The 251,541-nt window shown below is 39.3% G+C and overlaps 9 protein-coding genes and 2 pseudogenes across 25 annotated transcripts; 4 read left to right on the top strand and 7 right to left on the bottom strand.

Moving 5' to 3' along the window:
- Positions 1–6,170: 6,170 nt before the first annotated feature.
- On the bottom strand, positions 6,171–8,428 carry LOC113597353 (40-kDa huntingtin-associated protein). Its single transcript, XM_027053175.2, has one exon. It carries the CDS (start codon positions 8,036–8,038, stop codon positions 6,914–6,916), a length of 1,125 nt encoding a protein of 374 aa, XP_026908976.2. The 5' UTR covers positions 8,039–8,428; the 3' UTR covers positions 6,171–6,913.
- Positions 8,429–8,612: 184 nt separating this feature from the next.
- Positions 8,613–9,126, bottom strand: LOC113597356 (histone H2A-Bbd type 2/3). The gene has a single exon (XM_027053189.2). It carries the CDS (start codon positions 9,067–9,069, stop codon positions 8,728–8,730), a length of 342 nt encoding a protein of 113 aa, XP_026908990.1. The 5' UTR covers positions 9,070–9,126; the 3' UTR covers positions 8,613–8,727.
- Positions 9,127–19,258: 10,132 nt separating this feature from the next.
- Positions 19,259–47,769, top strand: CLIC2 (chloride intracellular channel 2). 5 transcript variants are annotated; one of them, XM_053201911.1, is made up of 7 exons: positions 19,359–19,977; positions 31,847–31,956; positions 32,082–32,207; positions 45,491–45,597; positions 46,270–46,452; positions 46,598–46,664; positions 47,371–47,769. In XM_053201911.1, the coding sequence occupies exons 1-7, from the start codon at positions 19,945–19,947 to the stop codon at positions 47,750–47,752; spliced, it is 1,008 nt and encodes a 335-aa protein (XP_053057886.1). In that variant the 5' UTR covers positions 19,359–19,944; the 3' UTR covers positions 47,753–47,769. The 5 variants fall into 5 exon arrangements, 4 of the variants coding, with proteins under 4 accessions (XP_053057887.1, XP_014938113.1, XP_053057886.1 ...); XR_008289942.1 differs by having other exon boundaries at positions 19,380–19,977; positions 46,598–46,754; positions 47,371–47,499; XM_053201912.1 differs by lacking the exon at positions 32,082–32,207 and having other exon boundaries at positions 19,259–19,977.
- A 23,938-nt stretch (positions 47,770–71,707) lies between these two features.
- LOC106984435 (cytochrome c oxidase subunit 5B, mitochondrial-like) lies at positions 71,708–72,237 on the bottom strand (annotated as a pseudogene).
- Positions 72,238–75,568: 3,331 nt separating this feature from the next.
- RAB39B (RAB39B, member RAS oncogene family) lies at positions 75,569–81,511 on the top strand. Its single transcript, XM_015082625.3, has 2 exons — positions 75,569–76,022; positions 78,602–81,511. Exons 1-2 carry the CDS (start codon positions 75,808–75,810, stop codon positions 79,026–79,028), a joined length of 642 nt encoding a protein of 213 aa, XP_014938111.2. The 5' UTR covers positions 75,569–75,807; the 3' UTR covers positions 79,029–81,511.
- Positions 81,512–94,886: 13,375 nt separating this feature from the next.
- On the bottom strand, positions 94,887–115,797 carry VBP1 (VHL binding protein 1). Its single transcript, XM_027053192.2, has 6 exons — positions 115,641–115,797; positions 111,991–112,115; positions 102,569–102,635; positions 100,700–100,798; positions 98,039–98,177; positions 94,887–95,954 (listed from the first exon to the last, which is right to left on the bottom strand). The coding sequence occupies exons 1-6, from the start codon at positions 115,731–115,733 to the stop codon at positions 95,884–95,886; spliced, it is 594 nt and encodes a 197-aa protein (XP_026908993.1). The 5' UTR covers positions 115,734–115,797; the 3' UTR covers positions 94,887–95,883.
- Positions 115,798–118,848: 3,051 nt separating this feature from the next.
- Positions 118,849–168,082, bottom strand: LOC106984420 (phosphatidylinositol-binding clathrin assembly protein-like). Of its 6 annotated transcripts, XM_015082622.3 has the most exons (15): positions 166,737–166,958; positions 164,221–164,363; positions 162,416–162,491; positions 161,851–161,953; positions 161,597–161,690; positions 161,365–161,476; positions 160,398–160,504; positions 159,587–159,628; positions 148,334–148,413; positions 147,428–147,504; positions 142,968–143,051; positions 142,823–142,853; positions 138,320–138,434; positions 120,277–120,388; positions 118,849–119,401 (listed from the first exon to the last, which is right to left on the bottom strand). In XM_015082622.3, the coding sequence occupies exons 1-14, from the start codon at positions 166,813–166,815 to the stop codon at positions 120,305–120,307; spliced, it is 1,227 nt and encodes a 408-aa protein (XP_014938108.2). In that variant the 5' UTR covers positions 166,816–166,958; the 3' UTR covers positions 118,849–119,401; positions 120,277–120,304. The 6 variants fall into 6 exon arrangements, 4 of the variants coding, with proteins under 4 accessions (XP_014938108.2, XP_053057882.1, XP_053057883.1 ...); XM_053201907.1 differs by lacking the exon at positions 164,221–164,363 and having other exon boundaries at positions 166,737–168,082; XR_008289940.1 differs by lacking the exons at positions 118,849–119,401; positions 164,221–164,363 and adding an exon at positions 142,269–142,429 and having other exon boundaries at positions 120,339–120,388; positions 166,737–168,082.
- A 257-nt stretch (positions 168,083–168,339) lies between these two features.
- Positions 168,340–179,070, bottom strand: LOC128311495 (small nuclear ribonucleoprotein-associated protein B-like; annotated as a pseudogene).
- A 154-nt stretch (positions 179,071–179,224) lies between these two features.
- On the bottom strand, positions 179,225–241,252 carry BRCC3 (BRCA1/BRCA2-containing complex subunit 3). 4 transcript variants are annotated; one of them, XM_015082629.3, is made up of 12 exons: positions 241,050–241,247; positions 240,377–240,393; positions 239,536–239,590; positions 235,741–235,860; positions 231,657–231,744; positions 228,593–228,681; positions 227,027–227,082; positions 203,819–203,893; positions 185,335–185,466; positions 184,866–184,909; positions 182,162–182,330; positions 179,225–180,771 (listed from the first exon to the last, which is right to left on the bottom strand). In XM_015082629.3, the coding sequence occupies exons 1-11, from the start codon at positions 241,170–241,172 to the stop codon at positions 182,179–182,181; spliced, it is 951 nt and encodes a 316-aa protein (XP_014938115.1). In that variant the 5' UTR covers positions 241,173–241,247; the 3' UTR covers positions 179,225–180,771; positions 182,162–182,178. The 4 variants fall into 4 exon arrangements, with proteins under 4 accessions (XP_014938115.1, XP_053057881.1, XP_014938117.1 ...); XM_053201906.1 differs by lacking the exon at positions 239,536–239,590 and having other exon boundaries at positions 235,743–235,860; positions 241,050–241,252; XM_015082631.3 differs by lacking the exon at positions 203,819–203,893 and having other exon boundaries at positions 241,050–241,246.
- Positions 241,253–241,790: 538 nt separating this feature from the next.
- On the top strand, positions 241,791–247,199 carry MTCP1 (mature T cell proliferation 1). The gene is made up of 5 exons (XM_015082633.3): positions 241,791–241,929; positions 246,399–246,550; positions 246,670–246,840; positions 246,922–246,973; positions 247,059–247,199. The coding sequence occupies exons 2-4, from the start codon at positions 246,446–246,448 to the stop codon at positions 246,967–246,969; spliced, it is 324 nt and encodes a 107-aa protein (XP_014938119.2). The 5' UTR covers positions 241,791–241,929; positions 246,399–246,445; the 3' UTR covers positions 246,970–246,973; positions 247,059–247,199.
- CMC4 (C-X9-C motif containing 4) lies at positions 241,791–251,153 on the top strand. Of its 5 annotated transcripts, none has more exons than XM_027053190.2 (4): positions 241,793–241,929; positions 242,022–242,138; positions 248,407–248,474; positions 250,781–251,153. In XM_027053190.2, coding segments are annotated over exons 1-4 (336 nt in total). In that variant the 5' UTR covers positions 241,793–241,927; the 3' UTR covers positions 250,930–251,153. The 5 variants fall into 5 exon arrangements, with proteins under 5 accessions (XP_014938120.1, XP_026908991.1, XP_053057880.1 ...); XM_053201905.1 differs by having other exon boundaries at positions 241,804–241,929; positions 242,001–242,138; XM_015082634.3 differs by lacking the exon at positions 242,022–242,138 and having other exon boundaries at positions 241,791–241,929.
- The last annotated feature ends 388 nt before the right edge of the window (positions 251,154–251,541 follow it).

Raw genomic sequence — 251,541 nt, 5'->3', positions numbered from 1 at the left:
TTCCCCCAGAGCCGTTAATTTGCATAAGTATCTTGCACTAGACCATAGGGTCTCAAAGCCAGAATAATGGCTAAGTGTGAGTCCTACATTTTTTAGTGTTATTTCTTTATGCTTTATGTAGTTTGAATTTGATCAGTAAGACATTTTATGCCTACTGCTTTCCTGCTATGGTACTGGTGTTTCGCTGAAACTTAAATTTCTTCATTTTTATAATGAGAGCATACTTGCCCTCCATTTTAGAACAGTGATTAGAAGAGTTAAAGGAAATTAAATGTATAAAATTTTATATGCATACCTATGTATATATATAATAAAATTAAATGTGTAAAATTTTATATGCATATATATATAAAATTATGCTAAAGTAAGAATTTACTAAATCTTAGGGATGATACTGTATGCAATCCATGATGCTGTTATTTCTTTTCTGTTTTTTATTTTATGTTTTACATTATACAAAAAATCAACCTCTTTTGGAGCCCAGTTCTATGAATTCAACATTTGTATACATATGTGTATCCACCACCACAGTCAGGCTATGGAACAGCTTCATCAACACAGAATAGTTTCTGATTTGGTACTACTGTCCCTTTTAAGTTGTGATTTTTGTTAAATTAACACTTTTAAGAAGAGCCCCGGGGTGCCTGGGTGGCTCAGTTGGTTGAGCGTGGGAGTTTGATTTTGGCTAAGGTCATGATCTCACGGTACATGAGATCGAGCCCCACATGGGTCTCTGAGCTCCCAGTGCCAGTGTCTTTCTCTCTCCCTCTCTCCCCTTCTTTCTGCTCCTGCCCCGCCTTCTCCCCGCCCACCGTCAAAATAAATACACTTAAAAAATTTAAGGAGAACCCAGGGTAAGTGTGTGCGATGGTGAGCCAAGTTTCAACAGAGACTGAAAGGGAAAATGAAACGGAGAGGTGTATTACTCGTAGCTCCTGAAGAGGTACACAGCATGCCTGGCGGGCCACATGGGGAGGTCAAGGCAGGGCATAAGCAGAGAGGGGGCAACAGGTACTGGGCATATGCCTTTACTAAGGTTCATAGGTGAAATCTTTCTGGGTTTCCAGGCTCAGACTGGATTGACAAATTCAAAACAAACAAAAAAGAATGGTGTTTTGTTAAGCTCTGTGGAAGTCTTATCTAAGGGACCCACAAAGAGAGGACCTGGGAGGCAGGAGAGACTAGGGTGATTGGGGAAGTCTTGTCAGGTTCTTACACTTACTTGTGACTCAGCTGGTTGTCATCTAGGGCATGCACTTGAGGGTAGGCTCTTGTTTTCTCAAGACCCCTGCATGTCACTTATCCACATAAAATGAATGCTGAAGCAGTTGTATTTTGGAGGAGTTTAAACTCAACATTAGCGAAACCCTTTCCTCAGACCTAATCTTGAGAATAACCACTGCTCTGTTCTCCATCTCTGTAGAACTTCCTTTCCCAGAACATCTTGTAAATATATTCATACAGTATGTCACCTTTAAAACTGGCTGCTATCATTCAACATATTGCTTTCCATGTTTATCTAGATTGTTCAACTAGAATATATCAATAGTTATGTTTTATGTTCAAGTATTATTCCATTATATGGGTATATCACAGTTTGTTTAATCATTTGCTTATTATAGGACATTCTGGTTTCCAGGTTTGGGAAATTTTGAATAAACTGCTATAAACATTTATGGACATGTTTTTGTATAAATATAAATTTTCATTTCTCTAGGCTAAATACTAAAGAGTTGGACTGATAAATCACATGAAAAGTTTTCTTGGGCCCCTTCCCAATTAGTCTCATCCTCATTTCCTATAGGCAACCACTGATCTTATTTTTTCCTACCCCATATTAGTCTTGAAGTTCTAGAACTTCAGATAAATGGAGTCAAAAGTGTAACTAATTTCAGTGAAGCTTGAGATTCAACCATATTTTGCATGTATTAATGATCCATTCCTTTTCATCAGTGTTATTCAGCTGTATTAAACCACACTATATTTATACATTCAACTTTTTAAAAATTTTTTAATTGTTTATTCATATTTGACAGAGAGAGAGAGAGAGAGCAAGCAGCAGAGGGACAGAAAGAAGGGGAGACAGAAACTGAAGCAGGCTCCAGGCTCCAAGCTGCCAGCACAGAGCCCAACGCGGGGCTATAACCCACGAGCCGCAAGATCATGACCCGAGTGGAAGTCGGATGCCCAACCGACCGAGCAACCCAGGCGCCCCTATACATTCAACTTTTGATGGACATCTGGCCTGTTTTTAGTTTTTTATTATTACAAAAAGACCTACTATAAATATGTGTGTTAAAGTTTTTGTGTGCTAATATGCTTTCATTTCCCTTGGATAATTCCTAAAAGTGGAAGTGTTAGGTAATAGGTTAGGTGTATATCTAGCTTTATAAGAAACTGCTTAACTGTTTTCCAAAGAGTTTGTACCCTTTTATACTCCCACTATGTGTGAGGGTCCCAGTTGTTCCATATCCTTGCCAACATTTGATGTTGCCAGCTGGTTAGTTTTGGCCATTCTACATCAGGTAGATAAATAGTGATATCTCATCGTGGCTTTATTTTGCAATTAACTAATGATAAAAGATCATTGAGCACATTTCAATTTGCCACAAGAGTGATGCTAAAATCTCTAACATGATTGGAATTTTTCTAATATCTGAATAACCATTCTAGCTTTCTATGCCTTCTGTTTTTATAATATATATTTATATATTCTACTTTTTAAAATATTGTTCTACTTTTAATCTTTGTGTCTTTATATTTAAGAGTATCTCTTTATAAAATTTTATTCTATTTAGGATAGACCTAAAAGATCTACCCCCTTGATAAATTTCTTTAGTGGATAATACATTACTATGGATTATAGGTACAATGTTATATGGCAGATCTCTAGAACTTATTAATCTTGCTGATTTGAAGCTTTATGCCCATTGATTAGTAACTCTCCATTTCCCCCTCCCTTCAGGCCCTGGTAACTACCATTGATCAATTTGACTATTTTAGATTATTCATGTCAGTGTAATTGTGCATTATGAATACCAGCTATGATTATGTGATCAGTTACAGAAACAGGGATTGTAATTGACATGAATATTTTCCCTTCTTTTGTTATCAATGTTTGTAAGTTTGTATGCCTAAAATGTGCTTTCTTACCTCACTTATCCCCCTATAATATGGAGTGCATTGAATTTATATCATAGTATTTAAGTATTAACTTTACATCATAGTACTGAAGTTCCAGGATGTCAAGGAGAAGAGCAAATATTACTGAAGGACTGTGCATCCTCTACTGGGGAAAGGGGTATTGTAGTTTTGGTTGTACACAGGATCGTTGTACCACATTAGGTCTAAGTAGAATCTTGTTATTATCTTTATTAAGAGTTTAAGAATGTTTTAAGGAGATGGGTCTTGGTGCCAAGTTGATAAAGGGTGTACCTGTGATGGTTAATTTTATGTGTCAACTTGACTAGGCCACTGTACCCAGACATTTGGTCAAACACTACTTTTGATGTTTCTGTGAGGGTATTTTGTAGTTGACATTAACATTTAATAAGTGGGCCTTGGGGTGCCTGGGTGGCTCAGTCGGTTATGCACCCGACTTTGGCTCAGGTCATGATCTCATGGTCTGTGAGTTGGAGCCCCGCGTCAGGTTCTGTGCCGGCAGCTCAGAGCCTGGAGCCTGCTTTGGATTCTGTGTTTCCCTCTCTCTCTGCCCCTCCCCCACACACTCTCTCTCTCTCTCAAAAATAAGTAAACATTAAAAAAATTTTAAAAAAATAAGTGGACCTTGACTAAAGCAGATTACCCCCCCACATGTCAATGGGCCTCATCCAATCAATTAAAAGCCTTAACAGAGGGGCACCTGGGTAGCTCAGTTGTTGGGCATCCAACTTTGGCTCAGGTCATGATCCAGAGGTTCATGAGTTCAAGCCCCACATCAGGCTCTGTGCTGACAGAGCAGAGCCTGGGGTCTGCTTTTGATTCTGTGTCTACCTCTGTCTCCGCCCCTCCCCTGCTTGTGCTCTCTCTCTCTCTCTTAAATAAACATTTTTTTAAAAAAGCCTTAACAGAAAAAGACTGACTTCCTTGGAAGAGAGGAATTCAGCCATTAAGCCTGCCAACTGCCTTGGGACTCCAAATGCACCTCTTTTCTGGGTCTCCAGGCTACTGGCCTATCCTGAAGATTTGGGGCTTTTCAAGCCTCCACAGTCTTGTGAACCAATACCTTAAAATCAATCTTTCTGTTTGTACATACAAACATATATATATGTGTATATGTATGTGTATATAAACATATGTAAGTATCCACACACATATACATAGAGAGATTCTACTCATTTTATTTCTCTGGAGAACTCTAATGTTGTTCATACATCCAACACTAAGCTTTCTAGTAATCCTTCCCTGCCACTTCCTCAAGGTAAGGAGTTAGACCAGAGGCCTAAGGAGGCTTTTCCTGGAGCCCAAATCCAAACACTATCACCAGCCACATTCCATAACTCCTAAACATTTTTGTCATAAAACAGTAAGGCAGCCAGGCAGGCCCGTAGCACAGATGGAGAGGAATACACCAGGAAAAGCAAAAGCAGGAAAGAGCATGCAACCTAACAACTTTCTTTGTAAATTCCAGTTTAAGACTGGCTTATTTCACAGAGCATTATACCTTCTAGATGCATCCATGTTGTTGGAAATGGCAAGATTTCATTCTTTTTATGGCTAATATTCCAGTGTGTGTGTGTGTGTGTGTGTGTGTGTGTGTGCATATGTGTGCTTCTATACATAGATCTTTTTTTTCCATTCATCTATGGATGGACACTTGGATTGCTTCCATATTTTGACTATTATAACTAATGCCACAATAAACATAGGGGTGCATATATCTATTCGAATTAGTATTTTCATTTTCTTTGTGTAAATACCTACTAGCACAATTGCTGGGTTGAAGGGCAGCTCTATTTTTAACTTTTTGAGGAAACTCCACAGTTTTCCAGAGTGGCTGCACTAGTTTTTATTCCCACCAACAGTGCAAGAGGGTTCCCTTTTCTCTACATCCTCGCCAACATGTTGTTTCTTGTGCTCTTGATTTTAACCATTCTGACAGGTGTGAGGGGCTATCTCACTGTGGTTTTGACTTGCATTTCCCTGATGATGAGCGATGTTGAGCATCTTGCCATGTGTCTGATACCCTAGCCACTTTTGCAAAAAACTGGATGAGGTTTTTAGGGCTCCGAAAGACCCTTCCTGGCAGACAAGTGAGAGCACAGGAATGCTGGCTGAGTCTGTCTCAGATGGGCCTGTCCCATATTTCCTTACCTATTGCTCCCACATTGTTGAAACAGAAGTAGGAAAGAATACGCTAAAAGTCCCGCCCCTTTTGCGGCACTTAACTCATGGTGACAACCTGTACATATCCCCTGCAATGCACACAAAATAAGGCAAATCTACCGCCAAGCTGTGCCCTTAAATCTCACTCCAAAATATTAGTACCGTACACAACTTCAGCGTAAAGGATGCATTTTCCCAAACCTGAATGATTGAGAAGATTCTATTCTGAAGACTTCTCGTTATCACTCCCAACACCGTGAAGAAAATAAAATGGAATTGAAAAAGCCCCCAGACTGTAATGTCTGCATGTAACATTTGGACCAAAAAGCTTTGGAAATGTAGTATTTTGAAATGGGATACCACCCTGCTCTTGCGGAACAAAGACACTGTCTTTCACATACATGACCACACAATACCAAAGAACCGTGCTGGTTTTACACATTGGAGTTAAATAAGAGGTACAGAAAGGTCCCTACTACAAATACAGGATTGTCACATGGAGTAGGCATACCTCTCAGAATAGAACCTGGAACCAGAACTGTGAATTCCAATGCACACCGACACATTTGCTAAACACATTTGTTAGAACATTCCCGCCCCACCCCCAACCTTGCACCAGACACATTTGCATGGTAGCTCTCTTAAGTAAGGACCACTTAAGCACCACATCGCAAATGATCTCTGGAGATTCACTGCGGGGCACAGCCTGAATCCCAGGCACACTGTCCATTTCAAATGAATGAATGCATCATGGACCTGAAGGAGAACTGTTTTTCTACCTCCTGCTTCTGGATGGGCAGAGAAGCTATTCCCATGTTATAGATGAAGTAAAGCTACACCACAGGTTAGGGGCATCAGGATGGCTTTATTGTGGATTTAGGGCTGGAGCAACAACAACGTACTCATCAAATGATTCCCACAAATATGCATGGGGCAGATGAAACTACTTGGGTGATCCCACAGATAGACGTCAATATACGCTAAGAAATGAGATCACGATAAAAAAAAATCCTATAGCTTAAGTATTTAGGCAGAACTGTGAAACATGAAATCCTCTGCCACAAAGATGTAGGGGGAGTCGGGTGGAAGAAGTAAGGGATAAGCGGGGTTCTTTTTATTTCTATTGAGACAGAGAGCACGGGTGCAGCAGGGGAGGGGCAGAGAGGGAGACAGGGAATCCCAAGCAGGCTCCCAGCTGTCAGCGCAGGGCCCCAAGGTGGTGGGGGGAGGTCTGGGACTCACTAACAGCGAGATCATGACCTGAGCTGAAATCAGACTCCGGACTGAGCCACCCCAGGCGCCGCAAGAGGGTTCTCATTCTTATGTTGCAGCCTTGGGGAAGAGAGCCCTGTCTTCCACTCTGATTCTATCACGTTGTCCTGGTTGTTTGTCCCTCCCTCCGTTATGGAAGTCAGTCTTTGGGACACAGGTACCTCCCAGTGAACTATATTGCTACAGTGGCCAGAGGAGTACGAGAAACCAAGGTAGAACTTTGCCGGCATCCACGACTTGTATTTCCCCCCGAAACGCCAAGGGAGACGCACGACGTTTGGTAGCAAGCAACGAGTGCCTTCGTTCACGCGAGTCCTCAGATGCCCTGTCCCGAGGGGGAGACGGTTTCCTGCAGAACCAGGTGAAGGAGGTGGTTCTGCTCGGCACTCAACAGTGGCCACATCTCCACTTGCAGCGACTTGACGGCTTCCGTGTCCTTTTCGTGGGTGGCCATGACCAAGGACTGCAGCAGCAGGAACAGCTCGTCAGGAAGCTGGCCGCCGCTCTCCTGCCCGTGGCCGTCGAAAGCCTCCCAGGAGTACTTCTCCAGAGTGTGGGCGTGCTCCGGCAGGAGCTTGGCGGGCGGCGGTTGCAGCAGCAGCAGCAGCAGCACGCGGGACACCTCGCAGCGGACCAGCACGTCGGAGAAGGCGCCCAGCGTGGCGGGAGAGGGCGCGGGCGCAGGGCCGCCGTTCGCAGGGAGCAGCGCGGCGGGCAGGGCCGGGGCCGCGCCGGGCCCGACCTGTGGCCCCGGAGGCGGCGGGGGCGGCGGCGGCGGCGGCGGCGGCACCGGGTGGCTGCCGTGCTCCCGCGCCAGGCGCTGCATGCGCGTGAAGACCGCCAGGGCGCCGTTGTAGTCGCGCGCCAGCAGCTGGCAGGAGGCGGCGTCGCCCAGCGCCTGCAGCGCCGCCAGGGGCAGCTGCGGGAGCTGCAGGTGGGCGGCGCGCTGGAAGTGGCCGGCGGCGGCGGCCGGCTGGCCCAGGTCGCGCAGGGCGGCGGCCAGCTCCAGGCAGAGGGCGGCGGCGGCGGCCGGCTGGCCCAGCTCGAGGTGCAGGCGCACGGCGGCGCCCAGGGCGTTGGCGGCGGCCTGCAGCGGCTCCCCGTAGGCCGCCGGGCAGGCGAGTCGCTGGCGCGCGTCGCGCTCCTGCCGCAGGAAGAGGCGGGCGGCCTCGGTGAGCGCCAGCGCCTCCCCAGGCCCGTGGAAGAGCGCCTGCTGGCAGCGCGCCACCGCCAGCTGGCACCAGGCCGCGTAGGGCAGGCACTCCTGGGCGCGCAGCTCCCGGCCCAGCTGCCCGAACTGCTCGCCCGCCTCCGCCACGTTGGGCTTCCGCAGGAACCGCTTCTTCAGCTTGCTCGACACCTGGCGGTACCGCGCCAAGAAGTCCCCGGCCTCGGGGCCCGGGCCCGCAGCGCCGCCCAGGCCGGGCGCGGACGCCGCCATGTTCGCCGCCACACGCAGACGCGGACGCGGACGCGGACGGTCGGACGTGCGGGCGCCCGGCGGCGACGTGCCCTGCGTCCGCGCTCGGGCAGCCAGGCGTCCCGTTGCCCCGGTGATACGCAAGCGACGGGGCCCGCAGGAGAGGCCTCGCCCCGCGCGGGTCGTGTGTGCAAATCGTGGACCCTGGGGCGGGGCCTGGCCAGGTGCCCCCTGTGGCTGGGTGACGGCCTGTTTACCCGCGTGGCCGAAGGCGTCTCCCAGAATCTGTAACCGAACCGGCCCGAAACCCAGCTCGCCGTCCCGCGTGACCCCAATTCCAACCTGGCAGGGTTCTCGCTCGCCAGGTCCCCCCGCCCCGGTCACTCGTCACCCCTCCCGTCAAAGCCTCCACCCGAGCCAGCCTCTCCCGCCCAGGGCCACCGCCTGCATGATCCCCGAGACAAGCTGCTCTGCTGGGTCTTCCCCGACCACGACCCCCGCCCCACGCCCCCACCCCACCCCCCACCCCCCACCCCCGACGAGGGACGTCCCACGACCACGCCCCACACACCAGCGACAGAAGCACTCACACGGGTTTCTCCAAACACTTTATTGGCTTTCAGTGACTGCCTGAGGCACCAGGCCGGCCGGGGCCCACCCCGGCCACGAGTAGGCCTGGCGCCCGCCGGACCCCACGTCGCGTGGGACAGCTAGTTCCAGCCCGGGACCGCCTGGGAGATGATGGTGGACTGGAAGAAGGCGCTGAGCAGCGGGTGGTTGTGGACCACCATGTCCACGACACCCGGGGTGATGAGCCTCCTGCCGCTGTTCCGGGCCTCGATGCCGGCCAGCTCCAGGACCTTGGCCGTCAGGGACTGGATGACGGCCGCTAGGAAGATCGGGGCGGACGCGCCCAGGCGCTGCGAGTAGCGGCCCTCCCGCAGGAGGCGCTCCACGTGGCTCACGGAGAACGTCAACTCGGCTGGGGCAGTGTGGGAGCGGACCCGGCTCTGGCCACTGGACGACCCTCGACGGCTCCTCCTCACAGGCATGCTGGGCCTCGGCTGCGCTTTCTCGGACGGGCCTCGGTCTGGCGTGCGCTGCGGGAAGCGGTCGGGTGCGGCTGGATGCGGTCGGATAGGGCTGGATATGGTGCGATGTGGCGGGAAGCGGTGTAAAAAGCCAGTTGGCCCGAAGTTTCCGACCGGCAGCGTTCCAAAGCCGCTACTCTATATCCTAGAGGTCACAGACCGACCCCATCATTGGTCGGGTGCGCGTTTTGGGACACGTACATCCGGTGAAGTCACTGCTTTCCCATGGGCCCCCGCTGCAGAGAAACAGTGCTGGGCGGGAGCCTGCTCCCTGGAACCCCTGTTTGAAGGAACGCTGGCTTTTGGCTGGGCGGGCGCATTGTGCACACACAACACCCGTGTAGGAGCCAGCGGCCCCGAGTGTACACTAGAGGGGTCGGGCGACCACCACGACCGTCTAGTTCCAAACCGTGGCAGCACCCCTCAAAGAAACCCCTGTACGTGTCAGGCAGCCAGTCCTCACCGCACCCCTCTCCCCCCCACCCCCGTCCTCGGGAGCCCCCAGGCAACCGCTAGTCGGCTTGCTGCCCATAGGGGTTCGCCTGTCCCGGACACTTACTTCTTTCTGCACGCGGGATCGCTGGGCGAATAGGCGGCTTTCTGTGCCTGGTTGCTTTCCCGTAGCGCAGCGTTGTCACTAGGGTTCGTTCGTCCGTGTGGGAGCGTGAGTCAGCGCTTCAAGCCTTTTCACGGCTGAGTAATATTCCACCGCAGGGACACACCGTGTGTGGCGGCCTATCCCAGTTCATGGGTTGACAGGCAGCTCCGCCATTCCCACCTTGCGGCAGATGTGAACAGCGCTGCGCCGAACATTTCCTGCACAGGGTTCTGTTTGAGCACCTGTTTCTGATTCCCTAGGGTAGGAAATTGCACCGGGACTGCGATTGAGGGGTCGGGTGCTAATTCTGCCGGTAACTTACTGAGGAGCCGCCCAGCGGATTCCCACAGCAGCTTTGCATTCCCAGCAGCAGTGTGTGAGTCCCAGTCTTGCTCACCCTCGCCCGAACTCGTCTTTTTGCCTTTGTTTTGCTTTCTTGTGCCTAGAAGAGCCAGCCTACTGGCTGCGAAGTGGTGCCTCATGGCGGTTGCGATTTGCATCGCCCTGTTGGCGCATGATGTTGAGCGTCTTTTCGTGTGCCTCTTGGCCATTTGCACATCCACTTTGGAGGAACGTCTGTTCAAGTCCTTTCCCATTTTTTAACTGGGTTGTACGTTCGTGCTTTCATTGTTGACTTGTAGGTGTTCTTTATGCATTCTGGAGAATACACCCTTATCCCATGTGTGATTTGCAAATGCTTCTCCCATCCTGTGCGTTTTGTCCTTTCACCTTCTAGACAGAGTCCTTTCATGCACAAAAGTTTTTGGTTTGGATGGTGTACAACTTATCCTCTTTCCACCACGCCCCTTCTTTTGTGGCTGTGCTTTTGCTGCCCTATCTAAGGAACTCTGGTGGTTAACTTTATGTGTCAACTTGACTATCCCATGGTACCCAGTTATTTTATCAAACACTTTTCTACGTGTTAGGTACTTTTACGTGAGTTTAATGTGTATATTAATAGAATTGCAGTGAAACAGATTATTCCCCATAATGTGGGTGCTTCTCATCTAATCAGTTGAAGGAAAAAAAACTGGAAAAAAAACTGATGTCTGCCAAGCAAGAGAGAATTTTGTCAGTGGACTTTCTTGGGACTTGAACTGCAACATCAACTCTTCCTTAAGTCTCCAGCATTGTACCCCAGCCTGGAAATTTTGGTCTTGCCATCCTCCACAATACTGTGAACCAATCCTGAATTGTCTCTCTCCCTCTCTCTCTCTCTCTCTCTCCACACACACACACACACACACACACACACACCCTTGCTTCTGTTTCTTTGGTGAATTTTGACTAATGCAGATTTTGATAGTAAGAAAAGTCCTAAAGCAACAGAATCTTAAGAATGAATTTTCTAAATTTGGTTCTGGAGTTTCTGGAATTTGTTCTCTGGTCTCATTAGTTTTAAAGTTACTAATGAGTCTATTGCCAATGGTAAAGAAAACACTGATAGTCCATGACCTAATATGGTAATAGAGATACAGAAAATATCACCACTGTATATTACTAATCATACACTAATAAGAGGCAAGGTTCTTGGTGATCATATATATAAAACTTTAGAACATTTTTGTCAAACTCATAAACATAATGAGTTGGTTGTGAATGTCTCTGGACAAAGTGGGGAATTGTGGGGAATAAGCTTAGGAATTCACTGACCTTAAACCAATGGGTTAACAAGGTTTAGGATGAAAGCATCCAAGATTATGTAAACAGGGCAGAAGTGCCCCCAGTATAGAACAGAGGCATAGGAATAGGAAGCCACAGGATGAAAGCATCCAAGGTTAGGTAATCGGGGCAAAAGTGCCCCCAACATAGTACCAAAACAGAAAGCTGCTTGCACAGGAAAGAAGGAGGACAATAGGTAAACAGGTAAACAGGGCTATAGACCACAGCAGGATGAAGTTGCCAGGCGGAGCTAATTAGCAAAAGAATGGTGCTTTGTTGACACTGTGGTAGCATGCTCTGTCTCTCTTATCCCCTAGGCCCAGTGTCACGATTTTTGTTTTATATTTACCCAAACCCCTAACATTGCCTATCTTCGAAACCCCTTTCTCTCACACACGAGTTAATGTTCACTGTTTCATTGTCTCTTTGTGCACATCCATCACATTTGTAAGCCTTCTGATCCTAATAAAAACAGAGCAAGGACCCTTACTCGGGGTTCTTGTCTCCTCCTGGACATTAGCCTCTCTCGCATTTTAATTCTGTGGCCACCCTCTTGCTGGCCAAGAGAGAACTCCAGACCCAGAGTTTATGACAGGGAATAAATGAATGAGCGCTGGGAATGAAATTCTCAGCTCAAGTGTCACACAAATGACCTGAAAACTTCTCTATCTTCCCTGAAGCAGATATTTCCTGTAGCCACAGAGCTGAGTTTTCTGAAAACCAAACCCAGAAACTCATTCTGCGAGTGGCTGAATTGCAATGAAAATTGAATTCCCAGCCTTGCAGAATGTTCATTGTTAATGTGTGGGTGAAAATTGGAATGGAGGTAAATAGGAAAACTTTGATGAAGCTGGGGATTTTGAACCCCTAGATTCTGATAAGTCTTCTTTGCCAATAGAAATAACCTCTCTACCCCTGTCCAAGGAGATTAAACCTGCATGTCTCTGGGGAAACTGTAATAGCCTCCTATGAAGTATTTGTCTTACAAAACACTACCATTTCTCCTCAGGACCTCCACCACCCCTTTCTGTTTCTAGACATACAAAAAGAGTCAAGTCCTAGAAGGCCCCTACAGGTGAGACACAAAGTGATCCATGAGGAGGTATACTACACTCCAAAGAATCACTTGATTTTTCTAATTTATACAGAGAAATCCAGGGAATACATATGGGAATGGATATTAAGGGTGTGGGTGATGGTGGAACAACGCAAAGTTGAATCAAGCTGAATATATTGATATGGGCCCACAAAGCAGTAACTGTGTTTTTAATATTGCAGCTTGGGGAGCTAGAAAGGACTCTAGCCATGTGTTTGATTATTTGGCTGCAACATGAACCAAAAGGTGGCCCACAGTAAATTAACCTGACCTGTTCAACCTGCCTTGGTGTACTGTAGAGGGAGGGATTCAAAAGCTTAATGAGATTGAAATATGACAGTGGATTCGTCATTTAATATCTTTTCATCCACCCTGGGAAGGTTTAGAGGACACATCTTTCATCACAACTGTGGGAAATAAATTTGTGAGGAGACCCCCAGAGCCCCAGCTCTTTGAAGAGCTATCTGATGACTCTTGTCCTATCTGATGACTCTTGTCTGTAGCCAGAACTTAACAATGGAAATTGCTGCCACTGAATTGAGAAATCTAAATGCAGTAAGAGTGATTAGACCTTGGGGTGGCAGGGGCCAAGCGGCAGGCACTCAATAGCCCAAGGCAAGGCAGGTATGGTTACCATAATGGACAGCAGAGTCAGAGCAGCAATCACAATAGTGTGATTCATGGACACCTGTGATGTTGGCTAGTTGGTCACAATGTTCCTAGGAGTGAAGTAGATAGGAAGATGTAATATTTAGCTAGTATTACCATAATGAAATACCATGGACTGAAGGACTTAAACAACAATGTTTTTTTTTTTCTCACAATTCTGGAGCCTAGAAGGTCAGTATCAAGGTATCAGCAGAGTTGCTCTCTCCTTGGCTTGAAGATGGCTGCCATCTCACTGTGTTCACAGATGGACTTTTTTCTGTCTGTTCATCTTTAGTGTCTCTGGCTCTTTTTATAGGGTCACTGATAAAATTGGATTAGGGCTTCACCCTATGATTTCATTTGACCTTAATTACTTCACTAAAGGCCCTGTCTTGAAATATAGTCACTTTGGGGGTTAGGGCTTCAACACATGAATTTTGAGGAAACACACTTCAGTCCATAATAGCAGCCCACTAAATTCTTACTTCATCTGTATAAACAGAAGAGTTTTAGATGTAGTGAACAAAAATCTAACTTGAATCACAAAACCTGAAAGTCAATGACCCCAGCCAAATCCCAAATTTGAGCAAGTTTACAGACCCAGAAATCCTTGGATGGAGGGGAAGCAGCATTCCCTTGAGGAAGGACCTTGATACACTGCCCAAAATGTCTACTCTTAATCTTTCCCTAAACCTTCCCCAAAGGTACCTACAGATTTTTATTAGTATGATTTTGAACTGGAAAAAAGGAAATAATCAGACCTTTGGGGGGACTACTGGACCCTGGCTCTGAACTTATTAATTCCAAGATACCCAAATTATCATTATGGTCCACAAATCAGAGTAGGGGCTTTTGGAAGTCAGGTGATCAATGGCGTTTTAGCTCCAGCCCATCTCTCAGTGGGTCCACTGGGTCCCTGAACCCATTTTGTGGTTATCTCCCCACAGTTCTGGAAGACACAATTAGAATAAACATACTCAGCAACTGGCAGACCCCGCATTCATTCCCTGACCTGTGGACTATTCTGTTCAGGGCTATTTTGTCAGGCAAGGCCAAGTGGAAGCCACTTGAACTGCCTCTACCTAGAAAAATAGTAAACCAAAAGCAATACTACATGCCTGGCAGTATTTCAGAGAATAGTGGCACCATCAAGGACTAGAAAGATACAGAAGCGGTGATTCTCTCTATATCCCTATTGAATTTGCCTATCTGGCCTATGAAGAAGACAGATGAATCTTGGAGAATGACTGTGAATTAGCATAAGCTTAACCAGGTGGTGACTTCAATTGCAGCTGCTGTGCCAGATGTGGTCTCACTGCTTGAGCAAATTTACATCTCTACCACTACCTGGCTTACAGCTGCTGAAAGGCAAATGCCTTTTTCTCCACCCCCGTCCATAAGGCAGTTTGCTTTCAGCTGTCAAGAGCAACAACACACCTTCACCATCCTACTTCAGGGATATATCAACTCTCCACCACTGTGTCATCATTGAGCTTTCGGGGATCTTGATTATCTTTTCCTTCCATGAGATATCACACTACTCCATTATGTTAATGACATTATGCTGATTGGACCCAGTGAGCAAGAAGTAGCAACCACTCCACACTTATTGGTAAGACATCTATATGTCAGGGGGTGGGAAATGAGTCCAACTAAAATGCAGGGGCCTCCTTCCTTAGTGAAATTTTTAGGGGTCTAGTGGTGTGTGGCATGTCAGGATATCATTTCTAAGGTGAAAAATAAGTTATTGCATCTGGACCCTCCTATGCCCCCAAAAGAAGCCCAACACCTAGTGGGCCTCTTTGGATTTTGCATTTTGGAGGCAACATATTCCTCATTTAGGTGGTTATTATGGACCATTTCCAAGTGATCTGAAAAGGTGCGAATTTTGACTGGGGCCCAGAACAAGAGTAGATCTACAACAGGTTCAGACTCTTAGGCAAGCTTCTCTACCACTCAAGCCTTATGATCCACTAGATCCAATGGTGCTTGAAATATCAGTGGCAGATAGGGATGCTTGTTTGGAGCCTTTGATAGGCCCCTATAGATGAATCACAGCACAGGCTCTTAGGGCTTCAGACCAAAGCCCTGCCATCCTTTGCAGATGACTACTTTCCTTTTGAGAAATGATTTTTTGGTTTGTTACTGAGCCTTGGTAGAGACTGAATGCCTAACCGTGGGCCACCAAATTGCCATGTTATTTGAACTGCCCATCACGAACTGGGTGTTCTTTGACACACCAAGCTTTTCTTTTTAATAAAGTTGGGTGCACACAATGGCACTCCATCCTCAAATGGAAGTGATATGTATGAGATTGAGCCTAAGCTGGCTAAAGGCACAAATACATTATGTGAAGAAGTGGCTCAAACACCCATGGTCTCCACACCTGCTACATTGCTCCTCTCTCCCAGCCTGCACCTATGACCTCATGAGAAGCTCTCTATGATCAGTGAACAGAGGAAGAGAAGACTTGAGCCTGGTTTACAGATGGTACTTCATGACATGCAGGTGCCACCCACAGATGGGCAGGTGTGGCACAACAGCCCCTCTTTGGGACACCCCTGAAGTACAGTGGTGGAGGGAAATCCTCCCAGTGGGCATAACTTAAAGCAGTGCACCTGGTTGTTCACTTTCCTTGGAAAGAGAAATGGCCAGATATGTGTTTACATATTGACTCATGTGCAGTAGCCAATGAATGGTTTGGCTGGATGGTCAGAGAACCTCTAAGGGGAACAATTAGAAAGTTGGTAACAAGAAGCTCTGATTAATTGGTATATGGATAGACCTCTCTAAATGGAAAATAATGTGATGATATCTGTGTCCCATGTGAATGCTCACCAAAGGGTGACCACAGCAGAGAAGGATTTTCATACTCAAGTGGATAAGATGAACTGTTCTGTGAACACCAGCCTGCCTCTTTCCCCAGCCACACCCACCAGTGCGCCATGGGCTCATTAATAAAGTAGCCATTGTGGCGGGGATGGAGATCATGCATAGACTCAGCAACATGGACTTCCATTTATCCAGACCAGAGTGGTTACAGCCTAATCCGTCATCAGTAAAGACCGATCTTGTGTCTTTAAAAAAAACAATTGTATTTCTACATACTAGTATGACCATTGCAAAAGTGAAATTAAGAAAATATTTTTAGCAAAAATAAACTATTGGGACTTCATCAAAATAAGAAACTTCTGCACAGTGAAGGAAACAATCAACAAACCTAAAAGGCAACTGATGGAATGGGAGAAGGTATTCGCAAATGACATATCTGATAAAGGGTTAGTATCCAAAATATATTCAGAACTTATACAACTCAACACCCCAAAAATAAATATTCCAGTGAAGAAATAGGCAGAAGAGATAAACAGACACTTTTCCAAAGAAGACATCCAGATGGCCAACAGACACATGAAAAGATGCTCCACATCACTCATCATCAGGGAAATACAAATCAAAACCACACTGATATACCACCTCACACCTGTCATATGGCTAAAATTAACAACTCATAAAAAATGGATGTTGCTGACGATGTGGAGAAAGGGGAACCCTCTTACACTGTTGGTGGGAATGCAAACTGGTGCAGCCACTCTGGAAAACAGTGTGGAGTTTCCTCAAAAATTTAAATCAGAACTGCCCTACGACCCAGCAATTACACTACTAAGTATTTACCCAGAGGATACAAAACTACGAATTTGAAGGCATACACGCACCCCAGTGTTTATAACACTATTATCAACAGTAACCAAACTCTGGATACAGCCCAATTGTTCACTGACTAATGAATGGATAAAGATGTGGGATATATATATACAATGGAATATTACTCAGCTATAAAAAAGAACGAAATCTTGTCATTTGCAATGATATGGATGGAGCTAAAGAGTATTATACTAGGCGAAGTAATTCAGTGAGGGAAGGACAAATATCATATAATCTCATTCATATGTGGAATTTAAGTAACAAATGATCACAGGGTAAGGGAAGACAGAGGAAAACCAAGAAACAGACTCTTACCTATATAGAACAAACTGATGGTTGACAGAGGGAAAGTGGTCAGGGGGATGGGGTGGATGGGGGATGGGGGTCGAGTGCACTTGTTTTGATGAGCACTGGGTGTCATATGGAAGTGTTGAATCACTATATTGTATACCAGAATCTAGTGTTACACTGTATGTTATCTAACAGGAATTTAAATAAAAACTTTAAAAAACAGAGTCTCTTTTTGTGTTTGTTTTGTTTTGTCTTGAAGATTCCACATACAAGTGAAATTATATGGTCCTTGTTTTTCTCTATCTGGCTTATTTCACTTAACCCCGTACCCTTTAGATCCATCCATGTTGTGATAGTACAAAAAAATTTTTTTAACGTTTTATTTATTTTTGAGAGAGAGAGAGAGAATGCAAGTGGGGAAAGGGCAGAGAGAGAGAGGGGGACAGAGGATCTGAAGCAGACTCTGTACTGACAGCAGAGGTCCCAATGTGGGGCTGAAACTCACAAACCGTGAGATCTTCACCTGAGCTGAAGTCGGACACTCAACCGACTGAGCCACCCAGGAGCCCCAGGACAAAAAATTTTAAAGACACTCTGGGCAGCAGCAAAAAAAAAGAAAGTTCATCTTTTTCACAACTTATTAAGGATTGTACAGAGTTCATTGGACTGTCGTATGTTGTTGCTGTGGTGATGATAAGAGTGGTGGTTTTCCCATGAGGGCTGACGGTCAAGGAATGATTTGAATCTTTTAAGATAAAAAGTTTTAATTTTTTAATGTTTATTTATTTTTGAGAGAGAGATAGAGTGCAAGCAGGTTAGGGGCAGATACAGAGGGAGATAGAGAATCTGAAGCAGGCTCCAGGCTCTGAGCTGTCAGCACAGAAGCCCACCGTGGGGCTCAAACCCATGAACCGCAAGATCATGACCTGAGCCAAAGCTGGACGCTCAACTGACTGAGGCACCCAGGTGCCCCTAAAATAAAAAGTGTTTTAAATGGATAAATAAGTAAGTCACGGAGATGAAAAGCCCAGCATAGAGAATATAGCCAATAATAATACAATAACATTGTGTGTTGACAGATGGTGACTGCATTTATCTTGGTAAGTACCAAGTAATGTATAGGATTGCAGAATCAATATGTTGTACATTTGAAACTAACATAGCACTGTGTATCAATTCTATTTCAATGACAATAATTTTTTAATAAATGAATTTTAAAAACTATGTTGCTGGCTTGAAATTTGGAGTAGCAGTGGGGGCAAAGAGAAGTGGATAGGTTTAAAAATATTCAGGAAGCAGAAGTGAGAAGATTTTGTATTGATTCTATATTGGGAATCGGGAAGAGAGAGGATGCCTCCGACTTAGCATGCTTAAAGTGGAATTGCTGTTCGCCTCTGAACTTACTGTCTTCCTTCACTGCTAATCTCAGTGAGTGGATCAGCATGCTGGCACAGACTAAGCATTCATTGATTGTCTTTGGAGTGAAAGAATAAATGAATAGAGTAGAAATACGGCCAAACAAAGTTCATTCACCAGTGCCTGCCAAACAGCCAGTCCTAAACTCACCCTCAAGGTCGGCTCAGCAGAGGTCTATCACAGTTTCCCTCTCACTTTATCAACCGTTTGGAAAATCGCCATATCTCAGGTCCAGAAGAACACCCACCTTCACATCAGACACTCCTTGCCTAGAACCTGTAGGTGTGGCACAGACCGGGTTTTGCCAGGAGCCTCTTCTGTAATTTCTTTACATGAGGCCAATGGTACAGCGTACAACCCTTAGGAGCACAGGGGATGTTTGGTGTTGTAGAAACAGGGTCACAATGGCACCCAACTGGTGGATCTGTGTTCACCTTGGCTTGGATCAGAGACTCTTCCCACCAAACGGGTTTCTTAATCCAGCCTCTCCCCCCAACCCTCGGGCTGGCAGGCAAAAAATACAACTGCCAGAAACACCACAGACATCAAGTGATCAGCTTGGATATTTTATTGCTTCTCCCAGCCAGGGCTGACAAGCAGAGATACAGAACTGCTTGTGGTTCCTGGTACAGAGACCAAAACCAGGAAGTGATCTGTCCCAGTGCAGATTTCCCAGAAATAAGAATGAGATGGGGTATGTGGACGATGCGCCTCAGACTCAACCAACCCAGTGAATGTTCCCTAGTTACAGAAGAGAAGTGAAAGCGATAATCCAGAAGGGAAATCTGGCTGTGTGAGAAGAATTTGGGGTGGAGACATTTGATGAAGTACACTTTTTTTTTAACCCCTTTTTAGACGATATCATTAGATAAACATCCTTTTCAATGATACAACCCAAGCCATTTCTGGCCCTTTTCCTGGAAAAGCTTTTTGCTGCTGTCAGTTTACAGGAACAGCAATAAGAGTCCATTTTCTGGGCATGAAGCCCAGGACTCAAAGGGAGGCCCTAGAGAACATCTGGTCCATTTGATATATAGAAGCCAGCACTGCATGTGTGTATTTGTGTGTATGTGTTTTTCCTATGCTGACTCATGGCATTGAAGCCTTTCTGGAAACACCCCCACTTTTGTAGCCAGCCAGTTTATACACACCCCTTCAGCTCCTCCTTGTTTCAAATGTTAAGTCAAGAGGAAGAAGGAAAATAAATTCAAGAGCTGCTCTCAAGCATCTAGAATTCTCTGCACCCCACCTCTTCAGAAGAGAGACTGGCCCCAGCTCTGACTCAGTCTACTACAAACTGGACTCTCCTCTTAAAGCACCAACTTTATCTGAGCCTTTGGACAAAACTGGAAGAAAAGAGTCCACAAGTACTTTGGACTCTGCAGGAAGCAGGGGGCTGACAACTGGCAGTAAAAACAGAAAGATGGCAGACCCTGAAATTGAGCTTTTCGTGAAGGTAAGTTTTCTAGCTATAATAATGGCATATGGAATGTATTATTTCTTGACACTGGGCCTCACATTCTAAAAAGAGGTCAATATTTGGGCTAGACATAAATATTTTTTGAATTATATTCCTCCTCTGAGTCCTAGATGTATGCCTGGTTGCTCTTAGATGACAATAGGAAAATATGTTATCTGAAAAAGACAAGGAGACGTTGCGGAAAGAGCGCTAGACTAGTTGGTAGTCAGAACAACTAAATCATATTCTTGGTGGCATCCTACGTAACTTTGGACAAACCTCTCACTCCCTCTGGACCTTTATTTCTACATATGCACAATGAAGAAGCCTGACAAAGTGATCCTTAAGGGCTTTCTAGCTCTTGCAATCTGTGTTTTATGAGATAGGTCTTGGAACCTTGAATGGGGAAAGAGAGAACCAAGACTGGACTGAGAGCCCCAATCCCACACATAGCCCAGATACAGTTTTCTAAAACTCTCCCACAATAGATGAAGATCACAGTGGAGTCACATGGACGCAATGGGAGGAAACAGCCAGGAGTCTGTGTGCCTGTTACATGAGGAGAAGACATTTTAGAATGCTGTTTCCTCTTTATGGGGTGCTTTGGGTTTTTTTTTTAATGCTTCAACTTTTCAGAAAAGTACTTTGGAAAACCCCTAAGGCAGGAGAAGGGAACGTGTGTTTTGAAATTAACTAATCAAGAAAAAGAAATAATTTTGTATACGTTATTGTAGCAATTACAGTTTCCAAAAACTTTGCTTATATTAACTATTTTTTCTCTATATTTTCATTGACTTTTAGAAGTATCCAAGATGATAATAATAACAAACCCTCATATCATGCCTGGTCCTTTTCTAAGCACTTTACATATATTATACATATTTACATATATTTCCTCATTGAGTCCTAACAACTTACATTAGTAGTACTACTCGCAATAGTAGCATCAGTTGTCTTCATTTCTAGGTAAGCTAAGGCAATAAAGTTTTTAAAATTTTTTTGTTTTATGTTTTATATTTGAGAGAGAGACAGAGAGCAAGTAGGGGAGGGGCAGAGAGACAGAGACAGAATCCGAAGCAGGCTCCAGGCTGTGAGCTGTCCGCACAGAGCCCGACGCGGGGCTCGAACCCAGAGGCCTCGAGATCATGACCTGAGCCGAAGTCAGATGCTTCACTGACTGAGCCACCCAGGTGCCCCAGGCAATAAAGTTTAAGTAACTTGCCTCTAAAACCTTATCTCTACTGATGGCTTACAAAGACATAAAATAAAGTAAGTTTACCAAATGTTAGTTTAAACATCTGTTAGCCAAAGTAATACTTTAACAATTATTTAAAAAAATATTTATCTCGTCACATATATGCACAAAGGACATAATCAACCTGCTTTTTCAAAATTATAGGAGACCGACCCTTGAATTCCTGCATAGCAAAGTAATCCAAATAAGTGCTGTACTATGTAGCAAAGAGCTACTTCTCTTATCTCTGGATTTTAGCAAAACATGTGACTGCTCAGACATGATATAAATAAGCCTTAATTTCCTAACTGGCTTTTCACATCTACCAGTTTCAAACCAGAAGTAATATCTCTTCATAGGGTAACTAAAATGTTCCCTTAGTCTAAACTATTCATTCAATCCAATCGAACCCCTCTAACTAGTTGTTAGCATTGATGTGTTCATCTTCACAGACTTCCTCATATTTGGGTAGTAATCCGGACAGGAGAAGTTAGTGAATCACACATTGGATGAACAAAGGTTGAATTAAGTAATAACTTTCGAGTTAAAATAACTAATCATTTTTAAGTACTTACTATGTGGCAGGCACTGTGTTAAGTAGTTTATTATTAACCCTACCTTATGGGTAAAGAAAGTAAAGCAAAGAGTATCTAAGTGACTTTGTCCAAGGTCACATAGCTAGTGAATGGCAGGGTTAGGATTCTAATTATTTAAAATAGCTATGTGTAATCTTATTCAATTGTTTTCAATTCGGCAAACTTTTTAGTAAATTTTCCATAATTTCATCACATGGAATCCTTTAGATGTAAGCTTACGTAATTACATTGCTACAAATTATAGATTTTCTGAAAGAAACTTGAGTATCATCTGGTCCGGGTTTTTGTTTTGCTTTGCTGTAAGATGTGTTCCACAGATCTCTAGAAGTTTCATAAAAGATATGGAGATGGGGCATAATGATTTAGAGGCATGAAAAATATTAATAAGTTTAAAAACCACTCTTTATCAACAATATCTCATTTAGAGCTCATGTGGTTTCTTTCTAAAGATTAAAGGAATCTGTCATTTCCCCAGCTACCTCTGGCTGTGGCTTAAAAACCCTTAAAAACTCTCTGGAGAGGTCTCTGAGCAGCAGTATACCAGGCACATACCGCAACCCTACCCTAACCCTAGAAAGAGGACTCCAGAACACATGATAGGAAAAACCAAGAAGGAGCCTAGTTATCCTGGAGATGACTCCAAACAATTAAGAATTGGTAGTATTTCTGAAAATGGGTGGGAAGGTAGGATAAAAACAGAAAAATCAATTGAATATCTATTTAAAGAGTATTTGGAGTCTCAAATCCCTGCCTTGCCACAGCTCCATAGACGGTTGTCATGTTTAGTCTCTTACCAGCAGAAGTCTGTGGTTTTATTCTCAGGAGAGGACTCTGAACTGCAAAATAACATGCACATATTCTAAACCCTAAGCACTAAACCCTGACTTTAACCCTAACCCTAACACTAATGCTGACCCAACACTAACCCTAACCCTAACCCCTAACCACAAATCCTAACCCTCTGGAGAGGTCTGTGAACCGCAAAACACAAGGCACATACCCTAACCATAACACTAAACCTACCCCAAGAGAAGACTGGGGTTTGATTCTCTGGTGAGTTCTTGAACTGCAAAATTCCAGGCACAAACCCTGACCTTAACTCTAATCCTAACCCTTGATCTGAGAAAGCAGACTCCTGAACACACAATAAGAAAACTGAGAAACAGCAGAGTTATCCTGGAAATGACCCCCAAACATTTAAAAATTGGTAGTGTTTCTGAAAATGGGTGAGAAGGTAGAGATAAAAACAGAAAAATCTATTGAACATCTATTTAAAGAGTTTTTAGAGCCCCAAATCCCTTCCTTGCCTCAGCTCATAGATGGTTGTTGTCATGTTTATTCTCACCCCAGCAGAAGTCTGAGGTTTTATTCTCAGGAGAGGTCTCTGAACTGCAGGATGCCAGGTACATACCCTAACCCTAACAGGAAGAAAAAAAATGTTTTATCTATGTGAAAGCGATAAAAAAGACTATACTTTCTCTGAATTATCAAACCATTTTCAAACTCTTAGAACTATCATAAAGACTATCATAAAAACTGATTAATTTTTAAAATCCAACAAAACCATTAGATGGGAGAAAACAGTGTTTAAGAATTTGGGTTCTGGAGTAGACAGCCCTGGACTTGCTACATGAGAAGAGTATATACACATCAGCTCTTGTCTGGCTGAGTGTACTTGAGCAAATTAGCTTCTCTGAGCCTCAATTTACTCATCTGTAAAACAAGAGTAATAACAGAACCTATATCATGGGATCATCTTCGTGGTGAGTATTAAATAAAACAAATCTGTAAAAGACAGTAGTTGTTGACATAGTAAACATTCAACAAATGTCAGATATTGTAGCTATTATTATTTTTCATGTTTAGAAACTTAGATCATAAACACAAGAAGAAAAAGTTGTTTTTGTGGATGACCATATCCTGTCCTTGCCAGCTAAATATACTTAAGAGGTGGTAACTCATCAATCAGGCTAAGGAATTTACATCCTAAAATTTTCTGTGATGGTACTTTAAATCTGCATATTATAAACATGGGGAAAAAACTTCAGTTTTCCTGTAAAACTTGACTGCATTTCCCCCACATCTCAGTGTTTTGCCTTTCCTTTTGCCAAAGGTGATCCACCCTTCCTGCTGTATCTATTATCAGACTCCATTCTTCTTCCTGCCTCCCACCCATAATCATGCTTGTACTCACTAGTCCCAGTTCTGATTGGATCCTTAGTTTGACTTCCATTACAAAAGAAACACGGCTGCCAACATTGGTTGCCTCTTCCCATAGCCCATAGCTCTTCACTCCCTGACATCACAAAAGAATAACAATAAGTATCATTTCCTCTGTTGCACCCATTTCCCAGGAAAGGAAAATTTGCCAAAAAATTAGGATTATGCCCAGGGTTTCTGGGACCTTAATATTGTTAGAAATGACAGATCAGAGCAGCTGTAAAATGAGGGACCCTTTATTTTCTTCTACAGACTGAGGCAAAAGCGGATAGTAAGCATCAAATAAATATTGAATAAATGAATGATGTAATAGCCATGGCAAATGAAAGAACTAAACTTATTTGGAGATATTTATAGGTGAAACTAACAAGAATTGGTGTTGAATTCAACTTGGAAGTGAAGTAGAAGGATGATTTTCAATTTTCTAATTTGGGCAACTGAATAGATAATGTCTTATCTGCTATGGCTGCCATAATAAAATATCATACATTGGGTGGCTTAAACAACAGATGTTTACCTTCTCACAGTTATACAGGCTGGATACTCAAGATCAAGGTGCCAGCATGGTCATGTTCTGGTGAGAACTCTCCCTGGCTTATAGATGATTGCTTTCTCAGTGTCCTTGCATGGTGGGCAGAGAAAAATAGGAGGACAGGAGAGAGAGAAAGCTTTCTGGTCTCTTCTTATAAGGGCCTTAATCCCATGAGGACCCCATCCTCATGACCTCATATAATCCTAATTACCTCCCAAAAGCCTTTCTACCAAATACTAGGGTTAGAGTTTCAAAATATGATTCGGGAGTGGATACAATTCAGCCCATAGCAGATGGCAATGTCATTTACAGGATTGGGAGCCCAAAAGAAAGAGCAGGTCAGGGAGTGGAGTAAAGAAAAAGGGAGGAATTCAGGTTGGGACATGTTGAGATTGAGGTATCTAAAACCTGGATTTCCCATGATGACATTGCATCAGCTATAGCTCTCTCAAGAAGTGGCTAGTTTTTTTTTAATTTTTTTAAATGTTTCCTTATTTTTTTATTTTAATGTTTATTTATTTCTGAGAGAGAGACAGAGTGTGAGCGGGCAAGGGGCAGAGAGGGAGGGAGACACAGAATCCAAACCAGGCTCCAAGCTCTGAGCTGTCGGTACAGAGCCCAAGGTGGGGCTTGAACCAGTGAACCGCGAGATCATGACCTGAGCCGGAGTCAAACACCAAACCGACTGAGCCACCCAGGCACCCCAGAATGTTTCTTTATTTTTGAGACAGAAAGAGACAGAGTGTGAGCAGGGCGGGGAGCAGAGAGAGGGAGACACAGAATCCAAAGCAGGCTCCAGGCTCTGAGCTGCCAGCACAGAGCCCAATGTGGGGCTTGAACCCATGAGCCATGAGATCATGACCTGAGCCGAAGTCGTACGCTTAACCGACTGAGCCACCTAGGCGCCCCCAAAAGTGGCTACCTTTTCTTCCTCATTCGTCTTGCCACTGAGCCTGGAAATCAGGTAGGTATCTTTTAGGTATCATTGCTTCTCATTCCTGTTTCCAGACCATTCTGCGTCCCCCATCCAGAGAAATACCAGTCATAAAATCAGACTAAACCACCCCTTCTTGTGATAGTAGTCTTCCAAACACCAGGTCACTCTCCCTTATTTCTTGAGGATTTTTAGCTTCTGGACCACTGTCATTCTCTCCAACACTATTCCTATCATAATTCTTGGTGATTTGAATATCTATGCAGATGACCCTTCCAATACTCTGGCCTCTCTGATCCTTGACTTTTCCTCCAGCGATCTTGTTCTTCCCTTTCCATAGCCATATGCTAACTTTTGTCACTGCAACTTCTGCAATGACTGCATAATGTCATTTATTTGAGGGTATTTTTTCCTACTTTTTGAAATTTTCTATTTTAACACACTTTGAGTTATAATTTACATAAAATAAGATGCACCCACTTTAAGTACACAATCTAATGAGTTTTGACAAATGTATACACATATGCAACTACTACTCCAATCAAAATATAGAATATTTCTATCACTTCAGAAAATTCCTTTGTGTCTCATTTCAGTCAATCTTCCCCACTGTATCCCACTACCACACTGCCAAGAAATCACCAATCTGCCTTCCGCCTAGAAAGATTGGTTTGTATTTCCTAGGATTTTCTATAGATTGAATTGTACAGTATGTACTCTTTTATTGTCTGGCTTCTTTCACTCAGCATAATTGTTTTGGGATTTCCCCATATTGTCGTGTGCTTCAATATCTCATCCCTTTTTATTGCTGAACTATTCCATTGCATAGATGTAGCATATTTATCTGTCTACCTACTGAAAGATATTTGGGCTGTTTCCAGTTTTTTTAGCTGTGATTAATAAAGTTGCTATAAACATTCACGTACAAGTCTTTCTATGGACATATGCTTTCACTTCTTTTGTGTAAATACCTACGATTAGAATTAATGGATCATATGATAGGTACATTTTTAACTTTGACAAGCTCTTTATAAACCACTTGCACCATTTTACACTCCTAACAAGAGTGTATCCATACCAGTTCCACGTTCCTATGCCCTTCAAATTTCAGCTATTCCCGTGTGTGTGCAGTGGCATCTTGTTGTGGTTTTCATTTTCATTTCCCTGTTAACGAGTGATGTTGAGCATCTTTTCATGTCTTTATTTACCACATGTATCTCTTTCATAGAGTGTTTAAATCGCTTGCCCATTTTTAAGTTGGACAGTTTGTTATTGAGTTGTAAGAGTTTTTTATTCATATATTTTATTAACATTTTTCATTTTCTTAACGGTTCTTTTGAAAACCAGATTTTGTTTTGATGTAGCTCAATTTATTGAATTTGTCTTTCCTCTACCTCACTCTCTGAATCCCAGCTATATTGACCCTCTTTTGGTTCCTTATAATGCCATGCTCGAGCATATTGCAAGGCCTTTGGATATACTATTTGCTGTTTAGAATGGCTCCTTCATGCCTATTCTCGCACTTAACTCTTAATTATTCTTTGAACTCAGTTCAAATGCCAGTTCCTCAGAAAGACTTTCTCTGCCAGACCCCATATAGATTATTTCTCTGTTACACACGCTCATAACATGCACATCCTTCCTTCAAATAATTTATATCAGTTTAAAACTAAGAGTTAATTGGGGTACCTGGGTAGCTTAGTCAGTTAAGTGTGTGAATTCGGCTCAGGTCATAATCAAGGGTTTGTGAGTTTGGTTCCGACATCAGGCTCTGTGCTGACAGCTCAGAGCCTGGAACCTGCTTAGGATTCTGTGTCTCCCTGTCTCTCCCCCTCCAACGCTCACACTCTGTCTCTGTCTCTCAAAAACGAATAAACATAAAAAAAATTTAAAAAACTAAGAGTTAATTTGGGGGTTATTTTTATTATTTTTATTTTTTTACATTTATTTACTTCTGAGAGACAGAGCACAAGTGGGGGAGGGGCAGAGAGAGAAGGAGACACAGAATCCGAAGCAGGTTCCAGGCTCCTAGCTGTCAGGACAGAGCCCAACGCGGGGCTCAAACCCACAAACCGTGAGATCATGACCTGAGCTGAAGTCGGACGCTCAACCGACTGAGCCACCCAGGCACCCCAAGGCTATAGATATATAGATATATAAATATATAGATATATAGATATATAGATATGGACTGTTATATATATATATATATATATATATATATATATATATATGGACTATGTTAAATATTTACTGGGAGACTGAATGGATAAGTGAAGAATGGAGGGACCACAGATAAACTCAAGTTTACATAAAATTTCAAAGCAGAAAAATGTGTTGTTTTCAATGAACAAAAGATGGCTTTTCATTTTTTTCACCATTATTTTTCTTACTATTGAAGTATAGTTGACATAAAATGTTATATTAGTTTCAGGTAAATAACATGTTGATTTGACAATTCTACACATTACTCAGTGTTCATCGTGGTAGGTGTAGTCAACATCTGTCACCAAACAACATTATTACAATATGATTGACTATATTGCCTATGGTGGGCTTTACATCTCCATGGCTTATTTATTTTATAACTGGAAGTTTATACCTCTTAATTTCCTTTGTCTACTTTGCCCACTTCCACTCACCTCCCCTTTGGCAGTTTGTTCTTTATATCTAGAGATCGGGCTTGTTTGAGGGGGTTGTTTGTCTGCTTGCTTGCTTGTTTTGTGTTTTAGATTCTACATATAAGTGAAATCATATGGTTCTTGTCTTACTCTGCCTGACTTATTACACTTAGCATAATGCCCTCTGGGTCCATATATGTTATCACAAATGGCAAGATCTCATTCTTTTTTATGCCCAAGTAATAGTCCTTTCATCTATTACTAAACACTTGGGTTGCTTCCGTATTTTAGCTATTATAAATAGTGCTGCAATAAACACAGGGTGCATATATATTTTCAAATTAGTGTTTTCTTTTTCTTTAGGTAAGTACCCAATACTGGAATTACTGGATCATATGGTATTTCTATTTCTAATTTTTTGAGGAACCTCCATGCTGTTTTCCACAGTGCTTGGACCAATTTACATTCCCACCAAAAGTACACAAGTGTTCCCTTTTCTCCAACACTTGTTATTTCTTATCTTTTTGACACTAGCCATTCTGATTTCTATGAGGTGATATCTCATTGTGGGTTTGATTTACATTTCCCTAATGATTGGTGATATTGAGCATCTTTTCATTTCTCTGTTGGCTATCTGTATGTCTTCTTTGGAGAAATGTTTATTCAGGTCTTCATTTTTAATTAGATTTTTTTTTATTTTTTGGTGTATAAGTTCTTTTTTTTAGTGTTTATTTATTTTTGAGAGAGAGGGAGACAGAGTGCAAGTGGGGGAGGGACAGAGAGAGATGGAGGCAGAATCCAAAGTAAGCTCCAGGATCGGAGCTGTCAACACAGAGTCCAACGTGGGGACTCAAATTCATGAACCATGAGATCAAGACCTGAGCTGAAGTCAGATGCTTAACCGAAGGGGCCACCCAGGCGCCCCAGCAGTTCTTAACATATTTGGGATATTACCCCCCCAATCAGATGTATTATTTGAAAATATATTCTCTCATTCAGGAGGTTGCCTTTTTGTTTTGTTAAAAGTTTCTTTTGCCGTGCAAAAGCTTTTCATTTTGGTGTAGTCCCAATAGCTTATTTTTGCTTGTTTACCTTGCCTCAGGAGACATAGCCATAAATATGTTGCTAAAGCTGATGTCCAAGAGATTGCTGCCTATGTTTTCCTTTAGGAATTTTATGGTTTCAGATCCTATATTTGGGACTTTAATCCATTTTGAATTCATTTTTGTGTGTGGTGTAAAAAAAAAGCCAGTGGTCCAATTTCATTCTTATACATGTAGCTGTCGAGTTTTCCCAGTACCATTTATTGAAAAGACTGTCTTATCCCCATTGATTATTATTGCCTCCTTTGTCATAGGTTAATTAACCATATAATCATGGATTTATTTCTCGGCTATCTTGTTTCATTGATCTATGTGTCTATTCTTGTGCCAGTACCATACTGTTTTGATTATTATAGCTTTGTAGTATAGTTTGAAATCAGTGAGCATACCTGTGGCTTTGTTCTTTCTCAAGATTACCTTGGCTATTCAGGGTCTTTTGTGATTCTATACAAATTTTTACAACTATTCCAGTTCTGCAAAAAATGCCATCAGCATTTGATAGAGATTGCATTGAATCTCTAGATGGTTTTGTGTACTATGGACATTTTAACAAAATTTAACTATATTAATTCTACCAATCTATGAGCACAATATATCTTTCTATTTGTGTCATCTTTAATTTCTTTCATCAGTGTCTTATAGATTTCAGAGTATAGGTCATTCACCTCCTTGGTAAAATTTATTCCTAGGTATTTTATTCTTGTTAATGTAATTGTAAATGGGATTGTTTTCTTAATTTCTCTTTCTGCTACTACATTATTGGTGTTTAGAAATGCAACGGATTTCTGTATATTAATTTTGTATCCTGGGTCTTTACTGAATTCATTTATTAGTTCTAATAGTGTGTGTGTGTGTGTGTGTGTGTAGTCTTTAGGGTTTTCTACATAGAGTATTATGTCATCTGCAAATAGTGACATTTTTACTTCTTCTTTATCAATTTGGATGCCTTTTATTTCTTTTTGTTGTCTGATTACTGCAGCTAGGACTTCCAGTACTATGTTGAATAACAGTGGTGAGACTGGACATCGTTGTCTTATTCCTGATCTTAGAGGAAAAGCTTTCAATTTTTCACCAGTGAATATGATGTTAGCTGTGGAGCGTTCATATATTTCATTATTATGTTGAGATATATTCCCTCCAAATCAATTTTATTGAGAGTTTTTATCATGGATGGATGTTGTATTTTGTCAAATGGTTTTTCTGCATCTATTGAGATAGTCATATGGTTTTAATCCTTTTTTTTTTTTTTTTTTGGTTAATATCCTGTATCACATTGATTGATTTTTGAATTTTAAACCATCCTTGCACCTTTGGAATAAATTCCACCTGATCTTGGTGAAGTATAATTTTAATGTATTGTTAAATGCTATTTGCTAACATTTTGTTGAGGATTTTTGCATCTATGTTTATCGGGGATATTGACCTGTAGTTTTCTGTTTCTACAGTGTCTTTGTGTGGTTTTGGCATCAGGGTAATGCTGGGCAAAAGATGGATCTTTAAATAGATGGTGTTAAAACAACTATTAACTGGGGCGCCTGGGTGACTCAGTTGGTTAAGCGACCGTCTTTGGCTCAGGTCATGATCTCACAGTTTGTGAATTTGAGCCCCACGTCGGGCTCTGTGTTGACAGCTCGGAGCCTGGAGCCTGCTTCGGATTCTGTGTCTTCCCCTCTCTCTACCCCTCCCCTGCTCATGCTCTGTGTCTCTCAATAATAAATAAATGTTAAAAAAATTTTTTTAACTATTATCTATTTGTAAAAAAACAAGTTGAATACATAGGCTAAAGTCCCAATATAACTCTGCCAAAATAAATTCCAAATCGATGAAACAAATGCCAAAAATGAAACCATGAAGGTACTAAAAGAAAACATAAGAGAACATCTTTATAATAAAACAAAATAAGAAAGGTGGAATATTCTTTGTAATCTTTATGTATATAATAGTCATGTAAGCAGATCAGAAAAACTAGACTGCACAGAGGAAAAAAGTAATAGATTTTATGTAAAATCTAAATTTCACATAGGCCATGTTTTAAAATACATGTAATGTGTATCAAAAAGTGTTAATATCTTCAGTATGTAAATAAATTTTTCAAATCAATAAGGAAAATGTCCTCACTTTAATAGAAAAAAAATGTAAGATTGTCATGAACAAACACTTCACAAAATAAGGCAATCAAATGGGCAATAAACATATGGAAAATGTCTCTCAGGAAGGAAATTTGGCAGGCTCTATTAAAACGGAAAATGTCTTTTTTCAACATTCTCATTTTAAATATTAATTCTAAAGATATAATCTCAGCAGTGGAACAAATTATATGCCCCAAAATATTTGCTGCTGAAATATTTAGGATAGCAAAAATTTTGGAATATCTGAAATGCCCATCAACAGGAAATGGTTATATTATATATATTCTGGTAATATATAAAACAAACTATTATTATTATGTACTAATCAGACTTGTCATTTTAAATACAATAAACTTATTTGATTCATTATCTCCGTCTGCCCACAGATAATAGAATCCATGAGATTAAGGTTATCTCTAGCAACTGGTTCATTTCCCAGTAGGCACTCAATACATACTGAGCAAATGAATGAATGAGGCCTTCTTTTATCTTAACAGGCTGGAAGTGATGGGGAGAGTATTGGAAACTGTCCCTTTTGCCAACGCCTTTTTATGATCCTCTGGCTTAAAGGAGTTAAATTCAATGTAACTACTGTTGACATGACCAGGTAAGAGAAATCAGGACATGTTTCATTCTGGAGAGTGAAATTGGTAGACACCAATATAATGTTTGTGTTTGTATAATGTGTACTATATCTAAAGGCTTAACTCTACTTATTTTCAATAATTATAGAAAGCCTGAAGAGCTGAAAGACTTAGCCCCAGGCACCAATCCTCCCTTCCTGGTGTATAACAAGGAGTTGAAAACAGACTTCATTAAAATTGAGGAGTTTCTAGAGCAGACACTGGCTCCTCCAAGGTACAGCATTCTACAGGATATTATTGTTGTTGAGAAAATCTATTGTATTGCCCTATTTATTGCAGATTGAGAATTCTTCTAGACATCTTTTTTTCACTGTTGGCCTCTCTTTTGCTATTTTTCTAGCAAAGTTTTCAAAGATCCTCTTGATTACTCTATATATGACTACACACCTTTACTACAGAATTACTTATTTAATATATGTAAAGGTATTAAAACTTTCTGAGTTGTAAGCAGTCTATAAGGAAAGGGCAAAAGATAGATTTAGAAACCTTGGGAAGGCAGGGAATTTCAGCCATAATGAAGTTTGGGGGAATTGATACTGATAGAAATTCGACTTGTTTTATTGTAGAGCCCTCACAAGATCTTCAGTTTGGAAACAGCTTTTGATTCGGTCTGATCTCTAAGCTCTGCAGGTTGAGAAATATTATGTCTACTAAGCATAAACTTCCCCCCTTCAACTTTAAATACACAAAGATATTAGATTTAACATTTCAAAGTACTTTTGTATTCCTTATGCTATCTGTGCCTTTTATTCACATGACTTATTCATTCCATAACTGGAAGTCTATATCTTCCATTTCTCTTCACCCATTTTCACACATCCTCCACCCCTTTAACCTCTGGCAACCAGTGGTTTATGCTATGTATTTATGGGTCTGTTTCTGGAGGCATCACAATTACAGACTTCAAGTTATATTACAAAGCTGTAGTGATCAAGACAGTATGGTAGTGGCACAAAAATGGACACATAGATCAATAGAACAGAATAGAAAACCCAGAAATGAACACACAACCGTATGGTCAATTAATCTTTGACAAAGCAGAAAAGAATATCCAATGGGAAAAAGATAGTGTCTTCAACAAATGGTGTTAGGAAAACTGGACAGCAACAAGCAAAAGAATGAAATTGGACCCTTTTCTTACACAGTACACAAAAGTAAATTCAAAGTGGATTAAGGAAGGCACTTGTGATGAGCACTGGGTATTATAGGTAAGTGATGAACCACTAAATTTCTACACCTGAAATCAATTTTACCATATATGTTAACTAACTAGAATTGAAATAAAAACTTGAAAAAAAAATACAGTAGTGATGGTTGCACAACACAGTGAATGTAATTAATGTCACTGAATTGTAAACATAAAAAATGCTTAAAATGGCAGATTTTATATATTTTTTCCACAATAAAAAATTTTTTTAAAAAATGCGTTAAAGACCTAAATGTGACACAGGAAACTATCAAAATCCTAGAGGAGAACACAGGCAGCAACTTCTCTGATATTGGCCATAGCCACTTCTTAACTAGATATGTCTCCTGAGACAAGGAAAACAAAGCAAAAATAAGTTGTTGGGACTTAATCAAAATATAAAACTTCTGCACAGTGAAGGAAGCAATCAACAAAACTAAAAGGCAACCTGTGGGATGGGAGAAGATATTTGCAAATGACATATCTGATAAAGGATTAGTATCTTAAATATATAAAGAACTTATAAAACTGAACACCCAAAAACAAAATAATCCAGTTTAAAAAGGGCAGAAGAAGGGCACCTGGATGGCTCAGTCAGTTAGGCATCTCTTAGTTTTGCCTCAGGTCATGATCTTGGAGCTTCATGGGTTCAAGCCTCGCATTAGGCTCTGTACTGGCAGTGCAGAGCCTGTTTGGGATTCTCTCTCTTTCCCTCTTTCTCTGTCCTTCCCCCACTTGCACTGTCTCTGTCTCTCTCAAAATAAATAAACTTTTTTAATGGGCAGAATATGTGAATTAATATTTTTCCAAAGAAGACATCCACATGGCCAACAGACACATGAAAAGATGCTCAACATCACTCATCATCAGGGAAATGCAAATCAAGACTACAATGAGATATCACCTCACACCTGTCAGAGTGGCTAAAATCAACAACACAAGAAACAACAAGTGTTGTTGAGGATATGCAGAAAAAGGAACTCTCTTGTACTGTTCGTGGGAATGTAAACTAGTGCAGTTTGTGGAAAACAGTATGGAGGTTCCTCAAAAAACTAAAAATAGAACTACCCTATGACCCAGTAACTGTACTACTGGGTATTTATGCAAAGAATACAAAAATACTGGTGTGCCTGGGCAGCTCAGTCGGTTAAGCATTCAGCTCTTGATTTTGGCTCAGGTCATGATCTCACAGTTCATGAAATCGAGCCCCTAGTTGGGCTCTGTGCTGATGACACAGAGCCTGCTTGATATTCTCTCTCTCTCTCTCTCTCTCTCTCTCTCTGTCTCCCTCTGCCCCTCTCCCCTGCTCGCTCTCTCTCCCTCTCTCTCTAAAATAAAAAAGAAGATGTGGTATATATATGGTGTATGGAATATTACTCAGCCAAGAAAGAGGATTTAAGATGGCAGAGTAGTAAAGGGACCCTGGGCTTGTCTTGTCCCTTGAACACAGCTAGATCAACATCAAATCATTTTGCACACCTAAGAAATCAATCTGAGGATTAAGAGAACAATCTGCATAATTTGGGGGAGAGAACGTGGCAGGTTTCTTTTAACAAACAAATCAAAGCATACCTAGTTAAAGGTCCAAACACTCCCCATTTAAAGCAAGGAGGAACTCTGCAGAGGACTGACAGACAATTTACAGCAGCAGAGGCCACATAGCATATACCAGAAACACTTCCTGAAGTGCCAGGCCCTGGACATTGTATAAACCCTTCTTACTATAGCATTACTCTCAAAAACATGAAACATAACAAGCTTTCATACACACAAAAGACAGAAACCTAGATAAAATTACAAGATAGATTAATTCTCCCCCCCAAAAAAGATCAAGAAACAACCACAGTCAAGGATTTACTCAAAATAGATATAAATAATATATCTGAACAAGAATTTAGAAAAACAGTCATAAGAATAGTAGATGGGCTTGAAAAAAATCACAGAATATACCAGAGAAACCCTTGATGCAGAGAAAAAAAAAACCTAAAAATTAGGCCAAAATAAAAAAAAAAATGCTATGAGATGTAAAACTGAGCGGATGTAATCACAACAAGGACAGAAGAAGTAAATGAATGAATAGGTTATACAGAATATAAAATTATGGAAAATGATGAGGCTGAAAAGGAGGGAGAAAGAAAACTATTGGATCACAAATATAGACTTAGGGAACTCAGCGATTGTATACAGTGCAATACTATCCATATCATAGGAGTTCCAGAAGAAGAAGAAGGGGGAAAGGGGACACAAGGTTTTATATCTGAGAACCCCTAATCTGGGGGGAAGGGAAACAGGCATTCAAGTCCAAGAAGCACAGAGAACTCCCCTCAAAATCAACAAAAACAGGTCAACACCAAGACATATCATAGTGAAACCTTCAAAATACAAAAACAAAGAGATAATTCTGAAAGCAGCTAGAGACAAAATGTCGTTAACCTACAAAAGTAGACATATAAGGTTAGAAGCAGATGTGTCCACAGGCCTTCTGGCAGGCCAGAAGGGAGTGGCAAGATATATTCAATGTACTAAACAGAAAAATATGCAGGCAATAATACCTTATCCAGCAAGTCTGCCATTCAGAATAGAAGGAGAGGTACAGAGTTTCCAAGACAAGCAAAAACTAAAGGAGTTCATGAACACTAAACAAGCTCTGCAAGAATTATTAAAAGGAACACTTTGAGCAGGAAAGAGAGACCAAAAGCAACAAAGACTAGAAAAGAACAGAGACAATCTACATGAGTAGCGACTTTCAGGTAATACAATGACACTAAATTCATATCTATCAATAATTACTGTAAGTGTAAATGGACTAAGTGCTCTAATCAAAAGACATAGGGTCAGAATGGATTAAAAAAAAGACCCATTGATATGCTGCTTACAAGCGACTCATTTTAGCCCCAAACTCACTTCCAGATTGAAAAAACAATTGAAGATAAATTGAAGAATAACGTATCATATTAATGGACATCAAAAGAAAGCTGGAGTAGCCATACTTACATCAGACAAACTAGATTTAAACAAAACACTGTTATAAGAGATGAAGAAAGGCACTATATCATAATAAAGGGGTCTATACAACAAGATCTAACAACTGTAAATTTTATGCCTCCAACTTGGAACAGCCAAATATATAAATCAATTAATAACAAACCTAAAGAAACTCACTGATGATAATACAATAATACAGGACTTTAACACCCCACTTATATCAATGGACAGATCACCTAAGCAGAAGATCAACAAGGAAACAATGGCTTTGAATGATACACTGGATCAGATGGAATATTACTCAGCCATAAAAAAGAATGAAATCCTGCTATTTGCAACGATGTGTATGGAGCTAGAGAGTATTATGCTAAGCAAAATAAGTCAGTCATAGAAAGACAAACACCATATGATTTCACTCATAGGTGGAATTTAAGAAACAAAACAAATGAGCAGAGGAGAAAAAGAGAGAGAAAGACAGAGAGAGAGAGGGGGGCAAACCAAGAAACAAACTCTATCTAACTATAGAGAACAAGGTGATGGTTACCAAAAGGGAGGTGGATGGGGGATGGGTAAAAGAGGTGATGAAGATTTAGGTGTTATCACTCTTTAAATCTGTGCCAATGTGATGGGTATAGTGATATCACATTGATACTTTAAATTGCATTTCCCTGAATAATAGGTGAATTTGAGCATCTTTACATATGTTGATTGATCATTTGGTTTTGTTCTGTGAATCATCTTGTCAAATCCTTCTGATTTTCTGTTGGCTTATGTATCAGTTAGGGTTTGCATTCAATTCTGATAACTAGAGATGAAAAAAGTGGCTTAAATAAATACGGGTTTTATTTTTCCTCACATAATGAGCCAAGAATGAGTCATTGTAGGGATGGAATGATGGTTCCATGACTTCACTGGGGACCCAAGCTCTTTCTAATCTCTCTTCTGTGCTATCCTTCAGGTGAGGCTTCCAGTCTCAAAGTTAATTCGTGGTGACAATATGTCCGCTGGAATTCCAGGCAACAGATCTAATTCCCACACAAGAAGAAGGAAAAGGACAAAGAACAAAAGATGCAAGCTAGATTTTTTTAAATATTTATTTATTTTTGAGAGAGATAGACAGACAGAATGCAAGGAGGGGAGGGGCAGTGATAGAGGGAGACAGAGAATCCGAAGCAGGCTCCAGGCTCCAAGCTGTCAGCACAGAGACCGATGCAGGGCTCGAACTCACAACCATGAGATCATGACCTGAGCTGAAGTCGGACGCTTAACCAACTGAGCCACCCAGGCGCCCCAAAAGGTACAAGCTAGATTTAAGAAGTTTTTGCAGAAGCCACATCAACAATTTGCATTATTTACATTTCATCATCCAAAAATAATTCACATGGTCACATATAAATATAAAGGGGACCTAGGAAATGTAGTTTTTATCCAGGTATATCACCACCCCTAATAAAACAAAAACAAGTTTTAGTTAATGAAAGGAAGGAAAGAAGGAAGAGAAAGAAAGACAGAGAGATAGGTACAGAACTGTGTTATCAGCCATAGTCTGCTTCTTACATGCAACACACTTACTCCCAAGAGATACAGCTTCCAAGTTCCATATAGTTACTGCATCCTGCTCAAAGTTCAAGATCTTTGGGTGATGTGCAACATCTCCATTAGATACTAATTATAGGGCAATTAAATAAATTAAAAGACAAGTTTTCTCCACCAACTCCTTGATGCACTCGATATATCATGGTAGAGCAGGAACTGGATAGCTGGAATAAAAACTTCCATTTTTAAAAGGATAATGATAAAAAAGGATAGGATAACACACAGCAATCACCGGTTCATAACAGTTACCATTGTTAGAGAAACAGCTGAAAGACGTTCTAGGTATTGGCATTACAAACAATGCTAAAATGTACTTTCTTTTTACAAAGCCCTCCAGAGTGATTATTTTGCTAGATATGGAAGTCCTTCCATATAAACTCCATAAAAAATTTAAAACCTGTTAGATACCCACATCAATGAAAATGAGGGAGTATGGAACTCCAAAAATCTATCCCTCCATGAAAGCAATGAATAGCTTGGGAGGAAAAACCGTCAGAATCAGCTTTTCCAGAACTCTGGAATCTAACCAAAAATTTACAACACTGAAGGAAATATTAATAAAGAAAAAAAAAGCTGAATTTTAGTAAAAGAGCCTTGTGGCATTTTAGATTATCTTGTTACCATATTCCACTCCCCAGTCTTGAGCAGCCTTAAAGATAGTAGTCCACATTGTGGGTGCAGGATACTGGTATCAGAAGACATGATATGGGCTTTATTCTCAAAAATTGTGGTTATGTGGTTTGGCCTAGTGGCACCCTGAAGGATTGGCTTGAGGGTTCGTGTTTTTTCACCTACCCTGGAGCTTTCCCAGGGTTGAGGCAGGCTCTTTGGTGGCATTCATGGAAGGCATTTAAAGGCACATGTATTAGACATTGCCACATGGGGAAAGGAATAGCACTTGAGGAAAGCAATAGACAAACTGAAAAGCCTGGGAAGAAATAGGCTGGATGTTTGGAGGATACGTAGGGGAATATGGGCTTTAAAAAAGCTTTCATGTATTCTAAGGACTCTAGAAGCCCATGCACATGTCCAGGTTTAGGCCTATGCTCGGAAAAGACCTGAGAAGACCCTAAGCTCTTACTTCTGACTTCAGGCACCATGCAAGCAGAAATTGAAGGCTGGGGGCACCTGGGTGGCTCAGTCGGTTAAACATCCAACTTCGGCTCAGGTCATGATCTCGTGGTTTGTGACTTAAAGTCCCACATTGGGCTCTGTGCTGATAGCTCAGAGCCTGGAGCCTGCTTCCGATTCTGTGTCTCCCTCTCTCTGCCTCTCCCCTGCTTGTGCTCGCTCTTTCTCTCTCTGTCTCTCAAAAGTAAATACACATTGAAAAAAAAAAGAAATTGAAGGTTAAGCTGTAAAATGCATACATAAGCATTGAAGGAGAGCCTCAACTCAGTGAAAGACTGCAAACACTGGGATACGTTTTCTTTCTTGGTTTGTTTGCTTGGTTGGTTGGTTTGATTCCAGGAGAATAACAAAATATCCATTAAATCAATAACCAACTAAAGATAATGGGACAAATATTTCAGTAGCCCCAAACAACAAAGAACACAGAGTTTAAAAAATTACTTCAGAAAATTTACTAAACAAATAAACAATACTCATAATAAGCAGCAACACAAACCCCAAGGAATGGAAGGATCTGATTTTCAGAGTTTCTACCTTATAATACTTGAGCGTCCAGTTTTCAAGAAAAAAATATAATTCATGTCAAGAAACAAGAAAGTATGGCCCATTCACAGGATAAAAAAGAAATTAATAGAATCTGTTCCTGAGAAAATCCAGATATGTGATTCAATAGACAAAGACTTTACATCAACTGTCTTAAATATGTTTAGAATGCTAAAGAAAGCCATAAACAAAGAACTAAAGGAAACCACAGAGAGCATCCTCAGCATAGCGAGAACAGCAATAAAAAGAAACTGTAAAAAGGAACCAAATAGAAAATCTGGAGTTGAAAAGTACAATTACTAAAATGAACAATTCACTAGAGGGTTTCAACAGCAGATTTGAACATATAAAAGAGGTAATAAGCAAAAGTGAGCATAAATTGATTGAGATTATCCAGTCTGAGTAAAAGGAAGAAAATGAACAGAATCTAACAGACCAGTGGAATACCATCAAATGTACCAAGATACACATAATAGGAGTCCCAGAATGAGACAACAGAGATAAAGATGCAGAAGAATGAAGTAATAATGGCTGAAAGTTTCCCAAATTTAATTAAATACATTTATCTATACATCCAAGGAGGTCAATGAATTCCAAGTGGAATAGAGACAAAGATATCAACACCAGGATACATTATAATCAAATTATCTAAAGCCAAAGCCAAAGATAGAATCTTGAAAGCAGCAAGAGAAAAATGACTCATCATGTAGAAGAGATATTCAGTAAGATTAACAGATGATTCTCCATCAGAAACCATGGAGACCAGAAGGCAGAGAGATGACATATTAAGTGCTGAAAGAAAAAAAAATCAACCAAGAATTCCATATCTGGCAAAACTATCCTTCAAAAATGAAAGAGAAGTTAAGACATTCCACATGAACAAAAACTGAGGAATTTTGTTGCTAGTAGACCTATTCTACAAAAAAATGCTACAGGGAGTCCTTCAGGCATAAATGAGAGGCCACTAGACAGTAAATTAAGGTCATGTGAAGAATAAAGAGCACCAGTAAAAGAGGGAAGCCATACTCATCTCAATGCAAAAAAAAAAAAAATGGACAAAATCTGACACCATTTCATGATAATACTCAACAAACTAGGAACAGAAGGGAAGTTCCTCAACCTGACAAAAAGCATCTAATACCCACACATAACATCATACTTAATGGTAAGGGATTAAAAACTTTCCCCTTAGGATTAGGAACAACACAGGGGTACCATATCTGATACTTCTGTTTAACACTGCATTGGAAGTTTTAACCAGAGTGGTTATGAAAAAAAATAAATAAAAAGTATTCAAAATGGAAAGGAAGAAGTAAAACTATCTTTATTTGCAGATGGCATAATCTTTCACACAGAAAATCCTTTAAAATCCACTAAAAAAACTACTAGAACTCATACATGATTTAAGTACAATTGAAATATACAGATCAATATACAAAAATCAATTTTATTTATTTACACTACCATTGAATAATCCAAAAAGCAAATTTAAAAAACAATTCCATTTTCAACAGTATAAGAAATAACAAAATACTTCGGAATAAACTTAATAAAGATTTCTCTGCTGAAAATCACAAACCATTGCTGAAAGAAGACCTAAAAAATGGAAAGACATGTATATTAGTTTCTTAGGGCTGCCACAACTAAGTGCCATAAATTGAGTGGTTTAAAACAACAGAAATTTGTCTTATAGTTCTGAAGGCCAGAAGTATGAAGTCAAAGAATCAGCAGGGCCATGCTCCCTCTGAAACCTTTAGGAGAAAGATCCTTCCTTGCCTCTTCTTAGTTTCCAGTGGCTTTCCAGCAATCACTGGTGTTCTTTGACTTGTGGATCCATAATTCCAATCCTCCATCTTCACATGGCATTTTCCCCATTCCTCTGTCTTTTGAAAAGATATTCTTTTTAAGAACACTGGTAATTTGGATTAATGGGCCCACCTTACTCCAGTGTGGCCTTGTCTTAACTAATTACATATGTAACAATCATATTTCAAAATAAGGTTACATTAGTAAGTACTGGAGTTTAGGGCGCCTGGGTCGCTCAATTGGTTAAGCGTCCGACTTCAGCTAAGGTCATGATCTCGCGGTTCGTGAGTTTAAGCCCCATGTTGGGCTCTGTGCTGACAGCTTGGAGCCTGGAACCTGCTTCAAATTCAGATTCTGTGTCTCCCTCTCTGTCTGCCCCTCCTCTGCTTGCACTCTCTCTCTCTCTCAAAAATAAATAAACATAGAAATTAAAATTAAAAAAGAAAGTACTGGAGTTTATGACTCCAATATATCTTTTTGGGGGGACACAATTCAACCCATACAAACATCCAATGTTTGTGGACTAGAAGACTTAATTTTATTGATAGAAATATTCTCCAAAAAGATCTACTAATTCAATGCAACCACAATAAATACTCTAATGGTGTTTTTGCAGAAATAAAAAAAAAACCAATGCTCAAATTCATATGGAATTGCAAGAGACCACAAATAGCCAAAATAGTCTTGATAAAGACAAAGTTGGAGGACTCACACTTCCTGATTTCAAAACTTACTACAAACCTACCATAATCACAATGGTGCAATGCTTGCATAAGAATAGACTTATAAGTCAATAGTGGAGAAATGAGAGTCCAGAAATAAGCCCATACATCAAAGGTCAATTGATTTTCAAGAGTGCCAAAACCATTCAATGACGAAAGAATAGTCTCCCCCACAAATCATTCTGGGAAAACTAGATATTCACATGCAAGAGAAAAAAGTTAGACCCTTACCTCATACCATAAACAAAAATTAACTCAAAGCACATCAAAGACCTAGACATATGGGCTGAAACTATAAAACTCTTAGAAGAAAACATATGGGTAAATCTTCAGGACCTTGTATTTGGCAATAGAATCTTAGATATGACACCAAATGCACGGCAATGAAATAAAAAGTAGATAAATTAGAGTTCATCAAACTAAAACCATTTGTGCATCAAAGAACACTATCAAAAAAAAAAAGAAAAATTAATCCAAAAAAAATGGGAGACAGTGTTTCCAAATCATGTATCTGATAAAGGTCTAGCTTCCACAATATATAAAGAACTCTTACAATTCAACAACAGAAAAAGCAAACAACCTAATTTTAAAAGTGTCAAGAAAGTAGATATTTCTCAAGAGAATATATGCAAATGCCTAATGAGCACATGTAAAGATGCTTAACATCATTAGTTATTGGGGAAATGCAGATCAAAACCATAGTGAGATAACACTTAAAAGCCACTAAGATGGCTATCACGAAAAAGAAAAAAAAACAGGAAATAGCAAATGCTTACAAAAATGTGGAAAAATTGGAATTCTCATACGTTGCTGGTAGAAATGCTGCCATTGTGGAAAAAAATTTGTCAGTTACTCAAAAATTTCAACATAGAGTTACCACATAGCCCAGCAATTCTATTCCTAGATATATACTCAAAAGAACTGAAAACAGGTATTCAAACAAACACGTGTACACAATCATAGCAGCACTATTTACACTAGCCAAATGGTGAAAACAACATAAATATCCATCAAGTGATTACTGGATAAAGAAAATGTGGTCTATCCATACAATGAAATATTATTCAACCATAAAAAAGAATGAAGTACTGATACATACCAGGATATGAGCCTTGACCATCATACTAAGTGAAATAAGCCAAAAACAATAGGCCACATATTGTATGATTCCATTTATATGAAATGTCTAGAATAAGCAAGTCCATAGAGACAGCAAGATTAGTGGTTCCAGGGACTGAGAGGAGGTGTGAATGGGGAGTAACTGCTAATGGGAACTTTGAAGTTTATAATATAGTTTTGTTGACTATAATCACTATGCTGTGCTTATTTATCTACTAATTGCAAGCTTTTAACATTTAAACATCTCCCCAATCCCCCCACCAAGGTGCCTCCAGTAACTATAATTTTACTCTCTTTTTTATGATTTTTGCTTTTTAGATTCTACATATAAGTTAGATCATACAGTATTTGTCTTTGTCTGACTTATCTCACCTAGAATAATGTCCTCCAGGTCCATTCATGTTGTTAGAAATAGTAGGATTTCCTTCTTTTTTATGGTTGAATAATATTCCATTGTATATACACCACATGTCCTTTATCCATTCATCCACTGATTTACATTAGGTTATCAACCTAAGTGCCAGTCCTATGTTCTTTGATGAGGTTTTGTTTTGTTTTGTTTTGTTTTGTTTCATATTGGTTCTATACCTTTGTATTAAGTTATTTCTAAATATTTTATACTTTATCACAATTGTAAATGGAATATGCTACTAATATCTATTTCCATCTGGTTATTGGTAGCATAGAAAACTTATTTTTTTAATGTTTGACTTGTATTAGCCACCTTACCGAAATATCTCATTAATTCTGTCTTGTTCCTAAATTTAATGTAAATGGTTTTAAAGTTACCATTTAGAATGTTGTTTGTCTTATTTGTTAGTGCACTCAGCACAATGTTGAAGACAAGTAGTGATAATGATTATTCTCATCATTTACTCATTTTAAGGGAAACAGTTCTAACATTTCACCATGTTATATGGTGCTTGCTGAAAGTTTTTGATGGATATATTTTATCAAGTTAAGGAAATTAATGAATTAGTTTAATCATTCAATAAATATTTACTGAGTACTTACTATCAAACAATATTCTAGACACTTGAAACACATCAGTGATTAAACCAGGCAAAAACACTGTCTTAGTAGACCTTACATTCTAGTTGGGGAAGACAATAAATAGGCAAGATTAAAAAGCAAAATAGAAACTATTTTAGATGATATTAAATACTAAGAAAAAATAAAACTAGGGAGTAAAGTATGGGGTAAGGGCAGGGTAAGGTTGCAATGTTAAATAAAGTGGGCAGAGAAAGGTCTCAGAAATATAAAAACAAGATCCGAAAGAAGAGAGGGAGTAGGTCATGTGCATACATAAAGGAAATCACTCCATTTAAGGGAAGACTAAGTGAAAAAGCCTTGGGGCTGGAGCTTGTCAGGTCTATTTGAAGAACAGCAAAGAGGTAAGTTTCAAGTGTAGTGAGTGGAGAAAAGAGTAGGAGGAAATGAGAGCAGAGTGGTAAGATAGGGTCAGATCACATCAGTCCCTGTAGACTACTATGAGGACTTGGGGTCTGAGTCTGAATGAGATGGGGGCATTGCAAGGTAATAAGTAGGGGAGATACATGATACAATTTACCTTTTAACATGATTGCTCTGGCAGCAAGTGGAAAATAGTCTAAGAGTGTGGGGGACAAGCATGGGAGTGGGGAGAATAGTCAAAGAGCTATTGCAGTAGTATAAGACTTGGACAAGGCAGAGGGCAGTGGAGGTGGTGAGAAGTGGATAAGTTCTGGGTATATTTTGAAAGATAAACTGGATAGAATTGCTAATGGAGCAAATATGGGGAGGGAGAGAAAGAGAGGTATTAAGGAAGATGACTGTTTGACCTGATCATTTCTAGTTGCTAGTGGGGTTTTTTTATGACTAGGAATTGCTTTGCAATAATTTTTCTGCATCTACTCATGATAATATGGTATTATTTAATTTCTTAATGTGGTGGATTACATTATTACATTATTTAATTTTTATTATTCTAAGTGAACTTTGTATTACTAAGGAGAGGACATCTTGGCTACCTTTTTCCATGCTCTCTATCCTCTTTATTCCTTCATTTTTATGGAATTTACAATAATTTAAAGCCATATTTTTTCCTACTTAGCTTTAAAAATGTATTACCAACAACATATCTTCTGCCAAATAGGCTTTCAGGAACAAGTATGGGGGACTTAACTACCATTTAAAACATTGTTCCTACAGGTAAATGGCCTTTGAATTTTCCACAGCTTGTTTCCTAGTGAACTTTAGAAACTAAAGTATTCCGATATTGTGAAAAATATATATTTACAAATACAGATTCTCAGAACCCTCTGTTTCCAGCACAATTTTCTAAAACCTCCATTTTCAGTAGAGTACAAGCTAGGACACTTGGTCTCTGACTTATGTGTGAATAATCATGCAGTGATGTTTCTTTTTAAGGTATCCTCACCTGAGTCCCAAGAACAAGGAGTCCTTTGATGTGGGCTGTAACCTCTTTGCCAAGTTTTCTGCATACATAAAGAATACACAAAAAGAAGCAAATAAGAGTAAGATACCTTTATTTAAATTTCTATTTCTCTCACACATTTGCTGACTCCCACAGTCTCACTCAGCTAACATGGGATTTTCCTGAATACGTAATATATGTTGGGGAATGCACTCTTCCTCTGATTTTTTTCTTTTCTCCTTTGAAATTCCTTTCCATGAAATTTTATTAAATTTAGAGCCCAAGATTCAATATAGCAATTACTAACTTGGCTCAATTAGAGCATTGACATGCTAGGAGTTAACTAACTGCAGGACTGTATTTTTTAGCCCCCCCCCCCAACTTTTCCTGTGTGCCTTTAAGGTTTCTTAAACTATAGCATCTACTATCTCCCATGACCATTCTTGAATGGGTTTACTGTATTCTGAGTCATAAGAGCTATTAGTTTCTGATTCCACTTTCTGACTCTTCTGTGTTTAGTAATAACATATGTGACTTTTTCTTTCTTTGACTCTCCTTCCAATGCTCCTCAAGAAGAGTCAAAGAGCATTTGATTAAACACCTGATTCTGTCTTATCAGTGGGTAGTTGAGTTCTAGTTAACTATTTAGATTTTGAAGGGCCAGTGTAAGCAATGTGTATAGATAGAGATGTCTAAATGTGTGAAAAGCTTATGTAAAATGTAGTCATGAAGACAAAACGTTTATTAGTAACCTTCTGACTTCTTTGCTCAGATTTTGAAAAATCTCTGCTCAGAGAATTTAAACGTCTGGATGACTATTTAAACACCCCGCTTCTGGATGAAATTGATCCAGACAGTGCTGAGGAACTCACAGTTTCCAGAAGATTGTTCTTGGATGGGGACCAGCTGACACTGGCTGACTGCAGCTTGTTACCCAAACTGAACATTATTAAAGTAAGCCTTTGTAGGGCATACTGAATGGTTTGGGAGGGGGTTGGGAGTTGCCAGCATGAAACACAGTGACTATTTAGTGTGAGATTGTTATATGATGGCTTTGTCATCATTATACATGGTATATATCTCCTTTTTCTCCTTAGGAAAAAAAAAATCCACAGTGATCTCCTCTGGGAACCATAAAAATTTGTTTCTTTCTTCCCAAATCAGAAGGTGCTTTCCACTGGCTTATCTATAAAACAAGAGTAAGGAGTACCTGGGTGGCTCAGTCAGCTGAGCATCTAACTCTTGATTTTGGCTCAGGTCAAGATCTCATGGTTCCTGAGTTCAAGTCCCGCATGGGGCTCTGTGCTGACAGTGCAAAGCTTGCTTGGGATTCTCTCTCTTTCTCTCTCTCTCTCTCTCTCTCTGCCTCCCATGCTTGCATGCATGCTCTCTCAAAATAAATAAATAAACTTAAAAAAACCAAGGGTAATATTACCCATTTCATAGAATTGTTGATTAAATTAAAGCATGTAGAATGCTTAGAACAGTGTCATAACAAATGATATATAATGTGAGCTACTAGTAATATCATGATGACTTAATCATTGATTTAATAAATTCTTATTGAACAGAACTTATTCTGTCTCAGGTCCTATGCCAAACACGCAGAATACATAAAGAAATAAGACATAGTTGGGACCCTAAGCAAACTTAGTCTAGTGGAGAAATTCTTCTGATAATCACAGCATAAATTTAAATATGATTACACAAATATAGCTTTGTCTACATTTGTAAAAAAAACTTTAAAGTAGTAAGTGCAAGATTATTTTTGTGCAGATAACATGTCCTTAATGATCTTGACTCTTGAAATATGTTTCTCCACACTAAGAATGTCATTGATGCCTTTTATTACCGTTTTTTCCCAAAACCCTAGGTTGCTGCCAAGAAATACCGTGACTTTGACATTCCAGCAGAATTCTCAGGAGTCTGGCGCTATCTTCACAATGCCTATGCCCGTGAAGAATTTATCCACACATGTCCTGAAGACAAAGAAATTGAAAACACCTATGCAAGTGTGGCTAAACAGAAGAGTTAAGGCAACTCTTTCCGTAGAAAAAGCCCTCTTTTCACTTGTCATAAAGGTTTCCGGAAATAAGAATATGGAAAATACTGTTTATCCAACTCTCATGAAAAGAATGCTGTATTTTCTGTATCTGGCCAGTCCAAACTATCTTCCCACTATGTATTTTAAAGTTCTTTATATTTTCGCTTACTTTTCTTTATTTCTATGGCATAAGCACTGCAATATTAAATGACACGGAAAGCATCAAGATCTTTTGCTATTTAATTGAATTCCTAGAATGCATTATGTGTAAGCTCAACAGACGGCTGAACTTACAAATGACATAAGTAGAGCCACAATCTTAAACTCCTGAGTTTATTTCTGATATGAATAATAAAATCAGAGAGTGAGTATATCAGAAAGGCAAATCCTAAATGAATTCTTTTAAAAATCAGCTCTAAATACAGATCAAGACCAACTGGTATTAGAATGGCATTAAACATTTAGAAATATGACTGTGTCATAGTCAGAGATGGGAATATGACCTTTATGACCAGATTATATTGTTAAATGAGCAAGCATTCATTAGATACAACATAATAATAATTTTTAAAAGATTAACAACAAATATATGGTAAAGTTACAAAGTAAATCAGATCTTTTATTCAATAGAAATGAGAAAACTAGGAAATTTGACCAAAAGGTCTTGTTGCTGTCCATAAAAGGAGAAGGAAAGCTATGCTTAAAGGATAGTCACAAATATTTGTACAGAATTTAAAATGCTCTATTACTATATGTACTCAAATTTACACGTTAAAATAAAATCACTCAAACCTGAAAACAAAACCTGAACTTAACTCAGTCCTTCAAAGGAGAAACTAAGTACAGCCTCAAAAAAGGAAGACCATAGATCAACAGAACAGAAAATCCAGAAATAAACCTACAACTATATGGTCAATTAATCTTCAACAAAGCAGCAAAGAATATCCAATTGGAAAGAAGCAGTCTCTTTAACAAATGATGTTAGAAAAACTGCACAGAAACATGCAAAAATGGAAACTTGGCCACTTTCTTCACTATACAAAAAATAAATTCAAAATGGAATACATACCTAAATATGAAACCTGAAACCATAAACATCCTAAAGAGAAAACACAGGCCATAGCAACTCTTTTCTAGATATCTCTCCTGAGGCAAGGGAAACAAAAACAAAAAGTAAACTATTGGGACTTCATCAAAATAAGAAACTTCTGCACAGTGAAGGAAACAATCAACAAATCTAAAAGCCAACTGATGGATTGGGAGAAGATATTTGCAAATGACAGATCCAATAAAGGGTTAGTATCCAAAATACATAAAGAACTTACAAAACTGAACATCCAAAAAACAAATAATGCTGTTAATAAATGGGCAGGTGACATGACATTTTTCCAAAGAAGACATCCGGATGGCCAACAGGCACATAAAAAGAGGCTCAACATCACTCATCATCAGGGAACTACAAATCAAAACCAGAATGGGATACCACCTCACACCTGTCAGAATGGCTAAAATTAACAACTTAGGAAACAACAGATGTTGGCAAGGATGTGGAGAAAGGGGAACCCTCTTACACTGTTAGTGGGAATGCAAACTGGTGCAGCTGCTCTGTAAAACAGTATGGAGATTCCTCAAAAAAGTTAAAAAGAGAACTACCCTAGGATACAGCAATTACACTACTAGATGTTTTACCCAAAATACCTAATTCACAAAATACCTAATTTACAAAAATACTAATTCAAGGGGTTCGTGCACCCCTATGTTTATAGCAGCATTATCAGCAATAGCCAAAGTATGGAAAGAGCCCAAATGTCCATCAACTAATGAATGGATAAAGATGGTGTGTGTGTGTGTGTGTGTGTGTGTGTGTGTGTGTGTGTAATGGAATATTATCCATAAAAAAGAATGAAATCTTGCCAATTGCAACCACATGGGTGGAGCTAGAGTATTATGCTAAGTGAAATAAGTCAGAGAAAGACAAATACCATATGATTTCACTCACAATGTGGAATTTAAGAAACAAAATAAATGAGAAAAGGGGAAAAGAGAGAGAGAGAGAGAGAGAGAAACCAAGAAACACTCTTACTATATAGAACAAATTGATGGTTGCCAGAGGGTAGGTGGTTGGGGAGATGGGTGAAATAGGTGATGGGGATTAAAGAGTGCACTTGTTGTTATGAGCCCTAGGTGATGCATGGAAGTGTTGAATCACTATATTGGACACCTGAAACTCATATAACATTCCATGTTAACTAACCAGAATTAAAATTAAAATCTAAAAAACAATACTGCTATTTATGAGAAAGAAGGAGATAAATGTATTACCCAGTGTCTGGGGATAGGTTTTTTTAAATATATAAGTCACAACCTAAGACCACCTCCAAGATCTGCTTTGTGATCAGCAAGGGTGAGAGGGTCTTAAGCTATTCAGCTGAGGAAAATGATACCTTGACATCTCAGCAAAGTAGGTGATGATTGATTTGGTTTTCATAAATTAGAAAACTTTTTTAAAAGACTAATTAGACTTCCAGGTTGATGAAGACATCAGTGGCTGCCTTGGTTTGTGTCTCCCAATGTTTCCTCCAAAGTCAATACAGAATAACAAAAATAAATTTTAAATGGCACTAAAACCACATGGGAAGCATAACTTAAAGCAGAAAAATTTCCAAACCTCAATATAACTAAGTTTAAAAGAAGAAAAAAAATACCAAATCTCAAGAAGTACTCTCTCACATCCATGCTGCACCACAAACTCTTATAGTGAGCAAGGACAGGCTGATAAAAACTGTAGGAAATAAGGGAGTTTGTCATGGGCTTAGGATTAATCTGAAGTCACTGAAAGAAAGATTAAGTCTCCCTCAAGTATAAAAATATTTTTTTAATGTCCTAGTAGGCCAGAACAAGGAAGAAGCTTTCAAGTGTGCATAATTTTAGGTAGCAATCTTCAAAAGGCATGGCTTCTAAGAAAGAAATACAAGACATAAAAAGAAGTGAGCAGTAACTTTTTGTGAATCTATAGAGTTGTTATAAAAAAAATCAGAAAACAAGATTCAACACACAACTGATAAACATCTCATTACAGAAAACAACTATGAAGGAAAAAAAAAAACCCTGCAAGACAACATTCCAAACTGAATTAAATACATTTGGGGATATGAAAAAAAACCCATCTGGATTCAGACTTTCAAAAAATCAAGACAAAAAAATCAAAGAAAAAATTGATCAAACTAGAAAATAAATGGAAGAAAGACAAAATAATCTCAGATGTGAAGATAAATTTAAAGATTCCAAAGGAAAAACAGACTCAAGAAAATTTAATAAGGTGCATTGAAAAAGACAGAAAAATAACTGAGAGAATTAAAATAAAACAAAGAAGAAAGTAAAAAGGCTCAGAAAGAAATCAGTGAATTGAAGGAGAAGCAAAGAAGGAATAGCAATTGTGTCACTGGAATTACTGGGGAAGAAGAAACAATGGAACAATGGAACAAAGTTAATATTTAAAAGATTTAAACCTATAATCCAAGAAAAATTTCCAAAGTGAAAGACTTCAGTCTATACATTCAAAGTTCCCACTAGGTTCCTGGGAAAATATACCAAAATGATCAACTCTGAGACATATCCTAGTAAAATATTAGATATGGAAGATAAACTAAGTCATCAAAGCCTCTAGGCAAAAAGATGAAATAACTCATGAAGGCAAATTAATTAATCTGACATCAGGCTTTCCAAAAACAACATACAAGGCAAGGCAACAATGAGGCAGCATTTTCAAGAAATTCAATGGAAAAAAAAGTGTGAACCAAGGATTCCATATCCAGAGAAGCTAGTTCCAAAAATCACAGTTGTAGAAAAAGAAAAAACTTTAAACAAACAGAACTTGAAAGAGTCTATACCAGTGTGTCCACAAACAACTTTGAAAAGGTAGACATACAGTAGTTATGCAAACATTACTGTTGGGAGAAGCCAGGTTATGGGTAGAAGTATAATTATATAAAAATAGGAAGTTTCAAAAAAAGTAGAAGTACAGTTTCTGGTCTCAGAAGGTGACACAGGAATGCCCTGAATTCACACCAAATGACTCGTGTTTGTAGAGAAGCTCCTCCTGAAGAACTGAGAGCTAACTGAACAAAAGACACAGAGACCACACAGACAATGGCAAGAGAGATGGAGACGTGGCAGTGAAGGGAACCACCACCTCTGATGCTGTGAACTGCAGTGGGGAGGGATAGCACTGAGGGACCAGGAGCAGATATTTCTTCCCTGGGAAACAGAAAAAGAAAAGCCATGGTTTAAAAGGGCAACTAAAGGGGCGCCTGGGTGGTGCAGTCGGTTAAGCGTCCGACTTCAGCCAGGTCACGATCTCGCGGTCCGTGAGTTCGAGCCCCGCGTCGGGCTCTGGGCTGATAGCTCAGAGCCTGGAGCCTGTTTCCGATTCTGTGTCTCCCTCTCTCTCTGCCCCTCACCTGTTCATGCTCTGTCTCTGTCCCAAAAATAAATAAACGTTGAAAAAAATTTTTTTTTAATTAAAAAAAAATAAAAGGGCAACTAAAATATAAAGGAACCAGCCCTAGAACTCCACCAAATGGCAAGGGAGCTGGTGAAACTTTATCTTGGTTATAGGGGTAGGTGAGCTCCACAGTTTACATTCCCCCCCAACTTAAAAGCTCAGACCAGTGCACAGTCTGGACACCCTAACTTGCCTACTGCCTGAGTGAGTCCCTAGTCCCTAGTCCACACCAGCCCCAGCCATCCCACAAAGGCAATCCCTAGCATGGCACATACCAAAACACCCTGGGTCAGTACTCACTGAGCTCCAGCCATGTCACCAAGGCAACACAGGCACAAAGCACCCTGGAACACTCCAGGCCCACACCACTTTGGCTCCAGATGACTTGCTAAGGGCACTCCTGGTGCACAGCACTCTGGGACCTCCCAGCTCACTCCCACTTCTACTCTGAACACCCTCCTTGTACCCCAGGCACAGAACACCCAAGGAACACCCAATTCATGCCCACCAGGGTGCCCCCTGTGCTGAGCACACTGGTATACCCTAGCTTGTACACGCACTTCAACCCTGGCCACCCCACCGTGGCATCCCTAGTATCCCCATCCCATGCTAGCTACAGCTCCAATCAGCTATCCAAAGTCACCAGGCACACACAGTCTACACAGGAGATGATCATTCATAAGACCATTCCTTCAAATTTAGGAGATGTAGTTGTTCTGCCTAATTCATAAAGACAAACACAGAAATCAGGCAAAATGAGGAGGCAGAGGAATATGCTCCAAGTGAAAGATCAAGACAAAACCTCAGCAAAAGAACTAAATGAAATGGCAGTAATAAATCTACCTGATAAAGAGTTCAAAGTAATGGTCATAAAGATACTCACCAGACTGGATGACCTCAGTGAAGATATCAACAAAGAGCCAGAAAATATAAGAAAGAACCAATCATAGCTGAAGAATACTGTAACTGAAATGGAAAATACACTAGAAGTAATCAACAGTAGTTTACAAGATGCAGAAGAATAGTTCAGCAATCTGGAAGACAGGGTAATAGCACCCAAGCTGAACAGAAAAAGGAAAAAAGAATTGTTTTTAATAAGTTAAGGGTTTTCTTAGACAACATAAAGCGAACAAACATTCACATTATAGGTGTTTAATCCTAACTAGTCTAAGAATGAGAAACATATCAAACAAATCACAAATGTGTTCTCTTCTAGGAGTTTTATGGTTTCAGGTCGTACATTTAGATCTTTGATTCATTTTGAGTTTACTTTTGTGCATAGTGTAAGAAAATGGTTCATGTTCATTCTTTTGTATGTTGCTGTCTAGTTTCCACAGCACCACTTATTGAAGATACCACTGTGTTTCTCCCATTGTATATTCCTGTCTCCTTTGTTATAAATTAATTGACCATATTAGTGTGGATTTATTTCTGGACTCTTTATTCTGTTCTATTGATCTATGTATCTATATTTGTGCCAGTACCATACTATTTTGATTACTACAGCTTTGTAATATAACTTGAAATATGGGATTATAATACCTCCATATTTGTTCTTCTTTTTCAAGATTGCTTTGGCCATTCAGAGTCTTTTGTGGTTCTGTACAAATTTTAAGATTGTTTGTTCTACTTCTGTGAAAAATGCTGCTGGCATTTTGACAGGAAATGCATTAAATCTGTAGATTACTTTGGGTAGCAAGGAAATTTTAACAATATTGTTTCTTCCAATTTATGTGCACAGGATTTCTTTCCATTTGTTTATGTCATCTTACATTTCTTTCATTAATGTTTTATAGTTTTCAGAGTACAGATATCATTCACCTCCTTGGTTAAGTTTATTTCTAAGTATTTTATTATTTTGGTGCAATTGTAAATAGGATTGTTTTCTTAGTTTCTATTGTGGCTACTTCATTATTGGTGTATAGAAATGCAACTGATTTCTGTATATTGATATTTTATCCTGTGACTTTACAAAATTCATTTATAAGTTCTAGTAGTATTTTCGTGAAGTATTTAAGGTTTTCTACATATAGTGTCATGTCATCTGCAAATAGTGACAGTTTTACTTCTTCCTTACCAATTTGGATGGCTTTTCTTTTTTTTTTCTTGTTTGATTGCTGTGGCTAGGACTTCACTAATATAATCCAGTTAGTCACTAAAAAAAACCACAAAAACTAACAATAATGAACTCCAGGGTGGGGTGGAGGACAATACCCAGAGTCACAGCAATATATTCTCTAAAACATCTAGTTTCCAACAAACAATAAAGAAATACAAATTATTTTTTAAGGACCAAAGGGAAATTCTGGAGTTGAACTACAATAATTGAAATAAATAATTCATTACAGAGGCTCAACAGTGGAAGAAAGGATTCAACTGGCAGGAAAGAAAATAGAGAAAAGGGTAAAAAAATGTTCAAAGAAATAAGATAATGTCAGAAAAACAGAGACAAATAGAAAACTCTTAAATGAAACAAGAAAAAAAGGACTACTTTTACTTCTTTAACCATGATTTCTTTTAGTTCTGTGAACATATTTATAATGATTACTTTGAAGTCTTTTTCTGTTAAATTTGACATCTGCTTGTAGGCATTTTGTGTTGCCTGATATTTTTATTTGTGTGAATCATACATTTTTTGTTTCTTTGCATGTTTCATAATTGTTTTTAGTGACTAGCCAATTTATATTAATGAAGTCCTACCCTCCCCCTACCCCCCCCCCCCGCAGTGGTAAATGTGGACACACTGAAAGACTTCTGACTGGGAATTGAAGGGGGAGGGATATGCAGCAGTCTGGATTGGAGCCTCCACCTTACTGGTAGGAAAGGGAAAGGGAGGGAGTAGTCTTGGTTCAAATACTACAGACTCTTGCCTTTCTTATATTTTTGTAGATTTTATTGATAGGTGTTTCAGCCACTCTGGAAAACAGTATGGAAGTTCCCAAAAAAGTTAAAAATAGAACTATCCTATGATCCAGCAATTGCACTACTAGGTATTTAAATTTTTTTTTAATGTTTATTTTTGAGAGACAGAGAGACAGAGCACTAGCAAGGAAGGGGCAGAGAGAGGGGGAGGGAGACACAGAATCTGAAACAGGCTCCAGGCTCTGAGCTGTCAGCACAGAGCCCAATGTGGGCTCAAACTCATGAACCAAACCATGAGATCATGACCTGAGCTGAAGTTGGACACAACTGACTGAGCCACCCAGGCGCCCCAAGCACTACTAGGTATTTACCCAAAGAAAACAAAATACTAATTTGAAGGGATACATGCACACTGGTATTTATAGTAGCATTATCTACCCTAGCCAAACTATGAAAACAGCCCAAGTTCCCTCAACTGATGAATGGATAAAGAAGGTGTGGTATATATACCACACAAACCACACGATATATAATGGAATATTACTCAGCCATAAAAAAGAATGAAATCATGCCATTTGCAATGACATAAGTGGAGCTAGAGAGTATTATACGAAGTAAAATAAGTCAGTCAGAGAAACACTAATACCATATGATCTCACTCGTATGTAGAATTTAAGAAACAAAACAAATGAGCAAAGGGAAAAAAGAGAGAAAGGCAAACCAAAAAAAAGACTCTTAACTATAGAGACGAAACTGATGGTTACCAGAGAGGAGGTGAGAGGCAGGATGGGTTAAATAGGTGATGGGGAGAGAGGAGGGGACAAGATGGCAGAGTATCATGGAACTTTTTTTTTTGCCTCTCTTGTCCCTGAAATGCAACTAGATTAACACCAAACTATCTTGCACACCTAGAAAACTGACCTGAGGATTAACACAACAATCTGCACAACTTGAATCACAGAACTTGGCAGGTATGCAGCACAGAGAGGTGAACTGGGGGAGAGAGCAGTCGTGGAAGCTGTTTTTGCTTGTGGAGAGAGGACTGAGATGGGGGGAGAGTATGGGAAAAATACTCCTCCCCCCTGAAAGCAGCTGGAGAGAAAGAGAAAGAGTGCACTGAACAAAAAAAGGGAGAAAGGAGAAAAGAGAGGGTTTAAATTCCATTAAGATGCTATAAACAGGGGATCACACAGTCTGAAACTTGGAAGCTCGATACCTGTTGGTGCTCTGGTGGCAAGGGCAAATCCCTGGGAGCAGACAGCAGGGTCTGAGGGGTCCATGGACCATACGGGGAGAGGTGGTTCCCCTGCTGGGAGGACGTTTGATGGAGGCGGTGCAGCCACCCCACAGGCAAAGGTCCCAGCAGACCCCGGAGAACAGCCACATTCACTGGTGCTGGAACAAGGACGTTAAGGGTGAAGCCTGATGCCAGATGTGTGTTGTGATTTTCCATAATCCCTGAAACGTTGCTGCTACATGATCCCCCAAATTTTTCTGGGGCCGGCTGATGCCTGTCTGCAGTCTCTAGGCATTGGCAGCAGCATGGCCTTGAGAACATTCCTGGGAGCAATCTAGCACCCATCTGCAGTCTCTGGGCATTGGCAGCAGCATGGTATCAAGAATGTTCCTGGGGTCAGGTGGCACCAGGCCATTGCTTGATGAGACCCTCCTCCAGAGGGTCTGAGCGGATCAAAGCCATAGTCTCTCAGAATGAGGGGTAGGGAAGCAGAACCATCTGAGATAAAACTCAGGAGGGAGGTGCTGCCTGGCAGCCTGACAGCTTGGTCACGGACAGTGTAAACGCGGGGAGTGGCCGGAAGCTGGAGACAAAGGAGAACTGCATCATTGCCAGTCAGGGAGAGCACAGAGTTCTGATACCAGCCAGAGACTGGGTAGCTGGCTGATGCCATTTTCACCCCTCCCACACATGCGCATACACGGCTACATGAGCCACAATGATCCACCCCAGTAAGCTAAGCAGCACCACCTAGTGGAGAATGGAGCGGCTACACCAAGCCCCACCCAACTGGGCCACCAGGCTCTAGAGGAACACCACAAGTCTTTCCACCTGCTTAGTTTACAGACTATAAAGTGCTTCATAGTTTGACTTCTAGGGGAAAATGATGTAATTTCAATCATATTTCATTCTGTTCACTGGTGCATCTACTCAACTTTTTTTTCTTTTTCTTTTCTTATTCTTGAATACAGAAAGAGAAAAAATTTATTTTTTCTTTTCCCTATTTATAAAAAAAGATTTTTCTTTAATTTTTTTCTACTATATTTTTTTACTTTTGGTAAATTTTTTAAATTCTATTTTACTTTCACCATTTCATTTCATTCTACTTTATTGTATTGATCTTTGTAAATTTTCAAAAGTTTTCCTTTTCTTTTCCTTATTCTTTATTTTCTCTTCTTTCCCTTTTTTCTCTATCCTATCAAGCTTCTTTCAACAACCAAACCAAAACACATAGGAGCTAGCATCCTTTATTTGATTTTTTATATTGTTTTTAATTTTTAATTTTAATTTTTTTAATTTTTCATTTTATTAATTCTTTTTCTTCCTTCAAAATGATGAAATGAAAGAATTCACCCCAAAAGAAAGAGCAGGAAGAAATGACAGCCAGGGACTTAGTCAACACAGATACAAACAAGATGCCTGAACCAGAATTTAGAATCACATTAATAAAAATAACTAGCTGGGGAATCTCTTTCTGTGTAGATAAAAGAAGTAAAATCTAGTCAGGACGAAATTAAAAATGCTATAACTGAGCTGCAATCTCAAATGGATGTGACGGCAGCAAGGATGGATGAAGCAGAGCAGCAAACCAGCAATATAGAGGACAAACTTATGGAGAATAACAAAGCAGGAAAAAAGAGGGAAACAAAGGCAAAAGAGCATGACATAAGAATTACAGAACTCAGTGACTCATTAAAAAGGAATAACATCTGAATCATAGAGGTACCAGAAAATGAAGAGAGAGGAAAAGTGGTAGAAGGTTTATGTGAGCAAATCATAGTGGAAAACTTTCCTAACCTGGGGAAAGACATAGACATCAAAATCAAGGAAACACAGAGGATTCCCATTAGATTCAACAAAAACCAACCATCAACAAGGCATATCATAGTCAAATTCACAAAATACTGAGGCAAAGAGAGAATCATGAAAGCAGGAAGGGGAAAAAAAGTCCTTAACCTACAAGGGAAGACAGATCAGGTTTGCAGCAGACGTATCCACAGAAACTTGGCAGTCCAGAAGGGAGTGGCAGTATGTATTCAATGTGCTGAATCAGAAAAATTGCAGCCAAGAATTCTTTATCCAACAAGGCTGTCATTCAAAATAGAAGGAGAAATAAAAAGTTTCCCAGACAAATAAAAACTAAAGGAGTTTGTGACCACTAAACAAGCCCTGCAAAAAATTTTAAGGGAGACTCTATGAGGGGAGAAAAGACAAAAAGAAAAAAAAAAAACCAAAAGCAACAAAGACTAGAAAGGACCAGAGAACACCACCAGAAACTCCAACTCTACGGGCAACATAATGGCAATAAATTCCTACTTTTCAGTACTCACTATAAATGTCAATGTACTAAATGCTCCAATCAAAAGACATAGGGTAACAGAATGGATAATAAAACAAGATCCATCTATATGCTGTTTACAAGAGACCCATTTTAGACCTAAAAACACCTTCAGATTGAAAGTAAGGGGATGGAGGGGTTCCTGGATGGCTCAGTTGGTTAAGCATCCAACTTTGTCCCAGGTCATGATCTCACAGATTATGGGTTTGAGCCCCACATCCGGCCCTGTACTGATGGCTCAGAGCCTGGAGCCTGCTTTGGATTCTGGGTCTCCCTCTCTCTCTGCCCCTCCCCCGCTCACATTCTGTCTCTCCTTCAAAAATAAACTTTAAAAAAAAAAAGACAGTAAGGGGATGGATAACCATCTATCACGCTAATAGTCACCAAAAGAAAGCCAGAGTAGCCATACTTATATCAGACAATCTAGATTTTAAAATAAAGACTGTAACAGATGAAGAAGGGCATTATATCATAATTAAGGGGCCTATTCACCAAGAAGATCTAATAATTATAAACATTTATGCTCCAAACGTGGAAGAACCCAAACATATAAATCAATTAATCATAAACATACAGAAACTCATTGATGACAATACCATAATAGTAAAGGACTTCAACACCCCACTTACAACAATGAACAGATCATCTAAACAGAAAATCAACCAAGAAACAAAGGCTTTGAATGACACACTAGACCAGATGTACTTAACAGATATATTCATTTCATCCTAAAGCAGAATACACATCCTTCTCCAGTGCACATGGAACATTCTCCAGAATATATCACATACTGGGACACAAATCAGCCCTCAACAGGTACAAAAAGATTGAGATCATATCATGCATATTTTCAGACCACAATACTATGAAACTCGAAATCAAACAAAAGAAAAAATTTGGAAAGATAACAAATACTGGAGACTAAAGAACATCCTACTAAAGAATGAATGGGCTAACCAAGAAGTTAAAGAGGAAATTAAAAAGTACATGGAAGCCAATGAAAATGTTAACACCATAGCCCTAAAGCTCTGGGACACAGCAAAGGTGGTCATAAGAGGGAAGTATATAGCAATCCAGGCCTTCCTAATGAAGGAATAAAGGTTTCAGATACACAACCTAGCCTTACACATTAAAGAGCTGAGAAAGAGCAGCAAATAAAGTCAAAAGCCAGCAGAAGATGGGAAATAATAAAGATTAGAGCAGAAATCAATGCTATCGAAACAAAAAAAAAAACAAAAAAACAACCAGGAGAACAGATCAATGAAACCAGAAACTGGTTCTTTGAAATAATTAACAAAATTGATAAACCCCTAGCCAGTTTGATCAAAAAGAAAAAGGAAAGGACCCAAATAAATAAAATCAAGAATTACAGAGGAGAGATCACAAGCAATACAATACAAACAATAATAAGATAATACAAACAATAATACAAACAATACACAACCGATACAATACAAACAATAATAAGATAATATTATGAACAATTATATGCCCATAAAGTGGGCAATTGGGAAGAAATGGACAAATTCCTAGAAACATATAAACTACCAAAACTGAAACAAGAAGAAATAGAAAATTGTGAACAGACCCATAACCAGTAAAGGAATCGAATTAGTAATCAAAAATCTCCTAAAAAAACAAGTGTCCAGGGCCAGATGGCTTTCCAGGGGAATTCTACCAAACATTTAAAGAAGAGTTAATACCTATTATTTTGAAGCTGTTTCAAAAAATAGAAATGGAAGGAAAACTTGTAAACTCATTCTATGAAGCCAGCTTTACCTTGATTCCAAAACCAGACAAAAACCCCCACTAAAAACAAAACTGCAGACTAATTTCCCTAATGAACACGGATGCAAAACTTTTCAACAAGATACTAGCCAACCAGATCCAAAAATACATTAAAAGAATTATTCATCACAGCCAAGTGGGATTTATACATGGGATGCAGGGCTGGTTCGATATCTGCAAAACAATCAATGTGATACATCACATCAATAAAAGAAAGGACAAGAACCACATGATCCCCTTAATAGATGCAGAGAAAACATTTGACAAAATACAGAATCCTTTCTTGATAAAAACCCTCAAGAATGTAGGGATAGAAGTATCATACCTCAAGATCATAAAAGCCATATATGAAAGACCCACCGCTAATACCATCCTCAATGGGGAAAACTTGAGAGCTTTCCCCCTAAGGTCAGGAACACGACAGGGTTGTCCACTCTCACCACTGTTGTTCAACATAGTATTGGAAGCCCCAGCCTCAGCAATCAGACAACACAAAGGAATTAAAGGCATCCAAAGCAGCAAGGAGGTAATCAAACTTTCACTCTTCACAGATGACATGATACTTTATATGGAAAACCCAAAAGATTCTACCAAAAAACTGCTAGAACTGATCCATGAATTCAGCAAAGTCGCAGCATATAAAATCAATGTACATAAATCAGTTGCATTTCTATACACCAATAATGAAGCAACAAAAAGAGAAATCAAGGAATCGATCCCATTTACAATAGCAACAAAAACGATAAAATACGTAGGAATAAACCTAACCAAAGAGGTGAAAAATCTATACACTGAAAACTATAGAAAGATTATGAAAGAAATTGAAGAAGACACAAAAAAATGGGAAAATATTCCATGTTCATGGATTGGAGGAAGAAATATTGGTAAAATGTTGATACTACCCAAAGCAATCTACATATTCAATGCAATTCTTATCAAATAACATCAGCATTCTTCACAGAGCTAGAACAAACAATCCTAAAATTTGTATGGAACCAGAAAAGACCCTGAATAACCAAAGCAATCCAGAAAAAGAAAACCAAAGCTGGAGGCATCACAATCCCGGACTTCAAGATGTATTACAAAGCTGTAATCATCAAGACAGTGTGGTACTGGCACAAAAACAGACACTCAGATCAATGAACAGAATAGGGAACCCAGAAATAGACCCACAAACGTATGGCCAACTAATCTTTGACAAAGCAGGAAAGAATATCCGATGAAATAAAGACAGTCTCTTCAGCAAATGGTGCTGGGAAAACTGGACAGTCACATGCAGAAGAATGAACCTGGACCACTTTCTTACACCATACACAAAAATAAACTCAAAATGGATGAAAGACCTAAACATAAGACAGGAAGTCATCAAAATTCTCGAGGAAAAACCATGGCCACAGCAACTTCTTACTCAACATGTCTCCAGAGGCAAGGGAGTCAAAAGCAAAAATGACCTATTGGGACCTCAGCAAAATAAAAAGCTTCAGCACAGCGAAGGAAACAATCAGCAAAAAGCAACTGACGGGATGGGAGAAGATATTTGCAAATGACATACCAGATAAAGGGTTAGTATCCAAAATCTATAAGGAACTTATTGAACTCCACACCCAAAACAAACAAACAAACAAACAATCCAGTGAAGAAATGGGCAAAAGACATGAATAGACACTTCTCCAAAAAGACATTCAGATAGCTAACAGATACATGAAAAAATGGTCAATGTCACTCATCATCAGGGAAATACAAATTAAAACCATGATTAGATTACCACCTCACACCAGACAGAATGGCTAAAATTAACAACTCAGGCAAAAACAGATTTTGGCAAGGATGTGGAGAAAGAGGATCTCTTTTGCACTGCTGGTGGGAGTGAAAACTGGTGCAGCTACTCTGGAAAACAATATGGAGTTTCCTCAAAAAATTAAAAATAGGACTAACCTATGACCCAGCAATTGCACTACTAGGTATTTATCCAAGGGTGTTCTGTTTCAGAGGGCCATATGCATCCCAATATTTATAGCAGTGCTATCAACAATAGCCAAAGTATGGAAGAGCCCAAATGTCCATCGACAGATTATTGGATAAAGAAAATGTGGCATACAAACACACACACACACACACACACACACACACACACACACACACAATGGAGTATTACTTGGAAGTCAAAAAGAATGAAATCTTGCCATTTGCAACTACGTGGATGGAACTAGAGGGTTTTATGCTAAGTGAAATTAGCCAGTCAGAGAAAGACAAATATCACATGACTTCACTCATATGAGGAATTTAAGATACAAAACAGATGAACATAAGGGAATGGAAGCAAAAATAATATAATAACAAGCAGGGAGACAAAACAAAAGAAACTCTTAAATACAGAGAACAAACTGAAGGTTGCTGGAGGAGTTGTGGGTGGGTGGATGGGCTAAATGGGTAAGAGCATTAGGGAGGACACTTGTCAGGATGAGCACTGGGTATTATACATAGGGGATGAATCACTGGAATCTACTCCTGAAATTATTATTGCACTATATGCTAACTAACTTGGATGTAAATGTAAAAATAAATAAATAAATAGGTGATGGGGATTAAGGAGTGCACTTGTAATGAGCACCAGGTGTTGTAAGGAAGTGTTGAATCACTAAATTGTACACCTGAAACTAATATTACTCTGTATGTTAATTAACTGAAGTTTAAATAAAAACTTAAAAAAAGAATCAAATCTTGCCATTTGGAACAACACGGATAGAACTAGAGGGTACAATGCCAAGTACAGTAAGTCAGTCAGATGAAGACAAATACCATATGATTTCACTCATATGTGGAATTTAAGAAATAAAAGGGAGAAAGAAAGAAAAGAGAAACAAGAAAAAACCAGACTCTTTACTACAGAGAACAAACTGGTGGTTGCCAGAGGGGAAGTGGGTCAGGGGATGGGTGAAATAGGTGAAAGGGAATTAAAAATATGCTTATCTTGATGAGCACTGAGTAATGTATAGAATTGTTAAACCATTATATTGTACACCTGAAACTAATATAACACTGTGTGTTAATTATACTTCAATTTTTAATATTAATTTAAAGCAAAAAAGTAATAAATGAGGAATAGACGAATAAAAATCCATAAGATATATAGAAAAGAAAAAATAAAATGGCATGTGTAAATCCAAGTATATCAATGATTACAATAACAAAACCTAATAAAAAAGCAAAGATTGCGAGATTGGATTTTTAAAAGTGAAATAACTATATATATACAGTAGAAATGCTTGAGAGGGCACTTGCTGTGATGGCACTGGGTGTTGAATGTAAGCGATGAATCACTGAGTTCTACTCCTGAAACCAATACTGCACTGTTGTTAACTAACTAAAATTTAAATTTAAAAAATGATTAATAGTCCACAGTTACAAACTGATTGAAAGTATATATATATACATATATATATATATATGGCAAGTATATATACACATATATATATATATGGCAAGTATATATATACATATATATATATGGCAAAAGATATATCATGAAACATCAGCTACCAAAAAAGCTTAACTGTTTACACTAGTATCACACAAAAGAGACCTACAAACAAACAAACAAACAAAAAGTGTTACTGGAGGTAAACAGGAACATTTCATAATGATAAAAGGGTCAATCCATCATGAAGTTTAGCAATTACGAACATATAAGCATCCAACAACCGAGCTCCAAAATACATGGGGCAAAACTGATTTCTCAAAAGTGAGAAATATCTCTACAATAATAGTGAACACTTTACAACCCACTTCCAATAATGGATAGGACAACTGTACAGAAGATCAAGAAGAAAATAAAAGTCTTGGACAACACTAAAAACCAACTAGACCTAAGACGCATATATAGAACACTACACCCAGAAACAGGATATACAATTTTCTTAAGTGCACATGGAGCATTCTCCAGAATAAACTCATATGTTATGCCATAAAATGACCTCAAGAAATGTGAAAGGATACAAACAATACAAAGTATGTTCTATGACCACATGGAATACAATTAAAAATCATAGCAAGAAAAAATGTGGGAAACTCACAAATATATAGAAATTAAACAAAACACTCCTATGGGGTGCCTGGGTGGCTCAGTTGGTTAAGTGTCAGGCTCTTTTTTTAGTCTTTATTTTTGAGAGCGAGACAGAGTGTGAACAGGGGAGGAACAGAGAGAGAGGGAGACACAGAATCCAAAGCAGGCTTCAGGCCCTGAGCTGTCAGTGCAGAGCCTGACACGGGGCTCGAACTCACAAACCGTGAGATCATGACCTGAGCTGAAGTCGGACGCTCAACCAACTGAGCCACTCAGGCATCCCTAAGCATCAGACTCTTGATTTCAGCTCAGGTCATTATCATAGTTTGTGAGTTCAAGCCCCATGTTGGACTGTGGGTTTACAGTGTGGAGCCTGCTTGGGATTCTCTCTCTGTCTCTCTCTCTCTCAAAGTAAAAAAACTTAAAAAAAAATAGTTTTAAACAAAACACTCCTAAATAACAAAGGGCTCAAAAAAAAAAAGAAATCAAAATAGAAATCAGAATATATTTTTATTATGTTTCTTTTTTTTTTAATTCTTTTAATGTTTATTTTTGAGAGAGAAAGAGAACGAGCGGGGAAGGGGTAGAGAAAGGGAGACACAGAATCTGAAACAGGCTCCAGGCTCCGAGCTGTCAGCACAGAGCCCAACCCAGGGCTGGAACTCATGAACAGAACCATGAAATCATGACCTGAGCTGAAGTCAGACACTTAACCAACTGAGCCACCCAGGTGCCCCAATAAGAATATACTTTTAGATAAATGAGAACAAAGACACAGGATACCAAAATTTACGAGATGCAGATAAAGCAGTTCTCAGAAGGAAAGTTATAGCTGTAAATGCTTATGTTAAGAAAAAAGGAAAATCTCAAATCAATAACCTAACCGTATACCTTAAGAAACTGGAAAAAAGATAAGCAAACTACAAGTAAATCAAGGAGAATGAAGAAAATAATAAAGATTATAGCAGAGATAAATGAAGTGAAAAGTAAATTTACATTAAAAATAGATTTGACAAAAGGCAAAGTTGGTTCTTTGAAAAGATGAACAAAATTGACAAACCTTTAGCTAAATTGAGCAAGGAAAAAGGAGAGAGAGAAGACTCAAATTACTAGAATCAGAAATGAAACAGGGGACATTACTACTGACTTTACAAAATTTTAAAGGATTGTAAAGGAATACGATGAACAAACGTATGCCAACAAATTGAATAACTTAGATGAAATGGAAAAATCCTACCAAGATACAAACTAGTGAAGCTGACTCAAGAGGAAACAGTGGCTGGAGTGGAGAGCCACTGGGGATGAGGTACGCACAGGGGCTTCAGACTCCACCTCAGCCTTTTATTTTTTTATTTTTTTTTCAATATATGAAATTTATTGTCAAATTGGTTTCCATACAACACCCAGTGATCATCCCAAAAGGTGCCCTCCTCAATACCCATCACCCACCCTCCCCTCCCTCCCACCCCCCATCAACCCTCAGTTTGTTCTCAGTTTTTAACAGTCTCTTATGCTTTGGCTCTCTCCCACTCTAATCTCTTTTTTTTTTTCCTTCCCCTCCCCCATGGGTTTCTGTTAAGTTTCTCAGGATCCACATAAGAGTGAAAATATATGGTATCTGTCTTTCTCTGTATGGCTTATTTCACTTAGCATCACACTCTCCAGTTCCATCCACGTTGCTACAAAGGGCCATATTTCGTTCTTTCTCATTGCCATGTAGTACTCCATTGTGTCTATAAACCACAATTTCTTTATCCATTCATCAGTTGATGGACATTTAGGCTCTTTCCATAATTTGGCTATTGTTGAGAGTGCTGCTATAAACATTGGGGTACAAGTGCCCCTAGGCATCAGACTCCACACCCGAAAAACAAATAACCCAGTGAAGAAATGGGCAGAAAACATGAATAGACACTTCTCTAAAGAAGACATCCGGATGGCCAACAGGCACATGAAAAGATGCTCAACGTCGCTCCTTATCAGGGAAATACAAATCAAAACCACACTCAGATATCACCTCATGCCAGTCAGAGTGGCCAAAATGAACAAATCAGGAGACTATAGGTGCTGGAGAAGATGTGGAGAAACGGGAACCCTCTTGCACTGTTGGTGAGAATGCAAATTGGTGCAGCCACTCTGGAAAACAGTGTGGAGGTTCCTCAGAAAATTAAAAATAGAGCTACCCTATGACCCAGCAATAGCACGGCTAGGAATTTACCCAAGGGATACAGGAGTACTGCCTCAGCCTTTTAACACCAGTGGCGGGCTGGCAGACCAACGACCCCATGGTTCTGCAGGGATCCTCACTTCCTTTTAGAACTTGGGTAGGTAGGTGGGGAGAGTGTGAGCACCTGAGCCCACTGGGCAGGGCGGGTGTATCTGCGCCCCCCCCCCTTCCCTGCCAGTGGGCTCTGTGATGTAACCTGAGGGGGGTGGGGTGGGGCTTAGGGCACTAGCCAGCTGGTTTTGAAAAGGAGTTGTAGGGGGAGGATGCCATGTGCTGTAGGTGCAGAATACACACCAGAGTTCCAAGCCTTAGTACAAAAAATATATATAAAACATTTCATTCATAATTTTATATTGATTATAAATTGAGTAATTGATTATAAAATTGATTATAGATTTGGGTATATTTGGTCAAACAAAATGCATTTAAAATTTTAAAAAGAGGGAGAAATAGACCATCTGAGTAGACTTATAACAAGAGACTGAACTAGTAATCAACATACTACCCACAAAGGAAAGCACAGGCCCAGATGGCTTGAATTTAGCAAACGTTTCAAGAAGAATTAAAACCAATTCTTCACAAACTATTCCAAATGACAGAAGAGGAAGGAACACTTCCAAACTCATCTTAAGAGGCCAATATTGCCCTGATGCTAAAACCAGAGGAGGACATCACAATAAAAGAAAACTACAGACCAATAAATACTATGAACTTGGATGCAGAAATTCTCAACAAAATACTATCAAATCAAATCTAAAAACATATTTTAAAAAATTATACACCATGATCAAGTAGGATTTACACAAGGAATGCAAGTTTAACTCAACATCCAAAATTTTTTATAGTTAAAAAAATTTTTAACGTTTATATATATATACATATATGTGTATAAATATGTATATTATATTAAATATAATTTATTGTCAAATTGGTTTCCATACAACATCCAGTGCTCATCCCAACAGGTGCCCCCCTCAATGCCCATCACCCACTTTCCCCTCTCCCCCACCCCCCATCAACCCTCAGTTTCTTCTCAGTATTTAAGAGTTTCTTATGGTTTGCCTCCTTCCCTCTCTGTAACTTTTTTCCCCCTTCCCCTCCCCCATGGTCTTCTGTTAAGTTTCTCAGGATCCACATATGAGTGAAAACATATGGTATCTGTCTTTCTCTGCCTGACTTATTTCATGTAGCATAATATTCTCCAGTTCCATCCACGTTGCTACAAATGGCCAGATTTCATTCTTTCTCATTGCCAAGTAGTATTTCATTGTATAACCATATCTTCTTTGTCCATTCATCAGTTGATAGACATTTAGGCTATTTCCATAATTTGGCTATTGTTGAAAGTGCTGCCATAAACACTGGGGTACAGGTGCCCCTATGCATCAGCACTCCTGTATCCCTTGGGTAAATTCCTAGCAATGCTATTGCTGGGTCATAGGGTGGATATATTTTTAATTTTTTGAGGAACCTCCACACTGTCTTCCAGAGCGGCTGCACCAGTTTGCATTCCCACCAACAGTGCAACAGGGTTCCCGCTTCTCCCCATCCTCGCCAGCATCTATTGTCTCCTGATCATTTTAGCCACTCTGACCACCATGAGGTGGAATCTGAGTGTGGTTTTGATTTGTATTTCCCTGATGAGGAGTGACGTTGAGCATCTTTTCATGTGCCTGTTGGCCTTCTGGATGTCTTCTTTAGAAAAGTGTCCATTCATGTCTTCTGCCCATTTCTTCACTGGATTATTTGTTTTTCAGGTGTGGAGTTTGTGAGTTCTTTATAGATTTTGGATACTAGCCCTTTGTCTGATATGTCATTTGCAAATATCTTTTCCCATTCGTTCAGTTGCCTTTTAGTTTTGTTGGTTGTTTCCTTTGCAGTGCAGGAGCTTTTTATCTTCATGACGTCCCAATAGTTCATTTCTGCTTTTAATTCCCTTGCCTTTGAGGATGTGTCAAGTGAGAAATTGCTGTGGCTGAGGTCAGAGAGGTTTTTTTCCTGCTTTCTGCTCTAGGGTTTTGATGGTTTCCTGTCTCACATTCAGGTCCTTTATCCATTTTGAGTTTATTTTTGTGAATGGTGTAAGAAAGTGGTCTAGTTTCATTCTTCTGCATGTTGCTGTTCAATTCTCTCGCACCATTTGTTAAAGAGACTGTCTTTTCTCCACTGGATATTCTTTCCTGCTTTGTCAAAGATGAGTTGGCCATACTTTTGTGGGTCCAATTCTGGGGTCTCTATTCTATTCCATTAGTCTATGTGTCTGGTTTTGTGCCAATACCATGCTCTCTTGATGATTACAGCTTTGTAGTAGAGGCTAAAGTCTGGGATTGTGATGCCTCCCGCTTTGGTCTTCTTCTTCAAGATTACTTTGGCTATTTGGGGTCTTTTGTGGTTCCAGGCAAATTTTAGCATTGCTTCTTCTAGCTTCGAGAAGAATGCTGGTGCAATTTTTATTGGGATTGCATTGAATGTGTAGATAGCTTTGGGTAGTATTGACATTTTGACAATATTTATTCTTCCAATCCATGAGCACGGAATGTTTTTCCATTTCTTTGTATCTTCTTCAATTTCCTTCATCAGCTTTCTATAGTTTTCAGCATACAGATCTCTTACATCTCTGGTTAGGTTTATTCCTAGGTATTTTATGCTTCCTGGTGCAATTGTGAATGGGATCAGTTTCTTTATTTGTCTTTCTGTTGCTTCATTATTAGTGTATAAGAATGCAACTGATTTCTGTACATTAATTTTGTATCCTGCAACTTTGTTGAATTCATGTATCAGTTCTAGCAGACTTTTGGTGGAGTCTATCGGATTTTCCATGTATAATATCATGTCATCTGCAAAAATCAAAAGCTTGACTTCATCTTTGCCAATTTTGATGCCTTTGATTTCATTTTGTTGTTTGATTGCTGATGCTAGGACTTCCAACACTATGTTAAACAACAGCAGTGAGAGAGGACATCCCTGTCGTGTTCCTGATCTCAGGGGGAAAACTCTCAGTTTTTCCCCATTCAGGATGATATTGGCTGTGGGCTTTTCATAAATGGCTTTTATGATGTTCAATTATGTTCCTTCTATCCCAACTTTCTTGAAGGCTTTTATTAAGAAAGGATGCTATATTTTGTCAAACACTTTTTCTGCATCGATTGACAGGATCATATGGTTCTTTTCTTTTATTTTATTCATGTGATGTATCACATTGACTGATTTGCAAATATTGAACCAGCCCTGCATCCCAGGAATGAATCCCACTTGATCATGGTAAATAATTATTTTCATATGCTGTTGAATTCTATTTGCTAATATCTTGTTGAGAATGTTTGCATCCATATTCATTGGGGATATTGGCCTGTAGTTCTCTTTTTTTGCTGGGTCCCTGTCTTGTTTAGAAATAAAAGTAATGCTGGCTTCATAGAATGGGTTTGTAAGTTTTCCTCCCGTATCTATTTTCTGGAACAGCTTGAGAAAGATAGGTATTATCTCTGCTTTAAATGTCTGGTAGAACTCCCCAGGGAAGCCATCTGGTCCCGGACTCTTATTTGTTGGGAGATTTTTGATAACTGATTCAATTTCTTCACTGGTTATGGGTTTGTTCAAATTTTCTATTTCTTCCTGTTTGAGTTTTGGAAGTGTGTGGGTGTTTAAGAATTTGTCCATTTCTTTCAGGTTGTCCAGTTTGTTAGCATATAATTTTTCATAGTTTTCCCTGATAATTGCTTGTATTTCTAAGGGATTGATTGTAATAATTCCATCTTCATTCATGATTTTATCTATTTGGGTCCTCCCCCTTTTGTTTTTGAGAAGCCTGGCTAGAGGTTTATCAATTTTGTTTATTTTTTCAAAAAACCAACTCTTGGTTTCATTGATCTGCTCTACTGTTTTTTTTTAAATTCTATATTGCTTATTTCTGCTCTGATCTTTATTATTTCTCTTCTTCTGCCGGGTTTGGGGTGTCTTTGCTGTTCTGCTTCTATTTCCTTTAGGTGTGCTTTTCGATTTTCTATTTGGGATTTTTCATGTTTCTTGAGATAGGCCTGGACCACTACAAGCATGAAACCTACAGATAACATAATGAGTTTAAACCCATATCTTTCAATAATAACACTGGATTTAAATGGACTAAATGCTCCAACCAAAAGACATAGGGTATCAGAATGGATTAAAAAAAAAACAAGACCCATCTATTTGCTGTCTACAAGAGACTCATTTTAGACCTGAGGACACCTTCAGATTGTAAGTGAGGGTATGGAGAACTATCTATCATGCTACTGGAAGTCAAAAGAAAGCTGGAGTAGCCACACTTATATCAGACAAACTAGACTTTAAATTAAAGGCTGTAACAAGAGATGAAGAAGGGCATTATATAATAATCACAGGGTCTATCCATCAGGAAGAGCTAACAGTATAAATGTCCATGCACCAAATTTGAAGGCCCCAAATATATAAAACAATTACTCACAAACATAAGCAACCTTATTGATAAGATTGTGGTAATTGCAGGGGTTTTAATACTCCATTTACAACAATGGATAGATCATCTAGACAGAGAATCAATAAACAAACAAGAGCCCTGAATGATACATTGGATCAGATGGACTTGACAGATTATTTAGAACTCTGCATGCCAAAGCAATGGAATATACTTTCTTCTCAAGTGCACATGGAACATTCTCCAAGATAGATCACATACTGGATCACAAAACAGCCCTTCATAAGTATAAAAGAATTGAGATCATACCATGCACACTTTCAGATCACAATGCTATGAAGCTTGAAATCAACCACAGGAAAAAGTCTGGAAAACCTCCAAAAGCATGGAGGTTAAAAAGCATCTTACTAAAGAATAAATGGGTCAACCAGGCAATTAGAGAAGAAATTAAAAGATATATGGAAACAAATGAAAGTACAACAATCCAAATGCTTTGGGATGCAGCAAAGGCAGTCCTGAGAGGAAAATAACTTTTATATATTTTGGGGAGAAAGAGAGGGACAGCACACAAACAGAGGAGGGGCAGAGAGAGAGGGAGACACAGAATCTGAAGCAGGCTCCAGGCTCTGAGCTGTCAGCACAGAGCCCAATGCCAGGCTTGAACTCATGAACAGAACCGTGAGATCATGACCTGAGCTGAAGTCCAACGCTTAACCGACTGAGCCACCCAGGTGCCCCTAAAGCACATTTTGAGTAAGTTAGTGCAAAAGTTCAGTGGGCCAACTGGTGAGGCACCAGCTTGTGATGAGTTCCCCAACTAAGGCATCGCTGGGCTTCACCTCTGTGCAGCCAGAACCAGATGATGGCAATATTGTCCTCTTCACAGTTGCAGCACTATTCGCTTGTTGGTGATAGATGGGACAAAAGTAGGGTCTTCTTTGGTAACTGAAGCTGCCTGGGGGCTAGCATTTTGTATGGGTCTGGTCCCTTCTATGCAGCCATCATGACCTCCCTCTCCAGCCCTGTCACCTGCTCACCTCAGCAGGAACACTGCCTCCAGATGCTATGCAGCGCACCAGGGTGACTTGACTGGGACCGTGCAGCCAGTGTTCCAACTCCACGAAGTAATCTTGAGGTCATCACGCCCACTACAGACAACTTCTGTTGTATTTTTATACACTTGTAATGAAACAATCTGGAAATGAAATTAAGAGAACAGCTTCATTCACAGTAGCATCAAAAAGAATAAAATACTTAGGAATAACTTAACCAAAGAAGTGTTAAGACTCGTAAACTGAAAACTAAAAAAAACCCAAAAAACAAAAAAACTGTTAAAATAAATTTTCTTTTTTTAAAAAAAATGTTTATTCATTCTTGAGAGAGAGACAGAGACAGAGACAGGGGGAGAAGGGGAGGGTCACAGAGAGAGGGAGACACAGAATCCAAAGCAGGCTCCAGGCTCTGAACCGTCAGCACAGAGCCCGTCACAGGACTCGAACCCACAAACCAGGAGATCGTGATCTGAGTTGAAGTCGAACGCTTAACAGACTGAGCCACCTAGGCGCCCCTAAAATAAATTTTCAAAGACCTAAATATATGGAAAGATATTCTATGTTCAAGCATTAGAAGATTTAATTTAACTTAATTTTGTTAAGATGAATACACTGCTCAAATTGATCTATAAATTTAATAAAATCCCAATCAATATCCCAGCTGCCTTAGTTGCAGAAATTGACAAGCTGCTCTTAAAATTCATAAGGAATTGAAAGAGGCCCCAAATAACCCAAACAATCTTGGAAAAGAACACAGGAGGAGGACTCACATTTCCTGATTTCAAAACTTACTACAAAGCTACAACAATCAAGGTAATGTGTTACTGGCTTAAGACTAGATACATTATAAACCAGTGAAATAAAATTGAGAGTCCGGGAATAAACCATGGTCTATGGTCAATTGGTTTTCCACAAGGGTGCCAAAACCATTCAATGGGGAAAGAATAATCTCTCCCAACAAAAGGTGCTTGGTGAACTAGCTATTCAGATGCAAAAGAATGAAGCTGGACCCCTATGTCACAGCATATATAAAAAATCAAAATAGAGCATGCATCCAAATAAATGTACGCGTTAAAAATACAAAAATTTTAGAAGAAAGCAGAGGAGTGAATCTTCATAACCTTGGATTTGGCAAAGTAGTCTTAGACATGGCCCCAGAAGCATAAGCAACAAAAGAGGAAAAAATTTTTTCTATTTCATCAAAATTGAAAACTTTGTGCTTTAAAGGGACACCTTCAAGAAACTGCAAAGTGCAAAAAGTGTACACAGAATGGGAGAAATATTTACAAATCATATATCTGATAAAGGACATGTACGCTTGTACCTAGCATATATAAATAACTCTTAAAGCTCAATAATAAAAAGACAAATAACCCAGTTTAAAAACGGGAAAAGATGGGGCATCTGGGTGGCTCAGTCGGTTAAGCGTCCAACTCCAGATTTCGGCTCAGGTCATGATGTCACAGTTTGTGAGATTCAGCCCTGCGCTTGGGATTCTGTCTCTTCCCCTGTCTGTGCCCCTTCCCTGCTCTCTCTCTCTCTCTCTCTCTGTCTGTCTCTCAAAATAAATAAACTTTAAAAAATTTAAAAATTAAAATAAAAATGGGGAAAGGATTTGAGTATATATTTCTTCAAATGGCCAATAGGAATGCAAAAAATATGCACATTGTCATTAGTTCTAGAATCAAAGACTCCGAAAATAATGTGTTGGAAAGACAGGGAGAAATGAGAACACTCATGCATTGCGGCACTACGGAAAACAGTCTGGCATTACTTTAAAGCATTCAACATTCAGTCACCATTGAACTCAGGAATTTCACTCCTAGGTTTAAACCCAAAAGAGTTCAAAGCATGTGTTCAAACAAACATTTGTACAGAAATGTCCATAGCAGCATGATTTATAATAGCTAAAATGTGGAAACATCCCAAATGTTTATGTGGCATATCCACGTGGTGGAATATTAGTCATAAAAATGAACGTGGATAAACCTCTAAAACATGTTAAGTGAAAGAAGCCAGTTATAAAAGTCTACATATTCTGTAATTTCATTTATATGAAATGCCCAGAATAAGGAAATCTATTGAGTGAGAAAGTAGATTAGTGTTTGCCGAGTGCCGGGGGGGGGGGGGGGGAGGATGGTAGAGGGGTGATTTGTTTTTGAGGTGATGAAAATATTTTGTTTTATTAATGTTTACTTATTTATTTTGAGAGAGAGAGCACGCGCATGTGGGGGAGCGTCAGAGAGAGAGGGAGAGAGAAAGGATCTCAAGAAGCTTCCATGCAAAGCCGGATCCTGCCATCATGAGATCATGACCTCAGTTGAAATCAAGAGTAGGCCGCTTAACCAACTGAGCCACTCAGGTGCCCCAGGATGAAAATATTTTTTTATGTTTATTTATTTTTGACAGAGAGAGAGAGAACGAGCAAGGGAGGTGCAGAGAAAGAGACACAGAATCTGAACCAGGCTCCAGGCTCCAAGCTGTCAGCACACAGCCTGACGAGGGGCTTGAACCCACAAACCGTGAGATCATGACTTGAGCCAAAGTTGGATGCATAACTGACTGAGCCACCCAGATGGCCCTGAAAATATTTTCAAATTGACTGTGGTGATGGTTGCATAAGTTTGTGCCTAGGCTAAAAAGCATTGGACTGTGCACTTCAAATGAGCGAATTGTATGGTGTGTGAATTATATACCAATAAAGCTGTTTTTTAATTGAGTAAGGCAATGATAAGGGATTGCATTTAAAAAAAAAAAAAAAGAGCAAAAGATTTGAAGAGGCAATTCCCAGAAGAGGAAATGCAAATGGCCGATGCACATGAAATGGTATTGACCTCATTAGTACCAGGGAAATGTAAAATAAAACAAAGATCACCTTTTTATTTAACTACATCAGACTGGCAAGAATTTGGAAAGAATACAACATGATGCTTGAAAAAAGGCGAAGAAATGGTTTTTTCACACATTGCTAAGTAGAATTTAAATTAATAAACGTTTTTGCAAGGTATAATGTCCATATCCATTAGATTTAAAATACTCCTACTCTTTCACTTCGTGTTCCCTTTTGAAAGACTCTATGTCCTAGAAATAACGCATGTGACTATACTTAGAATCACTATTGCAGCATTGTCATGCAAAAAGCAAATGCCAGGGTAATGGCCCAGTTTGATCCAATTTTTGTAAAATCAAACAGAAAAAAAAAAAAAAATTATGTGCCTGTATATTTGCATGGAAGAATATATCCCAAGCTGTTAATATCTTGGGGCGGGGGGGGGGTGTCAGATAATGATGGACCTGCCTTTTGTGTACATCCTTGCATTGTTTTGTTAGTTTTAATGAAAAAGGCATTACTTTTGGGTTTTGACGATGAAGGAAAAAAATTAAGAAGAGGAGGTGGGTGGGTGGAGGAATTAGAAAAGAAAGGAAGGAGCTATTTTTGCGGCTGTTTCTGTGTGCGCTCCTTTTACAGATAGTGCGGCAGGCCCGGGCGTCGCGTCTACGCGCGGGATTACAGTAACTTGGTTGTCAGTGATGAGTCAGAGTGCGTGGTGCTGATGCTGCTGCCATTTCATCACCTCTGCGAGCGCAGCATCCATTCCTTCGCTCTCCTTGCGCCTGGGCCTACCTCGCCTCGGGCTCCCAGGCCAGCGATGTGCTCGTGGCCGGTCTAGATCCGGACCAAACCACGCTCTCCGAGGCCTCGGCTGGGCGCCCCTCTCGCCGCCCAAGGCCGGCCCGGGCCAAGGAGACCTGCTGATCCCCGGCTATGGAGGCCATCTGGCTATACCAGTTCCGGCTCATTGTCATCGGGGATTCCACGGTGGGCAAATCCTGTCTGATCCGCCGTTTCACCGAGGGCCGCTTTGCCCAGGTTTCGGACCCCACCGTGGGGGTGGATTTTTTCTCCCGTCTGGTGGAGATCGAGCCAGGAAAACGCATCAAGCTCCAGATCTGGGATACCGCGGGTCAAGAGAGGTTCAGGTGGGAGCGCAGCCGGGGCCGCGAGCAGTGGGAGGGTCTTCGGGGCTTGCACAACCCCTGGGAAAAGAGGACTTCCTGGTCCTGGTCGCGGCCCCTTAGGGACGATACCGAGCATCTGGGGATTTCTGCTCAAGCCCACCTTCAGCTACCTGGGAGTTCAGTGCGGGGAAAGAAGCGCCCTGGCCGGAAAGGCCGGGCAATTGATACGTATTGCTTCCACCACAATTCCACCGATGTGCCCCTTGCTGGCTAACAAACTAGCTGGAATTGATCACTGAAATTTATCAATCTCAGTCCTTATACTACATACTTTCAAACATGTTCCCAGGTCCACCTAACATAACTGACAGATATAGATAGGTGGTATATAGCGACAGCTACATATAGACCTAGACATAGATATAGATTTATAGAGAAACACACACATAATTACATGAAATAGATACTGATCATTGATTCCTGCTTGCCACCAGCACACATTCAGTGATTATCCACTGCATGCCAGGCGCTGGGCTTGTTTCTGGGGAAACAGCCCAAGGAAACACACAAGAGGATGCCTTGTAAACAAAACAGACACAGGCCCTTCCCTCTTAGAACTTCCGTGCTGGCATAGTGGGAGGAAACACATAATTAGCAATGATACAAGAGTGTCCTGTTCATATTTGTATGCTCACTGCCTACTATAATGCTTCACATATAATGAGTAATCAATGAACAGGTGTAATTTTCTGTCACAACCCTTTGTTTTCCCTTTGGAATATGTATCATGTGTAATTATATGTGTGAACACAGAGAAGGCTACCTGGAGAAGATGAGGCCGTGATGAGTAGGAGTAGCCCAGCAGAGACAGGAAAAGCCCGGGGGGGGGGGGGGGGAAACAGTGTACACAGAAAACTTGGAGAGAACAATTTGAGCTAAAGTCACATAAAGCAGCAGGAACTGGACCAACAAAGGACTAAATAGCGTTTATGCATTTTCAAATATGTTTATGATTATTTGTTTATTTATTGAACACTAATTCCACACAGAAAATACTGGTTAGGTAGTTGAAGAAGAGGAGATGCAAGAGTTCACTACAAACTTGAGTTGTCCCCACCCCCAACCCCGCAATTCCATAAACTATAAGTGAAGAAAGGTGTCTTTTATATATTTATTGCAATCTCTGTATGAACAGCCTTTTCATATCCACTGCCTATTATTTATTGGGTGATCTTGATTTGTAAGAGTCCTTTATAGATTATTAATCCTCCTCTGTCATGTACATTGTGAAATATCTTCCTAGTTTGTCATTTGTCTTTTAACTTTAAGAACATTTTTTGATGTATGGAAGGTTTTAATTTTTATGTAGCCTCATGTTGTGTTTGGAAAGGGCTTTGTTACAGCTTCCTCATTGATTTCCTGAACCAAGTTGTTCACAAATGAAAACCTTTGTTCATGTTGAATTTTCTGATTACACCTACCATTCTCCTTTAAACATAAGGGAATCAGAAATGCTTTCCATCTCCAAGGCTTATTTGCTTGGTTGAACTCATTCGTAGCATTTGTCCTTATCATCATCTAGCTTGGACTTTAATTCCCTGGATGATGTCTGTTCTCTTATCACTGGGCCATTTGTACTAAGCCTTAAGCTACTGAGTCACTCATTGTTTATCTTTTTTTTTTTTTTTTATCCAAGGAGACAGAAAACCTAAAACTAGACGTAAATCAAAAAGCACAGTACTTTCAAGCAAGCAACTGTAGAGACAAAAATAGTTTGACACCCTCTAATAAGCTCTAATATGCTCTAAGCAAAGTACCATAACGTATGCAAGTCAACAAGTTAAAATATAGGCAGCTTCTCCTGTTTAAGAAGCACAGCACATGTATAATAGGTTTTAGAGATATTCTAATTACATCGCTTTAAATAAATTGTCACTTTAAGGGGAAGTTTTGGCTCTTTAAGCAGTTTTTCACAGTGGTAGCTCCTGAGTCAGCCTCTCTGAAATGTGTCAGGACCTTTGCAGACCATTCTTCTTTTTCCCATTCCCACATAGCCTAAGAAATAAAAAACAAAATGCATTTCTCCTCAGAGATGCACATAGCAGTAAGAAGTGGGAAAAATGGGGCCTATTGTAATATACCTCTATATACTTATAAACATGTACTGTTGACTCTCATAAGTTCATGTTTAATCTTTTCAAATCCTGTTTCAACTACGACAGTTTGTAATGAGCTCTCCAGGTCAGAGAACACTTTAGCATTCGTTACTTCATTTTGCTACATAATAACCTGTGGCTTAGGTATCCCATTTTGCCACGGTGGGAGAGTGGGCTGTGGTTCTACCTGAACTGAGGGGAAATGCCTGTAAGGCCATGAGCATTCATTTCTAGAAGATGCCATCTCAAAGTTTTGGCCAATTGAAAATTCATGTAGTATTATTACACAATGACATCTGCATTCCATTGTTTAAGAAAAGAGAAAATCATTCATACTAAAGGACTGTGTCCGTAACGAGACACGCTAGAATACACCATCTGAGTTCATTGAAGGACAGGAGTTGGGGCGCGGCCTTTATTCTTTACTTCTTTCTTGTGTTCTAGATCCATCACTCGCGCCTACTACAGGAACTCAGTAGGTGGCCTTCTCTTATTTGACATTACCAACCGCAGGTCCTTCCAGAATGTCCATGAGTGGTTAGAAGAGACCAAAGTACATGTTCAGCCCTACCAAATTGTATTTGTTCTGGTGGGTCACAAGTGTGACCTGGATACACAGAGGCAAGTGACTCGCCACGAGGCAGAGAAACTGGCTGCTGCGTACGGCATGAAGTACATTGAAACGTCAGCCCGAGATGCCATTAACGTGGAGAAAGCCTTCACAGACCTGACAAGAGACATCTATGAGCTGGTTAAAAGGGGGGATATTACCATCCAGGAGGGGTGGGAAGGGGTGAAGAGTGGATTTGTACCAAATGTGGTTCACTCTTCAGAAGAGGTTGTCAAGTCAGAGAGGAGATGTTTGTGCTAGTCAGCCCTTTTATTTCCAAAACGGCTCTCCCACCTGAACTTAAAAGTGATGAAAATGAAGAGAATCCTTGCGTGACTGAAGAGAACTCAGCCTCCATTTTACATACAAGGGAGCCTCCTTCTCCAGGGGTCTTGGACAGGCCGTGGAGTAGATGTGGGAGCCTGGGTGCTGGGAGTGAGGGACTCATTTCGGCGACTGTTTGTGGCCCATTGTGAGTGGACCACATGTCAAGGGGCTGAGGTTTGGGGAGCTGGGCCCAGAAAAATACAACCACAGACAGGACAGCTATTTCTTGGTATTTCAGCTCATTCATAGGTCACAAACATAAATCTGTAAAGGGGAAAAAAGTATCACATTGGAAACAATAAGCCAAACTAAAAAAGACTACGAGATCAACTTAATCAGTGAGAATATCCTACACCAAGTGTGTGTGCTGGGTTGGGTGCAAGGGTACCAATTAGCTTCCAAACAGCTTGTCTGTAAAATGAGGGGCACGGACCAGCTATTTACTAAGACCGTTTCGAGGCCTGTTGTTCTAGTAGAAATGCCGTGTGTATGAAGAGGGAAGCCATTATATGTATTGCTTTTATCACATTCCAGAAAATGTACACCCTTATGATGGAATAACCAACTGTGTGAAAGAAATTGTGCCATGCAAATTACCATATAAGTAGAAGAAAGGAACCCTGTAACCCATGCCATGCCCTCTTCCCTCAGCCCCCCAGCCCAGATCATGCCCGGGGTTTCTCTGCAGGGGCAGCTGCTGCCTAAAAAGTGCACAACCTGCCTGTCCCTTCAGGTTCCTGGCGACAACAGTACAGGGACTGCCTCTGCAAAGAGCCCTGAGGCAGACATTTGCTCAGCAAGAGGCACCACCGGCACCCTCACAAACACTTCACCGTCACTTGAATTCACAGCAGGCCTCTGAGATTTTCTTCCCCATTTTACAAAAGAGTAAAACTAAGAAGCAGGAGCCTCTTTCTGCCAGGGTGAAGGTCTCCTGACTCCTAGTTCTTGTTCCTGCTGTCGGGTGAATGAACCGTTATTAATTTGTTTACTTTGGAAGAGCTATGACTGTAAATAAATGTTCTCGACATGTTAGGGTGTTTCCTTATTGCTTACGACTCAGCTGTCATCCTGAGGGAACCTGGGGATGAAACGAAGGTAAAGCCATTTCAGGTATTACTGACAAGTAGGCTTTAAATGAGTGAGTAATTGCACAACTAAAAACACATTAAAACTGTGTGCGCTACAAGCGTTCTTATCACTGAAACACAGTGGACATGTTAGCGAAAAGAACCAAATGCAGCAATGGGGAGTGGGATGGGGGGTAAACACTCAGCTCACAATGACCTTGGCTACCTGTTTGCCACATACTACACGGGGTTCTTGTCTACCCTAGAGAGTCAGCTCCTAATTCTCAGGTGAGCAGACGTCTAACTGCATCAGAAAACTGAAATGGTTGGCTTAAGGTTCCATTACCTTCTTGAAGAGAGGTCATGCTTTAAATTATTTTTCAGATTGTAGCCAGCTGAGCTAGGCAAAAGCCATACTTTTCACAGTAAGAAAACAATTCTGAGTAGTCAGGTTTCTCATATCCATTCTGACAGGAAAGCCTGACAATGGTAAATTGCTTTGAGATATAATACTGAACTTCGGTATGAATGTGACTGAATCTGAAAGTTCGGGAATTTGCTTCAGCCACAAAGAAGAAGCCAAATAACGAGAATTATGGAAACAAACCACCTTGGACCAACCTGCAGCATCGACTACAAGTGAAGCTCTCATCCTGTCTACATTCATTTCACATGACCTGGCCTGGGCGGAGTGATTAAGTGGCCAGCTTTGTGGTTTTAGAAGGCAAATAAAAGATGGTGAACAGGATTAACACAAAATTTCATCAACTACTATGTTTAATTGTATCAAGAAGATTCTGAAAGCAAGATTATCCAGTAGATAAATGAGTTTTTTCAGTGGCTTCTGTCCAAAAAAAAAGATAGAAACAAAACTTCTTTATGGTTTTCTTGTCTAAGACACTATATGTATACTTTTTCCATTCCTTGCATTTTTTAAAGGCAGGTTTAAAAATACTCAGCATAGGATCCAGCAAAGGTGGCTGAGCTTAATTGCTTAAACGAGTTCTAGAAACTTTAAAAATCATTTTAGTAGAATTCAGTGCTGTTGTCACTGCAATAAGTGGGTTTTAGAAACTGAGTGTGAAAAAATCAGGTGTTAATACAATACTAAGGATAAAGCTTTAGAAGCTATTTTACTACATAGGTAAAGAAAAGATCAACTAACTTGTAACAAAGACCACAACTGCATGTTGGATTGGATTGTCTCATATTCCAGAATAAAATGTACTGTATACTTTTCCTCACTTTGTTGTGCATTGTAATGAAATGTGGAAAAATGTTTTCTTTAGCTGTATGTGAATGAGAATTTGCTTGTATTTAGTAAAATGGTTGATTATGTGACTGTGAGATTCCAAGTGTGTGTTGTAGCTGTTTCCAGAGTCTGTCACCACAGTAGTAACCATTGTAGGTTATCCGTTATGTATGACATATACTATGCAAAAGAGTCTTCACTGGTATCTCAAAGCCAGAACAAGAATATGAGTTTTGAAAGTTATGTAATCATCATGTTGAAAGTCACAGAGACCTCACTACAGCCTGAGAATCCCATGACACCAGCTAGCTGTTTACAACTATTGTCATCCCTGGAAAGTCTTCTTTTCCACAGGCTAAATTGTCTCAGCTGTTTTGAGTCCTACTCTATGATATCCGTTTTGTGCCAGGATCACTTGGAGTGTGGGGCCCAGATTGGAACACAAAAGTTCAGAACACTGCCTGTGGTTGATAGTGCATATTTAGGGGAGGGGAAAAAAGGGAAAGATGTTTGATTCTGAGTCTGGGCATAGGAAGGCTGAATTATGCACAGCTTTATCATTTTTATAGTCATGAGTGAAGGAAGGAGGAGGGAAGGTAGAAAGGAAAAACCAACAATGCAACAGCATTTCATATAGTTAACATCCCATTCTCCTTAAAACACTCCTTATAATGCCAGGGTCTGATCATCTTTTCTTTGGTTAATTCCTTTGGTGACCTTATTCTGTCCCGTGTCTGTAAATACCACATTATAAGCCAATGAGTCCTGAATGTAGATCTCCAGCTTGTCTCCTTCCCATGGACTCCAGACCTTTATAAATAGCTGCCGACCCAGCATGTCCACTTGAATGTCTATCAGGCATCAGAAACGTAACATGTCCCAGACCAAGCTCCTAATCTTCCTCCCCAAATGTATTCTTCCCATAGCCTTTCCTTCCTCAGTAAATGGCAACTTTGTCTTTCTGTGTACTTTTGCCAAAAACCTTGGAGTCATCCTTGACTCCTCTCTTTCATAGTCCACATGGGATCTATCTGGCTAGGCTGGCTCTACCTTAAAAGTAACCAGAATCAGACTCAGGTGAAGATGTTGAAACGTTCTTCAAATGCACCAAGCACATTCACACCTCAGGGCCTTTGTACTTGCTCTTTACTGTATCTGGAATTCTCTTTCCTGAGATGACTGCCTGGATTTCTCCCTCACCCCCATCAAGTTCTGAAACCAACAGCCTCCAAAATCTGCAAGCAGCTTCCTGATTCTTGAGAAGATGTAGCTCCAGAAGTTGTCCCTGACAGCTCAACGTAGCATGTAACTCCTTAGTCTTCCCTGGAGAACAACAGAGTTTCGGTATACAATAAAGGGCAGAGAAACTTGGGAGGAGAGAATGGAAAACCTGGAGAGTGTAGCTTCACAGGAAGGAGTGGACAGTAGTATCACAATGCAGCAGTGGATTCAGAAAGCTAATGACTAAAATATGTCCGTAAGATTCAAGGGAGCCGGAAGTCACGAGCGACCTTTGTCAGCACAGCGTTGGTGGAATGATTTCTGCCTATACCATGGCCCTTAGGGCGTTGTTCTCAGTTCTGTTGGAAGTCCAACTCTTTCCTTTTCTTTTTTTTTTTTTTTTCCAGTTCTTTTCCTTGCTCTCCATGTTCTCCTCTCCCTAGACAATCTTACCTTTGCTCGTGACTTCAGTTATTGTTTTGGCATTGAGGACTCCCCGATGGAGGACCCCAGCCCATTCTTTTGAGCGTTATACCAATACGGCCAACTCGCCCACTGAACACATGCACAAATTCCTCATGCTCAACATATCCAGTATGAAACCAGCATCTATCAGAATGTGTTCCTTCCACCCCAGTCTTTCTCATCTCTATAAACGACACCACCATCCAACCCTTTGTTCAACACAGAAACCTAGCAGTTATCCTTAATCCCTCGCTTCTCCCCACCTCCTGTATCAAATCCATCTCCACTGCAGTGCCATTGCTATCACCTATGTCCGGGCTGCTGCCAACTCTTTCCTGAACTACTCTGTTATCTTCCTAAGTGGCCGCCTTACTTTCTGTTCCTATTCCCAAAATACATTCTCAACATAACAGCCAGAATGAATGGTCTTTTCAAAACAGAAAACAGATCAAGTCATTCTGCTTACTACCCACCAATGGTTTCTCATCACGTTTAGAACAAAATCCAAATAAACCTTACATTTCTTAACATGACAAGGCCTTGCAAGATCGGGCCTCTCTGCCTACTTCTCCAGTTGTAAGTTCCACAAATGTCAGAATCTTATTCGTCTTGTTCACCATTGTTTCTGCAACCTGTGACATACACCTATTTTTCAATAACCAATAAATATTTGAATGAATGGTTGTTTTATTCCCCTACTCTAATCCAATGACCTTCACTATTACTTCACTTCAGTAAAATACACACATGGCCCTATCCTAAAGTATGGCCAAATTTTTTCTTTTATTTTGAGAGACAAAAAGAGCACAAGAGCGAGCATGAGTGGGGGAGGGGCCGAGAGAGGGAGAGAGAGAATCCCAAGCAGGCTCCAGGCTGTCAGCACAGAGCAGGACACAGGGCTCGATCTCACGACTGAGATCATGACCTGAGCCGAAATCAAGAGTCAGACGTTTAACCGACTGAGCCACCCAAGCATCCTAGGATGAAATTTTATATAGCCTCTGAAACCTGATTACAGGTTCTGTTTGTCTACTCTATCCCATGAACCCTATTTTAAACTTCTCTAGGACCTTCAGGCAATCAACCACCATCCATTGCCAGTCTATCAATGCACCCTTTGACTTTGTTTCGCTCGCTCTTTCTCCTGGCTGTTGTGATGTCTGTCAGCTGGATTCAGGTCATCAGTTCCTAAAGAATATGATTGGTAACAGTTTGGTCTATTTCCTTCTAGACGATTTATTTCTTTATTAATTTTCAAAATGTTATTTACATAGTGGGTAAGAGTATGGATTTTGGAGTAAGACCATCATGGGTTCAAATTCTGAGTCTACCAGTTAATATATGTGTGATTGAATTTCTCAGACTCTCAGGGTACCACATACACTAAACTGGACAATGATAATATTTAATTCATAGAATTGTTGTGAGAATGAAATGACATAATCCATATAAAGTACCTAGCACTTGGTAAATGTCACATCATAAACATACTCAGAAAATGGGTGTTTTATGTTTGCACCTAAATTAATCTTTTTCATAAATTGTATTATGTAACACACTGTGCTATTACCTTTTGCATACATATATATATTTTGTATATATGTATACAAAATATACACATACAGTATATATTTTGTAAATATGTGAGAGTAGGAGTTGTCGGTTTTCTGCTTATTATTGTATCTCTATAGTCAATCAGTGCCTGATACATATTTGTTGAATGTGATCAGGAAAAAAAGGTAGCTGACATACTGAAGATGACAGACACAGAAGAAATCTGGGTTTTTGATGATGCCATTGAGCTACAGATTTGACTACCCTTGGAGCCACTCTATCTTAAGACTATTACATGAAATAATACATCCCTTTTTAGTTTATGCCATTTTTTTCAACTTGTAGCTGAAAGTTTCCTAACTGATACAATAGCATTATACAGGAAGTTATTTAATTCCCATTGCTGCTTTAAAGTAATTCTGCGATGTATACATACCTTTGAGTATTTCACCAATTATGTCAAGTCAAAATCATAAAAGTGGAATTTATGAATCAAAGAATATACACCTTTCAAATTTTGATACAATTACTCAGATTGCTTTCTAGAAAGCTTTTACTGAATACCCACGAACAGTGTGTGATAATGTCTATAATGAGTATTATTGTCAATCTTTTAACTCTTTGCAAAACTGAGAGGTGAATAATATATATTTTGTAATTTGCATATATTTGGTTAATTGGTTTTTTGTCACTTGCAACTGAAAACAGGACTAATAACAAGGTGCTGACTTTTTTCTTATTAATTAATAAATAAGATTTCCTTACATATGGAAATAAATTCTTTATCTAGCACATATGTTATTCTATATTTTTTCATGTTTTTTGGACTTTTAACTTTATTTATGGTCTTTGGTAATATAAAAAGAAGTCTTTAAGATTTCATAAATAATATCATTATTAAATAATTTAACAATAAATAATATTTTGTTTATTATTTAATCATAATTTCACACATTGTCTATGAGAATCTGGAAACAGTTGTCTCCAAGTTGGGGAACTGGGTGGCTGGCAGACAAGGTGCAAAGAAAACTTAATGTGTATCAGATAATATTTTATAACTTTTGATATTTATACCATGTACCTCATATATATATATATATATATATATATATATGGCCTGTTCTCTTGATGTTTTATGGCAATACTGTTAGTTTTAGATAAGCCTTCTCCACCCAAATACTAGAAAACTATGATTTCCTAAAATCCATTTAGGGTTCCTTCAGGAATTGACTTCTGTTTAATATGTGGAGGTAGGAATAAGAACTATTCTTCCCAAATGGCTACTTACCCTACACTATCCATAAAATACTTCATTCTTTCTTCAATGATCAGAAATTCTACTCTTTTCAAATATTGACATACATATGGGTTTTTGGACTCCCATTTTATAGTTCATTAATCTGTTTGTCTATTCCTGCCCTAATACTACATTGTATTTTTTATTACCTTTTTTCGCTTCAAAACTTTCTTTGATATTCTCATGCAGTACATTAAAACTTAAGAATAAATGTGTCAATTTCTTTATCCACTCATCTGTTAAAAAAGCCAGACACAGAAAGGAAACAACTGCATGATCTCATTTATATGTGGAATATAAAAAACTTAAATACATAGAAGCAGAGAATAGAATGGTAGTTACTAGGGGGTGGGGAAGGAGGGGAAATGGGGGAATGCTGGCCAAAGGTTACAAAGATGCAGTTATGCAGAATGAATAGGTTTTGGAGATCTACTGGGCAGCATGTAGACTATAGTTATCAATAGTGTATCGGATACTGGAAATTTGCTAAAAGACTAGATTTCAGGTACTCACCACACACACACAATGGTAACTATGGGAAGGGATGGATATGTTAGTGAGCTTGACTGTAGTAATCATTTAAGTATAGACAGATAGATATAGATATATCGCCATGTTGTACACCTTAAATGTATACAATTTTTGTTATAAACATAAAAAATAATAAATGTGTCACGTTTTCCCTCAGGCAGGGTTAGGATTTTGATTGCTTTAATTTACTGACACTGATAGAATGTCATTCCGTTAATTTAATCCTTGTTTATGCCCATCAGTTAATTCTTATAGTTCACTTATAGGATTTAGCTATTGTCTGTTAATTCCTAGATATTTTATAATATTTACATATCATAAATATTTGTATTTTATTTGAATGGGTTCTTTTTCTCATTACATGCTCTAATTGGTCATTGCTAGTGTGTAGGGAACTGTGGATACGTGTATGTTTACATCTTGTATTCAGACACTATACTAAATTCTCTTATTACTTCAGTTTTTCAATTGATCTCTTCTGTTTTCTAGGTGGACACTGTAATCCAGAAATAATAATTTTCTGGGGCACCTGGGTGGCTCAGTCGGTTAAGTGTCTGACTTTGGCTCACGTCATGATCTCATGGTCTGTGGGTTTGAGCCCCGCCTCAGGCTCTGTGCTGACAGCTCAGAGCCGGGAGCCTGCTTTGGATTCTGTGTCTCCCTCTCTCTCTGCCCCTCCCCTGCTCATGCTCTCTCAAAAATAAATAAACATTAAAAATATTTTTAAAAATTTTGTGTGTGTGTCTTTTATTTTGAGAGAGAAACAGAGTAAGAATGGGGGGAAGGACAGAGAGAGAGGGAGACACAGAATCCGAAGCAGTCTCTGAGCTGTTAGCACAGAGCCAGACGCAGGGCCGAACCCACAGACTGAAATCTTGACCCGAGCTGAAGTCGGACACCCAACTGACTGAGCCACCCAGGCGCCCTCATTAAAAATATTTTTAAAAAAGAAATAATTTTCTCTCTTCCTTTCTAATATTTATACTTCATTTCTTCTTTTCACACAGACTAGAACCTGGATTACAATGATGATTGGGGCACCTGGGTGGCTCAGTCGGTTGAGCGTCCGACTTCAGCTCAGGTCATAATCTTGCAGTTTGTGAGTTCGAGCCCCGCATCGGGCTCTGTGCTGACAGCTCGGAGCCTGGACTCTGCTTCGGATTCTGTGCCTCCCTCTGTCTCTGCCCCTCCCATGCTCATGCTCTATCTCTCTCTGTCAATAATAAATAATCATTAAGAAAAAAAATTTTTAAATAAAATGAATAACAACAGTGATGGTGGGCATCTCTGTCTTGTTCCTGCTTATATGCTTCTAGCATTTTAACTTTAAATTACTTTGATTACGTTCTAGAACTTTTCACTACATTACTATTTACTAAGAGCTTTTACAAAGAATGTATGCTGAGTTTTTCAAATGTCTTTCTTATACCTATTGAGATAATCAAATGTTTTTTTCCTTAACCTGTTAATGTAATAAACTGTACCTAGTAAATCTGTTTATGTTTAACCATGTTTCTTTACATTCTTCAAATAAACTGTACATGTTCATGGTATATTTTTAAAACAGTTTGATTTAATTTACTAATATTTTATTAGGATCTTTGCATCTATATTCATGTTTGAGATGGGTTCATAACAGTACTTCCAAAAATTCAGCAGAGATTAAGAGAAATAGGGGGGATCTACAGTCAAATAAACTTGGAAAATTGTGGATTTAACGAATCAAAACAATATCCTGTAGGAGTACGCTAGTATATATTGGGGCTTTCCAATGGGAGGCAATTTTATACAGCATGTCCTCAACTTATATGACAAAATAATTTGACTAAGAGTTCATTGTAAATGTTGTTCTTTTGTGTTTTCTTTCAGGTTGTGGCACTATGGTTATTCTGGCCTCGTGAAATCATAAAATGGTTGAAAATGTATGTCTTCTTTTTCTATATCCTAGAATACTTAAATAACAGAGTGGTCTGCTGCTGGAAACTCTGATAGAATTCACCCATAAAAGCTTTTGGGTCCAGCATTTATCTTTCTTTCTTCTTCCTTCCCTCCCCCGTTTTTTTTTCTTCTTCTTCATTCTTCTTGTGGGGTTTTTTGTTTGTGTTTTTGTTTTTGTTTTTGGAAGAAGAGGGTATAGATCTTTAGCAACCCTTTCATTTTATTTCAGAGTTATGGTTAGATTCAGCTTTAAACCATTAGATACACCATTTTGTTGTTCACATATACTCATTGTCCTTCTCTGGAATAGGATTATACTTCCCTCCTATGATGTGGGCTTGGCCATGTGACTGTCAGCGCCCTAGCTGGAGGCTTACCTATCCGACTGGATTCCAGAGCCACCGGGACCTGTGGCGGCCACGTGGCACAGGGATTGGGAGGGACTACCCTAGCAGCACGCAGCCTACATCCTGGTGAATGAATTTTGGTAATTGACATTTTCCTTGAAAGGTATCCATTCCATTTAGATTTTCAAATGCATTGGCATACAGTTGTCACACTTAGTATAGCTTTAAAATCTCTGGATTGGTGCATAGAAACCTCTCATTTGTAATGCTTTGTTTATGTTTTTGTCTTTATAATTCAGAGTTGTTAGAGGCTTATCTATTTTTATCAGTACTTCAAAGAACCAGTTCTTGGTTTTATCAATTTTGCTTATTCTGCATTCTAATTTATTAACTTTTCACGTTATCTACATAAACATACTTTGTCTTTTCTCATGTGAATACTTCTCTGATTCTTCATATGCCAAGTAATTTTTAATTGTACTCCAAACATTTTTTAATATTATGCAACTCTGGGTTTTGTTTAAATTCTATGGAGAATGTTGATATTTTTGTTTTAGCTGATGATTTCTCTGGAAAAGTTCAGGTCACACATTCCAACCTGTCCTCTGTGGGCTGTTGTTCCAATACTAGTTCAGTTTTCAAAGCTTTGGCTGAACCACTTGGATGGTTCCTGTGCTCATGCACAACACAGTAGCCAGTCCAGAAACTGGGCAGTTGTCTATCCTTTTGTTCAGCTCTTTGGTATGCTAATTAGAAACACATAAGAACCCAGGAGTTTGGTTGAGCTCACGGGGGTCACTTTCCCAAGTTCCTCCCTCTTTCCAGTTCCCAGGGGCTTCCCCTTTCCTGTGCTTCAGCTAGAAATCCCAACCAAGCTGGGACAGAATGGCTTGAGATTGAGATTAGGAAGGGGTGGCAGTGATTGGTAATGACAAGGTCTCAGGCGTGACTGTGGGAATAAGTGGCTAAGGAATGCTCTCGGAGACAGACAAGATCACTGGAGGGGAGATGAGGCAGGAGAGAAAGACTATTCCCCTAAGAGACAGATCATCCTTGACCTTTATTGATGGAGGCAGCAAAAATCAGTGGTTGGACATTCGGGTTTTTTTGAGTTTAGCATCAAGGGCTCATATTTTAATCTGAATTCCATTTTCAAGCCTACTAGTGTTCTCATTGCATTAAATCCTAAATAACCTGTAATTCTAGCTTTGATTTTTTTTTACCTCAACATTATTTCATAGTATTTAATTTTGAAATGTTTTGGATTTATTTTAAAGTATTATTAATTACTAATTTATATGAGTTATGATCACCAAATGTGACCCAGATGATTTGCCTGCAAGTGACTACTGGTGTGCTAAGACTCCCACTAATGTTTTGATCCATTTTTTTCTTGAATTCCTAACATTTCATATATTTTGACACAATGTTATTTACCAGATACATGTTCACAAAGGTTTCATCTTTATCATAAATGGTACCCTTTACCACTGCAACAGGATCCTGTTTTAAATATATGAAAGTAGAAAGAAAAATTAATTTAAGGAAACAGGAAGTTGAATTCCTACTACAAACCCCCTGGTGACCGGATTCTTTGGAACTGAAAACACAGAAACATCAAACACCAGAATGAAAAGACGTTAACAAGGCAGAGTTTTTACTCTAGTAGAAAGCCCAAAATTTGATTCCCTAAAACATCCCTTGACATGTCATTTAAAGTGTTCAAAAACATTTTTCTAAAAGTATGTTACTCTGAAATACTTTACTTATATTAATTACAACTTCATAGAAATATTTCCTGGGGTAGAAATAAGAGGGCAGAGTAATATGGATATGGTTAGTGACTACCATAACCAGTGTTCAGTATTTCAGTGTATTCCTCCACTTTTGAGTGCTTTAAATATTGGTATATTTATTTGCCATTATTCAGTAATCATCTTTATTTTGTACCATGGCATATGCAGTCACACATAAAAAATTGGAGCTGTATAAAGCCACTGACCTTTTAAAAACTCTTCCAAGCTGTATTTTCTTTAATGTTTATTTTTGAGAGTCTGTGAGCAGGGGGAGGGGCAGAGAGGGAGGGAGACGGAGGATCTAAAGTGGACTCTGTGCTGACAACAGCGAGCCCAGAGAGCCCAATGTGGGGCTCCAATTCAGTCATGAACTGTGAGATCATGACCTGAGCCGAAGTCAGACGCTCAACTGACTGAACCACCCAAGCGCCCCACAAGTTGTATTCTTATTATATACTTTTCAAATGCCTCTTTCCTCGGTTATTACTATGGTTGAGTGGTTTTCCCTACACTTACTATATCTGGATTTCTCCTAGAACCCAGTTTGGACCCCATCTACTTTCAGGAGTTCCTGGTACAGCCAACTTTTACCTATGGGATAAGTAGAGGGTAAAGAAGGGGAGTATGATACCCGCTCCCTAGCAGGTAAGAAAGCAAGGGGTTCCATGCTTAGTTTCCAGCTTGTCTGCCTCCACCTGTCACTGACAGGCCTCCGGCCTTTTGACTTCCAGGATCATTCTTATTGTCTTGGAACTTGACCACTCCCTCCCTATGATAAAATGTATTATCCCCCCTACATTCTTTCCCCATCATCAGTCCACTTTTTAAACAAACACTGATGCCAGTATTTCAGTGTGACACCAAATAGATACCGAAAAGCTATAATTGTTACTTTGCTCTGGTATTACAACCAATATCTATAGTGGAGTTGAAAATTAACGATCTAGGGTGAATTAAAACTTTAACTCTGGACTGAGAAGAAATTGTGGCCCAATCCGGTCCAGACATAGGCTGAAGTAGCCAATGGTGTAGTTGTTGTCACCTGGGGTGTACTGATGAAAAGAAGAGACTTACCTGCTAACCTTTTGCTTTTTAATTTTTGTATTTTTTACCTTCTAGAATCCACAGGTTTGATCTGGGGAACATAAGCCCATTCAGACTAAGATGGATTAACTGAAGCAGCTAAAAGATCTAGAAGAAATTTCCTGTTTGGTCATGGCCTACCTCCAAATAAAGTATCCCCGAAAGGCAAATAGCTGTCATACAATCAACTAAACATAAAATTATTTGAAAACCATGACCAAGATGTATGGTCCTTTATAAACAAATTGCTCAGATATACTGTGCACACCAGGTCCATCCTTTATGTTTAATCTGACTGTAACTAACTCTGATACCAGACAAGAGAGAAGGACCAGACAAAAGTAAATTCTTCAAATGAACTGAGGCACAACCCACACCTGTTTTCATGTGTACACAGAACCCTGGGCCACCTTCCACTAACTCAACAAGAACAGCAGCTCTGCGCACATTTACCAAGTTCAAACACTTCAAGTCTCAAACTTCTCTCTCACATTGGTCATGTAAGCAGTACTCTCCCTGAATACAGAACAGTATTAATCTATAGAAAACATGGTTAATTAGCAGGCACATCAAATCTATGATGCTGATTGTAGTTACAAAATTTCAAACTAAAAAGTGTAAAAATGAAAAATGTTATCGAGTAGTTTTGGCCACAAGCCTAAGAAGTTACTCTGTAAAGCCTTCCTCAATAGTTTTGCTAAATTTATGGCATCACTTGGTTTTGGGTTAAGGAGAAAAAAAACCTCTCCAATCCATCATATAATTGCAAAACTTTGGAGGCTACTTGAAGTCTTCCTTTCACCTAATGCAGACAGAGATGCTTCCATCTAGCCCTTTAAAGTATCCGAACCTTTACTACCTTTTTGGCAGAGGCGGTTATTAGCCAGGGGCCTTATAAAAGGAAGTAAACCACTATCAAAAACCGGGCCATAATTAGGCAAGATCCAATGGGCTGTGAGCAAGAGGTATTCAAACCCCCTTTCTCCTTCGAGGTAGGGAACTGACCCTGGATTAGCTTTCTAGCTCAGCTCCCCTGGAAAGCTGACAAAAGTGCACCAGCAGCTGTGTGACCAGGTGAGCCTGCTTCTGGTAAAATGCCCTGGCTGGCACCTTGTGTCCAGGCTGAGGGCTGTGAGTGAACGTGAGTGTCCGTGAGGAGTTACAGCTCGGGCTCCCTGAGTACAGTGTACCTCCTGTTACTGGGCCCTGCCCCTGGCCAGGACCTGCGGATGCTATGCACTGGGGACTGATCTAAGATGTAGTGGTCCCCTTGCGGCTTCTAAGCCACGGTGGCTCCTGCAACCTATGTATGTAGTCTGTGGGGGCTACTGCAAGAATTCCCACAGAACTGTGCCCAAACCCGCCCCCTGGCGTGGTGTCTTAATGTCCCATGTCCTTCAGACTACATTGGTGTGAGACATAGCCTATCCAGGGCTTTGGAGTTTAAATGTATATTTGAACCCAACACCAGCTATGACAGGTGTCACACATGCACTCAGCCAGTGTCTTCAGACACAACACAATCCCACATTAGCACTGAATAGGCACAGGCAAGGCTAGCAAAAGGGTACAGAATTAGAACCACCAAGACAAACCTTTAAGAAATGGTTCAAGACTTACAGGTATCACTGAGGTTTAGGGCAGAGAACAGCAAAGAAACGAAAGCATTACTCATGAAGGTATTGAATTTCAGTTAACATTTCTACCAAACTTAGCTACTAGTTATTGTGAAATAAAGGAATGAGGCATCATGGTACAGAGGGAAGGAAATTCACCTAGGAACTGGATCTGGGTCTCATTCTGGCTATGTGGCTCTGGATAAGGTCCATCAATATCTATATGGCAGAGAAGGGCAGGGGCATGGAGGCAGGTTCCATCATCCCCTGCTGTCTCTACTGACAAAACTACTCTCAGTTAACCCTGAAAATAAAAACACTAGAATCTTGCTCCTTCCGTTTTTGGCAAGTCTCGGGAAAAATCCTAAATACAAGAAAAAGCCTTATGTAAAAATGTTAACTACTGAATTATTTGTTACCCATAACGGAGAACGGAGAAATTTTAAAAACACCCAGATGTTGGGGCGCCTGGGTGGCGCAGTCGGTTAAGCGTTCGACTTCAGCCAGGTCACGATCTCGCGGTGAGTTCGAGCCCCGCGTCGGGCTCTGGGCTGATGGCTCAGAGCCTGGAGCCTGTTTCCGATTCTGTGTCTCCCTCTCTCTCTGCCCCTCCCCCATTCATGCTCTGTCTCTCTCTGTCCCCAAAATAAAAATAAACGTTGAAAAAAAAAATTAAAAAAAAAAAAAATCAAAACACCCAGATGTGTAAATGTGTACCACAGTTTACTAGAGTTCACCCATTAGTATACTACTGTGGAACTAGTAAAGTGATGTTAATATAACAGCACTACAAATAAGCAAATTACATGCTAAGCAAAAAAGGTAGAATAAAAATTATAAAGACAAAATTATTTAAGTTATATTTTAAAAAACTTATGCATAAAAAAGAAATGGAAGACACAGCATTGTTAAGGGGACTACAAATGGAATTTCTTTTTCCCATTTTCTAAATTTTCTCAAAAGAGCATGTGAATGGGAAGATTGTTCAATATGTTTCACTTCCAACACACTTATTATTCAGACCAAGTTTTGAAGGGACTCTTTTGCCCATATCCTCTCTGGGTATACTGTACTAATATTAAGCTTGAAAATATCATGTCAAATCAGGATGGTTATGTTATTCTGAAACTGTAAACCCATATAAGAGAAATGATCTGGCAGAGATGCGTATATATATTTGTTGAATTAAGCTTTATTTTAACTCATATCTCTAAAGAGCTGCATTTCTTCATATTCAGTTCAATTTTCATGGACTTCAACCGACCAAATCATTCCTGTCCTAATATTAACAAGGACATTTTGTGACATTATACTTACCATAACAAGGTTTGGGGAAAAGTAGCACTTAAAATATCTCAAGATGTTTACAAAGTTCAAAAATTAAATATGGAAATTTAAAATTATGAAAAAACTGACTTAAGGAACTTTGGTATCTTTCAGATTTAACTAGTCAATTGTTTGCTGATCTGTACTCCTTCCAAAGGGATTCTGTGTTATTTCTACAAACCTAAGTTCTTGGGACATGCTGGTTTTAAGGTGAAGTAAACGTGCTTTACAAATATGTGAAAAGATACATGTTAACTTTAGAAAGAATAATGTGAAAAAAAGGTGCCAGGCCACAGTTTTAACTTCAATGTTTTAATATCATGAAATACAACTACAAAACATTGTACGAGTATATTTTGTTCTCTACATGGAGATGGAATAATACATTTGTGTTTTTACCAGAATCTCTACATCCAGCGTTAGCCACTGTACCAACGGCTTTCCACAGGGATTTTCTAGTCTTCCCATGAGGTCTTATCATGAATAAAAAAAGCTCACAAATCTTTTCAACCACTGCAGATTTATATTTAGCTTAACATTTTTGTTCAGCTGCTTTGGAGAACTGTTAAGAAATACAAAATTGCCTTAGCCAAGAGTTTTGAGAGGCTAAAGAATTTTGTTGTTTCACGTTGGCCAAGATCTCCCTTATGTTGACATTGCAAAGACACTGTGTACTTCTATGGGGTAAGAAAAAGCGTCTCAATAGCCCTCTTACTACTTAGGAAGGCCAATTACCAGTTCCTTAAAAGTACAGAATATTATAATAGATAGCTATTGGCTAAGCAGCACTTCATGAAAATCCATTATATAAGACAAATAACAGCAACAGAGAGCCATAAAGCCCCACATGTACTAAAGAAAACAAGTTTGGAAATATTTAAACTAAGTGCTTTTCCTACCTCTAAACTGGTTTAACTACATCAAGTAAGAGTAATATCAGCCAATAAAGAAAAAGTAAACTGTGCTAGTGTCCAGAATTAGGTTCAAGAGTATACCTCACAGTTTTCAGCCATTCCAGCTAAGACTTTGTTTATGACCGACAACAACAAAAAAAAGATGAAAGTAGCATTTACTTTGTTGGAAATAAAAAAATTAAAATACTGCTAATTTCACAAAATATTTGAAACTAACTTTGTTTTTATAATAAAATGTTTATCTTGTTTTTTAAAGTTTTAACTACCGCTCTTACTGTTCAAAAAAATCAGTCAAAGTAATGTCAACCTTTAGGGATAAACTTTGGGGTACTTAAAATAACATGTTTTGAAAACTGAACCACATTTTTAATTGCTAGCATTATGCTTTGGTCTTGGTAGAATCATCTTTGTTTCTTCTTTTTACATCCCAATTATAAACCCTGGCCATATCTGCAAGAATTGTCAAAGAAAATGCAAATGCAATTCTAAAGATAACATACGCAATGACTAAGTAAGTATTCACTCACATGTTGAATCAGAAATCGTGCACACAAAATACCGGTAACAGCTAGGATTGTGAGCTATCTTGCTAGAATACCATTTGCTAAGAAAATACTGGAACTAAATTCCACCAATACAAAGTCAAGGCCTCAAGTCAACAACTGTTTAGCATATGTAGCCAACTGAAGCCTTATACTTGACAAAACATGTCCTTGACACTGTCAACAGTTTTAAAGATAGCTCCTCATCCATGAAATTTCAAAGACTGTTGACACCATATCCTTACAGGCAATATTTAAATTAGTACAATTCAATTATCAATAATTTCATCTCTTACCCCCCCTTTGGTTTGATAGGACATTCACTCAATTTATTTTCCTTTCCACAAGCACCACCCTGTGTAGGCCCTCGCATATCAGTGATTTCTTTCATGGACTATGCCTTTGGTGTTGTATCCTAAAGTCACCAGTGTAACTCAGGCCATCTAGATTTTCTCCAATGTTATCCTCTACGAGTTTGATAGCTATTTCCCTGGACTTGTGTGGATCAAATCTCCACATCACGAGTCCCATCCCAGCCCCTGCTCTAGGCCTCCACCAGGCCTGCCTTCCGTCACCCAAGTACCCAGCGGCCGCTGTGTGCCGCGTGCCACATGCCATGGAGAAAAGAACAGGTGCAGCTCCCACGCTTGCAGTGCTCCCGACCTGGCACAGAAAACCAAGTACTGAGTGCAAAGCGCTAAGTAAGCACAGAGAAAGAATAAAACACCCTGAGGATCTGAACAGGTATAGAAATGATCTGATACTTGAGCTGTACTAGGAAGGAAACGAAGGAGTAACCCACAGAAACATAAATAGGGGGAAATTGTTCCAGGTTGGAGGAACAAAGTGGAAATGTAAAGGGTGTGGCACACTGGCAGGGGGCAGTGAGGAGAACCGATTGGGGCTACTTGGAACCCAGGTGCACGGGGCGGGGTGGGGGAGGCTGGGGCAGGAAGAGGTCAGGGGCACAAGGTAAGACGGTATGGGACACTTCACTCAGGGCCTCTGTGCATACCTTTCCTGCAACAGGGAGCCACTGAAGTTCTCTATCGCAACCAGAGGAGCAAAAATAGGATGCGTGACTCAGTAAATTCACACTGGAGATAGTGTGAAGGAGAGATGGGAGAAAAAGAGACTATAAAACTACTTAGTCTAGGTTCTGGAAGGCCAAAAGGAGACAATGGACAGAGAGGTTTACAAGGGAAATTTGACAAGAATCTGGTGATTGGTTGGCTCTTGGTGATGAAAGAGGAGTGGAGAGCAACTCCCGAGTTTCTGTCCTGGGGAGTGTGTGGGACCAGTGTCCGCAACAGGAACCAGGAGAGAGAAGTCAGAAAGGAGAGGCACAGAGCTGGGTTTCAATACAGCTGCTCCCTCCCTAGGCAGAACACCTGCCTCCACCTCTCTTCTCTGCTCGTCTGAACCCTCTACTGCCTTTCAAAACAAACCAAGTTCTAACTTCCCCAAGTCTTCTTTGCACTAATTCCAGCTCATATCTCTTTCCCTAACTTTATATTGCCTTGGCGTGGCATACACGAAATGAACTTATATTTTGCTGTGAAATTATGATGTAGCTTTATACATGTTTAGTTCTAACACAGCAAGACTCTGCCGCTCTTTTTTTGCACTGATTCCCTCACCATCCTGTGCCCCATACAGCTTAGCACAGTTGCAGCAACATGGGAGACCCTTAATAAATGCTTGCGGATTAAACTATTCAACTGGCTACGAAGGCATCTTGAAAAAATATTTGAAAGAAAAACGCTTATGCATTTTGCAGTTTCCAAACCTTCACAACTCAGGTCAGATTAACCTATCTACAAACTTATTTCAGTATTAGTTCCAAATATGTTATTTATCACTCTCATAAAATCTGCAACTTCAAATTAGCCCAGGAATAAGGATATTCTTCTCATCAAAGTAATGCAAATAAGAGTGTTGAAAATCATCTTTCTCTTTTCCTCCCTTTGCTTTTAGTTAAAGAAAGGATACTGACTTCTGTGGTAGTAAATTGATCTCGAAGAAAGTCAAGGTCTTCCTCAAGGGAATCAAGATTCTTTGTAGCAGTCGATAAATTCTTTTCCAACAATGCCTGGGCTTCATCAATATCATATTCAAGCATCACATTAGCCTGGAGAGAGAAAGTCACAACAATTACTCAACATTCACACAGTGTCTCACAGGGTCGGCAGGGGTTAGGCCAAATCTAGCTGCCCTTTCTTAGAAGTTTTCTTGGACTCCAGATATTCTCCATTCACTTATGCGTTCACACCACAGTGGCAGAGCTGGGTACTCGTGACAGAGACCGTGTGGTCTGCAGAACCAAAATATTTACTCTCTGACCATGGGGCACCTGGGCGGCCCAGTCGGTTGGGCATCCAACTTTGGTTCAGGTCATGATCTCACAGTTTGTAAGTTCGAGCCCCACATCAGGCTCTGTACTGACAGCTTGGAACCTGGAGCCTGCTTCAGATTCTGTGTCTCCCTCTCTCCCTGCCCCTTCTCTGCTCACACTCTGTTTCTATTTCAAAAATAAATAAACGTTAAAAACATTTTTTTTTAATATTTACTCTCTGACCTTTTACACAAAGTTTATTGATCCCTGGATTAGAGAATATATTTACATACACTACATCATCTATTCCTCATAAACAACCCTGGTCAGTCAAGTTACCACCTTCTTTACAGCTAAGAAAATGTGGGCTCAAAGAGGTCAGGTTGCCTACACTAATATAGATAGTAAGTAAACAGGAGAATTAAGAGAAAAACCAATGATCAAACATCAAATTCCATCTTTCTACAACCTCCATGATGACAGTAAACTGTATTACATTTGAATCAATTTATTTTCTTACAGTTTATTTAGTTTGAGAGAGGGAGACAGAGGGAGAGAGGGGATTCCAAGCAGGCACCACACTCTCAGTGCAGAGCCTGACTCAGGGCTCCATCTCATAAACTGTGAGATTATGACCTGAGCTGAAACCAAGAGTTGGACACTTAACCGACTGAGCCACTCAGGTGCCCCACATTTGAATCAATGTAAATAGCTGTTTCTGGGGCGACTGAGTGGCTCAGTCAGTTAAGTGTCTGACTTTGGCCCAGGTCATGACCTCACATTTTGTGAGTTCGAACCCCGCGTGGGGTCTCTGATGACAGCTCAGAGCCTGGAATCTGTTTCAGATTCTGTGTCTCCCTCCCTCTCTCTGCCTCTCCCCTTCTTGTGCTCTCTCTCTCTAAAATAAATAAACGTTAAATTTTAATTTAACTTAAAAAAAGAAAGTTGTTTCTGAGCTTAAGCTTAAGTAATTTAAAAGTTTTCAAATACATATATATTATGTAATTTGATCCAGTAATGTAATGGCAAGCTTTTACTGTCCCCTTCCTTTTCTTCAAATATTTTTTAATGATTTTATTTATATTTGAGAGAGGGGCGGGCAGAGAGGAAGACACAGAATCCGAAGCAGGCTCCAGGTTCTAAGCTGTCAGCACAGAGCCTGATGTTGGGTTCGAACTCACGAACAGCAAGATCATGACCTGAGCTGAAGTCAGACGCTTAACCGACTGAACCACCCAGCAGCCCCTATTGTCCCCTTCCTACCTCCAACAGATGTTAGGAGCAAAGACAAAGTGACTGTGTTGAATTCTGAAGCTCTGGTGTTACTGCCTACACTTAGAGATGCGGGCATTCTGGAGGTGGGGAACCAAACCTCCTCCAGCACTGAACTCTTCCCATCACCTGACTTACACTGGGCATTTCCTGAACCACTTCCCTCATCTGACAAATGGAATTTAAAAATTACTCAAAAGATGGTTGTAAGGATTAAATCAGACAGACAATATGAAAGTGTCTGGCACAAAGTAGGTGCTACATAAATAAATACTTACTGACTGAATAACCCAATCCGTGACAGTTAGAAAACTGTATACAAATTCAAATAGGACAAAAAAAAAATTCAATGGAAGTACATGTCTCTTAAATCCCAGACCCCAATCTCATTCCCGAGTCAACTGACACTGTCTCTTATTACTGTTTAGTTTTCAGAAAATCTCTACACTTTGGAGCTGTACATGTAGCTTGTTACTTTGTATGAGAACCTGCCTGGGGTAATGAGACCTGTGGACAGTTACCTGGCCCATCAGGAATGGCCTGGATGTCTGGTCAGGCGATTGAGAGGAGTAAGGCAGGAAAAATCACAGACAAGGCCTATGAAATTGTCTAAAATTGAAATATATGGTTTAAAAAATGGACTCCATTTTCAAGGTTTTTTAATCATCTTTTCCCCTTAATTTTAGAGAGAACTAATAAACTCTTATGGGGAAGAAACATTTATCGGAGGTTCAACAGTCCTTTCCCATTTTACTTCTCTTGCTCTTCCTTCTGTTACATTTAAACAATACAGCACGAGAGGAAGGGGATGAGGGTTTCAGGTAGTTCTGTCTTGACCAGGAGAGACCCGAGCATATTGTGCAGCTCACCACACTCCTCACCTCAGTCCGTCTCCAGTACAGACCCCTTGAACTCCACCTCTGTTCCTTCCAGGGTCAAAGACAGATGGGCACTTTACCCAGCTCAAACAGTACTGCTATGCCGGGAAAACCATGCTGGTTTACAAATGTAAGCCAAGAAAGCTGTGGCCATTTTCGGTTACTTACCCCCAACCACAGACACACTTTATCAGTAGGAGGAACTGAAGCCTTGCAATACAGGTTATCCGCCAGTAAGAATCTAGTCTCCAGTGAGCTGGTGGACTCCTTGGAAAAAAATGACAGTACTGTAAATAGGTCAGTTTAATTAAAAAGGTTATAAAGGAGAGATCACAGATCTGAACCTAAGTCACTGAAAACTGTACCATCATGCCAACTAAGTGTAGTGGCAATAGAAATGAACGCTGGAGCCAGACACCTGGGTGTGTGTGGGGGGGGGGGATGGATTCTGGATCAGCTACTTACTACCTGTGTAAATTGAGCATTTCACTTGACCTCTCTGTGTCTCAGGTTCCTGGCCTGTAAAATTAGGAAAATTGTCCCTACATCTCTGAAGGCTGTAGCAAGCAGACTTTACACAAACACAGACACACACACACAACAGTGCCTGGCACAAAGTAAGTGCTATGCAAGAGTCAGCAATTATTACTTCATCAGTGCTTCATGCCCAACCAACCAGTTTTCTGAAGTTTCTTACAAATTTCACCACATGAGTTTATAGATACAGTGGAATACTACTTGGCAATGGGAAAGAATGAAGTCCTGCCATCTGCAAAAATGTGGATGGAACTGGAAGATATTATGCTGAGTGAAACAAGTCAGTCAGAGAAAGACAGATATCATATGTTTTCACTCATATGTGTAATTTGAGAAACTTAACAGAAGACCATGGGGGAAGGGAAGGGGAAAAATAGTTTCAAACAGAGAGGGAGGCAAACCATAAGAGACTCTTGAATACAGAGAAAAAACTGAGGGTTGATGGGGGTAGGGGCGAGGAAGAGGGGTAAATGGGCGATGGGCACTGAGGAGGGCACTTGTTGAGATGAGCACTGGGTGTTGTATGTTAGTGATGAATCATGGGAATCTACTCCCGAAGCCAAAAGCACACTATATATACTGTAGGTCAGCTAACTTGACAATAAATGATATTAAAAAAAACTTCACCACATAAAATAATGTATTAGAAATACAGTTATCCTGTCAAGTAATAAATCATATACATATACACATACATATAATCTATTAAATATAATATGCTTATAAAATTTAATCTTTATAGCCTCTAATGAGTATGGGATTAAGACTCAGCACATTTTCAAATCCAGTTCTGCCAATAACCAGCTATGTGACACTGGTCAAGTGTAACCTCTCTGTAATGGTCCCCTCAACTGTGAAATGAGAACCCAAAACATAATTTCTAAGATTCTTTGCAGATCTGTAAATCTTGGACTCACTCCTTATTCTTAGGGAGAACAACAACAACAAAAACCCTTAGATGCTGTTACCTCAAAATAAGGTATTTTCTTTTTGTATCGAAAATAATTTTGGGGTGCCTGGGTGGCTCAGTTGGTTAAGTGTCTGACTTTGGCTAAGGCTGCAATCTCACAGTTTGTGGGTTCAAGCGCTGCGTTGGGTTCTATGCTGGGCAGCTCAGAGCCTGGAGCCTGCTTCAGATTCTGCATCTCCCTATCTCTCTGCCCTCCCTCCCATTCGTGCTCTCTCTGTCTCTCTCAAAAATAAACAAACATTAAAAAAATTTAAAAAAGAAAATAATTTCAAATTGCATTTAAGTTTTATAAATACTCCATATAAGTAAAATAATCCAAGATGTGTAGACCCTAAAATTAAAGCTGACTTGGAAAAACAAGCCACAAAGCCACATTTATCACAGAAGCACACTGCACATGTACATAAGAATCAAGGCGGCAGACTGGATCTACCAGCACATTCAAATACCAGTAACCAAGGAGTCAAGGAAGATGAATTTCTGCTGAAGTATTCTGGTTCATTCACATTTATAAACAAAAATGCACTTACTTTTTTCTTCTGCATGTATTTTAGAATTTCTAATGTCTGCTTAATTTCAGGAATCTGACCTTTCAGCCTGTGAATAAGAAAAAGGTTGACTTAGTGTTCTGCAGGCAAGAAAAACCCTAGGACACAGTCTTACTGGCTTTGCATTTTCTGTCGATATCTTTTTGAGGACTGCTAAAATCATCCATTTGTCAAAACCCACAGAATATACAACACAACAGTGAACCCTAAGGTAAACTAGGGAGTTTAGTTAATAAAAATATATTATTATTATGTATTGGTTCATCATTCATTTATTTTTTAAGTTAGGCTCTATGCCAAAAGTGGGGCTCGAATTCACGACCCCTAGAGCAAGAACCACATGCTCTACAGATTGAGCCAGCCAGGAGCCCCTTGACTCATCAATTGTAGTCAATGTCCCACTCTGGTGGAGGCTGTTGAGCTGTTGAGAATGGGGGATGCTCTGCATGTTTGGGGAGGCACAGAGTGTATGGGAAACCTCTGTACCTTCTGTTCAACTGTGCTATGGAGATGTGCTCCATAAGTGCTCTAAAAATGAACATCTATTAAAAATTAATCTTAAAAAATGAAACTACTAGCAACTGTCCCAAGTGACATCAATGTCACTGACAAGAAAATAAGAGATAAAAATATAATGAAAACACTCAGAGTTACTTAGAAGAAAGAATGAAACATTTTTTATTTTGTTGGCACTGAAGGTTAGCTCTTTTCTGTGATGATTAGAGGCTGCCCAAGGTCATAAAATGTTTTGCATGGAAAAATGTGCAAATGTGGGGTCCCTGTCAAATCACAATGGAATCTGCAACAAAACAAACTAAGGATACAGAAACAAAGCCGTGGTTCTTTCAGAATGCATTTAACTAAACGTGACTGGAGATTGGTACGTAAACAAAATTTAAATGTGATGATGAAAATGTACTTATTATAGAAGTGTTGAATCACTATATTGTACACCTGAAGCCAATATAACACTGTATGTTAACTACACTGGAATTTAAATGAAAATTTGATAAACAAAGAAAATATACTTGTTATATAAAGGAAGTCACAGCATGCATGAAGAGCAGCAGGGAAAACTTTATTTTACCCTGTGCTACTGACCTGGCAAGAAGTGTGGTAGAAGAGCTTGCTACTTAAAAAAAAACAGTATCGATACCATAATGTCTTTTTTTAAACATTTATTCATTTTTGACAGAGACAGAGTGTGAGCGGGGGAGGGGCAGAGAGAGAGGGAGACACAGAATCCGAAGCAGGCTCCAGGCTCTGAGCTGTCAGCACAGAGCCCGACATGGGGCTCGAACTCACAGACTGCGAGATCATGACCTGAGCTGAAGTTGGACACTTAACCAAATGAGCCACCCAGACACCTAATACCATATTGTCTTGATGACTACAGCTTTGTAATACAGCTTAAAGTCTGGGATTGTGATGCCCCCAGCTTTGCTTTTCTTTGCCCACATTACTTTGGCTATTTGGGGTCTTTTCTGGTTCCATACAAATTTTAGGATTGTTAGCTCTGTGAAGAATGCTGGTGTCATTTTGATAGGGATTGCACTCACTGAATGTGTAGATTGCTTTTTGGAAAGAAAGTCCAGTGAATAATCTAGAAACACATACTTAGCATTTATGTTTTTTACTTAGTTTGAAGGATAATGCCTTGTGAACTCTTTACAAATTCAATATGGATGTTGTAGATCTTCCAATTTTGCTTACTTTTGTATTCTGTGTTGATATAGGTAAATGTTAAGGAGCTATATTTGTAAAATATCTGATACACATACAACATAAGAAGAATGTTCAGATAAAGATCTTTTGGTCATGCCAATGATTTCTAGCATATATTTTTGTATGTAAAAATATTACATGTTATATACATAAATTATGGAGCATATATAAATCAATCAGCTGCAGCCCCAGGCAACTTAGGAACCTCATCACCTCTCCCCAGTCTGCTCCATCCCAAGAGATAGCAGCTTTCCTGAACCATATGCTTACAGCCCCTTTTTCTCTTTTTCAAGAGTGTCATCACATTTACGTACATCCCCAAATAATATATTCTTTGCAGGTTTCTTGGCTTAATACAATCTCGTGTTATATGTGGTTTTCTTGGGTTTGCTTTTTTAACTCAGTTAGGTTCCTAAGACTTGTTCATTCATTTTCAGCTGTGTAACATTAAATTCTGAATATAGCACATCTTCTTTATCTACTCTCTTGCCAGTGGACAGTTGGGTCAGTTCTACGTCATTGTTATTATATGAACAACAGAAATCTCTAAGTTCCAGGAATGGGTAGCGGAGTGAGAAGGGAGATGGAGGCTTAGAAGGGAAGCAAACCAAATCTTCAAAAGGGGAGTACAGCTAAAGGAGAACTTTCTAGGTGTTTTCTCCTCCATCTAAATTGCGCTGGGTGAATCCCCTTACCTACTCTGTCATTGCTACGGGGTGGAAAAAGAGTAGAACTGACCAGAAGCAGAGAGGTCAGGCTGAGGAGCTGAGAAGACAAATACTGGTCCCCAGTCATCCCCTTCCCCTCACTCCTACTCCCAGGAGTGATGACACCAAACACAGCCAAGGGCGGAGGAACTAAAAGAATCCTCAGAGACCAAGTCACCTGGTTGGGGAGAAGGGACATTTGTCCAATGGTGGTGTCCTAGACTATAACACTAACAGCATTCTTCCTACCCCTACTCACCAGGAGGGGCTTAAATTACTCCCACCTCCACATTACTCCATGACTGGCCAAAGTAACTGGTATCCCTGAGGGAATGTGAGCTGATGGGGAAAAGAAATGATAATCTGATAAACACAACTACAATAAAAAAAGACAATTAAATGCAACAATGTCCATCAGATGAAACAAAATGAAATACTAAAAGATTAGATTACCAATAAGTATTTAAAAATACCTCAGAGAGCAAAAAAAGGATTATTGGTAATATGAAGAAGAAACAAGTAGTTATAAGAAGAACCAACCAGAATGACTAGGTATAAAACGTAATGGCTCAAATAAGGAACTCGTGGACATCCATCTAATCGCCAAAAGTCAAATTACCAAAGTCAGAAGAGAGGAAATAATAGAGAAATGGAAGGCAGAATTAGAAGCATCAACATCTATATTGACAGGAATCCCAAAAGGAGAAAAAAATTAACGGAAAAAAAATGCAAAAAATGATAATCACAAAATTTCCGGTTAAAGAACAATAAAAGGCATACAATTCAGGTGTTAGAGAGGAGATTACCACAAGAGAATTATGAAATACTAAAGAACTTCTATACTGAAGGTGAAGTTAAAGACAAATGACAGGCTGCAAGGAACCATTTACAGCATATGTAAAGACAGAGGTTAGTATGCAAACTACTACATAGAGCCATCTGCTGCAAAACAACTCAATCGTGCACAAAAAAATCGTTTTTGTTGCATAGCTGATATCAGAGGTGAGGGAAGTTCCAGAAAAAAATTAAAGGGTAAAAAACTGGAAAAGGCTTTGGGTTGAGCAGTGAGACCTACAGAAAAGTAAGCATCATGAGTCAGGTGCCACTGTGGGCTGCAGACCTAAGCCTGCCCTCCACCCCCCACCCAGCAGCTCAGTGGGGGAGCTCGCATATTAAGTGCCAGAACAGGAACAGGCTTGTATACAATAAGCACTCCTGGCAAAAGCAAAATCCTCTATGGTTAAAGGCAAACCACACAGCTATATCCATACTAAAAGAAAGCAGACATACAGCTCGGTAAGAAAGACAAAAGATAGCTACACACAAATTCCAGTGAATTAAAACAAAAGAGATGATGATATCAAAAGTACCCAAAAAGAAAAATTAGTTTATCTAAAAAGAAAGGCTAGGTTTAAAACAATAACCTTATGTTGTTTCCATGGAACACCCTTAAATAGAAATAATAAACAGGTCGACAATGAAGAGACAGAAGAGATTCATCAAGAAAATGTTACCCGAAAAAAGCTGGAACAGCTGTAAGCATTCAACAAAACAGACCTGAAACAATAAGCATTATTTTATATAGGGTTAAGTTCACCAAAACATAGTAATTCTCAAACTGCATGTGGCTGATAATGTAGACTAAAAAGGTTTTAAAAAGGGATACAAATTGTCCCAGGTTCAGAGGGGAGACCGGCCCTCCCACCTGTAACCGTCCCAACAGCCAGAGAAAACACACACCCTGTTAGCTGGAAGGCAGCGGAGAGCCACTGAGGGTGGCAGGGACCACAGGGGTGACCCCTGCGAGGGAAGCAACATGGAAGTGAGCTGATCTCCTGCAGCTACTTTACCACATAAGAGGTAGGGGATGCTTCTCTTTATAGAAGTATACCAGCTTATTAATAAATTTAAAAATAAGTGAACTAGAGCATCATTTTGCAACTCACAACGAATGGATCCAGCATGGAGTATCATAAAAAGAGACAACCAGATGCTATCTACCTCTTAATGGAAAAACGTTACACAAACCTATGAAGCAGTACTGTCAAAAAACCACAAAAACCCTGAATACAATTAAGACCGTAGATCCAACTACCAATTTATAGTATTGAGAGGACAAAGAGAGAGGACAAAGAAACATGCTAGAAAGTTTCACAACTGCTTCAAAATTTAGCAACATACTTCTGAATAACCCATGGATTATAAAGATCTAAATGTGAAAAGATAAAACAATAAAACTTAGAGAATAAAACATGAAGAGGATATCTTCATGAACCTGGGATAGGAAAGTATTGCTTAAATAGGATACAAAAAAGCACTGACTAGTAAGGAAAAAGATTGTTAAACTGCACAACATTACAATTAAATAGTGCTGAGTCAAATACTATGTCCACAGTATATCCACTAAAAAAAGAAATTGAAAGCCTACCACACACCATACATAAATTTCTAGATTAAGACGTTAAACGTGAAAAGCAAAATTTTTAAACTTTTATAAGAAAACATAGAAGTTTGTCTTTTTAAACACAAATATAAGGATAGGATTTCTTAAACAAGACACAAAAAAATATTAAGGGAAACTTTAATCGAAAACATTTAAATTAAGAACTACTCATCAGAAGAAACCATAAGAAAAAAGACAAATCACAAAAGGAAGAAAAATTTCTCACCCATATAACTTAAAAGGATTAGTATCCAATATACAGTTGACCTTTGACAATGCAGGGTTGACAAAATTCCCCCATACGGTCAAAAATCCACGTATAGGGGTGCCTGGGTGGCTCAGTTGGTTAAGCATCTGACTATTGATTTTGGCTCAGGTCATGATCTCATGGTTCGCGGGATTGAGCCCCGAGTCAGTCTTCTGTGCTGATAGCACAGAGCCTGCTTGGGATTCAGTCTCTCCTTCTCTCTGCCCCTCCCCTGCTTATGCTCCTTCTCTGTCTCTCTCAAAATAAATAAATAAACTTAAAAAAAACAAGAACACATATATTTTAAAAAATCCACATACAACTTTTGACTCCCTCAAAAACTTAACTACTAATAGCCTGTTGACTGGAAGCCTTACTGGTAACATAAAAAGTCAATAAACCTGTATTTTATATAATATGTGATATGTATTATAGACTGTATTCTTACAGTAATACCTGACGTTTTCTTATTTTTTTCCAGTATTTCAAGGCTATGTGGTTCATCTGTGAGTTTTTTTCAAAAGGTCACACATCCTCAAAAAATTTTTATAGATGTGTACATATATATATATATATATACACGTATATATATACACACACACATATATCATACACATAAACACACACACACCCTCTTACTCCATTTTCTATTTCCTTTGCATTTATTGCCTTCTAACCTACTGTATACTCTAGTTCTGTTTTCTGGTTGGAATGCCAGCTCCATGAGGACACAAATTCTTATCTGTTTTGTTCACTGATATATACTAAGTATTTAGGATGATGCCACATATTAGGTGCACAATAAATATTAATTCTATTGAACTGTGTGTTTACTATCTACATTCCACCAGACTGCAACATCTCCAAGGGCAGGGACTGTCTGTTTTGTTAACTGATATACCCCAAATGTACCTAATTAGGAAGACTGCAGGTGCACACTGCAATTTTTATCCCTCACATTCAGGCCTAGAGCATATATAAACCTGGAGTGAGTATCCTACTATACCACACAGTACTAGAGTTAGCAATATAACTTTGATACACAAATTTCCTCCTCACCCCCAGGGCTTGATCCTGAGGCCCATTTTCTTCTCTATCTATAACCTCCCTGTGGGTGACCTGAAATCCAATGGCTTTATTCTTCTTTTTAAAATGAAAATAAACTTTATTACAAAATCGGTATGTGAGAGGCGCCTGGGTGGCTCAGTCCATTAAGTGTCCGACTCTTGGTTTCAGCTCAGGTCATGATCCCAGAGTCGTGGGATTGAGCCCTGCATTGGGCTCCATGCTGACAGCGCAGAGTCTACTTGGGATTCTCTCTCACTCCCTTGCTCTCTACCCTTCCCTCACTCACGCTACCTCTCTCTCTCTCTCTCAAAGATAAACTTTAAAAAAGCAGCATATGAATATTGTAGAAATGTAACAATACAGATGACCAAATTTCTAAAAATGCCATATTCCCACCACCCAAAGATTATCACTGTTAATACACCATTAGTGTACTTCCAAATATTTGTGTACATATACAATTTTTTTCCAAAATGAGAGCATACCATAGTGTTTTCTATCCTGCCTTTTTCTGCTAACATTCTCTATCTGTTCATGTCAATAACTTCTCATCTTATTTAATACCCAGCCCGTATTCAAATTACCCTGTCACCAAAATCAAATGAGAAAATATGTCTAAAGAAACTTTTGCACTTTAACATAAATGGCACCTTATGCCCAGGTGACCCTCCTTCCTTTAGTCTGCCTCCAAAACTCATACCCAGCCTTCAGAATTCTACAGAGCCATATGCTCTTCTTGGAAGCTTCCCCTGAACCTCCTTGCCCCCCTCCAGATCACACCTCTCCCTTGCTAACTCATTCCTTTGCACCGAAGTATCTTGACTGTTATACTTTATGTACTTATCTTATTTACATATCTATCATGCCACTAGACTGTGTCCCTGTTGAGAGCAGATACTGGACCTGATTTCACCCAAACAGGATCTGGCACCTAGTCGGAATTCCATAAATATTTAACTGACAAAAGAATGCTGCGTTTGTGCACAGCAGATATCCGCAAATATTTACTACAGTGAACTGACTTTACAAGCTACTATAAAAATACAGGGAAATAAACAAGTAAAAGCAAGGATCCATTTGTCCTATGCCTATTAGTTATGAAATTTCAGGAAAATCATAACCTCTATGCATCTCTCATCTCATCAGAAAAATAAGGATGAACTAGAGATTTAAGATGTTATGACCCTAGGTGCTTTGGAATAAGGTCTTCAATATTCATTCTATTATGTTTTCAAAACCATCTTTAGACTAATAACACCAAGTACTGGCAAGGATGTGAAACAATTGGAACTCCCATACATTGCTGGTGGGAGTGAAATGTGGTATAGCCACCTTGGAGAACTTTTGGCAGTTTCCTCATAAAATTGAACATTATCCTTACAGGTCAGCAATTCTAACCTTAGGTAATTACTCAGAAGAAGAAAACATACACATGCACAAAGACTTCAAACACAATGGGGAAGCAACCTAAATGTCCATTGGCAGGCAAATAGATAAAAATAGATAAAAACTGGATGGAACTAGAGGGTATCATGCTAAGCTAAATTAGTCAGAGAAAGACAAATATCATATGACTTCACTCATATGAGAACTTTACGATACAAAACACATTAACATAAGGGACCCTTAAATATGGAGAACAAACTGAGGGTTGCTGGAGGGGTTGTGGGTTGGGGGTGGGCTAAATGGGCAAGGGGCATGAAGGAAGACCCTTGGGATGAGCACTGGGTGTTATACATAGGGGATGAATTACTGGAATGTACTTCTGAAATCATTATTGCACTATATGCTAACTAACTTGGATGTAAACTTAAAAGATAGATAGATAGATAGATAGATAGATAGATAGATAGACAGATACAACTCAGGCAACAACAGATGTTGGTGAGGATGCAGAGAAAGAGCATCTCTTTTGCAATGCTGGTGGGAATGCAAACTGGTACAGCCCCTCTGGAAACAGTATGGAGGTTCCTCAAACAATTAAAAATAGAACTACCCTACAACCCAGCAATTGTACTACTAGGTATTTATCCAAGGGATCCAAGTATGCTGTTTTGAAGGGACACATGCACCCCCGTGTTTATAGCAGCACTATGAACAATAGCCAAAGTATGGAAAGAGCCCAAATGTCCATTGATGGATGAATGGATAAAGAAGATGTGGTATATAGATACAATGGAGTATTACTCAGCCATCAAAAAGAATGGAATCTTGTCATTTGCAACTACGTGGATGGAACTGGAGGGTATGATGCTAAGTGAAATTAGAGAAAGACAAATATCATATGACTTCACTCATATGAGGACTTTAAGATACAAAACAGATGAACATAAGGGAAGAGAAGCAAATTTAATATAAAAACAGGGAGGAGGGCAAAACATAAGAGACTCTTAAATATGGAGAATAAACAGAGGGTTGCCTGAGGGGCTGCGGGGGGATGGGTTAAATGGGTAAGGGGCATTAAGGAATCTACTCCTGAAATCACTGTTGCACTATATACTAACTTGGATATAAATTAAAAAATAAATAGCACATCACATAGAAAAAAAATAGATAAAAATTGTGGTACATACATACAATGGAACAAGATTCAGCAGTAAAAAGAAATTAACCCACTGACACACACAAAACCATGGATGACTCTTAAAAGCATTATACGAAGTGTAAAAATCCTGACATAAAATAGTAGTTACTACATGCTTTCGTTTATATGAAGTTCACAAACACACAAAACAAATTTATGGTGAAAACAATCAGAACAGTGGTCAGCTCTGGGAGTGGGCAGGACTGGCCAGAAAGGGGCAGGAGGGAACTTCCTACAGTGATAGGAATGTTCTACATATTGATCTGGGCAATGGTTACAGAAGTGGATCCATCTGTGAAAATTCATCAAACTAAAATTCAAGATCTGACCTTTTTTTTTGAGAGAGAGAGAGAGAGAGAGAGAGCGCGCGCGCATGTGAGCAGTAGAGGGAGAAAGAGAAAATCTTGAGCAGGCTCCACACCCAGTGCAGAGCCCGAGTGGGGCTCGATCTCACAACCTAAGATCATGACCTGAGCTGAAATCAAGAGTCAGATGCTTAACTGACTGAGCCATCCAGGCACCCCTGGACATTTCATTATATGTAAATTATGCCTTAATTCTTAAAAAGTTTAAGCCATACAAGATTAACCAAAAAGAAAAAAAAAACCTCATGTAAATTTTTACACCTACCTCCTTTTCTTTTGAGCAAGATTGAGCTCCATAAACTTATACTTCTGGTACTGTTCATCCAGCTTCTTCAGTACTATATCTGCAGTCTCATTCCCAGGCTGTTTCATGAAGGAATCCACATCTTCCTTTATTATCAAAAATAACACATGACAAATTTTAGAATTTATACCTCTAAGCTGATTCTTGAGTGCTTCAACTTTATCTTTAAAACATAAAAGAAAAAAAAGAAGCTTGTATTTCCTTTCTCCAAAGGCTTGTTTTTAACTAAAAAAGTAGTTATAAAAAGCATTTCAGACATCGCACATACATTATGTATCCAATTTATTCTTCCTCCGCCTTCCTCTTTTTATTTATATATAGGGAAATAAAGATGGCCTTACCTGCTTTATGCACCCCCAGGTGGCCCTAGTAATGAAATGAAAATGGTAATGAAAATTACCAACAAACACATTGCCTAGTCACATGCCCCAGCCACAAAACAACTCAGATTGTATGCCAAAATTATCGACTCAGTTTTTTTTTAATGTAGGCTCCATGTCCAACAAGGGGCTTGAACTCATGACCCTGAGACCAAGACTCACATGCTCTACTAACTGAGCCAGCCAGGTGCCCCTCGACTAAAATTTTTAATTCAACAAGTTCTGCCACTGAAATCATGTTAAATATGGTCATTTGGTTCCCAAGGCAAGCCACAAATACCTCCTTAAGTATCAACTGGTCAAAATAAAATAAACCTGAAAGGCAAACGGAACAATCTTTTGTAACAGGAATAATTACACACACAAAAAAAGTAGTCAAACTGAATAGCATTGTTTAAAACGTATACTACATCCTGGTCCTTAAAGAAAAGCTAGTTAATTAAATAAGGATCAAGAACTAGATGAAAATATATGGAAGCTTTAAGCCAATCCTACTGGAGCTTTCCAGCACTTAAAAGAACGTTTTTCCTTCACTGTACGTTAAATTCAACTACCTTATGGTTTCTGCAATCTCTAGATCATTACTCTTATCCATGCTTACTAGCTATAAGGGAGTATTTCAGCTAAAGCAAGACAAGAAGCAAATGAAAGAGAAACACAGCAAGGGAGTGAACCATGAGGCCATCAAAATTATCGGTCTAATACAGCAAAAGAAACTGAAAAGGTGAGGCTGGGGGCAATGGCTGAACTCTGCATGTAAAATGGAGACACATCTTCCTAGAAGGGTCACTGCAGGAAAGAGATCTAAATTAAAGTTTCTAGCACATGGTACACATTACTAGGAGCTTAGAGTCTAGCAAGGAGAATTAACTGTAGCAGCACAGCATTGTGGCTACAACACAGGGCCTGCCTGGTTTGAATCCTGGCTTCACCACATACTAGATGTGTTCACTTCGGGGAAGCTACTGAACCTCTCTCTTTGCCTCAATTTTCTCATCTGTAAAATGAGAATACCTTTTCCTCACAGGGGATTAAATGAGTTAGCATATGTCAAATTCTTAGAAGAATACATGACAGGTAATAAGTGCTCAACAAACATTAGCTATGTGTATAATACAATCAGCTGAGGGAACTGATGAAAGTGCCAAGCATTCTGTCTTGGGGTAGTGGTAGTGATCAAGCAAAACTACAGAGAGGTCCTATCTGAACTAGATGTTGAGAGATTAAGAGGTCAGCCACTAGGCAAAGGGGAAAGAGACAATTCCAGCAAAGAAAACAAACTACTGCACCAGTGGGAATGGAGAAAAGGATGAGGTCTTTTAACCAGTACAGTATACTACCTCCTATCATCAAAGAAACTAATACATATTCAGCATCTACTTGGAATACTGAAAGTACATGTTGCTTCCCACGGCAACTAAGCATTGTTATCCCTATTACACTTAAAGCCACTGGGGCTCAAAGCGGTAAAATAATATGCTCAACATGAGGCAGTAATTGGGAAGTCCAGACAGGATTCAAACCCTGGTCTGTTTAGAAGCCAATGTTCTTTCTACAGTACATGTTATTCAAATAATACATAAAAATTAGGCTGCTTATATATTATATTAGATTGCATATATATTATGTCATACTGGTAGAAAGTTAAAGGTCTAGAAAAAATAACCCATAGCAGTTTTAGGGGGAAATGGCATTTTAAGATAAGACTTTATAAAGTGTCAGATAAAGTGTATCCTCTGGAATTAGATTTTTGAAGTCACCTCTCGCTGAGGACCAAGAATGCAGTGTTCAAGGCACTGTGGAAATTGAATTCAACGTCTAGTTATGAGATTATACTACGTGTCAGGCACTGTGCTAGGACTAGGAGAAATGACACTGAGCCAAGATGACCACCTCACTTTCCTCCCCCTGGCAGAGCAGAATGTATAAATAGTGGCTCTGGTGCTCCACAGACTGCCCAAGTTCAAATCCTCAGTCACCTGCTTACGCACTATGACTTGGGGCAAGTTACTTAAGTACCCCAGTTTCATCATCTACAAAATGGAAATGATAATCATACTCGCCCCCCAGAGTTCTGTAAAAGCATCAGGAAAGCGCCTGGCAGTCAACAAATTTTGTCTCTTGTTACCATTAGTTGGGAAATGAATGGAAAGAAATAACTGGTACAAAATAACAAAAGAAAACAACTACAAAATTGAATCACCAAATGCAACTATGCAATAGAGTGTATATAAAAGTGGTCTAAATAAAGAATAAATTGGGTCCATCGAACGATGTACGATATCATTAACAAAGAGGTGGAGATACGGCAATATAGGTACAACCCAAAAGGTCGAGAACACTTCATCAAGACTTTACAGCAGCTCAGTCAGAAGTGAGTGAGGAAAGACGGAGGATACTGGACTGAAGGCCAGTCGGGTTCTCTCTCACTCAGTTTTCAAAAACCATTTCTAGAGCAGCCTGATGGAAGAACAGTGTTGAAAGCATCTAGTTGCTTCTCTCTGGTTGGACTTCCGTTGAACTCCCTGTTCTGTGAAGCCTCCAAATTGCATTCCCTGCCTCCTCTCTCAACTCCACACCGTTAATTCTCTTCCAGCGTTAGAATGACGTACCTAAAACCAAATATGACCACATCGTGCCTTTCCGTAGACACTTTCTAACGACAGCCCGGTGCCTACTGCACACAGCCTCGATTCCTTAGGACACACGAGGCCTTCGCACTCGGCCTCCACGCTACTTTCCCATCGGTGTCTCCTTCCACTCCGGCCAGGCGGCAGGCCACTGCGCCCCTTCAACGCACCGGTAAATTTCCTACTGTCACACCTGGGCACCAGCTGTTCTGCCTACTCATTGTACCCTAAGTCACCAAAACCGCCGGTCGCTCCAGCCGGCAGGCTGAGTCTCTCTCCGGCTTCTCGCCGCCTCCCCCTTTCCCTTTCCCAGCAGCAGAGGGTGAACACCTGCACCCGGGGGGGCGGCCCCTCAGACCGCCCCGCCCCGCCCCACAGGCCTCACGCCCGGCGCCCCCTTCCCTTCACCGACCGCGTTTCCCCGGGCGGGTCCCGGCACAGTTCAGCGCGTCTAGGCGCCGAGGGAACAGCGGACGAAGGGCTCCCCCAGGTCCATCACCTCCACTCCTCCCCCCGTAGTCAAAGCCGGACTGGAGGCGAGAAAGGAAGGGGTTGCCCGCGGGGCCTACGCCAAGATCCTGAGGACCAGCGTGCCTCTTACCACAAACACGGCCTCAGGAATCCCCAGGTGGAGCCGCCGGCCGTTCCCTGCGGCCACTTCTCCTAATCCACAACCGTCCCTAGCGGCCGCCATCTTGGGAAAGCGAGCGCGCGACTAGCCGCCTCTCGAGCCGCCAACCGCCGGTGGCCCCTGATTGGCTCGCTCACAGCTGCAGGCCCGCCCCACTCTTGTGAATCTGCGCGTTCATAGGCGCGCAGGAAGTAGCCCCTCCTTCTCTCGGAGGAGGAGGTGCCCAACCTATGGGTACCGATTGGCTGCGAGCAGGTGAGTGACAAGTGACGAAGTGTCGCGAGGGAGATGCCGGCTTTGCGGGAAGAACCAATGCGGACTCCGGGAAAGAGGGGTACAGGGGATTTTGTGGGTGGGAGGACTCGAGGGCCCTTAGAATCAGAGGTCCAACTGGAACGCCAGTACCGCGCCAAAACGGGCAGCACCCTCCAGAATGGTCTTTGAAGCGACTCGATCCCCCTCTCAGCTTCAAGGTGAACCAGGGACTAGACGCCATCGGGGAGCCTTGGTCTCGGTGCCTTTCTGGTCCCACCATCCCAGCGAGCTTCCTGGCCCTCAGAGGGGACTGGTTTTGTGCCTGCTTCGGTATGGAGCCGTTGGCCCGCTTTTAATAAATACCCAGCCCATTGCACCAACCTTTCCCAAAAGCCACCTTTGATCACAATCTTGCCACCCCAACTCAAACGTTTTCAAAACTTCATGTTCTACATACAAAATCCTAAACTCTTCCGAGGCTTCCAGTCCTAAGGCCTTCCCCAATGTCGTCCGCCACTACAACCCTTTGAAAGCAAGTGCGCTATACAGACCTAAGTAATTATTCTTTGGTCTCCTTTCTAACAACTAACCACCCTGCTCCTTCCTGCCTTTGCTTACATTGGAGTGCTTTCCAGTGAAGCGGTGCTCCATCCATTCACACAAACCCTACCATGAGCCAGCTCGTGAGGAATAAAGGATGTTAGTTTCTCTTACTCAGTGGGGATACATATGTAATGATAATACTGATTAACATTTATCAAAGGCTAATTATGTGCCAGTCACTGAGTATGTGATTTAATCACAGCAAGCCCAGTGTGACAGGGAATATTTTCACCCACAGTTTATAAACAAACTAAAGAACCTTAAAAATGAACTGATAAAGCTTTGGGGTGATTGTGGGGTGGTCCGGAGCTGACAGCCAAGAAAGAATTCTTGAAGATGTCTTTGGTGCAAAAAGGTGATTTTATTAAAGCATAGGGACAGGACCTGTGGGCAGGAAGAGGTGCACTGGGGTCGTGATGGGTAACTGTTTATATACCCACAGGTTGGGGGGGTAGGGCTTAGGGACAGTGTAAGTCTCTAAGGAATCTTGGAAGCAAGGTTTCCAGGACCTTGGGGAACTATCTGTTGCTAGGAAAATGCCATTTATTACCATTTAGTAAAACCTCAGTCATGAGACCCTTCAGATGTATATTAGGGAGCCATAAGCTTGAAGTATGATTGCCAGCATATATCCTGGGGCAGTTGAGATAAGGAAGTTTCCAAAGAAGTTTTATACATTAAAGTAGACTTACAGGTTCCTGCGGGGTGGGTCAGGATAATGTTAAGCCAAGATTCTCTTTTGCCCCCAGCAAAGTGTCATCATAGAGGCAGCTGAGCTCCTAGAGGGACGTCACTCTGCCGGTTTCAAGGACTTGTCAATAAGCGGCTGTAGGCAGTAAGGGAACTTAATTTTTCATTTGCCTTAGTTTCCCACATCACCATGGCATGCACTTAAACCCCTTTCCTTTGTTTTTGGGTAGCCAGGAGTGTCTAAGGAATGTCACACATACCCCACCTGGGGGTGGGGTGCTGTTAGCCTGTACTTTGCCCTCAGCTTGCCCCACTCTCCCTCATCATGGGGTGAGGGATGGCTCATTTGTGGATGGATCATTTATGGGGTGCCTGGATGGCTCAGTTGGTTAACCATCCAACTTTGGCTCAGGTAACGATCTCGTGTTCATGGGTTAGAGCCCAAGTGGGGCTCTGTGCTGACACCTCAGAGCCTGGAGCCTGCTTTGGGTTCTGTGTGTGTGTCTCTCTCTCAAAAACAAATAAACATTAAAAAAAATTTTTTTAATGTTGACAGCAGTAATTTCTGGCTACAATTTGAAGTCCATGGATTTCTCCATACATTGGCAGCAGGAAGAAGTGGAACAGTTGTTTTTGGAAAACTTTTGGCAGTTTTGGGGCACCTGGGTGGCTCAGTCAGTTGAGCATCCAACTTCGGCTCAGATCATGATCTCATGGCTCGTGAGTTTGAGCCCCGCATCGGGCTCTGTGCTGACAGCTCAGAGCCTGGAGCCTGCTTCGGATTTTGTGTATGTCTCTCTCTCTCTCTGCCCCTCCCCACTTGCACTCTGTCTCTCTCAAAAATAAAATAAACATTAAAAAATTTTAAAAAAACCTTTTGGCAGTTTTAATTTTAGACAAACACCTATTCTATGACTCACCCATTCCACTCCTATATATTTACCCAGGAGATATATCCATGTTTGTCTGCAAAAAGATTCATACAAGCATGCTTGTAGAACTTGTATGTGTACATTAGTTTAAAATTTGGCTTAGGGGAGCACCTGTGTGGCTCCGTCGGTTAAGGGTCTGACACTTGGTTTTGGCTCAGGTCATGACCTCACAGTTCATAAGATCAAGCCCTGCATCAGAACCTGCGCTGACAGCACGGGGCCTGCTTGAAAGTCTCTCTCTCTCCCTCTCTCTTTCTGCCCCTCCCCCATGCTCTCTCTCTCTCTCAAAATAAATAAATAAACATTTAAAGATATTTTTTAAAATACAATTTTGTTTAGGGGCACCTGGGTACCTCAGTTGGTTAAGCATCCGACACTTGGCTTGGCCTCAGGTCATGATCTCATGGTTCGTGGGATTGAGCCCCACCTGTGCAGAGCCTGCTTGGGATTCTCTTTCTCCCTCTCCCTCTCCCTCTGCCCCTCCCTTGCTTGCACTCTCTCTCTTTCTCTGTCTCTCTCAAAATAAATAAATATACTTAAAAATAATAAAATTTAGTTTAAAAATAATGAGTAAGAAGAAAGATTTTCAGATAAACAAAACTGAGTTTATCACAAGCATAACTAAACTAAATGAACTTCTAAAAGATGTACTTCAAAAAAACGAAAATAATTACAAGAATTACAAGAAAGAATAGCGAACAAAGAATTTGTAAACACATGGCTAAATCTAAGCAAAAACTGTTTCTGTAAATACTAATCCCTTTTTTTTTAATTATGCTCAACATAGGGCTCAAATTCATGACCCCAAGATCGAGTTGCATGTACTACCAGCTGAGCCAGCCAGATGCCTCATATAAATACGAATACTTTTTACCTGGGGGGCTAACAAAACGGGACAGGTCTAAAATATTGGACCACCATAGTATGTAAGTTGGGAGGGAATGGCCTTACAGTTTAAAAGTGTTCTATGGTCCTTGTGTTATTTGGGAGGGAAAATTAAGATATTAACTTTAGTTTTTGATAATTTTGCAGGATACAGTTTCAAGAATAACTATTAAAACAAGAGAAGTAGAGTGCGTCAGCTCTAAAACATTGAATTGAAGAGTCTCAAAAGTACTGATGGTTCAAATGAATGTTTACTTTACTTGGCAGATGTGGATGGTTTAGTTCAGGCTTTAGAGAGATCATCACCTTTTTTTTTCACCTCTGAATATGAATCTTTGTGCTTTGATACTTCTACATGGATTGTGTCTGCATGAAAGAAAGATAGGTATGTAAGTCTTTTATCATTTCTACATATTTTTCCCTGTGGTTATAAAATAAATTACAAATTTTTTACACCAACCTCTGGTCCATCTTAGTATCTAATACTCGAAGGTTTGTCAGGCTTCCTAAGATAAATATTCAGGAACTAGGGGACCCAATACATCACCTAAAGACTGAAGGAAGAAAATTCTAGAAAATAATACTCTGAAGCAATGACAGTCTCCCATATGCTTCAGCTGCATGCATCCACATTTCCACACTTGCATGCACTTCTATGCTGAAGCTGTTTTCTCTAGCTGTGATACAAAACTTCTATTATCTATACATCTACTAGTTGAAATCCTCCCTGTCATTTGATACTCATTACCCTGGAACATTTGATCCCTGACTTAATCATCCCCTCCTTTGATTTCCCATGGTGCTTTGTGCTTTCCTATCTGTTTATCTGTTTATCTGGAATATCCTTTCCCCACTCCCTTGACAGGCTATCTATTTTTAAATCTTAGCAATCAACTTAGAGAACACTTCTCTGGGAAGTTGTTCCTGAAATCTCCAGGCTGAGTTATTTATCCACCTGTCCAGGACTGATCCAGTTGGGCTTATTGAATGAAAGAATAAAAGGACTGCTGGGTAAGCATCAGAACCCAGCTGAGGTTCAACAACACAAGTTTGTAGAGGACGAGGTCTGCACAGTTTGGTGTCTTTTTATAATGCTGAAAATGTTAGAATTCATTTTTCTTCTATGAGACAAACAGTACACAAAAGATGTGTAGATTGTAAAACTCTCTTCTGACACTGGCCAAGCCTCCAGTGATTGTACATCTCTGCCAAGGCCCTAAGCAACAACAGTTCAAACATACATTATTTCTTGTGGATGGAGTAGAAGGGTTACTTGCTGGTCTCTGAGCCTGGTTGCGTATAACTCGTGCGTTGAGGTACCATTTGGTAAGGAGCTCCCACTGGAGTTTGAACCTATGAATTTAAATGGAAAAGAAAACAAAAAGTGAAAACTTAATTACCATTTAATTGCTCTCCCAATACGATAGTACCAGGAGCACAAGTAGCCCCTCCAGAGTAAATACGACACTTAATGAACATCAACTGAAAGGAATGCTAACTGCCAGAGAGAAAAGTAGATGTGAAGGAACTGCTGGTGAGATGGTGTGAAGGAATAAGACCTCAAGAATAGTTCTAGAAAAGGAGGCATGAATGAACTACCGATAAGGCCTACAGAGGACTCTTTATGAGAATAAGATCTCCTACATTGCAGGGCCAATAATCCTCATGGGAAAGAGAAGGGAAATCTGTAAGGTGGACATGGAACATGTTAGATATACAACAATATGTATGGATCTTTGATGAAATACTTTAGTACAGGCATGTGGTTTGATTTGATGATTTCAAGGTGAAACGTGAAGGATATGTAGAACTTTTCCTGGTGAAAGGAATGAGGGAAGAACAGGCAGGCACACCAGGTAATGGCGGTGAGTGGAGCTAGGTAGGCATTCGGGGCTAAGAATTGATAGTGCATCAGTTGTTTTGACATCTCTCTAGTTTGTGTTACCTTTCTGGTGACCTGATAAGCTCAGATTTTTTCCCCCAGCTTTGTTGAGGTATAACTGACAAATAAAGTTGTATATATTTAAAATGTACAACATTATGATTTGGCATTTGTATACAGATTTTAAAATATATTCAAAAGATGAAAGAAGGACATTTAATGAAAGACAAATATGAGGAGGTTTCACAGGCCCATTAAGATAAGACTCTGGCCATTTTCCTTCCCTGTTTAAACCTCTTAAATGGATCCTCACTAACTACAGATAGTGTGAAACTCCTCAGCAAGTCTTTCCAAGCCTACTGCTTCTCTATCTTTATTTATTGCACTTTTTCCTCACAAGTTGAGGCAATGTGGGCTGTAGTTAAGGACAACTGGGTAAATTAGAGACTTGAAATGACTAATATCTAAAGACTAATGATTAATGTGTTGACCTGCGGAGAGGTTTCTGGTGATATGCACAGGACTGTGTCCTTGGTCTTCCAGATTATCTGTATCTAAGGTATCAGTGAAAATGTAGATGCCATGCTCATTGAACATGTGGATAGCATATATACTGGAAGGGATAATAAACATATTAAATAGACTCAGAAACATTAGTGTACTTTCCAAGCTAGAGATAGGATCCCAAATGAAAAAGCTGAAGTTTAACAGAGAAAATTGTGAAGTTTTGCTCTTGGATCTTAAAAAATCCCCAGGGGGATATTGGGAGAAGTGAATAGGGGAGAAGTAAAAATGACTAATAGAATTTTAGTTGATAATAAGGTTAAGTTTTAAGGTTACGGTTAAGTTTTCCTGTCTTTCTTGTTGTCTTAACCCCATGGCAGCAATTGAGAAGCAGCCCCCACCTCTCTGCAGGGTACAGGGCTATCGCCTCTGCAGGACCAAACAGAGGGCTTGCTATGACTTCCCGTCTTACAAACAGTGCTGCTTAGAAATCATCAAGATTGCTCTTGCTCAAGGACTGAGACCTTGGTCCACTTCCATGATTCTATCAGATATTGCACCCTGGAATAGCCCCATGCAGTGACCAGATGGGGCACCTAATCCTTCTAGGGAACCTAGGTGTGTATGCCTCCTTCAGTTCACCTGGGTCTGTAGTTACTCATGCCTGAGGGGTGAGATCCCCATTCCACAGTCCAGCCAATGCTAGGGACAGCTTTGTACTCATTCACGCAAACTCCCTAGGAAATGGGCCCTATTCTGTTCACTTTTGGGGGGAAAAATTTTGTGATCTAACCTGGCTCTTTTTGTAGCCTTTTAGTTTTTACTTTGCGATCCACACATTTTGCTTCAGTCTCTGTTATATACTAACAACACATGCCATCTGGTTACTGATTCCTAACCTGGAGTCTACCTTTTAGTGGTTGGACCCTAACTGCCTATCCTTTCCTGTGGAGTATCCCAGCTCTACCCCCATTCCTTTATATTCCTATTAAGTCTACTTTCTCCAGGCTTGGGCCCATACTTACTTCTAGCAAATATAGACATACCTAGCATCATATGATACTCCTCTAATCCTCTTTTGGAGCTTAACTGGCAAATATAGTGAATTACAGAAGTTGCACAGAGAAGTCCAAATGAAGACTTAAAAGAGCTGTGAAGTCAGCAAAGGAAAGCATTCACAAAACAAAATGACAACCAACTGAATGGGAGAAGATATTTGTAAATGACATATCTGATAAGGGGTTAATATTCAAAATATACAAAGAACTTATAAATGTCAACACCAAAAAACCCGAACAATCCAATTAAAAAATGAGAAGACCTGCAAAAGACATTTTTCCAAGGGAGACATCCAGGTGGCCAACAGACACATGAAAAGATGCTCAACACCACTCACCATCAGGGAAATGCAAATCAAAACGACAATGCGATATCACCTCACAGCTGTCAGAATGGCTAAAATAAAAAACACAAGAAACAACAAGTGTTGGCAAGGATGCAGAGGAAAAGGAACGCTCGTGCACTGTTGGTGGGAATGCAAACTGGTGCAGCCACTGTGGAAAACAGTGTGGAGATTCCTCAAAAAGTTAAATATAGAACCAGAATATGATTCAGTAATTCCACTACTGGGTATTTACCCAGATAAAATGAAAACACTAATTCAAACAGATAGATGCACCCCTGTGTCTACTGCAGCATTATTGACAATAGCCAGGATGTGAAAGCAGCCCACGTGTCCATCGATAGACAAGCAGAGAAGGAAGATTGAATATTATGCAATCATAAAAAAAAAGATGGGACTGTGCCATTTGCAACGACATGAATGGACCTAGAGGGCATTATGCTAAGTGAAATAGGTCAGACAGAGAAAGACGAATACCATGTGATTTCACTCATATGTGGAATCTAAAACAAAACAACAAATAAAAAGCAGAATCAGATCTGCAAATACAGAAAACAAACTGACAGTTGCCATAGGGGAGGGGGGGAGGGAGGGACAGAATGGGTGAAGGGGAATGGGAGATAGAGGCTTCTAGCAATGGAATGAATAAGTCATGGGAATAAAAGGTCTACATAAAAGTGCACAGAGAATATAGTCAATGATATTGTAATAGTGTTGTGTGATGACAGATGGCAGCATAATGTATACACTTGTCAGATCACTAAGTTGTACACCTGAAACTAAAGTAACATTGTGTGTCAACTGTACTCAAATAAAAACAATATTTTAAGAACCTAGAATTAAAAGAAAAGAAAACAGGTATGAGGTAGGAGGAAAACTAAGAGAGTACGGTGTTTCCAAATCTAAGAGTGTTTCAAGAAGCATTCCTCTTCCCTCACTGGCCACTCCTTTTTTTTGAAAATGTCTTTAATGTTTATTTTATTTTTTTTTAATTTTTTTTCAACGTTTATTTATTTTTGGGACAGAGAGAGACAGAGCATGAATGGGGGAGGGGCAGAGAGAGAGGGAGACACAGAATCGGAAGCAGGCTCCAGGCTCTGAGCCGTCAGCCCAGAGCCCGACGCGGGGCTCGAACGCACGGAGCACGAGATCGTGACCTGGCTGAAGTCGGACGCTTAACCGACTGCGCCACCCAGGCGCCCCTGTTTATTTTATTTTTAACAGAGACAGAGAGAGAGAGACAGAGTGTGAGTGTGGGAGGGGCAGAGAGAGAGAGGGAGACACAGAACCTGAAGCAGTTTCCAGGCTCTGAGCTGTCACCACAGAGCCCAACGTGGGGCTCAAACTCACGAACCGTGAGATCATGACCTGAGCTGAAGTCAGATGCTTCACCAACTGAGACACACCCAGGCGCCCACGGCCACTCCTTTTCTACCTCCTTTGCAAGTTCCTCTGCATCTCCCTGCTCCGTGAATGACAGGTCATCCCAGGGCTCACTGTTTGGATCTGTGTTACTAAAGATCTACACTGACTCCTAGGTGATCTTATCTACTCTCTCATGACACTCTTCAGGGCTTTCGCACCGACGATTCCCTCTCCCTGGAATTGATCTTCCATGTGGCCTATTCCCTCTGCTCTTTCAGTTTTCTACTCAAGACTGAGTCATACTCTCAATAAAGTGTTCACTGACCAGCCTATTTAAAATGGAAACCTACCCCAATACTCTTACTCTTCCCTGCTTTAAATTTCTTCATAGAATGTGAAGAAATTCACCTTATTTATTTATTGTGTGTACTCCCTTCCATTAGAATGTACATACCACAAGGACGTGAATTTTTGTTCCTTTTGATTATTGCTATATCCCCTTTCCTAAAACAGTACCTAGAACATAGTAGAGGCTTAATGAGTACATGCTGGCTGAGTGATAGAAGTGTTGAGTAAGCTAAGGACAGAAAAGTAACTCATTGGGTAATAGTGGGGTGCTATTTATATAGGGTAGTCAAGAATGGACTCATTTGGTCAGATCCCTGAAGGAAGTAAGGTAGTGAGCAAAATGAGTATCTAGGAAAATAGTGCTGCGAGCACTTTTTTGCATAAAAAGTTGCAAATACCCTGAGCTGGGAGGGTGCCTGGTGTGCTCAAAGAATAGCAGGGAAGTCCTGTGCCTAGAATGAACTAAGCAAGGCAAAAGTGCCAGGATATGAAGACAGAGAGACTATGGGGAACCGTGGCTTTTACTCCGAGAGAAACGGGAGCAGGGGCAGTTGCACCTGAGTGGCTTGATCTAACTTATTCTGTAAGCCAATCATTTATGGAGCAAAAGAAAGAAAGGCATCAAGGAGGACTCCAACGTGTTTGGCCTGAGCACCTAGAAAGACAAAGTTGCCACCAGCTATGATTGGGGTGGCTGTAAGTAGAACAGCTTTGGGGAGATCAGGAGTTCAGTGTTGCATCTGTACAGTTTGAGATGCCAATTGCACATCCAGGTGAAGGTGTCAATTAAGCAGTTGGATATATACATTGGTAACAGGGAAGAGCTCTAGACTGGTGATACAAGTTTGGGAATCGTCAGCGTATAAATGTACGTCTAAAGCCATGATGTAGATGGGGTCACCGAGGGAATGAATGTTGATAGAGAAGGTGCTCAGAGATTGACTCTGGGGCACTCGAGTATTCAGTGATGGGAAAGACAAAACTGAAAAGGAACAATGGGTTGAGAGTATGATGTCCTAGAAGTCAAGTGAAAAGAGCAGTTCGAGGAGTGGGGAGTGGTCAGCTGTATCAAATACCACTGGTAAGACATGATGTGGACTGAAACATAGCCATGGTTATGGTAATACTGAGGTCACACATGACTGAAAGAAGAACGATGGGGGCAGGCAGAGTCCTTACTGTAATAAGTTCAAGAGAGAATGAGAGGAAAAGAAGTAGTAACATAGCATATACAGAATTCTTTTGAGAAAATTTTCGGTGGGGCACCTGGGTGGCTCAGTCGGTTAAGCATCTGACTTCGGCTCAGGTCATGAACTCACATATCGTGAGTTCAAGCCCCATGTCAGGCTCTGTGCTGACAGCTCAGAGCCTGGAGCCTGCTTTGGATCCTGCGTCTCCTTCTCTCTCTGTTGCTCCCTTGCTTTCTCTCTCTCAAAAATAAAGATTAAAAACAAAATTTATGGGAATGCAAGCTGGTGCAGCTACTCTGGAAAACAGTATGGAGGTTCCTCAAAAAATTAAAAATAGAACTAGCCTACTACCCAGCAATTGCACTACCAGGCATTTATCCACGGGATCCAGGTGTGCTGTTTCAAAGGGACACATGCACCCCCATGTTTATAGCAGCACTATCAGCAATAGCCAAAGTATGGAAAGAGCCCAAATGTCCCTCGATGGATGAATGGATAAAGAAGATGTGGTATATATAGACAATGGAGTATTACTCGGCAATCAAAAAGAATGAAATCTTGCCATTTGCAACCACATGGATGGAACTGGAGGGTATTATGCTAAGTGAAATTAGTCAGTCAGAGAAAGACAAAAATCATATGACTTCACTCATATGAGGTCTTTAAGAGACAAAACACATGAACATAAGGGAAGGGAAGCAAAAATAATACAAAAACAGGGAGGGGGACAAAACAGAAGAGACTCATAAATATGGAGAACAAATGGAGGGTTGCTGGAGGGGTTGGGGGAGGGGGGATGGGACAAATGGGTAAGGGGCACTAAGGAATCTACTCCTGAAATCATTGTTGCACCATATGCTAACTAATTTGGATATAAATTTTTAAAAATTCAATTAAAAAAATTTTTTTAAAAACAAAAAGAAAAAAAAATTTTCGGTAATAAGTACAAAATGATACTGATCATAATCAATTTTTAAAAATCATATAAAATAATAGTATATATTTTTCCATAGCAAAAGAATGGAAATGTTCTGGAAGGCCACACATAAAATTCATCACAGTCATTGTCTCTGGAGGGGTGGAGGGTGACTAGCACTGGAGGTGTGCCAAGATTATTTTGCTGTTATTTGTAAAATAACATCATTATCATTAAAAATTATCTGAAAAAATTATGACAAAATGCTAACATTTAGTAAGTCAGGACTTTGAGGTATGGATGGCTATTATCTTATGTACTTTCCTGTATTTTTAACGTTTTTCCAAATTAACACCACCAACAAAAAAACATGAGTTAATTGGTGGTGAGGCTATGTAGACTGAATGACCTCACAGTTTCAATTAACTGTATTATATCACATGACATTTATGGAGTGCACTGAAGCTATAAAAAGGGGAACTGCTGATTGCAAACAATTTTTAACCAAGTAAAGAAAAAATTTAAATCATGAAAACGTTGCCAAATAGGCAGAACAGAAATAATGGACTAAAATGAGTTAGAAACAGGTTGGATGAAAAACCTGAAATCAGAAAATCTCCAGACATTCTGCTCGTCTTAACAATTTCTCCCATTGCAATTCTTGAACAACAACAACAACAAATTCAGCCTTATTACATTTCACTTTTCTTTTACCTGCTTAATGAAGAGTGGAAATGATCCCAGAGAGCAAAATGGCAAATAAAACAAAACAAAATGAAATAACAACAAAAATCCCTGCTGTAAAGGAGAAAAACCAGCAGCAAACAGTAGCTCATAACTCAAACCAAGAATGTAAAGTAAGTTATACTTATATTTCCATTATGTGCATATTGATTATTCCTATTTTGGATTATCTAATAATTCTGGAACAGCTTTCTCTAAATTATTGCACTGCCACAAATCCCATCTCTTCCCCATTTCTAGGGTTCTTTTCTCATAAAGCCTTTGCGATATCATATCTCAAAGGGCTGCCATTTCTTTTTCCAATGCAAGGAAAGGATGTGGATCGATTACCTTCCATTTTCAATTATCTGTATCATGTTTTTTTTCTGTTAGTGCAAGCCATGGAGAATTTTAAATATATTTCCCACTCTTGGGCGCCTGGGTGGCTCAGTCGGTTGGGCATCTGACTTCGGCTCAAGTCATGATCTCACAGTTTGTGGGTTCAAGTCCCACATCGGGCTCTGTGCTGACAGCTCAGAGCCTGGAGCCTGCTTCGGATTCTGTGTCACCCTCTCTCTCTGCCCCTCTCTCGCTCACATTCTGTCTCTGTCTCTGTCTCTCTCTCTCTCTCTCTCTCTCTCAAGAATAAACATTTTTAAAAGTTGTTTAAATATATCTCCCACTCTTGATATCCTAAAAGGGTTTTTTCTTACCATTCTATATAGGCACTTGCTGTGAAGTCACTGGATAGGCCCCTGGAGGTAGTACTTTGAAGAAAAGTGTCCGTTACTACATAGTATGTTTTCTACTAATATTTAATAAGAAATATTATACAGAAGAAATTCTGCTACATATTTAATATTGAGAGCAAATATAGTAAACCATTTATACCCAGGGCAATGATCTTTCTTTGAACATGAAAAATTTAGGACTAGACAGGCATATAAACCAATGAAATAGGAGACAGTACAGAAAAAACCCTCACATATCTAGTCAATTGATTTTTGACAAGGGTTCCAAGACCATTCAATGAGGAAAGGACAGTCTTCGACAGATACTGCAGAAACAACTGGATAGTCACATGAAAAACAGTAAGTTTGGACCTTGACTTCACAGTATATACAAAAATTAACTCCAAATTGATCAAACATCTAAACTTATGAGGTAAAACTATAAAAATCTTTGAAGAAAGCATAGGGAGTAACTTTCATACCATCAGATTTGGCAATGAAATCTTCAACATGACACCAAAAGTCCAAGCAACAAAAGAAAAAAATAGATAAATTGGACTTCATGAAAACTCTAAAAATTTTGTACATTTAAGGACACTATCAAGGGAATGAAAAGAATGGGAGAAAATATTTGCTATTCATATATCTCATATATCTATATAAGAACACCTACAACTTAACAACAACAAAGCAAATAACCAAATTCAAAAATGGCAAAAGGTTGGGGCACCTGGGTGGCTCAGTCTGTTAAGCATAGGACTCTTGATTTAGGCTCAGGTCATGATCTCACGGTTCGGGGGTTTGGTGGGTTCGGTCCTTGTATCAGGCTCTGCACTGGCAGTGTGGAGCCTGCTTGGGATTCTCTCTCTTCCTCTCTCCCTGCCCCTCCCTCACTTGTGCTCTCTCTTTCTCTCAAAATAAATAAATAAACTTTTTAAAAAATCGCAAAGTTTTGAATAGACATTTCTCCAAAGAAAATATACAGAAGGCAAAAAAGCACATGAAAAGATGCTCAACATCACTAATCATTCGGGAAATGAAAATCAAAATTTACAATGAGATATTAGTTCACACCCATTAGGATGGCTATAATATATATTTTTTTAATCCAGAAAACAAGTGTTGGTGAGTTTGTTGGGAAGTTGAACACTCATGCACTGCTGGGGGAATAGAAAGTGGTTTAGCCACTGGGGTAAATGGTATGACAATTCCTCAAAAAATTAAGCATAGAATTATCATATGATCCAGCAATCCTACGTCTGGGTATATACCCAAAGAACTGAAAGCAGAAACTCAAATAGATACTTACACACCAATGTTCACTGCAGCATTATTCATAATAACCAAAAGATGGAAACAACCAATGTGTCCATCAATGGATGAATGAACAAAGAAAATGTAAATACATACAATGGAAAATTATTTAGCCTTAAAAGAGAATGAAATTCTGAGACATGCTACAATATGGATGAATCTTTTTTTTCAGTATGGGTGAATCTTGAAGACATTACACTAAGTGAAATAAGACACACACAAAAGGACAAATAATGTGTGACTCCACTTAGAATGAAGTACCTAGAATAGTCAACTTGATAGGCACAGAAAACAGAAAAGTAGTCACCACTCAACATTCTGAATGCATTTAATGCCACTGACTTGTACAGTTAAAATTGTTAGGATGGTAAATTTTATGTTATATGTATCTTACCACAATAAAAAAGTTTTGAGAAGATAATAGTAAAATACCTTACAAAAATAACATATTAAGTCAGCAGGGAGTATGATCAAAATTCAAGTTTCCTAAGTCCTTATGTCGTTTCAGAAGAAATTACTAACTTTAGACTTCCATAGTTTAACTATGCATGCTGTAGTCTCTAGGGAAACAGAAGGATAGCAGAATAGTGTATAACTTCAGAAGTTAACAGGGGGAAAAGTGAAAGGAGGAAAAAAAGAATGTAATTATTGCAAAAGAAGGCCAAAACTGAGGGGGGGGGGGAAACAAAAATAGGAGGGAAGATATCCTATAATAGGAATATCCAAATATACCCATAGTTACATAAAATATACTTACTAAACTCAAGGTAAAAGCCAAGGATTGGGCTTTAGTTGCAGTTAAAATCTAGTCAGCGCAGGCAACCTGCCTTTCCTACTGAGCACCTAAGTATAAAAGCTGGGTCGCATGCCTGAGCAGCTATTAGAACACTGGAAAGTAAGTATCAGCAGGTGGATCAGGAAAAAAATCCCAAATCAGAAGTACCACTGAATTGGCAGTGGATTCATCATTTTTCCCTTCCACTATCCCCACACTGGACTCAAAGCAGCCTAAAACCTGGAAGATATCACTGTTGTACAGATGAGAGAAAACTCCAGAAGTCTAGCTCCGGTCTGCGTGAGAACTTCTAAAGCTCAGAGAAAGTCAGAAAGTCCCCCATACTGTATTCTCTCACACCCCAGATCCCAGGCAATCCTACTTGCTATCTTGGCAGCAAAAGTGGCTTGCAGGGAAAACTGGAAGAGCCAAATATCTGAGGGAGAGAAATGTTCTTCTCCATTAGGGGGAGCTGTGGCTCTGTGAGGGGAGGGATAAAAACTTTTTTTTTTTAATTCTGTCCTACCACCACCACTTGGAACCCTGACTTGTCTCAGTCACAGAAGTGAGGGGTTTTGGGGCCAGAGGAAAAAGAATGAGAGTCCCAGGAAACTGGAAAATACTGGAGAGAGAGCAGAGATACAAAAGCACAGGGAAGCTGTTTATGAACTACTGGGGTCATGGTCCGCTTCTCCTCACCCCTGCAGGGGTAGATCTGATCTTTATTTATTAACTTTTTTTTAAATCTTAATTCCAGTATAGTTAACATACAATGTAATACTAGTTTCAGGAGTAGAATTCAAAGATTCATCACTTACATACAACACCCACTGCTCATCACAACATGTGCCCTTCTTAATACCCATCACCCCTCCAGCCCATGTCCCACCCACTTCCCCTCTAATGACCATCAGTTTGTTTTCTATCAGTAAGAGTCTGTTTCTTGGTTTGCCTCTCTTTTTTCCCCTTTGCTTGTTTATTTTCTTTCTTAAACTCAACATATGAGTGAGGTTTATGGTATGGTATTTGTTTTTCTCTTACTTATTTTGATTAGAATAATACTCTCTAGCTCCATCCATGTTGGTGCAAGGGCAAGATGTCATTCTTTTTTATAGCTGAGTAATATGGATCTTTTCTTTCCTCATATTTTGGAGTAGGGTTCAGAAGAGGTCTGGAATAAGGGATAGGGCTAGGGTAAGGGCTGGAGTGAGGGTATGGGCCTCTTGTCCCTCAGTTCAGAAACCTCTCCAGAGGGATAAGTAAGACGAGAGTCACGGTCAGGGTGAGGGCTTAGGGTTAGTGGTTAGGGGTTAGGGGTTAGGGTTTGGGTTAAGATGACATGACAAGATTTCCTTCTTCTTTATGGCTGAATAATATTTCGTTGTATATACACATCAAATGTTTTATTTTTTCAGATCATGGGTTTAGTTTATGCCTGGAATAAGAGTCAGGGATAGGGCCATGGTGGTGGTATGGGCCTATTGTCCTGCAGTTCAAAGACCTCTACAGAAGGATGAGTTTAGGTAGAGGGTTATGGTCAAGGTGAGAGCTTAGGGTTAAGGGTTATTGGTTAGCAGTTAGGGATTAGAGTAAGGGTCTGATTTAGGATTAGGTTTTTAATTAGAATACTCTCTAACTCATCCATGTCACTGCAAGCGGGAAGACTTCATTCTTTTCATGGCTGAATAATACTCCATGGTAGATATATACCACATCTTCTTTATCCATTCGTATAGAGGGACACTTGGGCTGCTTCCATAATTTGCATATTGTAAATAATGCTGTAATATACCTAGTAGTGCATGTATCCCTTTGCATTAGTGTTTTTGTATTTTGGGGGTAAATAACTAGTAGTGCGATTGCTGGATCATAGGGAAGCTCTATTTTAACTTTTCGAGAACTCTCCACACTGTTTTCCAGACTAGCTGTACCACTTTGCATTCCCATGAACAGTGTAAGAGGGTTCCCCTTTCTCTACATCCTAGCCAACATCTGTTATTTCCCATGTTGCTAATTTTAGCCATTCTGACAGTTGTGAGGTGATATCTCATTGTAGTTTTTGATTATGCATTTCCCTGATTGTGAGTGATGATGAACATCTTTTCATCTGTTGGCCAGCTGTATGTCTTCTTAGAGAAGTGTGTGTTCATGTCTTCTGGCCATTTTTAACTGAATTATTCAGTTTTAGGTGTTGATTTTTATAACTTCTTTATAGATTTTGGATACTAGCCCTTTATTGGATCTGTCATTTGCAAATATCTTGTCCCATTCTGTAGGTTGCTGATTACTTTGTTGATTGTTTCCTTTACTGTGCAGAAGCTTTTTATTTTGATGTAGTCCCAATAGTTTATTTTTGCTTTATTTCCCTTGCCTCAAGAAAGTAATGTCAAAAGGAAGTCAGGGTAGCTATACTTATATCATACAAAATTGACTTTAAAACAAAGACTGTAATAAGAAACAAAGAAGGAAATTATATAATCATAAAGGGGATGATCGAAGAAGATATAACAATTGTAAATATTTATGCATACAACATGGGAGCACCCAAATACATAAAATGGTTAATAACAAACATAAAGAAACTGAGTGATAGTAATACAAATAATAGTAGAGAATTTTAACATCTCACTTACATCAATGGAAAGATCATCCAAACAGAAGATCAACAAGGAAACAGTGGCTTTGAATGACACTCTGGAACAGATTTTTGGGTTTTTTAGAGGAAGAGTGTGTGTAAGCAGCGGAGAGTGGCAGAGGGAGGGAGAGAGAGAGAGAGAGAGAGAGAGAGAGAGAGAGAGAGAATCCCAAGTAGGCTCCACGCTCAGTGTGGAGCCAATGTGGTGCTCAATACCATGACCCTGGGATCATGACTCGAGCTGAAATCAAGAGTCAGACGCTCAACCAACTGAGCCACCCAGGAACCCTGGAACAGATGGATTTAACAGATATATTCAGAACATTCCACCCCAAAAGAAAATTCTTTTCAAGGGCACATGGGAACATTCTCCAGAATAGATATTAGTTCTCAAAACAAGTCTCAACAAATTCAAAAAGATTGAAGTCATAAAATGCAACTCTTCTGACCACAACACTATGAAAGTAGAAGTCAACCACAAGAAAAAGTCTGGAAAGCCCACAAATACATAGAGGTTAAATAACATGCTACTAAACAATGAATAGGTCAAAGAAGAAATCAAAGAAGAAATAAAAACTTACTACATCTTACTCGACACATCTCTGAAGGCAAAGGAAATAAAAGTAAAATTGAACTACTGGGACTCATCAAGATAAAAAGCTTCTGCACTACAAAGGAAACAATCAACAAAACTAAAAGGTAACCTATGGAATGGAAGAAGACATTTGCAAATGATATATCAGATAAAGGGTTAGTATCCAAAATCTATAAAGAACTTACCAAACTCAACACCCAAGAAACAAATAATCAAGTTAAGAAATGGGCAGAAGACATGAATAGATACTTTTTCCAAAGAAGACATCCAGATGGCCAACAGACACATGAAGAGATGCTCAACATCACTCATCATCAGGGAAATACAAATCAAAACCACAGTGAGATACCACTTCACACTGGTCAGAATGGCTAAAATTAACAACTCAGGAAACAACAGATGTTGGCCAGGATGTGGAGAAATGGGAACTCTCTTGCACTGTTGGTGGGAATGAAAACTGGTGCGGCCACTCTGGAAAACAGTGTGGAGGTTCCTCAAAAAATTAAAAATAGAACTACCCTATGACCCAGCAATAGCACTGCTAGGAATTTATCCAAATGATATAGGAGTGCTAATTCATAGGGGCACCTATACTCCAATATTTATAGCAGCGCTTTCAACAATAGCCAAATCATGGAAAGAGCCTGAATGTCCATCAACTGATGAATGGATAAAGAAGACGTGGTTTATATATACAATGGAATACTACTTGGCAATGAGAAAGAATAAAATCTTGCCATTTGCAACAACGTGGATGGAACTGGAGGTTTTATGCTGAGTTATATAAGTCAGTCAGAGAAAGACAGATATCATGTGTTTTCACTCCTATGTGGAACCTGAGAAACTTAACAAAAGACCATGGGGGAAGGGAAGGGGAAAAATAGTTTCAAAAGAGGGAGGCAAACCCATACGAGACTCTTGAATACAGAGAACAAACTGAGGGTTGATGGGGAGTGGGGGAGAGGGGAAAGTGGATAATGGGCATTGAGGAGGGAAGTTCTTGGGATGAACACTGGGTGTTGTATGTAAGCAATGAATCATGGGAATCTACCCCCGAAAACAAGAGCACACTATATACACTGTATGTTAGCTAACTTGACAATAAATTATATTTAAAAATTTTTTAAAATAAAGTTTTAGTTAAGAATATAAAAAAAATTACATGCAAACAAATGAAAGTTAAAACACACTGGTAGATCTGATCTCAATGAGCATACCAAAGAATGATCACAGGGGAGAGACCAACACCCAGATCCCAGGCTGACTGTTGGGCGGTGCACATGCAGGAAGGGCCAGAACAGTAGCGCAAAGGCTGTGGAAAGTGGGCTAACCCTGGAAGCACAGGCCAGAGAAGGAGGCAGAATGTGCAGCTTATGCCTGATCAGGTCATATGCCTGCTACAACACAAGTATTAACATTCTTCGTAAAACTTAACAAGATCTGGAGTCAAAGTCATAGGCAAAATGTCCAGGATGCAATGCAAAATTACTTGGTACGTGAAGAAGACCATGAATGTGTCAATTTGCATGACAAAAAGGTAATCAACATACGCGAATGATAAGATGACACAGATGGCGAAATTATCTGACAAAGACTTTAAAGTGGCTATTATATGAGAAAGAATGAAATATGGCCCTTTGTAGCAACGTGGATGGAACTGGAGCGTGTGATGCTAAGTGAAATAAGCCATACAGAGAAAGACAGATACCATATGTTTTCACTCTTATGTGGATCCTGAGAAACTTAACAGAAACCCATGGGGGAGGGGAAGGAAAAAAAATGAGGTTAGAGTGGGAGAGAGCCAAAGCATAAGAGACTCTTAAAAACTGAGGACAAACTGAGGGTTGATGGGGGGGTGGGAGGGAGGGAAGGGTAGGTGATGGGCATTGAAGAGGGCATCTTTTGGGATGAGCACTGGGTGTTGTATGGAAACCAATTTGACAATAAATTTCATATATTAAAAAAATAAATAAAGTGGCTATTATAAAAATATCTGACAAAGACTTTAAAGTGGCTATTATAAAAATGCTTGAATGAGTAATCATGAACACCCCTGAAATAAAAGTTAAAATACAAAGCATCAGCAAAGAGACAGAAGAAACAGGAAAAAGCCAAATGGAAACTTCAGAACTGAAAAATGCAATAATTGATATAAAAATGCCCAATCAACAGACTCAATATCAGAATGCAGATGACAGAGGAAAGATTCACTGAACTTGAAGACAGACCAATAGAATTATTCATTCTGGAGAACGGAAAAAAAAGACTCAAAAGAACCAAAAAGAGCCTCAGGGACTAGTGGAAGAACCATCTAAAGGTCTAATATTTGTGTTCTTAGAGTCTCAGAAGGGGAAGAGAACGACTGGAGTGCTGAAAAGATATACAAATGCATATTTAAGAAGCTGTACAAACTAGAACAGAACAAATCCCCCAAATCCATGCCATCACATTAAAACTTCTGAAAATGAAAGACAAAATATATTGAAAGAAAAATTTTACAATATCTATAGGTGAACAAATGATTCAGATGACTGTGGAGTTTTCATCAGAAACCATGGGGCCAGAAGGAAGTGGCCCATTTTTTCAAATGCTGAAAGAAAAGAACAGTTACTCCAGAATTATGTATCCAGTAAAAGCTGTTTTAGTAATAAAGGTGAAATGAAGCCATTCTCAAATGAAGGAAAAATAAGAGAATTCATAGCCAGAATTGCCAGAATTGCTAATCGATGTTCTTCATATAAAAGGGAAATTATACTAGCAGGAAACTTGGAATATCAGGAATGAGGGAAGAGCAACGGAAATGGCAAATATATGAGTAGATATTATATAGGCTATCCTCCCATTCTTGAGTTCTACAAAAGGTGTAAGATTGATCGGTCTTCTGAGTGTAACGTATGTACAGACAACTCTAACGTAAAAAAGAGGAAGATAAGGGACCTATATGGTGCTAATGTTTCTACATTCCAATTGAAGTGGTAAAATTTTGAATCTAATGGACTGTGAAAAGTATGTGTTTTGTACCTGCTAGAGCAAACACTAAAAAACCATACAGAGAGATATAGTCCAAATCACAACATATAAATTAAAATGAAATACTATTCTAAAATATATTCAAAGAACCCAAAAGAAGGCAAGAAAGAAGAAACAGTGGAACAACAATGACAATGAATAGAGGGAACAAACAGAAAATAATAAAATGTCAAACCTAAATATAAACACATCAGGATCTAATTGACATTTATAGAACATTCCACCTAACAACAGTAGAATACACATCATCAAGTGTTCATGGAGTGTCACTAAGATAGACCATATCCTGTGTTATAAATCAAAAGTTAATAAATTTAAAAGAATTTAGAGCATACAACATACTTTCTCTGACCATAAAGGAATTAAACTAGAACTCAATACTAAAAGCATAACAAGAGAATCTTCCAACACTTAGAAATTAAACAACATACCTGTAAGTAATCTATGAGTCAAAGAGAAATTAAAAATATATTGAACTGGAAAAAAATGAAAGTAAAACATCTAAATCGGGGCCTAGCAGGAGTTTTATACCATTAAACAATATATTACAAAGAAGAAAGGTATTAATCAATAATCTAAACTTCTATCTTAAGAAACTCAGAGGAGAAGAGCAAAATAAGCTCAAATCAAACAGAAAGAAGGAAATAACAAAGATAAAAGCAGAAATCAGGAGGCGTCTGGGTGGCTCAGTCGGTTAAGCATCCAACTCAATTTTGGCTCAGGTCATGCACGATCTCACAATTCATGAGTTTGAGCCTTGCATCGGGTTCTGTGCTGAGTGTGAAGCCTACTTGGGATTCTCTCCCTCTCTCCCTGTCTGCCCCTCCCCCAGTAGCACACACATGCATGCACACTCTCTCTAAAAAATAAAAAATAAATTTAGAAAGCAGAAATCAATACAATTAAAAAGAGAAAACCAGTAGAGAAAATGCAATGAAACTGAAAGTTGATTGTTTGATATAACTGTAACAAGCTTGATGAAACAGAAGATACAACTCACCAATATCAAGAATGAATGGAAATCACCAGACTTTGTAGCCATTTAAAGGAAAATAAGGGAATACTATTAATAGCTTTATGAACCTAAAGTTGACCCAAACTGTTAATGTTTTTTTCATTTCTTCCTTATTATTCCGAGCCCAAAACCTCCTTGCTGTGACCTTTCTAGGTCCTTAGCCATCTGTGTCCTCCAGGAAGCAGTGCAGCCACGCCTTTCCTCAGCACATTTTGAAATTACTTCTTCCTGTTTCCCAAAACCTCTCAAAATTCTCACTCCTAGAACACACCTCAGCTGCATATTAGGAAAACCGAAGTCACTAGGTGCTCAAGAGTTAACATACGGTTTGTTATATCATTGGACCAATATTAAAGCAAAATCATATAAAAATAGCACAGGTCCACATCCTTAAGCCCTTGGGGCCAAATGTGCTTTGGAATTCAAAATGTTTTCTAATTTTTGGAAAAATAATTTAGAAATTACACAAAGACCATACTAGTAACACCCTGGGGGCTGGGGGGCTGGAATAGTACCCTGTAATCTAACACATTAATATTTCTGCAGCAAAATCCAAATGCAAAATTTAGGTGTGAATATCTATACTTCCATAAATAATGATGACAGCCTCTTTGTAGTTCAGGTAAAGTTTTGCAGCCAAAAGAGTTTGTTGCGAACTTAACAACAACAACTAAAAACTTGCTTTCTGGAGCTTTTTGAATTTTAGAATTGCAGATAATTTATTGGGGACCCATATTTCAACTTTGAACCTATTAGCAACCTTCTCTCAAATCTCTCTGTCTCTCAAATCTTTGGATCTACTACCACCATTCTAGCATTCTAGGTAATAATACGTAAGAAACGTTACCATGTGACGTACCAGAGGAATGGAAACATGGTTCCAGATGGTTGATGTGCACGTGTAGGTATTCAGCTGCCACTTCATTCCACCAGTAATTTCCTTGTCTGAAGTCTGAGGCCACTTCATGTCAGATCTAAGATGGGATTTATAAATCAGCCCACTCTGAAGAATGACAAATCTACCATTTAAACATGAAGTCACAAAACAAAGCCAAAAGAAGCCCATTGGCTGTTTTGTAGATGAAATTAAGTTATCATTACAAAACTAAATGTTTCTGCTGGGTTTTGAGTTCACGAAAAGAATTCAATGGTAGCAGTTATGCATAAAAAAGTGACTTGAGTGAATACATTTTATTCTAAGCTATTTTAATAGTTTATCTAGAGAAAAAACTAGTATTCTCCCAGGGTGGTAGGTCGAAGGGGCACTAAGGTAAGAGGCAGAAGTGTTGAGTTCTGAGCCCCACGAGGCTATTCACTAGCTGTGTAACCTTCATTAAGGAACTCCTTTTCTTACTTGTAAAATGGGATTTACCTATCTTCTTTACGAATTAAAGTTATTAGGAGAATAAATAATACTAGATAGAGAATATTTTATAGAAATATGATAATAGAAAGAAAAGGAAACAAATGCTTATGTTCTTGTCCTGAAAGCTCCTGTTTATTCCATATTTGTCATTTGACTTATATAAGTTTAATTTTTATCTAAGTGATACGGAGTTTAAAAAGTCAAATAATACAAAAAGATCTAAAACCAGAAACATCAGTCACCACTTCCCCTTCCCAAAGGTAGCCACTCTTTTCTTCATGGTATTTAAATCCATAATTCTAAAAAAGAATGTCTATACTACTATATCTTAATTGATAAGTTTAATTTAGAAGTTAGACACTATTGATTTCCTTTGGAAGATTTGTCATTCACACCATACCCTACTTCCCCTCCCACCTTTCCACATCTACATCTTTGAAACCTAGTATAAATATATATATATATATATATATATATATATATATATAGAGAGAGAGAGAGAGAGAGAGAGAGAGAGAGAGGGAGAGAGAGAGAGATGTGTGTGTGTGTGTGTGTGTGTGTGTACACCTTATATATGTAAATATAAAAACACTACAGAGGTTAATAGCCCTGACGCTAGAGCAAGACTGCCTGGGTTCAAATCCCACTTCAGCCACTTTCTAACTGTGTAAGGTTGGGCAAGTTACAGAATTTCTGTATCTCAATTTGCTCATATATGAAGTGTGGATTCATTGCATTCATTCAACAAATATCCATTAAATATCTACTAGGTGCCAGGCAGTATTCTCAGTGCTTAGGATACATAAAACAGATGAAAACATCTGCCTTCATAGAGCTTATGATCTAGTGGAAATAATAACTATCTCAAGTTGAAAGATTTTTTTTTCCTGAAGACATCTCTCTTGGAGCTCTATATCCTTCTGTTCCAATCTAACCTGCTCTCTAGGCCAATTGTACAAATATCACCCTGGGATTTCCATTGTTGCTATATTGGGAATTCCTTCCACCTCTCACTTCAGTAGGACTCTGTTTCCCTGAATCCCATGTGTTCCTCTTTCTTAGTTTTCTGTTTTCTTGGAGCACACCTTGTAGGAGCTTCCTGAGCAAAGGTGCATGGTAAGTCCTTTTTTTTTTTTTTTTTTTTTTTTTGCATTTTTTGAGTTTTAAAAATGTCTATTTAACTGTTGCATTTGGTTGGGAGCTTGTCTGAGTACAAACTTCTAGACTAGAAATAAATTTCACTAAAATTTTTAACAGAGTGAAGCATTTTCTTCTAGCTTCCAGTGTTATTATTTTAAGGTCCAATGTTACACTTATTTCTGATCCATTGTTTGTGCTTCATTTTCCTCAATTCTTGACACTTTAACCTTTCAGTTAAATCCCTATAATATTATGATGTTTCAAAGTTCACTTCTGGACCTACCATTATCCTCTTTACTCTCTACCAAGATGAAGAAATCAAGCCTTATGACTTTAACCACCACAGTGTTTAGGGGCGCCTGGCTGGCTCGGTGGGAAGAGCATGTGCCTCTTGATCTCAGAGTTGTCAGTTCGAGCCTCACACTGGGTGTAGAGATTACTTAAAAATACTTTTTAAAAATCTTAAAAAAAATAACTACCGCAGTTTTTAGCTCTAGCTCTAATATCCAGACTTCTATGTCTACCTCTTAGGTGTCTCATACATATTTGAAACATAATATGTCAAAAGAGAACGCTTGATTCAACTTGCCTACTCCAACTGTTTCTCCTTCAATCTCTCCCATCACAATACATGACTTTACTATCCATGCAGCAGCTCAAACCAAAAACTTAAGCAGCATCCCTAATCCTTCTTATTCTGTCAACTCTACCTTCGAAACACGTCTCAGATGCATCCACTTTTCATTACATCGCCTCTACCACTACCATCCCACAGTAGGTGTTTCAGACAGCACACTCCAAGAAAAAAAGGAGGAGTCTATGTAGGTAGCGTAATTTTTAAATATATTCCTAGATTTTATTTGTGAATCCAACCAGGAACCCATGATGCATCGGCAGATCTGTAATTCCTTTTTTAAAAATTTATGTGGTGTTTGCTCCATGCATGTTTCCGCTTCTTGGATGAATTTGTTTATATTTTGCTTGGAAATCAATTTACTCCAAATTTCAAATATGCTGTTGCCACAGTGCTGCATAAAATATTCGCTTTTACTTATTTTAATATCGCCTACATCTGTGGTCATGTCAGCCCTCTCAATTTCATGTTGTTACACTTTTACATGTCCTTTTCTGTTTAGTCATGGGAGCTTATTTTATTAGACTTTAAAAGGAAATAATTTTTGCATTTATTTTTGTTTGCAATTTTACTAATTTGAGCTTTTATCTTTATAAATTTTATCTAATATATTTTTTATAATTTTATATAGATTTTCTTAAGACAAAAACTAAATGTTTATTAATTTCTCTTTTTTGGCAATGATGAAATTTTCCTCTGAGTTTAGCTTTCAACAGTTTGATAACTTTCCTTTGGCTTTCCTCTTTGGCAAAGTTATGGGCTATTTATTTATTTATTTATTTAAATTAAAGTTAGTTAACACACAGCATAGTATTTGGCTTCAGGAGTAGAGCCCAGTGATTCATCACTTACCTATGACACCAACTGCTCATCCCAACAACTGCCCTCCTGAGTGCCCATCACCCCTTTAGCCCAACCCTCCACCCACCTCCCCTCCAGCAACCCTCAGTTTGTTTTCTATACTTCAGAGTCTCTTATGGTTTGCCTCCCTGCCTGTTTTTATCTTCTTTTTCCTTCCCTTCCCCTATGTTCATCCATTGTGTTTCTTAAATTCCACATGAGTGAAGTTATGATACTTGTCTTTCTCTGAGTTATTTCATTTAGTATAATACACTCTAATTCCTTCCATGTTGTTGCAGATGGCAAGATTTCATTCTTTTTGATCGCCAAGTAGTACTCCATTGGATATATGTACCACACCTTCTTTATCCATTCATCAGTCAGTGGACATTTGGACTATGTTTTTAAACTTATAAATAGTTAAGATCCATGGTCAACTTTTTATTAATGAGTTATGATTTCATTAGATTATGACAGAATATAGCCTGTAAAATTCTGTAGTTTTTTGCCAAGGTGTGATTGCTTTGAAGAAAATGAACATTCCGTGTGTGTGTGTGTGCGTGCGCGCACTCAGGTTTATTATTTATTATGCATTATTCAAATTCCTCTATGTCCTTACTCACGTTTTGCTTACTAGATCTATCCAATAATGAAAGAGGTGGTTTGAAATCACTGCTTATAATTGTATTTTTCTTAAATTCTCCATGTATTTCTAATAATTTTTGTTTCGTGTATTTAACTTTGTGTATACACAAAATAGTGCCTCCATAGTGTCTTTTATCATTGTAATGGTATCCCTCCTAATCTGTGTAGTGTTTTTAAACTTACATCCCACAGTATTTGTTGTTAATATTATCACTTCTGCCTTCCTTTGGTTTTCATTTGCCTGCTTTTGGAAGTTTTTTTGGCTGAAAATGTGGGGATTCACTCACTGAAGTAACACTGACTATCCTAAAATGCCGAGAAGTTCCAACTGGTGGTTTTACAGCCTTTGTTTAATAAAATAAAAAATAAGTATTAGTCACTTGAGTCTATATAATAAAGAAAAGAACCAAGAGTACAAAACCACCAGGAATGCCTATGTTTAAGACATGCTTAGAAAAACAGATCCTCCAGATGAACCATTGAAGGGATTGTCAGAGGGGTAGGAGGAGAACTGTGTACACTTTCACCACAAGCATCGCCTACGAAAATGGGGATAGTATATAACAAATTCTCTATATTAATTATTGAAGGAAAAAATTCTCATATTATAGAGTTTTTTACCAAATGATTTCTATATCGAATCTAAAATAATTACTTTTTTGGTTGTTATTCTCATGAGTCTCTTCCTCTAACGTGTATGTTAGTATTGCTGTACTTTTTCAATACTAAAATCTTACTTGTTGACTGGACTTTCTCCGAAGTTAAGATCTGTTTCATAAAACAAACAAATTTCACATTATTTTTGTATACTTTTTCTTAAAATAAATTTAAATATGAATATATATACATATATATAATATTAATTTAAAAATAGATGCTTACTTCCTGCAAGGCTAGCAGGCAAGCCATCCAGATTGTTTGCAATGGTTTTTCCACCTTGCTGTTTGGCTCCAACACGTTTGCGGACTTGTGAATATAATGTTTGTTATAATATATCATATAGGGAAAATAATCTGAAAATAAGAAACAGAATTAGATGAAAACCTAAAGCAAATTTACATCAACACAGTAATGATATATATGTACCTCCCATTACAAAATAATAGCACATAAAATTATTAGGTTAATGACTATAAATAAAGTCATGTTAAATTACTCATTAAATACATTTTAATTGAGCACTTCTTAGATACCATACTCAGTGCTGAAGATACAGTGAAGAAATAAGAAAAAACTCCCTGCCTTCATGCAGCATATATTCCATTGGAGACAAAATAACCAAGGTAAATGAAGTATATGTTAGCTTGTGGTAAGTGCTAAGGGAAAAATATCAGAGAGAAAGGTATGATATGTCGGTAGGGGAGGGGTATTTAAGTTTTAGATAGGAAAAGTTCACTGAGAAGGGGACTTTTAAGTAAAGACCTAAAGTATATGAAAGTAAACCATGTGCATCCAGCAGAAAGAACAGCATGAACAAAGGCCCTCAGGAATAATAATGAGGCAAATGTGTCTGAAGTTAGAGTAATCAAAGGGGTCAGAAAGGCAACTGAGGTCCTTGTAAAGAATTGTAAGGACTTTGCATTTTACTCTGAGGCCACCATCTTAGGCCAACTTCCCTGAGATGGGGAAGCCACTGGAGAGATTTGAACAGAGGAGAGACATGATCTGGTTTTTTGTAATGTTTGTTTATTTATTTATTTATTTTATTTATTTATTTTGAGAGAGAGAGGGTGAGTAGGGAAGGAGCAGAGAGAGAGGGAGAGAGAGAATCCAAAGCCAGTTCTGCACTGTCAGCACAGAGCCCAACGAGGGGCTCAATCCCATGAACCATGAGATCATGACCTGAGCCAAAATCAAGAGTTGGATCCCTAACCGACTGAGCCACCCAGGCACCCCTATCTGATTGGTATTTTAATGAGATCACCCTGTTATGTAAAGAAGGACTGCAGGGCAAGGGAAGAAGCAGGGAGGTGGTCTGAAAGCCCTTGTAGTGGTCCAGGTCAGAGATGATGGTAACGTTAACTAGGGTGGTAGCACTGGAGATAGTGAGAAGTGGTCAACATTTAGATATATTTTGAAGGTAAAACCAACAGGTTTGCGGTAGAGTATCAGAAGCTTAGTTTTAGACATAGTGAGTTTTAGAACCCTACTAGACAATTCAAGTGAAATCACCGAATAGACACTTGGATACCAATTCTGAAGTCCAAGAGAAATGGCTGTAGCTAGAGATACTAATTTGGGGGTCCTTATCACGTAAACAGTGTTTAAGGCCTTGAGCCTGGATGAGGTCATCTAGGAATGAGTAAGTATATGTAAAGAAGAGAAATGAGGATAAATCAGTAAAAAAAAAAAGTCTAAAAAGGAGCCAAGAGTTACATAAGAAGAAAACCAATAGGTAAACTTAAGAAAGTGTATCAAAGAGGTGGGAGTGATGAACTGAGGGGACCCAACAAGATGAAGCCTGAGTAATCACCATCAGATCTTGCAATGTGGAGGTGACTGATGACTTTAATAAGACTCATTTAGTGGTGTACGAGCTAAAAATAGTGCTTAATGTGGTTTATGAGGAAATAAGGGAAATGTTCACACATGATTCTTAGGAACTGTATGAACAAGTGGACAAAATAATCAATGAAGATACAGAGGATCTGAAAAAAAACACAATTAACAACTTCAGCCTAACGGACATACACAGAATACTGTATCTACCAACAAAAGGATGCAGTTTTCCAGTGCACATAAAACTTCTACCAAAAAGAAAAATGATTACATGCTGGGCCATGAAGGAAGTATCAACAAATTCCAAAGGACTGAAATTACAGCGAAGGTTCTCTGACATAATGCAACCAGGCTACAATTTAGTAGCAAAAAAAGATCATTAGAAGATCCCCATATGTCCAAAAGATACATGGAAAGATGCTAAACACCACTCATCATCAGGGAAATACAAATCAAAACCACTATGAGACACCACCTCACACCTGTCAGAATGGCTAAAATTAACAACTCAGGAAACAACAGGTGTTGGTGAGGATGTGGAGAAAGGGGAACCCTCTTGCACTGCTCATGGGATTGCAAACTGGTGCAGTCACTCTGGAAAACAGTACCAATGTTCCTGAAAACATTAAAAATAGTACTACCCTATGATCCAGTAATCACACCACTGTATATTTTCACAAAGAATACAAAAACACTAATGCAAAGGGATACATGTACCCGTATGCTTACAGAAGCACTATCTACAATAGTCAAGCTATGGAAGCAGCCCAAGTGTCCAGTGATAGATGAATGGATAAGGAAGGTGTGGTTTATCTATACAATGGAATGTTATTTGACCATAAAAATAGAATAAAGTCTTGCCATTTGCAATGACACAGATGGAGGTAGTGAGTATTATGCTAAGTGAAATAAGTCAGTCAGAAAAAGACAAATACCTTATGATTTCATCATATGTGGAATTTGAGAAACAGAACAAACAAAGGACAAGGAGAGACAAACCAAGAAATAGACTCTTAACTCTAGAGAACAGACTGATTGATGGTCACCAGGGGGAGGTGGGAAGGACGAATGGGTAAAATAGGTGATGGGGATTAAGGAGGGCACTTGTGATGGGCACCGGGTGTTGTACGGAAGCGTAGAATCACTATATTGTACACTTGGAACTAATATAACACTGCATGTTAACTATACTGAAATTAAAATGAAAAACTGAATAAAAAAGATCCCCATTCCCCATATACATGAAATTTTGAAATGCACTTCTAAGTAACACATGGGTCAAGCCCTGTTCTAAGCATTCTACAGGTACTGATTCATTTATCCTGAGAGCAACCTTATGAGGATCAGGAAGCTGAGGTACAGAGAGGTTAAGTAGTCTGCCCTAAGTCACACAGTCTATGAATGCTAGAGTGAAATTTGAACCCAAGCACTCTGGTTTCATGGCAGGTACCTTTAAACCATTGATTTGAGAGAAAAAGTGGTTTCAGCTGCTCATAGGGTTGTCAGTAGAATCGGTTCAAGCAATGAGGGTCAGGCAACCCATAGGCCTTTGTAATAGCATAGTAGTAGTTCCCCATTCTCCCTACCCTTGACTTGGAATTCACGTTCACATCAGACTGAATCCACAGCTTGTCAAATACTATATTTAACTGTCTTGTAACATCTGTCATAAGTGCTCATGACTCCCGTAGGGACTCAGCAAAGTAGTCATTCTTTTGGAGTATACTATACAAAAATGTATACTCTTTTGGGGTATACTATACAAAAATGTGCCACTTTTGCTATAATATGGTTTCATTCAAAGGACTTATTATGTTCCTCATAGTTTTGGTCAAACTTACCCATTCAAAGTGCAGAAGGTTTGTCCATTAAGAATATATGTACAAAAGAAAAGCAAAAACATTTAAAATGGATACAGTTTAAGTCTTCAAGTTAAATTAAGAACTTTAATTCGAACACATATAAACCCTATGATAATATAGCTCATTATTACTGGATTTGTGACTAGAGGATTAAGTAACATCATCGAAACACAATCACCCATTAAAAAAACAGAATATGGCTGATTATGAACTGTCATGTGCCAGTAAATGTGTAACAACCAGCTCTCCAAGAAAACCAAAAGGCCTGTTTTGTAGTGTTTGTCCATTTCTGTCGTGTAAATACTTCCATCATGGCCAATTTCAAGTTACCAATGTGACATCAACCAGCTTGCAAAATTCCTGAAAATTCAGCAAACTACCGAAGTATGAGGCAAACTAACCTTAAGAGGTTACAAAGGACTTCCATGTTAAGCGTAACAAGGTATCACACTGTATGTGTTTCTTTGTTAAATTTATCTTTTAATTAGTAATTGTTTACATGTACAAAATTCAAGTTACAAAATTGTGTACAATGAGGACTCTCCCACCCATCCTTTCCATGAACCACCAAGTTCTTGGAGGCAGTGCATTTTATTCATTTCTTGTATATCTTTCCAGAAGTATTCTTTAAGAAATTTACAAACATATATATCCTCTTTTCTGTTTTAAAAACAAAGATGGGAGTATACTATACTTTGTGTCACACCTTGCTCATTTTTGATTTAACAATATGTCTTGGAAATATTTCTATTTCAATACATAAAAACAAGCCTCTTATTGTATTGGATATCCCTGTTCATATATCATTTCGCAATCCTGAATATATGCATTGAATAAATTCCTACAAATGAAACCACTTGGTCAGAGACTGCTTCAGGAGGAGGCAGCACACATAGTAGGTGGTTAAGCAGCAGAATAATTAAAGACTCTAATCCTGTTCTCAGTGATTACTGACATAATCATATAATCGAGTTGGGTTACCTGAGAACCAAGCTCTGCTTGTTGAAGTTTTCACAACTGGATTATTTGGGATGGGGGGAATCAATGCGTGCTGAAGACTTAAAAGATTACAAGAAAAATGAGGCATACTGGAAAATAAATAGAATCACATATATCCCACCCAGCTGAGCATACATTTCCTTAATTTAACCATCTATCCATCCACTAATCCATCCATCCAACTATATACTAATTATACATCTGTGATAAAGAGAATAGTCAACAGACTTGTTGTCTAATACAATGTGATAATATAAGTCAATTATAATCAACATAACCTAATAAGTGGAATGAATGAATAATGCATGATCTTTATAGAAATTCTGAAAAATACTGAACAGTAAAAAGAAAAAAGAAAAAATTGAAATCAACTATAATTTTTCCAATCAGAAATAGCTAACAAACATTTGAAGCATTATACCTCAAAATGTGTATTATTTAATTTGTGTATATACACACATATACAGAAGAGTGCAGGTCTGTGTGTATGTGCATATATGTGTGTATACAACACACGTCTTGAATGTTACTATGCACGCTGTTTTGTGGATAAGCATTAAATCCTTGTCTACAACAGTTATTCTCACTAGGGAAGCCTCTAAGGGAGGAAACCAAATTCTGCAAAAGAGGGTTTGTTCCAGTCCCAACTTCTGAGTTTGAGACTCACTCAACATAATAAAAGCTGTTCCCTTGGGAAGCATGTCAGCCTTGTGGAGAGTATGGAATCCCATAAAAGACTGAAAACCTCTATTCCATTTAAAACTGCTACATAGTGTTCCAGCAGGTTCAAAGCCTATGATTTACTTAGTCACTTCCATGTTGTTAAAAGGAAGGAAATTATTTACATAGAAACAAAATTAATTTATATTAAGGCATTTATTAACTTACCTGTAAGGAGGAAAACTGTCATTTTTCTCTTCCAAAGAAGCTAAATGCTGTTTTAGGGCTTCAAGTAAACTGTAGGGTGCCTGAAGATCAAGTTTTTGCGGAAGACTTATTTTCTGATAGTTCTTAGCAAATCCATACTCTCCTACGTCATAAAAAGGTTCTGAACAAAAACTAAGACACCTATATAGCAAAGGTAGTAAAGGTAAATACAGATGACCTTTGAACAATGTGGGGGTTAGGTACACAGACCCTTGTGCAGTTGAAAATCCATGTATAACGTTTGACTCTCCAAAAAGTTAGCCACTGATAGCCTACTATTGATTGGAAGCCTCACCAACAATATAAACAGTTGGTTAATGTAGATTTTGTGTGTTATACATATCATATGTTCTATTCTTACAATAATACCTAACTTTCCTTAATTTTTTCAGTTTTTCTAGGTGATGAAGTTCATCCATGAGTTTTTTCAAATTGCTGCAAATCTCCAAAAAATTTTCCAACCTATTTATTGAAAAAACTCCACATATAAGTGGACCTGCATAGTTCAAACCCATGTTCAATTGCTGCAAGTAAATTCATTATGAAAAGCAGCATCTTGGTGGCAAATAAGATTTTCAAACTATGCTTTTATGTACATTTTTAAAAAAAAAAAAACGACAAAAGGACTGGTAAAACATCTCTCTCTTTTGGGGAAGACATCAGACTTGCAATCATTCATTATGTTTGGTTCCTTCATGAGTCACCAAGTCACTACATAAATTTAAGTAAAACATTAAGCCTAATGGAGAAGAGGGAGAAAGGGAGAGAAGGAAACAGAGAGAGAAAGAAAAAAAAGGGAGAATCTCACTCATATTAGCACATTCAATCATGGTTTTTGGTCTCTGCTGAAATGTCACCTCCTCACCGATATAAAATAGTAGCTACCAATAGTCTCTTTACCCTCACTATGTTTTACTTTTCTTCACATCACTTACCTTCACTGAAACTATAGGTTTCTTTCTCTTTTTTACATTTTATTTATTTTTGAGACCAAGAGAGACAGAGCACAAGTGGGTGAGGGGCAGAAAGACAGAGAGAGAGGGAGACACAGAATCCAAAGCAGGCTCCAGGCTCTGAGCTGTCAGCACAGAGCCCGACACGGGGCTCAAACTCACAGACCGTGAGATCCTGACCTGAGCCGAAGTCAGACACCTAACCGACGGAGCCACCCAGGCGCCCCTAGGTTTCTTTCTATGTATGTTTATTGTCTGCTCTCTTGCAATAGAATATGAGGGTTTGGCACATAGTAAGTGCTTAATTAATATTTGCTAAATGAATGTGGATACATCTTTTCATTCCCAATCCCCATTAAAAATGGAAAAAGTGTGCTTCTTATATAAGATCTGTTCCCAAAGGAGTTTTACATAACCCACCATTTCTCTCCTGATCCAATCACTCACTCTGAAGCACGTTTACTGATAAACTACTACAATACATTAGACCCTAGGGATACAGCCAAGAATCTGGTCCCAGACTTCATGACCTGGGAAGCTCCAGTCTACAGATCTAGGGGAGGAGAACTATCAAAGAATCACACGAATAAATGTAAAATCAAAGTTGTGAAAAGTACTATGAAAGAAGGGTACATGATATTCAGCTAGCGTTTGTTTAAGTTGCGGAATCTGATCACGTCAAGGAGGTCAGAGAAGCAAGTCCTCCTGAAGAAAGCAACAGGTGAGTTGAGATCTGAAGGATCTCCAGAAGATAAGTAGGGTAGTAGGAGAAGAATGAGAATCGCAGGTAGAACATGTGCAAAGACCCTGGGAAGGTCACATAGCACAGACCGAGAATAACCATGCACCATGTTGCTAGAGCAGAGAGCAAAGGGAAATGTGGGGGAGATGAACCTGGAGAGTAGGTAAGGATTCAACAATGGGGACCACTGGAGGACTTTTTTTTTTTAATTTCTTTTTTTTTAATTTGAGTATAGTTGACACAGGATGTTACATTAGTTTCAGACATACAACATAGTGATTCACAAGTGCACGTGTTCTGCTATGCTCACAGTTGTAGCTAGTATCTACCACCATGAAATGCTAGCACAATACAACTGACTATATTCCTGTGTTGTAGATTTTATTCTTGTCACTTGTTCACTTCATAATTGGAAGCCTGTATCTCCCACTCTCCTTCACCCATTTTGCCCCTACTCCTACCACCCTCTCCTCTGGCCATAATCAGTTTGTTCTGTGTATTTACAGGTCTTTTCTGCTCTTTGTTTATTTACATGCTGCCTGATTCCAAACTATATTACAAAGATATAATTAAAACAGTGTGGTATTAAGTTCAGACACATGGAAGACTAGGACAGAATAGAATCCTTGAAAAAAAATACATATATATATATATATATATATATATATATATATATATATATATATTCTGCAAGCTCATACATGCAGACAACAAATTAGTGGTCCCCAGAGGTGGCATTGGAGTGAGGGTCAGAGAAATGGGTAATTTTTAACATTTAAATAAATTAAGAAAAATAAAGAAACCAATCAATTTACCTAACTATATACCAATGTTTGTTCTGTTTCTTCTTATTTTTTTAATGTTTATTTTATTTTTTTTCAATATATGAAGTCTATTGTCAAATTGGTTTCCATACAACACCCAGTGCTCATCCGGACAGGGGCTCTCCTCAATACCCATCACCCACCCTCCCCCCCATCAACCCTCAGTTTGTTCTCAGTTTTGTTGTGTTTTGTTTTTAATTTTTTTTTCAACGTTTATTTATTTTTGGGACAGAGAGAGACAGAGCATGAACGGGGGAGGGGCAGAGAGAGGGGGAGACACAGAATCAGAAGCAGGCTCCGGGCTCTGAGCCATCAGCCCAGAGCCTGACGCGGGGCTCGAACCCACGGACTGCGAGATCGTGACCTGGCTGAAGTCGGACGCTTAACCAACTGCGCCACCCAGGCGCCCCTGTTCTCAGTTTTTAACAGTCTCTTATCCGTTGGCTCTCTCCCACTCTAACCTCTTTTTTTTTTTTCCTTCCCTTCCCCCATGGGTTTCTGTTAAGTTTCTCAGGATCCACATAAGAGTGAAACCATATGGTATCTGCCTTTCTCTGTATGGCTTATTTCACTTAGCATCACACTCTCCAGTTCCATCCACGTTGCTACAAAGGGCCATATTTCGTTCTTTCTCATTGCCCTGTAGTACTCCATTGTGTATATAAACCACAATTTCTTTATCCATTCATCAGTTGATGGACATTTAGGCTCTTTCCATAATTTGGCTATTGTTGAGAGTGCTGCTATAAACATTGGGGTACAAGTGCCCCTATGCATCAGCACTCCCGTATCCCTTGGGTAAATTCCTAGCCGTGCTGTTGCTGGGTCATAGGGTAGGTCTATTTTTAATTTTTTGAGGAACCTCCACACTGTTTTCCAGGGCGGCTGCACCAAGTTGCATTCCCACCAACAGTGCAAGAGGGTTCCCGTTTCTCCACATCCTCTCCAGCATCTATAGTCTCCTGATTTGTTCATTTTGACCACTCTGACTGGCGTGAGGTGATATCTGAGTGTGGTTTTGATTTGTATTTCCCTGATGAGGAGTGACGTTGAGCATTTTTTCATGTGCCTGTTGGCCATCCGGATGTCTTCTTTAGAGAAGTGTCTATTCATGTTTTCTGCCCATTTCTTCACTGGGTTATTTGTTTTTCGGGTGTGGAGTTTGGTGAGCTCTTTATAGATTTTGGATACTAGCCCTTTGTCCGATATGTCATTTGCAAGTATCTTTTCCCATTCCGTTCGTTGCCTTTTAGTTTTGTTGGTTGTTTCCTTTGCTGTGCAGAAGCTTTTTATCTTCATAAAGTCCCAGTAGTTCATTTTTGCTTTTAATTCCCTTGCCTTTGGGGATGTGTTGAGTAAGAGATTGCTACGGCTGAGGTCAGAGAGGTCTTTTCCTGCTTTCTCCTCTAGGGTTTTGATGGTTTCCTGTCTCACATTCAGGTCCTTTCTCCATTTTGAGTTTATTTTTGTGAATGGTGTGAGAAAGTGGTCTAGTGTCAACCTTCTGCATGTTGCTGTCCAGCTCTCCCAGCACCATTTGTTAAAGAGACTGTCTTTTCTCCATTGGATATTCTTTCCTGCTTTGTCAAAGATTAGTTGGCCATACGTTTGCGGGTCCAATCCTGGAGTCTCTATTCTATTCCATTGGTCTATGTGTCTGTTTTTGTGCCAATACCATGCTGTCTTGATGATGACAGCTTTGTAGTAGAGGCTAAAGTCTGGGATTGTGATGCCTCCTGCTTTGGTCTCCTTCTTCAAAATTACTTTGGCTATTCGGGGCCTTTTGTGGTTCCATGTGAATTTTAGCATTGCTTCTTCTAGCTTCGAGAAGAATGCTGGTGCAATTTTTATTGGGATTGCATTGAATGTGTAGATACCTTTGGGTAGTATTGACATTTTGACAATATTTATTTTTCCAATCCATGAGCAGGGAATGTCTTTCCATTTCTTTATATCTTCTTCAATTTCCTTCATAAGCTTTCTATAGTTTTCAGCATACAGATCTTTTACATCTTTGGATAGATTTATTCCTAGGTATTTTATGCTTCTTGGTGCAATTGTGACTGGGATCAGTTTCTTTATTTGTCTTTCTGTTGCTTCATTGTTAGTGTATAAGAATGCAACTGATTTCTGTACATTGATTTTGTATCCTGCAACTTTGTTGAATTCATGTATCAGTTCTAGCAGACTTTTGGTGGAGTCTATCGGATTTTCCATGTATAATATCATGTCATCTGCAAAAAGTGAAAGCTTGACTTCATCTTTGCCAATTTTGAGGCCTTTGATTTCCTTTTGTTGTCTGATTGCTGATGCTAGCACTTCCAACACTATGTTAAACAACAGCGGTGAGAGTGGGCATCCCTGTCGTGTTCCTGATCTCAGGGAAAAAGCTCTCAGTTGTTCCCCACTGAGGATGATGTTAGCTGTGGGCTTTTCATAAATGGCTTTTATGATCTTTAAGTATGTTCCTTCTATCCCGACTTTCTCAAGGGTTTTTATTAAGAAAGGTTACTGAATTTTGTCAAAGGCCTTTTCTGCTTCGATTGACAGGATCATATGGTTATCTTTCTTTTATTAATATGATGTATCACATTGATTGATTTGCGAATGTTGAACCAGCCCTGCATCCCAGGAATGAATCCCACTTGATCATGGTGAATAATTCTTTTTATAAGCTGTTGAATTCGATTTGCTAGTATCTTATTGAGAATTTTTGCATCCATATTCATCAGGGATATTGGCCTGTAGTTCTCTTGTTTTAGTGGGTCTCTGTCTGGTTTAGGAATCAAAGTAATACTGGCTTCATAGAATGAGTCTGGAAGTTTTCCTTCCCTTTCTATTTCTTGGAATAGCTTGAGAAGGATAGGTATTATCTCTGCTTTAAACGTCTGGTAGAACTCCCCTGGGAAGCCATCTGGTCCTGGACTCTTATTTGTTGGGAGATTTTTGATGACTGAATCCATTTCTTCGCTGGTTATGGGTCCGTTCAAGCTTTCTATTTCCTCCTGATTGAGTTTTGGAAGCATGTGGGTGTTTAGGAATTTGCCCATTTCTTCCAGGTTGTCCAATTTGTTGGCATATAATTTTTCATAGTATTCCCTGATAATTGTTTGTATCTCTGAGGGATTGGTTGTAATAATTCCATTTTCATTCGTGATTTTATCTATTTGGGTCCTCTCCCTTTTCTTTTTGAGAAGCCTGGCTAGAGGTTTGTCAATTTGGTTTATTTTTTCAAAAAAACCAACTCTTGGTTTCGTTGATCTGCTCTACAGTTTTTTTAGATTCTATATTGTTTATTTCTGCTCTGATCTTTATTATTTCTCTTCTTCTGCTGGGTTTAGGCTGTCTTTGCTGTTCTGCTTCTATTTCCTTTAGGTGTGCTGTTAGATTTTGTATTTGGGATTTTTCTTGTTTCTTGAGATAGGCCTGGATTGCAATGTATTTTCCTCTCAGGACTGCCTTCGCTGCATCCCAAAGCGTTTGGATTGTTGTATTTTCATTTCCGTTTGTTTCCATATATTTTTTTAATTTCTTCTCTAATTGCCTGGTTGACCCATTCATTCTTTAGTAGGGTGTTCTTTAACCTCCATGCTTTTGGAGGTTTTCCAGACTTTTTCCTGTGGTTGATTTCAAGCTTCATAGCATTGTGGTCTGAAAGTATGCATGGTATGATTTCAATTTTTGTATACTTATGAAGGGCTGTTTTGTGACCCAGTATGTGATCTATCTTGGAGAATGTTCCGTGTGCACTCGAGAAGAAAGTATATTCTGTTGCTTTGGGATGCAGAGTTCTAAATATATCTGTCAAGTCCATCTGATCCAATGTATCATTCAGGGCCCTTGTTTCTTTATTGACTATGTGTCTAGATGATCTATCCATTTCTGTAAGTGGAGTGTTAAAGTCCCCTGCAATTACCACATTCTTATCAATAAGGTTCCTTATGTTTGTGAGTAATTGTTTTATATATTTGGGGGCTCCTGTATTCGGTGCATAGACATTTATAATTGTTAGCTCTTCCTGATGGATAGACCCTGTGATTATTATATAATGCCCTTCTTCATCTTTTGTTACAGCCTTTAATTTAAAGTCTAGTTTGTCTGATATAAGTATGGCTACTCCACTGGAGGACTTTTAAGCAAGGGGTGAAGTGATCACGTTTGTATTTTGCAAGTTACCAGATCAGCATTCTGGTTGCATTGTGCCAAACAAACAGCATGGGGCAGAGTCTATGGTGGCAGAGGGGTTGGAAGTGAGTGATGATGGAAGTTTAAGCTAGGATGATGGATGATGGTGTGGTGGCAGAGGTGGGTGTAGATGGCCACTGAAATGGCAGTTGGAGGAGGGTTTAATGAAGGAACTGTTTGCAGAGATGTAGGCAGGGGAAGGAAAAATTCTGCAAAAAAAGGGGAGTGCTATCATCGATTATAATGGTACAACAGATATAAAGAAGGGCAACAAACACATGGGCCTGAAAATAGAGGAGCTGACAGAATGAGGCCACCAAGCAGAAATCTGCTCAGAGGGATTCTCCCGTTGGGCCAAAGGTGGGGACCAGGTCTTCTCCTGAGTACAGAAGAAAAAGAGAATCTTCCCTTGATGGAGCCTACAGGCACTTCAGCAGTGGGAAAACCAGGAAGTCTGGGGCTTAGGGTGAACCTCAAAGGTTCGAATGTACGAGATGGGCAAGAAGGGACAATGGGACACCCAAAAATGAACAGAGCACTGCCAGTTTCATTAGGGCAAACACACAGTGGCCAATGAGACAGTGTTTCTGGTTCATTCAGTCAGTCATCCACTGAATATATAACAAAATAACTAACAAAGAATACATAAAATAACAAAATAACAACAGTTATCACTACATTTGAACAATATTTTTTTGGAAGGACTCGTTTTCATCTGAGTTGTTTTCAGACAATTCACTGTGAGCTGTAAATCTGTGGAAATGCCGCTGCCCAAGGTGACAGATATAAGTAGCAGAACATTGCTCAGAACTACTGAAAACTTAACAGGCACCAAGGTGCTTTACAGTGAAAGGGCAGGTATGAATCTGTAAGACGTCTTTTGTGAGGCACGCAGTTACCCCCCCACCCCCCAACGGCACAGAAACACTGTGGCGAAGGCAGGAGGAGAGAGCATCCAGGTACACGTGAGAGTGGAACCAGCCGGCCGGTGTTCGAGTTTGTGTCCCTGGAGCTCTGATGAGGGATGTGGCCCAGAGATGTATGTTTGAACGAGGCTGGTGTGAACTAAAAACGCAGACAGCGCAGACCTCGCACGTGAGTTTCCGGGAGTCACCCCGAGCAGCAACGGCGCAGAATGGGTGAAAGATGAGGGCCACACATAGACACGGCAGCCGGCCGCTCACAGGAGGAGGCTCTGTGAGCCCCAGACGATGTCAAAATCAAGACAGAAAGGATTCGCTGAGCAAACGAGCGAGATCTCCTTTTCAGAAGACACAAGGGTTTCAGTGAGCCCGCACCTAATAGGTTGGCATCCGTTCACATGAAGTAAAGACTGATGGAGGCACGAGGAGAAAGAAGCTGGCCAACCTACAGTCACAAAGGAAGACCTGAGGACCTCCGAGGGATCCAGGGGCACACTGGCTAAAAACGCCCCTTGAAACCGTGCGTTGTTTGGAGTAGACCTGTCTCAAGGAGACCAACTGCGGTGGGGCCGAGGTGAGACTGACTTAATGCTCACCTCCCTAGCCTCCCTCCGCCCCCTCCCTTCCCAAGGAGCGCTGCATTTCACTGCACTCCAGGGTTTCCAGGACACCCAAGACAGCACGACGTCATGGGAGCAGCTCTGCCAACTCAGGGCCATGACAAATGACTTTCTGTACTGGCTGAGGGCCAGGGGCCAGGGTACTGATAAGGAAGCTCTCCCAGAAAAAGGAGCTGATTTAAGGAGGAAGGAATGAAGACCTGCAAGAAAGTTTACTAACAAAGACCTTCACCTGCCTTCTGCAGCCACTCCCATAGCCATGTACTTTGTTTTTGATTTGGGGGTCCTGAGAACCAGAAGTGAGGTAAGGAGGAGGGACTGGTCAGTCCAATGGGAAATGTGGACCTCTATCCTAGGGCTCCTTCTGTCTGATATTCCCCTTGGAGCTCTGACCACAGGTGGTGAGCACTGAAGGAGGCAAGGCCAAGAGGCCAAGTCCAGGCCAGTTAATGCTTCTCTGTGCCCTCATGATGGCCAAGCTGCAGCTCTCAGCAAAGATCCCTTCTCACCTCCACCACCTCCCTGAAGGAACTGAGGTTAATGTAGACAAAAATCAGAGGACTGCATTTTGGGAGATATCTAGTCATGCTTCTGTAGTCTTCTCCAGGAACTCAGGAGTTGGCACTGTGTCTCACTCATTATGGCTCCTTCTTCCTTACAGGGGTCAAGCATGTGTTTTTGAGTGAATGTTGATTGATATCCACCAGTTATGGTGACTTTGGGCAATGATATCCCATCTTCTCCCCTACTCACCCAGACATTGTCACTTTTTATCTGTTCTGGCTATCTGACTTCTCATTCAGGAAGCTGTGACTTATTTCATCCCACAGTGGGGTTCAATGTCTGTGCACCAATCCTTTGTACTTTCTGTACTTTTTGTACTTATCTGTACAGGAAGGAGTGCTTATGCTGTGTATACATTAGAAGACGCTTTTCTTTCCTTTAAAGGTTTATGAGAAGACATAAGACAGAAACTCCCTCCTTCTCTGCCACCAAACCTAACATTTATTTGTATCTGCAACCATCCTATCCTCGCCTCTTCCATCCTCTTACTGGAGGCCACAGGTGTGTCCACAGTGTTCTGGATCCAGTGTCCTCTCATCCCCTTGAGGACTTCAATCTACTACCCCTCTCGCCCCCTACATCTTCACCCTCTCTCTCTTCACATGCCTACTACCTGTGCCGGGCACTGTCTGAGTACTTCACCTTCCTTTAGTCCCCACGAAGGCAGGTCTACCACACCAAGGTCAGGGACCCGGTTGGGAAAAAGTAAGAGCCCCAACTTATGGGATAGGGAGAGCTGGGTGGATGGCCATGAAAGTAGTTAAAGGCCTAGAGGCCAGGAATGGGGTGGGGGAAGATCGCGATGGGGCATGTAATTTGTGGAGGGGAGGTCTTTGTGTCAGAAATGGCCTCCACCTGCCTTCCAGGCAAAATAGTAAATAAAAAACACAATCACCTCCCAGGGTGGCAGAAAGTAGTGCCAATCTTAAAAAGGATGCAGGGGTGATGAGTACTCCATGACTACTCCATGTCGTTCACCATTACGGCCCCCAAAACCAGCCAGGCCCTGGAGAATGACAAACTACAGCATAATCAATCAAGTAGTAATCCAATTGTAGCCACAGTTCCAGCCACAACAGTTCTTCTGGTAGAGGTGGGTTAATGTAGTCTCAGATACATGGTGTGACACTGTAAACCTGGTGAATGTTCTCCTACCTATTGCCGTCAAAAGCATTGATCAGAAAGAGTTTGTAGGCATGGAACGGACAACGGTATACTTTTGCAGTTTGACCTAGGCTGCGTTAGCCCTCAACAGTCTGTCATAATATGGTCAGAAGAATTCTAGATCATCTGGTTGCCCCTCAGAAAATCATACTGATCCACTTATATCCATGATGTCATGCTAACTGGATCAGATGAGCAGGAAGAGGCCAGTACAGTGGATAACCCCAAACACTACATGCCCTGCAGAGGGTAGGAGATAAAGCTTACAAAGATTCACGGGCCTTCTACTTTAGTAAATTTTGAGTTCTGGAGACAGCATGTTCCAACACCAGGGAAGAATGCTCTGGCCCAGATCCCAGGTTACCTGGCCACATTAGTTTGGGGTCCAGAGCAGGAAAAAGTTCCGTTGCAGGTCCAGGCTAGGCCAGCAGCCCTACTGCTCGAGTCCTATGGTACGTGCGGGACAGAGCACAGGCAAAAGGCACATGCAGGATGCTCGAGCAGGTGGCCAGACCCTTGTTTCACCCACACTTGCTGCATTGCCACCTCTACCTCACATCCCGCCTGTTGCCGTGTGACAGATTCCTGATGATCAGTGTCTAGGAAAGGAAAAAGCCTGAGTCCGTTTGATTCTCATGATACTGCTACAAGAAAGACAGTAGGATTATACCCATTTTGCAGTTGCATAAATGAGGCATGGAGAATGGAAATGAGTTGCTTAAGATTCCAAATATTCCAAACATTCTGCTGTTTCCACTGCCCACTTAAAAACCAAAGTCGGTTAAGTGTCCCAACTCCTGATTTTGGCTCAGATCACGATCTCACAGTTCATGAGTTTGAGGCCTGTGCCTACATTGGGCCTGTGCTGACAACGCGGGGCCTGCTTTGGATTCTCTCTCTCTCTCCTTCTCTCTCTCTCCCTCTGCCACTCCCCCACTCAAGCTTTCATGCATTCTCTCTCAAAATAAATAAATACACTTAAAAATTTTTTTAATTAAAAAAAAAACCGTGGTCTACCTGTTATGAGTCACCATTTAGCACTCAGCAGGGAATGGCCTGTTCAGAAAACACATGTCTATGTATGTATGCATGTATGTGTGCATGGAAGTCATGCGGGAGTGAAAATACACACGTTAAGTTTATGGCAAAGGATGGAGTCTCAGATGATGATTGATACAATAAACACACAAACATAAGGACAAAAAAGGTCATTTAAACCCACAGAAAAGATACACTGACCTGTGTAAGATATGGAATGTCTTTCTGGTCAACTCCGACTTCCTGAATTCACAAACGTAAACATTAAAACCGGGAGAGGCAACAAAGAAAAGTAAGTATCAGACCAATGTGCACACAAAAGAGAAAATACCGCTAGAGCATGAATGCCTTGCTGGGCTAGTGCCTAGCTGACCAAGCAAACCATGTCAAGCTAAAGTGTGCCTTATATTCGTCCTAAGGATAAACCTATAAAAGAAAAGACTTGCCAGATAGTGAATTTTTGCTCTTCTGGAAAGAGCCAGATTGCATTTTGGGTATTATACACATGTGTTCTCATTTGTCAAGTACTGAGAGATCAGCTGCTATGCATATTGTTGTGGTTTTGGCTTTGGTTTTGTTTTGTTTTTTTTTCCTGCTTTGGTTTTCAGAAATTCAACTAGTTATCCCGCGTGGGTTCTGAATGTCAGGGCAAACGTGGCGGTCACCTCCTATGTTTCCTTCTTCAGCTCATCACTGACCTGTGCTACCTACTGTCCACTGCCTGAAAAGATGTCTATCACGTGAATTTGGCCCAGTGTTGGAGTTGTTTCTGGTGGGAGGATAAGCTTGGGAACACTTATCCTCATGGCTACAAACAAAAATCCTTGAACTACCTAATTTTAGTGTATAGTTTTACTGTTTACAAAATAGTTAAAATTCTACCAACTTCTGTGTGTGTGCGTATGCGTGTGCATGTGCGTGTGTAGTGGGGAGGGGGGGGTCCCATTATACCAGATACTAAACTGATACAGAAACCAGCAGAAAAGCCATGGATAGGAACAGATTTCTGTACCTCTGCTACTTTCAGGAACTCTGCCAACCTGGTTGTTCTCGCAAGGAACTTGGTGCAAATATCCAAGCTTTCCTTGCACTGGCTTTTCCTCATATCAAAATACTTGTCTAAGAACGAAAAACAAATTTATCACGAAAGAGCCGATATCACAGCCAATTTCCAGTTACACTCCACTCTGATCATTCTTTCTTAAGCTGAATCTGTATATGATTTTAACTTGTTCAAAAACAATTCTAGTTTTAACCCAGTTATTTTCTGTCTTGGCCAGCAGCAACACTGGTCGATCCATATAAGCAACAGATTTTTATGAAGTAAGTACCACATGCCAAACACTAATGCTGGGAAGATACAGATAGTTTAGTTTAATTTCTCTAACTTTCAGTCTGTAATCTTATTTACTAACATCACAATCGGAAGCTTTCTGAGGGAAGGGGCTGTGTTTCCTATTCTTTTATAACTGTACAAATGTGCTAGATACTTCTTCACTGTAAGAAAAATCTCAAATTCTCATCAATGAAACTTGGAGAACACTTCGTATGAAATAGATCATTCATTAGGACTAAATTAGGGCAGAAACTTCTTGGAAAGCATAAGAAGTATACGCTTGTATATAATAATAGCAATTGTTATAGGCTATATCTTCCTAGTAAAGTCAAAATGATGTGATATGACCTTGGTGGAGTGGGCCTTAATGTGTAATGTATAAATATGGCAATCCATGTTGATTCCCTGGTAAATTTCCCAGAAATATCAATTAGCACTTATATAACAACTATAAAGCTCTGTGGCTAATTAGTCAAGTAATTTTCATCCAAAAAAAGCAATATAATGTCTCATTATTTAAAACTATATATGACCTTGAAAGGATCTTCTATTTTGAATCTAAAACAAATATGAGTCTAAAAGTAGACATAAAAGGTTTTTAACAGTTTATATATTTTTAAGCAATGTTTATTCCTTAGCCTACCTAGCAGATTAAGGATCCCCTCATTATAGGCTGCAAAGAGGCGAAGAGAATCCTTAAAGAGAAGCATGAAAGCAGCATGGATTATACCATTCGTTAACTGGTCAGGATTTGCCTGGAAATTAAATCAAAGACTAATCAGTTACCACCACAGTTTAAAATAATTCCTTCTCCCACCTACTGGTAAACAATGCCATTTACCAATATGTTCAAAAAGGATTTATAAAGCTCTTACATTAAAATTAAGAAGAGCATCAAACTGAATTTGAATAACTGGAAGAGTGTTTAGCAGCTGTTTTGTATCCATAGTTCTCATCATACCATCCATCCTGTAAAAGAGAAGAGAGATTCATAACATCAATAATTAAGAGTTTGAGAAGCACAGTGACATCAGCATCGCAAAATAAAGCTGTGTTTTTAGCCAACTACATATCAGAACACTTATGTATTTCAGTATTTCTTGCTTACAAACGAATGATATTTACTGACCCTCTCCTGGCTTTGGTGATGTCAGATGTGATCAGTCTACATGCGAGTGACTTCTCATTCAAGTACCTGCTATATCGCCTGATGAAGGTTGACATAGCATAGCCTAAAAATGAAATATTTTATTATTTCCAGTGTAATCAACATTAACCATTTACAATGTATGTCAATAAATGCCGAGACTTCTCATTCCACATTCATCCATATACCTCTATGATGTCTTTGAAGCACAAAAGCTAGAATGGACCTTATTAATGATCTAGTCCAATATTCCTCACACTTTCTGCTAAAGGTTATTTCTTATTTCCTCAAAGCCTTGAAATCACCTCAGGATGTAGTGTTGATAGTGACATTTCTGAATCGAGGAAGTAATTGAACTTTATCAGGTTTTTTTTTTTTTCACATTTCTACACAACTATTGGAAATTCTTAGCATTTTCCTGAAACTCCCCATCCCATTGTCACCATCTGTCCCCAGCCCTGCCCATGTTTTAACCAGGCATAGTTTTCAAAACAGAGCTTCCCCTGTCTTGCCACATGGAAATATTTCCATCAAAAAATCATCTTACCTTCTAGCGCGCTTTTATCCAGGAAGTTGTGTAAAGTGAACAAAGAGCTCCTAGATGCAAGATGCTGGATAAAACGCTGTCAAATGTACCAAATTATAAAATTAGCTTCTGTCCACAAGTAGAGCTCTTTAACGAGTTTATCATTGTGAATGCATCTTTAACACAATTCTATCATATAGCTTCTATCTATTTCAGGAGCGCTGATTAAGGTGAACGTGATCACATCCTGGGCTGCGCAGCATAAGAATATGCAGTGCTGCCAACTCTCCCAACGAAACAAGGGCTTAGACGTTGCAGCTCATGTGAATACACACTCTTTTCCACCAGGACTTTCTATCTAGCCATTCCCTCCTTTCTGATTTTGAGAAGTTTTACTTAATTCCAGAATTATTTTAATAGTGAATATTTAACTTTTTAATAACTTAATTTTCAGAAAAATATAATCTGATACATCTGTGTACCTCACTACCCAGAGATGATAACTGCTAACTTTTTCACAGAACTGCCTCAAGTCTATTTCAAAAAGAAGAAGAAGAAAGTATATTATAAAGTAAAAAGTGCCCTTTGCCCATCCCCAAGTTCCATTTCCTTTTCCTCCCTGGAAGTAACGAGTATCATAGGTTTAATCTTTATAGTCTATTTTCTTTATAATTTCAGACATATTTGTCCCAAGGGTAAATATTAAGTATTTTGAAATTTGCATAAATAATATTATATTTAAATATCATTCTGCAACCTACTTCCTCTCTGAGCATGGTTTTTCAGATCTAGCCTTGTTGGTATACATCCACTTAATTTTATAAACACCTCATTTTAGTTATCTGTGCCGTACTGATAGAAATTTACCTAATTTCTACTTTTCAATTATTATAAATATGCTACGAAAAGTGGATTTGCTGGGTCACTGGACTTGGCATTTTCAATTTTACTAAACACGTCTCAATGCTCTCCTCCCCACAGTCACAAACTCTAGCAACTAATATTTACATATCATCCACTGATGCTGTCACACGTTTAAAATGTTGCTTATCTGAGCATGTTCTCAGATGGTCATCAGCCATTCTGGTTTCCTTTTCTATGAACCCTCTGTTCATTTGTCTTGGGAACTATTCCACTGTAGTGCCTTTTTCTTACTGATAATGTATTCTGATGATTAATCTTTTGTCTGTAATGTATATGTTGGAAATACCTGATTCCAACTTTATGGCATCTTCCCTGCTCAAATGTCATAAACATATTCTCCCACATTTTCTTTAATTTTAAATGTTAGTTTTTTGCATGCATAGACATTTCATTCATGTGGAATGTATTTTCGTATATTAGGGTAAGATAGAGATCTCGTTCTATTTTTTCCATAGGTTGTTATTTCTACCAAAAGGCTTTATTTTAAATTCTATACTTTCCCCCACATTTTTAGTGCCACCAAGCTCTGATAGAAGTATATGGTTCTACTTCCAAGCTCTTTATTGTGTTCCATGTAGATATGTTCCTTTTTTATCAATACCACACTGTATAATTAGTCACTTTATAGTGTTTCAAGATCCAGTCAATCTGTAAATCCTAACTTTTTAACGCAAAGCTTACTGAGACAAAATGTTAAAGTAGAATAAGTAATTTCACGTTAAAGAACAATGTCAGTTCTGTAAAATACAAAGAGTGTTTGTATGTGGGGAGAGGTGGACCGGTGTTGCAAAGTAAAAGATAGCAAGCCTTGACAAACCAAGAATATTTTGCCATTGGGTACTGACAGTCCTTTGAGCTAACAGGAAGGAAATGATTACCCACTGAATATACAGCAAGCTCACCTCATTTCCATGAACCATGAGGTGATGCACAGTGACCAGGGCTTTAAACACTACCACCCAGCTGCTGCTCCTGGCCTTCTCAGAAAGAACATCAGCCAGATGTTTAACACTCATATTTGTTTCATTTACGTATTGTATTAGATCTGAATTAAGAGACAGTGACAAGCATTAAAACACGGACTGAGAAATACCTTTTGAAACCAAAATTGGTAACTTTAACTTAAATACAGATGCAATCAAATCTCAGAAATCACAACGGGAATAATCCAAAACATTTTCTTCATTACAGGTATTGCAATTTGTACTGATACGTGTTACGTGATAGTTAATGCCTGTCTACTCTCTTGTTCTGTATACTTGATGAGGGTAGGGACTGTGTCCATTTTGGTCACCAGATCTTCCCAAGACCCAGCACAGTAGTTGGCATACAATGGGTTATGGTAAATACTCCTTAAGTGAATGAATAGGACTCAAGAAGGTAACATACCAGATGTCATACAGGCAGTCAAGTGGCAGGGCTGGTATTTGAAATCACATTTGTTTGACCAAGATGCTAACTATTACATCATACTGCCTTTTTTGAGAAAAGAGACATTATGTGAAGGTTCAGTCAGGAGCTCTCCTTGTAGTGTCACCCCGTGTTAACCCTCTTGTTTGCATGCTATAACCTTTTATTGCTCGTTCTCTTTAAAGAAATTTTTAAAGTAAACTCTACCTCCAACATGGGCCTCAAACTCATGACCCCGAGATCAAGAGTCACATGCTCCACTGACTGAGCAAGCCAGGTGCCCTTATTTCTTGTTCTTGAGTCCACTTCCACATAGCTTTATCCCTACTTTACTAAAACAACTTCCCAATTTCCTGCTCTGGGTTGTAAGCATTCATACAACCCCTCAAAAGCTAATTTTCATCACTTCATTTTTCCATTCAGCAACAGGCAAAGATTCCCTACTTTCTGTCAGTTCAAAATCGTCTTTGGGGACGCCTGGGTAACTCAGTTGGTTAGGAGTCTGACTCTTAATCTCAGCTCAGGTCATGATCTCATGGTTTGTGGGATCAGGCCCCGCATTGGGTTCTGTGCTGAAAGCATGGATCCTGCTTCGGATTCTGCCTCTCTGCCCTTCCCCTGCTGGTTATCTCTGTGTCTCTCTCTGTTTCTCTCTCTCTCTCAAAATAAATAAACTTAAAAAAAAATCCTCTTTCATTTCAAAACTGTCTATAAACTATCATTATAAAACAATTTCATCTCTAGCACTTAATCATTAAGCAGCACGGTAACAGGCATAGCACCAGGATCCATACTGAGGAGGGTGCTTAACAAATACGCTAGGTGAGCAACAGGCTGACCTTAATTGTAGACCCAGCCAGATTCATTTATTCAAGAATATACACTACATTCCAGTGGCTATGCCATGTTTAAGGTTATGAAGAATGAGCTTCTCTCACATTGTTTTCTAAGTCTGCTCCATTCCTCTTTCTGTGAAGTTTCCTCTGCAAGGTTTTTGTTTCTCCTTCCCCATGATTTCAGCCTTTGGACTGAACCTTCAGGATATCATGGTACTGACTCAAGTGCCCCCTTTGGTTCCATGCATCTTTCACATAGATAACCATTATTCATCCTTTAGGTCTTGAGAAGCAAATTTTGGCACATATGCATCAACATCCAGGGATGTATTATATATTTTGCTCCAGAATCTCCTATGGGGCCTGCCCAGAATACTATTAAGCATGTGTGTGTGTGTGTGTGTGTGTGTGTGTGTGTGTACATATAAATAATCTGTTTCACTTAGTGAAGTGTCAGTTGCTGTAATACATGCAGATTATCACGATGGTAAGTTAAAAATTCAGAAAGCAAATACATACTAAATCAATGGAGAGTTTTTAAGCAAAACAGCAAAATAAAGAGGTGATCAAAAGAGTGAGCTGGCTATGACGTTCTCAAAAGCAGCGGGATTTATGTATACTCGCAATAGCATGCATTGTTTATGAAGTCAGTGCTCAATGTGAACTCAAACAGTAGCGGGTAGGGCTAGCCTGGGAGTCTATTCTGTCTCTAAGCAACAGATTCTGTCACCTGGAAACATTCATGGGAGCACAAAAAATGTTGCAGTGGACATTGTAAAGCCTATCCATTGACCTTGGGTCAGGACTGCTCACGGGATGATCTGCTCTGCAAACTTTCCCTCCTTTATTTCAGAAGCCTTTGCTGAAAGTAATGATTTATAAGGGGGCCTGGGCGGACTTTGGAAGTGAGACCCTTTTCCTAAGCCTGGCTTTTATTATGCCACCGCTTTGTGTGTCCTAAGTTATTGGGGTAACTTGTAAATAGTTCAGAGTTTGGAGTTTAAAAGGCCAGTGGCTCCCTTCTAGGCTCACTCCAAGATGACTAGGGGTGAGAATTCCATCTCCTCCCAAACCTCCCGCAGGAAAAGGGGGCTGGTAGGAGGGGAGTGGGGTGCCCATGACGTTAGAGGCACCTGGGCCTCCGGGCCGTCTGCGCCAGGACTGCAACTCACCTGCCAGGTGTTTCGGCTCGGGTTCTGTGGGCTCGTCGGTGGTAGCCCCGAGGGCAGCCTTGGACGCAAAAGACCCCATGGTGCGTCACGGACCGCCGGCCACGAGGGTGATGGGTGCGGTGTCCGGTCCCTCCTCTTCCGGGCCAGCGGACTGAGCCAGGACCGGCACTGCGAGCAAAGGGCGGAGCACCTGAGGTGACGGAAGAAAGGCCCGGCTGTGCGGCTAGCCTTCACTTGGCAACCTTTTCTCTTTGCAGCCTGACGCACACCTGCAGCATCATGAGGTGGGGTTTGAAGCTGCGAGGCACCGGTCACATGACAATACTTTGGAAACCCTTGATGTGGCATTCTTAGGGAGGCTCCAGTCACATATTATGGAGGCTGCTTCCCACCTGAGGACATGTCCTCCGCCCCTTCGCCCAGCATCAGACATGTAAGTCCGTAGGGTTGTTCGTACTGTCCCTTCATTACACTTTTCAAATGTACGGAATCCGTACTGATGTTGCTACTGTCGTGCCTTATATTGGTAAGTCTTCTCTGTTCTTTTTCTTCATGGTTCTGGGCAGAGAGCTATCAACTTTCATGATCTCGAAGACCCAACTTGTGGTAGGGTAGACAACCTATTTGAGATTCCTCTTTATAATATTAGCAGTTAGGCTTAAGTACTGCCTTTCTTCTCAAAGAACATATTTCTTGATTTCAATCTTTTAAACTTTGTTGAGATTTGATTTATGAAACAGAATATGCTCTCCCAAGATCAGTGTTCTGTATACTCTCGGAAAGATGCATATTCTTCTACTATTGGGTGCAATGTTCCAATCAAATGTGTAACATAGTTCCTGATATTGTATCACAAGTGATTGGAGCCATCTCCTTCCCTGACCATGCTTCAAATGGGAGACTTTCTCTTCATGTCTCTTCAAGTTCAATAACCTTTTCTTCTTTCTTCTGCATTCTAATCTTCTGCTAATCTCATCCAGGACAGGCTGCATTTCGAATATTGTATTTTTCATCCCTGGAAATTCCATTTGGTTCTTTTTATATCATCCATTGCTCTCCTCATTAGGATCACATTGTCCTTTAAACCCTTGAGGATATTCATAATAGTTATATTGGTTATTTTATGATGCTTGTCTGCTAATTCTTTCATCTTTCATAATTCTAGCTGTTTCTGTTGCCTTTTTTTCCTTGTGCATGAGTCACATTTTTCTGCTTCTCCCTATGCCTAGCAATTTTGTATGAATGCCAGACACTGTTACTTTTACTTTGTTGAGTCCTCTATCTTGATGTGTTCCATTAAAGAATGTTGAGGTTTGTTTAGATAGGCATGTATGATACTTTGATATCACATACTTTCAGGTCATGTTTTCTTTTTTTTTTTTTAATTTTTTTTTCAACGTTTATTCATTTTTGGGACAGAGAGACACAGAGCATGAACGGGGGAGGGGCAGAGAGAGAGGGAGACACAGAATCAGAAACAGGCTCCAGGCTCTGAGCCATCAGCCCAGAGCCTGATGCGGGGCTCCAACTCACGGACCGCGAGATCATGACCTGGCTGAAGTCAGACGCTCAACCAACTGCGCCACCCAGGCGCCCCTCAGGTCATGTTTTCTTAAACAGCTTTATTGATACTTAATTCACACATTGTACAATTCACCGATTTAATCTGCAATTCCGTAGCTTCTAGTACATTCAGAGTTGCACAACCATCACCAAGATCAAGTTACATCTTTACCACCTTCAAAAGAAACCCCAGACTCATTAGCTGTCATTCCCCATTTCCCCCTAAACTTCACATCCCTAGGCAACTACTCTTCTACTTTATGACTCTAAAGATTTTCTGGACATTTCATATAAGTGAAATCATTCAGTATGTGGGCCTTCGGCAGTGCTTTCTTTCACTTAATATATTCCAGGTTCATTCATCTTGTAGCATGTATCAGTACTTCATTTTTTTATAGCCAAATAATATTCCACTGCATGTATATACTACAATTTATGTATTCATTCATTGATGGATATTTGGGTTGTTTCCCTATTGAACTATTGTGAATACTGCTTCCTTTACAAGTTTTTGTTCCAATACCTGTTTTCAGTTGTTTGCGGTATATACCTAGGAGTCATACGGTCATATGACTTTAACGATCAATCGGTCATATGTTAATTCTGTGTTGAACTTTTTGTGAGAAATTGCCAAACTATTTTCCACAGTGGCTGAACAATTTCACAACCCCATGAGCAATGTATGAGGGCTCTAATTTCTCCACATTTGTTTGATTTCAGCCATCCTACTGTGTGGGAAGTGGTAACTCTTTCAGGTTTCATTTGCATTTCCCTGATGACTAATGATTTAGAGGATTTCTTTCATGTACTTTACCAGGAATTTGTGTATCTCCTTTGGGGAAATGTCTATTCAGATCCTTTGCCCATTTTTAAATTGAGTTATTTATCTTTTTTAAGTTTTATTGAGGTCTGATTAACAAAAATTATGTATATATTTAGGTTGTACAATGTCATGTTTTCTTTTAAGGTGTATAACATGAGGATTTATTTATTACATTTATATTATTCTTAAGAGTTCATTATAAACTAGTTTCACAGGCCACAAAGAAGTAAAAGGACTAGTACAGCCTTACAGGAAACAGGCAGGGGGTTGAGGAGGGCCAGTATGGGTCTAGGGCCTTGGTGGGTGCATTCTGGGGGGAGAGGGCCCTGAAAGGGAAACCAGACAATCCCATGAGACTCAGAGAACAACGGCATAACAAACAGATCTGTGGCAATGTGGCCCTGGAGCACTGGGCCCATGCCTCTGTGGAGCAATTTCCATAACTCTGTGGCCAAGGGTCAAAGACGGCCTCAAACCCCTGGAAGAAGGGGGCTGCATCCCTGGTGGGAGCATGCCAATTGGAGTTCCTCGTCCAGAAGGGGATCCCCATTGGGGAACCCATGGGAGGCCTCATGACAGGTGGTGGGCCCATCGCGCCTGCAGGGGGTGCCCTCAGCCCATAGGTGTGAAGGACCCCCACAGCCAGGTAGATATTGGGTTGGGGCCCCTCCAGTTCTGACTGTGGCAGTAGCTGCAGCGGCTGCCACAGTGCCTCTTCCTTGCCGGGTCGTCACTTGTTGGGATGGCCCTCAGACTGGCCCAGCAAGTCCTACAGGAGTGTAGGGCATCAGAACACCAGTGGGGATTCCTCTGCCCAGAGCTCTCCCTATCCCTGGGTCCCTGGCAGCTCCAGCAAGTGATAGTCGTGCAATGCCAGTATCTTTGGGAGTAGACCCGTCTACGGTCATTGACACTAGCTTCTCTCCCCAAAGTAGCACCAGACCGAGGACTCACTTCTCTTCTCTTTCTGCTTGTTTTGAGTTCTTTGGCTAGATCTTCCTGAATTCTTCACAGTCACAGAAGATCAAATTCATAAGCTGGCCGAAAGCCTTGAAGTCTTGAACGTGCTAATGAAGATATGGCCATCTTGCGGGATGTACCTCACCCTGTAGTCAGTGTGCTGTGGTTGTGATAGCTCCAATTCCGGCTCAATTCCCTCAGCACAGCCCAGATCACACCACTGCTCCTGCAAGTGTGGCCATGGATAAAATGGGATCTGGTAAAAGCTACTTTCCATCCTGGCGCTGGGCTCTTGAGTTCCACATGAGGATTTAATATATGTATACACCGTGAAATGATTACCACAATCAAGTTACACATCCATCACCTCACATACTTACAGTTTTTCTGTGTGTATGGCAAGAACACTTAAGATTTACTCTTTCGGCAAATTTCAAGTGTACTATAAAATTTTATCAACTGTGGTCACCATGATGTACGTTAACTAATCTCTCTCATAACTGAAAGTTTGTACCCTTTAACCAACTTCTTCCCATTTTCCCCCCTCCTCAGCCCCTAGCAACTGCCATCATTCTACTCTCTGGTTATATGAGTTCAGCGTTTTCAGGTTCCACATATAAATGAGATCATGCATTAGTTGGATTTCTGTGTATGGCTTATTTCGCTTAGCATAATGTTCTCCAGGTTCATCCATTTTGTCACAAATGGCATCATTTCCTTCTTTCTTATGGCTAACTAATATTCCATTGTATATACACCACATTTTCTTGATCGATTCATCCATCAATAGACACTTAGATTGTTTCCACATCTTGGCTATTAGTAATAATGCTGCAATAAACATGGGAATGCATGCATCTCTTTGAGATCCTGATTTCATTTTCTATGGATATATACCCAAAAGTGGGATTGCTGCTGAATCATTCAGTAGTCTATTCTTAATTTTTTGAAGAATCTCCATACTGTTTTCCATAATGGCTATATCAATTTATATTCCCATTAACAGTGTGCAGGTGTTCTCTTTTATCCACACCCTCACCAATACTTGTTATCTCTTGTCTTTTTAAGATTTTTTTAAGTTTAAATGCTACACCCAGCACCCAACGTGGGGCTCAAATTCATGACCCCAAGACCAAGAGTCACATGCTCCACCAACTGAGCCAGCCAGGTGCCCCATCTCTTGTCTTTTTACCTCACAAGTGTGAGGTGATATTTTGTGGTTTTGGTTTGCATTGTCTGGCTTTTCATACACATGTTGACAATTGTATGTCTTCTCTGGAAAAATATTCATTCAAGTCCTTTGCCCAGTTTTTAATGCTTTTATTTTATTTATTTTTTTTAAATCTACTTATTTATTTTTTAATTTACATCCAAGTTAGCATATAGTGCTATAATGATTTTAGGAGTAGATGCCAATGATTCATCCCGTATGTATAACACCCAGTGCTCATCCCAACAAGTGTCTTCCTTAATGCCCCTTGCCCATTTAGCCCATCCCCCCACCAAACCTCCTCCAGCAACCCTCAGTTTGTTCTCTGTATTTAAGAGTCTCTTATGGTTTGCCCCCCCTCCCGGTTTTTATATTATTTTGGCTTCCCTTCCCTTATGTTCATCTGTTTTGTATCTTAAATTCCTCATATGAGTGCAGTCATATGATATTTGTCTTTGACTGGCTTAATTTCCCTTAGCATAATACCCTCTAGGTCCATCCATGTAATTCCAAATGGCAAGATTTCATTCTTTTTGACTGCCGGGTAATACTCCAATGTATATACATACCACGTCTTCTTTATCCATTCATCCATCGATGGACATTTGTCCTTTGCCCATTTTTTAACAGATTATTTGTTTTGGTTTGTTTTGTTTGCTACTGTTTTATTAGTTCCTTATATATTTTGGATACTAACTTCCTATCAGATATATGATTTGCAAATATTTTCTTACATTCTATTGGTTGAATTTTCATTTTGATGGTCCACTGCTGTACAGAAGCTTTTTAGCTTGATATAGTCCCACTTGTTTATTTTTGCTTTTTTTTCTGTGCTTTTGCTATCATATCCAACAAATCATTACCAAGACCAATGTAAAGGAACTTTTTCCCTGTGTTTTCTTTTAGGAGTTTCAGGTCTTATTTTTAAGTCTTTACTCCATTTCAACTTAATTTCTTTTTTTAATGTTTACTTTTTGAGAGAGAGAGAGCACGTGCATGTGCATGTGCATGAGTGGGGGAGGGGCAGAGAGGGAGAAAGAGAATCTGAAGACTTCACACTCAGCGAAAAGTCCGATGTGGGGCTCCACCTCACAACTGTGAGATCATGACCTGAGCCGTAATCAGGAGTCGGACACTCAACGGAGTGAGCTCTCCAGGCGCTCCTCCATTTCAAGTTAGTTTCTGTGTATTGTGCAATATAAGGGTCTATTTTCACTCTTTAGCTTATGTATATCCAGTTTTCCCAACACCATTTATTTAAAAGCCTGTCATTTCCCAATTGTGTATTTTTGGTGCCCTTGTCAAAGATTAGTTGACCATGTATGTACAGGTTTACTCCTGTGTTCTTTATTCTATTCTATTGGTCTATGTGTCTGTTTTTATGCCAGTACCATAGTGTTTTGATTGCTACAGTTTTGTGATATCATTTGAGCAAAGCCTCCAGCTTTGTTCTTCTTGCTCAGGACTGCTTTGGCAATCCCAAATAGGGAATCTTTTGTGGTTCCTTAGGAGTTTTAGGATTTTTTTTCTTTTTTTGTGTGAAAAATGCTATAAGAATTTTGATACGGATTGCATTGGATCTGTAGATCACTTTAGGTCGTACGGACATTTTAATGATATTAATTCTTCCAGTCTGTGAACACAGGATATGTTTCCATTTATTTGTATCTTCTTCAAATTCTTTGATCAGTGTCTTGCCATTTTCAGTGTACAGATCTTTCACTTCCTTGGTTAAATTTATTCCTAAATATTTTTGATGCTATTGTATATGGGAACGTTTTTAATTTTTTTTTCAGATAGTTCATTGCTAATATATAGAAACACAACTTATTTTGTATGTTGGTTTTGTATCCTGCAACTTTACAGAATTTGTTTATTTAAAAAATTTTTTGGTGAAGTCTTTAGGTTTTTCTACATATAAGACCATGTCATCTACAAACAGAGTTAATTTGACTTCTTTTTTTACAATTTGGATGCCTTTCTTTTTCTTGCCTAATTGCTCTCTCTAGGACTACCAGTGTTATCTTAAATGAAAGTGGTGAGAGTGGGCACCCTTCTTTTATTTCTGATCTTTGAGAAAAAGCTTTAAGCTTTTCACCATTGAGGATGGTGTTAGATATGGGCTTGTGGAATATGGCTTTTATTATGTTGAGTTACATTTCTTCCATACTAATTTGTTGAGTTTTTATCATGAAAATATGTTGGATTTTGCAAAATGCTTTTAATGCACTTATTGAGGTGATCATATGATTTGTGTCCTTCATTTTGTTAATGTGGAATATCACAGTGGTTGGTTTGTGGATGTTAAACCATCCTTGCATCCCTGGGATATATCCCGTTTGATCATGGTATACGATCCTTTTATGGTGCTGTTGAATTTGATTTGCTGGTATTTTGTTGAGAATTTTTACATCTTTTTCATCAGGGATATTGGCCCATAATTTCCTTTTATTGTGTGTTCTTATCTGGCTTTGGTATGAAGGTAATGCTGGCCTTATTAAATGAATTTGGATGTGGTCCCTCCTCTTCAATTTTTTGGAAAAGTTTGAGAAAGACTGCTACAAATTCTTCATTAAATGTTTTGTAGAATTCACCCATGCACAGTTTTAAGCCATTTGGGTGGGGGGTGGGGTGCACAACTGTAGCAGCCCAGTACTGGAAACTATCATTAGATGACTGAGGCTCGGGCCCAGTGCCGTACAGACATAAGGCAGGGAATTTGGTTTGTAAATGTGTTGATTCCCTGGAAAGGTACTTCCCATTGAAAGAAAGTGTTTAATTTTGAGTTTGGGAGGGGGTGAGAGACCCAGCCTGGCCTTAAGTGAGCTGATCCATCTTTGGACTAGGCCCAGGCATCTTCAGGAACCTCAGTGTACCAAAGGCCTCAAGGAAAGGGAAGCAGTACTAATGAAAAAGAGCTTGTAGAAACAGGAGTGCTTCAGGCTGTAGACTGCATGCTAAGTAGCTTCCTTAATGGCTCCTGTTTCTATCAGCTCCTCCATCAAGACAGTGATCTCCCATTTCTCTTGCCCTGGCGTCCTACACTGCTTCCGTTTTTCCACACCACTGTGGGCACTCACCCCACCACCACTGTTCTGATTGTGGAACCTCCCTCACAACCTGAAGAGGTGTGAAACATTCTCAAAACACCTTGTCCCATGGCACATTCAGCAGTATCAGCCATAAACACAGAGTATCAAGAAGGTCCATCAACTAAAACAGAATAGGAATTAGCTTCAAGGACCTCAGTGGTGTGACCACAGTCAGCTGACTGCACTGAAATAACAACACTGTAACCCATAAAGGTCTTCCCAGTAGCCCAAGAAGGGATCAAAAGTCTGATGCTTTACCATAGAACAAATGGGCCGGTTTTTGGCAGGAGTTCCAGGGTTGGTTTTTGTTTTTTTTTTTTCTTTCTTTTAAATCAGGGTCATAAAGTTCTTTTCCTTGTGAAACACAGCTGTTTTTCTCGGACTGACAGAAAGACTAAAGACTGCGAATTCACCCCACTGTTTCAAGAAATGCTCCCTAACAGGCAGGCATCTGGAGTTTGTTGGGGCCACAGTCATTGAAATTGAGACTTCCAACTTGCCACAGCCAAGACATTATTTCTACCGCTTTATAAATGTGTATAGTTTAGACATATATAGTTTAGACATATTTCAACACCAATTACACATTTTTACAATACGTACAATTAACTCACCCAAGCCTCGTTCCCATCACAAAGTTACTTTAAAGTTTTTTTCTCTTCACTGCAAGTTTTACCCAAACTCTAGGAACAATGTTTTTCTTTTTTGTTGGTGTTGTAACAAAAAGAGATACTACACCGTATCTCCCCAGCTGGGAGCTTCCAGTGCAGGGTGGAGAGGAAGAGGCCAGCCTGCAGGGTTGTCTGGAGCTGCAGGGAAGTGTCTTCTCTTTTTTTCATTTTTTATAAACAGCTTTATTGAGACATAGTTTACGGACCATACAAACCACTGAAAGTGATCAATTCAATGGTTTTTAATATAGTCACAGGGTTGTGCCACCACTGCCATAATTAACTTTAGAATATTTTTGTTACCTCAAAAAGAAAGCCAATACCTTTAGCTATCACCCCTCTGTTCTCCCTCCCTCCAGTTTCTGGCAGCCGCTAATCTGCTGTCTCCACAGATTTCCCAATTGTGGACATTCCAGAGGAACAGAATCATAAAATATGTATCCTTTTGTGTATGCCTTCTTTTATTTAGCATGTGTTCAAGGTTCATCTATGTTGTAGCAAGTGCCAGTAATTCAGTAGTTTTAATTACCAAATAATGTTCCACTGGATGGATAGACCACATTTCGTTTATCCATTCCCGTTTGTGGACATTTGGGTTGTTTCCACCTCTTGGCTATTTTGAATAGCTCTGACATACACATCCGTGCACAACTTGTTTGAATACCTACTTTCAGTTCTGTGGGAGGTATACCCAGGAGTGGAGTCACTGGATCATATGGTAATATTCTATGTTTACATTTGGGAGGAACCACTATTGTCCATTACACATTCGCACCAGTCATGTACAAGGTTTCCAATTTCTCCACATCCTCACCAACACTTGTAATTGCCATACTTTTTTATTCTAGCAGCTGTGAAGTGGTATCTCATGGTTTTCACTTGCATTTTCCTGATTACTAATGATGTCAAGCATGTTTTCATGTGCTTATGGACAATTTATTTATCCATGGAGAAATACTATTTATGTCCTTTGCCCATTTAAAAATATTTTTGTGAGTTGTCAAAGTTCTTTACATATTCTGGATGCTTTCTTATTTATATCATTTGCAAATATTTTTTCTCCCACTCTCTGGGTTTTTTCACTCATATTTAGACCTCATATTTAGGTCTCTGATACATTTACACTCGATATTTGAATATGGTGTGGGGTAGGTGTCCACCTTCATTCTATTGCATGTGTTTAACAGCTGTTAAAAAGATTATTCTTTCCCCCCATTCAATAGTCTTGGTATCCTTCTTGACAATAAGTTGACCACAGATGTGTAGGTTTACTTCTGGACACCCAGTTCTACTCCAGTGATCTGTACATCTATCCTTGCGACACTACCAAGCTGTCTTGATTGTCATTGCTTCCTATGAGTTAGTGTGCTCCTTCTTTGTTCCTCTTTTTCAAGATTGTTCTGGCTATTCGCTGAGTCTACAAATTGGCTTTCACCACAATCTCTACCACTCGTACAAGTGCCCTTAGGCTTCAACTTTTCCACATTCTGTTACAAATAAAGTCGGTTCCTCTGGGAAGAGATTAGGAGTGTCTGTTTTATGGACTGCCTCTCCCCCCTAGGCAAAATCTCTGAGCCAGGGCTCTGCAGCTGAGGGTAGGGACAAGGGCAAACTTCTCTCTGAATGACACCTCTGCTCTAGGAGTTAAAAGGTCATTTGGGGGTGGGGGTTGCAGTAGCCTGAGATCCTTTCAGCTTGCCTTTCCAGGCATGGAACCACGACCTCATGAGCTAGGGCAAGGGTGATCAGGGGCCCAGTACTCTCAGTGCACCATGCCCAAATGAGAGCCTCCATCCAATGAGTGGGGGCTGAATGGGAGAAAGGAGCCCTCACCTCTCAACTGCACTTACCTGGGGCTTACTCTCAGCAACAGAAAGTGGGGAGCAGGATGAGAAACACTGAAGTCCTGGTCCTCCTGGGAGGAAAGCCCTCCAACTGGGAGTTGGGAGGAAGGGAACCCTGTGTTCTTGGCTGCACCAGTCTGAAGTGGAGTCTCCTTGCTGAGCTGGGAGAGGGGAAGGAGGGAGCTGATCTCAGTTCAAAAATTAGAGATTCTTAACACATTTTTGTAGATTTTCTTGAATAGACATTTCTTGACTTGTTTACCCTTAGGACCATTTCCAGACACTTTAATTTTTTCAAAGGGGCGCCTGGGTGGCTCAGCCAGTTAAGCGTCTGACTTTGGCTCAGGTCATGATCTCGCAGTTTTTGAGTTCGAGCCCCACCTCGGCCTCCCTGCTGACAGCTCAGAGCCTGGAGCCTGCTTCAGATTCTGTGTCTCCCCCTCTCTCTACTCCTCCCTGCTCACATTCTGTCTCTTTCAAAAATAAACATTAAAAAAAATAAAAATAAAATAATTTTCACCGGTTTCACTGGGGAGTGAATCTGTAGACCTCCTCACACTGTCATGGTGGAAGTTTATGGAGGTTTCAAAGCAGCTTCAAGTAGGGTAAAGGAGGGAGGGATTTGGGGAGGTTGCAAAACTACCAATACCACTTTGAATTTACTTTTGGTTTTAAGTGGCCTTTTGTTAGCTGCAACCAATGAACTTTTAACGACAGCTAAGGCACTGATCAGGTGGCTTATTTCAGTCCTACTTTCTGCTGCTTAACTTCCAGATGTAGATCAACAGGCCCCATATGCCACTGCACCCTAGGGAGCCCTGTTAGGTCCTCTAACCCAGACCACACAGCCCCTGAACGCATAGGACAGCAGGAGGGCTCTTACTCTCTCTGCTTTCACTGAACAGTTATGTGAGAGTTGTGCTAGCAAATCCTGGAGAGTCTATCTTATCCCGTAACCTGGCTCTGCTTGTCTTTAAAGAGGGCATTTTAACTTTACCAGCCTCATGTTGAGCCCCAAGACCGAGGCTAACAGATTTGGTGGGTTAAGCCACACAGGCCCTTTTTAGATTCAGACAGTTTATTACTTACATCGTCAGCAGAAGGAAGAGACATCAAAGGTACTGGCAGTTCTTTGCAATCTTTGTCCCACGCGCCCAAATGGATGGAAGCAAGTTGAAAGGGGCTAGATGGCTTCAGTGTGAGCTGTGAGCCACCCCACTTTTGCCAGGAGGCAAAAAGTAACTTTCAGGACAGCCTCCCAGAAGTTCTATACAGGCCTCTATCCTTTCATGTAATGGGAAGATCTCAAGATGTTCTGCCAAGACCCAGATTAGCTCCAGCTCAGAGCCTGGAGCCTGCTTTGGATTCTGTGTCTCCCTCTCTCTCTGGCCCTCCCCGCTAATGCGCTCGCTCGCTCTCTCTCTCTCTCTCTCTCTCTCTCAAAAATGAATAAACATTTAAAAAAAAAGATGTCTATTCAGTTTCTGCTTTATGCAAAACGTTGTTCTGTTCACTGAGGTAAGAAACAAAGGAATACGGTTGAGATTGAAAACCAGGAGTCCAGATTTAGATATATTAAGAGATCCAGTGGAAATGGATTGAAGGCAGGTGGAAATGGAGATTTAGAGTTCACACAGAGGTCTGGATGGACACACGGATTTGTCTGTCAACTCCATATAGGTAAGCAACAATAGACAAGCCTATGAATGAACTTGAGAAGGAACAGCTAGAGGAGAGAAAACCAGAAAATAGCAGAAGCCAAGAGAGGTAGATTTCAAAGAAAAGTAGCTGTGTCAAGACTGGTAGGTTCATTAAGGGTATGGAAAGCATCTGTCACTATGTGGAGGTCATTGGATAACTTCGGCAAGAGTGGTTTGAACGGAATGATATGGGCAGAGGTCATAACGCAATGAGCTGATGAATGAAGATGAGAAAACAGAGAGAGGAAGTGTCCATATTGTTCCCATCAGAATTTTGGCTGTGATTGAAAATAGATGATCTACTAACCAGAAGGGGATACAGAGTTGCAAAGTGAATGCAATATTTGGTGGAAAGTAAGCCCAATTAGTGAGAAAGTAATGATACACCATCTTTATATCACTGTTCCTTGTGCTGCTGAACACTTTTAAAGACTGAGCACTAACCTCAAGGAACGTTGGTGGTCATCTACTCCAACTTTATAAAATGAAAAAACTGAAACCCAGTAAAGGAAAGGGACATGTGCTCAACCTTGGCCTGTGAAAACATTCAAATCATTTTATTCCTCTTGGGTTTTCTTTTTATCACTCTTATCTTATTTCATAAATTAAGTACCATTCATCCTAGTTCCTTATTTAATACTTCTAACTTTTTATTTTGTAATAACTATAGATTTACAGGAAATTGTAAAAATAGTACAGTGCGTCCCATGTACCCTTCACCCAGTTTCCTCCAGTGGTTAAGATCTTACATGATTAGTACAACTTCAAAACGAGCATTAGTGATGATGGTACAATACTGCTAACAAAACTGTAGACCTTATTTGGTTTCATCAGAGTTTACATGCATTCATTTGTGGGTCTATGTAGTTTTAGCACGAATAATGTAATCAACACCATAATTAAGATACAGAATTATTTCATCGGCACAAAGGAACTCCCTATGTTGATCCCTTTACAGTCGCACGTATCTCATACTTCCTCCAGTCCCTACCCTGGCAAACGTGAATCTGTTCCTCATTTCTATAGTTTTGTCATTTCAAGAATGCAGTCACAGAGTATGTGACATTTCCAAACTGGCTTCTTCATTCATCGTAATACCCTTGAGGTCCACCCAAGTTGTGTAGATCAATAGTCGTCTGTTTTTCTTCAATTGCAGGGCAGTATTCCGCGGCACAGGTGCTTGCTTTAATCACTCACTCAGTTGCAAGACAGCTGGGTTGTCTCCAGTTTTTAGCTGTTAAATAAAGCTGCTAAGAACATTGGTGTACGAGTTTTTGTGCCAACATAGGGTCTCACTTCTGGGGGATGAATGTCCAGGAGTGCAGTTGCTGGGCTGTATGACACATGTGTGTTTAACTTTGTTAGAAATTTCCAAACTCTTTTCTAGGGAAGCTGTACCATTTAACATTCCTACAAGTACTGTATGAGATATCTGGTTTGTATGCTCAACAGCATCTGGTATTTTTACTATTTCTTCTTCAGCCATTCTGATAAATGTGTAATTGTAATTCATTGTGGTTTTAATTTGCATTCCCTCATGACTAATGAAGTTGAAGATCTCTTCGTGTGCTTACCTGCCACCCACGTGTCCTCTTTAGTGAAATGTCTGTTCGTGTCTTTTGCTCACTTTCTAAATGGATGGTTTTTTATTGTTGATTTTACATAGTCTAGATTGATCAGATATATTGTTTGCAAATAATTTCCCTCAATAATTTCCGCCTCCTAAATTTTTTACAGAGCAAAAGTGTTTCATTTTGATGAAGTCCAGTGTAGCAGTTGTTTCCTTTTAGGACTGTGCTTTTGTGGTGGAGGCCAAGAACTCATGATTTTTCTCTGATTGTTTTTTCCCTAAAAGATTTCTAGTTCTACATCTTTTATCTAAATCCATGATATTTTTTGAATTAACTTCTGTCTAAGGTGTGCAGCTTAGGTCAAAGTTCATTTTTTTGCCTATGGGTGTAAATCGCTCCAGCATAGCTTGTTGAAAAGACTATTTATCCTCACTCCATTGAATTGCTTTTACACGTTTGTCAAAATCAGTTGCACATATACCACACTGTCTTGATTACGGTAGCTTTATAGTAAGTCTGCAAGTCAGGTAATGTGAGTCTTCCAACTTCTTCAAAACTGATTTAGCTTAATTAATTTTATACCTGGATAATTTCATTTTTCCTACAAGGAAAGAAAAAAATAGAGAACTGTGGCCGTGGGAAATTACAGAAAATACGGCATTTACACTCCCTGTGCCCTACAGTAGTGGTTTTTAAACTTTAGTATGCCTTAGAATCAGCTGGGGCATTCACAGAGATTTCTAGGTTCCACCCCGAGAGATGAAGGCTGACCTCCAAGTGATTCACGTGCATGTGGACTAAACCTTGAAATCTGAAATACAATAAGCTAGGGAGAAGCAAGAAGAAAAATAAAAAAACAAAAACCAACCCTTTGCCACTATTGTTGAGATTGTTTTCTTTCTTCCCACTTCCTCCAATTCTCACTTTAATTTCAAGTATACAATAGGCTTGACTCTTTTCTGAAGACACGCTTATCATTTGTAGTTATACATAGAAAGAATAATGCAACAGAACTTGTTAAAACATGATTTTTGTTACATCATAAGCCCTGAGTGTTTCTGGAAAAACCTATTTATATCATAATGGCAGTTCCTAGGTAAATAGGATCTCTTCAGTAGGAATTTGCTTCAGAGTCAAATATGCTAGAACTCATCTATTTGGTTAGAACGGCACCCACATAGATTCAACCTTCGATAGGTATCTCAGAATGCCTAATATTCTAGAGATCAAGAAGGAAGACATAAGCCATATGGCTCTCAGTGAAGGCTAAGAGTACAGGTAGGGCGCTAATGAGACACCTTCACTTCCCTCCATTAACTATAGTATATTCAGGGGCGCCTGGGTGGTTCAGTCGGTTGAGCGTCCGACTTGGGCTCAGGTCATGGTCTCGCAGTCTATGAGTTCGAGCCCCGCATCGGGCTCTATGCTGACAGCTTGGAGCTTGGAGCCTGGAGCCTGCATCGGATTCTGTGTCTCCCCCTCTCTCTGTCCCTCCCCCGCTCATGCTCTGTCTCTCTCTCTCTCTCTATCAAAAATAAATAAACATTAAAAAAAAGATTTTTAAAAAACTGTAGTATACTCATTTACTTGTCCAACATGAGCATAACTCTCATAACTACAAGATTGAAACACGAAACGCTCTTCTGCCTTTAACTTATTCTAGGGATTGTGTCTAAAAATGAAAATAAAGACTTCAAAGCTAAGCAAGGGAAAAGTAAACATTTGAAACATACTTGGATATTTCCTTCCAAGATGTCCATGCCAATGTACCTTCCATAGCCTTGAAGAAAAAACTTTACTACTGAAATCATCTTCGTATGCACTTTGTAGGCCAGTTACAGTGAAACTTTCAGGAAGACATCTTGTGCTCAGTGCATTATTAATACCCTTCCACTGGGCTACAATAGGGGCTGCGCCACTGTCTGTCTACACACGAGGTGGGCTAATTTTCAGACCATGCTTAATATACAAATTGAAAAAACAAAATTTACCCCATTGGTCTCCTGGTTTATTCTAGAGAAGACAGTTCTTGCAAAAGCTCTTCCTTTTCTTGTTGCAACTCCTGCAAATGCTGTTGGTTTTGCTCCAGTCTGTCCTCCAGCCACTGCAGGAGAGGCCCACTGACTGCGGACATCTGGCTGCACAGGTTCTTGGTGAACACTTCAATGCAAGAAACGCACAGATGAGGAAACACTCTGCCACTAGGAGCTCCCCAACCACGAGCACATAAAGAAGGAGCTGGAGAAGGAAGTGGGACTAGCAGATGATCTCGGACACCTTCCTGAGTATGCCTGGATCCATAAGGTGGAGGGAAGCCTGGCCATGCAGAGAGCAGAAACTGGCTCTTTCCTCCCTCCTGCAGAAGGGCTAAGAACTACAGGTCTCTTTCCCCAGCCCCGGGCATTGGCATGGTGCAAATGACCAGTGACCCCGACTCCCAGAGAGCAACAACTCTGCCTTCTGCCACTTATTTTTCCACAAGCCCAGTAGGAAAATGGCTCCAATGTTTCATATATTTAAGAAATAAATATATTAATTCAACTCACCTCAGAGCTACTCTTTAATTTTTTTTATTTCTTTAATATAATTTATTGTCAAGTTAGCTAACATGCAGTGTATACAGTGTAGAGCCACTCTTTTAAAATGAGGACAACAGAGAGATGAAGAGTCAGGGAGCTCCCGTCATTCATGTTCAGCTTGATGGGGAGACAAGGATTCTATAGTCCTCTTTTTGAAACAAATTCTGCCTAATGGAAATATCTGTTTCTCCCTCATAACATATGACTTCTTGAAAATGACCAGTGTAAGACTGTGGGGTGCATCTTCCCAGATATATGTATATAGTTCCATATAAATGGAACTATAAAGTATGCAGTATTTTGTGCAATGCTTCCTTCACTTGGCATAATTCCCCTGAGATTCATCCAGGTGGTATATGTCTCAGCAGTTCTCTGTCCACTGTCTGGGTGGATCACACTTTGTCTACCCACTGACAGACACTCGGGTGTCTCCACCTTTTGGCCATTGTGAATAATGTTACTATGAATACTTCCGTACAGGTTTTTCTTTGAACACCTGTTTTCAACTCTTTGGGGTCTATGTAGAACTGGTGGGATATGTCATCATCGTAACTGCCAACCCTTTTAGGGGTGCCTGGCCGGCTCAGCCAGAAGACCCTGTGGCTCTTGATCTCAGGGTCATGAGTTTGAGCCCCGTGATGGGTGCAGAGATTACTTAATAATACATAAATAAACGAACTCAAAACAATTTTTTACAAAGCTTAAATACATCTGGAATTTACTTTTGTGTAGGATTTTAGGTAGGACTCTATTTTCCTCCAAATGTTAATAGAAAAATAGAAGCCCATGAAGATTAAGAATGTCTCTTGGATATATATATATATATATATATATATATATATATATATATAAAATAATAAAAAATGTACAAGGGCACCTGGGTGGCTCAGTCGGTTAAGCATCCACTTCGGTCAGGTCATGATCTGTGTCTCCCTCTCTCTCTGCTCCTCCCCTGCTCATACTCTGTCTCTCTCTCTCTCAAAAATAAATAAACATTAAAAGATTACAAAAAAAGAATGTCTCTTCTGTTTGTCACTGAGCCCCAGTGCCTAGAACAGTGCCTAGCTGAAAGCAGGTGCTCATATGTTTCTTGAATGAACTAACAAACAAGTGAACTTGCCCAACACTATTTAGTAAATAATCCATCCTTTCTTACTGATTCGAAGTGATAGATTTATTAAATATAAATTTTTATATACACATGGGCCCAATTCTGGGCTCTATTCAGTTCTACTGATTTAATTGTTCATTTTTTATAAGTTTTAAATTACTGCAGCTTTAGAGTATGGCTACATATCATATATTGCCAACTTTTAGCTCTTTGGCATGTTTTACCTCCAGATAGAAATGATGGGACAGATATGCCGAGTCATCTCTTCTTTTCCTCTAAAAGTAACGGCCTCACCTTCTTCCCCAGTGTTGACTTTGACAGTCGCTGGGGAAGACTACACAGAATGGCCTCAAAGACGAGGAATGGAAGGGTAGGAGCGTATGCTGGAGAAAAGTGATTTAGTACGTATATTGTACTGAGTTTCTGTTCCTTGGCCTTGTGTAGGAATTCCTTCTGTGCTCACTGACATAAAACGATTTCCTCTTTCATACCCTCCCTTCTATCTGTCTCTCCATCTCTTTCAACTCCCACCATAATAGGCTAGTAGTGGTGTGCTGGAACCAGTTTAGATCAGCTCATGAGAGCCATCCGTTGAAATTTCAGGAAGTCTGCAAGCTGGTTGAAGCCACATTAGTTATTTGAAATCAGCCATGGTAGGGGTATTACACCATGGAAACTGGCAAACACAAAAACTCAGGGCCCTTCCCCCTCCCTGAGAGCTGGGGTTAAACATACACCAGCACACCACCTAGGAAAATGATCATAAAGCTTGTTCCAGTCTTTCTTCCAGCCTTATTCTAGTTGTATATATAGTAAACGGTCCACAGGGTCCTAAAGAAAAATTGGGAGTAGGATTAAGGAACGGCAAAACTCTTGAAAAAGGAAATTCAAGGAGAACTTGTACCTATCACTTCAAGCACTTAACACTAAATTTGTTCCTGTCAGCTGAGTATTTAGGGATCACTGTCTGTGTTCTAAAAAAACAAACAAACAAACAAGCCTTACCTGAGCCGTTATGGATCTTGGTTACTGAGTCCAGATGCGTAAGGCTAAAGGGATAAAATAGTTTAGGTCAGTAGCAAAGCAGCACTGAAAGGAAAACAAAGTGGTCATGGACAATATAACAAGTGATAAACTGCACCAGAACTTTGCCAGTTGGATTAGATGAATATGTATAATTTAAATCACATTACAGTTAAATTTTGCATTATTTGGGGATCTGATTTTCTTCAGAACTTCAAGATAATTCAAAGAGATAATATTAAATTACTGTCTCTCACTTCATATAGTACACATTTATTGGGAAAGACCCAGTGCTTGGCAACAGAGCTACTAAGATGTTGCAGTTTATTTTTTTTAACAACCAAAAAGTGCCTTTGCCCTTGAAGGGTTCAAAGTGCAGCAGGAAAGCAACGAATGTTAAACAGATTGTTAACACACTTTCTCACAGATGACAGAGGAGGGAAGACTCTACCTGTGGATCCTCCTATATGCGTCCTGCTCCTCTTGGCACAGGATCTTGGGCAGCTCGACTGCTGATTCAAGGCATACTTTCCCAATGGTCACATGAGGCACAATATGGATTGGGATTTCAATCCTCTCATACCTGCAAGACAATCAGTTCAGGTCAGTTTTATGTTTCCAGCTTTATTTTGGTGTAATTGACAAAAAGGAATTACATACATTGAAGGTGTAGAAATTGATAGTTTGACATTGATATTTTGAGTAAAATGATCACGACACTTAAGCTAATTAACATATCCATCACCTCACATAGTTACCATTCTTTTTGTGTGTATGTGGTAAGAATACTTAAGATCTACCTTCTTAGAAAATATCAAGTATACAACACAGTACTGTTCACTATACTCAGCACGTTGTGCATTCGATCTCCAGAACTCATTCATACGGAAACTTTGTACCCTTTGACCAACACTTCCTCGTTTTCCCCTGCACCACTCCTGCCATAGCAACCACCATTGTACTCTCAACTCAATGAGTTTGGCTATTTTTATTTATTTCAATTCATCCATTGACAGAACTTAAGGTTGCTTATGTATCTGGTCTACTGGGAATAATACTGCAATGAATATTGGAGTGCAGATATCATTTTGAGACCCATATTTTATTTTCTTTGGATATATACCAAGAAGGGGGTTAGTTTTTAATGCCGAGTTGTCATAATCAGAAGTTTTCTATAGTCCTAATAGAAATTTTGGGATACGCTGTACTCAAAGATTAGACATTCTTGTCATTCATTTAGTAGCGCAACATCAAAGGGGACTGAGTTCTAACTGAGCTCATCTGGGGAGCAAATTAGAAGCACATTTGCAGAGTCAATATTCTCTATTCTCCTAGAAAACCTGGAGCCCTTTCATAAACTTAATGGAGGACCTGGGAGCACAAGGGGAAAAGGGGAATATCTAATTAATGCTGTTTTTTGTTGAGAAGTTGCCAGTGGGGTTGAACACCTTGATCACAAAGCCTGGGGAAAAGTAACTGCAGACTCTTCAATGATTCCATCAGATTCATTATGTAAATTGGATTACTCATATAAATGCTCATTTGTTCTAACTCAGTGTTCACCAGTGGCCCTCACTTCCCATTCTCTCCCCTGGGAGGGAAATAGGTAAGAAATTCATAAATACTTGTATTTTCATGCTAGAACAGGAGAAACAAACATGCTTGTTACTGAGGTCAACTAATCTACCTCTAACCTACTTCTCACCCCAAATACGCCTAAACTCCACCTAATGGTGGGTTCAGTGGAGCATCCGGGTTGAGGGCCGCTGGCACTGTGAGGCCTCACTGGCACATGGCAGAGCAGCAGCATAAGATCTAGCCCTCCTCTCTCTCTTTCGCATCCAGCAGAATGTGTCTGGGCTCTATACCATAATATAGGTAGGACCCAAATAATGGAGAATTACAAGCACCCCTCCTCACATCCAAGTAGCTGCTTTTGGTCTGCAGAAGGCCCTTTGCAGTAATACACATGACTGTTATTTTTTTTATAAGTATGTATGTATGTATGTATGTATGTATGTATTTTAATGTTTACTTCTTGAAAGAGAGAAACAGAGTGCAAGCTGGGGAGAGGCAGAGAGAGAGAGAGAGAGAGAGAGAGAGAGAGGGAGGGAGACACAGAATCCGAAGCAGGCCCCAGGCTCTGAGCTCTCCGCACAGAGCACGACATGGAGCTCAAACCCACAGACCGCAAGACCATGACCTGAGCTGAAGTCAGATGCTTAACTGACTGAGCCACCAGGTGACCCTTTATTTATTTATTTTGAGAGAGACAGGGAGAGAGAGTGCAAGCAGGGGATGGGGCAGAGGGAGACGGATTGGGAGAATCCCAAGCAAGCTCCTCACTGTCAGGACAGGACCCGACACAAGGCTTCAACTCACGAACCGTGAGATCATGACCTGAGCCAAAATCAAGAGTCAGACACTTAACTGACTGAGCCACCCTGGCACCCCACAGTGACTGTTACTACTGATGATTCCAAACACCTGGAAGAAGTCAGCCTCCTGTTGCCATAAGGCTATTTAGTAGGGTTTCCTACCGAGTTTGTCAGGACTAAGAGCAGAAATGGGACTGGACACACATTTCCATAAACTCCTATTGGAAATGGCTCGAGCCTCTGTCAGTTCACTCAAAACTACAACCCCGCAACCTGTGGAGGCAGAGATGCAAAGCTTAGGGCAGAGATCCTGCTTCTGCTAATGAACTGCAGTTGGCCATGGAACAGCAGGGGTCTAAGCTCCACAGGAAGTAGATTTTGTACAGTGCAGGACTGTGACTGTATTTTCTCTTCCTTATGATTTTCTCAATAACATTCTCTCTTCTGTAGCTTACTTTTTTGTAAGAACACAGTGTATAACACATATGCCATACAAAACAGGTGTTAATTAGCTTATGTTACTGTATTAAGGCTTCTGGTCAATAGTGAGTTATTAGTAGTGAAGTTTGTGGACAGTCCAACAGTTCTATGTGGGTTTCTTACCACACAGGGAGTCGGCACCCCTAATCCTTCTGCTGTTTACGGGTCAACTGTAATAGCTGGAATAGTTATTCCCAGTATTCCTGTTGAGAGCAGCTACAAGAACTGGGCCAAATAAAATGGCACCTATCGCTATGTGTTGCAACTTCAAAGGAACATTTACTTTGTGAAAATTCTTGGAACTGATCTGTGTCGCGGATGCATGCGTGTCTTCACTTTGTGAAAACTTATTGAGCCTGGACATTAAAATTAGTGCACTTTTCTATATGCATTTCACTTCAACTGAAAAGCTAAAATCAACCAAGCAAATTAAGTTTCTGACAGGTCAGAACATATTAAAATACTAGTGTAGAAGTCTACTGCCGAAGAGATTGTTCAACAATTATTTTCTGAGCACCAGGCGTACAGTGACAAAAGGCAAGCCTTTGTTTCAAAGATCTTACAATGTTATTAGAGAGATTAAATACTAAAATAAAATGTTGTAAGTATTATGATAAAGGAAATATAGTGTCCTACTTAGTTCTGAGAAGGAATACTTAGCTTGGGTGGTACCAGGTACTAAGGGGTTTCAGAGAAGCATTCCGAAATTTGAGCTTAGTCTTCAAAAATGAGTAGGCATTCACTAAGTAGTAAAAGGGGAACAGATACTGCAGGCAGCGTGGGCATAGATATGACCGGGAGAGACTCTAGCTAGGGAAACAGGCAAACCATGAACAGCTTCCAGTTTGGGGCTTTTTTTCTGAGGGCATTAGGGAGCAGGACCATTTCAAATAGGCTACATCGTAGATACCAGATTGGAGGGAAGGAAGACTGGAGCACAATGGGTGGGTGAAATGGAAACTAAAAGGAGTTTTTAAAAAATAATGAAAATGAAAATACTACTATCCCAGCATCTGTGGGATATATTTAAAGCAGAGATCAGTGGAAAATCATAGCCTTAAGCACTTATATATCAATGAAGGACCAAAAATATATTAATTAACCCCTAAACGCCAATTACTAAGATAAAACACAATAAAATAACTGAAGTAAAATATAAAGGAAGGGAAAAATGAAAGCTACAAGAAAAATTAATGCGATTGGGAGGAAAAAAACAATCAAATTAATATAAAGAATGATTGTTTTGAGAAAATTAACAAAATAGACACACTACTAGCTAACATAATCAAGGAGGGAAAAGGAAAAAAACACAAATATACAAAATATGAAATGACAAGGAGGAGGTAACTATTAAAATAGGAGAGATGTAAAATACCATAGGAGACTACCTGGCAGATCGATCTCTCTGCAAATAAATTTGAAAGCAAGACAAAATGGATAGTTTCATGGAAAAATACAATTTACCAAAATTGACCTCATTAGGAAAGAAAACATAAACAGACCAATTCCCATAGCAAACAGAGAAATATACCAAGGGAATACCTACCACCCTCCAAATAAAAGACCCTGCTGCTTTCTTTGGGGAATATTCAAACAATACATTGTCCTCAATGCTACATACATTGCACAAGAGCCTAAAAAAGTGAAAGAAAAGTCCAAACAATTCTTGGGGAGCAAGTACAATATGGATGACTAAACCTGACTCAAGCAGTACCAAAAATTCAAAAAAGCTAAACTTATGATTACTTATGCAAACATACTAAGCAAAATATCAGTGAGCAAAGCCTGATATCACATTAAGGCAATTCAACAGGATATTTTTTCAGAAGCCAAGCTTGGTTCAATGGTAGGAAATCTATTAATACATCATATTAAGAGATCTGAAGAAAATATTAATTGCCTCCATAGATACTGAAAAAATTAACAAAATTCAACACTCAATCCTGATTACAACACAGAATAAAAGACAAAAGTAGGAATGTATCCTTTTTTTTTTTTATTAGAGAGAGAGAGAGTGTGTGTGAGCAGGTGATAGGGGCAGAGGTAGAGAGAGCCCAATGTGGGGCTTGATCCCACGATCCTCGGATCATGACCTGAGGTGAAATCAAGAGTCAGGTGCTCAACTGACTGAGCCACTCAGGCACCCCAGGAATGTATACTTACTTACTATGAAAAAGTATGTTAACCTTAGTCCTGAATACTATCTTACTTAAGAGTGAGATGCCACAGGGATTTCCACAAGGATCAGAAACAAAGCACAAATGCTTACTACTTCCACTACTATTTAAATGTTGTAAAGTAGATGTTAGTCAATACAGTTACACATAAGAAATCAATTACAAGTACAGAAATTGAAGAAGTGAAGCTATTTTTACTTACAGATGAAATATGATATTTATCTAGAAGTCTCGAAAAAACCAAAGGTAAAATTAACTCAAAGAATAAAGGAATTCAGGAAGGTAAAATTTACATACAGAAATAATAGTCGTCAAATATACAAACAATAAAGAGTGGCAATGGAAAAAACAAATGCAAAAAAAGAATCTCATGTATACCCAACTTCCTTCCCATCTCTGACCCTCCAACATGCTGTTTCCTCTACCTGGAGTTTCCCCCGCCTCCCCCGCCATTTTTACTTAGCTAACTTTTACTCATCCATCAGAAAACAGCTTAAGAATGCTTTCTTTAAATACCACACCATTTTACTTACATGTAGAACCTAAAAAACAAAATAAGTGAACAAAACTAATAGATGCAGAAAACAGAGTGGTAATTGCCAAAGAGGAAGGGGTAGGGGGATGGGCAAAATGAATGAAGGGGATCAAGAGGTACAGACCTCAAGTTATAAAATAAACAAGCCCTGGGGATGCAATGTACAGCATGGTGACTATAGTCAATAATACTGAATACTGAATTGCATATTTGGAAGTTGCTAAGAGAGTTGATCTTGAAAGTTCTCATGACAAGAAAAATAATTTTTGTAACTGTGTGGTGAGGGTTGGTAACTAGACTTATTGTGGTGACCATATCACAGTGTATACAAATATTGAATCATTGTGTTGCATACCTGAAACTAACATAATGTTATATGTCAATTATATCTTAGTAAAGAATAAAAAGAATGCTTTCTTCAGCAAAAACTTCCTTGACTGTTCAGCAACAAATTAAGTATGTAATTGTCTTTTTTCTCTTTCCTTATTTTTCCAACTTTATTGAGATATAATTGATATATAATATTGGGTAAGTTTAAGGTATACGAGGCGTTGATTTGATACACTTATACACTGCAAAATAATTATCAACATAGAGTTAGCTAACACCTCCATTACATCACATAATTACCATTCCTCTTTTTGTGGTGAGAATGTTTAAGCTCTTTTACAAGTCCTGATGCCCAGGCATCATTCTTTACCTATGATACAGATCACAGTCTCTGGGGGAGGAACCCAGACATCCAGAGCAAGTGTGTGTGTGTGTGTGTGTGTGTGTGTGTGTGTGCGCGCGCGCGCACGCAAAATTTTTTATAGCAGTTTTAGGTTCAGGGCAAAATGGAGAGGAAGGTGCAGAGATGTCCCCACACATGCACAGCCTCCCCCATTAGCAACATCCTACACTGGAGTGGTACCTTTGTAATAACTGGTAAGCCTACAGTGACTTATCAATATCACACGAAGTCCATAGTTTACATTAGGACTCACTCTTGGTGTACATTCTGTGGGTTTTCACAAATGTATAATGGCATGTACCCCACTATAATATCATACAGAATAATTTCGCTGCCCTAAAAGTCCTCTTTTCTCCCTAACCCCTGGCAATCTTTTTACTGTTTCTATAGCTTTTCCTCTTATAGCGTGTCCTATAGTTGGAATTGTGTAGTATGTAGCCTTTTTGGATAGGCTCAGTGTATTTTTTAAACTACTTGGGTGATTCCAGTGCTCAGCCAAGTTTGGGAATGAGTGGTTTAACTCCTTTTTCTTTCTCCATACCTTCCAATCTACTCAGTCCAAATGTTCCTTAATTTTTGGTGACAAAGTATTCCTTAGAGTTGTAGAAGCCTATTAACTTTTCCTTAGAAAGGAAAAAAAAAAATAAGGTGAGGTACATGAGTTTTTTTCCTAACAATAAAAAAGCTAAAAGAGAAAAGCTGGTAAGCAAAGTGCTTTCTGGCTAGATACGAAACCTCAAAGGGACAATTAGTGAAATTAACGATACCTGGCATTCATATAAAATTACTAGGCATAGGAAAAAGCAGAAAAATGTGACCCATAAACAAGAAAAAATAAGTCAACAGAAACAGAGTTAGAAATATCAAAGATGAAATAATTAGCGGGCAAGCATCTTAAAATAACCATTATAACTATATATATACATATTTATATGTATAACTATATATATGTATAACTGTATATATGTATATATGTCTGTATAACTATGTATATATACATATCTATATGTCTGTCTACATGACACTTTTTTAAATTTCTTGAAAAGATAATCAATTGTTTAAAGTAAAATGAAATAACAACATATTATGTTTTTATAACATACAAACAAGTAAAATCTACGTGTTGTGTACATTAGCACAAAAACCAGGAGAGAAGTGGATGTATAGTGTTCCAAGGTTCTTAAAACTTCATGTGAACTACTATAATACCACTTGAAGGCAGACTGCGATAAGTAAAAATATGTAAACCAGCGGTTTTTCACCAGAGATGGTTTCCCCCTTCAGGAAACATCTGGCAATGTCTGGAAACATTTCTTATTGCTACAGCTGAGGAGGTGCTCCTGGCATCTAGCAGGTAAAGGCCTGGGATGCTACTGTCCAACACCCTAAAATATACAGGAGTCCCACCACCACTACAGTTATCCCACCCAATATGTCAATGGTGACGATGTGCTATATTCCCTAAAGCAAGCACTGAAGTAACATAACAAAAAATTATAGCTAATAGACCTAAAAAGGGGATAAAATTAAATCATAAAAATTACTCAATCCAAAAGAAGGCAAAAGAGGAAAAGGTGAACATAAATCAGATAAGACAAATAAAAAACAAACAGCAAGATGGTAAGGAAGACCCAACTATATGCTAACTACAAGAATTACACTTTAAATTTAAAGACAAAAATAAGCTAAAAGTAAAAAGACAAAACGTGCTAACAATACTCAAAAGAGAGTAGGTATAGCTATATTAATATCAGACAAAGTTGATTTTGGAGCAAAGAATATTAACAGGGATGGAGAAGGTAATTTCATAATGACAAGAAGGTGAATTCATAAAAAATACATAACAGTCCTAAACATGTATACACCTAATGACAGAGCTTAAGAAGATATTAATAAAAAACTGATAGAACTATGGTAACAGACTGATCCACAATTATAGCTGGAGGGTTCAAAAACCTTCTCTCAAAAATTGATAGAAGAGTAGACACAAATATCAGTAAGGATAAAGACTTGAAAAACACTATGAAACAACTTGATCTAATTGATATTTATAGGCACACTTCACCCAACAGTAGAACAACTTTTCAAATACACACAGAAAGTTTACCTATAGACCATATTCTGGGCCATAACACATTCTCAATAATTTTTAAAGGATTCAAGTCACATAAAGTATTTTCTTCTGAACACAGTGGAATTAAATTGGAAATCAACAACAGAAAGATATGGAAATACCAAAGTATTTAGAAGCTACATAACATACTTCTAAATAACCTCCAGATCCAGAGATAAAATACTTAAGAAAAAGGATCAAAAATGAAGAATGCAATAAATGAGATTTGAAACAGGCCTGATGCATTGTACAGCAGTCTGGAAGAAGCAGAGTAACAGATTAGTGAGATAGAAGAGAAAATAATGGAAGATAATGAAGCTGAACAAAAGAGAGAAAGAATTATGGAACATGAGAATAGACTTAGGGACCTCAGTGACTCCATTGAATGTAATAACATTCATAATAAATTCATATTATAGAAATCCCAGAAGAAGAGATAGAAAAGGGGGCAGAACATTTATTTCAAGAAATAACAACAGAAAACTTCCCTAATCTGAGGAAGGAAACAAACATCCAGATCCAGAGGCACAGAGAACTCCCACCAAAATCAACAAAAGCAGGCCAATACCAAGACATATTGTAATTAAATTTGTAAAATATAATGATAATGAAAAAAAACCCTTAAAAGCAGCAAGACGAAAGAAGTCCTTAACTTAAGGGAAAACCCATAATGGTAGCTGCAGATTTCTCAACAGAAACTGGGCAAGCCAGAAGAGAGTGGCATGATACACTCAAAGTACTGAATGGGAAAAACCTGCAGCCAAAAATACTCTATCCAGCAAGGTGGTCATTCAGAATAGGAGAGATAGCTTCCCAGACAAACAAAAACTAAAGGAGTTCATGACAACCAAACCAACCCTATAAGAAATATTAAAGGGGATTCTTTGAGTTGAAATGAAAGACCAAAAGTGAGAGTATTAAAAGTAAAAAATAGAATCGCTGTAACAATAAGTATTTCTCCAAAAATGGGAGTCATAAAATGAAAGGATTAAAATATGACACCATAAACCTAAAACATGGGGGGTACAGGAGTAACTTAAGCAACCATCAACTTAACATAGACTGTAACATTCAGAAGATGTTATATACAAACCTATTGGTAACCACAAGTCAAAAATCAGTAATAGCTATGCAAAGAATAAAGAGAAAGGAATCTAAGATATCACTAAAGAAAGCTAACAAAACATGAAAGGGAGCAAGAGAAGAAATGATCAGGGAAAAACTACAAAAACCGCCACAAAACAAGTAAGAAAATGGCACCTAAATACATATCAAGAAAACCTTTGGAAAAGACCACAGATACATGGAGGCTAAATAACCTGCTATTAAACAATGAATGGCTCAACCAGAAAATCAGTCAATACAGGGCTACCTCAAGAAGTAAGGAAAATCTCAAACAAGCTAACCTTACACCTAAAGGAGCTAGAAAAAGAACAACAAACGAAGCCTAAAGCCAGCAGAAGGAAGAAAATGATAAAGAATAGAACAGAAATAAATGAGACAGAAACTGAAAAAAAAAAAAATAGAAAAGATCAATGAAACCAGGAACTGTTTCTTTGAAAAAATTAATAAAATTGATAAACCTCTAGCCAGACTTATCAAAAAGAAAGGAGAAAGGACCCAAATAAATAAGATCACAAATAAAAGAAGAGAAATAACCCACACCATACAAATATTAACAATTATAAGAGAATACTATGGAAAACTATGTGCCAACAAATTGGACAACCTGAAAGAAATGGATAAATTCCTAGAAACCTATAAACTATCAAAACTGAAACAGGAGGAAATAGAAAACTTTAACAGACCCATAACCAGCAAAGAAATTGAATCAGTAATAACAAATCTCCCAAGACACAAAAGTCCAGGATCGGATACCTAGACAGGTGATTTCTACCGAAGATTTAAAGAAAAGTTAATACCTATTCTTCTCAAATTATTCCAAAAAATAGAAATGGAAGAAAAGCTTCCAAATTCATTCTGTGAGGCCAGTATTACCCTAATACCAAAACCAGACAAAGATCCCATTAATGGAATACTACTCAGCCATGAGAAAGAATGAAATCCTGCCATCTGCAACAATGTGGATGGAACTGGAGGGTATTATGCTAAGTGAAATGTCAGTCAGAGAAAGACAGATATCATGTTTTCACTCACATGTGGAATCTGAGAAACTTAACAGAAGACCACGGGGGAAGGAGAGGGGGGAAAAAGTACAGAGAGGGAGGCAAACCATAAGAGACTATTAAATACACAGAACAAACTGAGTGTTGATGTGGGGGGGGAGCAAGGGGAGAGGAAAAAGAGGGGTTGGGCATTGGGGAGGGCACTTGTTGGGATAAGCACTGGGTGTTGTATGTAAGCGATGAATCATGGGAATCTACTCCCAAAGCCAAGAGCACACTGTATACACTGTATGATAGCTAATTTGACAATAAATTATATTTTTAAAAAAGAATGATAATGAAGATAGATGCAAAACTTCTCAATAAAATATTAGCAAACCAAATCCAACACTACATTAAAAAAATCATTCATCACGATCAAGTGGGATATATTCCTGGGCTGCAAGGGTGGTTCAATATTCACAAATCTATCAACATGATACACCACATTAGTAACAGAAAGGATAACAACCACATGATCATTTCAATAGATGCACAAAAAGCATTTGACAAAGTACAACATCCATTGATGATGAAAACCCTCAAAAAATTAGGTTTAGAGGAAACATACCTCAACATAATAAAGGCCATATAAGAAAAAACCCACATATAATATCATCCTCAATGGGAAAACCTGAGAGCTTTCTTCTATGGTCAGGAACAAGACAGGGATGTCCACCCTCACCACTGCTATTTAACATAGTACCAGAATTCCTAGCCATTGCACTAAAACAACACAAAGAAATAAAAGGCATCCAATTTGGCAAGGAAGAAATAAAACTTTCACTATTTGCAGACAACATGACACTCTATATAGAAAACCCGAAAGACTCCACCAGAAAAGTGCTAGAACTGATACATTTCTATGCACCAATAATGAAGTAGCAGAAAGAGTAATTAAGGAATCAATCCTATCTATCTATCTATCTACCTATCTATCTATTTCTTAGAGAGAGGGGAGCACACAAGTGGTAAAAAGGAGCAGAGGGAGAGTGAAAGAGAATTCCAAGTAGGTTCCACGCTGAAGCCCAATGCGGGACTTGATCCCACAACCCTGGGATCATGATCTGAGCCAAAATCAAGAGTTGAATGCTCAACCGACTGAGGCACCCAGGCACCCCAGAATCAATCCCATTTACAATTACACCAATAATAATAAGATACCTAGGAATAAGCCTAGCCTAATCAAAGAGGTGAAAGACCTGTACTCTGAAAACTATAAAACACTGATGAAAGAAACTGAAGATATCACAAAGACCTGAAAAGACATTCCACACTTATGGATAAGAAGAATACTGTTAAAATGTCTATAATACCCAAAGCAATCTACACATTTCATGCAATCTTTACCAAAATACCAATAGCATTTTTCACAGAGCTAGAACAAACCATCCTAAAATTTGTATGGAACCACAAAAGACCACAAATAACCAAAGCAACCTTGAAAAAGAAAAGCAAAGCTGGAGGCATCACAATTCCAGACTTCAAGTTATATCACAAAGCTGCAGTGATTAAGACAATAAGGTACTGGCACAAAAATAGACACATAGATCAATATAACAGAACATAAAACCCAGATATGAACTGACAACTATATGGTCAATTAATCTTTGACAAAGCAAGAAAGAATATCCAATGGAAAAAAGACAGTCACTTCAACAACTGGTGTTGGGAAAATTGGGCAGCAACATGCAGAAGAATGAACCTGGACCACTTTCTCACACCATACACAAAAATAAATTCAAAATGGGTGAAAGACCTAAATGTGAGACAGGAAACCATCAAAATCCTAGAGAAGAACACAGGCAGTAACTTCTTTGACATCAGCCATAGCAACTTCTTACTAGATATGGCCCCTGAGGCAAGGGAGACTAAAGCAAAAATAAACTATTAGGACTTCATGAAACTAAAATACTTCTGCACAGCAAAGGAAACAATTAACAAAACTAAAAGGCGACCTATGGAATGGGAGAAGATATTTGCAAATGACATATGTGATAAAGGATTAGTATCTAAAATATAAAGAACTTATAAAACTCAACACCCAATAAATGAATAATCCAATTAAAAATGGGCAGAAGACATGAATACACATTTTCCAAAGAAGACATCCAGATGGCCAACAGACACGTGAAAAGACGCTCAACATCACTGATCATCAGGGAAATAGAAATCACAACTACAATGAGATATCATCTCACATCTGTCAGAAGGGCTAAAATCAACAACACAAGAAACAATAGGTGTTGGCGAGGATGTGGAGAAAGAGGAACCCTCTTGTACTGTTGGTGGGAATGCAAACTGGTGCCTCCACTGTGGAAAGCAGTATGGAGGTTCCTCAAAAAGTTACAAATTAGAACTACTTTATTATCTACCAATTGCACTACTAAGTGTTCACCCAATGAATACAAACATACAAATACAAAGGGCATCATTACTCCAATGTTTACAGCAGCATTATCTACAATAGCCAAAATATAGAAAGAGCCCAAGTGTCCATTAACTGATGAATGAAGAAGAAATGGTATGTGTGTGTGTGTGTGTGTGTGTGTGTGTGTGTTGTATGTGTATATGTATGTATATATATGTATATACACACATACACACACACACATATACAAACAATGGAATATTACTTGGCCATAAAAAAAGAATGAAATCTTGCCATGTGCAATGACATGGATGGAGCTAGAGAGTATAATGCTAAGCTAAATAAGTCAGTCAGAGAAAGACAAATACCATATGATTTCACTCATATGTGGAATTTAAGAAACAAATGAGGAAAGGGAAAAAAAAGAGAGAAACCAAGAAACAGATTCTTAACTATAGAAAAGGAACTGATGGTCACCAGAAGAGATGGGTGGGGAATGGTAAAATAGGAGACGGGGATCACGGGGTGCACTTGTGGTGATGAGCACCAGGTGTTGTACAGAAGTGTTGAATCACTGTATTGCACACCTGAAACTAATATTATACTGCATGTTAAATAACTGGAATTTAAATAAAAACTTGAAAAAATAAAATAAGGAAAAAAAATCTCACTGAAAATATGCCAAAAAAAGAAAAAAAGAGAAGAAATTGTGCAATAGTGGACTTCCTTGCCTTGGTCCTGCTCTGGCTATGACTGCAGCCCCGCCGTATTACTGTTCCCACATACCTTTAGTTTTAGCCTTCCTGAATCTTTGTATTTTGTTTGACTCTTGTATGGCGCATAGAGTTGGTTTTGACTTCAGTATCTAATTTTAAAACCATTTTCTTTAATAGACAAGTTCATCTAATTATGAGATAAATAAGTCCTGGGGATGTAATGTGGAACATGATGACTACAGTTAACAATACTGTATCATAGGGGCACCTGGGTGGCTCAGTCAGTTGAGTGTCGGACTCTTGATTTTGGCTCAGGTCATGATCCCACAGTTCATTGGATCAAGCCCCACATCAGACTCTGCACTGACAGCTAGAGCCTGCTTGGGATTTTCCCTCTCTCCTCTCTCCCTCCTCCCCTCTTCCCCACTTGCGCGCTCTCTCTCTCTCTCTCTCTCTCTCTCTCTCTCTCTCTCGTTCTCTAAAACAAACAAAAACGATACTGTATTATATGTTTGAAAGTTACTAAGAGAGTACATCTTAAAAGTTCTCATCACACATACAAAAGAAACAATTTGTAACTATGCAAGGTGGCCAATGTTAACTGAACTTGTGCCAATTATTTTGCAATATTTACATGTATCAAATCATTATGCTCTATACCTGAAACTTATACAATGTTCTGCTGTTTATATCTCAATAAAACAGAAAACTACCTAAATAAATAACCTGTGGATTAATCAGGAAGTCAAAAAGGAAAAATACAAAATGTTTTGAACTGAATAAAAATGAAAACACAGTAAGATTTGTGGGATACAACTAAAGGAATACTTGGAAATTTACACAAATTTATATAGAAAAAAAGAAAATAGATCTGAAATAAACTCAGCTTCCATCCACCTTAAAAAAATAGAAAAAAGAACAAGTGAAGCTCAAAGTAAGTGAAAAGAGGGTGCCTGTGGCTCAGCTGGTTAAGCATCTAACTTCAGCTCAGGTCATGATCTTGCAGTATGTGTGTCCGAGTCCTGCATCAGGTGAGTTTGAGCCCTGCTTTGGGTGAACATGAGCTTCACTTTTCTTTCTCTCTCTCTCTCTGCCCCTCATGTGATTCTCTCCCTCTCCCTCTCTTACTCCACCCTCGCTTACTTGCACTTTCTCTCTCAATTTAAAAAAAAAAAAAAAGTAAGCAAAAAGAAGGAAATAACATATCAGAGTTGACATAAATGGAACAGTACACAGAAAAACAGAGAAAACCAATGAAACCAAAGGTTATTCTTTGACATATCCAGTAAAATTATTGCACTTCTAGCCAGATTTATCAGAAAAAAGAAACAAATTACCAATATAGTAATGAGAGAGACATTACTATGATTTTACAGATAATAACCAATAAAAGATATTATCATAACAACTTTATACCAATAAATTCAACCACTTAGATGAAATAAGTCCTTTGAAAGACACAAATTACCAAAGCTTATTCAAGAAGAACTATATAATCTGAATAGCCCTATATCTATTAAATAAATCAAATTGGTAGTTAAAAATCTTCCCACAATGAATACTCCAGGCCCAGAAGGTTTGACTGGTGAATTCTACTAAAAAGGAAGAAAGAATATCAATTCTACAAAAACTCTTCCATTAAATTGAAAAGCAGGCAATACTGCTGAACTCTCCTTCTGAAGTCAGGATTTCTCTGCTGCCAAAGCCAGAGAAAGACTCTACAAGAAAACTACAAACTAATATCTCTCATGTATGTAAAATTGTGAACAAAATTTTAGCAAATCAAATCTAGCAGTACATAAAATGGATCCTTCATCACGAATGATGGAGTTTTTCCCAGGAATGCGAAGTTGGTTTAGCAATCAAAACAATCAGTCAATGTAATTCATCAATATTAACAGACTAAAAAAGAAAAGCACTATAGATACAAATAGGCATTGGATAAAATGCAACATTTATTACTGAAGAAAAAGAGAACTCTCAATAAACTAGGAATAGAAGGAAACCTCCTCAAATCAGTAAGGGAAAAAAACCTTCAGGTAACATCATACTTAATAGTAGAAGACTGAATGATTTCCCCAAAGATCAGGAACAGAGCTACCATGACTGCTCTCACCAGTTGTATTCAGCAGTTTATTAGAGATTTCAATGAGTACAGTAAGGTAAGAAAAATAAACAGAAGGCATCTAGATTAGAAAGGAAGAAGTAAAAACTGCCTTTATTCACAGATGAAAATCTATGTGGGTAATCCAATGGACTGTTCAAATAGGGTACTAAAATTAACAAATAAGTTTAGCAAGGTAGGATATAAACTCAATATACAAAATCAATTGTATTTTTATATAGTAGCAATGAAGAATAGGAAATTGAAATTAAAACAATAGTATTTACAATAGGATAAAGATATGAAATGTGTACGGATAAATCTGACAAAAGATATGCAAGACTTGTATGCTGAAACCTACAAAGCATTGTTGAGAAAATTAAAGACCTAAAATAAACGGAGACATATGCCATGTTCATAGATTGGAACACTCAATATTATTAAGGTGTCAATTCTCCCCAAAATGATCAATATTCAGTATAATCCCAGTCAAAAACATATTGTTTTGGAAAATAGTCTAGCAATTTCTTAGAAAGTTAAATATGCATGTACCATATAATTCAGCCAGTGTGCTCCTAAGTATCTCCCTAAGGGAAGAGAAAGAACATATCCACACAAAGACTTGTACACAGAAGTTCAAAGTAGCTTTATCTGTAGTAAACCAAGACTGCAATTAACTCAAATATCTATCAGCAAGCAAAGGGATAAACAAATTGTGCTATTTATATAATTTAATACTTTTCTGTAATAAAAGGTGTGAACTATTGATACATGCTATAACATGGATGAATCCTAAAATAATTCTGGTGTATGAAATGAGACAGACAAAAAAGAGTACATATTCTATGATTCTATACATATGTATATTTTCCCATAGAAAATGCAGACTACTCTATAGTGACCACAGATCAGGGTTTCCTGGGGTTGGAGGAGGGACAGGGAGTGATGAGAGGGAGGAATTACAAAGGGACCCGAAGAACATTTTGAGGGTGATGGATATTTTCATTATCTTGATTGTGGTGATGGTATAAACAAGTGTGCACATGTGAAAACTTATATACTTTTTTGCTTTTTTGATCTTTACATCATTTTATTTTTTAAATATAATTTATTGGCAAATTGGCAAATTATATACTTTAAATGTGTGTAGTTTATTGTATGTCAATTATACGTCAATAAAGCTGTTAAAAAATAAAAGGAACCCGGGCTCCTTGGAGGAATGCTGAATCCAGAGCTGAATCCGGGAAAGAACAAGAGGAAGGTGGAACATCTTCTTGTGCCAGAAAATCAAGTAGTACTCAAAGAGTAAGGAGAATATGGCAAAAGAACATGGGAGGAGCTTCCACTGGTTGATTCTGAAACAATGTGTGCCTCAAAATAGCTAATGATAATAATGGATTAGAACCCATCGAATAAAATAAAGAATACAGATACACACATGAATATAAATAAATAAATGAGGGACGCCTGGGTGGCTCAGCCGGCTAAGCGCCTGACTTCAGCTTAGGTCATGATCTCATGGTTTGTGAGTTTGAGCTCTGCATCGGGCTCTCTGCTGTCAGCGCAGATCCCACTTTTCTGTCCACCTCTGTCTGCCTCTCCCCTGCTTGCACGCACATGCACATACTCTCCCTCTCTAAAATAAATAAGCCTTAAAAAATTTTTAATAAATAAATGATTAAATAAACAGATGGGCAGGGAAAGCCCTTCCTGAGAGTAGAATGCCATCTGGTAAATGTAAAAGGAATGATGGAATTAGAACATTGCTTTTGAGAACCATCTTAGTAATAAATAATTTAGGAAAGAATCATTGATGAGTGGTAAAAGTCCCCACAATATACTTACTCATTTCAAAGGGAAGAATAGTAACCTTGTAGTGGAAAAGCCTCATAGACACTACCTTAAGCATCTGGTCAAAGTTGAAAGCACCAATAATGGCACAAATTGATAGCATGTGCCTCTTGATACAAATCACTGAGAAGAAGACAACATCCCTTCTGTGGTGTTATTGCCAAAAGTGCTTAATCTGAAGCTTATTTTGATAAAATGTAAACAAACCCAAAATGAGGGACATTTTCCAAAATAACTGGCCTACAATCTTCAAAAATACAATGTTCACAGAAGGCAAAAGAATTGTTTCCGATCAAAGGAGACTCCAGGTCATGATAATTACATGCAGTGTGTGAAGCTGCATCTGGACCAAAATAAAGTGGTCTTTTCCTGCTATAAGGAATGTTATTAGGAAAACTGGTAAAATTTGAATACTATCTGTGGATTAGGTAATAGTATTGTATGAAGTTTAATGTCCTGAAACTATTTTATTTTTTTTATGTAAGAAAATGTACCGGTTCTTTAGGAAATATCAATCATGTGTGTAACTTAGCTCTCACATGGTTCAGGAAAAACCATCCATAGGTATAAAGAAAAAAAATAATAATGAAATATGATAAAATTTTGATATTTGAGGAATCTGTGTAAAGGGTACACAGGAATCCTTTGTACTATTCTTGCAACTTTTCCGTAAATTTGAAATTATTTTAAAAAACGAATGTTAAAAAACATTAAGAGTAATAACTAAAAGAATCAAAGCAGTAAATACAACTTCTAAAACAGAAAAAACAGAAAACTCACTCAGTGTCACAAATGGTAGGAAACATAAAAAGAATTAAACAGAAAGCATGGCAAACAGAAGACAAAAATGTAATTGCAGGAACACTGCCACATGTATCAGCCACGATAATAAAGTGAATGCATTACACTCACCTATTAACAGACAGATGCTCTCATTGTTTAAAACCAAGTAACTCAAGATCTTGCTATATTCTATTTATAAGGAACATACCTGAAACAAAATAACTGAGGAAGGTTGACAATAAAAGTTATAAAAGGAAAATGCTAGTAACAAGAACTACAACATGCAACAGGCAGTGGCAGAGACTGCTGACTGACTAATCCAAAATGTCCAGTGTCACCTTCCTCCTTGGTAACAGAATGCCCATTTTTAGCCAAGGCAAAGTTACCTGATGGGCCTCCCTGGTAGCTTAGGTGTGACTGCTTCACTAAGTTCTGCCAATGAGAAGGAGATGGAATTGTTTTCTGGGACTTCTGAGGTCACTTATTAGAAATTGGCTGAGCTAGGATGGGCCCCTTTTTGCCCTCCTACCTTTCCTCTTCCTTCTGGCCCTCAATGGAGATGTGCTGGCTGGAACTCCAGAAGTCTCGTGGACCATGAGGGGACCTTAGGATGGAAACCATATACCAAGATGGTGAAGCAGAAGGTAGGAGCCTGGGTCCCTGATGACATCATAGAGCCCTGGAATACTTATGTCCAGACTTCTACTCAAGAAAGAAATAATCTTTCTTGTTTAAACTGTTATTTATTATTTCCCTAATATATTTAGTTCAACCTAAACCTGACAGGAACAATAATATTCTCTAGAAAGCATGCATAAATAAATGCATAAATGGGCAAAGAAGGCTATTACATATTTTATGAAGGAAAACACAACAGGATAATATAATAGTTATGAACCTTTATATGCTCTTTATGCAATAACAACACAGCCTCAAAATACCTAAAGCTAACCCTGACTAAAATATACAAGTGGATGGGAAATTTATATACATCTGTCTCAGATATGTATAATCAAAAGCACAAACTATGAGAAAGGATATAAGGATCACTACAACATAACTTAACCAGCTTATTCTAACAAGGATATAAGGGACTGAGACCCAAAAGACAATGCACATATTTTTTGATCCCTATGAAAAAGTCACAAAAATTGGCCATGTTTTAAGTTAGCAGTCCAGCAAACTTTTTATGACAAGTCCAGATAGTAAATGTTTTAAGCTGCATAGGCCACAGAGTCTCTATCCCAACCACTCAGCAGTGCAGTCGTAACCAGTAAACAAATGAGTGTAGCTGTGTTCCGATAAAACTTAATTTACAAAATAGGCACCAGGCCCATGTGGCCTACAGGCTGTCATCTGTGAACCTCTTTTCTAGGTAACAAAGGAAATATCAAAAAATTTCCATAAAGCCAATATCACACAGGCCACAGTTATAATAATGTGTTAAAAATTAAAGTAATAGCAAAAAAAAAAAAAAAAACCCTCCTAAACTGACAAATCTGGAAATTTTTAAATGCACTTCTAAATAACTCTCAGGGTGAAGAGAAAATAACGACTGGAAACACAAATCAGAAGTAAAAAAACCAACAAACAAAAGCCATTGTAACTACCACACATCAAAACCTGTGGAATGAGGCCACAGTGAGGAGGAATACGTATAGCCTTAGACATATTTATGAGAAAACAAGGGAGATAGAAAATGAGCCTACTTTTCACCTCATGAATTTAGGATAAAAATAATAAGAACAACACAGCAACAATAAAATGTACATGAAATAGAAGGAAGAAATTAATGAAGAGAAAAGTGGAAGTTTTTTAAAAAGCTAAGAAACTGAATTGATCTAGAGAACATAAAGCTGGACCTTTGAAAAAACCAACAAAATAGATAAGCCTCTGGCAACACAAGCAAGAAAAAAGACAAAACACAAGTAAACAGCATCAGCGATGGAAAAGGGGACATACTTAAAGAAACAAATCACACAATCAACCACTCAAGAGAGAGTTACTGAATGGCTATGATGTGGCAGGCCCTGCTCTAAGCACTAGTGAACAACATGGACTAGATCCCCACAATTATGGAGATAACAGTGTAATGGAGGGAAGAGACTGTAAATAAATGAATGACTAATTTGTGTTAGGGATAAATGCTACAAAGAAAGTTAAACATATTTTTAAAAACAGTCAAACTCCTAGAAGCAGAGAATACAATAGTGGTTGCCAGGGGACGGGGGTAGGGATAAGGGGGGGGGGGTTGTTATTCAAGGGGCATAAAGCTTCAGTTATGCTACATGAATAAGTTCTAAAGATTTGCCTGTAGTTAACAATAAGGTACAGTGTGCTTCAAACTCTGTTAAGAGGGTAGATCTCATGTTCTCTTCTTACCAGAAAAACAAAATTAAAATGAATCAAAAAAAAAAAACCCACAAAGGACACAAGGAAACTTTGGAGGTACTGGATGTGTCCATTACCTTGATTAGAGTGATGGTATGACATGTATTTACATATGTCCAAACTCATCAAATTGTATTCATTAAGTATGTACAGTTGTGTATATATCAATTATGCCTTGAAAAAGCAGTTTTAAAAATGAACAATGAACAAGCAAGAAAAAAAAATAGCACTGTGCAGCTAAAATAAGGTCTTAAAGATTAAGGTGGTTAAAAACCCCCAGAACACTCAATGGGCGCCATAATTTTCATTGTTCATTGGTGTCTCCGTTATTTTATGTGTGATGACATTCTAGCCCTAAACTTGATTTATATGTATGTTCTCGATCATTTGTAACCCAATAAAGTCAGAAGCAAAAATTTTAAAGGAGAGTAAGATAAGACAAGGATAAGGCTCAGGAATTCAAACAAAGGAAGAGAAGGATCATCTGCTTCTAGCCCAAACTTTACTTCTAGGGGCACCTGGGGGGCTCAGTTGGCTAAGCGCCTGACTCTTGATTTCCGCTCAGGTCATGATCTCCCAGGTTGTGAGACTAAGCCCCTCATCTGCTGACAGCATGGAGCCTGCTCGGGATTCTCTCTCTCCCTCTGCTTCTCCCCTACTCTCGCTCACTTTCTCTCTCTCAAAATAAGTAAATAAACATTAAAAAGCCTGTTTCTATGAGTGCAGAAGCAGTGCTTCTATTGACGATTTTGATGACCTCATCAGTGCCTTCTTAATTTAGATACATTTGGGCCTTGACATTCTCAGGAGACACAAGGGTAAGCTTTGGCCCTGCACTTGCCCAGCTGCATGGTCTTGGATAAGTCACTTTACTTCCACAGACTCAAATTTAAGAAAGACACTCAGTGATCTTTCAAAGCACTTTAGGCTCTAGTGACTGAGAATTCAATTCTTCTCTTTTTTCCCGTTATAGTAGCATTTCTCCTTTACAGGAGAAGCACCATTTACTGAGAACACAATGGCAAACACATTCTGAAACTGCTGGAACTAACATGGAGGATAATCTCCAGCTAAAAAGTTTTCCCTCTGACAATTTTTTTAGACCACTAATTTTCACCATCCTACAAAAATAAGTTTGTTCTTAATACTTAAAATGTTTCAAATTAAGTCATTCAGAAGTTCAGAGGAAAGCAGTGCTTTGTACTTCAATGAACACTTTTATTGAGGTGTCATTGTGAAAAAAATATATTAAATACATTAAATAAATAATTTTAAAAAGAGGTTCAATTGTGGGTGAGATGAGAACACAAGAGTTACTCTCTTACCAAATTTCACGTATATAATATTGTTAACTATAGTCACATTGCTGTACATTAGCTCTCCAGAATTTACCTTGCATAACTGAAACTTTGTACCCTTTTACCAACATCTCCCCATTTCCCCCACCTCTTAGCCCTGGCCACCACCATTCTACTCTGTACTCTCTGCTGCTAGGACTGGACTATTTTAGTTCCATATATGTGAGATAATTCAATATCTATCTTCCTGTGTCTGGCTTATTTCCCTTAGCATAATGTCCTCCAGGTTCATTCATGTTGAAAATGTTAAGATTTTCCTTCTACATGAATGCTCAATCATAGTCATTGTATGTGTGTGTGTGTGTGTGTGTGCACATCCTTGATTATATATATATATATATATATATATATATATATATATATATATACCCTTGATAATTAGTGACATTGAGCACCTTTTCAAATTCCTGTTGGCCATTTGTAGGTCTTCTTTTGAGAAATGTCAAGTCCTTTGCATGTTTAATTGGGTCGAGTTGTTGTTATCAAGTTCCTTATATGTTTTAGTTATTAACCCCTAATCTCCCATTTCAGGCTTCCATTTCACTCTGTCGACTGTTTCCTTTACTGGGCAGAAACTTCCAGTTTGATGAAATCCCAGTTGTCTATTTTTGCTTTTGTTGCCATATCCAAAAAAATCATTACCAAGTTCTAACTCAAAAATCTTTTTTCCTAAATTTTATCCTAGTAGTTAATGTTTCTAGGTCTTGCGTTTAAGTCTTTAATCCATTTTGAGCTAATTTTTCTATATGGTATGAAGGGCCCAATTTCATTTTTCTACATGTGGATATCCAGTTTTTCAAAAATCATTTATTCATTTTATTGTTGTATTCTTGGCACGCTTCTTGAAGATCAGCCAACCATAGATGTGTGGATTTATTTCTGGGCCTTCAATTCTGTTCCATTGGTCTAGAAGTCAATTTTTATATCAGTATCATACTTTTTGATTACAGTAACTTTGTAATGTATTTACAGATCACTAAGTGTGATGCCTCCACCTTCATTCTTGTTCAGGATTGCTTTAGCTATTTGGGGTCTTTTGTGATTCCATATGATTTTAGGACTGTTTTTTTCTATTTCTGTAAAAAATCCCATTAGGATTTTAATAGAGAATGCACTGACTCTTTAGATCACTTTCAGTAGTATGGACATTTAACAATATTAATTCCTCCAATCCATGAACATGGCGTGTCTTTCCATTTACCTGTGTCTTTAATTTCCTTCATTAATGTTTTTATAATTTTCAGTGTACTGAAATTGACTTTGGTTAAGCTTATCCCCAAGTATTTTATTCTTTTTGTTGGTATCATGAATGGGATTGTATTCTTTTTTTGAGGGGGGGGATTGTATTCTTAATTCCATTTTTGAATAGTTTGTGGTTTGTGTTTAGAAATTCAACTGATTTTTATATATTGGTTTTGTATTCTGCAACTTTATGGAGTTTATTATTCCCAATCAGTTTTTGTTGTTGTTGTTGAGTCTTTAGCATTTTCGACACATGTGATCGTGTCATCTGTAATCCAAGATAAATTTTACTCCTGACTTGGATGCCTTTTCTTTCTCTTATATGATTGCTCCAACACATCCAGTACTATGTTGAATAGAAGTGGCAAGAGTGGACATCTTTGCCTTTGCACTGAATCTTAGAGGTAAAGCTTTCAATTTTCCCCCCATTGATTATAATATCAGCTGTGGACTTTTCATGTGTGGCCTTTATTGTATTAAGTTCCTTCTCTACCTATTTTGGTGATTTTTAATGCTTTTTCACCATCAATTGAGGTGGTCATGTGGTTTTAATCTTTCATTCTGTTAATATGGTATATCAAATTGATTTATTTGCATATGTTGAAACATCCTTATATCCTAGGGATAAATCACACTTGTACACTTGTTAATGGTGTATAACCCTTTTAATGTGCTGTTGAATTCAGTTTGATGGTATTTTATTAAAGAATTTTGCATCCCAGGGCACCTAGATAGCTCAGTCCATTAAGTGTCTGACTTGTGGTTTCGGCTCAGGTCATGATCTTACAGTTCGTGAGCTTGAACCTTGCATCAGGGTCTGCACTGGCAGTGTGGAGCCTGCCTGGGATTCTGTCTCCCTCTGTCTCTGTCCCTCCCCCACTTGCTATCTCTTTTTCAAAATAGATAAAAATAAGCTTAAAAAATATTTTTGTATCCCTGTTCATTAGGGATATTCACCTGTAGTATTCTTTTCTTGCAGTAGCTTCCCTCATGGATATATCACAAAGATGAATGGGTGTTGTTTTTAAGGTTATTTTTTCATTATCATGTTTCTGTATGGTGGGAGGTTGGCTTTATCTCTAGATATGCAATACCTATAGGCTTCAGGCATGTTGCATTTAGGGGAGGGAGGATCTGGTGTAACTGGGACATTTATAAGCCATTAATTAACGGCTTATAAGATCCTTAAGATAACTGGGGACATCCCACTTTTATTCCTTTTGAGAAAGATAGGAGTACAGATTTCAAAGAGGATGTGTTTTGTCTCTTTTAAAAAGGAATTCTTTTTTTAATATTCAGTTTTGGAGGTGGGGGGTGGCAGGGGGACAGACAGAATCCGAAGCAGGCGCCAGGCTCTGAGCTGTCAGCACAGAGCCCAACATGGGGCTCAAACTCACAAACCACAAGATCATGACCTGAGCCCACATTGGACGCTCAACCGACTGAGCCACCCTGGTGCCACTCAAAAAGGATGTTTATTAATGCAAAGTATACAACTGATTACATATGTGTGTGTGTGTGTGTGTGTGTGTGTATTTGAACTAAGCCCCCAAAGTGAAACCCATCATTATAAGCAATTAAACATTAAAGTAACTCCCTCACAGTATTGTGTAACTTTAAGCTGTTCTCAACTGAAAAAAGGGATGAATAGAATGTTCATTTATTCTTTCAATTATGTAGTCATTCATTCATTGAATGTTTATTCTGCTCCTGGGTTATATTTTCTCCATTTCTGTCTAGGTTGTCCTTTTCCTTTCATGAATTCCTACATCCCTGATATTTCCTATCACAATGTTTATTCCTTACAGTTTCTGGTTGAATTCTGCAGCAGTCTTTACTACTCAGTGCGTGTGAGAATTTATGTAGCAGCAGGGACTGCAGCTTTTACTTCTTGATTTGCCTCCAACACATCCTGTATAAAAGCAACTGCTCTAAATATCCTCTTTCTTAGCACACAAAAGGCCTCATTTACAAAAAAGTTATATGTACTACCTAGAAGATTCCTTAAAAAGAAGGGGATCTTTTTTTAAAACTTCCTTCCATTTGATGTTTAGAGTATCGTGGTAAGCCTGAAAGCTTATCATCCTTCTTGGGCTATTTGGAGACCCTGTAAAATGGAGCAACAAGACAGAAGATGCCTGTTGCCCCTAGTAACAACCATTTAGTGTCTATCTGTTTACTTCTGTGATGGAGAATTTAACTTTACTTAAGGTACTATTTTTGCAGTTTGTGCTTAGTTGCCAACCAAATGTAATTTTGACTGATACAACCTAATAAATTTTTATATACCCATTATGAACCTAAATAAAAACATTCCGATTGTTTGACTTTAATTTTGTGGCTATGAACATAGGGCTTAACCCAAGGAATCTATCCACATATAACTGAAGGACTGTATCCATGTATAAATGCTATAAAATGTGTGTAAAGGTTTTCAACTTTATTAGTGATCAACAAAATGCAAACTAAAGCCACTACTAAAGCAACACTACTATGCACTCACCAGAATGGCAAAAATAAATAAGACACACAGTACCAACTATTGGCAGGGATGTGGAAAAAGCAACTCTCCAACATTGTTGTTGGGAGTGAGACTTTGGGAAACTGTTGGTGTTATTTGTTAAAGCTGAACATATACGTATATGTTCCACTCCTTAGTATGCACCCGACAGAAATGCCAATACATAGCAGTACAAATGGTAAGAGCCTTTTAAAAACTGCAACTCTCTCCCAATAACAGAATGAATACACTGTGATATACTTATACAATGGAATACTTACACAGCATTGCTTCATGTAACAACATGGATGAACCTCATAAGCAGCACTGGTTGAAAGAAACTAGACAGGGATGCCTGGGTGGCCCAGTCGATTGAGCATCCAACTCTTGATTTCAGCTCAGGTCATGATCCTAGGGTCATGGGATTGAGCCCTACATTGGGTTCCATATCGAACGTGGAGCCTGCTTAAGATTCTCTCTCTCCCTCTGTCTCTGTCCCCTGCTTGCACACTCTCTCTCTCTAAAATAATAATTAAAAAGCTAGGCACAAAAGAGTACACATTGTATTATTCCATTTACAAACGATTCAAAAACAGGAGAAAATAACCTACCGTGTTAGAAGTCAAGATGGTAGAAACTCAGGATTCCAACAAAAGCGTGTGGCCACAGAGCCATGTTCTTATTTATTATGCTATATTGTCTTTCCAGAAAAGGGAAAAAAATCAACTCATTTTATAAATTAATAAAATAATCCTGAAACCAAAACCAGACAAGAGAAATCCAAGACGAGAATACTTTAGGCTACTCTCATTTATGGACATAGATGTAACATTTTAAGCCAAATATTAACAAACAGGATTTACTTTGTATCAAAAGAACAACACATCATGGTAAAGCGGGCTTATAGCAGGAATGTGAAAACAGTTTGCTGTTTAAGAAGCTTTCAATGTAATTTTGCCTTTTTTGCATAATTGCTCTTTTGAGAAAAAAAAAGCTTTCCATGTGAATCATTACCTTTACTAACTAAAGGGGAAAACAGCGTCATTGTCAATTGAGGACATGACAAGCAGGCATTTGATTAAACTAGAGACATTCATGATTAAAAATTCTCAGCAAACTAGAAATTTCCTTAAGTTAATGAAGGAATAGAGGATGTCTACCACAAAATCATAACATCCACAGTTGACAGAACATCAGAAGTATTCGTGCTAGAGTTCGAAAAAACAGGGATGTTTGCCACTCGAGTCTGCCATTCAACTTTCATACGTATGTCCATACCAATGAGAAAAGCAACAAAAATTATGGATTTAACGAGAACTACTATAGTATAGATTTGCTGGTTTTGCTGCCATGTATTGTCTCCTCCTTGTTCTGGAAATTGTACTGTGAAAACAGGATTCCCAAATCCTTTCTCCTTCAAGGTGAGGAAATGGCCTTAGATTAGGTTTTTAGTTCAGTTCCCCTTGAAACCTGAGAAAGCTTGACCATCAGGTGTGTGACTAAGTGGGCCTGGCTTCTGATAAAATGCCCGGGGTGGTTTCCTACACCTGGATTAGGAGGGTACAAGTCAGAGCCATGGCCGAAGCTCAAGTGCACACGCTTCTTGTTCCTGGGCCCTGTCCCTGGCACGGGGACAGAATGGAGGGGTCCCTAATTGTGGACACGGGATTTCTAAGCCACAGTGGCTCCCACTCTCCCATCCCCACTCCATAAGCTCTCATAGCTTCACATTATTTTCCCAAAGTCACACACCTAGTTAAAGGTGGCTTCAGGACTCAAACAAGGCTGGCTGGCTTAAGGCCACATGCCCTCAGCCACTGCCTGTTCCCCAGGTTACTTTGTGGTCACAAATCGGTGTCATGTGAGGACAACTAGAGATCTTACTACAAGAGGTTAACTAAGTTAAGTTCCAGATGAAACCAAAATGATAAAACAAAAAACTTAACCCTATATTTATGGTCTTGGGGAACCATAATAATGTCTCTCTTTTAAAGAAGAGAGACAAAAGGCGTAAATAAAATAACAAAGTAGGTCTGGAGGTAAATATTTATAACACACCTGACAGAGGACGAAATTTCCAAAGCATATAAAGAAATCATGCAAATCAGCATGAAAAAAATGCAACAACTCTATAGAAAATGAAGCCAGGGATATGAATGGGCAACTCAGATGGGCACTCTATTTACTGTTAGGCTGTCAGATTGGCAAAAAATTAATGTGTGACATTTAGAATGGCCCTGTATGCCAGATTTGAGCAAGTCTCAGTCTCTGAACTCATTTCCTCATCAGTAAAAGGGGGCACATGGTTGTTGGGAAAATTAGATGAGAGGAGGCACATCAAGAACCTGACTTTTGTCAATGTCTTCCCAGTATCTATGGTTTTTCTCCCCTAATCAGTTGATATAATGAAGTACATTACATTTAGATTTCCTGAAGCTGAAGGAACCGTGTATTTCCAGATTAAACTGAACTTGCTCATTCTGTATTATTCCCTATGAACACTGTTATATTTGATTTGTTAATATTTTATTCTGAATTTTTACACCTATAAGTGATAGTGGTCAGTCGTTTCCTTTTTCTTCTTTTTGTTTTTAAATGTTTGTTTATTTTTGAGAGACAGCAAGAGAGAGCACGAGTGGGGGAGGGGCAGAGAGAGAGGGAGATGCAGAATCGGAAGCAGGCTCCAGGCTCCGAGCGGTCAGCACAGAGCCCGACGTGGGGCTCGAACCCACGAACCGCGAGACCATGACCTGAGCCGAAGTCGGACGCTTATCTGACTGAGCCAGGCACCCAGTAGTTTCCTTTTTCTATGCTACCTCTAATCAGGTTTTGGTGTTAAAACTATTCTAGTTATTTAAAAAATTAGGGAGCGTTTAACCTTTCTGCATGGTCTGGAAAGATGTGTAAATTGAATTAGAACCATCAATCCTTCAAAGGTTCCTCAGAATTCAGCTGTAAATCCACATAAACCTGATGCCTTTTAAAATCATAGATCCTTAATCACCATGTTTGGTCTCAGGTCTGATAATCGCAGGAAATATGTTTCCTATTTTGAAATGAACTTTGGTATATTTTCCTAAGAAATCACCCATTTCCTTTGGATTTTCAAATTATTTGTCACAAATGTACTAATGACTTACAACTTTTTTATTTCCTTTTGTCGTATAGTCAAAAGTGTAGGGAGTACAAAGAATTTTAACACATAGATTCGAGGAACCACTTTAATGAGCATACATTTTCCATCAACCACCCTAAAAAACTCCCTCATGGTATCTCTTTATACTCGTATCCTGCCCGTATAGTATACCTATGCCTACTCGTATACCTATGCCTATGTGATTTGCAAATATTTTCACTCATTCTGTAGTTACTCTTTTTATTCTCTTGAAAGTTTCTTTCACTCAGCAAGGTTTTTAACTTTGATGAAGTCTCATTTATCAAATTTTTCCTTTATGGAAAATACTTTTGGGTCCATGTATAAGTCGTTGGCAAACCGAACATGAGATTTTCTCTTTTCCTATAAAACTTTCATACTTCTATGTTTTCTATTTGGACCCATGATCCCTTTTTATATCAAGTTGGATAGAAGGTTTAGATTGACATTATTTTGTAGACAGTAGTCTAACTGTCTAATGCCATTTGTGGAAAATGCTATCCTTTCTCCACTGAATAGCTTTTTTGGTTTTGTATGACATCAATTGGCCATTCTTCTGTGGGCCTATTTCTGAACTGCATTCTGTTCCACTGATCTAGGTATTTATGCCTTAACCAGTACCAGTTATTGTAGCTTCATAGCAAGTCTTAAAATTGGGGAGTGCAATTACTCCAACTTTATTCTTCCATTTCAAAATTGTTTAAGTTATGTAAGTTCCTTTGCTTTTCCATATAAATTTTAGAGTCAATTTGTCTTTAAAGAAAAAAGCATCTTGCTGAAATTTTGATTACTATTGTTCTTAATCTGTAGCTTAATTTGAGAAATGAAATCTTTATTATGTTGAGTCTTCCAATCCATAAGATGGTATGTATTTACATTTAATTAGGTTTTCTTTCATTTCCGTTGTCAATGTTTTATGGTTTTCAGCATAAGCATTTGACACATGTTTTGATAAATTTATACATAACTATTTCATTTTTGGAAATATTATAAATGGTACCATTAAAATTTTATTTCTAATTTTACATTACTAGCATATACAAACATGATTGATTTTATCCATTCACACTGTATTCTGTGACATCATTCACTTATTAGTTCTAGGAATTTCTTTGATTCCTTGGGGTTTTCTATGTAAACAACCATGACCTATGCAAATAGGGATTAATTTATTTATTCCTTTCCAATCTACGCCTTGTATTTGTTGCATTATTGCACTGGTTAAGATTTCCAGTACAGAGAGTGGACTTTTCTCAGCACCATATTATTTCTACTCTACTTCTGTGACTACAATGACATGGCTGTGTTGTTTTAATTGAGGTAAAATTCAGAAAACATAAAATTCATCACTTTAACCATTTTTAAATGTGTGACTCAGTGACTTTTTGTACATTCACAATGTTGTTGCAACCATACCACTAATTCCATATTTTCATCACCCCAAAAAGAAAGCCCATACCTATCAAGCAGTCACTTCCTGTTATGGTCTAAATTGTGCCCCCGCCCTCCTCCTCATATGTTGAAGCCCTAATGACCAGGACCACAGAATGTGGCTATATTAGGAGAGAGACCTTTAAATGGTGATTAAAGTAACCATGGCCATTAAGTCAGGCCCTAATCCTGTCTGACCAGTGCCCTGATAAGAAGGGGAAATTTGGCACACAAAATGACACCAAGAGTGTGTACACATAGAGGAAAGGTCAGGTGAGGACACAGTGAGAAGGCAGCCAGCCATCTGCAAGCCAAGGAGAAAATCAAACCTGCCAACATCTCTTGGACTTCTAGACTCCAGAACTGTAAGAAAATACATTTCTGTTGTTTAATGCACCCAGCCTGTGATTTTTTTACGGCAGGGATAATGAACAAATATATTCTCTATTTGTCTCTCTTCTCTAATCTACTTTTTGTCTCTACAGATTTGCCTATTCTGCATATTTCGTACTATGTGGCTTTTTGTGTTCATCCATATTACAGCACTTATCAGTACTTCATTCCTTTTTATAACCGAAATTTCCCATTGTGTGGATACACTACACTTTCTCTATCCATTTATCAGTTGATGGATGTGTGGGCTGTTTCTAATTTTTATTATGAAAACTGCTGCTATTCAGTATTCAAGTACAAGTTTTTTGTTTGAACACTTGTTTTCAATTCTTCGGTATAAACCTAAGAGTAGATTGCTAGGTCATATGTTAATTCTATATGTAAATTGTTGAGGAATCACCAAACTTTTCCACAACAATGCATCAGGGTTCCACTTTCTCCACAGTCCTGGTGACATGTTATTTTCCATTTAAAAAGTTATAGCTGACCTACTGGGTAGGAAATAGTATGTAATCATTATGGTTTTTATTTGTATTTCCCTAAAGACTAATGACATTGGGCCGCTTTTTATGTGTTTACTGGCCGTTCATATATCTTCCTTGGAAAAATGTCTACTCAAGTCCTTTGCCCATTTTAAAAAATTGACATGAAATTCATAGAACATAAAATTAACCATTTTAAAGTGAACAATTCAGGACTTAGTACATTCACAATTTTGTGTGACCACAACCCCTAACTAGCTCCAAAACATGTCATCGCCCCAAAATAAAACACCATATTCATTAAATACCTGCTCCCCAGTCTTCCCTCCCTTCAGCGCATGCCAACCACCAATTTTCTGTCTCTATGGATTTAGCTATTCTGAATACTTCATATAAATAAATAATAGGTAACCTTTTGTGTTTCACTTCTTTCACTTAGCATAATGTTTTCAAGATTCTTCCATGCTGTAACATGTTTCAGCACTTCATTCCTTTTCTATGGGTGAGTAATATTCCATTGAATCTATCCATTCCTTTCACTGGATATACAGTTGACCCTTAAACAACATGGGTTTGAACTGTGTTGATATACTTATATAAGGATTTTTTTCTTATAAAAACACTACAGTATTATAAATGTATTTTCTCTTTCTTATGATTTTATTAACAATTTCTTTTCCATAGCTTACTTTACTGTAAGAATACAGTATATAATATATATACATGTGTTAATTGACTTTATGTTATCAGTAAGATTTCTTGTCAATAGTAGGCTATTAGGAGTTAAGTTTTGGGGAATCAAAAGTTATACATGAATTTTTTACTGCACAGGGAGTTGGCACCCTTAATCTACATGCTGTTCGAGGGAAAACTGTACCGTATTTAGCTTATTCATTCATCAGTTGATGAACATTTGGGTTGTTTCCATCTCATAGCTATTGTGAATACTGCTGCTACGAATATTCATGTCGATGCATATATTTGAGTGTATGCTTTTAATTCCTTTAGGTATGTACCTAGGAATACAATTACTCGGTCATAAGATAATTCTATTTTTAACTTTTTGAAAAACAACCAAACTGTTTTCCACAGTGGCCATATTTTATATTCTGACCAGCAACATCTGAAGGTTCCAATTTCTCCACACCTTTGCCAGCTTATTTTCCATTTAAAAAATTATGCTCAACTTAGCCAAATGTGAGATGCTATCCCATTTTAGTCTTGATTTGCATTTTCCAAATGACTAATGATGTTGAGAATTTTATCATGTACTTGCTAGCCATTTGTACATCCTCTTCAGAAAGGTCTTTTCAAATCTTTTGCCCATTTTTAAGTTTGGTTGTTTGTCATTTTGATGTTGAGTTGTAAGACTTCCTTACATACTCTGAATGCTAGAGCCATAATAGATATGACTTGCAAATATTTTCTCCTATTCTGTAGCTTGTCTTTTCACTTTCTTGATAATGTCTTTTGAGGCACAAGAGTTTTTAATTTTTTTAAATCCACTTGACATTTTCTTTTGTTACTCATGCCTTTGGTGTCATATCTAATGTATTGATTTACCCCTATGTTTTATTTATGTGTTTTACGGTTTCAGCTCTTCTATTTAGGTCATTGATCTATTTTAAGTTATTTTTTGTTTATACTAGATATGGATATCCAGTTGCCCCAGCACCACTTGTTGAACAGACTATTCTTTCCTCATCAAATGACACTGGCACCCTTATTGAAAATCAATTGGCCATAGGTATACAGGCTTACTTCTGGACTCCACTCTATTCCACTGATTTATAGGTCTATACTTATGCCAGATCTACAGTGTTTTGGTTACTGAAGCTTTGCAGCAAGTTTTGAAATCTGAAGTGTGATTCCTCCAACTCTGTTCTTTTTCACTATTATATAAATTTTAGGATCATCTCTTCCAATTTATGTAAAAAGGGCCATTAGAATTTTAATAGGTATTGTATTGAATATGTTGGTCTCTTTGGGAAGTATTGTCACCTTAATGATATTGAATCTTCCAGTCTATGAACATTGGGATGCTTTTTGACTTATTCAGGTGTTCTTTAATTTCTTTCAGCAGTGTATTCTATTTTTAACTTTACAAGTCTCCCTCTTCCTCAGTTAAATTTTGTCCTGAGTATTTTATTATTTTGGATGCTACTGTAAACGGAATTTTTTCCTTAATTTCCTATTTGGATTGTTGCTTGCTGGTGTACAGAAATACAACTGATTTTTGTATATTGATTTTGAACACTACAGCTTTCCTGAATTTTTTTTATTATCTCTAATAGCTTTGGAGGACTTGTATGGGATTGATTATATATATATATTGATCAAGTCATCTTCAAATACAGATAGTTTTACTTCTTATTTCAACTTGGATGCCTTTTATTTCTTTTGTTTAATTGTCTTGGCTAGCACTACCAGTACAGTGGTGAATAGCAGTGGTGAAAGTGGGCAACTTTTCTTGTTCCTGATCTTAGAAAGTTTTTGCTCTTTCACTACTGAGGAAAATGTTAGCTGTAGGCTTTTTGTTTTCTGAGAGAGAGAGAGAGAGAGAGAGAGAGAGAGAGAGAGAGAGAGAATCTTAAGCAGGTTCCATGCACAGTACGGAGCCCAAGGCAGGGTTGAGCTCACCACCATGAGATCATGACCTGAGCTGAAATCAAGAATCAGACATTCAACCGAATGAGCCACCCAATCACCCCTAGCTGTGAGTCTTCTTAAATGTCCATAAATATTGAGGAGTATCCTCTAAATTCCTAGTTTTTTGAGTGTTTTTATTATGAAACTGTATTGGAATCTGTCAAATACCTTTTCTGCACCAACTGAGATAATCATGTGGGGTTTTTTCCTTCATATATATTAATTGACTTTATGTTAAAATTTGCTTGTAGGATACCTGGGTGGCTCAGTCAGTTAAGCAACTAACATTGGCTCAGGCCATGACCTCACGGTTCGTGGGTTCGAGCCCCACATTGGGCTCTCTACTGACAGTGCAGAGCCCACTTCAGATCCTCTGTCTCCCTCCTTCTGCCCCTCCCCTGCTTGTGCACATCCTTTCTCTTCTCTCTCAAAAATAAACATTAAAAAAAACTTGCTTGTATGTCTGGGATAAATCCCACTTGGTCATGGTATATAATCCTTCTAATCTGCTGTTAGATTCAGTTTGCTAATACTTCCCTGAAAATTTTTGTATCTGTATTCAGAAGGAATATTGCTTTGTAATTTTTTTCTTTCTTTTTTATTGTGCTATCTTTGTCTGGCTTTGGTATCAGGGTAATGCTGGACTCAAAGAATGAGTGAGAAGTACTCTCTCCTATTTTTTGGAAGACTTTGAGAAGGATTAGCGTTCATTCTTTTTCAGTGTGTGGCAGAATTAACCAGTGTAGTCATCTGGTCTTGGGAGTTTTCTTTGTCAGGAGGTTTTTGACTACTGATTCAATCTATTTTTTATAAGTCTGCTCTAGTTTTCTTTCTTTTTGAGCCAGTTTTGGCAATTTGTGTATTTCTAGGAATGTGTCCATTTTATTTAGGCTACCTAATTTGTTGGCATGCAATTGTTCAGTTTTACCTTATAATCCTTTTTATTTCTGGAAGGTCAGTAGTGGTAGCCTGCTTTTATTTCAGATTTTAGTTATTTGTGTTTTCTCTCATTTTTCTTTTTCAATCTAGCTAAAGATACATCAATTTTGTTGATCTTTTCAAAGAACTTTTGGTTTATTTTATCTACTGTTTTTCTATTCCTTATCTTGTCTTCAACTTTAACATTTATGATTTCCTTCCTTCTAACTGCTTTGTATTTAGGTTACACTTTTTCCTTAAAGTGTAAAGTGAGGTTAATGACTTGAGGTATTTATTATTGTTTTAATTTTAATTTAATTTTATTTTTTAAGTAATCTCTACACCTAAAATGGAGCTCAAACTCACAACCCCAAGATCAAGACTCACATGCTCTACTGACTGAGCCAGCCAGGAATTCCTGGCTGATTTCTTTTTTATTATACAGCTATAAATTTCCTTCTCAGTACTGCTTTTTGTGCATCTCATACATTTTGGTATGCTGTGATTTTCTTTTCAAAGTATTTTCTAATTTCTTTGTAATGTTTTCTTTATCCCATTGGTTGCTTAAGAATATTTAATTTCCAAATATATGTGAAATTTCCACATTTCCTTATGTAGCTGATTTCAGATTTCATTCTATTTTTGTAGAAGATGTTTTGTATGATTTCAATCTTTTACAATGTATTGAGACTTGCTTTGTGGACTAACACGCAGTTTAACTGTGGAGAGCATCCCATGTGTACTTGAAAAGAATGTGTTTTCAGCTACTATTTGGTGGAGTATTCCACATAGGTCTGTCAGGTGTAGTTGGTTGATAGTGTTGTTCAAGTGTTCTGTTTCATTATTTTTTTTTTCTGGTTGTTCTATTGCTGAGCCATCTACTTCTCCCTTTAGTTCTGTCAATGTTTACATGATATATTTTGGGACCCTTTTGTCAGGTGTATATACATTTATAATTGTTTTATCTTCTTGTTGGACTGACACTTTTATTGTTATGTCATGTCCTCCTTTGTCTCGTAACAATTTTTATCTTAAAGTCTACTTTGTCTGATATTAGCAAAGGTACTCCAGCTCTCTTTGATTACTACTATTTGCATATATCGTTTCCCATTCTTTTACTTTCAAACTACTTTTGCCTTTGGATCTAAAGTGAGTCATCTGTAGATAGTTATTTTTCTTTTATCCATTCTGACAACTGTTGTCTTTCAATTGGAGAGTTTATTTATATTTATACTTAACAATTATTAGGAGTTCTGCTATTTTGCTATTTGTTTTCTATATGTCATGTATTTTTTTGTTCCTCAATACCTCCATTACTGCCTTCTTTTGTATTAGAAAGACATTTCCTCAATGGTTGCCCTGGAAATTACAATTAACCTATTTTCTGACAACCTAATTGAAATCAATACCAACTTAGTTTCCATCATATACACATTGCTCTTAGCTAGCTCCATTCCCATCCTTTCATGTTATTATTAAAAATTATTAAAAATTCTTTATACCTATTGTCTATCAACCGATTAGTAAATGTTGCTTTATGTAATTGCCTTTTAAATCCTATAGGGATAAAAACAGAAGTTTCAAAATGAAAATTAATACATTAATACTGATGTTTATATCAAACTATGTAGTTATCTTTCTGCTATTCTTTATTTCTTTGTGTGGATTCAAGTTACTGTCAAGTGTCCTTTCATTTTACTTTATTTTACTGTTTAATTTAAATCCAAGTTAGTTAACCTTTAAGTGTTCTTTTACTTTAGCCTGAAGGCCTCACTTGAGCAATTCCTATAAGGCAGACCTACTAGTAAAAATACTCTGTCTTTGTTTACCTGAGAATGTCAATTTCTCTTTCACTTTAAGAGGATAATTTTGCCAGATACAGAATTCTTACTTGGTAGTGTTGTTGTTCTTTTTTTTTTTTTCTATCAGCATATTAGACTATGTCATCCCACTACCTTCTGGCCTCCCTGGTTTCTGATGATAAATTGCCTCTCAATCTTATTAAGAATCCCTTGTATGGGGCACTTGGGTGGCTCAGTCAGTTATGTATCCAACTTCAGCTCAGGTCATGATCTCAGGGTTTATGGGTTTGAGCCCCACGTCAGGCTCTGTGCTGACGGCTCGCAACCTGGAGCCTGCTTCGGATTCTGTGTCTCCCTCTCTCTCTTTGCCCCTCCCTTGCTCATGCTCTGTCTCTCTCTGTCTCAAAAAATAAACATTAACATTTTTTTAAAAAAAGAATCCCTTGTATGTAAGAGTCACTTCTCTTGCTTTCCAGATTCTCTCTTTGCCTTTGGCTTCCAACACTTTGATTATAATATGTCTCAATGTCAATCTCCTTGAGTTTTTCCTGTTTGGAATCCTTTGAGACTCTTAAGTGTGTAGATTCATGCTTTTTATTAAATTTGGGAAGTTTTTGACTATTATTCCTTCATATATATTTTCTGCTCCTTTCTCTCATCTTGTTCTGAGACTCCTATTTGAGTATATTGATAATGTTTTAAGGTGTCCCGTGGGTCTCTCAGGCTCTGTTCAATTTTCTTCATTCTTTTTACTTTCTGCTCCTCAGACAGTAATCTCAATTGATTCTTTCTTTTTGTCTTCTCAAATCTGCTATTGAACCTATTGAATTTTTCATTTCAGTTATTGTACTTCTCATTCCAGAATTCCTATTTGGTTCCTCTTTATAATTTATCTCATCATCGACATTCTGTTTGATATCCTCTGACAGTCTCATGGTTTCCTTTAGTTCTTTGTACATGGTTTCCTTTTAGCTTTTTGATGATATTTTAAACAGTTGATTAAAAATCTTTTTGTCTAGTAAATCTAATGTCTGGGTTTCCTTCAGGAATGTTTTTATTAATTCCTTTTTTCCTGTTTATGGCCCAAAATTTGTTTCTTTGAATGCCTTTTTTGTTTTTAAAACTGGACGTTTTGAATATTATAATGTGGTAACTGTGGAAATAAGATTCTACACCCTCCCCAGGGTTTATTGTTGCTGCTTATTTTATCTTATTTTGTGTGTTTAATAACTTTCTTGAAGTAATTTTACACGATCTTTGTTATGTGTAGCCACTGAGACTTCTGTCCTGTTAGCTTAGTGGACATCGAGTGACTCAACAGAGATTTCCTTAAATGTGAGACTGTGATGTTTTTCCTTAAGCATTTGCCTGGTTCCTATAAAGCTTTGATTAGTTTCTACAGTTCCAATAAAGTCGATTCTGACAGCTTTTGCCAGATTATTTGCTGCTTTCGTGGAGAACATTTGAAGTTTCCTACTCCGCCATTTTTGTTGATATCATTCTCTCTATTCACTTTAGTCAATATCTTTTTCTTCTCTTATTCAGATTGGATAGTTTCTACTGATCTATCATCAATGTTTACTCTTTCCTCTATCATCTCCATTGTGCTATCAAGTGCATCCAGTGAGTCTTATATTTCAGTGACTGCTTGCTTCTTTAGGTCTTGCATTTGTTTGCTGAGACTTTCTACTTAAACATTTGTTGCAGAAGTTGTGATTTTCAAAAACATTTTTATACTAGTTGCTTTAAAGTGTTTACCAGATCAATCCTACATCACTGCCATCTCAGTGTTGACATCTGTTGATTATCATTTTCCATGCAAGTTGAGGCTTTTGTGGTTCTTCACATGCCAAATAATTCTGAATTGCATCCTGCGTATTTTGAATATTTTTTAAATGATACACTGGGTCTTGTTTATAGTCTACAGAGAATGTTGTCTTTGTTTTAGCAGGGCACCTGCCTAGTTAAGTTCGGGTTGAAATTTCCACAGTGGGCTGTGGTTCCAATGTCAGTTCAATTTTCAGAGCCTTTCTAGTGCTCTTCAGGTCTTTCCTGCATGTTTGCCACCCAGTGGTTAGCATGGGACCAATGCGGTGGTCTACCAGTTAATCCAGTTTTCATTTATGCTAATTAAGATCAGGTCCATGCACACATGGCTCACGAGTGGGCCCAGAAATTTATAAACAACTTTATGAAGTTGGCTTTAACATACTCCTACCTTTGTGTAATTTCCTGGAAGCTACCCTTTTGGTCTTCCTGCCAGAAATTTGGGACTCTAGTTACTCCCCTTTTGTGCTCTTCCACAATTGGGACTCAGTATACACAAAATACCTAGTAAGTAGGCTTCCATTCTTAAGCCAAAATCATCATCATCATCATCATCATCATCATCATCATCATTAGCAGCAATAGCAGCAGCAGCAGCAGCAGCAGCAGCAGCAGCAGCAGCAAGAATACTCCTAATAGAAGAAACTGTCTGGGATTGTGGTAATTGTTAAAATTGATATCCCAGAGCAAGATACCTAAAAGTGATCCACCAGAAAAATGGCTGGCTCTGAACCCACTCACCCTAAAATGAAGCTTCCTGTTGACAAGCTAAGGCCACAAATAATGAGCTATCACTCATGTTATGTTGCCTTGTTATTAAAAGAGGATGAAAAGCAAGATATAAAAATATAAATCATAAAATGTTTATAGAATATATCAAATATAATAAAAAATAAACAGAAACTGAAAAAACAAAAAAAAACAGAAGAAAATTTAACATTTCAATATATCAATAAAGCAAGAATAGGATACTGTGAAATAGGAATAACCACTAAAGAAAAATCGCTCAGAAGTTAAAAATATTAAATTGCCAAAATGCAAGGGTTGGAAGATAAAATCGCAAATATACCTGAGAAATCAGAACAACAAAAAAAGAGACAGAAAATAGGAGTTAAAAGAGTTCTTTTGACAATCTAGGAGCTTTAATATCTGACTAGTAGGGGAAGGAATTATCAAAGAATAGAGAGAGGAAGTCATAGGAGAGGAAGCTGTTAAGGTATCTCCTTATGTTGGGGCTTCAAGTCCATGAGAGAGGAGGAATACATTGCATAAATGAAGGTGAACATTAATCATGAATAGAAGGACTCATGCCCTGATTCCCAAAACCAGTATGAGACCAGGAAGTCTCCTTTCCCTATAGCATAAGTGCATTTACTTCTCTTTCCCAATACTTCAAATGCCATCTAGAGTCAAAATGGAGAGAAAGAGAAGTAACTGAAAGAATGAGAAATTATCCCCCAAAGACTGATTTACACTTGAAGAAATTTTAAATTATGGGATGGCACTGAATTGTAAATAATATTTTCTCCTCCCAGGAACTGGGTATACATGGTTATATCTGGGGATACAAAAGAAAACAATAGCAGAGAACTTCCCCTACTGGCAGGACAAGTACTGTCTGACTGACAGTGTCCAACAGTTTGAATCACAGAATATCCACACTCTGGATATATCACAGAAAATTCCACAACATCAAGAATACAGAAGCTCCTAAAAGCTGTCAGAGAAAAAAAAAGTCCCCTGTAAAACAACAAGCATTACACTGGTAAAAGACTCAAATGCATACCTTTCTTAGAAAGAGTGAACCAAGAAAGATGACATGAAATCCAGACAACAATGGATCTCACCAAGGAGAATAATGAACAAAAGTCCCAGGATAAGCCTTGGCTAAGGTAGGAAGATGGAGGGCTTCAGGGAATAATCCTAGCAAAAGCAGGGATTCCAAAGATTTTTATATTAGTCCTAACAAATTGGAACTCAGTGAGGTGTTAAAGGCAGAAAAATTAGGAGGGAAGCCGTTCAAAAATCCATGAAAAAGCAAAAAACTATACAAGAAAGGAAATGGAATCATACTGCTTTGCATTGCTTGGTTGTACATGGAAGAATATTTACATAATCATAATAATATAGACACTTTATTTTATACTCTTAGAGTCAACAGTAGAGAAAGCACAGAAAATGCAATTATGGTTACAACACAGAACATAGATGTTTGCAACTGTGAAAATACAAAGGTTTATGGTAAAACTATAAGTAACAATAGGGAGCCAAAAGATATTGTCTATTGTTGACAGAATAAATAAAGGGACAAACTTCATGATTAGAAAAGTAACCAACAGAACAAAAAGTAGTAATATGACTACATTGGGGAAAATGGAAATGGGGCTAAATCCTTACTTGTGACTGCAAGATAACTTAATAAGAACAGATAATATCTAATAGTAATAAATCAAGAAAGAGTATGAAAAGCATATTATTTAGATATATCAAAGCAAACATCAAGACTAAAAACAAAATTAGGAGACAGTGGCTCCTTCTGAGGAGGGAGACTATTATGTTCTTCCGTACCATTTCATATTTTTATGCATATGCATCTATTACTTTGATAAAAAAAATTGTAATTAAACTTTCTTGACCAAGTAACACTTCTGTATGCTAAGTGAAGGATCCAATGAAGTCTCCTTCATTCCCACTTCCTCTTTGCTGAGGTGACTGACATGTTTCCTTCCAGATATCTGATATATTTACAAGCAAGTGCACTGGTGTATATATACTCCTCTCCCATACCCTTACACAAATAGTGGCAGGCTCTCCATGCTATTCTTGTACCTTATCTTTTTTATTTAACAATGTATATTGCAGATATTTCTGTATTACTCCTGACCTTCCTCATATTTGTTAATGGCTTATTATTCCATTATTTAGATGCATCATAATTTATTTCCTTGGTTCCGTACTTACATCTACTTTTTCCAATTCTTTGCTCTATAAAACAATGCTATAACGACACATTGACAAATATAAGAAAAAAATGTAAGACTGTCTACTTCTGTCTCCCAATTAGATGATGAACTTGGCTTCCATCTCTGCATCCTCAGTCTGTACCATGGTCCTTGGCATATAGTACATATTGTATTAAGATTTGCTAATTCAGGCTGAATTGAATTGAAATGAGGAACTAACCTATGCAAGCATTTAAATAAAATACTGTAATTCTGAAAGCAAGTTTATGGCACAGCAAAGACAAGAAATCTATAATAGTTTGCATACTCAGTCTTTGTTTTACAATTTACAAGAGGAAGGAAAAGTAGTAACTCATTTTCGAATAACTTCAGGAAAGGAAAAGTGGGACAGGGCTCTCATGATGTAATTGCAATGAACAGACTTTTTATATGATCTAGCATTCTAGATCCCTAAAATCCAAGATGCTAAAGAGATTCTAACACCTCACAGAGATGTTAATGGGTATAAGTAGATTTATAGAATTATTAGTGTCTTAGTAGTGAGAGAAATAAAATTAAACTAAACAATCAATTCCCTGGAATGAAAATTAACCCACCAATACATACATACATCTTTGTCATACTTACTCTGAGCTCTTTTGGGCCTGTATGGATTGAAAGCAAGTGTAGAGTACCCGGCCAGTCTAAAAACAAAAGAAAAAGGAAGAGAAAGAAACAGAAAGATCACACAGAAAAGGATTAATATTGAAACAGGTATAGCAATTTAGTAGATTCAAACCTAAAACTCCTATCCTTACATGAGCGGTATCTACAGACCCTCAGAAGAGGAGCGTTAAACGGCTTTCCGAAGATGGAATATGCCATCGATCAATTTCTATACAGGATCGTGTACTCAGTCAACATGAACATGAACATGCATTCATGTGACAGCAGAGAACTACTTATAAACATGAGAACCAAGAAACGGAAAACTAGAGCACTCAAACTGCTTTGTTGGAAGCTGACAAACTTATTCAACTATTTATAATGACAACAAATAAATTTATGATGACAAAGCCAAAGTCATTTCATATGAAGTATAAAGTTCAAGTTACTTTAATGTTTCTGGAAAAGAGTGATTTTATGAAGAATATTCATTATTAATACAGATTCTGACAATGTAATTATATACTAAAGGACACAACACATTTGATAGTCTTGGCAAAATTCATTCCTACAATATTAAATAGTAATTTTCTTTTTGTTTTAACTGACACATGGTCAAGCCTACAAATCTAAAATTCAAAAAGAAACACTCTAGACAGACTAGCAAGACTAGCCACTGACTGAGCTTCTCTGAGCTTGGCTCATCCATACACATAATAATAGTCCTCACAGACCTATTGTCAAGGTTAGAGCATGTTTATGTAAAACACCTAATAAGCAGGCACCATACAATAGGTGGTAAATGGCAACATTTGTTACTATTATTAGCCATGGAAATGTTTGCAGAATCTGGCTCTTTTTCATTACCTCCACTCCTACCCCCATGGGCAAACCTCCATCACCTCTTGCCTAGACTACTACAGCATCTTCCTACCTGGTCTCATGGACGTCATGGATTCCACACTCCCTCCCTCCCCGTGCACTGCCCGCACCCACCGTCCAGTCGACTATCAACACAGTAGCCAGAGAGATCCCATTACAACATAAAGTCACCCCCTAGTGGCTTCCCAAATCAGAGTGAAATCAAAGGCCTCTTAAGATCTGGCCCCGTTATCTTTCAGACTTCATTGCAGAATGACCAAATGAGTCACTATCCAAACCAGGACACTTCCAAGAAGGAAAGGTGTAAACTAAATAGGAGACTGGGATCGTGGGGTAAAACTGGGACTGACAGGGGCAAACTGGAACATATGGTCACGGTCTTCCTCACTCTGCTGCAGCCACACTGACTTCCTTGATGTCCCCTGAACATGCCGCACTCACCTCAGGGTCTTTGCACTGGCTATTTCCTCTGCCTGGAACGCTCTTCCCCCAAGAAATCCACAAGACTTGCTCCCTCACTTTCTTCAGGTCCTGACTCAATGACCCTTCTCATTGAAACCTTCCCTGGCCACCCTATTGAAATTGCAAAAAGATTTTTCTCTATTCTGTGTGTGTGTGTGTTTTTACACACACACTTGCACACACACACACACACACACACAATACCTTTGTGTTTTTATCTTCTATGAAGCAGGAAAAAATAAGTCCTACAAAGCCTTGATCCATCATCTGGTACATAGCTTGTGTGCGAACATCTGCAAATAAAGATAAAAATCTGCTGTCAATAAGCTGTATCTCACAAATATGAAGATTTAAAGATAATGGTAGCATACAGTCCTCTCAAGATTCAGAACACTTTACTAGGTGAGTGAAGAGTACTCTAGGAAGTTTGCAATTAAATAAGAGAAATTAGATTAATGACTCTTCAATTAGCCCCCCAAAAGTTGATAATCTCTTCCAGGGGACTCAGAGAGAAAGAAAAGCCCCGGAAAAAGGCAAAGTCTCCTGGAATAATCCTTTTGATGGACATCTTCTAGGGAAGTGAATGTATTAGACTTGACAATAAAGAATGGAAGTGTAGAACTATTCTGGAGGAAATTCTTACAGGCATAATTCTTATGAAGGATACAAAACATTAGGTATTGGGGCACCTGGGTGGCTCAGTCGGTTAATTGTCCAACTTTGGCTCAGTTCATAATCTCATGGTTTGTGAGATTGAGCCCCACGTCAGGCTGTGCGCTGATAGCTCAGAGCCTGCTTAGGACTCTCTCTCTGCCCCTTTCCTGTTCTCTCTCTCTCTCTCAAAATAAATAAACATTTTTAAAACTTTGCTGGTACAAATGTTCTATATTTCTTCTTTATTGTTGTTACTCTGTTTCCCCTTTAGTACTTTAACTGGTTTTTCCCCACAAAATCATAAGGCCCAAACCAGCAGAAACTGCCACTATATTGTTCCATTCAGGTATCCTATAAATTTGTTGAATAATCATTTATGTAATAACCATTCTAACCTACTGGAACTTTAATTATACTACCTTATCATAAAACACATTAAAATTCTTCATACACACACACACACACAGACACACACACACACACCATTGTCACCTCCCTCTCTCTACCTCTTAATGAAAAAATATTTTCATTTCACTCCTTCTCACTTGTCATTCTTGAATGTAGCTTGGAATATTTTTCCCACTAAACATACTTACTATACATACTTTAAATCATCACTCATTTTTTTCCAGGACTTGCTAACACAGGACACCTGCTTGACTTAATTCTTGAACAACCATTTGGAGATGACCTATACATCTTTGTATCTACACAATTCCTTAGGCTCTGGAATTACACAACAATCTAGTCATTGTGAACACCAGTTTAGTTGGGAGATGATTTTTTTCTTTAATTTTACCTATAGTTTTGTGACCTCAATGTTCTTGTTAATCCTTCCAATGCTGTCTGCCATTCAACTTTAAATATTTACTCATGCTCTCTCCATGTTGAGTTCTATGGATAAATGCTTTGGTATCTTTGTTATTGTGCTGAGCATGGGACAGAATGACTTATACATGATTTCATATACTACTCTGATAACATGTTCACCTTTTCTGTAGTGACGAAACTGTGGCACAGGGAAGATCTCTTAACTAGTCTCTCAACTAGTGACTGAAATGAGAGTCTAACAGACCTGCCCCCTAACAGAATCCAAAGCTGCTGTTCCCAGCTCTCCTGGTGTGATAACTCTCTGACCTTCCCGTCTGCAGTTTAGAAAGAAAATTAACACTCTTTAAAGCATCGCTGAGCATAGACTTTATTCCATTTTGTTATTTATTCCTTTTTCTTACCCAGTTAGATATTATTTTCAAGATAAGATCTCAATGCTCTAGTCTCCAAATTTACTTTGTGTTAAATTCTTTTCATTTGGTTCCTTAGTCATTTTCACTATTTAGCTGATTCTTTTGTTCAGTTACATTCTGCAATACCCTTGTTTTCCTAACTGCCTTTTGTAAAGATGTCACTTGCCCTACTGCTCTTACTGCTACATTGCAAATGCCTCCCTAGGTTCTTGTTTAACAGCTTGGATCTGTTGCCCCTGAGGGGAAAACTCAATCAGTCTCTGAATGGGTGTTCCAGTTCAGAGACTGATAGTTTTTTTCCTAAGCTCTTAGAGTTTCTTTTTTTACCAGAAAATTTTCCATTCTAACTTATTACCATAGTGACAATATTGTTCAGGAATATATACTCTCTAACCTTTCCTTCATTAATGGTTGGTACTTCTTCCTTTCTGGCTGATGGTACTACCATGGGAGAAATTAGAAGCAAATCTGATTTTAGTGTTAATGGGTGGCAGGAAAACAGCAATTATTTTTGAGTAGAAGTTAGATAAAATCAAACACTGGATTTATTCAGTGATATTACGGTTTTACAGGACTACATTTATAGCTATGAAAACAACCTTTGGGGCACCTGGGTTGCTTAGTTGGTTCGCTGTCCAGCTCTTGATTTTGGCTCAGGTCATGATCTCATGGTTTGTGGGCTCGAGCCCCATGTCAGGCTCTGATCTGACAGCGTGGAGCCTGCTTGGGATTCATATTCTCTCTCTCTCTCTCTCTCTCTCTCTCTCTCTCTCTCTCTGCCTCTCCTTCCCCCCACCTCAAAATAAATAAATAAAACCTTAAAAAAAAGAGTCAGGTAGACACCAAAAATCACCATGACTCAAGAAAAGCAGTAAAAAAAAGAGATAAGAATTTTGTTACATTACACTGATTAGAGGGATGAGGAGGTAGGTTGAGAGCCCCAACAGCTAGGATGGAATATGTGTTAAACCTCAATTTTGTAGCTTTCACACCTGACACCTTTGAGTATTGCAAATGGGAGGGTACTGGACAGTGGTATTCAGCAATCAGCAATTTTCAGTTACAATTTAAATTTTTTGAGGTATCAGCCAATTGTCAGGTTTTAGTTAGTTGTGGTTTCATGAATAAAGTCAAAATGGAGTACTGAAATTTTAGCTCTACTAAAAACAATATGACAGGGTGCCTGGGTGGCTCAGTCAGTTGAGCATCTGACTCTTGATTTGGGCTCACGTTATGATCCCAGGGTCATGGACAAGGGCAGCTGTTTAAGGATAAAGTATGGTTTAAAATAACTGTAGTTCATGTAATGGAGAAGGAAAGATGATACTGATTGCTAAAGATAATAAACATTGCAAGCCCATAATACTTACCAACATGTGAAGGCCAAACAGTTATATGAGGATGGGAATGATACCAGCCCACAACTCTCATGGGGCGACCTGTTAGTTCAGCCAACCTGTGTGTCTGTCAAGGTATTTTCAACTTGTGGGAACAAAATTTGTGATGCTTATGGGCTCAGAAAGCATTCTGAGGTTTAAAATAAACCTAGTCCAATTTAATATCAATAAAAGAATGAAATAAGATCAATGCCCAGAATTTCCCAGACCTCCTGTTGAAAGCCAAAAGTATTTTTTTTTTTTTTAAATAGAATCAGGGCGCACCTGGCTGGCTCCATTGGTTGACTGTCCGACTCTTGATTTTGGCTCAGGTCATCACCTCACGGTTTGGGAGTTTGAGCCCTGCGTTGGGCTCTACACTGACAGCGGGGAGCCTACTTGGGATTCTCTCTATCCCTCTCTCTTGGCCCCTCCTGCGCTCTCACTCAAAATAAATAAATAAACTTAAAAAAAATAGAATTGGGGCACCTAGGTAGTTCAGTCAGTTAAGCGTCCAACTCTTGATTTTGGCTCAGATCATGGTCTCACAGTTTGTGAGTTCAAGCCCTGCATTGGGCTCTGGACTGACAGCGTGGATGGAGCCTGCTTGGGATTCTCTCTCTCCCTGTCTTTGCCCCTCCCCTGCACCCTCACTCTCCCTCTCTCAAAAATAAATAAATAAACTTTAAAAATAGAATCAATTTGGGGCACCTGGCTGGCTCAGTCCCTAGAGCACACAACTCTTGATCTCAGGGTTGTGAGTTCAAGCCCCAAGTCAAGTGTACAGATTACTTTAAGAAGAAGTACATAAGGGGCACCTGGGTGGCTCAGTCGGTTGAGCATCCGACTTTGGCTCAGGTCATGATCTCACAGTCTGTGAGTTCGAGCCCGGCATTGGGCTCTGTGCTGACAGCTCAGAGCCTGGAGCCTGCTTCAGATTCTGTGTCTCCCTCTCTCTCTGCCATTCCCGTCTCGAGCTCTGTCTCTCGCTCTCTCTCAAAAAAATAAACATTTTAAAAAATTGTTAAAAAAAATAAGTACATAAAGGGGCGCCTGGGTGGCTCAGTCAGTTGAGCATCCGACTTCAGCTCAGGTCATGATCTTGCAGTCTGAGTTCAAGCCCTGCATTGGGCTCTGTGCTGACAGCTCAGAACCTAGAACCTGCTTCGGATTCTGTGTCTCCCTCTGTCTCTGCCCCTCCCCTGCTTGTGCTCTGTCTCTGTCTCCCAAAAAATGAATAAACATTAAAAAAATTTTAATAAATAAATAAAGTAAATAAATAAGGAGCACCTGGGTGGCTCAGTTGGTTAAGTTCCGACTCTTGATTTTGGCTCAGGTCATGACCTTGCTGACAGCGTGGAACCTGCTTGGGAAACTCTCTCTCCCTCCCTGTGCCCTTCCCAAATTTGTGTGCATGCACTATCTCTCCCAAAAATAAATAAACTTTAAAAATATAAATAAATAAAAAATAAAACTAGACTCTATTTGGCTTCCATTACTGTAAATAGTTACATCCTCTTAATCCAACTTACTAATGTTTGATCACTCAAATACTTATCACTGCGCTATCTGAAAAGTAGCTTATCTAAATCTTTGGAACTCATATTATCAAGGTGAGTAAATCTTCAATCCTCTCTCTAGCTCCATCATACTCATATTTTTGAAAAAGAAATACAAGGTTTTAAAAACTCATTTGATTTGTCTCTGGCAGCCTGCCAGTATCAACAATAGCAATTAGGGTGGTTTCAGAGACCAAATGAACAAAGACCCCTACTTTGGTCTCCTCATGTGTCAAGAAATATACTGCAAGAGAATATTTTCCTCCTTTGTCCTAGAGACAAAAATTTCCCATAACTCTATCTGGTGCTCTAATTTGATACAAGAACTCAACTTAGAAATAAGACACTGTCCCTTTCTGCTGCTGCTTTGCTATCTTACAAAATGCTGATTTGTTTTCCTGCAAATCACTATGTTAAAACAAAATAATCCTTTCTATACAACAAAAATCTGAGAAAGAATACTTTTTAAATATATATATTTTTATTTTTAGATGCAAAAAGAGGTTACTTAACTTCTCTAAACCCATTTTTTTCAACTGCACATTGAGGGAATTCCGCCTCCAACAGCAGTGAAGAGCACACAAGATGTTTAGTAAATTCTTAACAGAGAGTCATTGTAATGTCAATTACATTGTAATTACACCGTGATGTCAATGCATGCAGTAACATGCAACAGTGTATCCAGTCACCGCCCCCCCCCCCCCATCTTGGGAGTGTATCTCAAACTTATAATATATAAGCACAATTATAAACACTTTTATACACTTGTGTTCTGGGAGATGGAGAACAGGAGTTGGAGCCAAAGCTTGACGGGGTGAGCATGACTTATACACAGGGAGCATGAGACAAATCTATATGGTGATGGAACAAGTCGGCATTTTGACTACTGTGGTGGTCACATATATTTACACACGTGACAAAATGGCATAGAATGACACCCATTGTATCAATGTCAGTTTTCTGGTTTCCATGTTGTATTGTCAATGATTTAAGATGTAGCATTTGGAGGAAACTGGGTGAAGGGTACAAAGACCTTTCTATACTATTTTTGCAACTTACCAGGAATCTATAATTATTTCAAAATAGAGTTTAAAAAAAGATTGCAAAACGTATGTAAGAGATTGATACATCTGATTATATAAAAAGGCAAAAACAATTTGATTGGAGAAATATACATACATCATGAATAAACTGAGAAAAATCAGTATCCTTATCACAAAGAGCTAATTTCCTTAACACAAGTATTGTGCCCTGGCAGCACAAAAACAAAAAGCTCTGATAACCCACAGTGTTTGTGAAGGTTCAGGGAAACAGGCACTCTCGCACACTGCTGGAGGGGAAACCCTCTAGGACTCCATCATACATGTACATGTGCATGTCTGTGAAATGCAGTGTGTGCAAGGTTACAGTGCTGCCCAGCAGGTTACAGAGAGCCTAAACATGTGTGTGAGGCCAGAAAAGTCACCCGGGGCTACAATTTGCACACAACGGAATGAGGTATCTCTATATAGTGATGTAAATGATTGTCTAGATATGCTGTTATGCAATGTCATGAGCTATGATATATATATATAATATACATATATCATTATGTTACCATTTATAGATAGTATATAATATATATAATATATAACATTTATTATATATAATTATATATATGTGTGTGTGTTAAATAGTTTTTTTTAAAAAAAGAAAATATTCATGTATGTTTCTGTATGCTCAGAATTTACCTGTAAGGATACATGAAAACCTGATAACCCTGGTTATGTCCAGGGACAGACCATGAGGGTACTGGGACATAGACATTGGAGAGAAATACTTACTTTTCACACGTTTTTGTACCTTTGAAAGTTTATACTATGCATATGAACCACCTAGTTTTAAAAGTTACTTTTTAACTGACAACATAAACTTAATAAAAAAAAAAAACAACCCAATGAATTACTAAAAGCCATTGATGCAAATTTAAGTTGCTATAGCGGACATATGAAGTCCTGATCATAGGAAGAAAATTTCCCATTTGATTACTTTTGGTTATATTTAGCATGGAATATTGCATTCAGTTTTCAGCAATGCATTTTTTTTTTGAGAGGCAGCCTCAACTCCAATGAGTAGAGACTAAGATAGTCAAGGGCCTGGAAATTAAATCATGGAAAACTTGGGGTGAGGGGAGGTGGGCAGAGCAGACTGGAGAGGGGCAATGGGGGAATGAAAGGAAGGAGGAGGGAACTGCCCCACAGAGATCACTGTCACAATACTTGACACTGGGATCGTCTGGCATTTAAGAGCAGGAACGTTAGAAATTTCTAATTTTTCCAATAAAAGCCACTCAAAAGGAAAAATGGAAAGAAATTCTGATGAAGCAAACAATTTGCTCTCACAGGTAAATATGCGAACTGGGAGAGAGTCACCAGGAAGAAAACCTGTGAAATCTCCTTAGGCAGGAGACAGAGGAGCCTGGCCTGGAAGTCCCAGCACCTGTAAAAGCACGAAAGCTTCTTAATGACCAGTAAGGATATCTCTGCCTCTGTTGAGGCTGCAGACAGCTGCTCTGGAGAAATTTCCACTCGATCCTTCCTCTTATCAGAACGTCGCAAGATGATGACAGAATGAATGTGAACAATTCTGACGGTGTCAACCTGGAGGAAAATCCATAGAAATATTTACTTCTGTCTCTGCAGTAACATGTTTCCCTGCAATTATACAATTGCATTGAATTACACGATTAGGTTAGAAATTCTATTTAGAAAACTGCAAATTTTTATCATAAGAGAATATGTCAAATAAAAGACATCCAACCTTGATATATGCATTTCAAAACAAAATATAAAGGCTAATATTTGAATGAAGGAAGAGCTTTATGAATGATCCAGTAATAATCATTTGATTTACAACGATGTGTGAGTTACTCTCACAGAAAAGGATACAGTCAGAGTGCAGACAATCCAAGTGTTCAAAATGCTAACAATTTGGTTAAGCAGCAAGTATCATACCAGAAACTATAATGAAGTAATGTAGTAAATCAATACAAGAGCAGAGGAATGGAGTCACTTAGACTAGAAAAAAGTCTTCATAGGCTGACAAGTGTACAATTTCCCAACTGCTCTGAGTGTAGTGTGCGTGTGTGTGCATGTGTGTGTGTGTGTATGTGCATGCATGCATATATGTGTGCGTGGGTGTGTACAGAACTTCTCTAGATGCCAAATGGATATGAGTGAGATGTTTGGGAGACAAGTTGGCCAACTGGTTTAAACAGAGAACTTGAGGTGGAATGATAGTAAGGCTAAGAAAAGTTAGAGTAAAACTATACAGGGCCTCAGATACCATGATCTGCAAGATGAGCCAGAAGAATATTGTTTCAAAGAGTCTGAATGTGGGATAATGATAAAATACTGGGCTAAGTACATAGCAGACATGGAAGAAACAGATTTGACATTCATTAAGAAGGAAGAATCCCCAAGATTTGTTAGCTTATTGGCCCATGGATGATAGAGGAAAGGAAGTTGTCAAGTTTAACTCTAAAATTTCAAGGTTGAAACTCAGTGGAACACAGAAAGCAGATCTAAGTTTAGAAAGGATCATGAAGGAAGGAAGGAAGATAAGCTGATGTAGCAGGGGAGGACGTAAATAAAGGCAAGGAACAGTGTGGGCAGAGGGAGCAGAGGAGTGAAAAGCAGAAGAATGAAATGGTTCAAGAGTTTCATGGGAAAAGATGGGTGTGACACTTGCAGATGTTGCAGGGATAAGAGTGAAATCGGAAAGGAGGTTCTTTATTTTAATGTTTATTTATTCTTTGAGGGAGAGAGAGAGCATGAGCAGTGGGGGGGGGGGGGGGGGCAGAGAGAGAGGGTGATGCAGAATCTGAAGCAGGCTCCGGGCTCCGAGCTGTCAGTACAGAGCTTGACATGGGGCTCGAACCCACAAACTGTGAGATGATAACCTGAGCTGAAGTTGGACCCTTAACCAAGTGAGCCACCCAAGCGCCCCAAGAAACACACTTTACATGTCAGTACACAAAAAGACCAAAAATAAAAGGATGGAAAAAGATATGCCATGCCAACATCTACTAAAAAGATAAGGTCACTGAACTCATGAAGCTTAACATCTATTTGGCCAGTACAAATTGACACAGAATTCCAGATGAGGACATGGACTCTTGAAAAATAAAATTACACCATTAAGATTAGGAATGTATTTTAGTAGGAGTTGAGTCACAGGGTGACTTTTTTCTGTCTCTATAGGCTAAGAGGGTTTCAGTGCCTAGAGGAATGAGCAAATGAAGTTCAGGATGGCAAGACCAGCCAGCCCAGGAACAGATGAAAAACAAAATAAGCATAAATAAAGGCAACTAAGGTCTGATAGATGTCCCTGAAAGCCACAGGTAGCTGAAGGGCTTGAGGAATCCTGTTACAGTGACAGTCACATAAGAAATAAGATATTCTAGCTTAGCTAGACTGGCCTCTATACCTTTTCAGTCTCAAAAGTTCCTTTTGCTCCTCTATCTTCATATAGAACAAAGGCCAGCAAAATATGGCTTGTCCAGCCTTCCTTGGGGAAAATCTGGCAAGGAGACTGTGGAGAGGCTAGCAAATATTCAAGAAAAGAAGCAATAAGGACCTCTAGTAAGATAGAAATAGCTGGGATGAAGCATTGGAAACAATATGAGGGCAATTTACGGTTCTGAATGGCAACAAGGTTTCCAAACATGGCTGCACATTAGAATCACCTGGGGAGTTTTTCAAACTCCTGCTGCCTAGGTCTCACCCCCAGACCAAGGAAGTTTGCATCAGGATTTTGTAAAGGTTACAGGGTAATTCCAAGGTGCCCCCAGGCTTGGGAACTACTGTGGCATGACAAATGTTGGAGGAGTGGGATTGAAGAAGACGAAGGTTCAGTTTTGAACATGTTAATTTAACATGCCTGTGTTGACCTAAACTTGAAATAAGCAGTAGGGTGCATGTATCACTGGGGGAATTATTAAGTTAATAAATGGAAAGCTAGGACTGGATATTAACAACAGCAATCAGAATGGCACAATATTTCCATGTGTCTGGGACTTGGAAAAATGCTTTCCATTTATTAACTTAATAATTCCCCCAGTGATACATGCACCCTGATGTTTACAGCAGCATTATCAACAATAGCCAAATTATGGAAAGAGCCCAAATGTCCACTGACTGACAAGTGGATAAAGAACATGTGGTGTGTACACGTATACAATGAAATATTAGTCAGTCATCAGAAGGAATGAAATCTTGCCATTTACAATGGAGAAAGATGAAGATAAGCCTCAAGATGTCATCACCTGATATAGTAGCAATGGTGAGGTGGCTGGCGAGACAGAATTGGAAACCAGACCTTGGTGTGTGTGACTGGAGAAAGTAAAGAAATAATTATGATTATAGTCTACCCTTTTAAGAAGTCTGACTATTCAGAGAAGGATATAAGAGTAGTGACTACAGGAATATGTGGGATTAAAAAGTTATTTTTCTGTTGTTTCTGAAAATGAGAGTAATTTAAGCACATTCGTATCCAAAGGGTAAAAAGCCAGATAACAGGAAAAGGTTGAAGACTCAGAAGAGAGGATATTTGATAAGCAAGGTCTGTGAAGAATCTGTAAGAAAGGAGGCAGAGTGGTCAACATGGAAAAGTTTGGATATAGGGGTAATAAATAGATGGAGTTGTTGCCTGATGGTCTTTATCATGTCTGTCATGTGCTTGGTAGGAAGGCATAATTGATTTTTATTGTATTTTTCAAAGGCATTGGTTTGCAACATACTGGAAAATGAATGAAATGGCCCTATATCAGAATTAGCTTGAGAAGCATTATACCAGATGGTGAAAGCTAGGACATGTCAGAAAAGGTGAGGCGGAATTGTAGACAGGAGAAGAGTCAAGGTAGACTATCAATTATGAACTATGGATAATTTGCTTGTAAGAGAGGGGCTGCCCGAGTAGGTACTGGGATCTGGGATAAGGAGATGACAACAGTGATGTGAACCAGATCTCAAGGCAGTGTACCAGTGAGATGCCTCAAGGAGGGTGGGAGAGAGGCCAGAAAACAGGCAGACAGATGACAGCCAGGAGGAGAGCTGAGAGTGAGTACTCATCTGAATTTGCTACAAGGAGTAGAAAATTAGGTCCATTCTTAGTGAGTAGACTCTTCAGCTGATTTTACTAGAGAGAACAGTGTACCCAGCCAAAAATGTGGGCCTGCACAAACCAGATTAATCCCTGGCTGAGATCATCCATGTGAGGACAGAAATCCCTTCCCAATGGCAAGTTTCCATCATGCAACATTCTAGCACACATACCTTTTCAGGAACTGTGCGCAATTCAGTTCCGGTATATGTAAATTTGGAGTCACTCCTTTTGGGAATAAATTAGAAAAAAAAAAGGGGAACTGAGGTTTGTAATATAAAAAGGTATTAAAGCAAAGTAACAGGTTTAGCAGTTTTTGCAATGAAAACTTGATCAGAGACAAAGGAAGAGTGGCTAAGTGTATAGTGTGTTCACTGGCAAAGCCAAACGCATAGAATCCTGGGTATTGAGGAGGTGGGCTTGCTACTGTTTGAAATAAAGGTAACCCAAAGCTTTTGCCAAGTGACACATTCAAGCCACTGGGCATTTCTGAGATCACTGAAGGGTGCTGTAAGGGCAAGCAGAAAGCCATTGACCATTTAAAGGAAGGAATGGGTTAATAAGGGGAAATGTCTTTTAATATTGCATATCACATGCCAGAAAGAAAATTACCTGTATTTCATTGTTGTTTCAGGGGGCAGAGAATGTAAAATATATCAACCAAGGAAAAAGAAGGTAGGAGCGCCGTATCAGTGAACAATTGTAAGAGTTTTCACAGGTTCAGTTATCATGTTGGTATTCCCACCCATATTTTTCACATAAGGTCATATGTATATCAACCGACAGTACTCGTACTAGGAAGTAAGGTGGAAACCAACATTCAGGGTTGGAGTGAAATTCAAAGTTATCAGTACGGGGGCTCCAGACTCATAATGGTAAATTAAAATACAAATGGCATTCGATATTGCGAAACTTGTCTTAATACAAATCGTATACAATATTGCAAAACTTGTAATGTTTCAGTTAAGAATAACATATAGGTCAAAAGGTATCAGTAAAGAAATATAATCTTACCTTGTGTCATCATTCAACTAGAGTGGGGAGAAAGCAGAAAACATTATTGATCACTAGTTTGATGTACATGGATGCAGATTATATGAAAATTGGGTCACGTGTTTCTGTAGGGAGGCATGAACAACTGGACAATTCTTATTTTTGGATTGTAAACAACCAAGCTGTATTTCCTCATCCTCTTTACTCCCTGTGCAACACTTAAGCCAGCGGAAACCTTCGCGTCTTTGCAACCGTCTTCTCTCTGTGGTTGTCTAATACAGTTAGAAGGCTTTGCAGAAAGAAGACTGGATGCGAGAGAAGGGGTACTGATCGTGGTTGGTTGCTTTGTAATACGGTGCTATCCTCGTTATGCTCTAATGTCTTTATGGCCTGACTTGCGGTTTTGGTCAATGGGGTGGTAAATCCAGATGTAAAGAAAAGCACAGACTAGAAGGGAAACTACAAGGCCCACCCGGAGGCTTATGCAGGTCGCTGGGGGGTTGCGGGAAGCCAAAGAAGCGTGAAGACACAAAGGAAACGGAGTCCTCACTCCGGGACCATCCGGAGGATCAGTCCAAGGATCTGAGTCCGGGGTGCCTGTGGCCCCCGCAGTCCCGGGCGCTGCCGGCACCCACCCCGGGGCCGCACTGGGACTGCTCAGCAGGGTTCCGGCCAGGCTAACTACGCTACTCACCTCCCCTATGCACAGCCCCATCACTTCCTCCTTCTCTGTGCTCAGAGCATGGTTGAGACAAACCAGGAAAGCATCCGACTCCAGATGAACCGCCTGCACCGCCTGTACCACCTGCACCGCCATCTTGGTCCGGCCGCGCTCACGTCCGCCTCGGGCCCACTTGGGCCTGGCCAACCGGGTGCTCCGGAGCGCGGGTTCCGCGGGGGCGGGGCTTGAGGAGCGCGGGCGGGGCGGGGCGGGGCGGGGTGGTGGGGGCGGGGCGCGAGGCGGGCACGCGGAGGCGGGGCTCGGGGCGCGGGGGCCGGGCGGGGCCGGCCCGGCGGCACCTGGGAGACGCCCGCGCCGGTCGGGGCGGGCGTGGCCGTCGGGCGGAGGGCGGTAGCCGGCCGCGGTCGGGGCGTCAGGCCGGGTGGCGGGGTCGGCAGGGAGGCGGCGCTCGAGGGCCGCGGGCGGACGTGGTCTGTGAGCGGCGCCCGGGCGGCCGGGCCGGCGCCTGTCGAGCGCCCGCGCCCATTTTGCCCGCCCGCCGAAGAGAGCCGTACGCGGCCTACACGCTCCGGGGACAGCCCTTTAAGGCGGCCTCGCCGCGCGCGCCGGCCTCCTGAGTCCGGGGGACGCTCGGTTGAAATTGGGTCCTAAGACAGTTCAGGTTTTATTTTATTTCGGTTTGCTTCCAAGTTACGGCCCCGAATCTCGTACAACTCTCCCCGGAGCACTTCCGGTTGCCGGCCCTCGCCTCCTAACTTCGGTTCGGGTGACCTCGGCCCGCCCCAGGCTCACGTCCCGATCCTGCCTTGAGTGGCCCAGGGCGGGGGACCTGGAAGTTTTAGCCTCGCGGCTCCTGAGGCGGATTAAGTAGCCCAAGAAACATTATATTCATGTGAGTAACCTCTTCCAGAAACAGTGCTATACTGTATCGGAAAAAGTATCACTCTGAAGCTTGGCTTTTAGGTACCTGCTTGTTTGATACAGGGACGGGAATGGGGGCCGTGAGCTTTCACCGAAGGTCGGATGTATCGCAGCCCATATCCACACTACAAGTGTCCTCAGCTCTCTCCTTGTCCTGATGATATCAGATATGGTGAAACTGTACGTAAAAGTCCTTTTCTTTTCAGGAATGGCAAGCGTGCCACGGGTAAAAGTACAGATCTTTCCACTCCCAAGCTTAGGAATGACACGTGGATGTGAGGAACCATTCTAAAGCAAAGGAAAATCTATGCCTTGCCGCCTCCACAGCCCATCAGTGTTTATGTTTCTTTGATCTGCTTCTCGATTCCCTGTGTAGTGTTGAAGCCAGGCAGACATGGCAGTACTGGAAAGGGAACATTCCCAACGTTCCACTTGAAGAGGTGTTGATGCTTTGCTCTTTTCTCCGAAGTCAGTTCCAACCCAACTCTCCCCACCACAGATAGGGCCCACATCCACTGGGATTATCTGTCACATATATGCCACCAACCTCCATTTTGACCTAATGCTTAAGGTTCACATGGCACCTGTGTCCGTGATTCATTCTGATACTCATGAATATGGGACAAAACTTCAAGTGTGTGATTACATTGAACCGATCTACATTTTTTCTCTAAAGTGTCAAGTTTGCACCATATATTATTTCCAGATACTGTTCATGGCGAATATGCCCTGCTGTAATAGGACAAGGATGGCCATTCTTCTCATTATTATGTCCAGCAATGGAATATTCTGACTTTATAAAGTACCTTTAGATACCTTCAAGACAAAAAACACCCCTTCCTTTGTCGTTGCTCTCAGTTACTCTCAAATTGGAGAATGATACTCTCTGACTTTCATAATACTCGCCGCTGCATTGCACATTTCTAAATCTTTAATTGCGGTAGAAAAAAAACTTAACATTTACAGCAAACTTATGTCCTAGACACTCTACTAAGCCTTGATATACCTTTATATGGAAACTGCCCCAATTAGAATCAGAGTCCACAACTTCCTATATATATATTATATATATATAGTATATATAATATGTATATATATACATATAAAACATACAAAAAGTGGTAAATAACTGCTGCTGATGATGATCAATACGTTCTTTGTTTCTCATTTTACACCTCAAAAAACTGAACTCTAGACAGGTTAATTTGTCTAGTCACAAAGGTAGTCACTGATAAAATCAGGATTCATACCCAGGCCAGACTAACTCTAGTGAACACGTTCTGAGTAACTTCACCCATTGTAATTAAATCAGGTGATTAATTCACTTCAAGTAAAGTGTCTTCAAGTAATTAATACTTAAAAATTGTCCAAACGCCTGTGAATTGAATTATACTCCTTACGAAAGCCCTCCTATATTATATATCATCCATTCAAAACAAAACTTACGAAATGCCATACTAGTAAATAGTCCATGTAGGCCACTATGGTCTCTGACCATAACACAACGTGACCCCCATGGGGACGATCTGTATTAGTACCTTAAAAGATGATAAACCTAATATAAGCACTGTTTGAATCCATTTCAATTTGCACATGGTAGTATTCCTTGGAGTTGAGGGAAACAAGTTTATGTTCTGTGTATTACATTGCACCGTGTACCTCAGTTTATCTTGAGTATTTAAGAGATTCATAGTAGTTTAAGGAGTTCTGAAGTTTGTGAACAAGGTTCACGTGCAGAAAAATGTTCTCTAGTCAAATAAATTCGGGAAATGGTAAACAAAATAAAGCCACCTTACTGTGTAACTTGCCACGGCTTTTACAACTATAGATTCCCAAACTTATTTGACCAAAGAGACAGGTAGGGACAAGTGTTCCAGGAATGATATTTTAGAGAAATGGTGCTCAATTCCTACAACCTGGTATTTTGTGGTCTTTGATCTCACGCTTTCCCAGGCACTTTCTGCTTCGGTAAGGATGTTGTGCTTTGAGCTCACATGGCAGCTTCTCAGTCCCTTGGCCACTGCCCTTGCCTTTCACTGGGCCTTCATGCTGTGTCTAAGTGGTAGCACACACAAGTCCAGGGTCATGTGCTGGGGTTTGTTCCCAGGCTCATGCTGCTGATGCCCAGCATGTTGGTCTTTAGGTCACAGCAGCACATCACACTGCCTTTCTTCTGAGAATATTTTGTAGTGACTCATGGGCCTCTTTGTAGTGATTCATAGTAACTCACACTATCATCTCCAATTTGTTTGCCCTCTATACCACTGGAATCATTCCCTTTTAATGTCAGCATAACCACTAAGATTTCACTTTTTATCCAAGACAAATTTAAATGTCAGGATATTGATGGTTGTCTGTGAGTGAATCTGTGAACTTGAAACGATACTGAAACCCTTAACACTTGGTTTCTATTTTTTATTAAATGGCCACACTTCTTTTGTACTCAAAATCCAGACATTAATATACTTTATTTTAACATTCGTATTTACTTGGTTTTTGTTTATCTCTCTTTTCCAAAAGCCCTTGGGAAGAGGAGAGGGAGAATGATTGTGTCTACTAAATGGAAAAAAAAATAGCTTTCAAAAAATATGTAGTCATATAGTATACCTAGAGAATCAATCTCTACTCTTGTGTATGTGATATTTATCCATTTCCCTTGTCAGCATATATGTCCACCTACTCACAAGGACACTGACTAGTATTTGAGACTTGGGGTGCTCAGTAGTGTATCATTCCTGTGAATCAAAGAGCTTATAATACGGTCTTTGAAGGGAGACAGGAGTTGTGAAATAAGCAAAGCAAATGTGCAAGGCAATTTAAATTAGAGGCCAAAATATGAGTAAGAGCTTAGACATAAATGCTGCAGTGGTCCTAAAAGGCATACAGAAAATGGCCTGTGGAAGCATTTTAGGCAAGGAGAAAGCAAGAGCAAACCTTTGGAGCTAGTAATGAGCCTAGTATTTAGGGGAAAATTAGTCTCAAATACAGTGGTAGTGGTGCTTCCTAGAATTGGTGACAGATAGGATGTAGCAACTGAACAAGATGAAGTCCAAGATAACTGAGAGAAACTGGGATTTGGCGAAGGGGAAGGGGTTCCACTTTAGGTGAGTTTGGAAGGAGAGAGGCCTAGAAGGTTAGGATGGGCTCAGAGTCACCTCCATTCAGGATACAATGGCTGAAGCAACCATAATGCTCTGAAATTAACCACTGAGATAAGACCATTTCCTAACTCTATAAAAGATATTTTCTACTTTTAGGGATGGTGAACTAACAGTTGTTAAGGGGGGAAAAAATCAGACTCAGATTGTTGTCCTTGAAAAGAGGATTTGGTTTAGTTCAGTTAGTTCTTTCTAGCTTTTTCCTGGGCTGCATCATCCTCTGTTCTGGCATCTCATTTGCTGTGGACAGTCTCAGTTTAAGGGCTTAACAACCTCCAAAGGTGTGTGGCAGCTCCTCTTCTACCTAAAGGCCACCCAAGGGGAACAGGAGGCCTTTGTTTTGTGGGGGCAGATCCCCCAATGCTCTATCTGTGCTGTCAGAGGTAGAAATACAGTGAAATTGTGCCGTGACAGTAGAAGCCAGGTACAAAGAGATCCTTATGGGGTTAGAGCCTAATCTGTGTGATGGAAGGATTTTGCCCAGTACCTTTGCTTCCTTTACACCAAAGAGCAGAGGGGTTTTTCTGGCCCTCTGACTTGGGAAATCAGAATTTAAACGCACACCTCTATGGAGAAATGGGCTCCTGTGACATCCTGAAGCATTATTAAAATGAAACAAGGACCTAGATGGATAACTATCATTTGCTCTCAGCCTCAAATCACCATGATCGCCAAGGTGTTTTGCAGCTTTAGAATTCCATGAAGCTATCTTAAATATTTTCCCTAATATGAAAACCCCCTTCTGGAAATGCCCAACTGGCATAAGTAACCTTTCTAAGTAAGCTGACAAATAGGTCGTTTGTCTTAAAACAAACTTTTAATTTCAATTTAGCAACGCACATAATTCAGCCTTCACAATCTTTTAAAAATGGAGCTGTTTGGAAGGGACTTTTACCTGGGAGATACGGCACACCCAGGTCCGTTGTTATACGGCTTTCTTGCCCAATTGAGTGCCCTTAGCACCCTGCTGTGCACACTCCGTTGCTAACCACACTTGGTCAGATGCTGCTTTGTAAATGCAAAGATTGGGAGACCACTGCCTGGCTTCCTGAGGAGCTGCGTGCTTTGCAGTCAACAGTTAGCATTACCCAAGACACTGCTGAGCGTCACTTCAGTGTCCTGCAGGCAGCTTCAGATGGCCTCGGCTCTGTTTAGGCTGTGCAAGTAGACGTGTATGAGTTTTGGTTCTGGTTGGTGTTGCTAGTACCGGGTCACCTTGCTCACTGGCGAGTTCATTCAAACCCAAAAAGTCACACCTGTGTCCTGTGCGCGGGTGCTGCAGGCTTAGGTGGAGAAAAGCAGGGCTAGAATTGGAACCCAAAGCCCAGAATGGCAGGAGAGGATGCAGGGGCTCCACCCGATCACCTCTGGGTTCACCAAGAGGGTATCTACCGCGACGAATACCAGCGCACGTGGGTGGCCGTCGTGGAAGAGGTAAGTGTTTGTATTTTGCTTATTTTTTATCGATTTTGCTTTGAAGCAACTTGGTTTCTAGCCAGTCTCAGTATCCTGAAACCTTTGCTTTTATTTTTGATCATTTTTTTTTCCATTAGGAGACGAGTTTCCTAAGGGCACGAGTCCAGCAAGTTCAGGTTCCCTTAGGTGACGCAGCTAGGCCGAGTCACCTTCTTACCTCCCAGCTACCTCTCATGTGGCAACTCTACCCTGAGGAGCGCTACATGGACAACAACTCTCGCTTGTGGCAGATCCAGCATCATTTAATGGTACCCATGTTGCTTAATCATTTTGCATTGTACTGGGGCTCTTACAACGGAGTACTCTATAAACTTTTCTTTTTCTGACAGGTCAGGGGAGTACAGGAGCTGTTGCTTAAGCTTTTGCCTGATGATTAACCTGGTATGTATTTCTATTTAGCCCCCGTTCTCCCTTCTTTTTCACTCTCTCTGGCTGTGGTGATTTTAATGATCTATTTTTTTTCCAGGTGCTGGGATTCTAGGAAGATATGCTCCTCTGTTCTGTTCAGTACATGGCAATCACTTCATCCACCACTGCAGTGCACCCACCTGTGGGCCTGGGGGGAGGGAGTGGGTTGAACAACTGCTCGAGAACGCAGAAGCGTAGGAAGGGTCATGACCAGCAGCACAAGTGGAACTGCAGAGAGGGGGTTACACAGGCAGAAAGCCAGTCAACAAAAGCCCTTAGTCAGGACACGTAACTTGAAGTCGACTCCTTTGGAAATTGCCATGGAAGCGTTCATGGACATCATCAGCTGGAACTGGGATCTGATGAGTCCCACAAAAGTCAGCACCTGACCGCCACGGACTTGGTACTGATTTAGAGAGAAGAGAGCAGCTGCTAGCAGCACCAACATCTATTTGTCGCTTACTTGCCCTGCAGCAATTCACCTGCCTTTCCTTCTCCCGTCCTGTAAATATCCGAGGTTTTGCTCCGGTGTTTCCCATCCCAGTACTGGCCTAACTTGGATCTACTGAGAATTTAGGGGGCTCTGAAACAAAAGGAGGTCGTTTCAATTAATGAAATTAGCTACCAAGGCTCCTGGGCCTCTTTCCTTTCTGCAGTCGTGCCTTCAAATTATTAGAAGTTGCCGATCAAAATCACGGGCACTTAAATTCGTTCTCTGGTTACAGATATTTTAAATAAGTTGGTTTCTGTAAGAGCTCCAAAAAATATTTTAGCTGCTTACCTAGCACCTTTCTCAGGAAGTAATAATAGCACCAAATATTGCTGATTCCTAGGAAAGCATTTACTACCTGATAATTTCCTGAGTTAAAGTAGTCATAACTGGTTATGTACATTAAAAGTAGGGTTTTTACTTTTTACATCTTGGGAATCACGGCTACCATGTATTGAGTCCTTACTGCCTTCCTTCCAGGCACTATTGTGTGTACTTTATATATTTTATCACACTTAGTCCTTCCATTAATGCTTGGAGTTGGGTAGGAATGGTCCCCAATTTACACATGAATTATACGGAAAAACGGCAAGGAGTTTAATGACTTACCAAGAGTGGTTCTGTGAATGATACATCTGAGCAGTGGGCTCCTCTAGCCCACCATTGGTTTACAGTATTCAAGATGAGTTGATTGAATTCAAGGGTTCTTTTTTCATGTAAAGCTACTCATAGCTTCCAAATTCAATGAAATGGATATTATAAAAATACACTTGATTCATCCTATGAATGGGAAGAGTATTTTTTAGTGCAAATGTTTTCTAGCATACCTAGTTGTCTCAGAAGAAAATTCCATCTATAAGGGCTTTAAAGTCTTTATGGATAAAAGACAAAATAAAAATCATTTTTCTTATTTTAGTTTTCTGGATATGCCGCAGAAGGATCCGTGCCAGAAACAAGCCTGTGAAATACAGAAATGTTTACAAGGTAGTATGTGAAATGCTTTTTTATATTTTTCCACTTTACCTGTGAATTAACTACAAGAGACCAATTTTTCTTTTTATTAGCAGACAATATTAACTCCTCTCAAATGTAATATTTCTGTAATTATCCTGAAGATTTGCCTCATTGTATCATCAAAGATGCAGAAAATAAAAACTGATGTGATATAAGCTTGCTGTTTGCAATCCTGGTTGTACATTAGAATCACCTGAAGAGCTTTAAAAACTTGCCTAGAACAATTAAATCGAACTTCCTGAGGATGGGTTCTGGGCAGGAATCAGTCTAAAAAGCTAACCAGGTTATTTTAATGTACAGCCAGAGTTGAGAGTTACTAAGCTGAGCAAAGTCCTTTTTTTATGTTTGTTTGTTTATTTTGAGAGAAAGAGCGAGCATAAGCTGGGGGAGGGTCAGAGAGAATCCCAAGCAGGCTCCGTGCTGTCAGTGCAGAGCCCGACACAGGGGCTTGAACTCATGAACCACGAGATCATGACCTGAGCCAGAATCAAGAGTCAGACGCTTAACCAACTGAGCAACCCAGGTTCCTCAAGCAAAGTCCTTTTTTAAAAAGACTAGTTTTAAATGTGTTGGTTATACTTCATTGTGGCTGACAACTCACTTTTTAAAAGCAATCAGGTTGGAAGTGGGGGTTGAAAAAAACAACTGGAATTTAGGCTGCTGAAGTTAGCAACTAAGTCTTAAAGGTAAAAGCAAATTTCAAGTAAAGCATATTTGATGTGATTTGTCCACTTGGTTTTCTCCCCCAACCTGGTTTTAAATTGGCCAAAAAGTTTGGCCAAATGCTAGAAGATTTTTTTTTTAATCAGCAAATGATTATTGGCAGAAGAACAGATAGAAAAAGCTACAAGGCTTTTTGAATTTCAAAACTGACACTTTTGATAATCTTTCCCATTATTTAACTAATGGAGATGAATGCCTATGAAAATATAGAAGGGTCAGAAGGAAACATGTTACAAATTTACCCAGAGATTCACCACTAAAGAAAACTCTTGTTTGTTTATTTCCTTTGACTCTTACCTTTCATTCTTGGACTCTTCGTTTTATGATGTAAGCAATATTTCATAAATCTTTTTAATGTTTATTTACTTTTGAGAGAGGGGCAGAGAGAGAGAGGGGGACACAGAATCCGAAGCAGGCTGCAGGCTCTGAGCTGTCAGCACAGAGCCCGACGCGGGGCTCAAATCCATGAACTGCGAGATCATGACCTGAGCCGAAGTAGGGTGCTCAACTGACGGAGCCACCCAGGCGCCCCCATAAATATCTTTTAATCTAAAATATTAATGTATAATGATAATGCTACTTTATTCATTCTCTTCACTTCCTCCAAACTTAAGAAAAGTAAAAACTGTTTTTCACAATTCCTTCTCCCAAATAAATTCTTACCTTATTTGAATTAGCAACCTATGGCTAAGGAAGAACAAGAATCAAGGTAGAGACACTCCCTTGCTACAGTGTGGGAGGAGTGAGGGTGGAAGGGCTAAGAGTTAGCATTAAGCACAGCCATAAGGATTTTAAACATATTAAGTCATTTAATCCTTTCATCCATGAGGTAGATGCTATTATTGACCCCCATTTTATAGATGGGGAAATTGACACAGAAGTTATATAACTTGTCCAGGGTCACACTACTATAAGGGGCACAGTGAGGATTTGAACCTCTTTGGTCTGGCTCCAAGCCTGGACTCAACCACTCAGCATGAATTGTTTTCTTTTTTTAATCCTGGACTAACTCCCATGCACCCCATTTTAGCAGCAGAGGATTCAGATCAAGTGCAGCTGACCTAGAACCTTTAGGTCAAGTTCTCCTTGACTTAGGGTCTGTGTATAGTAGGGGTCTTCACATATTTTCTGTAAAGGGCCAAACAGTAAATATTTTAGGCTTTGCAGGCCAGAAGGTCTTTGTTGTATAGGGTGTGGGTGGGTACGTGGGGTGGGTTCACAACCCTTGAAAAGCGTAAGAACCATTCTGAGCTTGCGGAGATTCTGCAGCTGCCCGTGTTCTAGAAGAGGGCACATAGACTATTAAATCAATTTTAAAGAAAAGGAAATGATATATAAAGTTCCTTCAACCACTTTGTAAATCGTGCTTTTATTTGTAATTAGCCTGTTGATTGGTCTCTACATCAGAAAGAATTAAGTGGACCTGGGTACATCCTCTTTCTTCCACGTCTGGAGATACAAGAAAGTTAAAAGGAGTGGGAGGCACTGATCTGAACCTCCCCGGGCCTTAGCTCTGTGAGATCATGACTAGGGTCTGCGTGTCTGTTTTGCAGCCAACAACTACATGGAATCTAAGTGTCAGGCTGTCATCCAAGAACTGCGGAAGTGTTGTGCTCGATATCCTAAGGGAAGATCTCTCGTCTGTTCGGGATTTGAAAACGAGGAGGAAGAAAAGCTGACACTGAAGCCTACAGCAAAGTAGAGTTCTGCTGACAAGTGAAATGCTGCACCATGTTTCCACCAAGCGAGTTGTATTTGTCTTCCTGATTCTTCAGGCCAGGTAGCAGCAAATACCAAATGAAAAAGTCAACTATAAAAGTTAATGAATATGCCATCTATGCAGGATGGATAGAAATATAAATATATTAAATACGTAGAATGTAATAAAACTGAGCTGCTAAAATAAACCTGTGAAGTGAAAAAGTGTGATTTAGTACTTGTGATATTGTGACTTATAAGAAATATATATTTGGTCTTTGTCTCCTTTCCTGGCACAGAGCTCCTAAAACCCTTGGAATTTCCTAAGTGATAAGAGTGATAAAGGTGTCTTGTCACATTAATGAGGTCACTTTTGGAAAGCCCCTGAGTAACCTATGGATGGGGTCTGGTGGCCAGGGGAACCAACTGTGTGATTCAAGGGTTGGAACTCTCAACCCCCCAGTCCCCCCACCTTTCGGGAGGGGAGAGGGGCTGCAGGTTGAATCAATCACCAATGGCCTATGTAATGAAGCCTCTTTAAAAACCCCAAGGGACTGGGTTTGGACAGGCGCTCCTCTGCATGGGACCCTGCCCTATGTACCTCGCCATCTGGCTG

Source organism: Acinonyx jubatus, chromosome X, assembly GCF_027475565.1.
Source record: "Acinonyx jubatus isolate Ajub_Pintada_27869175 chromosome X, VMU_Ajub_asm_v1.0, whole genome shotgun sequence".
Lineage (NCBI taxonomy): Eukaryota > Metazoa > Chordata > Mammalia > Carnivora > Felidae > Acinonyx > Acinonyx jubatus.
This window is presented reverse-complemented; position numbering and strand designations above follow the sequence as displayed.

What these genes read in the sequence shown, in the direction of transcription:
- LOC106984420 (XM_053201907.1), bottom strand. Translation starts at nt 167,084, where the DNA reads ATGCCACATCAAGGGTTTCCAAAGTATTGTCATGTGACCGGTGCCTCG. An exon ending in ATCACCAAAGCCAGGAGAGG is followed by an intron (nt 161,691 to 161,850) that starts GTCAGTAAATAT and finishes TCTCTTTTACAG; the next exon opens with GATGGATGGTATGATGAGAA. An exon ending in GACAGTTTTCCTCCTTACAG is followed by an intron (nt 147,505 to 148,333) that starts GTAAGTTAATAA and finishes TAATCTTTTAAG; the next exon opens with TCTTCAGCACGCATTGATTC.
- BRCC3 (XM_015082629.3), bottom strand. Translation starts at nt 241,172, where the DNA reads ATGGCGGTGCAGGTGGTACAGGCGGTGCAGGCGGTTCATCTGGAGTCG. An exon ending in CAGCCTCAACAGAGGCAGAG is followed by an intron (nt 231,745 to 235,740) that starts ATATCCTTACTG and finishes TGACAGACACAC; the next exon opens with AGGTTGGCTGAACTAACAGG. An exon ending in TAGAAGATAAAAACACAAAG is followed by an intron (nt 227,083 to 228,592) that starts GTATTGTGTGTG and finishes TTTTGTTTTTAG; the next exon opens with ACTGGCCGGGTACTCTACAC.
- VBP1 (XM_027053192.2), bottom strand. Translation starts at nt 115,733, where the DNA reads ATGGCGGCCGCTAGGGACGGTTGTGGATTAGGAGAAGTGGCCGCAGGG. An exon ending in TTCCTGAGGCCGTGTTTGTG is followed by an intron (nt 112,116 to 115,640) that starts GTAAGAGGCACG and finishes TTGATAATAAAG; the next exon opens with GAAGATGTGGATTCCTTCAT. An exon ending in AATACATGCAGAAGAAAAAA is followed by an intron (nt 100,799 to 102,568) that starts GTAAGTGCATTT and finishes TTTTTTTCCAAG; the next exon opens with GAGTCCACCAGCTCACTGGA.
- RAB39B (XM_015082625.3), top strand. Translation starts at nt 75,808, where the DNA reads ATGGAGGCCATCTGGCTATACCAGTTCCGGCTCATTGTCATCGGGGAT. An exon ending in GCGGGTCAAGAGAGGTTCAG is followed by an intron (nt 76,023 to 78,601) that starts GTGGGAGCGCAG and finishes CTTGTGTTCTAG; the next exon opens with ATCCATCACTCGCGCCTACT.
- MTCP1 (XM_015082633.3), top strand. Translation starts at nt 246,446, where the DNA reads ATGGCAGGAGAGGATGCAGGGGCTCCACCCGATCACCTCTGGGTTCAC. An exon ending in GGGTGGCCGTCGTGGAAGAG is followed by an intron (nt 246,551 to 246,669) that starts GTAAGTGTTTGT and finishes TTTTTCCATTAG; the next exon opens with GAGACGAGTTTCCTAAGGGC. An exon ending in AGATCCAGCATCATTTAATG is followed by an intron (nt 246,841 to 246,921) that starts GTACCCATGTTG and finishes TTTTTCTGACAG; the next exon opens with GTCAGGGGAGTACAGGAGCT.
- LOC113597356 (XM_027053189.2), bottom strand. Translation starts at nt 9,069, where the DNA reads ATGCCTGTGAGGAGGAGCCGTCGAGGGTCGTCCAGTGGCCAGAGCCGG.
- CLIC2 (XM_053201911.1), top strand. Translation starts at nt 19,945, where the DNA reads ATGGCAGACCCTGAAATTGAGCTTTTCGTGAAG. An exon ending in AAATTGAGCTTTTCGTGAAG is followed by an intron (nt 19,978 to 31,846) that starts GTAAGTTTTCTA and finishes TTATCTTAACAG; the next exon opens with GCTGGAAGTGATGGGGAGAG. An exon ending in CTTTCTTCCCAAATCAGAAG is followed by an intron (nt 46,665 to 47,370) that starts GTGCTTTCCACT and finishes CCAAAACCCTAG; the next exon opens with GTTGCTGCCAAGAAATACCG.
- CMC4 (XM_027053190.2), top strand. An exon ending in ATATCAGATATGGTGAAACT is followed by an intron (nt 242,139 to 248,406) that starts GTACGTAAAAGT and finishes TTCTTATTTTAG; the next exon opens with TTTTCTGGATATGCCGCAGA. An exon ending in AATACAGAAATGTTTACAAG is followed by an intron (nt 248,475 to 250,780) that starts GTAGTATGTGAA and finishes TCTGTTTTGCAG; the next exon opens with CCAACAACTACATGGAATCT.
- LOC113597353 (XM_027053175.2), bottom strand. Translation starts at nt 8,038, where the DNA reads ATGGCGGCGTCCGCGCCCGGCCTGGGCGGCGCTGCGGGCCCGGGCCCC.